General features: G+C 36.7%; 1 protein-coding gene across 3 annotated transcripts; it reads left to right on the forward strand.

Moving 5' to 3' along the window:
- The first annotated feature begins 2,534 nt into the window (after positions 1-2,534).
- On the forward strand, positions 2,535-241,019 carry UNC13C (unc-13 homolog C). 3 transcript variants are annotated; one of them, XM_064456441.1, is made up of 35 exons: positions 2,535-2,700; positions 6,367-6,466; positions 9,855-9,972; positions 11,967-12,090; positions 15,950-16,085; positions 40,469-40,535; positions 83,394-83,458; positions 102,223-102,301; positions 110,847-110,918; positions 116,036-116,255; positions 121,554-121,781; positions 126,732-126,873; positions 133,505-133,674; positions 135,756-135,871; positions 137,358-137,521; positions 145,911-146,061; positions 149,469-149,537; positions 150,919-151,008; positions 151,951-152,079; positions 163,483-163,616; positions 172,280-172,365; positions 186,609-186,735; positions 187,727-187,823; positions 188,277-188,420; positions 189,419-189,496; positions 195,055-195,132; positions 202,938-203,026; positions 205,258-205,407; positions 211,809-211,932; positions 215,353-215,409; positions 216,518-216,598; positions 225,035-225,182; positions 237,706-237,798; positions 238,492-238,651; positions 239,627-241,019. In XM_064456441.1, exons 1-35 carry the CDS (start codon positions 2,679-2,681, stop codon positions 239,910-239,912), a joined length of 4,194 nt encoding a protein of 1,397 aa, XP_064312511.1. In that variant the 5' UTR covers positions 2,535-2,678; the 3' UTR covers positions 239,913-241,019. The 3 variants fall into 3 exon arrangements, with proteins under 3 accessions (XP_064312511.1, XP_064312512.1, XP_064312513.1); XM_064456442.1 differs by lacking the exon at positions 2,535-2,700 and adding an exon at positions 3,013-4,035; XM_064456443.1 differs by lacking the exons at positions 2,535-2,700; positions 6,367-6,466; positions 9,855-9,972; ... (1 more) ...; positions 15,950-16,085; positions 40,469-40,535 and adding exons at positions 63,553-66,873; positions 82,841-82,863.
- The last annotated feature ends 47,339 nt before the right edge of the window (positions 241,020-288,358 follow it).

The raw sequence follows: 288,358 nt of genomic DNA on the forward strand, positions 1-288,358 counted from the left end.
TCCTTATCAGTTTAGATTTTTAATTGAAAAATAATTGCATATATCTTTTGGAAGCAGATCACTCAACAGTGTCAGGTATCAGGTGACACATCCTTCATAATAGAATTGTGCAGAGGTACTCTGCTCTGTTGAATAGAGCAGAGTGAAAGTATAGATGGTTTTGATACAGCTTAGATGAAAATGCAATGAAAATAATTCCTTTTGTTTCTTTTTTCAATGTCTTTCTAAATTCTTGATTCTGCCTATAGATCTGCAATATTGGGACCTCTTGACTGAAGTCAACCTATAGGACTGAAATGTAATGTCAGGTATTAAGTAAGAAATATGCAAAAGAGGACGTTGGGGAAGGCACAGCTAAGCAATAGGGTAGTTACTTGAGGTACTGAAACTCTCAGTTTGTGAAATATGCATGTTGTACTGCAGCTTCTACTCTTATGCCCTTTAGCTAAACACTGTTTTGACACCTTGTTCCAGCTCCAGTGCTCTTCATTATTCTTTTGTTAAACGTATAAATTATTTTACCAATTGAGAGAGCATTTGCATATGCCTGGTTCTCAGTCCACAGTGGCCTTCTGCCTATGTTCAAGTATCCTTTGCGTATTTCCTACCACAAAGTCACAACATTTTTCCCGGTCACATATGTAAGAAAGTCATGACATCAGGCGTGATGTTCCTGTGTAAATGAACCACAATGATTGCTGTTGCTGCTGAAACTCAAAGATTCAAGGAGAAAATCAGTGTTTCACATGAAGGGCCCTGATATCTGAGCAGGTGAGTGGAAAAAATGGAAGAGGCAAGTTTGCACAGTTTCAGAAGGATACAGAGTTGCAGCTCTGTAACTTTGGCTTATGCTAAGGTTTACTGTGGACTCTATTTACGCAACCTTAAGTCAGCAGTGATTACATTTTTCTTCCAAGTAAATATTTTTTCATTTGACCCAAATGCACACTTAGGATCAGATTCCTAGATGGTGTGTATCAGACCAGCTCTATTGACTTCAGTGGAACTCCATTGCTTGCATAAGGTGGAAACTGGGCTCAAAGACTATCAGACTACTGTGGGAAACTTGATCAGAATATCTAGAATTCAGAAGAGAGAGATGCAAATATATTAATCTAAAATACAAGACCAAAAAGTAATATGTTAACTTCATATTATGACATAGTAGCATGATCCTAAACCAACATAAGTATTAGATGCTTCTATGGGGGGGAGGGAGAGAATCTAATATTAGTGTTGTTACAGTGACTAGACTTTCATGAACTCCTGCAATGGATTTTCTTCAGTGTCACACTTAGACTTTTATTTTTTTTTAACCTTGTGGGCTATCACAGAATCATAACGAAGGAACCATTCAAAACCATCTTGTCCAATATCCCTGCTTAAAAATAGGGTCAGAAAGAGCACGTTGCCTAGGATTGTGTCTAGTCCTTGGAGATACTCCAAACCTGACAAAGACTCTACAATCCTCTCTGGACAACCTATTTCAGTGTTAAACTACCCTCACAGAAAAAATTAGTTTTCTTAAGCTCTGGTGAAACTTTGGGTTTCACTTTGTGCCCATTGCCTCTTCACCTCTTATTAGGCAACAATGAGAAGAGTGTCCTGTTTACACCCTCCCATTGGGTACTTATAAACATTGATAAACTCACCCCATCTCCCCAAATGTTCTCTTACCCAAGCTAAACCATCTCAGCTCTCACCTCTCTTTTGAGGTGTGGCCATCATCCAGACCCAGGTTTCTTGCAACTGCAGACAGCTACTCCTGAACTCAGAAGACCTATGCATGCCCCTCTGTTCCAAGGACACACCCCTACTTGAATGTAAGACCTAAGGACAAATGCTGTCATTATAATATGATGGAGATGGAAAAATTTAAGAAGTAAAAAATTAATGTCTGTGGAAATATATATTAACCACAATTAAAAACTAAAAAAAATAAACCCCTGTATTAATCTGAACAAGTAGTCAAACACCACAGTTCTTATAATGATTTGTTTTGAGCATTGTTGTAAAATATTTTAATATTGCATGAGGGATACTTACTATCCAGTCAAGTGCTGCAATAGAATTAGAAATTCATTAAGTATATTAAAATTCAGCTTGTCTTTTTGTGCAATACTTATTCACACTATTTTAGAAAATTAGGCCTACTTATGGTTAGCTATAGCTGATACTGTAAGAGTTCTGACCATGTGAATCTGTGTCTTTAAAAAAAAAAAACCACCTGCATTCAACTTCAGATGTTTTGCAAGTATTAAAACCAAAGTTTAAGAACTCCCAAAGTATGTTCTTAACAAATTTAGTGCAACCATTTTATTATTGCTGGCAAAGATGGCATTCAGAGATGTGTTTAGACTAGAGGCAGCTGCATACAGCAGATAGAAGTTGAGGAAATGAGGGTGAGGAAACACTTGTAATATTTCTCCTTTCCTCTTCCACCTTGAAGTGTGTGTAGAGGGAGAAAGAATTTGTCATTGGTGTTTCACTGTGCCGTCAGCTGGTTGGCATTCTTCCATGTGAAACATGGGAGGAGCATACAGGAAAAGTGAAACACACTTGTGCTGGGGAAACAGGAGGAAAAGAGTAATTTAGTCTTATAGTCAAACTAATTTTTTCCCATTTGTGGAAAAAAGCTTACTTTCAATTTATGTTCTTTAAAATATTTTTCTACTAGAATGGAACTTCTCTCTGTAAAAGGTAGGTCTTACTTATCATACAAGCTCCTTCACCAATGTGACGCATTTAGTAGGTGGCTATAAAAAGCAACTTCATAGACTGCAGATGTGCATTGCTCATTTAAGCTGATGGGAATATTTCTTGAAGTACTACAAGAGAATTCAAGTAAGTACAGCGCGTAAATTCTGCGGTCTTTCAGTGCAGTTGAACTGCTGCAGTATTTGGACTCTGCTTGTAGCTCAGTGAGAATTTGGCCTCTCCCTGTTTGCGCTGAAAGTGAAACTTTCTTGGTGTGAGACATGATGGAATTATTTAGGCTGTCAGACTTTTTGCAAATACGATGCAATGCTGTAGAATACTTCTGGATGTTTAGGGATAGATGAAAGCAAGAATAAGGAAAAGGAAAGCAGGTGAAGCTAGACAAGTGGGAAGGGAACTGGAAAACAATTATAAGCTTTTGGGAACCTTTGTGGTGTAAAGTTGTGGATGCAATGTTTTGTTTTATTGGCAGTTACTGGGTCCTAAGTATAGTAGTGAAATATATGATATACGTAAGTACATTCTTTAGAGCAGGTTAAATTTTTGTAGGACTGCAGTGATGTTTCATTCAGATTGAACTGAACTGTCTTACATGCATTGATATGTCAGGAAAACCTAAAGAATATTTAATCATATTGTTTAAAAGTCTAATTCAATGAAATTCAGTACTCAGACAATTAACACAAAATGATGAACAGGTTAGATTTTCATAATTCTGATGACCATCTGAATCAAAATCCTATTGGCTTCAGGGCATTTTTCATTAATTGAAGTGATAGCATAGTGTGGAACTTAAGGCTGGTGAACAAAGTCAGGATTTGAAATGTTCACTTTTTAATAGGTAAGGTGTTCATTGCAGTATGTCTCTTGTAATAGGCAGAGTAAATACAATATAATAAAAGATTCTTTGTAAGATGATAGAAGATACTTTATATGAATTCTGTGAGCCTTCTATGACCATTGTTGAGATGAATTTTGAACTAGCATTATGAGGTGATGGTTAGTATACTACTCTCCCTGGTCACCTGGTCTCCATTCTGACCCTTGTGTTTTATCCATGTATTTACAAAGTTTCTGTAAGCTTCAAAGACTTTCCACGTGTTTTCTTTCCCAAAGAAATTTGAGTAATCATATTACCTTACTACAATGCTTACGTTTTTTTAAGGGTACTTGTTTTCATTTTTGATTGAGGGCTTTTATACCACAGAAATCACTTAGATTTTTTTCATGAAATTTAATGACAAACATTGTTAAAGTATTATCTGAATATAATTTTTTTTTTAATAGTGAAAAAAGGAAGGTTGGATAAAGCAGCTGGTAAGTCTGATTTCCCTTTTGATTTCTGCTTTACAGTTTTATTTCTTGGGCATGCATGTGTGTATCACACTAAAGAATCATTTAAGCCTGGGGTTACTTGCATGCATTTTATCAACAATTCCATACAAAACAAATGAGAAAAGAATTTCAAAATATACATACAGTTCAAAGATCAAATTAACAAACAAGATTGTCACCTCAGACAGTCTGTGATTTTCAGTTATTAATTGTTATTATCTCTCAAAGTAGTGGTATTTAAAGGATATTTCCACTAAAAAGAATTTTTACATAATTTGATTACCTAAATGGATCATCAGTCAAGATAAACTATTATTTTTATATACAGAGTGTGCAGGATTTTATCTTCACCAGAGCAGGGAAGAGATGGTGTCTGAATTTTCCCAATGAGGAAATACAGATGGGAGATATTGACGGACAGTTACAGAGGTCGGGTATAGGCCTTAGGCAATAAACATGAGCAAAATCAGGCTCCCTGGGACTCTACGTCTGCCTCCAGGACCAGGGTTTAGCCAGAGTGGAAAAGGAAGTCCAAATTCAACCAGAGATTTCTCACACATAGGTAGACTCTAAATGTAAGGCCTTCAAGATCTTTGTAATTACTAGTTCTCGGGAGAAGCTGCTATACAGCCGAATCAATGCAGCAAAATTTGCTGGTAGATATCTGGCTAATACATTTGGGCAACCTCTGCAAATCATTTAAAGCTATCTGGATTAGAGAAAGGTAACCTGAACTAGCACAGGTTAAGCTACTTTCTGGGAACATGATTCTTCTGTCTGTGAAGTAGCCATTCTTCACAGTAGGCTGTCATGTATGTGTATGAAGTATAGACTGAAGAATCATTTATCTTTCACTGAAATCCTAATGTAAATAGAAGAATGTTCTGCAGGGCTCAGCAAATCCTGTATTTGTATTAAACGAGGTAAATTTTAGTTTCAGGGGAGGTCGGTGGTTGTATTTTTGATTTAAGTTGACATAGATGTGGAAGCTCAAAATGGCTGGAGTTAAACATTGTAGACAGCTATTTTTCAGCCAAGTGATTTAATTTATTCTCACAAATAAGTCACTAGACTTCTAAATCTATATTGACTTTGTAAAGTTTTTTCATTGTAAAAACAAAGACATGTTTGAGAAGATTAGTGCACTGAATTATAGAAATAAATAGATAACATTGATCACTGATTTTGTTTATTGAAAAACATAGCTCCCATTACATAACATCCTTTAGTCCTGTTGTCAAACATTATCATCAGTCCTGATAGATAAGATCTACACACAGGGTGTAGAGTGCTAACTCTTTGCCTTTGCAATTTTTGTTACCTACAGTGTAGTTTGGTACAATCTATACAGTAGCCTGTTGTAGACAGTGACAGCTTCCTTCCAACTCAGACTAGTTGACTGACCTGTGGTAATACAGAGAGCTCAAAAATGGCTTCTGTTCTTGGCTACATCTCATATGTTTATTTTGGCAGTCGTTCAATTTAAAAAAAGTCGTCTTTTTAACCATATATCAATGTTGATCCTTATCTAGGATGCTGGAGACTAATGAAGGATGTGTTACATGCAGGCAAGCTGAGAAGCTTTTCTGAACATCATCATATGAACATCATGTTCATCGAGATGATGTAATATGCCTTTTGCTGACTTAGATTCTTGTGTGAGGCCCTAAAGGGTAGAGTTCTTTTGCTTTTTTCTCAGTGGTATTTTCAAGCACTTTGAATTTTCAAAAATATTTTCTTTTTGCTGATTAGGTCCAAGTTTATGACTATTCATACTGTATGTTTACAAAGACATTGAAAAAAAAATTCAGGTTCATTTGGGATTGCATCTGAAACCCATTTTGCTGCTGCGAAATTGGATTAACACACAAAGACAAGACTGAATTACATGTTATAAGTCTGTGGCCTTTCTTTAATTGCACATAAAGGCCCATTAGCCAGCCACCAGTATTATATCAAATGAAAGACAAAGAAAATGCTAATTTGCAGAAATGGAGTGTGCACTAGTTTCATGCAAGGTCTGTCAGGCAGATTGATAAATAATCTGAGAAGCCATGCATGGAAGCTGATCCTTAAAATACTCGCTTGCATTCAGGATTATGATCTCTCCTGCCTCTGATGGGCAGGGATTTTCCTGTCATAATCCTGGTAGAATTAATATGAATTTCTTTGTTCAAACCCACATATTTGAACCACATGTCTGAATGTTTTGGATGGAGTAAGAGTTAAACACCTACTACCATTGGGTTGGTTGTTTCCAGCTTCTAGGAAGAAATAAAGTGGGGTTTAATGTACTGGTTATTTCTTTTTCAGATGCATTCAAAACCTATGTTGTTTTGAAAGTCCAAAATTTAAAAAGCACTACAATAGACAGGAGGGGAAGTGAACCTTGCTGGGAACAAGACTTCATGTTGTAAGTAACGGGTAATTCTTACCAATTGGTTTTGTTGGATAATTTGGAGCGATTAATAACGTCTGAGGCCATGTGCAGTCTGCAAAAGCAATGAAAAAGTATCCAGCTCAGAGAAAAGATGCTAGTTCTAGGGAACAGAAAAAAAGTTAATTTTGCAAGCCACATTGCTGATCAAGGCCATCAGTCAACAAGGGGAAGAAAATTTGTTTCCAGTATCTTTAATTACGTGTAATGTTTTAGGAATACAGGAATGAGAAGGAAGAGAACTCAAATTGATCCTCATGCACTTGATTTTTTGTTTTACTCCATTTCCTTCCTGTATGACTCATGTTTTATACATTTATTTATTTAGTTAACTCCCAATTTAGGTAGTTTCTTTATTATTGACCTGTACCAATTTCTCACTTATCTCTGCAGAGCTTTGTTTGTTTCACTAAACTCTCCATCTTGTTATTCGGTTTTTGTTCTTCTCTTTTCTCTAGAGCCTCACTGGTCAGAAGGATCCAAATACTTATATTCCTGAGGCTTTAGTTATTTTATTTTTATGAAAAATGTCCTTTTTATGTTGTTTTTTTTCTAAATCCAAGTATTTTAAAATTTTGTCAGAAGAACCAGTTGTTTTGAATAACTTTTCCATACTTTCTGCTTATCAAAACCTATAAGTATCTTTTGACAGGCTCTACATATGCTGAAACTGACATATTGGTTGAAATAAGCCCCCCAAATTTGATTTTATTCTATATGAAAATCAGCATTTCTAAAATCATCTTCATTTTTTTCTTCACAGATATTTGACATTAATTTTATTTCACAGTACTCTTAACCTCACTTAAGGGCTCCATCTTCATCACAAATTTTTCCTACAATTATTAATTGAATTTGGATTTTTTTTTTTTGGGTGACGTACAACTCATTTCTTAGACTAGCTTGCTTAACTGACTGAGTGACTGAGGAGCCTGTTGTGTTAAGCGAACATACATACCTTCTTTACATGTCATTTTATGTCTAGATGTAATAACATATCAAAGTCATTGTCAAAAATTCTGACTTCTGACCATATAAAAATAATCCTAATCTGGGGCTAATTCGTCCCCCACTCCCTGTCATCATGCTTCTCTTGCACACTGTTCAGAGCCACAGCCTAAATCATCCAAACAGGATCTGTCTTTGAAAATGCTAAGGAAAATTAATATCAATACCTAGCCTTTATAATATCGTTCTTATACTGCAGCTTTGACTTGTAGAAAAGATTGTCATGTTTTAGTGTAGAGGAATCATTTCTGTATGATAATACTGTGTTAACATGGTTTTTTTGGCACTTACTGATCCAGACATACTAGTTCTTTAAAACATTGGACATGAATTGGATGACTAGGTCATAGTATATTGGGAAGTAGATCAATTAGATTTCAGCATTTGCCCTGTTACCTTTAGTGCAGGAGGCAATTAAAGTATATTTTAAAGTGGGTGCATGTAACCTATCTTCTAATTTTTCCTGAGGAATGTGTTAAAATGCATTTGCTTTTCCGTTCTATAAATGCTTTGCTTTTAATCATACTGTATGTAAGTGTTATATCTCATCAATAAGAATGAGCAATTTATTGGGATTATTTTCTTAGCTTACAATTTAAATGTTACCAGAGAACCCTGAACCACTACTCTAGCAAATATGAGGTCACTGTAGCTTCATCTACTGACTACTCAACTATACAACACAGCAGACTTTTAAAGGGCATTGTAACTAAGCATCTACAAATACATTTATACAGACTTTGTAAAGTCATACTGTAGTTCATTTTCCCAAGGGCTGTCTCTCCATCTCTGCCTGTAAAAATCATATTCTGTTACAGGCATTACCAGCTTGCATTTTTAAAAATTACATATCGTTTAAGCACTCAATATGCAGTTTCACTGTTATCAGTGCAACAGTTTTAAAGTTGAGGTCCAAAAATACCAGAAGATAAGAATTTACCTTCTGCTTTCTATAACATATTCATAAAGGGAGAAGCTGAACAAAACAAAAATTTGTTGTATCTATTCAATTGTAGGAGTACAGTGAAAAATTAGATGTTGAGGCAATCAACACAATGTTTTTTAAAAGCAATGTGGTGAGGTCAATACCCACTTCTGGGGTGGCACCCTTCGCCCTTTTCAGTTTTCACTTGTTCTTTTCCTGGTAACTTTAAGTACACAGTAATTCACTGTAGTACACCATACAAATCGGTTGAAGATTAGTTTTAGTACTTAAAACTAATTTGGCAAAATGGAAATGACATACAATCAGTCACAGCAGAGACACTAATACCTACTTTATTATATTGTTCATACCTACAGAACTGGTCTGTAACTGCTTATAGTAATATATGAAGGAATGCCAGACATTCCATGAGGAAATAACTTCTCTTCATTTTAGTTCAATGTCATGGGTAAGTCATATGGCCTGGCAAAATTTTATTTTAAATTCTTGCGAAATAAAGTGTTGGTACTCTTTTGGTCAAAACCAGCTGGTAATAAAATGCATACGTCCTATAAGCAGAGCTAAAATAGAGCCTGGATCTGCAGATCTTGAAGTTTGAGAGCTGTTTTTCCATTGTGTATTTGTTGTGTAGTGCAAGGTCTCCATTCTAATGAAGGAAACAAGCTCTAAACATCTTTTACACCTGGTCTCCTTTACAATGAAAACAGGAAACGGTCTGGCACTTCCATCTAGATTTTTGTGAAGGAAGATGGAATATTTCCCGTACCATTATAAGTCATTCTTAGCTGTTGGTCCATGTTGATTGACAGCATGTGCCATCATAGCTGACATTGCCTAATATTAGTTTCATTGAAAATGGTCCTCTGAGTTTTATGTTTAAAAGACTGATTGTTTATGTTGATCCCAGTTTTACATAAAAGAACTTGCCTGACAAAAGGATAGTTATATTATACTACTCCTGCAACTAACAAGTTAGCTACAATGGAACCTGAGAATGCAGGTTCTTCAGGGCTGTCCCAAGGAGGCAACTGAGGAATTCTGTATGCAGAAGCTGCTCAGAAGAAGCTAAAGCTGAACTAAAGGCATTTCCTGGTCCTGGTTTCTTCTTGGGTTATATCCAATAAGGCTGCATCTTGTAGTAAAACAAAGCTACTGGTAACTGGGACTTCTGTGCACTGTTTCCAGCAGAATTTTTCTTATTGGTTTGTAAGGACAATCCTGAACAGTAAGACTTGAGACTTGTCTTGTCCAGTCTAACCTTTGTATTGTGCCTGCTATCTTGCATTTTACAAGTGTACTGAAAAAACCTCTGTATCTGTTGTAAGTCATTAACTCAAGTTGTTCTGATAGATTACTGAGCAGTTGAGACCGTGTTTTCAGTTTAATGGTTTGTGTATTCATTGTTTTTAGTGAGATCTGTGCTGGTGGAAAGGGCTTCATTATAGAGCTGTGGAAGAAAGGCTTGCTCTGGGATAGCATTTTAGGAGTTTTATGGATTTCCCTTGCAACTGTGGAACATGCAACAGATGTAAGTTGGCTTTCTGTGGAAATATAAAACACTGGGTAAAATCCAACTAATTTCTCATTCTTAGCCTCCCCAAATACTGTAATGACATTTATGATCAATGTATATTTCTATCTCATTTGCTTTGGATGTAATATTGAGGCATAAAGCACACGTGACTCTCAAAGTGACAACTGATAGGCGTTAGCCATTTAGCCTGGAGAAATGGCTCACATACTGAGTCAGATATAATTCAGTAACTGGGTTAGAGTTCATCTGCACTCACAAATTACTAGGGAGGCAGGGACAGTTTGATTTTATGCGATTAGAGTGAGGGAATTTCAAAGGGAGGTTCCTGGCCTAGGTCTTCAGTGTGTGACCTTGGGTAAATCGCTGTTAAAATGGGCAAAATACTGTTGTTCTGTATATCAAGGAAATTGGCTGTTGTCTCAAAAAGGAGAATGGAAATTTGCCCTGTGGTACTGTGGAAGAAATTAATAGTACAATGACAGCATAGAGAAGGATGAGTGGAGAAAGTGAGTCAATCCCAGGAGTTATCATGTATCCAGCATAGTCATAGTTAACCACCAGCAATCTTGTTCTCAGTAGGCTAGAAAATAAAGGAAACAGGTTTCTGGGAGTGTGGAAATACTGAGGCAGTCTGCAAGTACTGCAAATTGTCTGAAGTTGGAACCTTGTTCTAATGCTTCACAATTCTTCCATTCATAAATATGCTTTCCTAGACATAGTCTATGGAGTCTATTTTTAATAAAATAACTCTGAATTAGAGAAGATTAATATTTGGAAAAAAGTTTTTCCTTCCTTAAATTTTCTAAAATATAAAAAGGGCAATTGTTGATGATGTAAAGGAGAAAGAATCAAACACTTCTTTATACAGCATCTCCCATCAGTCTCTATAGCCATTTCTTTACAGGAATTAATAAATATTCATATATATTGAATTGGCATTTCAATGATTCTACTCAGAGAATGGAAGCAGAGGGAGAAAGTAATTCCTGCTTAAATTAGAAGCTGCTGTGCCAAGGGCCATTTCAGGCCCCGAGGCAAGTTGTTTTTCTCTGCAACCCTAGCTGTTGTTGAGTCACAATTTGCTGACACAGTGGTTGTGGCTTCACAGTAAATACTGAAATTCTAAACAGAGATCATAGAATCATAGATTTTTTTAAGGTTGGAAAAGACCTCTAGGATCATCAAGTCCAACCACCAACCCAACACCACCATGCCTCCTAAACCATGTCCCCAAGTGCCATGTCTACATATTTTTTGAACACCTCCAGGAATGGTGACTCCACCACCTTGCTAGGCAGCCTGTTCCAATGTCTGACCACTCCTTCAGTAAAGAAATTTTTCCCAACATCCAATCTAAACCTCCCCTGATGCAACTTGAGGCCATTCCCTCTTGTCCTATCACTAGTTACTTGGGAAGAAGCAAAAGAGGAGACTTTTTCTTAATTTTTTCAGACCCTCTAAGCCTTCACTTATACTTGGGCCACTGTGGAACTTTCCTAGTTATTTATCCTGCTCCTCTTAAACCTGCAGCTCTGCTCTGGGCTTTATAACTCAGTAATAACCTATAAGGAAGTGTTACTTCAGAAGCTCTTTTTTGTCTTGGTTATTATATATATAGATGCTTCAGTTTTGCTAGAATGTACTTGTTTGGTACCAGTTCAAAGAGGAACTGGAAAATCTCAGTTCAGTTCATAAGAGTAATTTTCAATATTCATGTTTCTTGCATCTTAATCATCTAACCATCTTAATGTGTATTTATCTATACTGTAGAGCAAATGCTTTATTCTTTGGAATTCCATGCTTGTGAGAGAACTTGATGAAGTTGTAATTACTACTTAATTAATAAAAAGTTGGAAGAGTCTAGAATGGATGCGAAGCCTATTGGTGTCATAAAGAAAATCCTGTTGACCTAGAGGAGCCTTCATTCAGGAAAAGGTGGATAATGCTATAAATCCTACCCAGGTAACTCTCAGGACGCTTTTTCCTAGGAAGGTCCAGGTTCCTGGTGGACGCTGCATTCTGAAGTAATAAAAAATGGGAGTGAGATTCAAGGCACAAAAACACCAACTTCACATGAGATCTTACTGGATGTCTACTTTGCAGTACCATTTGGTGAGTTACAGATTGAGGTCTGGCTCCAGTTTTCCAAACATTCTATTCCACTTTAAGTTCCTGAAATACAGTGACAAATAGTATTTTTTCCTGAAGAATCTCTAGTGATGAATAAGCATTTAAGCATTTGTATAATTGATACTGATAAGTAATAGAATCACTGAGAGCCACATCCCATGAGGAGCTGGATGAACTATTTCACTGGTTAATGTTCATCCACATGTGGACTGTACTTCCTTAAGGCTCAATCTTCTAGACCCTTTGTGTTATAGTTCTGTATCATGTCAGCTTTGGCCAGCTGTTTGCACAATGTAAGTTTTACTAAAATCTAGGGCTTCACAGCATTTTTATCTTGTTAGGAAAGGTTGTCTGCTTTTATGAATAGCACATATGAAGACAGAAACTGCATGTGTGTGTATGAAAACAATGTATATGAAGCTAGAAATGGAAACTGAACATCAAATAATGTATTGCTTCACATTATTTCTAGATATAATAGATTGACATTATCAAGATTATAAATCCATCTATATGACATGGTCCAATATGCCAAATAAGTTCACAAAGATAAATTAGCTGAAAGGACTAATGGCTAAAAGGACTAATCCTAAAATTTATACGAGATTAAAAGTAAAAAACCTTGGAGAAATGTGAATAAGAAATATTTCTCTTTTTGAAAGGTAGGAATAGAAGTCATATCGAAAATATGTTCTTCAGCTGTTTAATATTCTTTTTGAAATGCATTGTCCAAAACTGAACTTGGCAACACATCTAATGCTGATTAGAGCAGACTGTTATTTCTGATGTTTCTGGGTGTAGTCTGCATGATTACGTTCCTGTTAACACACGTGTTACTCTGTGAAAATGAATACATTCTATTAAGTCTGGACTGTTGTATATTCTTATGAGTCACAACAGGGCCTACTACTTTATTTTTTAACAAAAACTACTCTTTATGTAGTACTTCTTAGCTGATAAAACATTTTAAAAGATAACCTAAGCCTAGTCATTTTCTGGGTTTTGTTTGGTATTTTTTCCCCAGCAGCCACAAGCAATTTTCAGTTGTCTGAGTAAAATTCATATGGAAGAACTTTTTTTTTTCTTGCTATTCACATATGTCTCCATTAGGATTATTCTCACTTGTGAGATAATTTTATTTCCTTTAAGCATGATGGAAAGTGTACATATGTTGAACCGACAGTGTCCTTAACTATAAAAAGAGGATACTAGTACAAAAAAGGAGCGGTTTATAACTATGACAGAAAAAGACTACAGTTTGTGCAGTAACAGCAGAATACCCATTATAAGAGGTGAAAAATTGGTACAAACTGTATGTATTCTATGTGCCATAAATTCTTCTTGAAACCTCCTTTGAATCAGCAGAATGTTTTAAGTGTGTCCTTACGAAGTTTCCGTATCTAGAAACCTGGTGCGAGTCTGTTGCAAGCACACAATTAGAGTTTCTATAAGGTGTAAGTTCAGGTTATTACTGATGTCAGGCTGCTACTTGGAGGGAGTGTCCATTTGTAGGTTGATGCCTGTACTCTGTTTCCAAATAAATATATTTGCAAGAGTGTTTTAAAGATAGTCCCTGGGACTGTAGTCATGGAGCACCGTGAAAATCCTGTAGAGGTCACTCTTGCACTATAATTTTCTGTGCAGAGGGAAGAATTCAACACTAGTTGTCGAGTATTGAGAAAGCCACAAGTTTATCTTTACCCTCTGCCTGAAGTTTGACTAAGGCGTTACATTTTGCTCACTCTGTTGAATGACTCTCAGTTTATCTGTGACCAGCTGAGACTCTGACTTTTGGAATCTGTATGGCCTCTTTGTTACGACAAATTACATTGGAAAGGTAGAAGACACTAGTTATTTTTCACATTTTCTCAGATGTCCATCTGCCAGATACTTGGTAGAAGTATAAGAGCCTTCCATACTGCTTTAACAGTATGGCTTCATTTGGACCTGAAGCACTGCATGTAGTAACAGGGAAGCATTTTAAAATCAATAGTTCATTCATGAGTGCTTTTTTTCCTAGAAGTATCATCTAATATTAGTTGCAGTAGCAACAAAATTGTCAATTCACAATAGACTGAGCTCCATTTAAAGGCTGCTAAGTAAAATGAAGATCTCACATATTTGAAAGTCTGCAAGCAAATTCACAGTAATAAAATATGACTCTAGATAAATACTGCAGCTGAATTGCAAATGTTTTTAATGTTTCTAAAAGTCAAGGTTGTTTTAAGGATAATCAGGTTCTATTATGAAATAAAATATTTTTTTAAAATGTTTTAGGTTATTCTTGTAAGAGAAGCCAGATGAAAACTTAAAGGACATCATTTATTTTTCTTAAATCCAGCATTACAGACACATACCATGCTCCTTAAGATTCAGTTATACCTTACATAGAGAGTATAAGCTAAAGAAACTGAAGATAATTAAATTAAGTGGAATGCATTTGGTAACAGCTATAATTTTCAATCATGTGACTTGGGAACTAAGACCTCATTTTGCCAAGCAGCCTACTGAAAGTTAACAGGACTTCAACCTCATGAGTAATTTTGGAAAATGCTATGCAGGTATTCACCTCTCTAGCTTGGTGGAAATTCAACTCATTATCACTTTCTGCCATCTACTTAAATTAGCAAATGAGGATATAAGGTAACAAGAATGAAGTAACAATCATGAGATTAATCCTGGTTTTCATGCCAGTCACCATACTAATTCAATGATAGACCAAATGATTGGCAAATGAGAAAATGAATTGTTCTGATACAGTTTTAATCAGCCTAAAACAAGTTTCTGAAAAATCATAGCAGAGTGATCAGGAAAACTCATGCATCACAGTATAAAATTCTAAGTACAGAGCACCTTACTGTAATAATTCACATATACCTACAACCTAAAGTTTGGCATTAACTTTGTAGTTGGAAAACCACAAGATCCTATTGTTTTCCAAAGTATTATCTTTATCCTCTCTTTGTTTCACTACAGTGTTGCTTTTATTTTAAGCGAAAGATATGACATTTACCTTTTTGGCAGCTGACCAGGTGTGAGTAAACAGAGTGAGAGGAAATAAATCAAAACGTAGTTCCTAATATGTAATCAAAACATCAAAAATGGCAGAAAAGAATTGGGCACAGAAATTCTTCTAATCAGTATGGAAGAAAATATCCTCACACTCAGGCCCAGATCTGAACCCTTTCCTCTCACTAAAGCTAATAGGACAATTTATACAGTAATATGTTCTGCAGGAAATCAGTTTGTGCCTCCAATTGCAAATGAGACTTGCCAGGTTTCCCCAAAGAGATAAGAACTTGAAAAAAAGGTCAGTTATAGGCTAATAGCGCATGAAATTAAAGTAAAACCTGATTCCTTACTTAACACACAAAACAACAACAACAAAAAAAAAACAACCATAAAACAAACCCTGCATCTTGGAATGCCGTGTATGGATGCATGAGAAATACATGGCCAGTTAAGAACTGAAGTTGGACTGGAAAATTAAGAGATCCATTTTCTTCTCAATCCAGTGTTAGCTCTTTTTTTGAAGACTGTTTCCATGTCCATCAAATGTTATGATGAATAAACTGTTTCCAAGTTTTTGTAACAAAAAGGTAACTGTTAAGGCTGCTTGAAGTTTTCAGAGCAACAATCAGAAAGTGATCTTGGAACTCTGTTTCTGCTGTTCTTGTAAAAAGTGATTTAATTATAATAATGTTTTGTAATTGATTTCATTAATTCCTTATTACTCTGAATTTAATGAATTAATTTCATTAATTTAATGTGTACTACTTTTAGAAGTTCCTTCTGTAAAAATGGACTGAAAGATTTCTAGCAGCTTTTGCTTTCTCTGCAGACACCCACAAAGATGTAGATCATAGAGGCTGGCACAGTGGGACACCCCTCCAAGGTACAAGATATTCACGTCAAGATACATATGACAGCCTATCGTCCATGGAAAGTGGTCTCAGCATACAAGAAAGTAAACGAAGGTATTTTACTTTCTCATATCATACATGTATCATAACACTTATTGTTTGTTGTTTTTTTAACTTCTGAATGACACTGTGATACAAATACAATTATTTTAAGTGAGAATGTAACTGGAATTTTTATAAACATAAAACCATAAGGTATATGTTTCCATTACCATGGTGAGACAGCGCATGATAAATCTTATTATATTGAAAGAAAAATCTGAAAAGTACTGTATCCTGCCAAACCAGTTTGCAAATATTTGTGCCTTCTCAATGAATTATTGGTGGTCAGAAAAGAGGATTTTAGCCTCCAAAAACTGTAGATATTAAAGGCAACCAGAAATATCTTTGGCAAATTCCTACAAAAAAAGAATCTATTAATAATGCAAAAGCGGTAAATAACATTCTAGAATCTTTTGCAGTAGATTATTATGCATATGTAGATGGCTTCAGAAGTGCAAACATGTTGATTGATTGGTCTTCATTTGACATGGTGTTTTAAAGGGCAATATTTTAAAGGCAATGCTGACATTTACTAGCTTTTCAATGGTCTTTAATGGCAGATACATGGTAAAACAAGTTTCCTTCAAATAAAAGGGACACCTCGCCAGAACTGAAAGTCACTCTTTACATCCATCCTTGTCTCTAACCCTTCTTACTCCTTCATCTCTAGCCCCTTGTTGGAGCTATGGGGCTGCTCTCGTCTCCTCTTTCCCATGTCTTCTGGAACTGTACTTCGAAACAGGCTGTCTTGAACCCTGTGTTGAATTGCAAAACAAGAAGCCCCATTCTTTGGCTTGATTAGTGTTCTGCATGCTTAGTTAATTGAATAGGTTCAGGGATGAATAGAGAATGCTGAACGAAGCATTGCTCCTCCTGCTGTCAGATGATCACTACTTTCCCTGTGTTGTCCACCTCCCTGGGTCATCACAACAGTTTTCCTTGCCATTCAATGAACCAGACTGGGAACGGATCTGGATTAAAAACGGAAAAATTTTGCCAGGTTAGCTCAGCTTTGTGGTCCATTTAACTTAGCAGACACTCAAACATTTTGTGTCAGCGTGAAGGAAGAGCAGAAATGAGCAGGGGTGTTTCTTCCTTATTCCAGTTTAAAGTGTTAGTGGACCAACAGGCTAAATAATGAGACACATACAGAAGCATGGAACGGTAAAGTTTTTGACAGATCTCCAAACAACTGAACTCCGTCTTGCAACAGGAGGCATTGGGAAGTCTGATGTTACTGCTCTTTGCATTACCCTTAACGATGACTCTCCAGGTTGTGGTTCACAAGCAGCGTGCTGCCTGCATGATACTTTAATGTCCACAAGGCATTACAGAAATTAGAACTGAGACCCTGTACTGGTTTTGGCTGAGAAGGGGTTAATTCTCCTCACCGTGGGGGTCGGCTACCTTTCCAGCTTCCCTCGCTCTGCCACATGGCAGGGGGGGCTGGGAGGGGCAGGGCCATGGTGGGGACGGCTGACCCCGAATGGCCAATGGCAGGTTCATTCCATACCATGTGACACCATGACCAGTATATTGGGGGGGGGGGGGGCAGTGGCAGCGCGGAGGCGGCGTGGCGTCGGGGCGGCGAGCGGCTGCGGTGCGTGCGGTTCGTTTTGGCGGTTCGTTCCCCCTCTCCCCTCCCTTCCCTCCTCCCCCCGGGGCTTTGCACCTCTCACTGTTCTCCTTTACATTGCATTTCTACTGTTGTTTCTTTTGATTTTAATTATTAAACTGTTCTTATCCCAACCCACGAGCGTTACCCTTCTGATTCTCTCCCCCATCTACCGGTGGGGGAGCGAGCGAGCGACTGTGTGGGGCTGAGCTGCCGGCTAAACCACGACAGACCCATAGGAAAAATAAATAACATTTCTTAGTGCTCAGTGGATCAGCAAAATCGACAGATAAGTGGTCTGTAAGATTCCTCATTACTGTCATTCTGAAAATACATTCAGTGGGTAAGCATTGAGAACAAAGAATTGCAGTGTTCACTATGCAACTGTAACTGTAGGGGTCCAGAATGTTTTACTTTTTAAACAATTATGTCTGGAAAATCTACGTAGCTAAGACACATAAGAGACCTCAGCAGCTCATTGGAAGCCCTGCTTTTCCCTGATCATCAGCCCTCAACTATGTCTGTCAAGGTGGAGCAAGAAGGCTCCTTCTTCCCTGCCTACATCATGTGTCATGGATGCAACAAATCCCAGTTCATCCAAGTTAAAATAAAGGCTATACAAAATGTGAAGAACTGCTTACAACTTGAAAATAAGGCAAAGAATTCAAGGACCCTGCCACAACCTGAAAATTGTATGCTAACCCATCAAAGGAAAATTCTTGATAGGAGCAGTGAGATGTGAAAAATGTTCGTTGCATAGCTATGTGTTTGCTGAACACTGTATTGTGTATGACAGCAGTTTATATTAGGAGTACTAATGGCACTAAATTATAATACCCAGAGTAGCATAAAATTGAAAAGCACAAATGGAACAGTGATGGATTTATATTCCTATATATTTTCAGAAATTAAGACTCCTGCTTGATTTAATAGTAGCAAAAAAGAGCAGAAGCACACAGATTTGTTCTAACCTGTTTCTTCAGACTACAATTGATCTTGTGATTTGCATAATGAAATGATGCTTGATGCAGACTTGTATTTATGTTATTGTTTAGGTAATATCCATTATTTTCCTGCTACTTTTTACAAACCCTGAAGCTTCAGATACCTTTGCTGTATGTATTGCTATTTAAATATCATGAGGCTTTTCTGTGTGCCTCACTTGTGTTGACACTAAAACACCTTCCTGGTTCAGATATGTGAATAGGTATATAAGGAGGGAAGCGATGGGATAATGGAATTGAACTGTTATACTTGGTTCCTTGAACTCCTTAGAATGCTGCAAGTTCCATGAGTGATTTTTGGTTTCTGAATGGATCCTACAGCAGTGGGTAGTTGCTTCTGTGGAGACAGGTTTCCCTGTATCCTCTCTTCCCTGTGTGTTCTTAGGCCATGATTTTACAATGTAGTGAGTTCAAAAGAGAATTGGCTTAAGTTCTATTGTTTGACCCAGATCTCAGCTTACTGTCCTCTTGAGTACGGTGGTACAAATATTTCTCCTCATCCTATTAAAAAAAAAGGAAAAATTATGTAAGGTTGGTTATTTTAAAGGCAAATCTTTTACCTGAATCATTTTACTGATTTGGCAGTGGCTAGTGCAAATAGTTGTTCTAGTATGCCATCGAATAGATACAGATACAAGGAGCAGGTGATAGGAAGAAAAGTTTAGAACTGTTGCTAACAGCTTTGTATTGTGGAACTGGAGATTTAGAGGATACAGCAGAGTGTGTGTAAGGTGAGTTTTTGCCTCTCCTCTAAGTGGAATTACTGAGATCACCCATATTTAGAAGATAACTACAATAATTGTTTATTGTTTTTCTAAAGCACTGGCACAATGAAATGTTTAGCTATTGCTTCTTTGAGGTAGAGAGTAAACAGTGTGGAACTAGAGATACTGATGAGTGAAAGATGACAGCCAGCAGACTAATATATTCAATTAGAGCACTCTCTGGTTGTTCAGTATTTGTTATCTCTGATAGCCTGCCATGAAAAACAGTAGATTCATAAATGCTCACAGAGATGAACGTTTTTGCCCCATGGGGTTAGTTACTTCTGCTTCCTCTGTATGGGAGGGGAGAATGAGACAGACTCCAGAGAGCAGTGCTCAGTGTAGCTGCTACTCTTAATGACCAGTCTTATTAACCAAACCTAAGGCTTTGGTGAGATGATTGGCTTAATCTGTGCCAATTCTTAGCACGACTGTGCTAAGAAAGCTGGACTAGAGGAACATCGCCTATTGGTTAGGGCAAGAAGATCAAAAGAATGTCTGAACGAAAAGGTAGCGTACAATGAAGTAAATGTCCTCTTCGGGGTGGTGGGGTGGTGGTGGTGAGCTTAAAAGCTGCTATTCAACAGGTCTTGGGTGATATGGGGTTTTGTGACTAACAACAGGTGGTTAAAGGTAGTGTGTTTCACAATTCAATATATAATGCTTTTTTAAAATTAAATGGGACCTATTGACAGTGTTGACCTGTAAGGAAGGCTTTGTGTGTCTGTCCTGTTCTCATCCTTGGTCATGTGTCTACTTAAGGTTCACCTATTGGATAGTGACTTTCTGAAAGCTTAGGAAAGGAAGGGAAGCAAGTCCTGACATGACTTAGGTGTTGTAACTAATCAATTACATCTGGGGAGGAGGAAGCTAATGTGTTTACCTATGCAGGCTACCACACTTCCTGGAAGTTTTCCAGAAGGGAATTAATTTTTTTTTATCTATTTACTTTGAACAATCAACAATACTGTGGGGAAAAAAACATACAAGGGAAACATATAAGGGAAAGATAATTGCTGTCTTTCCGCTTCCCTGAGTGTGGAAGATGATGCATAATGGGTGGAAGGAACAAGGAGTGAAGTGGCAACAATTGTATTACTTCCCTGCCATCACTTTCTGTTGAGTGGAGTTGAATGCTCAGGAGGGAGTCCAGTCAGCCTCTAAGAACATCACTCAGTAGTGGTCACTGAGCAGAGAGCGCTTTCTATGTGTTGGTATAATCATTTCTCTTCCCTCCTGCTTGCAAAGGCAAAATGAGGGGTGGGGAAGCTGTCTCTCTTTACTGTTAATTTTGGCTTTCATATCAGTTGTCACAGACTGTACTACTTTTCATATATGGTGTCCTCTATAGTAACTCAGGAAAGACGCAGTCTATGAGCAGCTGGCACTCAAAAAGGTGTGTTGCCCTGATGAGGGTGTTGTGTTAATAGTAGGACTCTGAGTAGGAGCGGCTAGGTGGAGATCTTACCATTGAGTCACAAGGTTCAGACAGGGCCCCCTTGCTTTCTAAACTCCTCAGAGAGGAGTCTAGGTGCAGCTAAGTCCAGACTTAGCCTCAGACTTGGTCAACAGTTTATTTTCTAAGGGTTGTAGAAGTAACCACTCATCAGTTGTTAGTAACTAATTTGGCAGGTGCCCAGGCTGGTCGTGTTCAATGAGAATGATCACAGCTAGATTAATGAATAGTGCAATTTATTAAAGCAACAGATACACAGGTTCTTTGGATTACTGGTGATAAGATTGCTGGTTACAAGACACACACAAATACCAAAGATATGAGTACGCTGCTAGGCTAAGAGTATGCTAAACGAATACGAGGCGACTCTATACGATGGAGATTTACATGGCGACTCAATGCCTTAGAGATTTATGCAAAACAAATATGAAGCAACTTTAATATGAAGCAAAGCAACTCTAATACATCAGAGAGATAAAGTGACTCTATAGAGGTTTCCAATCTTACCCAAAGGTGTCCCAATGGGGGGAAAGTAGTTGCTCAGCCCATCGACTGGTCCCAGAGTCAGAGTGGTACGTGATGGTGTCTTCCCTAACACCCTCTTTCTCTTCACACATTTTTATACTATTTTTTTATCTTTCAGGTGGAGCTTGAGTGACTCTAGTCATACATACCTTTATTATGATTGGTGTAAAATTTCCCCACTTTACTCTTAAAGGTGTAGACTAGAAAAATATAATGCACATGCCCAGTGAGGAGTGGTTGCACCTTAGAGGCGGGTAACTTGGGATGGAGGTGTGTGTTAGTATTATAATGACATTATAATCAAGGAATGTGAGAGGGAGATAGACTGGTGGAGCCACTCCCTACCATCCCTGAGACAAGCGCACCAGATGAAAGCATCAAGAGAAGGAGTGGCCCCCCTGCCCTTGTGCCACCAGGCAGAGGAAGGGGACCCAAGAGTCGGAAGATGGATGCAGATCCCTGCTCGGCGCAGTAGGTGGATCCTCTCCCGGCTGACCTTGCCCCCCCCCCCCCCAGGTGCCCTTACACAATAGGTATAGGGCTCTGGAACCCAAGGGCCAGGAGGACAAAGATACAGAGAGTGATCCACCCAAGGGGTTGGCTAGATGGAACCAGTCAGCCCCATGCATTACAATGGCCACTGGTAAGAAAAAAAGAAGGGTAATTGTTGTAGGGTACTCCCTTCTGAGGGGAACAGAGCGCCTGATATGCCGGCTGGACCCATCCCATAGGGAAGTCTGCTGCCTCCCTGGGGCAAGGGTAAGAGACATTACCAGGAAGCTCCCTAGGCTAGTAAAAGAACCCGATTATTATCTGCTAGTGGTTGTTCAGGTCTGCAGTGATGAGGTAGCTGAGAGAGGTGCAAAACAATCAAAAGGGACTTTAGAGAACTGGGGCAATTGCTTGAAGGATCAGGAGCACAGGTAGTGTTTTCCTCTGTCCCATCGGTAGCCAGGAGACATACGGAAAGGAACAGGAAGTCCCATCTCATTAACGCATGGCTCAGAGGCTGGTGCCAGAGGTGGAATTTTGGTTTTTTTGATCATGGGACAGTTTACATGGCCCCAGGCCTGCTGGAGACAGATGGGGTTCATCTGTTGCAAAGGGGGAAAAGGATTCTGGCTCAGGGGTTAGCAGGCCTCGTTGAGGGGAAGGGGATAAAAGCAGGCTTGCTAGGAATGAGCCTGGGGGTAGCATACCTGTGTTGGAAAAGAGATCAATAGATCAATTGAAGTGCATTTATACCAATGCACGCAGCATGGGCAATAAACAGGAGGAGCTGGAAGCCATTGCGCATCAGGGAAGCTATGATGTAGTCGCCATCACGGAAACATAGTGGGATGACTTGCACAACTGGAGCACTGCAATGGATGGCTACAAGCTCTTTAAAAGGGACAGGCAAGGAAGGAGAGGTGGAGGGGTAGCCTTGTATGTTAGAGAGTGTTTTGACTGTCGAACTCAATGACGGTAATGATAAGGTTGAGTGCTTATGGGTAAGGGTCAAGGGGAAGGCCAATAAGGGAGACATCCTGGTGGGAGTCTGTTATAGACCACCCAACCAGGATGAGGAGACAGATGAAGTACTGTACAAGTAGTTGGCTGATGTCTCACAATCTCTAGCCCTAGTTCCTGTGGGAGACTTCAACTTACCAGATATCTGCTGGAAATACAACACAGCAGAGAGAAGGCAGTCTTGGAGGTTCCTGGAGTGTGTGGCAGATAACTTCCTGATGCAACTGGTAAGTGAGCCAACCAGGAGATGTGCCCTGCTGGACCTGCTGTTTATGAACAGAGAAGGCCTGGTGGGTGATGTGGTGGTTGGAGGCTGTCTTGGGCTCAGCAACCATGACATGATAGAGTTTTCAATTCTTGGAGAAGTAAGGAAGAGGGTCAGCAAAACCACTACCCTGGACTTCAGAAGGGCAGACTTTGGATTGCTAAGGAGTCTGGTTAACAGAGTCCCTTGGGAGGCAGTCCTGAAGGGCAAAGGAGTCCAGGAAGGCTGGATGTTATTAAAGAAGGAAGTCTCAAAGGCGCAGGAGCAGGCTGTCCCCATGTGCTGTAAGTTGAGCGGGGGGGGGGGAGAAGACCGGCTTGGCTGAATAGGGAGCTTTGGCTGGAACTCAAGAAAAAAAGGAGAGCTTACTGCCTTTGGAAGAAGGGGCAGGTGACTCAGGAGGACTACAAGATTATTGTGAGGTTATAGAGGGAAAAGATTAGGAAGGTGAAGGCCCAGCTGGAACTTAAACTGGCCGCCACCGTTAAAGATAACAAAAAATGTTTTTATAAATACATCAGTGACAAAAGGAGGGGCAGGGAGAATCTCCCTCCTTTGTTGGATGCGGAATGTAACCTTCCCAGGAAAGATGAGGAAAAGGCTGAGGTACTTAATGCTTTCTTTGCCTGACTGTCGTGGTTCAGCCTCAGCTGGCAACTGAACACCACGCAGCCACCCGCTCACACCCCCCCCCCACCCCTGTGGGATGGGGAAGAGAATCGGACGAGCAAAAGAACTTGTGGGTTGAGATAAGCACAGTTTAATAACTACAATAGAATGATGATTATGATAATAATGACAGTAATGTTAATATAATAAAAGGGAAAAGGAAGGAAAGGGAAAACAGGGGAAAAAAACCGCAGAAACACGAACGATACAACCGCTCACCACCCACCGACCGACGCTGCCCGTCCCCGAGCCGCGATTGCGCCCTCCCTCCCCCGGCCAGCCCCTCCCAGGTAGCATACTGGGCATGACGTTACATGATATGGAATATCCCTTTGGTCAGTTTGAATCCGCTCCCTTAGCTGTGCCCCCTCCCCTCCCAGCTTCTCGTGCACCCAGCAGAGCATGGGAGGCTAGACATGTCCTTGACTAGTATCAGCGCTGCCCAGCAACAGCCAAAACATCTGTGTGTTATCTCAACAGGTTTTTTTCCATGCTAATTTCAAAGCACAGCACTATACCAGCTAGAGTGAAGAAAATTAACTCTATCCCAGCTAAAACCATGACACTGACTTTAATAGTCAGACTGGTAACCCTCAGTGTTGTCAGGCCCCTGTGCTGGGAGATGGAGATAGTATGCAGAATGAAGTCCCAGTTGTTGAAGAGGTGGCAGTCGCCGACCTGCTCCTTCACCTGGATGTTCACAAGTCCATGGGGCTGGATGGTATCCACCTGAGAGTACTGAGGGATCTGGCAGAGGAGCTCGCCAAGCCACTGTCCATCATTTATCAGCAGTCCTGGTCAACCGGGGAGGTCCCAGATGACTAGAAACTAGCGAATGTGATGCCCCCCTACAAGAAGGGTTGGAAGGAGGATCCAGGGAACTACAGGCCTGTCAGCCCGACCTTGGTGCCGGGAAAGGTCATGGAGCAGATTATCTTGAATACCATTATGCAGCACATGTGGGACACCTGGAGCATTGGGCTCAGCCAGCATGGGTTTATGCCTCACTAACCTGGTCTCCTTCTATGATAAGGTGAGCTGCTTAGTGGATGAGGGGAAGGCTGTGGACATTGTCTACTTGGCCTTTAGTAAGGCCTTTGACACTGTCCCACAGCATTTTCCTGGAGAAGCTGGCTGATCATGGCTTGGAAAAGTGCACTCTGTGCTGGGTTAAAACCTGGCTGAACGGCCGAGCCCAGAGAGTAGTAGTGAATGGAGTCAAATCCAGTTGGCAGCCAGTCATGAGTGGTGTTCCCCAGGGCTCAGTGTTGGGGCCGGTCTTGTTCAATATCTTCACTGATGATCTGGATGAGGGGATTGAGTGCACCCTCAGTCAGTTTGCAGATGACACCAAGCTGTGTGGAAGTGTCAGTCTGCTGGAGGGCAGGAAGGCCCTACAGAGGGACCTGGACAGGCTGGATTGTTGGGCCAGAGCCAATGGTATGAGATTCGACAAGGCTAAGTGCTGGGTCCTGAGCTTGGGTCACAACAACCCCATGCAATGCTACAGGCTTGGGGAGGAGTGGCTGGAGAGCTGCCTGGAGGAAAAGGATCTGGGGGTGTTGGTTGACAGCTTGACTGAACATGAGCTGGCAGTGTGCTCAGGCAGCCAAGAAGGCCAATGGGATCCTTGCTGTATCAGGAATAGTGTGGCCAGCAGGAGCAGGGCAGTGATTGTGCCCCTGTACTGAGCACTGGTGAGGCCGCACCTCAAATACTGTGTTCAGTTTTGGGCCCCTCAGTACAAGAAGGACATTGAGGTGCTGGAGCATGCCCAGAGAAGGGCAATGAAGCTGGGGAAGGGTCTAGAGAACAAGTCTTATGAGGAGCAGCTGAGGGAATTGGGGTTGTTTAGTCGGAGGAGAGGAGGCTGAGCAGAGACCTTATTGCTCTCTACAGCTACCTGAAAGGAGGTTGTAGCAAGGTGGGGGTTGGTCTTTTCTCCCTAGTAACAAGTGATAGGATGAGAGGAAATGGCCTCAAGCTGCGCCAGGGGAAGTTTAGGTTGGATATTAGGAAAAACTTCTTCACCGAAAGGGTTGTCAGGCATTGGAACAGGCTGCCCAGGGAGGTGGTGGAGTGTCCATCCCTGAAGGTATTTAAAGGAAGGGTAGACGTGGTGCTTGAGGATATGGTTTAGTGGTGGACTTGGCAGTGATAGGTTAGTGGTTGGACTCGATCTTAAGAGTCTTTTCCAACCTTAACAATTCTATGATTCTATAATGAACAAAGTTCACCAGAAGGACAGCATTTTGTCAATAGTATTGACAGACTGTTGGCTCAGCATGGTAAATATGCAGCGTACCAGCTCCATGGTACCTCGAGTTCCCATTTATCACAAAGCCTGGCTGCGATGCCTCCACACTGCTCCACCCTCCAGACAACATCTCTTAGAGTTAGTAAGCCAGGTTCTACTGGCATTGCCAACATCTAAGGTTACTAGGGAACTTCCATGGAATGGATTCATCACATACCAGCTGCACTTCACCGTGAAAGCTTCTTCAGTGCTGTACCTTTTCTAAGACTTAACTTCTAAGTCACCTTCAGCGATTATTCCACAGAGGGATAGAACAGGCTCTTGGGAAATGCAGCAAGAATATGTGGAATGTCAGGCACCAGAAAAATAGCTCAAACACAAGAGAAAAGGTGATAAAAGCTATTACATCATATTCTCTGAGGGGATAACATGTTGTGTATGCACTTAAATGACCTTTTCATGTACAGTAAAAAAGCAGAGTCCTAGTGCATGTAGCTTCAACACAAAATTACTAGGAAATAAATGAGTCCTCAAAAAGATCATCAAGCTCATCGATGCAGTTAACCAGTAGACAGTATATATACAAGGTGCTACAGCATCTTTTTGGTTGTTGCGATCCTTGGTGTGTTTACATTTACTAGCAAGTTCTTGCAGGGTATTTACAGAGAAGTACAAGTGTTTCCTTAGGGTGAGAGCTGTCAGTAATGGCAGTGTTCAAGAGCTATTTCTCTATTTTTTTTTCTAAGGACATGTCCAGTCATTAGCATATCCTCTGGGATGACATGTCTTTTTCAACAGAGATCTGAGTCTCTGAGGAGATTAAGCTAAACCAAAAGAAATTAATCTAACCTGACTGGAATTCTTTCCTTTGCCTCTTTGTCCCAGATAATTTTATTGAATTTAAATGAACTTCTGTATTACTAAATTCAGGGTCACCACAGAATTACAAGGTAATATTAAATTATATTACAAAAATATGAAATTATGTTTTTTCATTCAGTAATAGGTATTTCCAAAGATGATGAGCAGAAAGATGATGATCACTTTAAATCTTAAAGACAGCAATGTATATTTATTCAAAATAATTGCATTTGTACCATAAAAATACATAAAAATCTGTGAAGTTAGGGAAGCAGATTAGACTATGTGTTTTGAATGGCTGTATTAAGCATCAAATTTAACTATCCTGTAAATATTTAAGTATTGATGAGTACAAAATTTCTCCAGTAATCTGTTCTTTATACTGATATTTCCTTGTCAGTTCTTTGGTTATATACATAAACAGTGTTTATGGCAGTTGACTCTAGACATTAGGCTGATAGCTAATTAAGTGTGACTGATTAACTTTGTCCATAAATCATAAATTAACTAAATCAGAATTTGAAGGATGTGGTAAATGATTAAGTGACTTATTATTAAAGCAATATATTATCCCAGTGTTTAAAAAAAAAAAAAAAAAGAGAATGAGAAGGGGGGAATACTGTTTTTTTTTTAAAAAAAAATCCAAGGTTTGCTTCAGTGAATGTAATGAATTAATGTATTTTTAAAAATACATTAATTCATCAAATATTTTAGTATATACTTAATTCCAGCTGTGTATAGTAACCATATGATAAAGCAATTGGTTCATTCTGCATGCATTATTAGTATCCTGTGCTGAATGCTACTACTTGCAAGAATAAGGATTTCATGGTTAATCTGTTTGTTACCATTCAGGTACAAATATGTTGCTGTCTACCCAGAATAACCAGAAATTTACAGATTTTACCCAGAATGACTGAAAACAAAGTGCCTTATAATTTAAAAGATATAAATGATGGAGAATCGCACAATACATCAAGTATTCATTCAGTTATATTTTGCTTCTTCAGGAAAAATGCATCTAAGTAGTTGAATTCTACTATTCAGTAAAATCACACCTTTCATGTGTACTTCTTGTGTGTCATCATACTCAGGAAGTAACATACATCTATCGTATTAGCAGTATGATAAGACATAATTGTCTTCAGCTACAATAATTTGAATTGGAACTGCGGAGGAGTCAATAAAGTACATAGTATATTACATGAAATGAAAATGTAATGTAAAGTTGATAAAAAGCTTTTAGTGAAAACTGTTCTATTGAGAGACAAGCTACATTAGCATAAAAATGAATAAATATGTGCAATTCATATACTTGCAACTTGAAACACATGAATGCTAAAATAGTACCATCAATGCTTGTATTCTAATAAGTTTTTAGTGTTTCTTCTGGAGACATTTCACTTAACTGGAAAATTAAAATGGAAAATAATCTTCACGATTGAAATCAATCCGTTAATCTAGATCTCAAAACAACCAGAATAAATAAGTTTTGTAAAATTATTATTTTGAACAACTACCATTTGAAACAAATGGATGATTATGCTGAAAAAGTACACTAAAAGGTAAACTCTTATATCCCATTTTCAAAGGAATTTAGTCACTCAGTTTTTGAATATGTTACCCTCAGTCTTGTATTTAAAATATTTGCTGTATTTTAAAAACAACAATCACATACGTTGACAATATTAATGACAATAATTAGAAAATATGAATGCTGCAGTCCACAGTTCATCGCCTAAACAAAGTACTGTGCAAGCACCCGTCAATCAGAAACCAAACTGAATGGCCTAAAATTAATTAAGGGCATTTCCAGAACAAGCTAAATTAAGTAAAAGATTTCTTTTAAACAACCAACCAACTCCCCCAAAAAGCCCAACATGAGCAAGTATGGTAACACAGATAAGGAACATTTTTTTTAAAAGACTATTGATATGTCCTGTGATACTTGTCTCCTCTGCAGAGCTATAAATTAATCATTGGACAAGGAGCAAAAAAGACTTGGTTACTTAAAAAAAGAAAAATATTCCATTCTTCAGGTTTATGTATGTCTACCTACATAGTCCATATAAGTAGATATCATCATACATCCTTGTATTCACACAGGAAATGAAGGAGAGAGATGCTTCTCACAAAACCATGCTAGACCTGTGTAGATTTTATGGACAAAGTTGGTTTTGAGTATTTGGTTCTAAAGTGTTTGGCTTTGACAGTGCTTCCTTCAATCTAATGTTCTGGGTGATGGTAATTCGGAGTGTTAAAAGGAGATGTATTACTGAAATTGGACTTGATGATCTGCAACTGCTAGCAATGTTGATTTTAATGTAATAGTTACTAAACTGGTAAATGAATGTGGTATGACAGCAACATACAGATTTTTTTCAAACATAAAAACTGAAAAGAAAGCTTAAATGGGATAGTCTTAGATTTCTTAATGCTTGAAACATCCTGAGAGTGAAATGGCCTCTTAAAAATGTAATTAATCTTCCCTGTTTTCAAACACAGGGAAGCAAACATTTGCTAAGATCTAAATTTATTTGAAGTGATCACTTTACAGCTATTTTTCCAGTGATCTGTTTAATTTTTCATGCTCAGGAAACAGAAAAAATTATAGGCAGGCATAAAATTATTTCTAAACCATGAAAATTTCCACCTCCACCTCTTGGCTACAGGTCAGGAACTCTGGAAACTAAAACCTTATTTCCAATATGTAGCCATACCTGTTTATGCAGATAATGTTTGTCTATATGGGTTTGGTTTGTTTTTGTGTTTGTTCAATGATAAATTGTTCCTCAAAGTTATATCACAGCATAGCTAAGCATAACCAGTCTTCCATGATGTGTTACTGTTTTATGTGTACTGCCAAAGTGAAACAAGGTCCAAAAGAAAGAAAAGAAGAAGCAGACTAACAAAACATGTAGGTCATGCATAAGCCTTTTGGCTATCACCGTCTACTGGTTCCCAGCCTTTCAGAAGTGGTGTATTACTCTTAAAATATGAAAAGCAATTGACATTGTAATTAGTGGGGGTTTGCATGTAATTATTATTCTGAGGCTGTTCTCTACAATGAAGCTATATGTTACATGATTGCCATCCCTGTACCATTGTTTGAGAGCTCCAGTTGTATCACTGTGGTTTACTTCCTCATAACTAATACTATTTTTTTTTTCCACACATTTGAAGAAGGGAACTGCTGCTTCCCAGGACAGCAGCTTCATTTGTTCTGGAAAGCTATGAAACACATCTCATCATATGAGGTTTCATACAAGTGCTTATTCTTTCTAATTGTTTAGGCTGCTCCAGTCAACACAGTACTGCTCTTTCAGACATATTGTACTTACTGGGGTCTGTGGTGTTTTGGTTTTCTTTCTTTTTGGGGGTGGTGGAGTAGGGAGTGTGTAGGGGGTGTGTGGGGGGGGGAGGGGGTGGGGGTCTTTTGCGTGTCTGTCCAAGGAATACTTTTCAGGCAGGGTCTTGGGTAGAATTCAGTTTGGCTAAACATAGGTGTCCCGTGCCACTTGAAATTTCCCTGTAATTTCTTCAGGATAGAACTACCAGTTTAAAAATAAAATAAAACAATTAGTCTCCTCCTCGTCAAACCCTCAATTAACGAAGAACACTAGTTGAGATAAAACAACCATAAGTAATTGAGCTATATCACATCTATTGTCAAGGTAATGACTGAGCCTGGATGCAGAATTTATAGCTGATATATGTGACTCGTCACAGTACGTAACATGGGAAACTCATGTTCTCATTTTATCCTCTAGTTTGCATAAATAGCACAATATACAGGTCTTTAAGATGGAAACAACATTATTTTTTCTCATTTCTCTAGCATCCAGTGTGATAGAATCTCTATCTGGGATCTGCGTACTGCTTAATATGAGTAATGCTTTTACAATATATGTTATTTCCTACAGCACAAATTTCTGGTTTCCAGTCTTTGGTTTTAATGCAGATAAGTGTTGGGTAAGCATTATTTATTTATTTGTTTTAATGGAAAGGTAGTATATAAAGGACAATAAGTTGAATTTTTTAACTAAATGGCCATGTTGAAACCTAATATTAGCAAAAGCTGTAGTACGTCTCAACTGAAACGCATCTGCTTTAAACTTACATTCTTCCTCTAAGCTGGTATTGTAGTATTAGACACTTATAGATGCATTTTCTGAAAGCACCATCTATATGAAAGTACCCTTGGAATAAGGAAACGTAAGAAGAAACATCTGATGTCCAGAGCAGCTCAAGACTGACATTCTCTTCTTTTGATCAGTGGCTGCTGCAATTTCTTCTTTGATTTACTGTTTGAAAAGAGCTATTTTATTTTTTGTCTAGATAACAGTTTAACTTATATAATATTTCGGTGTTCCAAAGGCAAGGTGAAACGGCTGTTTACGTCAAACACCCACCAAGTGATTTCCCTGAATATGAACCATTTCCACATATTAAAGAGCATTCCTCTAAGCTTTTTGGCTGTTTTCTACTTGGTTTATAGAAAGCATCCTGGGTAGGAAGGTATTCTGCTTTAGGTGATCGGTTTAGTTTTATATATCAGCCATTTAAAACTGCCTGTTGTTAATTTATTTTATTAAAGGCAGATCTTTTCAATAAAAGAAAATTGTTGTAACAGTGGCGTACTATCTTATGTGCAATTAAGCCCTTTTGAATAGCAGGGTAGTGCTGAGAGTTTGTTCCATTGTTCCCCAGGCTTAATTCTCATCTGTCACTCAAGCTAACATGCTCATGGGTGATACTTCCTGCTCTGCTGCCCTTTCTGAGTCCAGTTCTACCCTCTTGCTTTTCTCGAATGTGTTTTTCCTTTAGGTCTTCTGTGCCCTAGAACTATTGCTCTTGACTGGAGTAAAAGCAGTTCTTTCAAAATCTAGTTTCAAATTCTTCAGAAGCATTTTTTTAAGCACGTTGTAGTGGCTCTCCCTGGCAGGAAAAGTATAGACAAAGTTCACAGTTAGAGCTGGCAGTTAGAGCATTTACTATATTTGCATAAAAATTTCCTGGTTACAAACTCGTAGCTTGAATTTTGATTGGTTTACAGTGAAAGCAGTAAGCTACTTATTATAAATTCATATTATTCCTTTTTCCTCTTTTCCTTAATTGACTACCTATTAGTTTGGATTTTGAAATGGAATTTCAAGTATTGATGTGGATTATCAGTGCAGACTTCTCTAGTGTACTGTCCATGGACTAGCAATCATTGATATATGACTAAACAAATTCACTGGACAAGTTGTCCTCCTGAACTCTCAGTTACTATAAGTTACTATGCAGTGGACTTAAATGTAGTCCCAGACAGTAAAATCATCTCCCTTGGAAACACCTTTCTGATGTGGATATTGAGATTCAAGGTTAGAAAAGCCATATAAGCCTATGATGTGGAGAGATCACAGGCAGTTTTGTGTGTGTTGTTTTGGGGTTTTTTTGCTTCATGGTGAAGCTGAAGGTCAGGGAAAACACTGGTTACATAAATGCAGATTAAGTTTGGGCTAAAACCTAACCAGTTTTTGCAGTGCCAGGAGTCTGTTTAGAGATGACTTAAATATGGGCAGATTGGATCTAAATTACAGCAGAAAAGTATACATGCTTTCATATGAAATTTTCCAGTGCTTTAAGCTAAAGAAATATATGTAAAGCACTACAGCTTCCTCTGTTATTCCTGTTCCTTACTTGTGGCAAATCAAGCTGCATAGAAGGAGAAAATAAGAACAGCATTACATTCCTAAAGCAAATCCTGTTCTGTTTTTACTACAGCAGGTAAGGATTATAGTAAGACACTAGATAAGTATTCAACATACTGCTACAGGAAGAGGGCAAGGATGTTCCATGTTCTTAAACTATTTGAGAGTTCCCAAAGAACAGATTTCTCCAAAAATTATTAAGAAAAAGAACAACTATTACATAGTTGTTATTATATCCTACTATTATTATATCTTTTCATTAGCTAAAACCATAAGCCAAAAAATCTTACAACTGTTCAACATGATGGAATGCTCAGTAGTTACGGATTTCTGTGCCTCCCTTAGTTTAGAAGTAGAGACAGATTGATTCCATGTGAGGATCTATTTGAGGTATAAGTTAAGTTTATAACGCTCAGATACAGTTTCATGTCTGAGGCCAAGTTCAGGCAATAGTCACGGTACAACCTCTGTGAAACTTCTCTTACAAATAGTGATAGTTTCACATAGTCTTTGACATGAAAGTAAGATTGTTGGATATTTTTTCTAAGATTTATTTAGAAATGGAGGGAGACATCTAGATGAGGAAGTGTCATGTAACACACTATGGACCCATCCTAATTCTATAGATCACATATTTATTTTGCTTGTTTAGGGCATGTATATACAACCAAAGACTTTTATGATACTGATTTTGAATTTAAAATAACATTTGAAAGGTTAGGCATTGGTTATGAATACAGAAGCTTGATAATGTACAAGAAAGATTTAGTTCAATAAAGAAAAATATCTTTCTGGTATACTTTGGAAAAAACTACTGACATTATTTTTTGAGTTGGCCACATGAGAAGAAAACAATAGTTTTAATACAGCATTGAAATAGGTGAGAAACAGGTGACTAAAAAATCGCTACATAGTGGAAAACCCAGGCAAAATATGGAGTAATTAATAAAATTTCTGTAAGTGTCAGTTAGACATGGTTTTCTTTCTGGGAACTCTCCAAGGTGACACTGACAGATTCAAGATTGATTAGAAGCTCACATTTCACTGGACAGCAGAACAGTGTCTTGCTAGCGTCTTATTCGCACCAACATGTGTTTCTTTGTGTCATTTGTTTTCTGTGATAGCTTTTGGTCTTGTCAATCAGTTTCTGTCCTAATTGTATGTTCTTTTGTTCCCTTGCACTTGGGAAACAATGTGGCTGTAGCAGCACTGAAGAGATAATGTATCTTGAGAGGATTTCTCAGATAGCAAGACCGCCTTGTGGTATTCTTGTATCCATCAGAAAAGCTTGGAGGCTGCTTTCTAAGATGTTGATCTACTGTCTTGGCACACTTTAAAAAAATATAACCTGTCTTCAAAGCCACTGTTCTATAGCAATTTGGGAAAAACATGAGCTATTACTTATCGGCGTGATACTAAGTATACTAAGATCAAAATCACAAGCTCTGGTTTTGACTGACCTGCATGACAGCCTTTGGTCCAGTTCACAGCTTTGAGTGGTAAGAACTGGAATTTAAGTATTTCAAACACAGACTACTGTACACCTGTTTTCACACACTTTAGCACCAGGTCTTCAGTTGCAATGGTTCTTCAGAATAGTTTAATATAATTGAGAAAGTTCCTCCAGCATAATGAAAAATGAGATACCACCCAGTCTTGCAAACTAAAGCTTTTGAGAAAGGTGCACATTAATATTTGAGAAAAGTAGTTCATCAAATAAGAAAATCTCACAATGTTGAATCCAAAATGTATCTGTCTTTTGAAGTCTAAACATTTAAGTGACCTCAAAGAAGTAAGAATCTGTGTACTTGACAAGACTATTCCTAAATAATATTGTGATTATCTCAGAAGTATAATAAAATGTCGCATTCCTTTGGCTGTCACTGTAAACCTTGTCCAAGTATTTGTTCTCAGTATGAATTTAAGTTATATATAAAACATCTCACCTATACAAAACATCTTGCTTTTTTGTGTATGTGTGTATGTTAGCTTCTGCACCGATGGAATTCTAATTATTGAAGAGTCACAAAAAGGTCTTTCATTATTTTGCTGTCAGAGTGGAATAGAATTCCTCTAGCATACTTTAGAGTTGTGCCCCAGAGAGTGTTTAGTTTGTCACAACATGTCAATGGTAGTATAAATGAAGCCTATTTCACAGAGGATCTAGTGTAGGGCTTGAATAACAACTTGTTTTATGCTTCTTTGCTTATTTTTGCACTAGGAAAAAAAAAAAGGCACCCAAAGATGACAAAACAAACTTGATTACCCAGGATCCCTTGGTTCTAGAACATTTTTCAAAATCTGTTCTTCCTGATTCCTCTATTGGTTCCAATTTAATGCTTCTAAATTGCCATTTCCTAATAAACAAAATGTATAATTATGTACTAATTTAGTGCAAATTATGCACTAAATTAATAGTGTATCAAATTAGTGACTTTGTCAAATACATAAGTTTAAGTAGTTATTGTGTCCTTTCCCAGTACCCATTCTCAGCTACATGGAATATTTTACTGTCTGTCTGTGATACAAAATTTTGTTGGCTCATTCTGTAAGTCAGAGCATGCAAATAATATAGTTGGAAAATAATGGTTAAAGTAAGCTGTGACTTCCTGAATCAGCTTTAACGATGACAGCAACAACCCATATATGTATAGTCTGAAGGGTGAAAACGCACTAGATAGAGGAAAGTACTTCCCTTGCAACAAATAGTTAATTACGCCCAGGAAGAGGAGGAGTATCAGGCTGCAGTTATTGACAGGATTATCTTTAGCAGCTGTGCAGATAATGGATTGGCTCAGCAGTATTTCTAAAAGTGAGCAGGAATAGGCATCTTCATTCAGGAAAATATGAAGATCAACATCAATGTGAATTATGCCTATGAAAATCTTGGGGGAAAAAGTGGAGGAAATATTGAAACTTGAAAAAATATGAGGTCTGCTATGGGGATAAATGCATACCTTGAAATGTCATTAATTTTCTGTAGAGGTGAGTCAAAAGCTGTAGGTCTGCTATAGAAGATGTAAGTTCTTAACGATTAGCTAAGTAACTTCAAAAAGAGCAGGGGAAGAAAAACTCTGAGAACTTAACTAAAGCATGTATGTAAGCATATTTTAGTTTCTGTTCATGTGTTACTAAAGATTTGGATCTGAATGGCTAGAAGATGGATTTTATCGCTGTACTATGTGTTTTAGGCAGGTACACAGTGATCTAGAAGAAATCAGAAAATATTATTTCATTATTGTAGATAATGTTGCTCCTAAAATACAAACTGATAAGATAAAACTTAGTACCTTGTCGCAAAGAAACTAAGGCCTCACAATTTTAGTTTTAAAACATGCAAAAACTGCCAAGAACTCAGAACTGGAAACTATTCAAAGTGAAAAACAGCAGTAACGTAACTGATGTAAATACATGATTGAAGATTATAATAGATACTGAAACATACTATTGTAGGAAGTAAGAAAGCAAATGCAAAAGAAAAAAATACAGTCAAATTTAAAACTAAAATTTTACTGTGGAGATGAGTAGCTCATTGCTGACTGGTTGCTCTAGTGTTTGGAAACTAAATTTTTAAGTGCAACTTGAGCATCTGTAAATGGGACCCTGTGTAGCAGTATAGATTTAATATTACAAAAGAGTATCAGCAAAGTCTGCTTTCTGTTGTCACTGAGACACAAAAATAGCTATATGAGGTAGCTGGGTAAAGCTAAATTATAGGAATCTATGCAAGGCTTAAAAAAGTAAGTCTTACTGTGATATATCTAACTGTGGAAAGCCTAGCTCACTTAATTCTCCTTTGCAATTTTATCAAGTCATTCACTTCGCGTTAACATGATTGTAGCTAAGGTGAACACACACTGCCTACAGTACTTCCTCACGTTTTACTAAACTAACTTATTGGACAGCTTTTTAATGTTATGCTGATTCCTTTATCTGTACTGTATAATTGAGGCCTATGAAATGAGGTAAGATTAAATTATAGCTTTAGAGTACAATAATCCTTAATGGGATACCATTTTTATAGTTCCACATCCCAGATATACTTTCCAATAAGAATAGTCTTCCCTTTTACTAAGTGCATGAGTTGACTTGAAAGCTAGTGATGCAAAGCACCTTGTTTTCAGCTGGAAACTATTTCAGTGCAGTCACCTATGGATAATCTCCTGGTAGGTGCTATAACAAGGACGAGTTTATTGTATCCCAGGTGTAATGTCAGTTTGGCCTGATGTGCAAGGCTGTGGTAGCAACTTCTGCATCTAGTGCTTCACTGAAGAACTTGTGCTGCTGCAGTCTAAATGAGTAACAGGTATGTAAATCCTCCTCCAAAAGTTTCAATTATCTTATGAACTTCTCATATACTTCCAACACACATTAAATTGTACATGTTTCAGAAGTCACAGCATTAGAGGAATAGTACTGGAAAGTACTCTTTTTGGTATTCTAAAGAACACAGAAGCAGTCTTCATCTTTACTTATTCTTTCCTATCCTCCTGAATAATGCAAAATAAAACTAGAAATCACCATCAGCGTCCTTATCCCATATTCTTAAAAGAATAATCATTATCAGGTGCTTTTCAGGAAGTTAAGGGAAGCCAAACAAAAAAAAAACCAAATCACAGTTTTGTGGTAGTGTACTACCCAAGTACAACTCTGCTTGATCTGTCCCTTAGAGACTGATTTAACCACAAGATGTTATTTCCAGCATGATTTCTGTTAATGGGGAGTGGAAGTTGCTGATTAAAAAACATTATAATGCGTCATAATAGAGTAATTATTTCAGTTTTTCTCCCATAGTTTATTTCCAGTTATATTTAAAGCTGACAAAGTTGACATTAATGATTAATAGTTAGAGATCAATGCAGATGTTCAGGACTGCCAATTGCAAACAAATAAGCACTCAGGGGATGTAATCATTTGTCTGTATGTGGCCACATTGCAACTGCTATATAATTAACTGCTTTACAGCGAAGTCTGTAGTGAGATTTGATTTTTATAAGAAGTGCCATGAAAATGCAAATATTCATTGAAATACTAGGCCAGTTTTAATGTCTTTGGGCAACAAGGTTGAGAGGGAAAGCATCTATTAAATAAAAGTGACAGTGTAACTGTGTTCTATTAGAAATCCTTAGTTTTTGGTAAACCAGACCGAATAGCCCTCATGTTTATCTAGCCGGCATATTCCTTTGCACATAACTGTCTTCTGTTGGTAGTGACTGCAACAAGACTGGTTATTTTGATCCCTATGGTTCGGAGGTGTGGAGGTCAGCTAACTTTGATGCACAGGGCCTCAAAACTTTGTCTTGGGCTGCTTGCTGAACTCTTCATATCTGAATATCACTGGACTTCTCATTAAGAGGCTTATTGTCTGGTTTTCCCCTTCTGGTTCTTGTCAACTGCACCAGTTCAGAGACCACAGTTGGGCACTGTGTTGTAGGAACAGCAAATCAGTATGATTTTCAGATGCTCTTAAAGCATTCATTTTGTTTGTTTCAGGCTTTTTGGTTGTTCTGCCATGGGTAATGAATGCTCTTCTAATTATCAGCTATGATTCCCTTATTTTCTGACTTAATTCGTGTGTGAAGGTGTCCTAATCTGCTGTGATTGCTCATGTTGTTTGGTTGAAAAAAATTATAGCAGTGTGTTTACCTGGAACAAAATATGGTCTTTGTACACAGAGCAGTTAGCAGTACAGATCATTCTCAGCAGTATCTGGTGGTCTTTGCTACTCAGAACTCCTGTAAGGCTTTGTTCAGTATTAAGTACCTGTTTTCTGCCAGGTAATTAGTTTTAATTAGTATTAATTAGTAATTAGTTTTAATAGATTTGAATAGAAATTTAACAATCATTTGTTGTCTGAACTGGACCAATCATTGTGTCAGCAGGAAGTGGACAGGTAAAAAGCTGCTCCCACTGTGTCTATCTATGCTGAGTTTTATGTGGCATGAGAAGTGTATCCTAGTAAGAAGTGTATTGAACTGCCTTAGTTGTCTGCACTGCTCAGAAGTCTCATTACAGACCAACGACTTTCTAAAAGTGTTCCAAACCAGTTAAATATTTTTTGTCTGCCTGTGGACATTATGCCTCAACACTTAAGAATACTCCTGATCCTACTTACTTTCAGTTAAGGCAGAGAAAGCTGTTTTTCTCTGTTCCTTCTGAATCAATATTGACAACCAACTCTCCATCTGACCTTGAGGTTAATTACCCTAAAAATTCCTGAGAATTATTACCTAGTATTTCCAGTCTAGTCAACAGCTGCAGGATGGGGTGGACTAATTACTAGTATCACTTGGCTGATTTACCTTACAATTAAAAAAAAATGTTAATAGACATGAAAAGGAAAAAGGCTGAACCTGCAAACGTGCAGCCTCAGACATGAAGGCAGAGGAAAACCTCTGCCTCTTCGTACTTTGTTTACATCATGTGCACTCAGCTGTGCATATCAGAGAGAATATTTTTTTTCTCAAACAAAAAAGCACTATTCCAGAAGTCCAAGATAATTAAGTATCAACGTGTGAACCTGGGATATCACTGAAATATAAGCATGCTGCAACTTTACTTAGTAGACAGGCTGCAATTGTCCTTTGTAGATTGTAGCTATAGAACTTTACTGTGTACTTTTATTTTGCTACTTGACTATTTATTGTTCAGCACAGTATCTTTTGAATTACTCAGATGTTGTAAGAGTGGTAGAGTCTCTACTATTTATTTTAACCTGTGCTGAACAGCCATGAACTGAATTAGCATTTTTCAGCTCGAACCTACATTCTTCACAGGTGTGGTGAAATAGATGAATAATGAAACCTCATTATTATTGGCCTGTAACTGTACAACTTCTGTGTGGGGGCAACCAATTGCATAACAGGTTCTTACTTCAAAGATTTGTGAGAGCTCTGTTAATGGTGCTTATCTGATGAAATGTAAGTATGTGTTGTGGTGGGTGTTGTTTGGAGTTTGGTGGTTTGGTGTGGGGTTTGCGGTTGTTTTTTTTTTTCCCCTTCCCTTGTAGAGCTTTATTCCAAGCCTTAAGAGGTATAAATTCTTCCAGAATGTCTCTCAGTAACTCCTTTAGTGCAGTTTGCAAAAGCTTGGTGAGGGTGCTAGCCCTGTGTTTCACAAGAATATGCCTTTACTGAGGAAATTCAAAGGTTTCCTTTTTTGTTTTCCCCTCTCTTGGTGGTTTGGTTTTTGTTGTTTTCTTCTTTCCTTCCTTCTGCCGTTTGATGTCGAAGACCTTGTAATCCTGACTTGTGACCCACAATAATTGGGAAATATATTCCTTTACCAATGCTGTTTATATCTTATTAATAATGTAAGGGGCAGGGATCATGTCCTTTCAAGCCAGTATGCTCTTAGAATTAATGGAATGCAAATGTTTGGACTTAATATTGACAGAACAAAGCCACTTGTGAATCTAGTTACTGGAACGGTACTTACTGAGTAGGTTGTTATATTGAGTGGGAGGATGAGTGTGTGTGACTTCAGATCAGCTCTTTTTCTGCTAAGCGTAAAGTTACCCTTATGTTAATTACCAGGATAAGTTTTTATAACTTTATATTAAGAATAATTTCCATAGAGCTAATATTTTCTGGTATATAGAGGCTACTATATGCAGAGGAAATGGATGATGGCCCTAGCTGACTTTGATCAGCTTGTCTGCTTGTCCATAGACCTACCAAAACTCTTTTAATTTAATTTTTTTTTTCATACTTTGCTGTTCTGAGTACTTTTTTCTTCTCAACCTTCCCCCCACTCCCTGTCCCTTCTCCAGGAGAACTAAAGATCAAGCTGATGGAAGTAATTTTGCAAAAGCAAGATGGGCCAGGGCTATTCAGAAGGTATGATCTGTTTTTAAAACTACCGATGCATTAATGTAATTTAAAGAATTTTCTTGGATGGAGGGATAATTTAGTATTATCAGTATTTAGTAATTTAGTATTATTAGGTTTCTAGTTCATGTAAACTGCTCTTCAGTTACTGCAGGATCTGAGGATGTGACTGCTAAGTTTCTGATAGTAGGGACAATTCCTTCGATTGGTTCTTAAATCTGTGTGGTTCCCTCACCTCAGGATTTTTTTCTTCTGAAACAGAAAGAGGATATGATTCTGAAACTTTCTTCATATGCATAAGAAATATTGTAGTTTGGCCATCTTGTCTGTGTTGCATATGAATCCAGAAATGATAGCTTCAGACATCTATTTTTGAATAATTTTTGATATTGAGGAACCTTAGTACTTCAATAATGTTTAATAAAAATGGTTTTAAGAACACAGTTTTAATATTTTTTTCCTTGAAAAATTATAAGTTCTACTGGTGATACTGCCTAAACAGGTATTTTCTTATTAGATGTGATAATTAAGGAAAATTATTATTATCACTTGCTCTGTTTATGTGGTCAATAATAGTACCAAGTATTTTCTTTCTCACTGTTGCTCCTAAACTGTACAAGCCATTGCTTCACATAAACAGTTGGGAATTCAGATTCATCAGTTGTTGCACAATAGTACTGTCATGTCAGCTGCGTGCCACTTCTGGATAAAGGAAAGGAATTAATAATTCAGCTCTTAAAATCCCATTTTTTGCGTTAAACTGTTCAACTTTATCTGGTAATGTTTGGTGTGCACAGGGGAGCACAGCTGTGCAGTTCTTCCATGTGGCTTTCTGGCAGTGCAGGTGTAACTCTCCATTGAACAAAGTCGTTCTCTCCACCCTCGCAGTATGCTCAGTCTCTCAGAAAGTGCTGCATGTGACTGGGAGGTTGTACACTTAGTAGGAACTGGATTCAGTTCCTACTAAGTTTGGCATCACCACCTTAAGTACATGTTTTACCTTTCCCATGGAAAGGAAAATAGAGCAGTGAGTATTACTGGTCAGAGCAGGAAGAAGTCATGTGCCTAAGCTGAGGTAACCGGTCATCCAAGAGAATGTACACTGAAGAAGCACCCCCAGAGCTCTTCATAAGGCAATGCTTGTATTTAAAAAATGAATAAATAAAAAAAATTTCTCTGTGTCTGGTGTTAAAAGCAACATGTATCATTATCTTTTGTCATTGACTGTATGGGCCTCTGTGTTTTCTTGGGGTTTTTTGGGTTGTTTTTTTTTTTTTTGCTTTTCTGTAATTCCTTTTAAATGCTTCAGTTCTTTGAAAGCAACCAAGCCCTTTTGAAACAATGCAGCTGACTCTGCTATACAATGTTTGAATGGAAATTATTTCACACAGCATTTTCAGGTTTGTGTTTTGAAAGAAGCCTGAGATAAGCTGTGTGAGACTGGATCTCAGTTCCCCAAGGTTTAGTAAATACTTTGTGCATTAAAACCTGCTTCTGTTCACCACTCACACAGTGTGTTACACAGGAGAAAACTAGCTTATAAAGAGAGTTGTGTCTTGATTAAAAAAAAAAAAACAAACAAACAAAAAACAGAAAAAGAATGCCATCAGTTGCCTTCCAGCCCTGACTGTACTGCAAAACTACTGCTGATAACTTCTGAGAAACACAGAATTTTTTTCTTCAATGTGTTCAGTGACTTACCAAAAACCTGAAAAGTCATGGAATTGTCTTCCTGTTTCATTTGTGTGTAGGCCTTCTGGAAATACTGCTTATTCTTGGGTAGTCTGCTGTACAATGCTGCTTCTATGCTTTTGTGACAAAGCCAAACCTGTTTAGTGGTAAATACTAGTCGAAGCCCATCCAAGATGTGCCTTCATCAATTTCTTTTTGAGCTGGTTTTTTTCCTGCTCTTTTGGGCACCAATTCCTATTTCTTTTTTACTGAATTTTCTTGGCTTTGTGATAATTTGTAGACTGTGTGTGAAAATAGTGGGGGGAAAAACCCTGTCTATACTGCAGTCTCATGGGAAGAGTGCTTTGTTAGTTCCCATGAGCATCCTACTCTGTCACTGGTTTGATTTTTTTTTTAATGCCAAATGTTAGCTCACTAGGGGAGGCAGGCAGGACAAGTCATGGTCTAACTGGCATTAAACATAACACTAATATGCCAAAGAATACAGTTTTGTCTTGTAGACAAGATTACAATAGTATTAAGATGCTTTTCCAGAATTTCTTCTGTGACCAGTCACCTCTCAGTGTTTGTCTAATTGCCTAGTCAGTGGGATAAATTGATTTCCAAGTTTAAAAGCAAATAACTAATGTCATGTAGTCAGTAACTTTATGATTTGATGAATCAGCTGCATTTTGTTCAGATGTGACGAGAAGTGTTTGAATAAAGGAATGTTAATATTGTGCTTCTTCCCACTACCATTCTTCAAAGTAGTTTTGAGGTCAGCTGCTAGAAGATGGTTAAGTAAACAAGTAAATATGCATGAGCTGGAATCTTGGGTTGTCACTGTGCCATTGAATTGTTTTCTGTAGCAAAGTCAAAATATTTCACCACACCAAAATATGGACAAATTGCTCAGTGGTTCATCTAGGATCAGGCTGGGCTGAAGGAGGGTGACAAAGTTGTTGTAAGTCTTTAGAGAATTTGAAGAGCAGGTGGATGGGGGATGTAAGCAGATACCTCATGTGGAACTGTTTTTGAAAAGAAGTGGAAAATCTCTACAACTATTTAAATGGTCATTTAAATCTCAAGTTACTGTTTCATTGTAAGCTGCTTGTTAAACTTTGGTCGTCAGATGCTTCTAATTCTACATTTAGAAGAAATCTGGGACATTGGAGACTGAAAAAACAGCTCTTGAAGGGCTGAATTGTCTCACAGAGAGAGATGTAGATATCAAAGGGGAGGAAACCTTAATCTAAGAAGTATTTAAATCATTCTAATGCTATAGAACTGAACATTATATTAAGATGTTTCTATGGTAATGGAAATGGTGCTAAGGGGAAATGGACGCCTTTTGTGTTCTCAGTTGTGTAGCTTGTGCTCTTACCAGGATGCCTGCACCAAGCATGTGCCTAATGCTGAAGATCAGTCAGAACTCAGTTCTAAACCTGTTCTTAATGGCCTTTTTTAGTGAAAAGTAGGCGTGTATATAATGCAAAGTTACATGCTAGCATTTTATTCAACTAAGCTTTTGGTTTTCCTGGGCCTATGCACATATTAAGAGATCTTGCACAAAGCAAAATGAAATGTATGGCCTGATCATTTGTTACATCAGATTTGTAGTTTGATTAAATGTAAAGAAAGAATTTCTTTTCCTTCTTTTTTACCTACATATTATTCTGAATAAGATTAATCTCCTGATTAAGTTATTTTGGCCGAAAAACACAGCTGTAGTCCCTCATGGTTCAGTGGCTTAGGTTGTGGGTTGCCTTGGTCTTTTGGCTTTGTCTTTTCTTTCTGAAGATAAACTGGTTTTCAGAAACAGTACACTGGTATCATCCCATCATTAGTTTAGTACAATTGGTGTGATGTTAAGTGCCATGCTTTGCTTAGAAAATCTGAGAGGCATGAAGGATGAATCTGCCAATGCCTAATCAAAATAAGCTTTACACTTGCAAGTATTCTTGTGGCTAAAAAAGGGCCATCAACAAAAAGAACATGCAGCACAAGAAGATCAGAAAACAAAAAATCCCGATATGTTTCACAGAAGGTAGAATATTCAGAGCCTTGCAACAGAGGCAAGCAAACAGATAAAGCAAAATAAGTAATTTTCCACAGAAAGTAACCTTTATATGAAAGTATTTATACTTCCACAATAGTTAGGCCTTCTTGCAATCAGACAGGATAGAGCAAAGCTAAGATAAAAGTATGGGGGAAATTCCATATCTGGGAGGGGAGAGGAGTTAAGCATTTGAGGGAAAAATGCATATGAGGAACTAATAGCTTTTAAAAATACAGTGCAGGACTGTATAGGGTCCTTTAATTGCTTCTCTGCTTATTGATTAAAAACAAAAATCCAAACCTGAATTATTTTATAATAATCTAATCCTAGTATCTGTTTTTCAGTTTCATGGTCACTGTACTGCTAGGAACAGTGAATAGGCAGGATTTTATTTGTTTGCCTTAGCTCTCTAACAGATTTGAAATGAGGGCTATGAAGTACTGGCAATAATTATGAAAAGAAGCATTTAGAGGGTTTTTTTGATTTTAACTCAGCGTGAGTCTTGAGTACAATCAAATGAATTTCCCCCTTTCCTCCCTCCCACCCCAGTTGTGTATGTCACTTTATCTCTTTAGCTACTAATGCTATGTGTAGTAGAGCCTGTTTTGCTGCTGAGATATAATCACTTAAATAATTGTCACCTCTTGGAGATGGATGTGCTTTTTATAAAATACAGAAATAGTTATTAGTAAAAGTAACATTAAGCAGGAGACTACTCATATGAGTTACACCTTGTATCATTCCACAACTGTGTTTAGTGATAATAGCGAGTGTTGGAAACAAAAGATGGCAAAATAGTGGCACTATACTGACTGGTCTTATAGCCTGGAGATCAACAATGATAGTGACGCAGATTTATCTAGGCAAATCTTCCCTATGTGCTTTATTTCTTGGTTTGCAAAATGAATGTAGCACATCTGTATGTCACGGTTTATGCCATTAAATCAAAAACTATTGGTGTGTATTCCAATCATTGGGGAAAAAAAAGATATAGAAATTAATATTCACTGTGTATTGCTCTTATGCTGTTCTTTGTGATTCGTGGTTAACTATATGATGGATGCAGTGGTGATGCTTAGTATGAAAATACTCACTAGCAGAAGTTATCAGTAGCTTAGTTCTATCAGCACTGTTGATTTACTGTCTTTTTCAGAAACAAAATTTGATAACCTAATACGAAAGCAGATACTACACAGTGACAGCAATGGGAATTTAGGACTGGGTAAGCAGAAATCATTCTTTGTTTAGGAGCCATGGGGTTATGAGATTAATGCAAAGTTTCCCGTTAAAAGATTTGTATAGGCCCAAATAAATGGTGAATTTTTTAAAATCTCTTTTTTAGTTGAACAGATTTTAACCCTGCATTCCAAGTAATATTTTGTATGCAAGTGTGTCTTGAAGTGGGAATAAACAGATATTTCATTTTCATGAAATGTTAATAATAGATCTTTTGTATCCTGATGCAATTCAAGAGTAATCATAGATTTAAGTGACAATCAGCATATTGATTGGGCTAAATGACTGTCAGCAAACAAGCTGCATTTCTTAAAGATTTGTGAATTTATTTCAAAGACAAAATACTTAAACTAAGAGTGACAAACTGACAGTTTGAAAACAAAGAAATGTTGAAGTGCACTTCCTTTCCAGTTGAGTGATTTTAGTATCAGTACAAGTTTGTCAGCTTTAAGACATTTTGTCAATGGTTTAGAATGTTAACTGACATTATGAGGAACCTCAAAATATCTGAGGAGTTAAAGGACTTTCCACAATGTCTCTTCTTTATGAATCACTTTTTTTTGTTGTTGTTATTAACTATGTGAAGAAAGCTATTGATTGGTTATAAAAAGCAGTTCTACTTCTGTGGTACAAATGATCTTGACTACGTTGTGTCTGAACTGTTTGAGTTTACATGAAGAAGCTGAAAAGGTCAATGTGGGGAGACTGGACTAACAGTTCTAAGATCACTGATAAAGGCAGAAGTTCAAGAACATATCTCACGATGGTTGTGGCAACTGAACACACCACAAGCAGTATAATGCTTGAAAATAGCATCGATTATTTAATCAAAGAGGCCATGTGAGATTGATTCATCTTCATTCAGACTTCAAAAATCATGCATGACTTCATCCTTATTGCAGCCCTGGACTACATGGTTCTAAGCAGAGATAGTGGATTAGAAATTCAGCTAGTAAGTCAGGATAACCACTCTCATATCAGAGGAATGAAGGAAGGTCATAAAAAGCAATAAATATAGCTGCTAGTTGTATGGAAGAAATTGCGAGTTTTTTGCTGCCCTGTTGGTAAATTATCTAGCACAGATTAATTATAATTGGATTATATTTTAAGATAAAATTTATTCCACCACCTTGTCTTCTATGGCTTTTGTGCAGGATGTATACTATGTAAAAAGATAAAATCACACTTACCTCAACTTTGACCAAAGAATTACTTTTGATTCTTTTATTTCCTATCTTTTTAAGTAAATTCACTAGCATATTTAGTTTGGCTCTTTTTTTCCTTGTTGGTTGGTTGTTTGTTTTTCAGGAATGGCTTCCTCTGAAAGTTTCTTGGGGAGAAAACATATCAAAAAGTCAATAGAATTTTGAAGAAAAGGAAATGGAGATGTCTTTTTTTTTTTTAATATATATGAATAAAGCTACAGCTAAATTATTTGAAGGCTTATTTTAACTTAAGACTTCCTATGGTATTTTGAATTTAGGTATTTCATTATTTATTCCCCCTCCTTTAAATCTATGTGAAAGTTAAAAACGGCTTTCTTCAGTTAAATTTATTAAGAATGATAAGACCCTGGGAGAAACCTTTATGAGCTGCTGCAATATTATTTGAGGATTCTGTTAGGCAAGGTCAGAAAAAGAATTATCACTTTGCTTTTCTCTTCAAAAAGTGAGATATCATGATTCACAATAAAGGATAAGAAACCTAAGCTTTCTGTCTTGACTGTCATCAGAGAAAATCAACAAACAGGAATGTAACATACTCTCTTCCACAATTAAATTTCAGTTCTCTCCTTTGTTTCAGAGTTCCAAAAAAGGGACCATTGTAACATTTTTTCCCTTCCTCCTGCTTCAATATCTGTTTCAAGTAATCATGTTACAGTGTTTTGCAGGTTGTCTTTGTACTCACAGTAAATGATTTATTACTGGTTTTATTGGTAGCCGGTAGCTAAGTCAATGTGCTATAGAATTATACAGCTCCTGGACCATATTTGTAAGTGAATTATAAAGTGTTGTTGTGCACATTTGAGGCAATGCTTGGAAGACTGTGAAACTCAACAGGGTTCTTATCAGAGAAAGTTTACAAGGGAGAACATGTGCTTCACGTAAAACAGGAAAAATAAGCCAGTTTGTATGAATCACTTGGGCCGTCCTTTAAGGGCGCCACGCTGTGGAGGCAAAAGCTGGCTTTTGGAATGCAGTGAAGATGAACAGTTAGGATTGTGAAGGCAAGAATGCATTAAGTTCGAGAGACTTGGGTTTGTTAATTATATGGATTGGCAGAGTACCTCTCTTGATGGCAAGAAAGGGAAAGAAGCCCCAGGGTGAGGAGAGAGTAGTGCTGGGATGACCAGCAAACATATCAGTGAGAGATCTAGGACAGGAAAGACAGGTGAGAGCAGCCAGGAATGGAGCACTGATGAACTCAGAATCCTGGTGAAGAGAATGACAGGTCATGCACTGAAAAGCTAATCGATGATATTGACGGAGTCTAAGCTAGAGAGAGGGAGGGCTCAGGGAAAAAAGAGACCCAGAAGAGCAAATTATCTTGCTTCTGGGTTTATGATAAATAATGTAACCCTTTCCTCTAGCAATCCTAGCACTGTGAGCAGGCTTGTTGCAAGCATTCAGCTTCTAGAGTCCTTGCCACATCTGCTGTAGAGTTTCTACTTCAGCATTATGGTTCACTCTTGTGATCTACTCTCTTTACCCATTTTCATATTAGTGGGGTTGGTTTTTCTAATTCACTACCAAAGAAGTTTTTGTTTTCCAGTTTGGTGGTGTTCTCTTTATTGCTGAATTCCATATTGCTTTATTCCATGCTTCTGCCACTCATGGCAAATCTCAGGATGACTTTTAATGAGTGCTGTTAGTAGTAATGTTAAGTATATGTTAGAATTTAAGTATATGACTGAGGGTTGTGTGGAATGGAGATGCTGTAACTCTCCCACTCTAGGTCCCCTTTGTTCCAGTGAGCTTTACCATATGCAAAGAGAATCTGCAAGCAGGATAAATTAAGAGTCCAGCACAACTATTTTGTTCTTAACAGCAGAGAGCTAGGATTAGGAATTTACTAGGCTAATCATTCACGTGTGCATCACCCTGATAAGACTGAGTGTTTCCATTCTATTATCATGTTCCACTGGGCTGGGAAAGCAGGGAAGGGCTCCCTCTGCCACTCCTTGAAATGGGCTGATCCTTGCTGATACTGAATTGCCATCCTCGGATTCTCTTTGCTCCCCCCCTCCCCTTTTATAGCTTTTCATATCAGTATGTTACCTCTGAAATCCTTGAGTTAACTTTTTTCCCTTTTTTTTTGTTTTTTTTTTGTTTTATTGGGTATCCCTGCCCTTCTTGTCTTGCTCACATCATAATTACAGCTTTCTCAGTACAGCTCAGCCAAGGTCATAAACCTGTATTGTATTTGAGGAGACCTTGGATCAAAGAAACTTGAACCCCCAGGCTGAAGGTAACAATCAGTTCCTCAGCTGGGACTAGAATGCATGAACTGATAGACCTGAGACAGGAAAGGCCTGGGAAGGTCTAATGCATATAGTTAGGTCTGAGGCAGCACTTGCATGTTGCAAGGGCTGTTTTATCTGGAACCAAGGTGTAAATCAACAGAAATAAATTACTTTTAAGAGGGAATAATAAAAATTGACTTGTATAATGGGACAAATGTCAAAAAGCAGGCAAATTATGTTACTCTGAGTTCATTACGCTTTCCTGTCAATAGCACCAGTAATAAGTTTATGTATAATTAAGAGAGTGAAAATAAGTATTTGCATATACTACAGCTGATAAATGGCAATTTTAGGATAAAAGGGAAAAAAAAAGAATATTCCTGAAATATAATGATCATGTGAGTCCTCAACCATTTCACATTAATCTCTGTAAAGATCAGCATATTCTTCTGCATAAATTAAAGCTGCACAATTAGGTATATTGCGGTTGTAGAAAAGCGATGAAGATTCATATTCTCCTGAAACTTTCAGTGTTTGCTTCCAGAATCAGAAGCAGTGTAGTAGAACAATAGTCTGATTTAATATTTAGAATGAGAAATACTGTATTTTCCATGATAAATGAAGAGTTTATTGCTTTAATAGCAGTATCTGTAGGAGATCAGTTACTGCAGAAAATATTATAATTATGGCAAAATATAAAGGGACACAATAACAGAAAGCAAAGCATCAAACCAAAACCAGTTCCTTACATGAAATAGTGGCAGCTGAGTCAGATTCTTGATTTGAAAAAGGTTCTTTAGCAAGCATTCTACTTTCCTAGACAAGAAAATCAAATAGCCTCTAGAATGAACACATTCCTAGAGGGCAACAGTGAACAAAAGAGTCATAAGGAAAGAACACAATGGGAGAATTCTGTTTCAGGAGTAACATACAGTGTTGTTAAGTTACCGCTTCAAATGCATAACATTATGACTTTGGGTGCTTGATATATCCAGATGGGGCAAAAGCTCCCTTTTCCTTCCTGAAATATGCTTAATTATTGGCATTTCTTAATTTTTTTTTTCTTTTAGTTGTTGTTGGGTTACCACCCTGCTCATATTTGTTTTTCACTGTGATCTCATCTTGTGGTTCCTTCTGAAATCAGGGCTAACTGTTGTTTAAATTGCAGCTGGCAAGAAGCTGTATCATGTTTTTAAATTGCTATTAAAAAAAAAAAATCTTAAAAGTTATTTTACTTCACTTTGCGGCATTCAAACTGCATAATGTTATAAACCTAGCAGCTGGTTTAAGGAAACAGTGTTTGGAAAAGGTTTAGTGTGGAATAAGAAATGGCCTTAGCCTTCATAACTTCAGAAACTCCAAAACACTTAGTCATCTGAAGTAAAAGCTGAAACAGCTCACAGGTAGATTCCATGCACTTATGAAATGTCAAGATTTGTACCTCGTGATTAGTTATTTCCTCTTTCCCTCCTCTTACTATGAAGTCTTCCATTTAGAAGAAAACACTGAGCTTTACAGTAAGGAAAATAATCATTGTATAGAAAAAGATACAGTGCATGGAGGAGAATATCTTGAAAACTCTGTGCTTCCAATAAAAGGGGTCGGGGATGTTGGATTCTATACATTTCTTCGTATTTTTAATAGGCTGCAAATTCTACGAAGAGATGTAGGCGTGAGAGCTTTCCATAGGTTAAAACAAAATTCAGTAAAAGCGATGCGATCACCACCTTTAATTCAGTGTCACTGTCGTGGATGACGTCGCTGCCTCATTTGAGGTACCGGCGCGGGCGGGGCTCCGGGCGGGGGCGGGGGCCGGGCGGTGCCGCCCAGCCGCCGGCAGGGGGCGCGCTGGGAGCGGCGCGGCCGCACTCCTCCCCTCCCCCCCGCGCGTACGTGCCGACCCCTGTGAAGGGGGTCCTCGGGGGGAGCGGGGTGTTACGGTCCATCGCCGCCGCTAAAAGCGGCTGGCGTGGTTTCACAGAGTTCTTCACCAGAGAAACTTCCGTTGTACCTTTCCCATTTCCAGGCCCCCACATCCCCCCGGTGGGGACATTTCTGCTTAGGTCAGAATATTGTGATCTGAGAACTGATTGGTTAGGTTTAATAATTGATACAGTTATTGACTTTCTTTAATGAAAGGGAAGAAATATCCATCCCGTAAGCGGACTGGGGAGGTGGAGGGTGGGAGAAAGATAGCTTAATTCTGCGACAGCTTTTCCAACTTTCAGGCTGAAATCCATCATGAAATATATATTACTTCAAAGTTGTTCCATCAGTTTATAATTGTCACTATTTCAATATAAGTATTAAACAATAGAAATAGTAAAATAATATCTATAATAGTTATATGTTATGTAACACTAGTTTTATTACTTAAAAGTAGTGATAGAAATTATTGAAATATTTTAACTGGACAGACTTTTATTCCTAAGAATTCCAAGAATCAACTCTGAAAGCCGTGGTCACATAATCCTGGAAATAGGCATGCAGAATAGTTGTTCTCTTCACGAAGGCTTATAGATGCCCATTAGGGTTCGGATTTTTTTGTCTGGGGTGCGGTTTGGGTTTTCTGGGGGTTGTGGTGCTGGTGTTTGGGTTTGGTGGGTTTTTGTTGTTTTTCTCCACTACAAGGATTCACTAGAATTGTGTAACAAACTGCAACATCTCTCTGTACATAGTCACTATTTCTCCTGCTCTGTCTACATGTGGGAGCCACATCTTTAACGCTGTGTTTGTGAAGTACGGTTGGTGTGAACCCTTAAAGATATGGTTCTTTACGACCAGATTCATCAGCACGTGAGGTTACTGGCAAGTAACCACAAAAACGCCAATAGCCCACGTGTGCAAACTGCTCCTTTGTGTTAGTTTTTTGAAGGCTGACATGGATGCCTTTTCAAGAGGCACAGTAGGTTCGTTCCACTCATTGGATTACAAGTATCTGGGCTACCAGAACTTGAGAATTTTAGCTACCGTACAGAGTTAAAACCTCTGCTCATACATTTACTATATAAAGTCCTTAACATCATATCTACGTGAGGGTCACGTGAACAGAGGTTTAACATAACTTTGTTGTGAGGAGGAATTTAGGTAACTCCAGCTGCAAGTAATTAGTGTGTATTTATACATGAAACTAGGTTCTTGATTGGTCAGAATCATTACAAGCAAAGTCAGCATTTTGCTGGCTTGGGCAAGTTCTAAGTGGAATTTTAATTCGAGGGAAGATGAATCATAATGAGTTCTGAAGGTTTTTGGATTGTTTTCTGTTTTCGTTTGGTTTTATTTTTCCTTCTTAAATATCAATTGAATGATACATTTGGCAGAGCAAAATTCCCTGTTTATGCTGGGCTATCAAATATGTGGCTTCAAACTGAAACATTCACCATCTGGTAATGCAACAGCTTAGTATAAACAGGGTCAGTACTTAGGAACTTGTTTGAAGATGACAATGTTAATCTAAGTGTTATGGGTTAACATTATTTGCAAACCGTTTTTTATTAAATGAGAAAACCTTACATTTTTGCCAGACATTCCCAATATTTACTGATTTTACTGTCTCTAGTCTGAAGATCATTTGCTTAATCTTGATAAAAAAACAATTTGTTTCTGTTGTAAGTGTGTATCTACTGTGGGTGGCCATGCTTGATTAGGCTGCCTGATTTTTCTTTTTTTCTTAATCCTTACATGAGCAGTCGTGTTGCTTTTGAGAGGTGTTGTTACATCTCATGTCATTAGGACTATATCACTGAGTATTGATATCAGCAGAATATTTCCTATTGTGCACTTATATATAAAAGTCTTATTGTATTCTTTGTTGGCATGCAACATGGCAGATTTGAAGCATCAGTTTGTTTAAGTTTAGACAGAATATTAAGTAATTGCCATGGGCTAATAACTACAATAAGATTTGAATAATGAAGCATTCATTCATCTGATTCTTAACTATAAATCTAATTAATGGAGTATTTGTAGTTTGCATTCATTTCAGCAGGACATAATAAATATAATGGTCCATGATTATTTTTATGATGATATACAAAAAATCTAAAATATTTATTTTACCACTGTATGTAAGAGGTTGTATTCTAGAACTGTTCCATTTATAAATTGTACTTATGAAGTAGTATATCCCAAGATCTCATTACTAACAATAATATAAGGATTGCAGAAAGTGAAATCTACAACCAATAAGCTTTAAATAAGCATTATTAGAAATTGTTAAGTACTTTTAAGTGCTACCTTTTATTCAAGGTATCCTCAATAAGTTTTTGAAGGAAATAATGGAATTACAAGCTTCTCTGTTACAAATGTGTCAGCTATTACCAGAAAGTCCAAAGTTCTGTTTCTTTTTATACAGGAATCATACATAATTTACTAGCTGAAAACTTAGTACTTTATATGCCATTTCAGTGCTGCTATCTCCCAAGATTAAAGGGGATAATAGTATAACTGTGCTTTTATGTATGTACACGTTCTGTGACACTTCTACACTTTGATTATGTGTATACGTTGTACATAGAATGTTTTTAATACAGGATAATTCTGGATGTATATCTGTAGCTCTTCATGTGACAGTTTTAAATATACCTTCAATATATGTAAGGTTGAATGTGACCTTACGCACACTGTTAAATCAGTTTAACATTTGAAAAAGCACCCACTGTATTCTGTACAGGACTGTTTACACACTGCATGCACAGTAATAACCCATTCTGCTATTTGAATCCCAGTAAACAAATGACTGAGTCCTACTGTCTAGGTGTATTAATTGGGAACATACAAAATGCTTTTCATGGAAAACAGAGCGATACGCTTCCTATTATCTGGAGCATCCTTAAATAATAATGGAATGATAACAGTTATTAATCTATTTAGCTGATTCATTACCAAAAATGTCAGCTGTTGGTGAAAGCACTGCTGAAAGAAATAGCTGTACAATTGATTCCCTGGGTCATGTCAGACTGATAACTAAAAGGTTAGGTAAAACATGGCCCTACCAAGCAAGTGATACTATCTCACACTGTTATCCTCATTGCCACTGATGAACCTGCTAGCTCTTACAATGCACTGCCTGCGTTGTTTCTGTGAGCAAGGTTCTCAATAAGCCTATTTTACTTTATCTGTGAAGCAGAGGGGCTGCCTTCCACGCAGGAGGGCTGTGGCTATTGCAGCGAATACTGCATTCAGAAGCAGTGGCAGGAGAAAACAGCAACGGGTGAAGTTACCAGCACATAAACCATCAGGATAAATACTGTTCTTTCATGTTGATGTTGTATTTGAGCAGGAGTAGGATACTGACTCCTGTTTTGCTATTATAAAGGAGAAATAAAGGGAGCTGCAGAATGAATTAGTAGCTAACACAGTGATTACTCTTAGCTGTTAGCACCAGTTGTAGGAGGGAGAAAAAAAGAAAACCGAGAGGGAGTTAAAAAAAAAAAACATTTAATGTTACCTAGGGAATACAGTGGAATTTAAAACAGATACTGTTGCGGACTAACAGCATGCCTGATTGCACTTGAGTTGAATCCCTGCGAAGCAGCCTCATGTTGCATTGTATCATTTTTAAGGCTGAAGGAAGAACGGCAAAATAGTAATGGAGTTGTGTACAGTATTTCTGCGTAAATGGAAAATAATATAGGGATGGTGGTATGTAATTTGTGTTTTATTTTTAAGAAGAATTTAATCCAGGTATGTATCCTTTTTGTATTTTGTATCTAGTCTACATACATTTTTCTGTTTCCTTTGTTTCCTTTCCTTATTTTCATTCTGAATGTACCTCCCACTGTTCTAGCTAATGAATGCATTGATTTGTAACTGATTTGCTTTCTAATGCTACAATGTTGACAAAACTGTCTGGGCTTGTGGACTTAAGAATCAACACTTCATTAAAAAGTGGGGGATTTATTTTGTAATGTTGGTAAGTTTACGACATAAGCGAACTTACACAATGAGTAAGACTATGATATTTGATTTCACAATGAGTTAGAACCTTTTAATTGGTATAAAAAGATAAATAATTTAGATATATGAACACATGGTGAAAATATAGTGTTTCACTTATGTCTGCCAGTGCTTTTTTTCCTATTTCATAATAGGATTAGTAATAAACTGAGCTTTACAGATGCTTATATATTTCTGGGTCTTGATTAATCCTCAAGATGAACACCCTGCAGCTTTCTTTTGAAGAGGCAGCTTGCTTAGAATACATGCTTGGTTCTGTTCCACAGCTAAACCCATGTGTTAGAATACCCTCTGACATGTACCTTCCCCAATCCTCAACCTAAACAAACCCTGTAGCTATTTAATACCTTTTTGTCCATCCTTCTAGGTTCAAGAATACAAAAGTAGTGTTTTGCCATCTGCAATTCCAGAGGCCAAGTAATAGTAGCTGAAACTAATTTCTTACTATGAGATTAATGGTTCATTTTCCTTTAAGAGGAAGAATTACGCAGATATAAAAATCTGAATGTATTCGTTAACCCCCAACTTGCTTCAGTCACCTGGTTCATATTGCATTATTTTGTCTTATTAATAATATTTTCCTTCAGCAGACTACTGATTGTATGTAATAAGTGAAATAGAACATAAAGCTATGTGCCCTTATAATAAGGACACTAATAGTTGTCTTATAATGGGCACGTCTAGGAAAAACTTGTTAAAAACATAAAAAAAACCAACCCCCAAACATTTTAGTAGTCCTGAAATCTCTTAAAGCATTCTGTTGCATTTCTAATTTGAATGCAATCCAGTTCTGAGTAAGATTTTTTAATAACATGCTGATACAAAAATGATCTTAATACTGATGTTAACCCTTGGCTGACAGGAATTCTTGTGCCTTAAAAGCATTAATTGGTTTAACATTATTTAATTCTTTTCTGATGTGAAAATGAACTCTGTTCACAAAGTTGTAGTGATTTTTCACAGAGGAGGTGATACAATACTTGTTTCCTGAATGAAGCATTGGTGATTATATAAAATAGATGCCTTTATTTAGTGTAATACACAACTATGATTTGACAATTGAAAAGGTAAGGTTACTTGACACATTTGAGTGCTCTAAAAATCAGTGCCAATTCTTACCTTATAAATCAACATACTGAGAAAAGTGTTGAAAGAATGTTGTTGAGTCTAAAAACATTAAGAGTTAAAAGTAGTATTTAAGGTTAAAATATCTTTTGTTCATCATAAATTACTTCTGTAAAGGACATTATGATAGAGATTAGGGTTAACTGTCATGTCAAAGACCTTTCTATAGAAAGAAGGCATAATGCAAGATAAATGAGGGCTTTTATTCAGTGGAATTTACACAACCTGAGGAGAGTTGTATAAAGGCTTTCTGTCACTATACCATTTGCTTGATCCTGCAGTGATGTCAGCACAACATTACCATAATGACTTATATTGCTGTGGAAATGCTTAGGGAATCACAGATGAAGTACTGGGATTCCAGAGCATTATCAAGGAGAAGACTGATAGCTCAGAATATCTCCCAATTCATTAAAGTATCAAGGGCGACTGAAAATTCCAAATTTTCTTTTAACTGTAGTGTTGTGAAAATCTAGGAAGAGTGAAGTAGTATATTAGAGTCTGTCTTGTGAGACTGTTACAGTAAAACAGAAGATTTGAAGCATAAAAATTCTTTGGCACCTAAGAAGGTTCTTGTACAGGTTTCGTTTTTCTCATCTTATCTGTGTCATTCAATTAGGTTGACAGCTCTAAAGCAGAGTTTCTTACTTTCAGATGGAAATCTAAGTATCACTCCACAGCTATCAGTATATTGAAGCAAAGAAAGAGATTTTTTTCATATAAAATTTTTGCGCAAATTTTAAATTATGTTTAATATCTACCATTCTTATTAATTAATGTCATTTCAGGTGTTTAGCAAGCGTGTCTCCTATCTATGTGTGCTTACTTATCCTAGTATACGTTGCTGTCAACAGTATTTGTGGTGGTTTTTGCTTGTGGCATATTTCAAACGTAAATGTCACAGATGACTGCTGTCATTTATTGAATGATAGACCTCTTTCTCAAAAACTGTCCCTTTCATACTTTTGTTTTCTAAAAATGTAATGGAATTACTAGTTAGCTACATTTTAGAAAATATTTTAAACCCTTTTTGTGGGGGAAGGATGGAATCCAGAGGTCTTACAAGTGGCATTTTGCTCATTTAAAGTTGTTCCTTTCATCTAAACACGTAACAGAGAATTTCTGTAAGTAGTTTAAAAAGAAAAAAATACCCCCTCCCCAAAAATAAACAAAAACAATCGCAGCGCTCTCAAATAATCTCTGTTATATATAGTGATGTAGTGTACACATGGTCACAGACTCTATGGTGGTCTCTGTCCAGAAGAGAGCTAATTCAGGGCAGAGAACTGCCAATCCCAAGGCTCAGGCCAGTACAATTAGAGGATTAACATTCTATACCTGGAAGAAAATGGAGGGTTTTCTAAAATATTTTCTGATCAAATGATTATAGAGATTGTTTAAAGTTGCTAAAAAGTTTAAAATGGCAGTATTAATGAGAATTTGAAAGTACACTCAGTATACTGTAAATATACCCTCTGCATATGTTTTGTGCTTCAATGTAAATTAAATCACTTGGACTCTCAGTCTAAAATGGTCTAAAGAAAACTCTTAATTAAAAACACAGACAAGATTAAGGACAGAGCTGAGATTTGGTCAAATATATGTCGATGCTTCCTTTTTTTTAAAGGCATTAAATAGGTTCTGATTATTCTGCATACACTAAATCTTTTGTATATTTGTGGTAATCTGACATAATAGCATGCGTGTAGTAGTCTAACTCATACTTAGAAGTTAATATGCTTGGTGCTGACTTAGTAATACAGTTATCGCCATATTGTCAGCAAATAACTATTCCCTCTCCAGGTTTTCCATTCCTTTTGTAGCCTGCATTTAAATAGGAATGGCCTATTAAGTGGAATTGTCTCTAAATCTTAGCAGCTCTTAATGTGAGAGTATTGACTAAAAATAAGTTTCTGTAGGACAGCGTATGTCATAAATACAGCTGTAAAAGGACTCTCAGGTTCACTATTGCCACATTCGTTATACACTACAGTCTCTTTTTCTTTTTTTTTTTTCTTCTCATTTAAAAAAAGTTTAGGAAACAACTAGAAACATTAAAGAAAAAAAGGTTAGTACATTTTGCCAAATAATATTGAAGCTCTGTTCCAAATAATCTGCAGTCTCTTAACCCTGTGTGCATTAATATATTCAACTACATTGTAGTAAGCTACCTGCTGCTCTCCAAATGGAGCACATTTTAAGTTTCAGAATCTGTTCAATAGCTCATTACATTTAAGTATTAATCTACTGTATCTGGCAAATCTCTTCCTTTTGTTTTTAGTACTAGTCAAGGCTAAAGACCTTTAAGGACAATTGCTTCAAATATAATTTTCATATTTGTAATATAAATACCATACTACAGAATTGTTTCTAAAGAAATAAATAGTCATCTAAATGTCTTCAACAATTTTATTAGTAGTTCATAAATAATAGACTGGCAACTTTAGCCTCACAGATGCTGTAACAAGATTTCTCAGAGAAATGCAAATATTATGAATACACACAAAGGTGTGGAGAACAGTTTAACTAAAAAAGTAAGAAAATTATTGCAAAATAAGAGATTGTTTTTTTCTACTCAGGTCTGTCTTCAACAATAATTGAGGAAAAAGGATCTTTGACTCTGCAAAAAACTCCTCTCTTTTCCCATAATTATCATAGCTGTAGGGGAGCAGTGAAGATGACTTTTCTCTCTAGAATAATTACTTATCCTAGCTAGCTGGGAATTAACATTTTCCTCTAAGCTGTCCTGAAGAGAATATGCTTCTGTATATTATAAAGTAGTTTAGTTGCAAATAACTGTTAAACCACTGAGTTAATTCACTAATGTACAAAGTTCTATATATGGTTTCTGTTTCAGATGCAGTTGTAAATTACAATGAGCCAAAGTCAGTTTTAAGCGTGTGATGCTTGCATCTGTTGTTATCCTTAAACTTGATTAGGTTGTGTGCTGAAAGAACAGATAAGTCAAGTACCACCTATGATTGACTAGTCTTGCAGTATGATGACTAAATATTTAGATTGGATTCCACAGTGTACTTGATGAGCACATGTGCAAGCTCTTCTGGACAGCAGCAGGCCTAGTGGGTTAAAAAATAAGCAGATTGCAGTCTCTTTAGTCTGGGGTTTGAAACAGCAGTTTTGTGGTTAGTTGTGTTGGTAACATTCCCCATAAATAGAAAGGCAACATGTTTAATGGTGGTTAGATCTATTAATAGCAGGGTCCATAAAGAAATGTCACCAGATAAATAAGCAGACATAGTGAACTTTCCAAATTATATTTACAGACAATAGGAATAACTTTATAGCCAAAAGGAGAGAGTGCTGACAGCACTCAATGCTCTTATGTGAATGTTGGAGGGTATGGTAGGGTAGGGCAAAACTCTGCTGGTGAAAACCTGAGGAATTCCTGGATCAAGGAATAATTATACAAAAGAGAAAGCAGAACTACCTTCATGCTGTTCTTGTCTTTGCCAGTTCTGCAGCAGGTCATCTGTGTAGCATGTGCAGTATTAGGATGAGTATCACTTTACCTCGAAAGACGCAACAATAACACAGATCAAAAATGTCAGTATTTAAGAATATATGGAGAATTTAAGAAGAATATAAAGGAACAGGTAATTATTTCAAATTAAGTTCTTCTGAATCAGGTCATTTGAGATGATTGTCAGTATAATGCTACTGTTACAGTAAACTAATGAAGCAATCTGGAGTATACACTGTTATGCTTGTCTAAAGAAAGGTAGTGTATGTTTCGCGCAACAGACGTACACTGCTGATAGGTACAATTATGTCAGGCTAACATCCCCAGGTGACCATAAGACTAGTCAAAGACCATACTTGAGAAATCTGTAGATCTGAATTCTAGTTATTCTGTTATGTTCCTGATAGTAAAAGAACCTCTCTTAGCCTCAGTTTCTGCAGCTGCAAAGTGGATTGTATACTTTTTTGTTTGTCATGTGTGATTAATTTCTGTGAAGCATTTTGCAAATCACAAATAGGTGTTGCTGCCTATAGGCAGTAGTGACTACTTTGGCAGTACTGCAGAGTGGTATTGCTTAAGAAAAGGACTTTTTGGTCTTGCTTTGTTTTCCCCTACTGTCTTGGTGTTGTGAATGTGAACTGCGTATGCCTTTTTACAGAGGGAGACTGCACTTTAGTCTCATCATCTTCCCTGTCCCCTTCCAATACACACAGGCCCCTTGTAGTTAACGGTCACTGTAAAGGTTAAGCAGGGCTATGGTTCTGCCAGCCTGTTTCTTGCTTTTTTGGTGGGGTAGTCTGCATCCACAAAGTTACCTCTGAATGGAGAGGGATGCTGCTCTTACAGCTTCATTTACTGGGATCTGAACAGAAAGTCAGCAGTGATCTAGCCATTCTTTTTAAATATTGAATTGTATTTTTTTAGATGATTCAAATTTCTTTCTTTGTAAAAATAGAGGGCTGGATTTGATAAAATAATAATTAAAAAAAAAAAGGAATCTGTGAGGATCAGTGTTCAGACATGTAACTAAAATACACTTCTTGCGTTATTTTAAAAGCTATCATTCTTAACCCAGCCTGTTCCATCCCCTCCTACCTGACTCATTAATTTTAGACTTAGGAATAAGATCGTTTATATCTGATGTTTCCAGCTGACAAATATTATTTTGACAATGCTTTGTTATCAACAGTATCCTTGAAATAAATCCAAATTACCTGTTCACCATCAAGTTGATTGACAAAAGTCTGTATTCAGACTTGCTATGGGTAAAACATTGAAGGGAATGTCATTGTGTCCTTTCTTTACAGAAGGAATCCGTTAACAATTTATTTTATTTCTAATCTCACAATCCATAACACTTTCCAGTTTCCTGCTCTATAACCATCTAGCATAAAGTTTGTACTTTACTGCTGTAACATTTCAACTTAATTCCTTCTGTTTAGAACGGGTTAACCCATCTGTGTTCAATTTTATATATAAATTGATTTAAGTCAATAAACAAGCAAAGTAAAAATTAAAAAATTGTGTCACGATAGTTTACTGGGAGACCTGGATAAATCCAGAATATCACTGAACAACAACTTGCAGCTCATTCAAATAACTTAGTCCTGTGTGCTTCTCAAAAGACTGTTCCTTATTTCCTAGAGTTTTAACCTACACTGATTTAAAATGGTAAGAACAACCTAATGCAAATCTTTACAAAAAGAGATGATGAGACCTATAATGACTCGAATTTGATTCCATGTTTAAATATACAATTTTAGAAAATTAGTATTTGACAGAGCAATAGTAGGCTGCGAACTGATGAACAGATCATATGACTAGTACAGCAGAGATGGAATGGAACTCGCATGAAAGAACATAAATCTGCTCCATTTAGCAGATGTGTGTGTGTTTGTAACAGTACAACTTTTAATTTACCATGGTGTTGCCAAAAGCTGGGTTTAAATAAATTGAGTACTGAATTTGCAGCTATTTATAACACTAAAAAAAAGCATAGGCTAGGCATTGGATAAAACATACATATGTCTGACTATGAAATCAGGATTCTTCTACAGAGGAGAATTAAGCCTTATTTAAAATGAATGGAAATGTTCCTGGTTTCAGTGATAACTTCATTATTTCTTGACGTTTTATAGGCTGGGCCAGTAAACAAGCCTTCTAGATCGTTTATACATTGTTGGTTTAAAGTTTTTTCAATTAGAAGAATGCCCAAGTCATCTAAGTGAAATTTGTATAAGGCGGCACTTAAGCTATGGTTGTGTGGGCAGAGCAGGCAGGCAGTCACACTTCAAATCTTGTTCAACAAATGGTTACAAACATTCAGTGTAAGAGCTGAATGGTTAACAAGTGTTTCTACACGTCGAAACATGCCTTTGATATTGAAAAATGTCCCAGGATTGTTCCTTCCTCTAGTAATAATAGGTGAAAACAAGGCAGCCTTGGTTCTAGTGAGAGCTTTGTAATATTCTGAGAGATGCCATTTGTATGCCTTGAAATTTGCATGCAGTCTTTCTGAGCATTCTTTTGCTTCCAAACATTGCTTGATTTTAATCCACTACTAATACTCTGACTTCAGGCATAAGCCTGGACGAAAAAGAAGTCACAGGAGCTATGCTGATGCATATATGTTAAAAATGTGATACATATTCCACAAAATTTCACCTTTTATAAAATAAGAGGCATCAACTTTAGGAAGGATGAAGAATGTTGTCTATTCTTGTTCTGCTCGCTCTTGTGCTGTAACCCAATTTTGTTAAAACTGGAAAAGAAATAAGTCTGTTTACATCCTCTGTCCCAGGACTGCAGAAGCCAACCAGGCATTTACCAGCTTTGTTGGGCTCTGTTCAACATGGTGTATTTTGCTGCTGCAGTATGAATCAGTAGTTAGTGTTTATTCTTCAACATGACATGAGTATAATAGTAAGGGCTGTGAAGACAAACTCTGTAATGAAAAGACCAGATCTTCAGGTGTATTAGGGGACTATAACGTTTCATACAGTGCCATGCTGTTTGCAGACAAGGAGTACCATTCATATCCTTTACTCCTCTTAAGACACCACAGGGTAAGTTTTAACTCTTCATACACCCTGTATCTAAATAAACTTCTTATTCTGCCAAAGAATTTTTAGCTGGCTTAGAAATGGAAATGGCCATTTTAAGAACTACTTCTTTGTTGGATTTTTCGGAGCTATTCATCTTGTTTTTATTCCACAGCTGATATAAGAAAGTACATTTATATGTTTAAAATGCATTGACTATGTTTCTATGGAATACAGGCTTTTGTTTTCTGGAACAGAAGCTTCCAGGTAGCTCATGAAATCTTTTCTTACTCTTCCATATTTTAGATCAAATTGCTCTCCTGTTTTAATGGCATCTGCTTTTGTCCTGAGACTTGTAAATCATATTTGTTTCTCCCTCTTCCTCTTGTTTTGTGTGGGGGTTTTGTTTTTTTTTTCTGGTGACCAGCACAATGTAAAATGGTAACCTGGGTGAGAATGTTCCATCGGTTGTCATTATGATTTTCTGTTATTTTCTATAGTTTTCTTTTTCTTCTTAAAGAAGAGAAAGCCCAGAGGTATGTCTGCTTTAAGTCCTGGCTTACCATAAGATGTGTTAAAGTCTGGTATAAAAAGAAAGCATCTATTTCTCAAACCATAGTCACATGCATAATTCAATCTCAACATAGAACAGCGCTTCATGGATACAATACTGATTCATTGCACAGAATCATACCTTGCTCCAAAGATGAACTAAGAGAGACCTTTCTACTTCTATTTCACTAGCTACTAACTTGTTCCCCTGTTAGTTTTTTAACCGCTGTATATCATATGGATCTAAATTGAAATGTCATTACTCTGAATGAAAGCAGATAGCATTAATATTAAATGTCTCAGTTAAAGTCAGAGAATTAAACTGGGCAAAGAAGCCTGTAAATAAGTATAGCTTATTAACTTATGTTAAAAATGTTTGCCTAGAACTGCTTTCAGCTTCAATTCTTCATGAACAATTCTATTCAGACAATTGGGGAAAGTATAAATAAGTACTTAACTGCTCTGTGTTTCCATTGTAATCCAGGTAAAACGTCATCAGAATTATTGAATTATAAGTTTTTGGCAGCTGTTGTAATGTTATTCCCTCCTTTTTAGACACTTCAAGAAGCCATGAGCCACAGAGTGAGACTTTGCAAGACTTACAAAACCCCTTCAGGATTTGGTTTTGAACAAGATGTGTGATTTTTTTTTTCCCCTTCTGTCAAATGATAGCAGAACATGAGTAGTTCATATGTCTATAGTCTCTGTTGCTTAAATGTTTGCTGATGATCCTGTTGGAAATATAAATATTTGTTTGAATCAAAAATTGTGTTTTGTGGAAACAGCTTAATATAAATTACACTCCATGGTCTCTGCGTTCCTAAAGAGCCTGATCTCATCTTACATATATAAGATTTGCAAAGGAATGTTTACAAAGAAATCGGGAAATAGTACAAAAAGGAGAGAGAGTTGTCAGAGCAAAAAGGAACAAGACTTAACTCAGATTGGACAAACAAAGAATCCAAAGTTTTCGAATACTTTGAAAAGCACTGTTAAAAAGATTGCCAAGTGTCCATCTGCTCGCAACTTATCAGCTGAAGAAGAGGAAAGTAACAGAGAATTTTCACTTTCTCCAACATTCAGTTACAGAGTTGCTATTGCCAATGGACTGCAAAAGCATATTTTTGTAACAAACAATAATAATGAAGATATAATTCAAGATCTGTCTTCAAATGATAGTTCATATTCTGAGTCCTTAAGTGAAGTAAAAGGTAATAGCAAGAAAAACAAATACTTATCACACACAATGCCTGTGAGACGCAACAGAAAAAGCTTAAGCAGCCTTGCACCATCTGATGGAAGTTCTGATGGAGAACGCACTTTACACACACTGAAGCTGGGAGCTTTGCGAAAACTAAGGAAATGGAAGAAGAGCCAAGAATGTGTTTCATCAGACTCAGAACTAAGTACATGGAAGAAAACATGGGGCTTAAGAAGTAAATCTCTAGACAGAACTGGCCGTCACCAGAAATCAAGTACTCTTGAACCTGGCTTTAGTTCAACAGGTTGTATTAGTCAAACCCATGATGTTATGGAAATGATCTTTAAAGAGCTTCAGGGAATAAGTCAAATTGAAACAGAACTCTCTGAATTAAGAGGGCATGTTAATGCTCTTAAACAATCAATTGATGAAATTTCTAGTAGTGTAGAAGTTGTACAAAATGAAATTGAACAATTGCGAACTGGATTTGTACAGTCCAGAAGAGAAACTCGGGACATACATGACTACATTAAGCAGATAGGCCGTCCAGGAAACAAAGCAAGTCTTAGGTTTCTAAATGTGCCTGAAGAGAGGCTTGAAAAGACTGAAAGCGTAGTTTACAAAATATTAATAGATAGAATGGGGTTTTCGGAGGCACAAAGTGCAATTAAAATTGAGTTTGCCCAAAGGCTGGGGCAGCAAAGAGACTGTCCAAATGCAAAGCCAAGACCCATTCTTGTTTGCTTTGAGTCATCACAACAGAGAGATTTGATTTTAAAGAAGTCTTATAAACTTAAGGGAACTGGCATTGGAATTTCTACAGATATATTTTCCAATGACATAAAAGACAGAGGACTACCTTCCTCTCAGACATATGAGAGTATAAATATGAAGCTTTTAACTGTGGAGACAAAATCTAAAATGCATGACTGGGAGTCACCTGACAGTGGTAAAGACTTGGAATCAGATATAAATAAGAACAGTTATGCAAAGATGTCTAAATCAGCACTTCAAATAAAAACATGCACTACAAAAGGGAGTGTTGAATCCCCAAATACTAAAGACCTTAATAGATCTGCTGACAATAGCACCTTTTCAAACAGAAGAAATTATGACAATCAGTCACCAGAATTTGATAATATGAAAAAACAATCGAAGACCTGTTATTCAGATGTGACTTCTCTATGGCATTTACAGAATGACTTTGCAACACCAAAACTTAGCCATTCAGAGTCAGATTTCTCAAAATTGTGTCCATCTTACTCTGACGATTTTTCAGAAAATCAGTATTTTAGCAGAACAAATGGCAGTTCACTATTGTCTTCCTCTGATCGAGAACTTTGGCAGCGAAGGCAAGATGATTCTACAAACTGGTATGGCGGTTCCCAGGAACAAACTTTTGTCCAAGATATGCCACAGTATCCAGAGCAAAATGAAGTAGAGAACACAGAAACTGTTGACAGTGGAGTAAGCAATGGAATAATATGTGCATCTGGAGACAGAAGCCACTACAGTGATTCCCAGCTTTCTTTACATGATGATCTTTCCCCATGGAAAGACTGGAATCAGTTGGAACAAGGCGCGGATTTGGGCCTAGACTCATCTACACAGGAAGTTTTCATGTATGATATGAGCAGCCCGTCAGATCAACAGACAGATTTTAGAAAGTGCCTAAGTTCTGACCTCCACTATGATGCCGAAAGCTATGATTTTACCCTTGATGGTACTTCTCCGTCGTGTCCAGGCCTTGATAGTGAAACGCAAAGTCAGTGGACTGGGCAATATGATGATTATCAGGAAACGAATTCTGTTTACCCATATCAGAATCAAAACAGATCGCCTATGATGTACCGAAGTCAGAGTGAACTCCCAAGTGATGACTCGGAAGAAACAGCCCCTAAATCATGGCATAGTCGATTAAGCATAGACCTTTCTGATAAGACTTTCAGCTTTCCTAAATTTGGATCTACACTTCAACGTGCCAAGTCAGCTTTAGAAGTAGTCTGGAATAAAAGTACACAGAGTTTAAGCGGGTATGAAGACAGTGGATCATCTTTCATGGGAAGGTTTAGAACTTTATCTCAGTCTACTGCAAATGAATCAAGTACAACACTTGATTCTGATGTTTATGCTGAGCCTTATTGCTACAAAGTAGAGTATGAAGACGACTTAATTGAACCACCTGGTGAGAATGAAACAGACTATGTAGAAGTAATGGAGCAAGTCCTTGCTAAACTAGAAAATAGAACTAATAGTAGTGAAACTAGTGAGCAGGTCCAGGAATATGAACTGGGGCATCCTCCATATGAAACTCCATATGCAATACTACCAGAGGAGCAATATGACACACAGTTTGACAGTGTGGTCAGTGAAGAGTTATTGGAAGTCAAAAGTGGCATGGCTGCTGTCGTACATGTAAAGGAAGATGAAAATCAGAATGTCCCAGAGATTCTTGCTGAAACTCCAAAGAAAAAAAGAATACGACCATCATTTAAAGAAGCTGCTTTAAAAGCATACAAGAAACGAATGAATGATTTGGAAGAGAAGATCCTTGCTGGAGGTAATAGTATTTTAACTCTGTCTTTTAAGTGAAACATTGTTCTTAGAGTTAGACATTAATTTCTGTACGGTACCTGATCCTCTTTCCATGGAATTTGGTGACAAAAATTCTGCTTATGCCTGGTTCTGTACATAGGGTGAAATTGTCCCACGGAAGTCAAAAGGCTAAAATTTTACAAATTTGTTTTGAAGGAATTTTCTGAATATATCTGTCAAACATGTTTATAAGCAATTGTATTGCTTTGAATTTCAGTAACTTGAAAATTAAATTTCACAAGCTTTAAATCCTATAAAAAGAACTAAACAGTACACTCTTCTTAGTTTTTGTAAAGCTTTATAAATGTATTCACAGGAGTAATCCTGAGTGTTCTGATATTACAGTGCTTCCTTTAACTGTTTTGAAGGCACGTTTGGTTCTATATTCATCCCGATGAGCAGTGTTCTGCATCCTGTATACATCCTATAACTTGTTACATACTTGTGAGAGTGCAAGTCTAAACTGATTTTATTTCTGTCCTTAGTTGTACTCCCAGTAAGCCCTCAAACAAGCAGTCAGTCCCAAAAAAAGGGAAGAGGAGGGTGTGGATGAAAGAGAAGTGTAAATGGTAGCACCCATGTATGAAAATGTGGTAGAAAGGAACTTAACTCACAGAGGGTGTTGACACAGATTTTAATAAATGATCGTTATCTTCTGTGTTAACAGACTTCAAAGTGGAAAATCATATACGTAACTTTAGTAATACACAAATACAGTGATTTTCAATATTAACAGACACTGTAATTCTAGCATTATAATATTGCTTGTGCATTTAATTAGGAGCACATAATTACCATAGCTAGCCAGATGGTAACTGTCACCTTGACAGAATCTTTGCTTTCTTTATCTGCCTTCAAAAAATAATAATCTGATACATTCATTTTGAAGATGCAGACTTGTGCCTTTAGCCAAAGGTTGTATTTAGTAGTAATGAGTATGCAAAGCTTGAGCTACTGTAAAGTTTCTTTTGTACATGGACAACTACTCTTAAAATAAATGTATAGTCAAGTTGAAAGTATGTTACACAAGCAATTAAATATTGCCAATATGAAAGTTTAAAATAAACTCTATTTTTACATTCAAATAATGACTCTAGATTGTAGATCTACACTTTGCAGATATTTTTCTACAGTACTGTGTTAGACACTAGAGGGTGTATGAAGAAACAGCTAGCAACAGGTAGTTGTCATGACTTTTTAATGATTTTATGAGGTATGGGGAGGGGGGACCACAGTTATTTTACCTAGTAAGTGTTGCACGATAGGAATATAAAGGTCTGAGGACCTAATTAAAGAAAGCATACAGGGAAGATCCAAAATAGTGAAACCCAAATTGGTTCCACTATTTAAAGTCTGTACGTTTGTGTATGTTATTAGATAACATAGGCTGTTAGAAAATGAGAACTAACTTTGGTGTTACATCTCATGCAATCAGTTCCATAAATTAAATGTATTTGTTCTTCCTTTAACCCTTAAAGAGGTTGAAAGACCTCTTTCAATCTTTTAGTCTATTGACATTTTTTTTCTTCTGAAGTACTGAAGCATTTCTTATACTATATTTACAGAGAAGCCAACTTACTCAAAGGCCAGTTTATGAAAATGTGTATTGGGTGTAATCTATGAGGCATAAAGTGTCTGCACAGTTATAAGATGTCATAGTAGGACCTCTATTTTTATTTCCTCTGAAGAAGGGCAAGATGTTAAAGGGAATTTAGAGATGAACTGCTACAACACTACCTCTCAGACTGTTCTCAAAACAGTATGTAGTGACTACAGAGTAGCAGTTCTGTTTTCTCTTTACACTTTGTTTTCCACACAGGCAGGGAGGACACATCAGGGATTCTGCCTCAGCAGTCACTAACTGGTTTGTTACAAATGTACCTTCAGGCCCTGTAGCATATCTGGCAATACCTATTAACCAGTCTTTCATGTTTTATACCTAATGGATGAATATCATATTTTACCTTTTAATATCTGCAGAACACCTAACAATCCTTCAGAATTTAAAAATTTCAGAATATATTTCCTAGTTGGAGTGCTCTACTAAAAGAATACACTACCTGAAAAACTACTACTTCTGAGGGACATGAAGTAATATTGCAGTCAAATCTTTCTTGATTCTACTTTCAGTGAGCAGGATGACTGATATTATAGACAGTCTATTCACAGATAGTGGAATCCACTGACAGCATCTCCATCCTTGGAGATATTCAAAACCCATCTGCACATGGTCCTGGGCAATCTGCTCTAGGTGACCCTGCTTGAGAAGGGCTGTTATATGAGAAGGCCTCCAGAGGTCCCTTCCAGCCTTAACTGTTCTGTGATAAGGAAATACATTTCTTTAGTACTTTGTATGCAACATTTAAAGAAATATGTCTTAATGTCAGTTTGTCCTCTAAGACAAAACATTATTAACTTCTGTTTATTGCTTGAATTGCACAGCAATTTTTATTTAGTATACGAAACAAAATTTTGTAAATCAGTTCTTAAAGGAGTTATACAAAGCATAAAAAATGTACAGTTAGTAGCCTCTCTGTTTTCTCAGCCTCCCCCTCTTCTTTACATGTGGATTCATGCATGTCCAGAGAATACATAATTTATCACTTAAGCAAATAGTAGTTTGGGATATTATTTCTTCCCTTTAACATTTGCAGGAGCAGTGATAACTTTAAAGAAAAGTGACTAATAGCTGATCTAAGGTTTACATTACTGTTATGAATACTTTTTTACACTCTTACCCTATAACTGATCACAGTCAACTTCTGACTTCTTATTTGCAGATGGAAAAGTAGTAGCTGTAGATCAAGTTCCTTGAATTAATCTTTGTTATATAACCAAAGCATAATCTGTTGTTTAATGAATTGTTCATCTCTCTAGGTAGGCAGGAGCAGGTAGACTGCAATCTGACCAACCAGAGATATAGGTAGATAATACAGTAATGTTATTTCTCTAATTTATTACAAGAGAAAGGTTTAGAATGCTATTATTTTCATTCTAGTGACACATGAAGTAAGGACATTGAAACCTTGGTACATAAATAATCTATTAGTGCACAAGAGCCCCATCAGGTAGTCCTAGTATCTGTCTCTAGCTAAGGAGAAAAAATACATTAGGGCTGATTGCTTATGTATTATTTATTACAACATGTTTTTGGAGACATACTGGAGTGAAAGTAATAGCGTATATGGATGAGAGGAGACATGAGCAGTACATGAGTAATCCTCGGATTTAAAGTTCTGTAAGGACATAGAGGCAATGTGATGATGCATGTATATTAATAGAAGGATTGATGGCTTTTTAGAAAAATATTGGAGAAAAGTTAACAAGTGGATTCTTTTTTTTCTATGCTGTAATTGAGTATAACACTTAACCTTTTATCTCTTGTTCCAGTCCTCACTTGTTATTTTCTAGCTTTCTTTTTCCTCAGTGGCTTCTTTCACTCCATCCCTACCTTTTATCTTTTACAAGTGCCTTAGAATAAGCATCATTCTCTCTCTGAATGAAACTCTCACTCTGGATCATTTTCCAGTGTTGCATGCTCTCTTCTGACTTGCTTTTAATGATATCGTAGACTATTTCTATGAATGGTAGTTTATGAGCAATAGCTTCTTGATCTAGTTGATTAAGATCTTACTGATAATTTGGTGACTGGTCAGATTTTAAAAAGCCTTTGGTCTCAATTTTGTCACAGAAAATTGTAGAAAATAGTCTGTAGAAGGTTTATGCTGTCAAGATGGGTGAACTCATCTTACTCTATACGTTCATACAATTGCAAGTCAGATTACAGGGGCTGGGGATGGGAGTTGCCTCTAACACGTGGATGAAAGTGGGTTTTCTATTGGTTTATAGGAAGGATTTGCATTACATTTAATGGTGTCTGACTGAAGAACAGGACTTAGAGATCAGTATCAATACAGCCTTATTTTGTAATGCCTGAAGGAGGAAATGTGATGCTAACGTTTGAAAGCGAAGGAATCAGTAATGTATTACTGCACTTCCCTTGGAGTGTGGTCATTTGGTTCTCCATTGAGAAAAGCTGTCATCAAAATAAGTATATTACTAATGCATATTTCAAATTCAATCTATTCAAACTGCACTCTTTTGAAACAAGTATATATTTGCTTATTTTGACAGCTTTTCTAGCCTTTTTGTAATAACTATTTGCTGGAACTGCCTGCGTCAGCTGTAATTTCCTTAATATAGGCTTTAGAAGTTAATCTGATCTTGTCTTGTGGTACTCAGGCTTTTGTTTCCTTTATGTCTTACTTCCATCATGTTTGTTTTTAATACACTTGTGTAGGTGTATATATTATGACAAATTGAGCTGCTAATTCCTTCATTGACCAGTAGTAACAGCTAATGCCAGTCAGTCTTGTTTATACCACAGTGTAAAAGAGGTTGTTGATAATGGTCATCTTTTTCTCTTTTTAATCAGTCCGCCATTGTCATTACAGAAGGTAACCGTTTGTTGTCTTGCAGGAATTCTTTGAAATCTGTAAGACCCCTCTGTTGTTGTTACCACCTCATTTCTTCAAGTATTTTGTTGTTAAAAATCTAAATGCAAACTTAATTTACCTATCCTTTAGTGAATAATGATGTAGTGGCACTACTGAAGGCTCAGGTCTAATTAAATCTAAACAAGCTGTCTTGAGCTAATGCAGCTTTAAGTTGACATGGTCTTGACACACCTTTTATGGCTTTAGGTGTACTTCACTGTAAACACTTACCAGAAACCTCCTACTGGAAGGCTTGAAGCAGAGTTGGGGCTACACTTTAAGTTTTGTTTGAGTTTAGCATCACCTTGTACAAAATAATGAACCTTTGTTCTTTATGTGATCTTTGAGATGTTTTTTTCTTTTTTTTCTTCACTAATGGCATTTCTCATCTTTCTAATCTCAGGCATAGTCTAATGGGAAAAATAAGTTAAGAGTTAGTATACTGCAATTAGTCTTTGCATCATTGTGAAAGAATAACCCAGGCAGGAACACTTTTAGTTAGTAAAAATTAAGAGTAATACCAAGTCCCAAAATTTTCTGTTCTGTTTCAAAATATTGAAACCACACTATTCAGTGATACAAGGTTTTGTTTGTATTCTACCATATCCCTAATAGATTATTTTTTTTTTTAACCTGGAATGACTAAGTTGCCTTATGCTGTGTGGCTGATGTGGTTGATATGCAATGTCTAAAATAAATAAATATACATTCACCTAATCTATGAGGTATAAAGAGCTGGATTTGGGGACACAACACTTTTCTACAAAACTTGATTCCTCTCTTCATATGTAAATAATGTAGACAGGTAGATTACAGAAGCTTTTCATCAGTGTAAATTCACTTCCATATTCACTTCAGAAGAAGATGTGTTAACAGGCTGGGGACGAAATGGATACCCTTGCTGTACACTTGGAAAGATGTAGGGTACTGAGGAAACAAGATTTATTACAAGTTAAGGAATCTTTTTTGGTGCTGTGTTGGGGATGACAATGAACTACAGAATTTAATAATCCAGTTTTTCACACTGTCTCTTTTTTTTCCCTTTTGTGCCTGCCTTTCAGTCAGGTAAACCAAAAATGGATACCTTTAACTCTTTTTTTCTTTCTTTCTTTCTGTTTTTTCTTTTTTTTTGGGAGGGGGGATAAGAAGCTGAAGTGGGAGGAAACTAAATACGTTTTCAGATTATGTGAGTAGGAATTGATAAATACAATATATTCCTGCACTGCACTGCGTAGCTAAAATTCTAGACAATCTTTTTTCATATATATTTTTATCTATTTTTTTAATACATATATGTGCACTCTGCAAATCTTCCAGTAATACTACAGGAAGTAAACCAGCATTCTAAAGAATTATTAACAAGTCCACAAATTCAGTTAAGAAATTGCAGATGAACAAATATATATTGATTTGACTGAATCTTCCTTGCGTATGCTTGTTTCATGCAAGTAAGAATCCATGCATTTTTTTCTTGCCACTGGTTTCACTCTGGAGTCGGGCATAAGTATTTATACCCTTCCCTTCCCACTTCTCTTCTGTCCTTTCATGGGGAAAAGGGATATCAGAGATTTAAGACAGTAAATGGCAGCTCGTTCACCTTGTAGAATTGTAGAAATGTTGCTTTAGAAAAATTATGTGAGGAAACCTAATCAGTTAATGATAAAGATGATACATCCATCTTTTGCCTGTGAAGAAAGAGCAAGTGGTTACATTTGCCACCTACTCTAAAGTTAGGACTTCATGGAAGGATGATTTGCATCAGTGGCCTGCTGCCACTACATGTTCAGTCCATCAAAAGAAGGATTAAAGAAAATTATACTGAGGGTAGTGATCTTCATCTTAGAGACTTTTACCATTCAAATAAAAGCAAGCATGTATTAGCAAGAAGTTACTTTTTTTCCCCACATCTGTTAAAAAAAATTCCAAGTTTTAGAAACCTCAAGTGAAAAAGTTCTTTAAAAAACAGTTTACTATGTCTTTCAGAAAATATAATAGTGGTTTTATGGCTGATTCTATTTGTATATGATTAAACAGATTTAAAATAAGTTTGCTAGAGCTAAGAGAAAACCTGAGTGTGAATGTCAGTTCCAAGGATTTATTTATACTTGGAATTGAACACAAATCAGTATTTTGTGACCAAGATTGAGAAATATTTTCTATTTTCACTTCTAAAACATTTAAGCCTTTTCTTCAGATCATTGTATTTTAGAAGCAGAAATAACTGCATCATTTTATAATGCAGTTTCAGGATAAAAGGAATCTTGTTAAAGCAACTGGCTGAAAAAATATCTAGATGTGCATTTAAAAAATTTAATGATTTGGAAAGCATAAGTTCATAAACATGCTCAAATCTTCCTCTGATAGAAGTAGAACATTACAATAAAGTGTGAAACTAAAGTGATGCTCTTCTTTGCTGTCAAAGCAAAATTCTGACTACTTTCATGGGACAGGTGCCAGACTTTTTCTTTATGCACATTTTCCTGGTGATCACTAGAGCACCTACTTGGTTTTGTCTTCCTGGGACTCTAAATAGAAAATATCCAAAAGCTCTCCAATTCCCGCTGATGCAAAATTATTGTTGAAACTGATGAAACCTTTTCCTGTGATAAAGAATATGGTGTATAAGAAGATACAAATAACTAGAACGAAATTAAAAACCTGTTGAACACAGAAAAGACTGGGATCTGTTTTCATTAAGCAAATAGTGGTAAAGAGCAAGATGCTGACTGATATGGTAGTAGCTTCTCTGGAGCTCACTACTGAAACTGGTTGAAACTGTTTATGTTACACTGGAATATCAGAGATCTGATGTGGCAAAACATCTTTTTGACTCTGATTTTTGTCTTTGAGAAATGAGGTTTCTTGATCAGAGGCCAAACAGCAGCAAGTGCTTTGCAAATGCTATCGCAGATTCATAAACTCTGTATAGCTCTAGGTATCACCAGTGTAATTGCAGCCCCACCAAAGGAATTCTTGTCCATTAGCTGCATATATAACAAGATGGAACAGGGAGAAAGAGACATGATGAACTTCTTATCAAATGTAAAATAAACCAGGAGAGAATAATATGTGTAAAAGGGGTGAGTAAGAACTAAAGCAATTTTTAATCTTAACCTGTAGGTCTTACCATTCCATTTAGCACAAACAGGATAGAGCTGATGCTTCTCTGCATCCATAAGGCAGGGAAGATACTGCAAGCATGAAGCAGTGGAATTTTGTTTGGGAACTTTAAAAGGTATGATGGTTGAAATGTTCTTTTTTAAAAAGTAAAAGCAGAGGACAAGAAGACATACATTTTCCTATTAACTATAAAAAAAGATTGTGGAATTCAGAAGGATTTATGCATGTCCTGTCAGGTAGAAAGTCAAATAGAACAAAAGGTCTTGTTTTGAATTCCAGTGTACTAGTCTATAGCTCTTATCATCTGTGCATCTCTTTGGTGTTTATGCATAATTATTCTAACTTACCTTCAAGCAGGGCTGAAACAAACAGCGTGTAATATGATTTGGTTTCTACCTATACCATAAAAGCGAAAAGTGGGGAAAACAACCTTTTTGTGTGCGTGTGTTTTGTTAAGAAGGCCAGTCATTTAACTTTCATGAGAATTATCTTGAGACTTTTTTGAGTTGCTTCAGTTAAAAAAATGTAATTACATTACAGAACAAAGTATGCTGAGCTTTGTAGTATTTGCTACTTGAATGTTATCTGCATCTTTTGTAATTGTGAGTATGCACACATTCTTGCCTTTTTTGGGCATCTAATATGTAACTAACATCGTTAGCCATGGAGGACAAAAAAAGAATTACTACTCTCTAATGCATTTGAAGTACTGTCACCACCTCCCTCCTTAGTTTTATCTCCCAGTAAGACAAAAGAGACCAAATCCTTTCAATCTATTTCACATATTGTTTCATGAATCTCTGCTTGTTCTGACTTTTGTCATCCTCTTTCTATTAAATTTGTTTACTTTTAGTGTGATTCCAAAAACTGGAAAGACAACTTCAGCTGAAGTCGATGGGTGCCTACAGAGCTGAGTAATGACTCAGAGCTGAGTGATGTCTCACATATGATAAATACTAATACTTTCCAGAATTACAGTAGCCTTTTTTGCACTAACGTTACATCAACAATGTTTTCAGTTTCAAATATGCGATATGCCTTGTATTGCTATCTAATAACTTTTTCGCCATTTTTTATTTTTTCTTCCAAATGTAGAACTAGTTTTCACATGAATAGTGTCAAGGCAGTGAAGTGAATTCAGGAATATGGGAAGAACGTTTTGAATTCTAACTCCACCCTTTCAAATACTTGCAATCCATTCCAGATTGGAATGGATTCTACAGAGTCCATGAAATTCTGTTCATCCAGCTTGCTGAGAACATTTGCTGAAATCAACCTGTATGATATTGGTTGATACCCCACATGTTCCTTCTGCCAAAAGTATTACTCCCAAATATCCCAATACAATTGTACCCTATTTTCTACCAATTTCAGCTTTACTGTATTCATTTTGTTTACATAGGGAATGTAATGAAAAACAATTTTCAAAAATCAGATTAACATTCTGGTACTTTAAGTCTTTTCCTTCTCTCATATCAGTTACACCAGTTTGCTTATCAACAGAAGAAAATCCGAGTTCTTTGTCTTATCTCAGTAAGCAACATTAGCTGATGTAATCTTTTTATTCTATATGCGATTATACATTGACTCTTTTTTTTTCTTCCACCACTGTAGATCTTGAAATTAGTCTGACTTATCTAAATTTTTTAGCCTCCTGGTTTGGGTTTTTTGAAGATAATTTTTAAAGTTGTAAGAACTTTTAACGAGACTATTTTAGGTAGTTCCTTAAATCTTAGCTAGGAATTGAGTACAACTCCACAGGAGAAGAGACAACTTCATGCCACCAGCAGCTATGAACCTCACAGCCTGTGAAATATGTGACTGTCTCCCAGACATTATGTTCTGCTCCTTTGTTTTTGATCTTAGGTGTATATATCGTCCTTGGTCTTCACAGGAGAATACTTATATGACTTACGGGTTTGCCACCATTAGCATTTTATTTTACAACAGGGGTACACTTTTAAAGCAAACCTCTGAGTCTTCCAGATTCACCACATTTGGTTTGACCACTGGAATGTCTGGGTGTGTTCTAGGTATTTTACTGATGCAACCAAGGCAGATTTTGCTCTTCAGGTTCACACCCTATGTGCTCAACATCTAATGGGCTTTCAGTCCACAGGGCCAGAAATAGAAGTGGTATGAAGCAAATGCTACCAAAACATTTGTGATGTGGACACTTGGGTCTTCAGCACCAACTGCTTTGACCTTCTGATCTGCTTTTATGGGACTAAACTTGTTGCTATTGCACGCGTACTCTTTGTTGGCCAAGATGGTGAGCAGCTCACTTCTATGTGCCAGGCAGCCATTTAACATTCTTGATCTGTTGTCACTCTTGTCTATGCTGTTAGCACAAACTAGCTTCCATGTCTCTGTGAAATTGTCATGTTTGGTGTAAGAAGCACCAAGGAACATGCTTCTGTTTGAGTTCTGAGGGACTACTCTCACAGTTGATGTCAAATCAAGTGGGTGTTTCCTTCAGTTTCTTTGGAAAAAACACAATGGGACTTCAGATTGCAAGTAAGACCATGACATAGTAGTCCAAGTCAAATATTCTGTGGTGATGTTGGCTGTGTGATATGGAAAGACTTGTAATAATCATCTCTTTGGTTTCTTAGCTATAATTAATTACTGGGTTCCATTTACTGTTATCATTTGAACCAAAAGAGCTAAATTATACATCTTTGTCCTTTAGGGATAAATTTAAATTTAGGCAAAATTAGGTACCAGTAGAGGAAGTGTAGTGAAATTAGATTAAGCTGGCTGAAACCCAGGAGAGGTAAATGCTTTTCCATTCTGATGTGTTCTGGGGTTGAAATACAGAGCTTAAAATGCACACTGCATTTTACTCCCTACCATCACTTTGACAGGCCGGAGACTGTCAAGAAAGCCCAGTCTTCAAGAGGACTGTAGTTTTTTGAGACCACCAAAAATTAAGAAGCACTAGCATCTTACCATATTCCATAATCAAATAGATCTCCTGATAGTCAATGATTTATTCTTTTAGAGGTAAGTTTCAGAAGTCGATAGAAGTATCTAATAGCTGTTGAAAGACAATAGAAAACAAGACCTATTAGAACTCTAATGGAATAATTTCTAAACACCAGAGATGTTTTTAAAGCATGTTCTCTTGTTTCAGATTTGCAAACCAGTTTACTAATAAAGACAAATGCAGTTCTTATCTTCACCAAGCTGACCTGTTTTGGCTCTCGATGTGCCTGCTAGTAATTTTTCTATATCACTGCTAGTCAAGTGCTAGCAGCAATTCTATTTCTCCTGTCAACCAAGCTTTATTTAAGTTTGACCTTCTCTTTGTCAGACAGTCATCACTCATCTCTTATGATGTGCTAGCTTTAAAATTATCTTTCAAGTGTTTTACAGTATACCTTCCTAGAATATGCTCAGCAGCACAACATCCTCTAGGCATACATACTGTAATATTTTGTTCTGTAGTGATAATATTAGCTTCTTGGTACAGCATTTATTATTTTAGCATAGCTTAATTTGTGTAATTGTTTTGGACAGACAATCTACTACTTTAATATGTTGCACTTTTTTTGACCCTGGTTCTCATGATTTATTTCCCTTTCTTAGCAATCTATACTAATTAGAATTGTCCAGCTCAAACCTCAAAATACTTCTGACTATGGATACTTTACACACGTTATTTTCATGGGGCAGCTATAGTGTTGTCTAATTCCAGGAAGTATTATGTCTAAATGGTTTTCTTCCAGGAATGACGTAATTATCAGTCAGTTTGACATTCTTGCAACCGCTTTGCAGAACTAAAGATTAAAGTGATACTTTGAGAAAATAATGAACTTTAAATCTTTTCCCAATTTGGTGTTATACTATTAGGTACACTTATAAGAGTGGAAAATCAAGATAGTATACATAATACCATTTTAACCCTAGGGTTTCCTAACAGTTTAGATTTTTACAGCCTTATTGTGGTTCTTGTGCCATGGTGGGGGGGTGGTGAACTAAATTTTTGCAATCATTAAAGAAAGATAAGTGTATAAGGATGATACTCTGCTCAGAAAAATACAAATATTAAACAGACTCAAGGCTTGAAGGATGCTTCTGATGGGGGGGGAATCTTCTGAAGCTCTTTGATATAAATATCTCAGCTGACTGATGTTGTATTTCTGATGGTATCATAAGCTACAAAAGCAAAGGTCTGTCTTCATTTCTGTATCTTCCTTGTTAGTTCATCTTTCGTGCTTGAAGAATCTGCCATTTCAGCATCCTTAGAATTTTTTTTTTCCTAGGAAGTTTGGGTGTAGAAACCTTATATGATGAATTCCTGTGTTGTGTGGTAATTTACAGGTGGCAATATTGCTATTAAAAATGTATAAATCAAGCTATGTGTTAATTCGAAAACCATTGACAACACTGTAAAATTCAACTTTTATAAGATCAATTAGTTTTCATTCTGAGTTTGAATATTAATTATGCAGCATTAATAAACACTTGAAAATTTTACTTTGCTTTCTCAAAACCTTTAAACTGATACGTGGACAGAAAATAACTTGGAGGCTTATTTGAGGGGGCTGAAAGAATGCCAAATAAGCCTCCCTCACTCCATTCCCCCACCCCCATTAATGATATGCTACCTTTTCCTCTTCTTTGTATTGTTATATAAATTTAAATGAACAACAGAAACCTTGTACCACTATAGTATCCTTACCAAAGTTAAAACATTTTTTCCCTCTTTTTACCAGTTATCTCTTTAAATATAATTGAGATGGGAACTATCAGACTGCCTAAAATATAAAATAATATTTGACATTTGTAAATATAATTTTCACTAGTAAGTAGCTCGATGACCATCCTCCTCTTCATCATCCTGCTACACAGGTATGTATATGGAATGCACTGAGCTGAAATAGTTACAGTTACAGAGCAATATTACTCCATGGATTTTTCCTATAATCCCAGTAAAACACCCTCTAAAATGATATATGGTATAGAGGCATAACATGAAGGCTATACTGGTATTTTGTAAAGTACTGAATTTTCACATAGACTAAAGATGTAAGGAGAAACAGACTAATTGAAACAAAATAGGAAGCATCCCATAGGGTTAACTAAATGAACCAGTATTTACACTGTTCTTAGTACATTCATAACTTCTTTAGGTTAGTTGTTTGCCACAGAACGTGTAGATGGCAGGAAGGAGTTATATGAAGATAAGCTCTTTTCAGTGAATCATTGTCATTCAGCAGTATAATCTGAGGTGTCTAGCCTTATATCCCTGATTTGAAAATATATTCAGTGGTCTTTTACCTGGAGCACAGCTCATTTCTGATCTACATCAAGGAATGTTGCTGTCTATTCTGGTAGCCTAATGACTACCAAAGTGAATTGCTTGGTGACTGTACACTCCCTGATTTGGTGCTCTTACACAAACAGAGACCACTTCCATGGTTCAGATTATTTCACACATGGTGAGTTCAGAAGCAGCAATAAACAAGTAAGTTTTCAAACTGATTTTGTCTCTGACGATGCAATCACTCCTTACAAAAAATAGCAGCTCTCAAAATCTCAATTTGGGAAATTTACCTCAGTTGTCTGCTTTATGCAATTTCTATTGAGAAAAGAGGCCATCAGACTGATGCTTTTTTTTTTTTTTAAAGTAGCAACTGCAAAGAAAAAACAGTGAAATCAAACATGTAATAACTTTTTTCCCTTCCTAATTTTTGATTGTTGCTCTCCTTCCTAAATTTAGGCAAAATTAGGTTCCAGTAAAGGAAGTGTAGTGAAATTAGATTAAGCTGGCTGAAACCCAAGAGAGGTAAAGAAAATTTAGTATGTCCATCTCTCATGCTCTGAAATATAAAATTCCATTTAAGGTGGAAGGCAAGTTTCAACAATTTCATATTTTTTAATCTAACTTTCTAAACAACAGAATTAAATATATATTTTGTGTGGTTCTTTAGGCAGCTGGTAGCAAAGTACCTGCAAACTATTTAAAAATTGTATTTCACATAAATAATACTGAGACTTATTAAGCATCTTTAAATGGCAATATTACAAATATTGTTATGATTAGATATTCCAGAAAGGATGTGTAGGTTGCATGAACAGATTATGATGAGGCTTCTTACCTTAAAAGCAATGCCCTGCCTAAAATTTCCCTCGGTCCCCACATTTCTCTTTACCTTTTGCTCTCTGCCTTTTTTACAAGTTTGAGAATTAATTCAGTCTCTCCTACCTAGAGTCCTGTTGATATATCTTCTCTTGCCTTTCCTCTCATTCACCTGTCCAGATGCTGCTCCAGCACTTTGGTTTTAAGTATTCCTCTTATTTCCTTTAGCCCTCATAAAAGCATATTCCATTTTGTTTCCACAGCCAGCCCACCTTTACAGTCATCTAGTTACTCCTGACTCTGCTCTTACCCTGCTTGTGAAAATGCTGCATTAATTTTGGAGTGGGAAAGTAGGATCATATGGTCATCCAAATTTTCTTTATATGCTTGTGGAGAAAGAGTAGCCAATTGTATCTGATGTCATCAAATACATTTCACAAATAAATAAGTAAAAAGCAAATGTACAGACTAAATTCATTCCTATAAATCTACTCGGTCAAATTAGGGTAATTTGACAACTAAAACACTATAGCTTAATTTAGTCAAGAACTAACTTTTGAAGCAAAATAAAAATGTTCCTATTTCTGAACCTCAGAATAGTTCATGTCCCAGCAGAAAAAATACCTTAATAGATTTTTTCTAAGACATAAAAATAAAAATTTATGCCACATCCATTTATATATATTCAGGAAAAGAACTATGAAAAGAATCAATTCACTGCAAGCAGATACTCTTGGTGCACAGAGACTTGCTTACTCTTTTTTTTCTAAATTGTGGAATTTACTATTAGTAATAGCTTTAATATTCTGTATAACTCAAACCATAAGTTTTCCTTGGGACAATAAACTATAGTTCATTCTTTTCAGCATACTCTCTCTAAAAGGTTTGTTCACAATAGCTGTGAAAGAAAAACTAAGATCTATTGTCAAGAATAAGGAAATGGCAAATTTTGTGGTCTCAAAAAATTGCATGGTTGGATTTTCTGTGGATTCAAATTTGGTCTTGTGATGTTTCTAATACCAGGTAGCTCAGTCCTCCTTAACCTTTTTGAATAATACAAAATCAGATATAATCTGATGGGTAAAACAAGTTTTGAACAACTTATCTCCAGTTTCTATTCCACCTGTGCTTGTGCATGTGCTTTGCTTTGATCACATAAGTAGCCTCTAAGATTAGTGGCACAAAAGAGCCCTTTGGATCCCTAGATTGTTGATACTGTACTGTATACACCTTTATATTTGCCAATATATTTTTCATATATATGTTTTAATGTGATATATTCTTGTAGGCAAACTGGTTTAAAAATAAAATATGAAACATGTTTAAGGTATAAATTATAATTTTGTAGCATAGGAAATGTGGTATATCTCCAAACATCTTACAAATACCTGAATTTAGGTACCTGAATACCTAAAGGACCTGTAGAATGTGTGCTCCATCTGGGGAGGAAAAATTGAAAGATCAGCAAGTTGACAATTAAAACAATGCATTTTCATGTATGCACTGTACTACACAGTGTCAAAAAAAAAAAAAGACACTTATTGGTGGAAGAGTGTGTAAAACAAATTTTTAATCTAATTGTATTTTAAAATTGACAAGGCAATAAAATAAGGATAGCCTTTCCTGTCAGCAAATATCTTCTGTCTGATAGTAAATGTGACTGCATTACATTTTTGCATTAATCAATTTATGAGATACAGATATATATATATATCTTATATACTTCCACAATTGGAGTTCTATTGGCATTTGGGGGCTAACTTCTGACATTATATGAATAGCTGTGATAGAATACTAATAGTTCAGGAGATTATTTTTTTTTCAAGTATGTATCCTTAGTGGAAACACTTGTTTTCCTTGAAAATAGAGCATTATTTTTTTGAACATTGCAACTATATTACATATATATTCATTAATATTAAAATATATTTAAGAACTAAACAAAGTGCCTAAAAATCATGTGGAGATGGGATACAGTATATAAATTATGGTATCCACACAGTCCTGCATAAGTGGCAGTGGTTCTTATTTACTGAAAATGTATTTTTTGCTTGTTCAAAATGTAGCGACAGTGGTCTTGCTGCAATGATACAGCTAAGTACAGGTGTTACTTGGATTCTGCTCTGCATTAGGAGATTAAAACAGTGACAGTGTTTTATAACATAAGATATTTTCTCATAGACTGTTTTGTCTAACCTGTATTCCCCTTCTTCCCAATTCTCTTTCAGATAGCGGTTCTGTGGATGAAAAGGTTTAAAATCATGTATTTACTATAGGGATCATGTATTTTCTTGATGTTTGTTTGTGACTTATTTGACCTGTTTTGTTCCTTCATTTTAGTTGTGAAATTTGCATGTTTTTCCCAGCTTTCCTCTCTTATGTTCTCCTTTGAGAGTATTGCAAATGTGTTGCATTTATAAACAGGACAACCCTCACTGCTGTGCTTTTTGTAATTGTCAACACAGGGGTCTGCTACTGTCAAACATGATATCTGGGATTTTTGCCTCTAATTATCATCTGCACTGCATACGCTACAGGACTTAAAGGACAGCAATATTTGGGAAGCAATATCTTATCTTCCCACGGGTTCGTCCGGTGTATTTCACTAGATGCTGAATGCTACCAAAATCTACTCCAAAGCAATAGTTACTCTAGCTTTGGCCTGGAGCTGACCCTGCTAAGCATTTCCATATTAGGTGTTATATGTTTGATGCAGTTAAATTTTATCCAAGACTTACTAAGAGCAACTGAGTAACTGTACTTTTTTTGGTCTTTATAAAGGCTCGGATGGTAAGTGGAAGTTCCTTGGATATTTCCAAGCTTTATGCAGTCCAGGCATTTAATAGGTAAGTACAAATATGACTGTGAACTTTGTTATTTATATCTGCAAATTAGTCTCCTAATGTTATAGTATTTTTTCTAAGTTTTGTTCTTATAAGAAACTGTTTTAAAAGAAAGATAGTCTCATTATATATGTCTCCTCCATTTAATTTTTTAAGTCCCTAATTTTGAAGAAATTAATACAACAATTCAGTTGCACTGGTCAACTGGATGACAAAATTTTTTACCTCTTTGCATACAAAATAAATGCCCTTTGAAGCTCTAGCTTGATTTTATGTCTTCATTTGAGTAAATATGTAGTCATATAATAATATCAGTCTAATATTTGAAATCTAAAAAGTCAAGGGAAGAAAGCCTTCCAGCTGCTGAGAGTTAATGTGGCAGAAACATGCACATTTTGTTTGGTTGTCTCCAGACAGAGTTATCTTACATCTGGTTCAAGAGATTCCTTCCTTTGAGGAAAACCTCTGCTTCCTATTTTGAACACCTTTCTAATATTCACTTGGGAAAGGAAAAAAAAGTAAAAGTAATTGGTAAAATTTATCAGTTATATTAGTTAGCTATTGAAAAGGGATATTTTCCTCTTGGTGGTGCACTATATAAGTACTGTTTGCTATAATTATGGTTTGTTACAAAGACAAGGTGATGAGATCAAATTATCTTATTTATTGTCCATCATCTCATTTGTACATATAAAACTCTATACAACAGAATATAGAACCTGCAGTTTTTCCATTTAGATTCTTATGTTTTGGGGTGTTTTTCCTAAAAGGTACTAATGGTATTAAGTTGCTTAATGTAATTCACATGCTGCTGTGAAGGGTATAGTTAGGGTATCATTTGTACTTATTGCTAAACCATAAACCAATTTAAGAGCACTCTCCCTCTCTACAGTGGCTTAGGCAGTTTCTGTATAGTTTGTCATACCTCAGTGTGTTGTATTTCTTCCTTTTCCAGCTCACAGACATTTCAGAGTTGCTGTAAAAGTGTAAGGCCATATGTGACATTGTGCACAGTTAGTTGCTGAATGCAACGTGAAAAGTTTTAAATATTGTGAGAGATCATTCATGTGGGTTTTTTATTGACTTGCTCTTTAGCATTAGAATAAACTTGTGTATACTTCTCTTGCTCTCAAACAATGCATTGCTTTCACTTTGATCGGTTGCAGTTTTCTCATAAAGTTGAAAAGGTTGAAAGTATCTCATTACTAAAAGAATAAAAACTTTTTTGCCTTTTATATTGATCGGCACTCTTTCTTACTCTGCCAAAACAAATACTCTCCTTTGAATGGGTTTTTCTAAGTACTGTATCTCTCTGCGTTTTAAAACTAGAACAATATAAGTGCTGTGGATTTTCTTTCCTGTCTTCCAAATGCAAGACATTAGTATTTCTGTTTGAATTATATTGTTTTTCAACATGAAACTAGCACATCTGAAGCAACTTAGTTTCTCTTGATTAGATTACTGATTTGAATACTTTTTCAGCAATCTATTAACCACAAAAACATTTACTAAACCTCTCTGATGGTGTTCACATTATTCTTCTAAAGGAATCCTGGAAGGCTTTCACCAGAACATTGCAGATGTGCCAATACAATATGACAATAACCTTTTGATCTGATGTATGACAATTTATATATGTTGAATTCTTCATTGAACAAATGAATGCGTATCAGAACCAGAAGGCACCACAAAGGCAGCTTCTGATATGTGCCTCAAATTCTCTTTGTCATATCCACAAAGAAGGTATATCCTTCTTTTCTCTTCTGTGCTATGAAATGTCAATACATTTTTACTCATAGACTTTGTCCTCAGATTTGAGTAATTTATGATTTGAGGCACCACAAATAGTAACGTACCGCACCACTGAGAAGCAAGAATCTGACATCTTAAAAACTACACAGTAAGCTGTGTGCTTCTCAGTATGTAAGCCTGGCACAAAACTTTGGGGCTTGTGTATTTTAATTAAAAAAAAAAAAAAAGCTGTTCATACCTTTCACATACCTTTCACCAACTATTTTTGAGAAGTTTCATGTATAAATCACTGCATAGTTTTCAGAACTAGTAAGAGAACAATATTTAACATCAAAATGAGTTCAAATTCTTGAAATACAGTGCAGAAATTGACATTCTCAGGTACTTTTATGGGTGCTGTTCAGTGCAGAGTTGTCTATTACACTCAATGCTGTATTCTTAGAATAAGAAGAAATGCTTTCTTTTTCTCTAGAAAAATCAGAAATCTTAGACTGAAAATAAAGCTAGTCCAAAACTGTCCTGGATTTATCATCTAGGGTTTTTAATGACCCAGTTTTGATCACTGCATGTGGCTCGGCTTTCATTGCTTAAGCTAGAGTATTGTTTCTTAATGTAACGAAAATCTTAAGGAAAATTTTCAGTTTCATGTGATTTTTCTTTTTCTCCTGATTTCCCCTTCTTTAAGTAATCTAAGTTGCTTTGTTACCTTTTATTGCTTTCCCCACCCCCACCATGAGTAAGCTTAAAGAGAGAGAGCTCATTCTGTCATATTGCTTGCAATCTGCAAACCCAGAAAAAAACAGTTTAACATCTGGTTAATGTGTAGTTTAGGAATAGCATTTTGTAAGCAGGCTCTGTGAGTGTAGGTGTTGACAATCAAGTATTGATATCTATGCATGCAGGAAAGTTGCATGTGGTCATACAGTTTTGCTGTATGCACTACCTACTTTCAATAGTCGATTACTTAATTACAGTTTCCTAATAGGTGTAGGACTTGGACAAGAGCATATAGAATTCTTAATTTTTGTGGGTTGCACACAAAAAACAATCTCACAGAAGTAAGGAGAGCTTTTGTCACTGACAAGGACTATAAGTCAGAAGTTGCTCTGTTTAGGTCCTCTCTTCCATTCACAGGTGAATAAATTTAAATATTGAATGCTCTGAGAATAAGGTGTGTTGACCCCTTGTATAGATGTCCTGTAACCACTGCATAGGAGTACTTCAAATGACTGACAGTAGCTCAAAGCTAGCTTATGTTTTTAGATTAAACCTTACTTCTTTTGCTGACAAAGTTTATACTACGCCTCTACTCCCTGTGCCATCTGCAGTATCTTTGTGCAAGCTTCACTAGGCCTCCCTGAAAACAGGGGCACAATTTTAATTTAACTTCTCATTCAGCTGAAGAACCCCAACATCTCAAAGACTGTTGTGGCTCTGTTTTAATCCCACTTTCCACTCTACTCCTGCATGCGAAAACTAAGCCTAAATTCTAGAATCCCTTAGCCTCTTCACTGCCAGCATAACTGGCTGCAACCTTAGCTGACTCCTTTTCCCTCTTACTCTTCCCAAAAGGAGTTGCTTTTTGAAGTGAGGGGAAGATTCTATCCCTCACAACCCTTCATACCTTGCTCTATCCATTTAGAATTATCCCAATTGCCTCTTTCCTCCCTTACTTTTCCCTCTCTCTCATAGCACAGTGCTGTGAACCCACCTTGCATGCACCAGCACAGCCCAAGTCCATGGCACAGACTGCAACTCTTCGTTCTCTACAATGAGCTCCAAAGCCAAGATGAGAAAGGAAAGGCAAAGACCAAACACAGTTTTCCTGGGGCTTCTCATGCTACTTCTCTATTAAAAGGCAAAACTCCATCTTTCCTATTCTTTCCACGCCAGGATCAAATAATGTCATCTTCATTTTATTTTTCTTCTTCATTTTATTCATTTATCATGAAGATGAGACACTTTAGAATTCATCCTTTCAGTGTTTTTGAAAAGTACATGGAGGTCAGCTGGGTTTTTCATCATGTATATGAATCTAGGGTAGTACTGTTTTACTTTTTCTGAAGACTTGTTCTGTATTAATTCACTGCTTGCCTGATGGCAGTGATGTCAGAGACTGATAATTTTACCACATGGCCTAACTCTTTCTGAAATTTGCTAATGGTACACAGACTGTGCTGCATGCAGATGATTACTCCTTTCCTTCAGTGGTGTGTTCTCAATGGTAAAACAAATTTATTTTTCTTGAATTGTCTGATAAATCCAAATAGATGATCGTTATGCACCATATCTTCAGAAGCACACAAAAAATAGTCACCATTACAGTTTTTTTTTTTTCTTGCCTTGAACGATAATTTGTGTGCCTTCAACTTCATCATCTTCTATGTCAGGATGTTGTTGGGTTGTTGTTATCAGAGATGGGGAGGGGATTGGACAATTTATAACCTACCTAACATGAACGGTTAGTTTGTCTATGGCTGTAGTGTTTAATGTTCCAAAGACTATGCACAAAGACTAATATTTCACTGTCAATACAGCATTGCCCAGTTTGTTAGTTCTGATAATGTTGCTATTCTCCTGTTTTTCAACCAAATTTGATCTCACAATCCAGGTCAGCGTATTAATCTTTACCTCAAGCTGATAGCCAACAATTTTGCATACTTATGGTCCTCTTAAGTGTTATTAGAAGGGTTGAATTTTTTCTTGTACAGAGAATTTGTGCATAGGAGAATTTCTAGTTCGTACCTTCAAAGTCGGGGCTGTTTCAGTAAAGATGCAAGAATAAGTACTAAATATGCAGTAAATATCCAAGAGTCAGATTGAAATGTGTGTTTTCAGTGCATATACATATTAGTGGAACTGTATTATCCCACTGGATCTCCCAGTGGATTGTCCTACTCTCTACTTAAAAACACGAGGCAAGTGTACATTTACTGTTTATCTATCTGTGAGATATAAGAGCTTAGTGGGTCAGCCTTCCCATGTCTCTACCAGATATTGTGCACCAATCCCCTTTTGTGCTGTTACCTTTTAGTTTTCTCTGTGTCCTTGAAATGACTTTTTTGTTTTAATTAGTTCTGTAATTTCTTTCCTTTATTTAGTGCTTCTAACTAAATATTTATATTGGGGAAAAAGCCAATTAACAGCATTTAAAAATGTTTTAAAAAGTATATAAAATGCTATAGCCGCTCTACTACCAGGAGTAACATGCAAATAACTTGCCTGCAGAACCCCCAATTGCTTCCCCCCACCGCTCAATATATGCAGGAGCCCAGTGGCTACTGCCTTTATCCTTCTATATGTGCTGTATCCACAGGCTACCAGTCTTCAGCCTAAATGACAGTGATCAGAACTTCTGACATAGCCTTTCTTTAGGATACTACTATGTTTATGCACTTTCCCTCTCACCTTCTTTCTCACCAAAATGTAGATGCACAGGCTCATATCTGCTCCAGGCTCCTTTGTTCCAGCCTTTCATACTATTAGGTTAAGTTTAAAAATATGGTCTTTGTTATTGTTCTTTTCCTTTGAACCCCACCCCTCAAACAATCCTGACATCTCAAACGTCTGCAAGGCCACTGCTACCTGCTCCAGTCAAAAAAAAAAAAAAAAAAAAAAAAAGAAGAGGAGTCACTGTTTACCCCAAATTATGCAGAGAGGCAGCTGTTGGACCCAGATGAATTCGAAGCTTGATAAAAGCTTCATAACTCCCTCATAAAGTGAGAATTCATATAGCCTTAGTGGAATATAACTGGAGAACAACTCTGAAAAATTAAAGCACTGCTGGATGTGAGGTTTTAGTGGGGGGTTGGATGCTTGGTCTTGTTGGATGTTTTGCTGGTTGATTATTTCTTTTTCTTTCTTGTTAGAACTGTTTTGCCTCTAACTATGCTTAATCACATCAGGAATACAAGGAGAGCAATTAATGATGCTCCAGGGTCCACATGAGTTAGTAGACAAGTAGGAGACAAGGGTATAGTTTTTCTTCCAGAAAGATAATTCGAGAACATATTCAGATATGTCAAAATACAGAACACTGACTACTAAACAATACAAGCTTCAGTGTCCTTCAGGTAAAGCAACTGCTTCAGATAATTCCTTGGATTCTAGGTGACTATTGGCATAAGGAACATGTTAATTTCTCATGAAGAAAACAGGATTTATTATCATTTCACTAGATTCTTACAGAGATGGGTACCCCTTTATGATGAAAGCAACTGGAAACATCTTTCCTTGTGGTTTCTTCCTTTATCACTTATAAGCTGATCTGTTAAAATATCTACTGGTAATCAAAAGGCAATTGGAAGTGAGCTTTGAACATACTAACCTAGAACGACTGTTAAACCTATGGATGCCAGGTGCAAAAAACATAAAGAGATTTTTAGAATATAGCTGACAGAAACACACTAGATACCAGACCACATCTAGCAGTTTTTCCACAGTTGTCTTATTTCTCCTCAGGGTATGTATTCTATCAGTATTAACGAAGTAAGAGAGTGCATTCAGATCCTAATTTATTCCTAGTGTTTTGCAATGAAATTATTAGCCAATAACTAGTCTTAGCCTGGCTTCAAACTTCCCCTGGTTGACATATCTCTGATGGCTGGAACCTCTCTTGTTTGAGCAAAGATTTTAATGTATTATTTGTATTTCAAGATAGTTAAAGACTAGGAGTAGCAAGGTTGGGGTTTGTTTGTTTCTTTTTGATAATGCTTCTACAGATAATAGTCAGTATACCACTGTATGGTATTAATGTTCAGTTTTCCTCCCATTTTTTGGGTCCAGGTTAGAGTTCTTGTCTAGTTCAGCTGGAATTGAATTTTTTCAAACAGCAAAATTATTTTTTTCAGCTCAGTGTGCTGGTAGATTACATGGCTGCTTTTCCATTCACTGATCAAGCATTTTGTACTCTGACAAGATATGGGTAGTGAAATCACATCCCACTTTACAGCACTTTGTATACCGAGATTTCTAGACATTTTCATTAAAATGAATCATGATAATAAGAAAAAGGTATACTTACATTTGGTGATGATAATAATAAAGAAATAGATTCTGGAATGATCCAGTGAAGGACTAGCCCTGGTTAACTGTGTGTTTGAGGTAAGTCACCTACTTTTCTTCAGTATGCAATAGAGCTGCCTTAAATACATAAAGTAGGTAAAACTTAGACTTCATTTGCATTGACATTTTGTCCCAGGTATGGCAACTAAAGACCAACAAGATACTGAGGTGGAATTAGTATAAACTCCCAGTATAATAAGTTTAAAACACACTGTAAAAAGTAACAGATATGAAGCAAACAATCATCTTTTCTGTGGTAGGAACTGAAACCAGTAAAGGCATAAGAAGGCCTTAGAGTCTCAAATTTTTTAATGATCTTTACTATTCACTGACTGAATGCTGAATGAAGAAGAGGCGGATGTATTATGGTCTTCCATGAGTTCATCTGGTCATTGATTCATTGCACAAAAGAAAGGAGATAGTTTCTTTTAAGCTGCAGTGTCAAAATAGCAGTTCTGCCCTGATGTCTGGCTAGTTTCTTTAATCTCTTAAAAGTATTCAGGCAAATAAGTATGTGTAAGAACTCTGTGATATTGCCATCCTTCAGCAATGAAAAATGTTGCAGACAAGTTGCAGAACCAGCTGATAGAATACATAAACTTCTTGACAGTAGCTACAGCACTGCTCTAGTATTGTCAGAAGAGATGGTGAAGCTCATTTAAAACCAAAATATTTAATGTCCTTAATATTTTGCAGATGATAATAGGAATGAATTCTAGTAATACTTTTTTTTAAATAACAAAATGGGGACTTTTTGACCATAGATAAATTTTAAGCAAATATTTGTGGTTTGTATGGAAACACAGGTGAAAAAATCAAACCTAGACACTTTCTTAAGCTGAACTTGAGCTTGAAATCATAGTGAAAAGTTTGCAGGGGGAAGTACAGATTGAACAGAAAACTAAGCTATTTAAAGAGGCAGAGGTGTGAGTTATTGCGAATTACTGACTGAGCATAAATTACACCACTAATGTCATAATAAAATATCTTTGTAATATATATAGTCATCTGTCTTGATTCTGTCATTCTTCCTGTTCCCTCAAAAGCCATGTTGTCCTTTTCTCTCTTTAGCAACATCGTCATCATCATTCTTAATTCAGACATAATTTTTTTTCTCCCAGGATAAGACTATTAGTCATTCTTGAATTTGAATTTTTTTCCCTTTCTATATGCTAGTCCTTAGTTATCAGTAAAAGGAGTTCAGTAAGAGCCTCAATTTTAATCATACTTTGTGTTATAGAGCAGAATAATAGAGGGAAGTGATTTGACAGACATTGCTTGTCAGAAGTAGCTCCTTGTGGCATAAGAATGCCTTATACACGTGATGAGTTTTACTCACTGCTGATGGAACTGCTCCTGAGTAAAAAAGAGCCCTGAGAATCAGAGTTTCTGAGTTTATCTCTTAGTGTCTGTACATTTGCTTTTTACAACCTCAGAAATGTTATTTTATCTCTATCACACTTTTGCTGGGATTTGTAGATGTGCCTGCAAGTTGCAATTTGGGTCTACCTTAATATTTTTGTTCCTGAAAAGAAAATTCTGACATCAAAACCCTTCACCAAAGTGTGTTTATGTAAAAACATAAAGGAAATGCATAAATAGCCTATGAATCCCTTATTCTTTCTTACAGAATGGTGCAGGTGCATCAGAAGGAGGTATGGGAGAAATAGATTATCTCCTAAATTTATAGGATAAGAGTTAGGGTAAGTGTCCAAATTACACAAATGGATTTGAACTACACTCTTATCTATCATTGTGTACCTGTTAAACTTCAGCAGTAGCTTGAAGTTAGTAGAACTGCTTACTCCTTGCTCAGCTTTTCAAGAATCCCTGTTTGAAATTGTACAAGTCAAGAATGATGTGTCTAGATTTACTCTGAGAGGTTCAAGACTCTTTTCAGCTGCTTAGTAGCTACTACTTGTCATCTGCATTTTCAAGGTTTTGTTCTTGTTTCCCATGTTTCAGATCTGTCTCTTTTGCTGATTTCTCCACTTCTTCCACTTAATATCCTTCCTTTTAACTCTCAGATGAAGTGTGCTCTAGTTGTCATCCACACCCACAAGGAACTCACAGCCTCCCAGATTCCAATTCTTTTCTGCACTTTTCATATTGACTTAATTCTCCTTACCTTATGTTTAACTACCTTATGAAAGACTTTCTGATCCAGCATGTGGTGCAGAAATCAATTTTCTTGACTGTCATTAAAGAAGTTTTAATTTGGATTCTACCCAGACTCAAAAGTGTATAGGCTGGGAACAGTTACTTATATATTCCTGTGGATGTTTTTCTAAATCCATGTGATATCACTTTTGCAGAAATTATTAATTAACAGAGGTGGAAATGCAATAAAGATGTTTGGCCATGATCCCATGATGATACAGAATGCTGAAAGTTCACAGCTACATAAATATCTTCATTTAAAAGAGAAATTAAGGTTTTTGGGGTTTTTTTGGTGTTTGGGTTTTTTTTGGGGGGGGGGGCACGGGGAGGGGTAAGATAGAGTCTCACCACCTTCATTAGGGTGTCACTGATGTTTCAGTATTGTTTTAAATCTGTTTTATCTCTTTTTAAAATCTGTTTTATCTCTTTCTGCCCCAGGAGGTTTATATGCTTATTTTGAATAGATTCTATGATCCTATGACAATGACAACCACAGAAATGCTTATTGTCAAAGGTAAACTAACTGTAGCATGTTGTTATTACCTCATCTGGTTCTAGGAAGGTCTCCATTCTGTTTTTGCACATGAATTTGTCTTGTAGAACTTCCTACCTCCACCTTATATACATTCTCACAAGCTTTATGCAAACTGTTTTCTTTCTTCCCACGTTGGTCTTTTTTTGTTTTGGTCATGTTGATACAAAGGAAATAATTTACATAGGCTTCAAGGAGAGTAGAGGGAATTCATGAGTCCTTGGTTTTACATTATTGCAACAGTTCTGCTAAGGGAGTGTTAATTCTGAGAAGGATGTTCAGATTTTTCTCTTCCAGGTAAATGTTGAGACCAGATTTTCCTTCTAGACAATCTTTGCAGCACAGCAAATGCTCTGTCATTAGTGTTACTACTGATCTGTTCTGGTGTAAGGTCAAGAATATCAGCAAATGTAGTTTTAATGCTGTTTTGCTGATGCTTGGGTTTTAATAGCTTTTTTTAGTTTGGGCCTTAGGAAATAATTTAAGTGGGTTTTTTGGGGGGAGGGTGTTTTGGGAGTTTTTTCAAAATATTGAAAAAAAACAAAGGAAAAAAGTTTACAAGTTGAAAGGGTGGTGCTTTGAGGCCACATCGCCCAAGGCTAGCATAGAGTCTCTTTAGTTGGCTAGCATCATCTCCCTGTAATGTGACAGGAAGCATGACAGGAAAGAGAAATGAGGTCACAACTTCTTTGCAAGCAATTTTATTTTTCCCAAAACCTGAGATGGCCTCAGAGGCATGTTAGCATAATTTAGAGTATCTGCTGTTCTGCTTTGGCTTATACCTGGGGATGAAGCATTCAACATATTTCTGATCAGAAGGTGGCAGGGGGAAGCTCAAAGCTGTAGTCACAAAGTCTGTTTTGCTGCCTCAGCCAGAATCTGAGCATCTGTCAATAAATTCTAATATGGGATTAATATCGTTACTATAGAAATAAGATTAACAAACATATTTCTAAATTTCAAAATTTTCATGACATTAATATGCATACTCATTAGAGCAAAGAGTCTGTCAAAATTTGAGTGGATATAGTCCTTTAGTATAGCATAGTCTACCCCCAAATTTTCTGGCAGCTCCTTGAATTGGCTAGGGTAACAGATTTTCTTCTATGGAGGGTTTTGGCTCATTTTTCTTTCATTTCTTAATATAGTACTTTTAGTTCATATTAATATTGTTTTAATACAACTTTCATTTTCAGAGAAAGTGCTAGGTATTTCTTTGGTGGCATTTTAATATACTGAGGACCAGGAAAAGCTGTAAATCCAGTCCTATGATTACTTTCATAATGCTGGAATTTTCTGCTGGTATTCATATACAATCTCCAATCTCAGTTTTCAACTCCAGTAAAAATTATATATTGCTACCCAAGCGTGGATTTGTTCTTCAGACAGTCTGGCTGTCTCATAATTATTTTCATTAACTTGCATCGTTCCATTTTTTTATGTTTTTGCTAAAGCCACTGACTATATTTTGTGATTATAATATGCAGCAATTATACATTTCTTCCTTTCCCTCAACCCCTAGTTCAATCTTCATAAGATCAAACCAGCATTTTAAGTTTTTTAAGCTGCCTAGGTGTTTTATTTATCACATTTAACTACCCTAAATTTAATTGCACTATAAAATAGACTCATCTAATCTGAAATATTTTATAAACCTAAGAACTTCAAGAAAATGAAGTATCCCAGTAAACTTAAATAGATGCTTAATACTGAGTGATCTTAAAAAGCAAAACAGTGAAAGGTCACCTCTTCATTTTTGTCACTATTTTCAACTGGAAATAGACTCACTTACACAGACCTTAGAGAGCGGCTGTGATTCTTTCCAAATTTTTTATCCCTAGGAATGAAAAAAAGAAGAAAAAGTAAAAATCTCTTTCTATTATAGTGAGATGTTTCAATTTTTAATGACAAAAATACCAACATTTTTTCAATTATTTATTTTGTTCAAATACAGGTATTGTGTCATAAGATTGATGCCTTTCATAAAATTACCATTGTTAAATATTTGTAATGTTACTATAATGTAAACTGTAATTTTTTAAGAACCACTAGTGAATATATACAGTGCCACAACTCTCACCTGGTAATTTAGTCCTCTAAAACGAAGGACTGAATTGGGGGGAAAAAATGTGGAGGGGGGGAAATGTTGCAAGTTTTTGGTCAGTTAAATATATCAAGTATACAGCAAAGAGTACCACACTCAGAATCACTATTTCCAAATAGAATTTTGAATAGTTTAGCAGAAGAACTGTCTGCTTATATGGGCTGAAAGGAAAACACAGTTGCTCAAGTCTCCTCCTGGAGAAATTAATGCGTTATGGCCTAGACAAGTGGTCTGTGCAGTGGGTGGGGAACTGGCTGACAGGTCGCACCCAAAGGGTGGTGGTAAATAGCTCTTTTTCAAAGTGGCAACCTGTCACAAGTGGAGTCCCCCAGGGATCGATACTGGGCCCAATGTTATTCAACTTCTTTATAAGTGATCTGGATAACGGCATCAACTGTAGCCTGATGAAGTTTGCAGGTGACACCAAATTGCGTGGGGAAGTAGACACTCCAGAAGGGAGAGCTGCTCTGCAGGAAGATCTGGATAGGCTGGAAGAGTGGGCCAACAAGAACCTTTGAAGTTCAACAAGGACAAGTGTAAGGTCTTGTACCTGGGAAAACATAATCTGGGAGTGTGGCACAGACTGGGATCCACCTGGCTGGAGAGCAGCTCTGTTGAACGGGACCTGGGGGTCCTGGTGGACAGGAAGCTGAACATGAGCAAAGAGTGTGCTGCTGCGGCCAAGAAGGCCAACAGGGTGCTGGGTTGCATTAAAAAGGGCATCGCCAGCAGAGGTAAAGAAGTCATTATCCCACTCTACTCAGCGCTTGTCAGGCCACACTTGGAGTACTGTGTACAGTTCTGGTCCCCGCTATAAAAAAAGGATGCGGACAGGTTGGAAGAGGTCCAGAGAAGGGCCACCAAGATGATCAGAGGACCAGGCAGCCTGCCATATGAGGATAGGCTGGGAGAACTGGGTTTGTTCAGCCTTGAGAAAAGGAGGCTTAGAGGGGAATCTCATCACCATGTACCAGTACTTCAGGGGTACCTACAAAGAAGATAGAGACTCCTTTTTCACAAGGAGTCACATGGAGAGGACAAGGGGGAATGGACACAAGTTGCTCTTGGGGACATTCCAATTGGGCATTTTTCACATTGAGGACAGTCAACTGTTGGAATAATCTCCCCAGGGAAGTGGTTGACTCGACCACATTGGACCCTTTCAAGAGTCATCTGGACAGAGTGCTAGGCCATCTTGTCTAGACTGTGCTCTTCTTAGACTAGATGATCCCTGAGGTCACTTCCAACCTGTGATTCTGTGAAGTCCTCATCTGCGCAAATATGGTACGTGAATATACATATATGCATACATATAGATCATCTGTCATGTTCTTCACCATACAGACTACCTACCAGTTACAGAACAGAAATTATTACATGTTATACTATTGAGAATTGTATCTGATTTGCTATGCTAAACTGGCAGTCTAGAAAAAACCCAGATTTTATTGGAAGTGATTCTTTTCATCAGAGTTCATTTTGAGTGTTTTGACTATAGCTTACACCTCTTATGATTGTCTCCAGTAAAGAAGAAAGAATAATTTAACTTGAATGAACAATACGGGCCTGATGAATGCTAGCAGGATCAGCCTAAATAGGGTATTATTGTTGCTGCTGTGACTAAGTGGAAGTTATTTAATGTAATGTTTTAAAGCTGTTCATGTGACTTATTTTAACTTTCTTCAGAATTTAACAACCCAAATATTTGGGAATCTCTACAAAGAACTTTTCTTTATAACTAAAGTACAGACAAGTGTAACCCAAATTATCTTAAAATGTCATGTGACACCAAAATTTAGGATAAGGCAGATCCAGTTGTCTGGAAAATTACACCAGAACTACATTCTCCTTGCACTGAAAATGTATTTATGCTTTTCTCCCCTCCATATCTTGTTGGGTTTTGGCTGACATTTTGAACTAATGCATTTACCAGCTCTCAGTTTAGTTACAAATAAATAAAAAAAAATCCATTCCCTAGGAGGTGAGTCCTGACTTGGCAGAACTCTAGAATAATTAGCTGTCTGTTGTCTAGTCACTGGCAGAGATGGAGTGAAGCCAATTGATTGTGTATGGTGACAGCTTATCTGGTTAAGTATTTGTGTGTGAACCTAACATATAACTGTATTCTGTACTATATCTAAAGAAAGTAAAGGAAAATGGGTCCATAAAGCCCCACTCAAGACTGTGAAGCAGAAGCTATCAACTGCAGGGAAAAACTTCTTGCTGCTGTCTTAGCTAGCTTGTTCACACTGCAAGCAGTTAGAGTATTTCAGGCATAGTGTATCATGCATGCTCTGAGCTCTCACTTGAGTATAGAGAAAAATGTCCTAATGGGCTAAAGGTAAGCAATGTTGTTTCCCAAAAACTGGAAGGTTCCAGAAAGTGTAGGAATATTTGTACTGTTCTTTTGCAGTAATTTTTATGTGACAAGTTTATATCTCTTATACATTATTTTGTCCTTCCCTTGGACGAACAGGGCTCCATGCTGTACAGGAAACCTTTACTAGGTCAGTGACAGCTGTTAACATATCTTTTATTCAATGCAGTGAATAGCTCAGAAATTATGAATCCACTCTAAGGCCATTGATATGAAGGCAGCTTGTAGTCTTCCATTCCTTACTGCACTGGTAAAAAATACTGTGACCTTCTATCACTGAAAGATTATTTTAAAAATAATTTCAAACTTAGCTTCTTTGTTAGACAACTACTTACATTTTTTTTTTAATGACCGTGTCTAATTTAATGTCAAAACTAAGTTCCTGTTCAGAAGTACTAGCAATAATATTAACAATTTAGAGCAGGATCATTATGAAAGAACATTCTGAATTCTTTTCTAGTTAAAGGATTTTCAACAAGGCAAATACCTAATACTGTTGTCACATAGTTGTTAGGATTGAGAAATTTATTGATCTTTCTCTCTTAGAGATTGCAGGTTAAGATTTAGTTTTTCAAATTTTTTTAAATAATCCCCTTTGTACAAAGGGGGTTTTTTTCAGAACCTAGAACAAGGAATGCATTCTTCCCCTATACTGCTTTTATATCTTTAATTAGGTTTTGCAATATGGATCAAAATGAATCTGCAAAATTTTCTTCAGTCTCAAAAATTACTTTCAACTTTTGCAGAATAATAATTTGTCTGTAAAACAACAGATGATCATACAATAAAATAGAACTTAGGCCTTGTCCTGTAGCTAAATGTGATATACATTCTGGAGAGTATAAGAAGGTCATGTTTATTCCAAGCTTTTGCTTTGGAAACTAGTACGTTAATAGCAACTTGCACCCCTTAAAACAACTTTAATTAAGCCCCTGTAATAGGAAATTCTTTTCTGTATTCAGAGTATTATCCACAATACGCCCCATAAGTAAAATGCCAATTAATGATGTACAACTGCCTGGTGGAGAAGGACCTGGTGGTGCTCATTGACAGCTGGCTGGACATGAGCCAGCAGTGTGCCAAGGTGGCCAACAGCATCCTGGCTTGTATCAGGAATAGTGTGGCCAGCAGGAGCAGGGCAGTGATCGTGTCCCTGTACTGGGCACTGGTTGAGGCCACACCTTGACTACTGTGTTCAGTTTTGGGCCCCTCAGTACAAGGAGGACATTGAGTTGCTGGAGCATGTCCAGAGAAGGGCAACGAAGCTGGTGAAGAGTCTGGAGAGCAGGTCTTATGAGGAGTAGCTGAGGGAACTGGGGTTGTTTAGTCTGGAGAAGAGGAGGCTGAGGGGAGACCTTATTGCTCTCTACAACTACCTGAAAGGAGGTTGTAGTGAGCTGGGTGTCAGTCTGTCTTCCCGAGTAACTAGTAATAGCATGAGACAAAATGTCCTCAAGTTGCATCAGGGGAGGTTTAGATTGGATATTAAGAAAAAAAATCTTTACTCAAAGTGTGGTCAGGCATTGGAACAGGCTGCCCAGAGAGGTGGTGGAGTCACCATCCCTGGGGGGATAGAGAAAATATCTATTCTTTTTTTTGCAAGAGAAAGGGTGAAAATTCATTGTCAAACAGGATTTCCTTGCAGAACGTTAATGCTTGAGGAGCTCAGAAGTTCTCTGACTAGGAAATATAATTTACTTTCCTACCAGCTATGTGAAACTAGTTGTTGCTTTGTGATATGATAGTGAAATGTGATTATTTTTTTTAACTAATGGGAAAATGGATACTTTAATAATTGGAAAAACTTTAATAATTAAAATGAATTTTTAAAAAAAGGCATTTAATTTTAATCATCTAACTTTGGCACCATATGAAAAATAATACTAAGTTGTTATAACAGAGGAAAGATCTTTGAAGTCAAAATGATTGATGGTGTTGGGAGAGCTGGGCACAGGGCTTTTAGAATTTAGTCTGTCCTATTTGAATTTGTGGAGAAAGGTTCTTGACCCCATAGGGTTTTTTAAAGTTAAGCCCATTGATTTAGGGAGTTTATTCTTGTGTATATCAGTGTAAATATTAGAAGATCTTTATCTAGGTCTTTGCAGGGATGTTGAACTACAAGATTAAATGAATGTGTAGATGATCCTAAACATTATATTTAATCTTTTAAAATCCATATGAGAAACAGTGTTCAGAGTGTCTTTGTTTATTACAGGAGATGAGAAACAGGCTTTGTTCCCTCTATGGGATTTATCTGTGTATCAACAGCTCGCAGCGTATAACATCTAACTTTTGAGTTTTAATATTTGGCAGCTGTGATGAGTGCTTCATCACCGTAACACAGTCTGCGGGACTGGAGTGTGCAGCAGTATTTTCTGACTCATTGTTTCTAGCATTAGCTTTAAAAGTCAACAGTTCCTTGATGCTGATTGATCTCTTGCACAGATTTCAGTGTTATCCATGCCACAATACCTATTAGTTTTGCCCCAAATGTTTGTTTCCACTTCATGGTTTCGTAAGTTTATTTTTTATTCCATCTTAGGGATTTGTCCCCTGCTATGTAAAAGTACTCTTTGACCTTAAGGATACCTTCTCACGTTGTTTTTGCAATTTATTCCACTTGGAGAGCTGCCCACTACATAATCTATTAGCCCAGATTTTCTCAATTAATTTCATCACTTTTATTGTGTAATGTCACTTGTGTCTCACATATCTTAGAGACAGGTCTTTGGGCAAGAAAAAAACCCCATTCCTCTGCAGATCAGAAGCTGAACCTGTCCATAATACTGATACTGCCAAAGATAGTTTCACCAGAACTTCAAAGTATGGGAATTATTGAACAGAGGGTGAACAAATACCTCTGAAAATATAAATGTTATTATGCAATTTTACCTTCCTCTCCTCTGATTTTAGTTCAGTTAAGCTTCACCCAAGATGAAGCACACTTTAAGAAAGTGAACTTGTTGCTGCACATCTGTTGAAAGGGAAGCATGGAAGTAAATACTGCCAGTCCATGGCTGTGTCCATTTCTTCCAGAAGCCTGTGGCATAATAAGGGGACCAAATAGAACCACATTTTATTCCAAGTGAGAGATAAAAATGATTGTAGGTTTTGGCTTAAAAACAAAACAAACAAAAAAACCCAACAACAACAAACCAACCAACTAACCAAACAAATAAACTCCCTAGTGATACAGAGCCTGGTCAAAGGTCCCTCTAGCCCAGCATCCTGCTGCTTCTGAAAGTGGCCAAAAGCAGATACCTAGGAGATTGTCAGAAAAGAGTAAGCATAGCATAAGATGATATTTCCTTAGGATACTCTCCTAGCTTTCCTTTCTTCTAATAGTTTGTAATTCAGAGATTGCCTAAACCAAAATTGGTGTCCTTTTTGTAACACCCATTAATGTATTTCACTTCTCTTAAATCATTTGTAGTTCTGATTTATGAGTTCTGTTGGCTTGAGTTGATTCATATTGAAGATGATAGTAGTGGAGGTATCAGAGTAGAGGGATATGTCTGTTCCTGAACAGTCTGGAATATTAGCATAATCCAGCATTGATTTCAGTTTATATCAATATGCCAGGCTGTAAATTGTGGCAGCTGAAGTCCCTGATTCATAATTCCATCTGGATTTAGCTGCAGCTGTGGAACTGTAACATCTATATCCAACTGGAATCATCAGCCAGAGTCTTGGCTTAAATAAACATGGAATTTGCCATCTCTACTAGTGGCAAGGGCTTGTTATTCTCAAGTCAGCAGAGGAGTATTTGGGACAAAGTACTGACCCTTTGGAAGGAAGTGAAGATTCTGTCACTAATTTCAGTCTCTTTTCACCCAGTAATTGTGAGGTGTATAAATAAAATGAGGGCTTTCAGATGAGAAGCTGCTGTGGCACGTACTTTTTTTACAGATAGAGACATAGAAATATAAGAACTACTGAAAATGGTATGTGAGACAGTGCCAAACAGAAGGAGCATGGAGGGGAAAATGTTGGGTCTTGAAAAATATGGTATCCCAGTTTCTGTGAGAATCTCAAAGTATCTCTGAATTAGATCTGACAAGGCACGCAGCAGTCTTCCAATGTTGACTGTGTTAAAAATGCAGGAGGATAATAGCTGTATTACCTATTCTGAAGTCAGGGAGAATAAGGCATATGGTTACCAGATCAGTATGTATTCTTTTAAGTCCCATTGGTGTGTCAGCCTTTTACTCTTTGAAGAGGCTCCAAGTTGTTCTTTGCTGTTGTTTCGAAGTGGTATGTAAGATCTAATATGGGTTTAAATGTGTGCTTGATGAAAAAGCTTAAACCAGGCAAGAGAAAATAATAATGGTCACCATGGAATTATCTTAAAATGTGACAAGTTCTGTTTTCCACCTTCACATATATGAGAAGATGTTAATACGTATTTAGTTAGATATTTCATGATTTGTATTAAATTTATGACAACAATGATATCCTGTACAATGTTGGGTTCCATCTCAACTACCAGGTACACGAGTCCTTTTGATGTAAAGCTACTGTATTAACTTCTAAATCCATGGTTAAAAGTTTTAGGAGGTAATAAGCAACCTTTCAGCTACTCTTTGCTTTGGGTGAATGCCAGGAGAAAAAGTCAGCCGCACCAAGAACAATCTCGTTAATTTTTCATTGCCTTCTTTAGCTGATAACTCCTAATTTTGATTTTAAGTGTGAATACAGATATTATAAGCAGTTCTTAAGGATGCAAACTTTTAAGCTCCAGGTTTTTATTTTCTTCTTTGCCTTTTCATCTCCTACAGTGCTGGTCGTGGGCTGTATGGAATTGATAGCATGCCAGACTTGCGTAGAAAAAAATCTTTTCCTATTGTTCGAGATGTGGTAAGTAACTCCTGATGCCATGAAACTGTTGAGTCATTTGTCAGTTGTCTAGATCTTTCTTGTAATCACTATTGTGCATGTGAATGATAGTTTGTCAATTGTTTTATGGATAAAAGGTATCTTGAGAGAATGAATTGAGGCCAGTAAAAGTTGATGTTGCAGTTGTTATAATGTACTAGATAAGTCTGAATACCCCATCAAATATTTAGGTATTACTTGTGGAATCAAATAATGTGCATTTCATGCAATAATAAACTACTCATTTTAATGTTGAATTAGCTTACGAAGACAGCTGTTATTGTGTGCTTGGGATGCTGCTTGACTTATTATGATAGAAGTATAGGAAAGAGGAAGAAAGTTCCTTTCAAAAAGCAACCCTGTTTCATTATGAATGTTTTAAAGATTTCTGCATACTTTTGTATAAGATGAGGTATGTTATTTTAGCAGTCATTGCAGACAACAATAATCTAGGCAAATAAATCTCAGAAAGGTGAAAAGAATGGTAGTTCCTTTGAGATTTATTCTGACTTCCAGTCTAAACAAGACTAAGTAGAATCTCTCTGCTCTGAAGACTTTTAAGTCCCATTCACATTTCTCTCTTTCTTTTCCTGAAGTGTAGAATTCATAGTTCAATAAAATACAGATTTAGTCTCTGGTGGCAGTGAGCCCCCAAATGAGTTTCACATTGTAAAGAAAGGGAGTCAGCTGAAGTAAATAATTACTATAGTTGTCTTCAAAAGATCAATCTTTGGCAAATTATCACTTAATGTATTCTCAGCTACCCTGTTGGGTTAGCATGCTACCTGAAGGGTCACAAAGAGGAAGCACAGCAACTGTTTCACAATAGAATTTCTTCTGAAATCAATGAAAAGTTGCAGCTTTTGACACAGGAGAGCCTGCATTCATTGAAACTATCTTTTTGGTAGTAGCCACTGCACTGTTAAGTTGTATTACACATAAGCATAATTTACAGCCACATTATCATCATTTTATGCATATTAAACAACACTTTGCCTTATTTTTTTGCCTTATTTTTGATTATTGGAACTGTTTACAGACAGGTATTGCTCTGAATGAGTTAAGACATCAGAATCTTAACTATTCACTTTGAAAACCATAATAATTATCAAAGTGGAACTAAAAAGAATATTCACATTTTTGAATGGTGGAATAACTTTAATTTTATTTAATGTAATATGTCAATAATTACTATGTGCTGATTACTGTTTCACTGTCCAATCATTAGAGGATACTCCTTTTGAAGAAATTCTACCTTTAATAAGTGCAAGTTGCAGAGTTTTAAAACTGAAATTTATTCTGCAATTTAATCATTATGAACTTACAGTATAGCTCTTAGCTCTATGTTCTTTAACTATATACTTCCTTAAAATAGTAAATTGTATTGCAATTCAGTTTTGCAGCTGTAAACCTAAAACAATTTTATCAACTTAAGAGGAACTTATTTCAGACTTAGTGTAGATCATCTTCATCTTTGAAAGATTATTTGTATTTGAAGGTATGTGCATTTTTAAGCAATCTTCTGTGAGCTCTGAGCTTGTAGTACATTGATTTCTATTACAAGGAATTCCAAAATACCTCATTTAAATCAGTAACTTAATTCTCAAGTCCTTGTAAGATTTGATACATTGTAAATTTTCTTTTTTGTGTTTACTTATATGAAGGTTTCAGAAATATAGAAATAATACTGCTAGAATTGAGTGCTATACTCTTTTGACACTGAATGAAATAGATATAATTTGATATATTTTTGTTGTTGTAATAAATGCCACAAATTATTCATATTCTTTTAATTTCTTTCCTATCTCGGCTGGATATTTCAGGCTATGGTAAGTGCTTTTATACTGATAAATGTTCTAAAATGTTCATAATAACTCTTAGGGATTTCATAAATGTCATATTTTATGGTGATCTTTTATTGGAAAATAGAAAAACTATTTTATGGCCAAGAATTTAATCCTAAATGAATTTGTTTCACCTGGAGAAGAGGAGGCTGAGGGGACACCGTATCATACTCTACAACTACCTGGAAGGAGGTTGTAGCGAGGTGGGCGTTGGTCTCTTCTCCCAAGTTACTAGCGATAGAATGAGAGGAAATGTCTTCAAGCTGTGTCAGGGGAGGTTTAGATTGGATATTAGGAAAAAATTCTTTACTGAAAGAGTGGCCAGGTATTGGGTTACGCTGCCCAGAGGTACCAGCCCTGGAGGTATTTAAAAGACATGTAGACATCGCACTTCATGGCATGGTTTAGGAAGCACGGTAGCGTTGGGTTAACAGTTGGACTTGATGTTCCTAGAAGTCTTTTCCAACCTTAATGATTCTATGATTCTATTGTGCCTTATGTGAATGTCTGGTCCTCTGCATCATATATGCCAAATTTATTAGAAAAAGTTTACGTTAAAGAGTTATGTGTGTTTTCCAAATATCTTTTCTAATGATACAAGGAGATTGTTTAGGACCCAATCGTGATGCTTCCCCTGTGGAACTGAACAGCCTTAGATACCTAGGTAAAGAGAAGTTAAAAGTGTTCCCTACTTTTTAAATCATCTTGTATCGATCAACTAGATTCTTTGATCTCTCTTGTAAAAGGTGAATTTCCCAAAGCAAATAAAGACTCTTAGGTACTATGGTGTAATTTTTTCTAATAACTAAATTAACAACTCATGGAAATATTTTCTTTTTGCACCAACTTTGGCACTTGTAAAGTTCCCTCTTTGTTTTCCTAGTCCCATTGCACTTCCCAATTTCTCTGCATTAGTTTTCCTGCTTTCAGTATGGTATCTCAATATAAGGTTTATCAGAATTATGTACATCATCTTAAGATGATATCTTTGAATCCTATTTGTTTCCATAAATTCACAGTTTGAAAAATTGAGTTTTCAAAAGCAGCCTTACTAGTTCTCTTTCTCCTACATCTCTAAGTCAAGTTTTTTTACTAATGCACTGGGACTCTGCTTTCCCTGCTTGTTTTGGATTGAGTCATTAAAAAGGAACAAGCAGTCAAAATCCATCCACAGGAACAGTTCTCTGCTGCAGTCATGAGTTTCACTGTGGGTCATTATTATAGCTCTAGCGGAATGTATCTGTACAGGAGGGAAAGACAGTGAAAGAAGTGATCATTTAAGTGTAGTAATAATATAGAGGGCAGTTTGAATAACAATACGAAGAGCTTGAACAGACCTCTGTTTAATGTGGAGCCAGAAAAAAGTCAGTGCACTTGTTGATGTAGTTGCTGTAACTTCTACTTTTAAACAAACATGTTTTATGCCAGTTAAAGTGTCTATCTGAGGTGGGACTACACCCAGGGAGAGAATTAGCAGTGGTTACTGTGGAGGTTAGAAGTATGTAACTCACGATGACCAAATAGGTGTTGTGATCTGCCCAGTCATAGGCAAAGGCAGTTAGCTCTGTTTTTCTATCTCACTATGTTTTAGTCTTTGTTTCTGTTAATGTATGTCATCATTTCAGATGTTATGAAAACTATAGAAAATTCCCAGTTTCATTTGATTGAAAGATGACTTTATACTGTACAATCACTGCAATCAGACATATTTCTTCTTTTGATCATTCAAAAATGTATTATTACTTAGCTTTATAATTTGATTATAAGAACACAAGAATAATTTGTGAACCCTTTCTGCTGCTGTAAACAGACTGGTTTATACTGTTAAAGCGAACACACCGGGTGAAGTAACTGCCCATTTCAGCTAAAACTGTAATCCGCTGATACTTCTTCTTATGTAAGAGTCTCCGCAACAAAAGCATTTATAGATTCTAGAACTCGATTATGGTAGTTTAAACTCTTAAGATTGAAGACATTCATATAAATTGTAGCTGCCGTATTCTCAGTTTTTGTACATTGTCAGGTTTAGCTTTTATCTAATGATTACTGTCAGGACTATTTTACATTAAATCTGCTATTTGAAGTCCCTTTTCTCAACTCCTTTAATCATTAATAGACAAATTGGATTAAATATTTTAATATTCATACATTAAAGAGATAAACCATAGAAATAATCAAACCGTATTTGTGTATTTGTTGGATTTTTAAAATTCCAATAAATGGAAATCATAATAATATGATTCTATTCCTTATTTCACATGTGTTTTCCAGGACTTAAGGATTAGTTGTTGGGAAATTAAGAAATTATTGATGAACTTGTTTGGTTTTGTTGTTTTCTATGCCATTTCTGACTAACCTCAATATTCAGAATGATCTTAGAGGCTAGGTGGGGCATGTTCTTGTGTCTGTGCTATGAAAACAAATATGAAGAAAAAGTAAATGGTATTACAGTGGTGTCCAGTAATGATTATGCAGTTGGGCTGAGCTGCCATTTCCTTTCTAAAATTGTCTTCTGGGATTAATACTGCAGTTCTGTTGAACATTTCAGGAGCATGCATCAACTTTTTAAATAGAAAAATTATGGGAAGGGGTTAAGTATTTTCAGACAATATCTTGTTTCCTTTTGAGTAATTTCTTCCTCCTTCCTGCCTCCCTCCCCCCCCAAGCAACAGAATACAAATCTGTCTTCCAGAATAATGAAGTTGAGATCCTTAGAGTGATAAATTACATGTAGTTGCTCAAAAAAACCCAGTTCTGAAATCATGCAGCTTTTAAACACTGAAAACGGTATTTTTTTACAGATTCACCTCTACTGGGTAACTTTTACGTTGCATTAAAAATATAATAATATTTATAAAGCAATAACAAATACTTTATCTTCAACTTATTTTTTTCCTGATTATCACCAGTGATAGATTCTTTTAATGAAAAAGATTGTGAAGGAAAAGATGACCAGGAAAACAGAAACCCTCTGCAAAAACAGAGGAATGAATATTGCGGCACAGCCAGCATTCATGAACAGTTGCAAAATATTAGCTTGACTGCTCCCTGCTACTTTAGCTGCTCAAAACACAGCTTTCTTTTATTTTATCTTGGCAGGTAGCTCTTTTTTCACCCACACAATTTTTCATTTAGCATTTAATTTTAGCTTGGGTCTAATTCTCTTTTACTTATGGTTACCACTTTTCAATGCTTTTGCTAGAATGACTTCTAATTATATTAATTTATTTATTTAAGCTGCTAAGGCAAATACATAAGATAGTGTAGATGTAAGTTATAAACTGTTCTAAAAGGACTTTTAAGTCCTGTATCAGGGATTTGGAAAAACATTTTAAAAATAAATAGATTATGTCCGGCTTTATCATCATCACTGGTTTTTAAATAAATTTGTCTGCATGTTCGTGATGTAGTAGTACCTACATTGAGATCTTTACACTCTGCAGGTCAAATTCTTGTGTAAGGAAAGACATGAGGTAGTATCTGAGTGCCAGTTTGAGAGGGTAAGTAAGTGCAAACTGCTGCACAAGTCTTGTGTCCTGTTAAAGGAGAGTAGGGAAGGGTTTCAGGTTCCTGTTGCTCACTGTGTTCTTTTGATGCTCTGGCAATTTGGGCTTCCTTCCTAGAGGTTCCAGATGATTAACTGCACTTACCTTTCTTCCTTGCTACTATTTAAAAACAGAAGGGCAGTAGGGGGAAGTTCTCTTGCTACGTTCATAACCTGTCACCTTGTTTCCCATGAGTCTGGCAACATTTTTCCCTTCCTCTTCCCAAAATACTAACACCTCCTTGATTCATTCCATCCTTAAGAGCAGACACTGTTCTGTGTTTGTTCAGTGCTTCAAGCTGTTGAATTATCACCAACCTCAGTATTTCAGAACAGAAGCATTTTATTTATGGGCTTTCTCTTGAAGATGCAGTTTATTCTGAAAGTGATACATAAATGGAAATAATAGTTCTGAGTTTTTTTACTAAAATCCCTGTAAATTTAATCCATAATGACTGTTAACTTTACTGGTTTATCACATTCTTCTATTATCCTTCCAACATGACAAACACTTTATGAAGAACAGCCTAATTATGTTTCCTATTAGGCTTTGTTATTTTATATAGGACACTGTACTGTGATTTTAAACCCATTTCTGATTAAGGAGCAAAATGGTTAAGCTACAGGATTCCAGGCATAGTGCTTGGGAGAATTTGGCATCAAGGACATGTGACAGTATCAAAATTGCTTCCCTACTTTCCTTTTTCTCACAGGAAATAGTGTCTGTTTATACAGACTCTTATACTGATAGCAAGAAACTGCAGTTCTCCTGCTGGCTTATCTACTTTGACTGATATATTGCTGGAGGACAGAACACAGTATTATTCACTACCCTATATTCAAGGTTTGTGTCATTAGGCCCTTTGTTTTCCTGACCTGACAAGTAGTCCGCCTTGCTCTATAGCCTGGAATGGCTAGGACTGTGCATGTTAGACCTAAAAGGATCAAATTACTTTCTAAGTATAAGGGACATGAACATTAGAGGTCAAAACCATAAAACTAACATACTGCAAGGAAGTAAATGTAAATGGCTACTTTCCAAGACTGAGAAGAAACCTATGCTTCAAGAGGGAACAGAAGATGGGTGCTTTTGAAATTAATTTTTTTAAAACCTAAAACTCTACTGATTATGAAAATTGTTTCTTTTCTTCTTAATGTTCCCAACACACTTTTGCTTGCCATTTCTCACTTTGTAGCATCAGGGATGTCACAAAAAGTTTGAAAAAATAAAGCCTGAGCTCTGTTTAATCTTTCCTGTCAGTTTGTCAGTCTCACTGGCACACACTGATGGAATTTCCCATATTCACAGAAATAGAAGGAAAAGATCGTCACAAAGAAGCAAACAGAATTATTTACTTATTAATAACAAAGTGGGAAAGCTGATAGCAAATTAATGGCATAGGCTAGGTAAACTGCTGAGAGTTTAAAAGGAAAAAAATAAGAGGGACGTTCTTTGCATCCCATATTAACTGTAATAGGACAGTGATGAATCAAATCAAATATTTCTGTGCCAAGGTTGACTTCTTACACTATAATTAGTTTCACAAGATTAATAATTTTATGTCTCTCTGCCAGTTTAATTATTATCAAGGGAAAATTATTGAAAATTGAAGGGGTATCTTCTCAGGGGAAAGCAAACATTTAAAATTAGAATTAACACTCTTAATATCCCTACATTTAAAAAATCCTTTTAAGTTATGGCAGTGTTTAAAATTATAAAATGGGAAGAAATTGGAATTGTCTCTCCATCCAAGGGTTAATGATGCAGTTCCTCTGCTGATGTAAGCCTGAATTGCTTCTGACCTAATATGTATTTCACAAAGATAAGAATGACATGTGCAAAATTATCATTGAAACTTTTGCTGTAATAGCTCTGTAATGGTGGAGTACAGAAGACCCAGTTCACAGTAAGGTGAAAATCTGTGTCTTCACAACAAAGGCAACAACAGACTTATGGTTAGCGGGTGGTATAATTGATCATCCTCACACTGCTAGTCTATGAGGGCAGCAATATATGACAAAGCAGACACTGGATTATGGAAGAGCAGAGAAAAAGAACAAGTATGCAGGTGCACTTGGAATGATTTAGAATGGGCGAAGGGTGCATGAGCCCAATTTTGCAGGTAAAATACAGTATTATAGCACTGTTTTGGTTAATATCTTGTACAGTGGAATAAATCTTATCTGCTTCTGTCAGGCCAAAAGGACTACTGGTAGCAGAAGCAATATTCAGAGTTGAAATATTATTTGGAAAACACACAGGACTTTTTTACCTAGGGTCTTTTTCCTTCTGTTCATTATACTCTCTAATTAATTCTCAAAGAACCATTTAAATTACAGTGATCCTGCACTAAGGAAGATAAAATTTCCTTGTTTACTGTATATTAAAAATGCTTTGAGCACCTTTGTATGAAACTGTCTCTACAACCAAAGATGTAACCTTCAGAACTGGGAGGTGTTCATATACCCTTAACATCACATGGGCAAAAGAGGACAGATTGAGACACGGTTCCAGCCTTTTTTCTCCCTCCAAGAACCAGAATATTTCTCCAAAAAGCTATGCATAGTATTGAATGAATACTGTCCTTAATGAAAAAATTACTTAAAGTTTTCCCAAAGACATTTTATTTGAGACAAGTAGCATTTTATATACATACATACATACATACATACAGTTTAACAATGCTCAGTGACTTACAAAAAATTATCCAGACTGTCAACTTGAACTATAAGACTATTGCAAAATGATCTCCCATGTTGCTGCAGGCACAGAGAGCTTCCAAATTAGGGCAGGATGCCTATCCTTGTACCTCATTAATTTGGTTGGCAAAGCAGAAAAACAGTGACAGCCTGTGGTTTAAACAAATGAGTCATAAACCTCTGAATATCAGGTTTTATATTAGAAATGGCAGCTCAGCTAGGCAGTGTTAAAAGAAACAGTAATGAGGATGGGAAGTGTGCTTCCATTATGTACTGAAACCTTAAAAGTTGTGTGCTGCAAAGATTAACCAAAAGTTTTTGTAACTCCTACAGTTTTTGCTTAAATCCAGTAGCATAATCAAGTAATACTTGCCCTCCATTAGATTCAACAATTGGAGTTACTAGTATAATTTTAAAGTTTTGCGTTTGCTTTAAACAGACACTTGCAGCTCGAAAATCTGGTATTTCCATGGCCATGCTCATCCGGACCTCCATAAACAATGATGAAATGGTAAGTGTGTTCAATGACAGTTTTAAGACACTTAAATAATAGGGAAATCTTTGTTCAAAGCTGTTTAGAAATTATTTCAGCCTTAGACCTCCGAACTGGATAAAACCGAGCATATAAGCATTCTGTTCATTGTGTAGGAACTTTAGGGGATCTTGAGCAGGATTTGCTGCCTGATCCACTGTGACAAGACCAGGTTTGTTTCTGCTGACAGTCAGAAAAGACTAAGCAAGAAACCTTTGTTTTACAAAATAGTTACTTGGTGAAACCTTTTATTTTAAATTGTCCAGCTGCTCCATGCTTTACCTGCAGTCTTTCCTCATCTTTCTCTCTTCATCACACCATGAGTACAGTTAGAAATACAGGACTCCACAAGAAGGTTTCCATGATATTATTACTTCTTTTCCCAGCCCTTATAGGTGGCTGGGATGTTATTTGATTTTGTAAATGTAACTCCTGCTAACAACACGTGATTCTAGATGAAGAAATATTTAATTTGTACAACGAGCGACCAGGAAATTATTTTCAAAAATCATATTCTCATAGCTAGTAGAACCTGTGTGTTTTGGTTTTCCATTATTGACTTCACTTACATTTTGCAAAAGACATTTATTTTAAACAAAAACACAACAGGTGCCATTTTCTTCAGCAATACTTAGTGTGATGCAAGCAGATTTACATGGCTAAACTAAGCAAAAGGACTAATCTGAAGGAATAAAGGTCCCTTTTTTGTTCCTTAAATTGTTAGTGGAAACATAGCCTTCTAGGATATATCCTACATTGATAAAAATTAAATATTGATTTTTTCTTACACTGTTGTTAAGCTCTATAGTAGAAGAATGGAAGAGCAGAATATGTTGACATATATTCTGGGAACTGAAACCTATAACACAAGTACACACACATCTATCACTCTTCTCTGATTCATTTGAACTTTCTATGCCTATATAGTAATCATAGAGGAACAATTTGGTAGTGCTCAGGGATGGATTGATGAGGTAGGTAACGGCTGGTGTTTGAAATGATCTTTCAGTAGGAGCAGTAGTTATTTTGTTCTGCTATCTCCAAATAGCAACAAAGGTTGGGTAGAATGAAGGAGAACTATGGAATCTTAAAAAGAAGTTAAAGGCTGAGGGAAAATTATAGAGAACAGACGCCATGCAATTGGTGCAAATTACAGACTTCTTTACATCTGTGTTATAGCTCCTAGAAAAATATCTAAGTTCAGAAAAGACCCTAAGATACTCCATATGCTTTACTAAAAGATGCCTACTAAACAAACAAATGAAAGCATTTATAATTATTAGTACCATTTATGACAATAAATTCAGGTTCAACTATCGTTTACATGCTTCCCCTCATGCAACAACTACCAGGCTGTGACTTTGGAGGGCTAAAGGTGCAAGTTTTGTCAATAATATTAATTGCCAACAGATGCAGGACAAGAAAGAACAATTTAGACTGCACTTATAGATTCTGACTTAAGTGGTACCGTTCAGGAAAATGAAGGCAGCAAATCCCAACAGATAGCTCAATGCAAACATTCCTCCAATGATCCCTGTCAGTCAGGAGAAGCTAACCAACTATGGTTTGGGAGAAATGCAAAGGAAAAAATAAGTTGAATGTATTTTTATGCCATTAACTCTTTGGCTTCAGTTTGAACCAAGCCATATGAAAAATTGTGTACCAGAAATAGATCTTTGTTAAGAAAACCTTAATTAAAAGCATAAGTCCAAAGGCAGACAACAAATATAATTTAGATACATAAAAGTACATTTGATGAGAAAATGTAAAAAGCTAAATCAGAGGAGAGGCAAATAAGAGAAGCCTGTCTTATGCCAGCCCTCACAAACATACTAAAGGGAAGTGGGTACTCTTTTGAGGATAAATGTGATGGTGCAGCCAGTAAAAGCCCTTGCAAGATATCTAGAGGAAGTGAAAGGTAACACTTTTCTACTTGGTCAGTAAGTAGCCAGCAGAACTTAATGCCCTAAGACATCATCAAAACTGAGTAGAGCAAGATTTGAAAACAAAAAGAGCAAACATTTTCAGGCATAAAAGGATACTCTCCACAAAACTAGATGAAGTAGTGCAGTCACCGATGAGAGTTAAGGAAGAAAATCCCTTTGGGCAAGTTATTCCTGTGATTAAGGCTTTCCTGTCTTTTACTCTCCCTCAACATTTTCTGGAGGGAATATTAGTGACTCTGATGGAAGCAGGTTATTTGGCTGATTAGATTCAGTATGAAAATTATTTGAAATAATGCTTTTTTAATAAAAATCAAATGCTACTTACTCCAAAAATTAATGCTTTGAGCTTTGCCACCCAACATTGCTATCCTTCTGGTATAAGACATTCATGGCACAGTGAGTTTGTATGTTCCCAGGCACTAATCCAAAGACATTTCAAGCAGTGTCAAAGTATTAACTTCAGTGACGCTTAAACATATGCTTTCACTTGGGCCTTCATTTAATTGCTTTGCTGAACAAAGAGACAAATCTGCAAGTTTGTGAAAATAATACATCCATGACATTGAGAAAATATCTCAAGTAGTATACGACAGAAAGAAAGTTCACTTTGGGGAATAAGCAGATAACTAAATAATCCTGCTATATATTAACAGTGTTAAATTTTGCTGTGCCCAGGTCTCAATGAATGCATATAATAGATACACTTAAACAGAGGAGGGTATTAGGAATGAAACCTTCTAGACAGAAAGATAAATAAAATTCTTCATTACAATTGTAATTTGCTTTATTAACAACAGGGGAAAGATTATGTTCAGCAGCGAAACCAATCTACAAATTGTGTCTTTCAGATGAAAACTTCATTTACCCTATGATGTTTATTTTCAGGCCTGTTGAGCTGTGCCATTTCATTATGTAACGCCATTTCAGAAATAGATAAAAGTTACTGGCATAATTCTAAAATTATTTATACTTTGAAAAAAACAGTGAAGCTGAACACGGTGAGAGGGCAAGATTGGTACTGATCCTCCTAGGATTCAGGAGTGTGAAAGTATAATCTGCAAAGGACTCTTCAAAGTCCTGGTGTTCTCTGAGAACCATGACTCCTCAACAATCTGCATTGATGGGATTCTTTTTGAAGTTTTCTTTCTGATCCCTGTAGCTGGTAACCTGTGACATGGGAGGCAGAGGGTGGACAAGTGCACAAAGATGAAGTTTGGAAAGTTAGGTGGCCATGACTAGTCCAGTCCCTCTTAGGGTCTGCCAAATCAAACCGGTGCAGACCTTTGCTTGCTTTCAGGGGAATTACTAGGTGACTAATTGTGAAGGATAGGCTAAGAAAACACCCTGGAGAGCAATTCAGTATTTGTTTTAGTCATTCCTGCTGCATTAGCTTCTTTTCTTAGTTCAGTTCTACAGTGTTCTCAGAGGTGTTTGGATCAAACATCCATGAAATGTCTGACCACATTTGTTTGGCCAGGCTTCACAGGGTAGATGTTTTTAGCATGTAACTATGAACTTCAGTAAAAGCTGTTGCAGCCTAAGCTACTTAACATTTTTGTTATTTGTAGTCGTTGAACCTACGAATCAGTAGATTTATGGCTACATGCTAATAGTTTTCTTGTGGTAGCAGAAGTCCTTTGGTTGATGGCTCTGATTGTGCAACATTATGCAGATATGCACACACACAAAAAATTATTTTTATCAGACAATTTAATATTAGCAGTATATCTTACATGTTGGAGCTGAGATACAGATCCATAAAACCAAGAGCATGTCAGTGCGATGTTAGAGAGGCTAATATCATGTATTTGACATATACTTACTGATGCCGTTTACCACAGCTGAATATTAAATTTATGGGAATGGTAACAAATAATTAACTGAATTAAGTTAGCCTTGCTTTCTATACTATCAGAACTGTGGCAGTGATGTTAAAGCTCATATGGACAAACCACACAAATTACAAAATATTGTCCCCTAGTTTGCTACAGCTACACAACCAGCATTACAGCTACCTTTCATTATATGCACACAAGATGAAGAGATGGCAGGACAGACTTTCAGAAATATCCCGCTTCCCCCTGTGCTATCTCTTTTAATATGGTTTCTTCATTCTAAAAGAAACAATTTATTCATTAGTAGAGGAAAAAGCCTAGAACTTCGAATACATTCATGGCAGCCATGTGTGTATTTAGTGGGGAAAAAAAAAAACAAACCCACATCCAAGGTCAAATTTTTGTGTGGTGCTGAGTGCTGCCTACAGGCTGCTGAGTTTTTCTTATTCCAAACAAATCAACTGGACTTAGAATTTCTATCTGGGTGCCTGAAAACAAAGCTTGAATAAACCAACTAGATCATTGTGGCCCTATAAGCCTATGTTTTATGTAGAACACTTCAGGGACTACTTTGTTTTCCCCTTATTACAAACTAAGGAGCAGAGATTCAGGTTGTTTGCAGTACTAATTATTGAAAAGCTGATCACTGTTCTCCTGCTAAAGAATGGGTCCCATGCTAGGTCATGGGTCTTAAGGCAAAACAGTCCAAGAAATGGGTGTGGATTCTTGAAAGTATGGATCATTCTTGTTTATAGGTAAGAAGCATCTTGGTGTTTAAAAAGAAGTAGCGAGTATGCTATTACAGGAATACAGACAAAATGGAACTATAAAGTTGGTCCACTTTTATTTGATGAGGAGGTTATATAGACACTAAGTATTAAAGGATAGCACAGTATATAATCAAAGTACATTCTCTGAGTATGTCTAAGTTCCTGTAGGAAGTATTTAAATATTCAGAGGTAAAGTTTTAGGTAGTTACTTAAAATGTATCTAATGTAGCTAATGAATTTTTAAATTTCTGCCTCAAAATATAAAAATATATATAGGACTCTGTTAATTGACTGACCTGATTCCAACTTAACTCTCTTGTTTCTGTTATCAGTCAAAACAGTCAGACAGTGTTCTTTTGCCTTTAAAGTGCAAGGTAAAATCAGTAAATCTGCAAAACTGTTGTGCAAATTAATTAATACTTCTATGTATATTCTGATATTTTCTAACATTGTAAGTGTAATGATGTGTACTTTGGCTCCAGTTCACTTTTGTTAAACAATACTTCAACTGAAGCCTTGATTCTTTTTTTTTTCTTATGCAACAGAAAATGCATGTTTTCAAGAAGACATTGCAGGCTTTGATCTATCCAATATCGTCAACTACACCTCATAACTTTGAAGTTTGGACAGCTACAACTCCCACATATTGTTATGAATGTGAAGGCCTACTTTGGGGCATAGCCAGACAAGGCATGAGATGCACCGAATGTGGTGTCAAATGCCATGAGAAGTGCCAAGACCTCCTAAATGCTGACTGTTTGCAGAGTAAGTATTTTCCTGACAGCTAAAGCTTTGCAGTACTTCACACCTTTTGTTATTCTGATTTTGTAATGGAAGGGGCTTTTACAACTCTAGAGTTATTCCATATTATTCACTATTGATAGGTTCCTGAGGGTTTACCTAGCTTCTACATGTAGGTAAAGTAAATAGATATTCTAGTCAGGTCTTCTTTCTTCCCACTGTGTTCTCTGTGTGAGGAGCTGTCACAAGGGGTGGATTCCCAAGGTTCATATTGTTCAGGAGCTAATCACAGTTTTCCTGAGCAACTGACCCCGTGGAGTCAATGATAAATTTCTAAATCAAACTGCTTAATTGTGATTCTGCACTATGGTTGAAACTGGGCTGTGTTTGACAGCTAAGCCTTTGACATAGTTTCACAAACGAGAAAAGAATGTTTGCTTTGAAAATCAAATATTATAAAAGTATATTGTGCAGCATTAATATGATTGTTGGTGGTGAGTTTTCAAGAGTGTATAAAGTAATGAAAATACTCATTAGTACTTCTTCAATAAGTGCAAATAACTTCTGTTAACTGGACAGTAACAAAAGAAGGGATGCTTTCATAATGTGATTCCTGTTCACTCTTGTTGACTAATTGTTCCATTTCATTCTAGGTACATTTTAAGACTAGCTAAAAATAATTAATTCCATATCTGCCCATTGACCTCTGTTTTAGGTAGTCATTTGACAGCCTAGTTCTGCTGGGAATCACTTGGCTTATATTACTTGGACTAAGAGGCACGAAAATGAGTTAAAAGAATGAGCTGGCAACAGGATATCTGCAAGTCACTTGCCAACTATCTGCTTATTAAGTTTAATCTCTAAATTTAATCTCTAAATTTAATCTCTCCCCTTATGCACATCTTGTTTAGCACTATTTATGTATAGGAGGAAGAGAACGTGGAGGAGGGGCACTGAATTCTGATATTCTCAAAATGGAATGTGGAATTAATTTTTTGGGAGGGCCTCAGAACAAATCTGTATGGATCACAGTGGATCTAATTGAAGCTCACTCTCTGCACGTTCTTCAAGGAATTGGGCTACTACTGCATTTGGAGCTACTTTGCTAGGACTCTCATCTTCTGCTCCCTGAAAATGCTGATTGTATTCTGTGGCAAAGAGATAACTATCACATGTTCTGTACTGTGTTAAGGGAATTCCCCTATGATAATTACATACATAACGGTCTAGAAGAAAGGCATAGATGAAATTTTCTCCGTCAGAAAGGGATTTTCTAACACATTGTTCCAAAATATTTTGAATTTAAGAAAATAAAGATTGATTGACTCTGTGGGTGAAACACAGACAAGACATCTTGATTTAACAGTAGTGCAATGAAGTATTGCAACGATCAAGTGGTTATGAGCATGGTAACCATGCCTTTCTGTTTGAAGGAGCCTTTCTGTTGCTGTTAGTTGCATGGTTCTTGTCTCACCAAACATCTGTGAAAACCCTTGTCTATTCCACCAGGGTTCCCAACCTAGTTACCGCATGCCATTTGGTTCCTTTTTTAATTATGTTAGTGGGAGTTGGGAGGTTTTTTGTATTGGAAGTTTGATATGGTAATGGCATTTATTTCTGTCCTGTAGTGCACTCCAAGTACAGTACAACACAGATAAATGGCACATTCTATCTCACATCCAATCCCCCCTAATTTTAAGAGTATTTAGATCTAAACTTTAGGATTTGGATTCATTTTTATCAGAAATAATAGCAGTTAAATCTTTGTGTTCTCATTCCTGCAGAAGTTTGCAGAGTGAAAAATGAAAACTTCCCAGATACCTGTGAAAGCTAGTATATATAAAGTATAGCATTTTAATCTGATTCTGCTATTTGAGAGAGTCACAGTCCAAACAGGAATTGTTACTAAAGCTTTAGTTATAGCTCAGTTATAAAAGCATTGTTAGAAAGCAAGATCCAAGATCATGTCCCTGACAATATCAAGGTTATGAGTTTCTTGCAATCCTCAACTAGTCCATGATTTCTCACAGTAGAGGATGGTTAGAGAGATTGTTCTTTCTAAGGCTTCTTAGATGCGATGAAATCTCTTGTCACTATACACAATGGAAAACAACATTCAAGCCAGCTAGGCCTGAGTGTAATACCTTTTTACTTCTATTTGCATGACCTCCAATTTGGTCATAATTCAATTCTTTCTGAGCAAGACTACAGGAACTGATTGCAAGTGTTTTTGTTGTCATGTCTCTGTGGAGGGGCTGAGCTGTTAGTGCCACTCAAAATCAGTAATCAATTCCCTGTGTGGTGGAACAGCTTCACATATTTATATGCTGACCACACTTCTGTTCTACCCTTCCCACTGTCAAGGAAATAAGCTGCTTCTAACCTTCTAAGAGCTGAGCTGCTTTTCAGGGTGCCACAACCATGCAGGTGGTATGACAGATGTATCCATTCCTGTAATAGTTGAATCTTGGATAAAACTGAAAAGCTACAAAAGGCACATAGAGTAAAAGTATCCTGTTTATCTTCCTTTTCACTTCTCTGAAGAAAAACTTGGCCCAGAGGTTCCCTGGCCCATATCACCAGCCCCCCAGAAAAATATAACAAATGGTTCAAGCACCATATTGCCTTTGAAGAATTTTTACAAATAGATTGATGATGAAGTTGAGAGAGAGTCTGCAAAAAATAAATAGGATTGACAGTCATCTGTGGTGTAAACAGTTTGGAGACATTGAACGGAGTCTTGAAAGAGTAACCTCTAGAGGCAAACTGCAGATAAAAAATACTTGACACTGCTAAGGGGTCCTGATCTTCCTATTAGTACACAAATGATTTTAAGCATCCTGTCATATTTTTTTGCAGCAGATTAATTGTTCAGTGAGTTTGAATATTATACTATGTTGAAAATGAGGTTCATGTACTTTGTTTCATTTATCTTTAAAATATTTAGTGTTCCATTGAAAAAATGAATTGACCAGTGCAGCTGGTTAAATCTCTAAGAAAGCTGATGCCAACAATATCATAAAATGAAATGTCTGAGGTTCACTGTGGTTATTTTTATCACAGGCATCCTTTTGACCATTTCATAATCACTAGGACATATAGTCTTCAAGCTTCTGTGATTTAAAAAAAATTTTTTTAATGTAATGATTGCTAATGTAGACTGTAGAAATTAATTAACATCTCAAGCTCTTTAAGGTCAATATCTGAGCTTGTTCTAAATTAGGTTTTAAAAAAATCCGTAGTCCATTCATTAGACTTCTCATCTTCAACAAGATAGCACTATCTAGTAGGTGCAACATTAGATCAGAATTTATTTCAGTCATGTTGAGTTTGTATGAGTCCGTAGGGTAGAAGAGGCTTGTTAACTTCCTGTGCAATGTAGTTTACAATATTGTCTTAATTAGTCTGATCAATACTGCATGAAAAGAGCTGTTGATATACTGTCAGCAATAGAGGATGTAAAAATAGTTGCAATAAATAATTTAGTATAAATGGAAGGCAATATGCTGATTTTTCAGTAGAACTTGAGGGAAGTTGTATTTTAATGCATATTCCAATTTTATCTGTAGCATCTCAAAAAAATCAGCAGGGTTTTCAACAGCGATGTTATTGCCATCTGGATTGTGTCCATGGTATATCATTATGATGTTTTATGTGAACTTTTTAGGGAAGCACAGAAAATAAGGGAAAATTAAAAATGTTGCTTTCCTTCATCTTGCAAGAACCACCTGTCACGCTTTCCACACAGCTCAGCAATCATGTTTTGTGATAAAATCACCGGAGAATTCTTTAACTGGTATCTGTTTTCATGGTAGGATTTAATTATTTTTCTACTATTTCCTAATTTTTTCTGTGTGGAAAATCCATAATCACCAGACCTTTGGTCTTCTGCATTCAAAAAAATTAGGTACTCAGGCCAAGAGATTTTTCAGGATTTCTCAAGATTTAATAGCCGTGGAAAACACCTTGAAGAAGCCATATAATTCAGCCTTTTGATGGTCCAGAATCACTGCTATCTGGTATCTCAACCCACACTTTTCCAATCTTATGACATTATGCTTTCCTACTTTACTAAGCTGGTAATTCTATCAGCTGAGATAGAGTTCATTCTCTTCCTTCTTTGTGTCTACTAGACACAGCATTCCTTGCAGAAATTCTCTGGGTGATTCCAGTGTTAGAGTTCTTGGAAAAACATTCCCTTTAATCTGTTCAGCTGCAACCTGCGTATAATGTCATGTCTACTCTTTGGGAGACGGGGCATAGAAGAGTGGCTTAAATAGCTATTAGAAGATTCCACTGTTAACATCGAGCTTCATGAAGTGCTCCTTTGTTCATGCATAATGTTTAAAGAAGGGATACAGTGCACTACTGAGCCAGAGTGAGGATGTCAAGTCAGCATTACACAACTGTTTAACAGTTAGGGTAATCCCAAACTAATCTAAATGTTTAAATCCAGTGAATAGTTAAGTTCAGTAGATTTTGAATGATTCATTAAATGAATTTATGTGATACTTAGCATTTTTTTTTAACGAACACTCTTCCAGGAAGGAATGAAAAACTTTCAATGAATACAGGTAGCATCAGCAAATATTGAAATGTATCTGGAAGAAGTAAAGAAAGCATCTGAAGCTGCTATGCCTATTTCTTTCTACTGTTCATTAGATTTCCACTGTGGGAAACAATAGCAGGAGTCTAGATTAATCTCCTTACTGTCAAAATAAAACTCCTCTGAAAAATGAGGTGGAAACATTACCTGGTTTAAATACTGTTTCTATTAATTGGGGGGGGTGTGGGGTGTGTGTGTCCTAATGAACCAAGTATGGGGGTTTGTACCGTCCTACTCCAAAAGGATTTATATCATGTTATATCATGCTAACTTAGAAAAAAGAAAAGAAAGAAATCATTTGAAGAATTATTCATAAATGCACTATTAAAGTTTAACTAGTAACAGGGGCAAAGGGCAGAGCAGACAGACCCAGATACTGAACACTTCTACACACCTTTCTGGAAGAATCAGTATGTCTAATTATGTAAGAAAATTTACTCACATTTGGATGTTTTCACAGTACTAATCAGTTCTGAATTCAATATATATTTCTAGGTATAACATATACCTGATTGAAGTTGAATATTAACCTATCATGTTACACTAATCAGTTGATAATTTTAGGTATCACAAAGAATAAAAGGCTTGATATTACCCATATGAAATACATATCTCTTTTGAGTACTGCAGTACCAAACTTGGCTGGAGACTCTAGAGACAAAGAACTAAAATAAAAAAGGTTTATTAAAAACTATTGACCTTTTCTCTCATTTCAGGAGCTGCTGAGAAAAGTTCCAAACATGGTGCCGAAGATAAAACACAGAATATTATTAGTGCAATGAAGGAAAGAATGAAGATTAGAGAGAAAAATAGACCAGAGGTGTTTGAGGTGATCCAGGAAATGTTTAATATTTCCAAAGAAGATTTTGTGCAATATAAAAAAGCAGCAAAGCAGAGTGTTTTGGATGGAACATCCAAATGGTCGGCGAAAATAACCATCACAGGTAAATTTTCTTCTGAACTGTTTGCTCTAACAGCTCTTTCTTTCCTAGTCCTCTGGTTCAGGAATAAGATTTATTATAATTAGACCTGGAACTGTGTGTTCAACTGCATAATTGGTGCATCTATAAATGGTTGAATTTATAGCATGTTAACTGGAAGAGTTTTAAGTTACAGCTGTTGGCAAAGCTACTTTATATTCCACTGATCTAGGAAGGAAGATAAGCAAACGGTCTTGTCACATCTCCTCTACTTCCAACCAGTATTTCCTGTGCTAGTGCTAAACTTTTTGCCACCTATTGCAAGAATTAAAGTTCTCAGTTGTGTTTATCGGTTTTAATGACCGCAATGCTAAGAACACTGCAGTTTGCCATTCCAGACCCCATTGGTTTGAAAATCATCATCCAATCTTTTTGTTTGACTAAGGGTGTGTTGCAGTTTAGTGCTGCTGAGCCACGAAAACCTGTGCACCCAGAACATACCTGAGATTGCTTCCAACTGCATTAGGCTGGTTGCTCATAAAGATTTCCTGGTCCTCTGAAATTGACATTTCAGTTTCTGTATTAAAACCTCAGCATAGAAAATCTAAATAAAAGCTCAGCTGACTACACAGGTCAACCTGACTTTATGTGCTATTGGATTAGAGACAAAGATTAAACTAAAAGACCAAAGAATTGAAAGGCAGCAATGTGAAACATTAAGGAACTCTGGTTAGATTTCACATCTAAATTAGCCTCAATTTCATTTTAATGTTATGAAAGATCATAAGCCCTCTTCTGATATTAAAAGTAAATTAAATATTTTCTCTTTCTCCAGGATTTTCATTATTCCTGTTACAGGGGATAAGGAGATAAACCTTAGGAACTTATTTTTAGCTTTTATGAGTCAGTTTTGATAAAAATAAGTGAAACAAAAGCTATATTTTTGAAATAAACCATAGTCTGTACTTAAGTAACACACACATTTTCCTCACTACTTAACAGCAACTTGCATAAAAGGTATGTTTAAGTCAGATCTTGGTGCCTGATGTTTCAGACCTGTACATATGCTAGTTTTCCTTATGAATTTCACAGGATATTTTCCATATATCCTCTGTAAGCTCAAACGCATGCACACTGTTACAAAAGTACAGAATGTCCTTTACTACTCTTTTCTTTATGAAACAAGTGACTAGGATACCCTGAGCAGATAGATGGCATTATTTTAGCAAGTTACTCAGTAAATGTGCAAACATTTTCAGACTCTCTGCTGGGTAAACATCACTTTACTAGTGTTGGTACAAAACACTTGTATTACTGAATGGCTTTGTTCTTCTTTTTTAGAAGTAAAACTCATATTAACTCAAGCTCTGCAGAATTATGACCTAGTAAATCACAGAATAATTTAGGAAGTGATGTTGGAAGGGATTTCTACAGGTATATTCAAACCTTCTGCTAAAAATAAGGCTAACTTCAAAGTTAGATTAGCTTGCTCAGGGCTTTGCCCAGACTAGATTTGAAATCCTCCAATGATAGAGATTCCCTGTTCTCTCTGGGAAACATGTCCTGCTTACTGGACAAGCTGTTTCAGTTATTAACCCACTCACATTGTAAAACTGTTCTTACGTCCAGCTGGGCTTTCTCTTGCTGCAGCTTGCAGCTGTTACATCTTATTATTTCACTGTGTGCCTTTGAGAAGAGTCTGGCTTCATAGAATCATAGAATAGTTTGGGTTGGAAGGGACCTTTAAAGGCTATCTAGTCCAACCCCCCTGCAATGAGCAGGGACATCCTCAACTAGATGGGCTTGTCCAGGTGCTCATCATCTCTGTGTCATGCTCTTTGGATAGTTGAGGACTGCAGCCTGGTCTCCTCTTAGCCTTCCTCTTCTCCAGGTAAGAAAACCCAACACCTTTAGACCTTTCTCATGTCATGTGCCCCAATCCCTAACCAAATTGGCAACCTTCCACTGACTTTCTCCAGTTTGTCAGTCTCTCTTACTGGGGAGCTTCCAAGAGCAGAAACAATCTTTCATCTGGGTATGGCCTCACAGGCATCAAACTGATGCAAATAAACACTTCCTTCAGTATACCCTGAAGACAGAATGCAAGACTCTCTCTTTATGAGATAATTTCCCACACCAAGTAAAGTTAGAGACAAACCTAAGCTAATTGGTGGGTCTTAGAGAAAGATGGAAAGAGAATCCAGACTTCCTGAGGAGCAGAATTTTAATAGGGAATAGTAGTAGTCTTTCCCTGCTAGTGTTTTAGAGATGGGTGCTTCCTCATCAATAGCTTAGTATATGTTGGGTCCCAAGCTGTCAAAGACTGCTAATTCCTTCCCTGATGGACATCATGTTCTATCCATGATTTAAAAAAAAAAAATTAAAAAAAAATAATCAGAGTTTTGCTCTGCATTTACTCCAGATTTCCTTTGCAAGGTGTTTGCTGCAGTCAAACTTGATGGGTACTGTGAAGTGTTTCTTCTTTATAGTCCTTACAATACTGAGTAATAAGATGGGGAGTGACCATGAAAATCCCCTGTGCTGCACAGAGGTTTGCTGGTTTTCTTGTGGCAAAGTGTTAAAAGAGTTGTTGAACTTAAAGGTGAGCAACTGATTTTTCTCTTACAAAAAGACAAGTGTTTTCAATTTCTGGACTTTTTCTGTAATGACAAGTGGCTGTCAGTAGTATGCTACCTAGCAGGTATTTTTGAAAAAATAGACACATTTAAACTGTTCTCTCAAGGTAAAGGTGTCATTTTAACAACGAGAGAGAAAGTAACTGCTTTTCTTAAAAGGCTTTTGCTATGGTGACAGCATTTTGAAAACAGATGTTTGGAAGTGTATCTATCATTATGTGATTTTTCTGCCAAAAACAATGTCTGTTACCTACAGAAATCTGTACACTTAAATAAACTTGGAAATGGAATTTTCTACCTCGTTTAAAAATCTTCCAGATGAGGAGTACTAGTGGGTTTTGAACACATTTGTTAAAAATATAAAAATACAACAGTTTCCAATTAGTTTGCAAGAACAACTGGTTGACATCAGGCACTGAAATTTACCAGCTGAATTTCGAAAAAAATTTTGCATAATTGGTAAATGGGATCAAAAAATTAGGGTAGTGATTTAGTAAGTGCAGCCAATCATAGACTTCCTCCATTTAAATCTACGTGTCTTTGTGAGGTATGTTTTTCAGCTATGACAGCCATTATAATTGGACTTTGACCCAGACCTTAAAATCACTGTATCACAGAGTGTTAAAACATTATTTTTAAAGATAATGCATATTCAATCATAATAATAACATTTTAAAAATATTTTAAAATATTATTTCATCTTTATCTCATCTTGTTTTTTAATTTCTGCATTTATATGTTATATAAAGTACATAATGTGTTAGTACAGTGGTGGTACTTGTATATAATTTGTAAATAAATAAATGAATGTATTTGGGTTGCATGCTCAAAAAATTTTACTATAGTACTCTTAGATTCCATAGGAATTTTTTTATATCTCGGGGAAAGGCCACTGAGCAATGGAACTGGCATTTCCATTGCTGAAATGTAAAGCTAGCATTCAGGAGGGGAAGGAGAAAAGCATTTGTCAAGTGGACCATGAATGAGTTCCTTTGTGAGAGTTGGTAGGCATGTCTTTAGCTACACGTAGCTCTGTAGTCCAAACTAAAGCCTAATCACATCTGGGGCAGTACATAAACTGTACATTGAGCTGAATAATAGCAGATGTGTGCCAGAAGGAATCTAGGGAAAATCTGAGACAGTGAGTCAGATGGATTAAGAAAAAAGGGGGCCATTCTGAAGGTCATGGGACAGTGCATGAAGCTCAAAGGAATAGTTGTTGAATTTGGGGACTGTCTAGTTCATTCCTAAGCATTAGTCTTTTCAGGAATGAGATGTGTAAAAAAGTGACAGAAACCTACATTTTTTTCGCTGAAGTCAACAGATATGACTAACCCATACCAGGAGCTGATCTGCTGAGTAAGAAGGTGACATTTTTATGTAATCAGTTTTCTGAGCACACTGAGGGAACTTCATTATCCAAAATTATTGACATTAGAGAATGTTAACTAAATGTTATAATTGAGATGGTTTAAATAATATGTGCAAAATAATAAAACCAAGTTCTGCTCATGCTAGGAGCCATGGCAAATGTTTTAGCTGCAGCTGTCTGGGTTTGATAGGCTGCTATTTGGCAGTTCTGTCTTCAGAGATTTCTAGTTTTATGAATTATGATGGAAAATCAAATTGTGTGTATTTATATTTGCTACAAAATGCATATACATTAACTATACACCCACCTTAACTGTCAGAAAGGCTGACAAGCACATAAACAGTTAATGATACTTGATCAGAACTGTCACCCTGTCTGTGGTAGAATAGAGGAAGTATTCTGAAAAACCTCATGGTTCATCTCGCACATGAGGAAGACAAATGACAAAGTCATAACCATGCCCCTCGTGTTTATTTTTACAATCCACAGTGCAGATTTTTGAAAATTGGAGGTTTTATTTTGGAAATTTTAGTTTGGATCTTTGCAAAAACTTTGGAAATCATTATTTATTCTTTTATTTGGGGTGGGAATGGAAATTTCAGGGAATTACGCTTAAGCCAAGTTATACAACAACACTGTATTACCTGCCATGCTGATTAAACCAAAGTTCGAGAGTACCTGATTTATGCATGGCAAGAGAAGTATATATTTTCTGCTCCATAGTGAATCTTTAAATTTATTACTCTATTAAACATATTTGTAAATTTTATACAGTCCAGAAGGATAGTTAGACAAGCCTTGTCTATCTCCAGAGTAACAGACACTGGGAAAATTCATCCAGAAAGCTTTGTTTCAGGAGCCCTCGGTTTGAGGGCTTTGTTTCCTGTTGCTGTTGTCACTGTCTCATTTATTTCTTGGCAATGAAGGCTATGAGGGCTAAAGCACATTTTTCTCCCTTTGTTGCAGTTCTTTGTGCTCAGGGCTTACAGGCTAAGGACAAAACTGGCTCAAGTGACCCATATGTTACTGTACAAGTTGGCAAAACCAAGCGGAGAACAAAAACTATTTTTGGAAATTTGAATCCTGTATGGGATGAAAAATTCTATTTGTAAGTATAGAAGATACTATTGTTTCTTGCTTTTTTAAATTTACATTTAGGTAATATAATGCTACCAAGTGAAATAATTACTTAATTTTAAACTATTTTTTGTCTGTATTATGCACATTCATAGCATTAATAAATTAGCAAGTTGTGAATGGAGAGAGCATAGTAGTGTATTGTGATTTTATCATGTAGTAGTCATACAGCTCATAATTATGTCTTTTGGTGGTCTATTTGTTCTAATTTGTTAGGGAACTTAAGTGACAGTTTTCAGACTCTGACCTTACATGCTGTTATAAATGCCTTCCTATGTCTCAAATACTGACCATGCAAGTTAAATGCATTTATTCAACCTTACAATTCTCCTAGGTGAAACGGGGGAATTTGGTAGTAACTAGTATGCTTCAGACTCTGGGCTGGGCTGTTTGTAATGTCTATCCTTTCCAAGACTAAGTGTTGTCCAGAAGTCTGATCTGGAGAGTATGGTGCAATCCTCCTGTCTCCTTTCTTTGGCCACAGCCTTTGAACTGAATATGGTACAGTTTGTTGTCAGTGTTCAACCCTGACTGCAAAGTAGATGTTTCAGTTTGTAATATGTTGACTAAGGTTTGAATATAATTTCATGGCAGTTCTAGTTCTGGCAATGTTCCTAGAACTTCTTTCAGAAAGACATATTGCAGTACAGGAAATTCCAATTCACAGGTACTATGCCATTCTTTTCCTCAAAATATTGCATTAGGATACAACACGATCCTGACTGAGAATGTGACCAATCTGATAAAAGTATCAATTTGCTCAGTGTTATTCCTCTACATGTAGCAAAAGTATTTCAGCATTTATTGTTTTCTCAGCTTGATTGCTACATGCCACAGTATCTGATGTGCACTTAACTACTAGTGTTAAAGTCAATTAAAGATTCTGAAAGGCTAATATAAATCCTAGAGTTCTTTTGGAGAATTTTAAGTGAAAGAGAACTGTTTATTTGGGCAGATTTTTTAAATTGTTCATAAAAGTTACAGTCTGCCCTGAAAGCACCTACCAGAGTATTATCATATGAAGTTAGTAGGTATTTTACGGAAGCTGTGTGAGAACACTAGTATAGTAAATTATGAAAAGGATAAATTATAATAATAAAAAAGAATATACAATTTCAGTCTTTGTTAAATACATCAGTTTCATTTGCATTTTTACTGAGAATATATGCAAAGTGTTCACATGTTATAATAGTCTAATCTTTTTGTACTACATTTTAAAAGTCTAGTATGTTTATGCCTAATAGTGCTACTCAAATTTGGATGTTAATTTGATACAACTTGATGAAACACTGTACCAGTGATGATAAAAATGATGTGTCATTTTTATAAGCAACCCTGAATTTATGAAGCAGCAGCAGAGCAGCTCAGGATTCTGCAGACTGCCCAGTCAAGATTCAGAATCTCTAGTTAGTCACCATGCGCAACAATTTCAAAATAACCGCTGACCACGATGTAAAATAATTGTCTTCAGGCTATAACATTGTTCAGTTTCTTCTTGTATTCCTTTCCTCCAATAAGGAAGACATCAGTTGCAATTATTTCTGTCTACATAAACCATGGAAAAAATTCTGTTAGGGTTCAGGCATTTGAAATAGAGCTCTGTTTTCTTCAAGAAGGTGCAGCGTCATAACACGAGAAGGTTAACTTCTTATCATGTAGCACAACAGCTATTTTCTCTTCCCTGTTTTTTGACTAAAATCTGCTACCTTATTGTTGAGGAGGTTATCATTTCACTGGTGAGCTGGAAAAAGGTATGACCCAAGATGTCGCTTCTATTTGTCTGGAAAAGGTGCTAGTTAATCCAACTATATTAAACAATGTATGCCCATTCCTTTCACAGATTCAAAGGCCAGTACTAGAAATAGTTAATTCAGAGAAAACACACACTCAGAAACTTTTTACAGGCTTCCCATATACAGATCATATTTTCTTTTCGAGTAGCGTTACTCCAGTAAGAGTTGAAGTGTCATACCTCATTGAATGACTGTGATTAACCAAAGATAGAAGATAATTACTTTCACCCAGCACTAAGTTTTTGTATCATCTGCTGCTCTAGTAATAACATTAATTAAAAAATCCCAAACCCGACTATAGCATAAATCTCCTAACTACTTTGAACTGAATACTTTTTCAATCATTTTTATAGCGCTTGTACTTTCTAAAATAAAGTTATCTCCCTGACTTATTTAATGCATTGGATTTCAATTGAAAGTATATGAGAATTTCTGAAGTGTATTAAGCAAATTAAAAATGTTTAACTAAGCATCATTTTAACTCTTAAATGATAAATTGCAGAAATAAAACATATCTCAAAATCTTACAATCATACATTTACTCACAATACCACAACATTCATTTAAATCTCTCCATCTGTTCCAAAACAAGGACTTGGAAAAAAACATTGGCTCCCCACTGTGTGTTTGCTCTGTCATAGCAGATAGAGTTTGCAGGCTCACACACAAACCTAATAGGATTGTATGGTAAACAGAGAGTCAATGTTTCTAACAAAACATAATGTAGCCCTTGCTAAATGACCATGGGATACTGGCATAGATTTTAACATGGAAACTCATAAACATAAGTAAAGTAGCACTTACGTACGGCTGCACACATCTCAGTAAAAAACCAAGACTATCAGAGGAAGAATACATCTTTCCTTAAATGTTTTATACACAAAATAGAGAAGTAAAGCGGACAGCAAATGTTCCTTTAATAAATGTTATATAGGTGGTGAGGACTTTGATCCTTTCTATTGGCATTATTAGAAAGGAGATTACAAAGGTGTTTTTATTTTTTCTATAAAACAACAGTGATAAAGTATTTTCAGTGCCAGAGGAAAGGAAGAGTCTTGCAGCTATCTGTCACCTTCACTCTTCTGGTTGAGTGTGACATCTGATATGGGAAAGGGGCTGCATTTTTATTTTTTAGTTACAAGGAAGAGGTATTTAGGCTGTGTAGTTTTCAGCTTTGTACAAACTTTTAGATCTATACACTACAATAAAACTCATCTCCACTCTCATTCTTTCTTGACCATTTTCAACAGTTGATTGCTGAAATACAGAAATTGTTTTTTTACTGGCAGTGTGGTCTAGCAAGCACACATCTCTGAGTTGCCTTGCAAACTTTGCAGGTATCATGTTTCCTCTGACCACTCATTAACACCTCAGATGCAGTTGTATAATACAGAAGTATTTCATATAACTGGATTATTATTTTACATTACTTATTATTTTTATTTTGGCTGTCACTAGGCCACCATATGGCTCTGTTAAATAGCAAATTTGTTAGTGGAAGTAAAAGGTTTTACTGAAGAGTACAAGGAAAGAATGCTGTTATGATGAATGTATTTAATTTTGACAGGGTGGGAAATTAGTCTCCATACATTCTTTACCAGTTTCTTTACTAATTTGCATTTATTTCTTTACTGAAAGTAACATAGTATCAGTTAGCTGTTATTTTAACACTGGGTGCAGATCTCTTGGATGAGGTACAATCATGTCATGCCAGTGCACCTAATATTAAATTTAGATGGGGCTACTATAGTAAAGATATTTTATTATTACATTTTTTTATTACTCTAGACATTAGAATAAGCAGGAATGCAGTGAGGATTATTTCATGTCTGTGCGGCATTCTGTAAATGCCGAAGTAATGCAGCATCACCAGATTGTTGATATTAAAACTATCTCTTGTATCTAGCATCTCTGAATATACCACAGCTTTTCCAGCTTTCAGAAGCATCGGTATCTTCATTCTCTGTGTGCTAAAGAACAATTCACTTCTCACCTTCCTATGTCACGCCTTAGTGAACACTTTTACTGAACATACAAAGCAGAGTGGCTGGAAGAGAAACACTGAAAACAGCATAGGTTGTTTTTGCCTTGAATTCCCTGGGCTGGTTTTGCTGGGCAGAGTAAGCAGAAGCAGGAATTCTATCCAATGTTTTTTGCAAAGCCACAGAGCTTCTGCACAGATGTTACCAGTGACTAAAGCAGAATATGCATCTCATTATATAGTGTTGTTTCTCAGAGGCTGGGCAGATAAGTAGAATGATGCAGAGACAGCTCTGTAACTTTAAGAGTAAATCTCCCTGAACTCTCACTGCCACAGGGCAGGTCAGTAGAAATACATGTTCATCCACTTCCATTCTTGTATCACAAATCTTTACTAGTTTTGGAGTCTTGCACAGGAACTTTACAGACAGTTAGCAAAGCTAAAGATTTAGACATGAAGATGAACATGTGAGTAAACCCATTGGTTGTGATAGGTTTTGCCATGTTTCACTGACCTAAGGTTAAAGGAGAACAAGATGTGGGAGGGACAAATGAAGACATCAGGGAAAAGTGCAGTCATCCTGACCATCTGAATAAACATTTCTTAATCAGCTAATTATACATCAGAAGGAAACTGGTCTTGTCTCAAGTGAACAAAAATATGGTATTTGTACTGAAGTACCATTTAATGACTTATTATATGCAGCATCTCCCTGAGAAGCAAAGCAGGAACAAGGTTTCTGCTAATAACACAGATATGGTGATGAGGGTCACATGAATGCCTTACCAATGATGGATCTCCCTATGTCACTGTAGAAATCCCCTGTTTAATACTTCTGTTGGGTGCACAGCTAAATGCAGTTCAAGACTCCAGCAATGTTAAGCAAAAATTCAGGGCTACATTTCAGGAAAACTATGTGCTGGCTGGGTTTAGCCTAGTTTCTTAAGGCAAATATGTTTATTTGATCCACCTATGTCTTCCTATATTTTAGATGTCCTTGCCAATAGCTTTTGAATTTTGTGGTCAGCGTAATTTCACAGAGTGCCTAATACTATGTCCGTCATGTTCTGTGAAAGTAGGTGGTCAGACAGACATGAGATACTAACAGTGTCCTCACTATGAGCTCACCCCATAATAGACACCAGGGAGTGCATATGAAGGGATAGCTTATGAAAATCCGAATTACAGGAGAAGATTCAGTAGGTGATTGCACTTCGTTAGATATCAGGGAAGCCAGTCGTAAGACAAAAGGAAGCTAGGCTTCCTTAGTTTTGCTAATCACAGAACAATGTGGGTTTTAATTACCAGAAATATCTGCAGTGTTAAAATTTGGCATACTGACAGACACAAGCATTTCTGTGATACTGAATGGTGTCACAGTGAGGCAGAATAAAATCTGTGCATGCCATTTTTAGTGACTGATTGGCCTTGATGTTAATAATACCGTTTAAAGCACTTTATACTTCTAAAGCCCATTACCGCAACTAATTTATTCTTAGAACACCCCTGAGGGATGTCAGCTGGGAGATAAGTTATAGTATTTACTGTTTTAATGCTGGAAATGCTGAGACACTGAGGCACAATGCTGGAAATCTCTGAGCAGTGATAGTACTTGGAATTCAAGTAAGAACTCCTAACGTATTGTCAAACTAAGACCTTGCTGAAGATGAAAATTTGCTGTTACACTTTAAAGCTGTATTTAAAGATAACCAAAGATACATAATGTTTAAAATATTTTTGTAGTATTACTGAAAGAATATAAAAAACCTGGTTAGCACAGATGCATGAGTATGAGTATGACATGGCTTATGACGGCTGCCAGGTCTGTACTAACCATTAAATGTCATCAGAATGTTTTTCACTACCACAGACTTCTGCAGTCAATGTTAGGATATTCCAATCAAGTCATCAAAAGCCAACACTGACCAATAGTTAACAGACCTCACTGTGGCTTACAAGAATAAGCAGCAGTAGAGATTCTTTTCCATTTCTGTACAAATATACGTAGGGTGGAGCTGGGAGTAAAAAATGTTATCCACTGGGAAATCTGCATATTCCAAGTGAAGCCACCTCACTCTCTCATACAGCCAGTAGTTTCTCTAATCCACTCAACTCATGAGTGGTTAGTAAGCCACTTAAATTTGCAAGGAATTTTTTTAGTATGTAGCAGTCTGGCCCTACTCTTCCTCACCAGGGAATGGAGGTCTTGGAGAAAAGTAATGTATCTTTTAAAGAAAGCAGCTACTTACTTCCCTAGGTTTTTCCAGTTGCCTGTCTTGTCTTGCTGTGACATTTGTGCATACTTGTTGGGCTGTTTTTCAGGTTGTTGGTTTTTTTTTGGTTGGTTGGTTTTTTTCCCAAAACCTCCTGCTGTGTACTAGAAATACTATTTTAAGATTCTGTCACTTTTTGTATTATAACATTCTAGGCTACTCTTTTTGTGGTCTACTGTACATACTACATAGTGTTCCTAAATGAATAAACCTGATCTAAATGTACCTTTCCTATGATACTTGTAAAATAATACTGAGATGTACACATTGTAAATTAATTAATAATTTTAATGATGAGTTCATTACATTCCTAAATGCAATCTATATATATAATTCAGTCAAGTCAATCTCTCTAATTCCTCTTATATATAGTAATTGTAGTTTTGTCCCTGGCAATGTGGTACAGCCTCCTGAATGCTGCAGGTAGTTTGTATTCTGTCACTTTATGCAGTTAAGCAAGTGTATGGAAATCAAGAACATTGAATATAGACAGCAGTACAAATTTATGTAACTTATGTATCACTCACATTTTTAATTTTATTATTATTTTTGCAGTGAATGCCATAACTCTACAGACAGAATAAAAGTGAGAGTATGGGATGAAGATGATGACATCAAATCTAGGGTAAAACAACATTTCAAAAAGGAATCAGATGATTTCCTTGGGCAAACAATCATTGAAGTAAGAACACTGAGTGGAGAAATGGATGTATGGTATAATTTAGGTATGATTCTTACTGATTTTTTAAAAACAAATTTAGGCAGAATCTCAGCATCTGTAGCTTTGGGACTTTGAAATGCATAGTTTTGGTACCAATATAATACTTTAAAATATTACAGGTTGATTTGAAAATGTAAGACACATTCCTGATTTTGGCCCAGAATTATGACAATTACAGTATGCAGACTATGAATAACAAGATTAAAGAAAAATATTTCCTTTTAATGTAGAATTACAAATGTGTAAGAAACCCCAACATCTCAGACTAGTCCATTCACCATAGCATTCAGTGGGAAATACATCTACAAAGATACATAGAATAATCTAGCAAATATTTTGCTTGTTGTCCACATTCATTTTATCACATATATTAAAAAATTATTTATGCAGCATTCTGGGCATAATCAGGGTGCTGGGCCATCTTGTCTAGTCTGCACTTTTCCTAGAAAGGTTGGACTAGATGATCCCTGAGGTCCCTTCCAACCTGGGATTCTGTGATTCTGTGATCTTTGTTTTTCACTGTGGTTTTTCATTAAACTGGCTTGCTTGAGTTTTCTGTTCTGTAAATGTCAAATGTGTTTACATGCAGACTCATTAACTGACGACAGCCTGGTGAAGCTCAAAATGCTCTCTCTTGTCCTTAATGACTGCACTTTCTTGTCTGGACAGGTCTTAAGAAGTATAATTCTTTAAACCAGAAATAAGTCAACGAATGTGTGTCTCTGAAATATTTCCTTTATCTAAATCTAAGCATAAAGTTGTTCTTTAATTGTAAAAATATCTTTGGGTGCACTAAGTGTTTTGGAGTAGCCTTTTAAAAGTTAATCTCCTATATTTGGTAAGAAAAATGTGATAGTAACATTTTTATTTAGGTTGCCTGCTCTGTGAAAACTTCGGGTGAATTATGTGACATAATTCCTGAAGTTGTAGAGCTTTTGTTTCCTAATCAACAGTCCTTGTTTCCCTGTCTAGTGTTTTGTTTCCCAGTGACATATATGGATGTGTCAGGGAACTATTTGATATTTTGTTGACAAAGAAAATAAAGCCTTGCTTTGTTTCTTATTTATAATGAGATTTTTTTAAAGGTAAGATAATTAGATTGTTATGAATTCTGAATTTTATTCCTAAAAAAAAATCAATGACTTAAACTGATATAAATTATTATTAAATGGATTTTTAAAACAAGTCTTGCTGAACTGATTTGACCGGAAGCAGTTTAATAATAACATTGAAAATCTATGTGTTCTGCAAAAGGAAGAATCTAGAATGAAAACCTTTCATTCAGCATCTGAAAAGAAATATTGGTCAACAGCTCATGATAATTCTAGTATTCTAAAAAGAATGTTGTATTTTATTCTGATACATACACACATTGACACAACTGCAGTATGTCACATCATACAGATTGGATTTGTGGAATACTTCGTATAATTCTTAATACTTAATAATTCTTATTAATTATACTGTTCATCACCATTCACGTCATAACACTTCGTGAAAGAATCATCAAAATTGTAATACCTATTGACTCAGTTATACTGCTAGAGCGGATTAGAAAAGTGAAAATTGGAGTCGAAGAAGATCAGTAACCTCCACAATGAGTGACAGCAACTAAGCAGACTAGTACAGATAGTGTAAACAGTTCTTCATATAATTTCTTCTGTAAGATTCAGCTTAGCTCTGTAACTGAGTTCTGCTAAGAACATTTTGAGTTTCTCTCAGACATAGTAAGTAGTTCAGGTTGTTGCTAAAGTCTTCATAATCGAGGGAAAATAAATAATTAGTACAGATACCAGATAGAAAAAGGAAATACTTTCTATTGAAAAGGGAAAAGCGTTAAATGAAATGCTGTGCAGCCTGCTTTGAATTTGGCAGATAAAATAAGAAAGATTCTTTACTTCATAGTTTTGATATTCTGCTTCATGGCCTGAACCATAGGTGAGGTATTAAAAAAATCCTCTTGTTCTCAACAGCAGGACTTTCTGGCTTTAAAAAACATTCTTATTAATTAGAATGATTTATGAAAGCTTTTCATATGACATATATGTGTTCTTGATAGTAATATATTATTTTTCCACTCTTCAGAAAAGCGAACAGATAAATCGGCTGTCTCTGGTGCCATTAGATTGAAAATCAATGTTGAAATAAAAGGAGAGGAGAAAGTTGCTCCCTACCATGTGCAGTACACCTGTCTGCATGAGGTATGTTGGAGAAGTTACAGAAAGCATATTATACAGAAATTACTATTCATTTGTTGCATGGATAAGGAGAAAAGGACACAGAATATTAGAACACTGAAAGAAATAACTGCTGCTAGAACTCAGGACAAGTTTATTTTAGATTTCCCACTTTGTATTGCTGATGGCATATCAGGTTCAGAGTCAAAGGCAGAACAATGTAACACCAACAGATCATGCCTTCTGGTAGGAGTTAGAAAAAAGATGATGTGGAGTCAGCTAAGTCCTCCCCATACCGTATTTTGTTTTAGTATTTTGATGCTCCATACATGTTTGCTAACATCAAGAAGATACAACAATTTCTGTATATTACAGAAATACAGCTATTAATTGCAAAGGATTTCTTTCCTGCTACATTAATTCATATTTTGGAGAGAGTGAGAAAAAGCGGGCATGCACAGACAACATGAATTTGGTTCTCCTATCATCCAAATTGCGTTTGTCAGCGTTGAAAAAAATCATCACTGATAAACCAGTGTGCCTTTCAAAAGTTTTTCTTTGTACTTGATTCCCCTTCCCTCAGTGACCCACACTGAAGTTCTAGTCTAAAAATATAGGTACTTTCTGAAAGCTGATAGATATTATACGGTAGAAATTTCAGCTCTAGTATGTAGCCACAAAATCCCATTGTTCACCATTTGTAAAACTGAATGTGCAGGGCATTTGTGCTCATAGATTTTGACCTGATATTGCAAATGTTTTGTCCTGTGAAGTAAATGGCAAAATTCTGTTACTTTAAGATCATGCACAATACAGTTCTGGGCTAATTAGCAAAACTGAAATTATTTCAAAGTTTTCGGTTTTTTTGGTCACTGAAAATAGGAAATCTAATCTGCTGCTGAGTTTGTGGATACATATGGAGCTAGGTAATCTGAGAAGTATTCTGTGACATTAACATCAGATTAAGTAGTATTTTTGGTTCTAAGGTTGCTAAACCTAAACTTTATTGCATGTCTTTCCCTACTTGAGAGGCTTCTGCAATATTTCTGATGGGTTTCCTGTAACTTACAATTCTTAAATAATGAATTTGAAATGTAATGGTCACAGATCCAATTAAAGTTGAAGAACTATGGTAGTGAGCATTATAACATCATTATTTCATTCATTAGCAAAGGCGTATAATAGAGAAGAGAAAGTTTCTGCACAATTTTATGTTGCAGTCTTGCTGCCAGTTAACTAACATGACCCTATATCAAGGAGATAGATCAATGCACTGAATCACAAGCCTAGCACTAACAGAGTTCCATTACAAAAAAATGTGTTTAGAGTCTTGCAGGTTTTTTGTTTACCAAATGATGACTGCACTAGTTAGTGCCAGTCTTCAAAAAATTTAAAAAAAAAAAAAACACCAAAATAACAGCGAACATATTGATAACTATTATATAGGATATACTTTCAGAATGCCACTTAAAAGCCAAAAATTCCTATTTGAAACTTTTTTTATGTTTAGAACCTATTCCATTACTTGATGGAAGTTAAATCTAATGGTGGTGTAAAAATCCCTGAAGTGAGAGGTGATGAAGCCTGGAAGGTGTACTTTGATGACACCGCACAAGAAATTGTAGATGAATTTGCAATGCGCTATGGAATTGAATATATTTATCAAGCTATGACGTAAGTATTATTATGTCTGGTTTTCTACTCTACTGTCAAGAAAGTGTTTGAAGGATGTGAGGAGTTCCAAGCCTTCACGCTTTCATTCTCCATTTCACTCCCATTCCTGATTTAAAATACTTGGTATCGTTTTTGTCCATCTGATTCTTATTGAAGTGCTTCTCATCTATAGTGGAATTAAGATATTTAATATGCATTTTATATTATAAACTGTTACTTGTATTACCACTAATGCATTTCTTAATCCTTATGATACTGATACATGCCAAGATCAGAAAGACTTCCACTGTTCCAGATGGGATTTTGGGATTGTAGAACAGGGTTTCACAAGCCCTGTACTCCTGAAAAGGAGTACAGAAATCATCATAGAACACCAGCAATGGCTACAGTAGACTTCCATAGTATATGTAAATAATTCTTGCAAACCATTTTTAACTGTATTAGAACCTGTTACTACATTGTCTGTACTAAAGTAGCTGTCTGATCACTTTAGAACACAGCACCACTGAGCTTAGAAGCCTTGGGATACAAGAGCTCCACCATGTATTCTTAATTTGTCCAGTGAAAACTTTGCCAGTGTAAAGGACTATATTCTGCTCCTACTGCAGCCATAGGAAAGCAGAGGACTCCAAATAAGTCCTCTAAAAAGAAACATCGAATATTTTTCATATAGAAAGCTGATATTATGGAATTTTTAATCAGAACATGTATCTAATTTCCTCCATCTCTTTACAGTACCTCCTAAAAAATTATCTTCCAATATGAAGGCACATAAACATGAGAAGTTTTCTTTTTATTGCAGGATATGATGACACCATCTGCTACTGCAATGTATGCAAATGTTCATTTTATGTAGCTCATTGTGAATTATTGTGCTGTACATCTAATAGAAAGGTGGAGGATGTATTTGTAATATGTACATTTTTAATGCTGTTGCTCCAAGGACCTTAAACACTGCACAGAAGAATTAATGAAGCTTGACAGTTCCCCTGTGGTATTGTATATCTATACTACATATGGAGGAACTCATGCATTGAGTTTCATGAATATTTGGGTCTTCATGTTTAGCTTCTCTTTAACCAAGTAACTTGATTAAGTTATGTTACTTATTAACTAGCATAGTATTACAGTTTTATAACTTGATTTAAATCGATATGTCATTTTTACCAAAACATTAATATCTAAAATGATAGTTGTTCCTGCTGTATCTATCATGTATGTATACGAGATTAATTCTCAAGAGCTATTAATGCCAAGGGAGGGCTGTTATTACTGGTTTCCTTGGGGAATAAAGCAGGACTGATTTAGCATTAGTGTTTCTCTTAACTATAGCCCCAGTGGTTGGTTATCTCAGTACAACATGGCTGTATTTTTGATGGACAACCTCAGCTGAAAAATTATTTTGAAGTTTTTGTCCTTCATCTCTTGATGAATGCCAGTACTCTGAAATTTTCCAGAGAAAGTTTGAAACTGATTTTAGAAATTCAAATGTAACCAAAATCAGAATTGCAAAAATAGCAATATAATTGACATGTGAGTATTTTAAATTTTTTTATCATTTAATAGTGTTAGAAATGGACAGGTTATATTTTCATATAAAGAAGATGCTTTATTTTTATATCTGTAAATAACATAACACACACATATTCATGAAAAGGAAGTCAATTTAGTCTGAACATCTAATATGGAGCTGGGGAGGTACTGCAGCATATTTTTTCAGGAATCCTTACTCAAAAATTCTAAGCAAGCCATCTTAGGTTAAGTTAGTTACTTCAGCTTGTCCTCATTTTATACTTGCTTTTTTCTGTACCTTTCCCACCCAATTTCCTTGCTGTTGATGACTGCAAACCAAGCATTCGAAGGCAGGTGTAATAAGAAAGTGAATTTGATATTGGTAGTCAGGTAATTTACATGGGAAATAAAATCTAAGATTTCATTACCCCCATACACTTGTCCATTTACATTTTAAAATGTTGCATGTTAATAATGAGCAATCCCTGTTTGAGGGGCAGGCCACATCCTGTTTAACACATCCTAAGTTAGGAGTAAAATCAGTAATGAATGTAATCTCAAATAATACGTGGAGAATATATATTCATATACATTATTTTGCTGATTCATCTGCAGAAATGTCTCTCAGAGCATTCAGACTTTCAGGAGAAGAGTAGTGAAGACACTAGATCTGTCATAGGGAATTTTCTTTTGTACTACTATCTGTTGTTTTTATTTGTGTTTATGAGATCACCTTTTCTCCTGGAACAACTTTAATGGCTGGGAGAAAATTTGCATCATCTCGATTTGGAAAATATAATGGTCAGATTCCATTTGGTAATGATGCGTTCCTACTAAAAGAAAAGTGATGTTCTACCATACAACAGAGAGAGAATTTGAATGTAATCACTTGGCCCAAATGAATATTGTGTAAGCATTTATGCTCAAGAATCTAGTTGCAGAATATTTCTATTGCGTGTCTCAGATAATACTGTAAATTAAAATGTTTGCATTTGTCAATGTAAAACTGACTGTGGTTTCATAGCCCATGATCCAGGCCCCAGAGAGCATCCACATGCTTCTTATGTGCTATATATTAGACTCAAGTGAGTTTTAGGGTGTTGCTAATAAGGTGCTCTTTTTGTCTGAATGTAATTTTAAAAATTTATACTGTTCACAGTTTTAAAATTACCTGTTATTTAAAGTTTCAGTGCCACTTAATGTTAGGCAGTCTTGACCCTTTTAGGTATGGGTAGACAGCATATGCTGGAGCACATGCATTTCTGAACACAGCATAAATCCAATAGCCTCCCTAAAGTACCCCTTCCTAGAACAATTTATCCTGTTCTGCTACAGTAATAAACCACCCCACTTGTCTATCATTTCAGTTTCATGCCAGCGGCTTTGCCATCTATGATCCTCTTAGTAGACCCTGATGATTTGTTTCTGGCTCTCAAATTAATATTTATTTATATTCATTCCTTTAAAGAACAGAAATAATAATTCAAAAGAATACTCTTGACTTTCCAAATACACAGAGTATACTCATCAACCACAACTGTGGCAACTCAGCAAAGATAAACAAAAATTTAGGTCAGTTTATTGTTTCAGTGCCTGACTGCTATGTGGAAAATCAGCCAGTAGGTGACCGACTAAAAGTCCTGAAAACATAAAGCTCAAGCTCTTTTCCTCTCTCAACCAGCATCATCAAAGAAATTCTGCATTTTCTGTGATTTAAAATATGTAATGTGTGAGTCAGTGTTTGGTTCTAGATCAGAAGGAGATTACCTGTGCACCACTGAAGACGTATTAGAATGTGGATATCAAACCAAAAGATATCACATTGTCCCTAATGGGACCTTTTTCATTAAACTTTTAAAGAGAATGAATTCAAGTGTGATTGCACCTCTTGTTGGAGACAGACATATCCACATTTTTACAAGACTAAGTATAGGCAGTTCTTCCCTAAAGGGTGCCTACTTAGATGTGGTGTCTTACTCTCAGGATACAGATTTCAACTGCCCAGTCCCTAAGCAAGAAAATCTGCTTGTACGTTACCAGATGTGGAATTCATGTGAATAGAAAATCAACCATTGTCCCAAAACCAAAATACAGCAAAAAGCCTGCTTGTGTTGCAGTAACTGCAGCTCTTTGGAAAGTCTTGACTGTATAGATTCCATAATCCACTCTTTTTTCTTATAATTATTACATTCCTCCACTCCTCATGGAGTCTGTATTGGGAAAAGAAATGAAAGACAATTAGAGCCATTTTTATATGGGTCAGAAGAGGGGTTTGGTTTTGGTCTTTTTTTTTGGTGGGTAGCAGCTAATTAGACACTGTTAGCTACACAAAAGCATGTATGTAGGAGAGAATAGGAAAGAATATAGATATGACAGAAAACAGATTAACAAAAGCAGAAAAACAGCTCAGTGATCCAGCTAGCCTTTATTTCGGTGACTGCAGTGATGGATAGTGATTTATGCTGTAAATTCAGTGTCTTGAAGGAATTGTACTGGAAGTTTATTTACCTACATATATTAAGCCAACTCTCCACCACTAAGAAAAAAATAATTTTCTTCCTCTCATTGATCATTCAACATAATTTATATCTCTTTAGAAGGCAAAAAGCAGAGCACGTATTGAAACAATTTTTGGCTAGACACTGAAATTATACATAACGTCAGCATTGTGGATTTACTGTGTAGTGGAGCCAAGTGCAATAAAAGCTCTGTTAAGACCTTCGCTTCTTACTGGCAAGAGTCACCATAGGTAGAACCTAATGCTTCTAAATCAGCGACATAGTTCTCATTCCAGCAGGTTAATGGGCATTAACTAGGCCATCTTCTTCTCCTGCTAGGCTTCAATTAATGTGGCTGTGTTGCAAAAAGTGCACAAATCACCCATTAAAGTAATTTTCATTGATAGCATTTGTTTACTGAGTGCAGCACATTAATTAGCCTTCTTTCTTTGCCAATTTGCACTAGCAGAAAGACTGGAAGAGTCACAGGCACTGCATTTTGGTCAGGAAATTACATAGTAAGAAAGTTGAAGCAAGCAGGCCTGGTTTTAGACATGTGACTGGAGCTTAAACAGTGCAATATTAATGTAAAATATGTGAGACTTGGCAATGGTTGCTGTCACATCATGTGTCCATTAGAAGTTTTTAATAACTCATGCTATTGGCTGCTGTTCTCAGAGACCTACAAAAACAAGGAAGAGAGTTTCCTCTGATTCATTTATTTTAGCAAGCAAAAGGAAGCCAGGTGGCTTGCAGTTTTCTTACCTGGGTTATCAGCACTCTCAGAGTCATGGCCCATATTGCATGTGATAAAATTCATAGGTTCTATGAACTTTACAGGTTTTAATTAAATGAAGGAGAGAAGCAAAAATCACATAACCTGTCACTTGACACAGATGCTTTATCGTGGATTTTACTAACCAAATTACAGGTGGAACAGTGTACTGTAAATACAGTAATGTATAGATCACATGTTTTGAGCACTCACTAGTAATTAAAACACACTTTACATCTAAGATGATTCCAAAACTTTTGTCCTGTGTTGACCATAGTGATCATGTGACTGTAGTGATAGGTGGATGTGTTTAGCATCACATTTACCTTACTGCAAGTAGCTGATTCTATTTTAAATATCTTACCAGGTTCTGTAGACTGTTTCATTGACTAAGGCTGTTGAGGAAAGCAGTTTGAGAAATAATTTTATGGCGTCCATTTCTGATATCTAGGTACTGAAGTGATACCAGGTATATTAATGAAGACTGATTCCTAAGCCTGGACACCTGGGAGTTTTGGAATTTTCTTCTTTTTTTTAACATATCTGTGACCTGACACAGATTTCAGAAGTAAACATTACAACTTAGATGTCTCATTTGCAAAGTAAATGGAAGTGCTGGAGAGGGCGTGGTTTGGAGTGATGTGAGGTACTTACAGCCCAGAGCATTTTTTTAGGCCCGTTTCTGAGCCTGTAGATGAGCATCTGTAGTAAGAGTCTGTGCACTGAGAGGCGAGTACTGGAAGAACAGAAGCAAGAGAGATTTTATGTGCTGCCTTCTGCTGACTCACTCCATTCCCTCAATTTCCCTTTTAAAAAATATAGGCTAACAGAAGAAGTAAGAGTTGTTTGGCAGATGTGAAATTGCAGATTACTCCAAAGGGTTATGAAAAGGCATCTACAAGTATACTAAGTTATCTGCAAATATACTAAGTCAGTGTGGGAGACCTTAGAAAAGATACTGTTGTCTCTTCAGCAGAAGCAAGTTTCTGCAGCCCTGGAACATCAGAAAGCAGGAATATGATGAACAAGGTCAGTCACAAGAGCATGAGGCAGGTATCAGGGTGAAGGAATTTAGAGGACCACTGAGTCAATGACAGGGTATCAGAAAGCATAATGTAGTTAAAGTGACTTTGTGTGCAGACTTGCAAGAAAGTACAGAGCGCTCATTTTTTATATTGTTAGGCACAGGAATCCAAATACAAGATGTAAATAATCTTGAATGACATGGTTGGAAGATTATTTGGGCAGTGACAGCAGTTAAGGGTACTTGGCTAAAGTTCAGCAGAACTGTGTTCAGTTTGACCTTTTGTTAATTTTTTTTCTTGGATGGGCACTAGGACTCAGGTGGTTCAGACCCAGCATGCTGCTCTGCCTTATGCTCCTAAGGAGAATCAGTAGAGAGGAGCCTGAGACTCCAGCTAAGAGACCATGCTGCCCAATCAGGACCTTCAGACATACAGAGAGCTACTCTACATTTTCACCATCATCTCTGCCTAATCCCCTTTTCTCTTTCCTATCTCTATACATTTATTCTTTATCCCTTTATCTTCCCCCCAGTCCTGCCTAACTATAAATCTTGAAATTAGAATTTTATGTTTTGCAGTGTTCACTCTCCTTATGTTAGATCTTTCATCCATCTTGTATTTCTCATGTTTTCATACGTTATAAGCTCTTTGTACATTATAACCAGGTGTCTCCTGTTGTTTTAAACAAGTAAACTGTGCTGCTACTTTGCAACTCTGGGTCTGGCTGGTGCAGCACAGCAAGTTTTTTAGGCTTTTAATTTCTATGTCATCAATTTTCATTTCAATTTAAGAATCTGAATCTGATTAAAGTTATAATTCTAAAAGCTTTGCTGATTCTGAGCTTTAAGAACTAGTAAAATAATAAAACATATGACCTACTCTAAATGAGTTATTGTCATTGCATTTTTAGTACTCTAAAAAACCAAAAAGAATAAATAAAATATTTCTGACTTTTTAAAAAAATTACTTGTACATGTCTTCCCACTTCAAATACTGTATATTGACAACAGGTTTATGGTTTTTTTAATGACCTGACTTTATATGCTCACTTGATTCAGCAGTGTTAAAATTTCACCTAATAAACTCTAGTTGCCCATGAATCAGACTGCTTAAAAATCAGAGGTGATTTAATACACTCAGACCTGGGTGGAACTCAGTGTTGGGTTTTTCCTACATTTGCTTACCCGAGGAGCTGTGAGCAGTAATGGTCTCGGGTTTCTTTAAGAAAAGTGAAACAGAAAGGTTACTAGCAAGTCAGGGAGTTAAAAGTATTCAAAACCTAATAGAAAACCACTTGACACTGTTATTTTGTCTGTGATCAGCATTCAGCCCAGATTCTTACTTTCAAGATTCTGTTGAATACAAGCCGGAACTCCATTCAAAAAAATGCTTCCAGGTAGAAGCTCTAAAGTTTGGAATGGCTAAATGCTGGCATCCTGAGGGAGATGATGTTCAGGCTGGAGACTAGTTGTGCTTTTATTGTGCAATGCAACCTTGCGTGGCAGTTTCTTCCTTTCCCCTCTTCCTTTTCTTACTGAGGGATTCAACATTATGTGAGTGTAAGCACTCCTATTTGTACTCTGACCTTTGCAGCATTACATACCGCAGAAGGAAACTGCTCAGCACCAGATCTCAAAAGTGCCTTAAAACAGCTCTATCTGAATTGCTCCTAATGGGAGCACAAGGGTCACCCAACCTTTTTTCCTTCTCCTAACTCTACTGCCACTCTAACTCACCCTTCAATAGCCAACTGAGTTCATCACTCTCAGCTTCTGCCCTATTCCAGTAGTATACCTCACTGTATAAGTACCCATATTTCTATGGTGTGTGAATGCAGCACAAAGATATGCTATGGCTTTAATCTCCCTTGTTAGTCCAAGCACCATGCCACAGGACTGGCAGTGCTGTAGCTTCTTTCTGTGATCAATACAGTCCAGATCAGGGAGCTGGATGGTAGTTAAGGCTTGTGAGAGAATGTAAATCTCCTCAGACTCTGCAGGAAATGGGGGATAAACCCTTTTCTCTTCTGAAGCCCCAAATGGGCTCAGTGACAGACTTTCTCTTTTCTTAAAAGCTTTCTTCCCAATATGAAGATAGTTCAGCTTTGACAGACTGATTACCTAAACTTTACTGGCCTGAATCAAGGTGGAATAGTTTCAGTTATGGCCTAAATCAAATCAAAGTGAACCTAGAAGTTGCTTGATGCTGTCTTCTGATTAAATCTTCTCTACCAGAGTGTAGATTTCTTGTAGCCTTTTATGATAATAAGTTTGTGTTTAATAACAAATGTTTTGCTAAATAGCAATTAAGATAGTTAAATCATGTTTTTATATTTAGGATTAACAGAGTAAGAAGCAAATGTGAATCTGATGTGTTCAGTTTGAAAATATCAGTGTGCAACAAGTGGCAATTAAACTGCATTATCCTTATGTGTATCTGCCACGTATCTATACATGCTATCATGTACCTGTCCATGAGGTAGCTTGAAAGTTGTGTCATGGGAGCTGAAAAGAAATTGAGATGAGAGAAAGAACAGAATCTTTGCATCTTTAATAACTGTCACTTTGTTCGAACTGTAGGCACTTTTCCTGTCTGTCTTCTAAATACATGTGCCCTGGTGTTCCAGCAGTTATGAGTACATTGTTGGCCAATATAAATGCTTTCTATGCTCATACTACAGCAGCAACTAATGTATCTGCCTCAGATCGGTTTGCAGCTACTAACTTTGGGGTAAGTAGACTTTCTATTTTGATAGAATACTAGTCTTCATATTTTTTTTTCTAATATATGGTACCATATTAACTTTTAAATTCGAACAGTTTTTAAAAGTTAGTCATTTTAAAGAATAAGAGTTGCTATTAACTTTAAAATTTTGCCCTGAGTCTTTACAATCAATCACTATAAAAGCTAGAGAAGATACTATTCAGTTCCTTATATAGTGATATATAGGGCATATAGGGTAGAAGGTACTGGTACACATGCATAGTACTAAATCTTCAACAATTAGTTTTTGTTTTTATTGCAGTGGGCTTGCAAACTACTAACTGCACTAGACTAAGTATTGATTGCAATTCCTTTCTTGAGCTGTGTGCCATCAGTGAACTCATATTAACTTAACAGATCTAGCCATAAATACTACTTCTTCTCACAAGAACCTATAACGTTGCACTGTTATTTTTGCTGAAATAACAGTGCATTGTCCAAGTCCTGGATTTAGGTATCAGAAAATTTAGGAGGAACATCAACATCTCAGGATGTGGTAGTACTTTTGTTGTTGTTGCTAATTTTCCATCTGTGGATAAGTATCTCTCAGTGTGGACTTCCTAGTCTTTGAATATGCTAAAAAATTAAGATACATTCACTTTGTACTCTAGTTTGTTCACCTACCCGGAGATGAGAGCAGGAAGACAGAACAATAATTCAAAGAGGTTGCTTTCATATCTCTACTATTACACATGATATAGTCAGAGATGAACACAATCTAATGCTGAAAAATGCATTCCTTCCTCTATTTTTGTACGGCTGTTATTTGTATGGCTGATATCAAAGCCATTTTTCATTTAACAATACCTATGAAAACATTATAATGTTTTCTAAAATACCATTTATTGACATGAAATAAAATATCAAACGTAATTACAATTTATTAAATACAAATTGTAGTTGTTTGAAGTAGCATTAGAGGTACTAATGCTCTTCTCCAGTATTAAGAATAATAGAAACATTATGAATTTCAGGATTTTCAAGACAACATTATGAAATTATACATCTGGACTAGTAAACCAGGAAAGACTTAATTCCGGTCTTGCTTTTATCTTCCTATCAGAAGTTAGAAACACAGTTATCAGACTATGCTCAGTAAAGTAATTCAATCAATTCCTAGAAAAAGGTGTTAAATGTTTAGTTTTGTAAAGAAAATATGCTCTAGATGCTAAAACAAATTTTGATTTGTAGCAAACAGTGCTCATACAGGGCCTCAAACAGTTGAAACTAAATATTAGTTTGCATTTCATGCACAAGTAGCTTTGAGATAGAACTTATATCTGTAAAATTCACTTTGTGTAGCAGTAATAATACCAAAGATTTATTTTTCTTATTATTGCTGAATCCTGAATGTTCTTAGGATCTGATGTTACTGCTTACAGCCATAGTCAACAGTTAGTTCTAAATACTCCTAAAGTAGTACTAACTTTAATATATTTTCAAATTTAAGGGATGTCATGTCTGTTAAAAAAAAAATAATCCATGAAGTAGTCATCTTCAGGTGCATTCAGTAATTTTTTTCAGAGAAATATTTGCTCTAAATATCAATTTATTTTTTCTTTTAAACATTAAGTCTGGTTGAAGTACTCACACATAAATGTACCTAGGGCTGGGTGTTTAGCTTGGAGACAGCATGTTCTTGAACTGGAACTTTATCTCCTGCTGCTTGTGGTTTGCATTGAAAGGGGAATATTGACATTGCTTCATTACTATAAAGTAAAAACGTTTTGTTGATGAAAAGCACTATCAGAATATTTATGATCCAAGTATTGTATTACCATGATAGCATAATATTGCTCTGTTCTTACTGAGCTCTTCTTTTATAAGCTAACTGATGGTTTATTATGGGATGACTGTGTATCTTTGTTGAAAAAAGGTTACTCTTTCAATGTTCAAGCTCTGTTGGACTTTTGAGTTTGATCCAGCTTTTGAAATTCAGAATATTTTTGCTGGATTTTCCTTTTTTTTTTTTTCCTTTTCTATTTTTCTAATGATCAGGACTACTTTTATCCTCAGATTGGACAGAGATTAAGTCCTCTCTCTGATGTTAATGCCAGTTTACCTTTGACGTAAATTCCAGTCCAATTCATGGTTCAACAGATGGATGCAAAGGTAGTAGTAAGCATCACTAAAAGAGATTTGCAGCTCTTTTTTAAAACAATTGTCTTATAGGCAAAATATGAGATTATTTTTCTCTCCTGGGTCGAAAGGCATTTGTTAGTGTATAGCTGCACATCATTCATCAAAAAGAACATCTCAAATTCAAGTCCTCAGGCTACAGCTGGGAAGGATTTGGCTGACTGAATATTTCAGGACAGATTTATAACATGACAAAAAAAAGTTTCATTTTGATTGATCCCTTAAGGGAACTGTGCCAAATTAGTGGCTTTTGGTGTAGGTTAGCGCTCCACTGATGAGGGACGGTGCACAAAGGACCCTGTTTTTGTATTAGTGCCAATCATATTTCAGGGTTGGTGTGGATACAGTCATGCATTCTGAGAGCTCTCAGATCTTGCAACTTCCACAAGCCCGCTGCCTTCACATAGGCTGGCAAGGATTTCTGCACAATTTTGTGCAGTGGTCTGTGGCATATATTCTAACATGAAGATTGCTAATTAGAAGCTCTCACTAGTATTACTTGAGAATGGCACAGCTCAGCTGGGTATCTCACAGCAAAATGTTTTCACTGCACCTTTGTCTGTCAAGAAAACAAGTTAATTTCCACATTTGAAAGGGAAAACTAAAACTGCATAGTATTACTTAACTTATTCTTATAAAAGCCACTATTTCTGAAGTATAATTTCCAATCATCCTTTTACATCAAATTCTGCTGTAAATGAGCATCATTTCCTACACATGAAAGGGAGAGAGAAGGTGCTTTCTTGAAAAGTGTAAGCAATTACAAGGCAAATATAAAAATTCAAAAAGCTTATCTGTTTTAATAAGCCTTGTTAACATAAATTAAAACTTTGGACTTCATACTGAATTGATGTTGTTATTGTCTTTTTAGTCAGCGACATCAGCAACGCTTCTGAACTTCTAGGTTTTTCAAGTTTTTGAGTTTGAGATTATTTAACAAAGCATCAGTCATTAAGAAAGGAAAGTATGTCACCTCACTCATGTATTGCACAGCTGCACAGTATTGAGTGCATACCAGGTAAATCACAATATAGGGTAGAAATGGAAAATAAAGTGATAAAAGATACATTGCCTGGCCTTGAAACACAGATATCTCAGATTAGAACTTTTACATGAAATAAAGGAAAGCAATCTATTTTTCAAAGAAGTTAAGAATGGAAAGCAACTTTCTAAAACCCACCAATTACAGGAAACTGCAAATTCTTATGCAAAATATTCTTGTTTTCTTTTTACAGAGGGAAAAGTTCATAAAACTGCTGGATCAATTGCACAATTCTCTGAGGATTGATTTGTCTAAATACAGGGTATGTGCAATGTATTCTATCTAGAGGAAATCTCAAATGTTTTTTTGTGTAAATATTCCTGTGTGCTTTATGTGTTTAAAGAAGTTTTAGAAATTAATCCCTCTTGTGGCACAGAAGCTGAAAATATTGGGTGCTGACATAAGACCCCAAATTATTTGGAACAAAAACTTATAGAATTTAAGCAGTTTAACAATATTTTTCCAATTTGAAAAAAGTTATTCTTTTCTTTCCAAAAGCTATGAATGGGTCAAAGGATGAGCAGACATTCAAGAAAGAGTAGGATTCAACAGCTTTGGTTAAATTAATCCATGACTTGATTAAGTTAATTCATCTGGGAATTACCTTCACTGGCTCATGTAGTAAAAATTGCTGTTACTGCTGTATTTATTCTGAGAGGCTTATGTCTTTGCTACAACTTCCATGCTAAGATCCTAGGAATGTTGAAAGAGACTTGACTCCTCATTTTTCTACATGATAGGAATTCCAGTTTCTTTTCTGCCTCATGGAAGCTCCTTCCACTGAGGTATGCTCTAAACCAAACCTTTCAGGAAAAAAGCCTGCATAGAATACCTGCCAGTTATCATATCATTCTGAACTTGCTCTCCTTTTCCATTCTATTGGTTCATGAACTTTTGGATGATATATAAGCAATTAGGGCTCCATCAGCTATGGCTCTGCTTTCAGCTTCGAGGAATAGCAGCCTCCAACTCAGGAATTTCTCTGTCCATCTGGCCTGCTTCCTAAAACTGAAGGAAAACAGGAATATTTAAAAGAACCCCAAGGCATCAGAGGTAGCACAAGTTGTATATACTCAGTTGTTAAGACCATATCCTTCATGCAGCAATGTTCATCCTAGGATCTTTTAATTTTAAAGAATGTTATCCAGATAATATTGGAGCATAAGGATATTTGGCTGATGTTTCATTAGTATGAAGATATTTAAATAACACTACTTCCCATCAGTCTTCCTGTTAACTTAGAGATCAGAGCAAATATTTCATATACAATCTCTCCATTAAGATCACTACTGCATTTATGCCTACACATCATTTATGTACCATGGAGAACCCAGAAATTATTTTCATTAGTAACATTTTCCAGTCTTTTTGTAGTATTTTTTACTCCATTAATGTTTTGAAAATATCACAGTATTTTAAATCATCCATATTGCAAATACAGAGGTATTATCAGAAGTGTTCCTATTCATGTCAAAGGGATACTCATCACTGACATCCTCACATGCAGAATTTGGGTAACACATGAACATTTCTAATCCTTCCAAGAAGCATCTTTGTTTTCCTAGAGGATGTTTTTCCTAGCTGTCCAAGGATCTTACTTGTAATTCCAGTTTCACATGATTCCTCTCTTCCTGATTCACCAGGATAATTTTCCTGCCAGCAATTCTGAAAGACTCCAGGATCTGAAATCAACTGTGGACCTGCTTACCAGCATTACTTTTTTTCGAATGAAGGTATTGTCCTTTATTTGCACAATGACTCTTAAAAAATATGCTATTGTCTTTTATTTTCCTGGAAAATCATACTCTATTTAGTACTCAATCAATTAATCTCCTTCAGTTTTATATTAAATATCTAAACTTACTGAAGATCATTAAAGTCATCGTATACATAATTTGTTTTAACAATGTGGTAAAAGCCATTATCTTTGAAAAATAATGAACTATCTTTTCCTTTATTTTAACACCTCCTGAAGTAAACAAACATTTTACCTTTTTAATTGGTTTAGAGTCAAGTCATGTAAAGCAAACTAAGTTTAACTCCTTAGGAACATCTGTCGTATAAAGTAATGTTTTCCTAGTAGTATCATAATATCACATGTCAAACAGCAAAATAGGTCTGATATCTCTACTTGCTTTAGTCACTCCAGATGTTGATATCTAGGTGGTCAAGTTCTGAAATATTTTTAGAATGGAAGGGTACACCTTGATATTACTGGATGAAAATACAGAAACACAAAATGGCATTTGTCTCAATAGTATGTGATTTTACTCAGGTACTACATAAAAAGAATTAAAATAATCTGTTAAGTTGAAGTCCCAATTAATGTATCCTAAAATAGAGTAGAAAGCTGAAGCCTTTGCTTTAAAAAAATGAAGAGCTGTTTGGCTGATATGCTCATTCAGAGGAAAGCACATAATTATATGGTTTAATTATTTCCTAAATAATGGAAAAACTTTAGATATAAACCCTTGGGCATGTATACCTCTTTCTTAGTGATACAGTCTACTTGCTTGCTTAAGTGTGTATTTTAATGCATCTTTAAGTCAACACAATTTTAAATTTTTTAATGATTATTATATTTCAACACTTTTTGACCTGTTCATTGCAAAACTTGAACTTTTTTGTGTTCAGTCTAATTGTGACATTCTACCATTTATGAAATATTTTATTAGGTCCTTGAATTGCAGAGTCCACCTCGAGCCAGTACTGTGGTGAAAGACTGTGTAAGAGCCTGTCTGGACTCAACTTATAAATACATTTTTGACAATTGCTATGATCTCTACTCCCAGTTAGTGGATCAGGTAAGGCCAACATGAGCTTGTTTCTCATGAACTCTATGAATTCTAAGATATTTAACAAGATGAGCTTCAAAATTAACATGTTAACTTATAACTTAGTCATCACATGGGACATCACTGTAAAATTGTCCAGGGGCTTTAGGGAGGCATTAGATTGATTACCGTTCACTTAAGATCCATAATTGGAAAATAATTTTTAAAAATTTAATATTTCACTTCAGTAGCTTTAGAAAAGAAGCATTATAAATTGCTGAAAAATATATACTCTCTGCCCAGTCTTATATTTTAACACCTGTGATACTAAAGCTTAGATCTCTGCTTCAAGAAACCAGAGGATATAACATTTCTTAATATTAGTCTGACAGGCTGAACTGTCAATGCAAAATAAGTATAGCATTTGTCATATCCCAAATGCTATGCAAAAGCCTTGAGAATGTTTTGGGGTTGTTTTTTCCCCCCCTATAATGTGGCCAGAGTTTATTTGATAAGTAATGTTAAAATTATACAACTGTCTTAACAGAACATCACTGCTTTATCACGTTACCTCTTGTTCCTTACTTTTGCCTTCTGGGTGGTACACTGGAAAAATGGTATTTCAGTGACTATTCCTGCCTTGAAAAGGATGAATTAAGTTGTTTCGTGAATGCACATTTGCTGTGTAGTATATAATAGATAAGAACAGTCATATCACATGATATAAGACATCAAATTTTACCTGAAAACACATTTCACTTGAATCCAAAATATGAATTCCTGTATTTCAGGAGAGGCAGTACATGCTATGTATTCAGCTTTTCTGAAATGAGAATTTGTTTTCTAATGTTGCATTACTGTTATGTGAGAAAACTTATATCTAGCTCCCAAGCTGTGAACATAAGAATTTCTCACCAGCACCCATAGGCACTCCACACTCTGAAAGCATATGTATGTATCTGTGCTCCAAGAGATTATATTACAAGCTGAGTAGCAGTATAAATGAGCAGAAGGAGCAGCTTCAGACATCACATCTATTTGCCTCATAAACTGTACTGTTTTCTTGCTAACATTTACTCTGCAGCAATTTGATCTTGTCTGTTATATATAATATGAGCTGTTGCTAGACTGGATATTGCATAAGTCTACAGAGTTTATGAGCAGATGCTGGCCATTTTAGGAAACAGCTAGAAGTGAAGTAACCTTACTTCTGCAAAGCATCATACCTGCAAAAGCTTATCTGCATTTAAAATGGTTCACTACTTTATTTATAAAATATTTTAACCTGTCTATCTTAGTAGATAAAATGCAGGGATATAATATCCTTTCTGTTCAGTAGAGAAGGTAAAGCAAGTTTAAAGTGACGCCTGTCTCCAAATTCTTTTGAGCAGAAGGAAGGGCAATACCATTATATTATTTTTCTCTTACACAATTCCACTTAATGATAGAGCAATTCAAAGTCCTGAAATTTAAAAAAAAAAATAAATCCACAAATATTTACTCAGGTGGAAAACTGAATTAACTGCATTTCATTGTATTTGTATGCCTCTTCTTTTTCAGCAAGATTTCCAGCAGGTGAGTTTGTACGTAGAAACTTAAAGCAGAGACATGTCTATAGAGATATGGTCTATAGCAAGTACAAGGAAACATAACGAAAATGTGCAAAAAGAAAAATTTAAAATTAAGATAAATAATCCACATTCAAAATAACTCATCACTAACAGTAATCAAACAACAAACACATATAATCTTAATAACAGATACTAAAACTTTCTGTTTCACAGCAGGTGGGAGGCAATTCTGAAAAATATAATCTAACTGATCTTGCTTGAATAGAGATCAGTAAAATAATTTTAATTACTACCTAACTTTTATACCAACTCTAGCATTGTACAAGGAAACTACCTTCTGCATTATCCTCTTACAATTTGCCACCAATATATCTGCTTGTGCATTTAATTTTAGGAACAGCTAAGTATAAAGTTTGTTGGAACCTATAGCTCTGGAGGTTTTCTAGAGAATCCAGGTGCACTGCAGACCAGCTTGTGATATCAGTTATAATAATGAAACAGTAACCAATACTTTAATTAACATTTCACTAACTTTGTGTCCAAACCCCTTAGTCCAATTACACCAGATTCCACCCTTGGGCCTTCTTCATTAACCATTCTCTAATCTGTGCTTGCCTCCCCATCAGATCAGGCTGCCTCCTCTCAGAGGAAGGAAAGGAGTTCATCCTAGCATGGTGGTGCAGCACAGGAGGTTCATATTTTAGCTGCCCAGCTGAGATTTGATCTGTGAGTAGTGAGAACTGAAATTGATGAACCCCAAAGCAACAAGAAACGGTTCATATGTAGGTCACCACCTGCTCTCACTCAGGGGACAGACTGGCAGCTGTTGTCCTATCAAGGCCCACTGCAGGACCAGGGTTTTACCATGGTTCATTTCTTGTCTGAATCATACTGTGGATGCTGTTTTGAAAAAGTGGAGCATAAACAGTCTACTTATTCCATCTGGCCAAAAGTGGTAGGTGCTTTTGTCTACAACCTAAAATTCCTAAAGATGCCTGCCACAATATTTCTAGAAAAAATATATTTAATGTCTGAATGTGTGTAGTTGTCTGATTTTGGGGTGAAAACAGAACAATGAAAGATTAAATTGAGGGTGCTCAAGTTTGGGGAAATTTATTGCTATAAGCAGAGTAACAAGTAAATCACAAAATATGCTCAGCAAATCCTGCTTTCTCATTTTATTACTCTCTACCTTCATGTCAGAGGCACAGTCACTGTTATAAAGCAAATACCTTGCAGCAAAATATCACCCCTGGGGAGCAGCAATATTTCATGGGGTGAAGCATGATAAATGCTAACAGTGTGCAAAAATGTCATAATACAGTTTCATATCAGAATGCAAAGAACAGCTGATGACAAAAAACAAATGAGTACTACAGGTATTAAAGCATAACATCTTGACAGTCTTACCGACACGGATATTACTGTCCTCATTATTTGAGACAAAGCACTCTGATGAAGAACTACCTAATTCCTTATGCAGCAGATGCAGTATTTTCTCTTTTTAATTAACGTTGATCTGAGTGAAGAGCTAGCTGCCTTATGCTGAAAAAAAAAATGCCTTGAAAAGGTAATTTAGGAAGCACTTTGATAACTTTCTGACTCAATTTACAAATCTGTCACTGATTCTGTTTTCTTAAGAAAACAACAACATTTTGAAATCTTGGCTGACACCTGCAATGACTGAAATCCCTTCAATAATTCTGTTTGCAGTCTTCTCCACTGACTGAAACCAATAAAATGCAGATCAAACTCTTCCTGTTCTCTCAAGAGCTCTTGATCAGTAAAATCGTTTGATGATTGATAGCACCAGGATACTCCCTATTTGACACTGGCTTAGCAGAAGAATATTGAAATTCTACCTGATTTTGGAGTACTTTTCTTTGCCTGTTACTCTGCTCTGTGTGTTGTCATGGTGAAGCATGGTGCAGAAGACTAGGAGCTAGCAACAAATTAACTAGTTCTGGGGCCAGGTGTTACACAGCTATAGCAGCACTGTGCTTGTCCCTTGCGATTTATCTCATCTTAGAAGTATAACACCTTAGGTCAGGTTGATAATGTACTAATAATATCCTAGATTTTGGGAATCAGAGTTTCTGTATTAGCAAGATGCTGTAGACTAGCATGTGGATGGATCTATGGTTTGAGAAATGGCTCAGTTTTGCTGTACTCATCTGTGAGTCCCTGGTCACTTTTCCAGTTGGGATTTGGGAACCCAATCCACTTAGTTGCTTTTGAAGGTGTACCTCTTTTTCTTTAGTAGAAATGACAAAAAACTAGTAGATTATTGATTTCTTATAGAAACACTGTAAGGATTGAATCATGAAGCATGCAATCTGTGATCTGCAAACACATTCAAACATATGAAGCAGGAAATAAAGTTGTGCAGTAGTGAAAGCTGTTTACCCCAGCGAGTCCTATTTTTCAGGCATGCAAATTTCAGTGCCAAGTAATGCTTGTTGTGAGGCACTTTGTTATATTTATCTACTGCTTCAGATGCAGTGAAAACATTCTAACTTCTTCAAATCTGGCATGCAGAGGGTACTTAGAGACCTCCTCTTATGTTATAGCATTGTATTTAATGGGCAGCATGTTAGCCACAGTAATGGAAAAACCTTTGATAAAGTACTTTAGAACAGCAGAAGGATGCATTTTTGCTGTGATATTTCAAACCCCATGCACATTACGCAGTTAAAAAGCAAAGGGCCTACAATGGTTGATAGATTTTCTTAAAAATGTAAAAGCTGGGTTTTACAGTCTTCCAGAGCAACATTTCTATCCTTTCAATTCGTGATTTGTATTACATAACAAACCATATATTAAAATATGTGATATATAGTATATAATATATAATATATTTTAAAAGATGCATGACGTTATTGCAAATCGTTCCTTCTTTACCACAGTTGTCCTTTAATGTAGTTATGTTGAAGAGAGTAGGGTATTATTACAATTAGACTTCCACACTCTTAAAAAGATTGCAATGTAGATATTTCAGGGCAGTATGAAGGTTATGCTGATTGCTGCAAAGAGCTTTCAGTAAGTGAGGGGCTCACCTGAGTCTCTCTCTACTTATTCCCTGCATAAGCATAGTGCTTTTGGGAAGGTGGGGCAAATAAAACCAGAGTAGCACTTGGCTTGCCACTCCAGAGGAGCTATGCATGATATGCTGCCCTGAATGGGTAGAAAAATTAGAATGGCTCCTTTCATGTGCCAGTCCTCAAAGAAAAGGCGTTGTCATGGTTTCAGCTGGGATAGAGTTAATTTTCTTCACTCTAGCTGGTATAGTGCTGTGCTTTGAAATTAGCATGGAAAAAAACCTGTTGAGATAACACACAGATGTTTAGGCTGTTGCTGGGCAGCGCTGATACTAGTCAAGGACATGTCTAGCCTCCCATGCTCTGCTGGGTGCACAAGAAGCCGGGAGGGGAGGGGGCACAGCTAAGAGAGTGGATTCAAACTGACCAAAGGGATATTCCATATCATGTAACGTCATGCCCAGTATGCTACCTGGGAGGGGCTGGCCGGGGGAGGGAGGGCGCAATCGCGGCTCGGGGACGGGCAGCGTCGGTCGGCAGGTGGTGAGCGGTTGTATCGTTCGTGTTTCTGCGTTTTTGTTCCCTGTTTTCCCTTTCCTTCCTTTTCCCTTTTATTATATTAACATTACTGTCATTATTATCATAATCATTTATCATCATCATTCTATTGTAGTTATTAAACTGTGCTTATCTCAACCCACAAGTTCTTTTGCTCATCCGATTCTCTTCCCCATCCCACAGGGGTGGGGGGGGGGTGAGCGAGCGGCTGCGTGGTGTTCAGTTGCCAGCTGAGGCTGAACCACGACAGGCGTGAAGAATCTTAATTAGAATTTATCCAAAAGGAGTCCATTCCATTTCAGTTGGTAATGGGGAAGGATAAATGGAGTATAATTTCTCTTTCAAATATGAAAACAGTTTAGGAGTTACTATGCAGTAGCACTGTTCAGTGAAATCTGTCATATGTTTTGAATGCATTTTTAGTGTCTGCAGTTTCTGCCTTTAGCCTCGCCAAGTAATGCTGTAAAGCTAATTTTTCATTCTTTACATACATAAAAATTTTTTAAAGTATAAAAATTTATATAAAATTCTAAAAATAGGTGTGTGTAATACATATAAATGTCTATATATGTGTATGTTATATATATAGTGCATATTGTATATTCCCTGATGATTCTTAACCTCTCCCAAATTAAAGAATATTAACTGAGCAGTTTAAAAACACAGAAGTACCATTAAAAGTAATATTTCATCATCTAAGTCTGGTCTATAAAATTGCACTCTGTAGCTTCACACAAATCAGAGCTACTGCCTTAGTTTCCATTCAGCATCCATTCTACCATTATTTATCTAGAAAATATGATATTCTGAAACTTAGCTTGAGGCTCACATCAGACACAGTCTTCGTACAGATTAGTTTCTGAAGTCATAAGATTGGATTTATTGAAGTCGCACCCATACAGATATTGTGTATTGATTACAGAGAACATAACAAAATAAAAACAAAGCAAAATAAGGCCATACATTTGTCCTACAAACTAGTAAAATTAATGATGAGAGAAGTTGAAAGCCCTGTGGCCACCAAGATGATCAGAGGGCTGGGAAGCCTGCCATATGAGGAAAGGCTGGGAGAACTGGGTTTGTTCAGCCTTGAGAAAAGGAGGCTTGGAGAGGATCTCATCACCATGTACCAGTACTTAAGGGGTAGCTGCAAAGAAGATGGAGACTCCCTTTTTACAAGCAGTCACATGGAGAGGACAAGGAGGAATGGACACAAGTTGCTCTTGGGGAGATTCCAATTGGGTGTGAGAGGGAACTTTTTCACAGTGAGGGCAGTCAATCATTGGAATAATCTCCCCAGGGAAGTGGTTGACTCGGCCATGTTGGACACTTTCAAGAGTCATCTGGACAGTGTGCTGGGCCATCTTGTCTAGCCTTTGCTCTTCTTAGAAAGGTTGGACTAGATGATCCCTGAGGTCCCTTCCAACCGGTGATTCTGTGATCTAACTTAGTGTAGCTTTGCAAAATAGTTGGAACTTCTTTTCCCTGAAACTGTCTGAAATTTTTCCCAAAACACCTTAGTACACTTGATACAAAGTAGGAATTAATCGTGTTTTACATTAGTCCTATGACGTTCTTGGGGATTTCTTTTCCAACGGATGTAGGACCACCACTGAAGGCACTGTCATTCTTGCCATTGGCTGCTGTTTGGGTTTTACCCTGTTTCATGTGTTCCAACCAAGTTTTCACATGTCTTTAACTAGTGTTAATATACTGTTGTAGGAATTAGAACTGTCTATTAGCAGAAAAGACAGCATTCCCTGTGACAAAGAGTTAATAAAAGACACACCATTTAAGAATGCATAATAAAATCTAATGCCTGGCAATCAGATTTATGATCCACGGAGAAATTCACTGGATATAGCTTCTGTATAATTCAGGAGCATTGGCTGAGATCAAACCCAAAGAGATTTTATATAACCAGAGAGATTTTAATTTAAGGAACATCTGGAATCTAGGATCCTTAGCAATACATTCCTAATCTAAATCTAATTACAACAGATTGCTTTGAAAACTTTTCTAAGGGACAGGAAATTATTAGTAGTGAACTTCAGTATAACAACCAAAAATTTCCTATTCTGGCAGTCCTGAGCTGTGATGAGAACATATAATCTTTAAAAGCAGCATCAGGAAAACAGCTATATTCATTAGTACCCAAGCAATCACATTTACTCCTCATGCTGGTTTCACGTAGTCCATTTTCTAAAATATTTCATTATTTAGGTTTGCCAGTTCTATGTTGTTGCTTGACATTTTTGTATGGTAAAGGATGTATGGTATGCTACAACATTGGAGTCATCCTAAGGGCAAGAAGTAGCCAAGTCAATTAATGTGATCGTATAAGAAACCTGTTTTGTCTAATACAAACTTATTGTCATGCCTTGATGGTGAGACATCATCTGGTATTATTATTTGATCTGCTGGCAGATGCCTTTTAGGAATATCACTATTCTGCCTTTGGCCAGTTAGTTATTGAGCTTTTAAGTATAGGATCTACTACAGTACCTTCTTATGATATTTCATGGTTCTGTGCATGCGGACACCATTACAATCCCAAGTGTCTTTACAGGGGGTCAAGATATTTTAAGTAGTCTTTCCTAAATGAAAAGGCTAGTGAAAAAGAAAGTGATTCTGCTAACTGGTAGACTCATTCGTATCAATACTTCCTGAAGGCTCTCTTGGTTTTGCTATAGGAGCATTCTGTGATTTTTAGCTTGTTCGGTGAATTGTGTATGCACCAAAAATGAAAGGCAACTTCAGAAAATCATTCTTTTAAAAAGTCGTGAATTATGAACAGTATCTGTTATCTAGTGATTTTTGTCATCTTGATATATTGAGAATTTATGTCACTCTTGAACTTTTCAGGTGTGTTTTTTAAAAATCTCATTATCGGTATCATCCTCTATAATGATAAGCAGTATTCAGTGTCTTATATATCTTGTCACTATAGTTGTGCCAATCTGACTCTAATTGGGTATATCGGGTATTTAGTTCATATTTTTATACTGGCAGTTTTTTTCTAATGGATATAAGTTGAGTGAAAAAAGAAAGTTACTATTATCAAGATAAGCTTTTTCCACGTAATAGACCATATAGTTAACCACATTTATACTCCAGAAATTTTGTGTGTGTAAATTGTTGTAAGCATATACTTTGCTTATGTAACAAACTAATCTAATCTTGGCATTTTAAAAGGCCTTTCCACAACTTCTGCATAGACTGTAAATACACTATGCCATGTAAGTGCGTATGGTGTTGTTTCCTAAAGCGAAAGGATACTGAGAATTGGTTGGATATGGGACTAAACCACAAGACTGAGACATGAGCTCTTATCATCACAGTTACAAAATTAAAGCAGATAAATTTATTTTGAGACCACAGAGAAGGAAAAACTTAACTTGTTTTTTCATTTACTAAGAGGGCATTCTTACTGACTGTTCACAACGTGCTAATGGTAAACCCATGTCACCAAAGCAGGCTCCAACAAAGCAGTATAGTAATTAAGCTTCAGTGCCTCTAAAAGGGTGTTTCATTTCATTAAGAAAATTTTAAAATATAATGTTATGATGCTGTCCTCCCACTCACTTTTTCTACACTGTTATGCAGTTTACTATGCCTCTCAGTTATGCTAATAAGAACATTTTGAAACCGAGTAAATTGTATCACTGAAATTTTTTTATATGAAAATAGCTCTGTTTCAAGTTAATTTTTATTCCAAGATGGAATTTTCTTCTGTCAGTTTTGCAGGTTTGCAACTAATCAATGTAATCAAACTTCTGACATTGTTTTACCTTGTTACAATGCTTCTTTGAAGGCATCTGTTGCCAGAAACCGCATAAAACAAATAATAATGCCAGCAATAATAACAATTAATGTAAAAACAACTTGAATGATTCTGAGCATTTCTAACCCATCAGTTAGATTTTAGGATAAAAAATAGAAATTACAACTGGGCATGGGCAGAGTATGCACTTTCATTTCAGAGCATAAAACTACATCTGTTAATGAGACTGTTTAAAAAAAAAACCTCCTCTGGGGATTTTGAAAAGACCATCTTGATTTTTAAAAGACTTCTTTGCCAGAGAACTTTTGTAGAAAGCACCTCCTTGTGCAACTATTAGTTTGTAAATTAATTACTTTTTGCTATCTATATTAAAGAGCAGAATTTCATATTCTGCAATTCACAATCATGACTAGCTGTCTCAGCTACATGGCATTGCAGGTTCTTTCTGTGAAACACAGCTCTTGGATAAGATGTTGGACTAAAAGTGAACTGGTTTTGCCTTCTACAACTGCCTTTCAGTTGGTTTGGCTTAAACAGGCACTAGCTTCTGTGAAAAAAAATGGTATATTAGAAATAAATCTTTGATATAGAAACAAGGTCTTTTAGTAAATGTATAACACACGCCAGGGAAAGCCCTTGTGAGTGATATTAACTCTCCAATATTCATTTCTGTTTTGAAAAGCACTCTTGTTTGCATATGTGGTTGTAAATTGCCAGTGATACTAGTCACATCATCCACTGTAACTGCTTTGCAGCCTTACCTTTATTTCAGTTGCTTTAGACACTGACGGGGTAGCATTTGTAAATCAGCTGAGTATGTAACAGCGTGATTAATGATACTTTTCTAAAATATTCCACAGTGACTATGAAAACAATTTCAATTAAGTGTTGTTGAAATTCCCTTTCTGCCATTCTAAATGCTGCTAATAGATAAAAGTTAATTGAGGTTAAGATAACATTTAATTCATTCACTATGACACTAATACAGTGTCATATCTATTCAAAGAGGTAGGGGGTCCACTGAAGTGGTCATATTTGGACTACAAATGAGAAGTACAGGGATTATATGTTTAAACTTGCAAGATAATAGGCTTGCTTATTTTCTCTGATATATTAGTTGAGAGAAAAGACCTCTTTTTATCTCTGATGGCTGTGTAGAAGAGACCTAGGATGTGCAGACATATCTCTGTGTGGCAGAAGTTATGTGTGTATGTATGTGTGTGTCCATACAGAGGTAAGAATATTTCTTTTCCTATTTGGTTCTCTGCAATTAAGTAATTTATTGGACACTAATAAGGAATCTGATCCTTCTGTCAAGTGAAGAACTGAAAAATACTATTGTCTAGGAAATTGTAGGCTAAGAATTCATAAATAGAAACTGTAGAGACAAAACCTAGCTGTAAATGCACATTTTAGTGAGATTAAAAAGTATAAAATTCTCAAGAAAAATTTGTAAGTTGTGACTATTAGTACATACTTATAACTATATAAAAAGGTGCAAAAGGCAGGCTTCAGTGGAGAAGAGAAAAAGAACACTGCTTTATTTACAAACTTTTAATTAATAACTGGAGAGTCATGTGGGTAATCCATCTGATGTATCAGTGTTTCCTCCCCTTCCTCATTATTATTACAAAAATGTAAGAGGACATCTCAGGTTCTCTGCTTTGGATGTGAAACTGGTTGCAGTCCTCTTAATTTACAAGGAGTGTACAAAAATCCCATTTCCCTGGATAAAAAAGTAATCACACACCAAAGTGGTTTTGCTTACAGCTTTAAAATCCTTGATAAGGTAATACCTTCAGAAATCTCTCTTTTGGACATTTCTACATATGTTTTCCTAGTATTTTTGTGCGTCCAGGGATTCTTTTTCTTCCCTTCCTACTTTGTGGTGTTTTCCCCTGCCTCTTTTAAATGCACACTTTGTGGTTCTACCGGTCAATTTATGAGTTCCTGGAAAATGTGCAGAATACTTCGGGCAATAGCTTTTTTTTTATTTTGGCTATTAAAACATAAAGGGATATTTAAGCGCTGTTTCATTTAGAGTGAACAGCATAGCAGTTAGGCCCAATAACTTCAGCGTATAATCCAAAACAAAACAAGAATTGTTCCTTATCATTGATTTGTTCAGTATTTATTGTGTAGAGTATAGAAGTTCTGCCTCAGCAGACAATTTTACCTGCACTCAGTTTCAGCACAACAGAAAATTTAAGAATGTATTTAACTGAAGTGTGGGTGTGCACTAAAAATCTACTCTCTGTTGATCTTTTTTGACCCGGCTGTCTTTGCACTATGTATGGTTTTTGATATATGGGCACAGCCAGGTACAGTCTGTCACACAATCTACTCTAATTTGGATAGACAGTCTGTCCAAAATTTCTGAAGATTCTTAATACGTCAGTCACTCTGTAGTCTGTAGGTGGAAATCCCATAATAATTTCTCTAATTTCTCTGATATCAAATAGATCCAATCTTGTTTTAACAGGGTAAGAAACAAGAAGTTCCTAAAGAAGAACAGGGACCAACAACAAAGAATTTGGATTTCTGGGCACAGCTTATTACTCTGATGGTCACCATCATAGATGAAGATAAAACAGCATATACACCTGTCTTGAACCAGTAAGTAATTACTTTCCCCATAAAAGCTAAGAATCATGGATTTATTAAAATAAGGACAGGAAATACACCTGAATCAGTAGTTGTTTAAATATAATCTAGCTAGAGATTTTTAAAAATACAAAATATAAAATCGACATAGTTTGATAAAAGACTTAGTGCTGTGATCATGGAAAGAGAACTTTTTGTTTTAGGAACACTAAAGACACGTGGTATATGAACCATGCCCAGAAGTTAAGTAGCAAAATATTATGCAAGAGAACTAAACAGATAAAAGAGAAAGATTAGTGAAATAGTGTGATGGTATTAATATTATGATAGTGTCTTGGCACACAAGGTATTCAAATCAGGCTGAGACTTTTTTAGGCATTATAATAGAGTTTTAGGGATGTATTTGTAAAAGAACAATGAACTTCACAGAAATACCCTCTCCCAGTTTATGATTGGCTAGAGAGAAAGCCTAGCCACGCTGACTTGAAAATTTATAAAATGGAGACCAATATCCTGGGCTTACCAGAGGTGGAGGTTGACTTCTCAAAATTGAAGATGTAACAGATGAGGGAGGTACAATCAATAACAAAGAGAAGTTGGATAACTTAAGGTTGATGCACTAGTAAAGAAGAGAGAGCCAATATAAAAACACAGAAGGAGGAGATAGAGCACTGGGGTTTGAAAATTAAATATACAGGAGTGCAAAGGAACATATTTCACTTACTAAGGCTGGAGAAACGTATGTCGCACTAATTGAAATGTGAGATGATGAGGGCCTAGGGAAAAGTTTTAGCTCTTTTAGCTCTTTGGAGGTATTTTACAGAGAGATTCTAGAAAATCTGGGCATAGTCTGGCTGTGATGACTTATGTAAAGTTTAAAATTGAAACATACCCAAATTATGGCTAAACAATTAATAGAGGTATCTGCAGTGCCATTTAAAGGAATGGTCTGAAGGGGAGCAACAGCAAGTCTATTTCTTTCAGCCAAAATAGGGTAGATACTGAGAGGCACTCTGTACATGGACATGTGCTTGCCTGTTGATAAAAGGTACCATACTTTTTATGGACCCAGAGTATAAGTACCAAAGAAACCTCCTGGTGACAACCAGAAGTTGGAAGGTATTTCATTGTCTTCTGATTCCTTCCTTTCCTTTAAATAAATGAAGGATTGTTTCAGTCCTGGATAATAAACATCTCTGTTCAATCGTTTCCTGCACTGATCTTATTAAGGAATGAGTTCTTACCCTACAGAGGAAAGAAAACTCTTTTCCTCTTTACTCCATTTATACAACTTGGTGTGAAGTTCCTCTATTAAAGAAAGCTCAATTTTTTGTCTGACTGTCTGTATAACAAATACACCTACTATAAAACATCTAACTGGAACAAATGCATACATGTGTTACATTTCAGTCTTTTCACTGAAATTAAACAAGAGCAATTGGGGGTTAGTTATTCTAAAAATTGTTCTAGCTATATTATTATGCAAACATGAGGGAGAAAGGAAAGGAATAAAGCACAGAGTTCATCTGAGGGGATTAGGAGATTCCCTAAAGAACAGTGAGTGATTGTGTAACATGTGAAAAAAGAACCAGGCATGGACTGAGTTGGAACAGATTAGGGGAGAGAGTTTGTGTGTGTGACTTCACTCCCGTTTTCATTGTTGTTTTGGAACTGGGAGGGTGAACACAGGGAATAGTGTCTTTGAGAAATAGGAGACATCAGGAGCAAGAGATGAAGAGGCTGTGGGTGGAAAAACTTGAAAAACTGTTCTGAGTTGCTTTGGATACCTTTTTTAAAAAAGAAAAGCTTCTCCTAACACAAAAGCAGCATATAAAAACTCTTGAGAAAAATGACAGGCAAACTCTCCCCCTTGATTACCCCAGAAAAGAAAAATGGATGAAAGGAAAATATAAGTTGAATGCATAAGAATATTGCAAAAATATTACTCCTTACTAGAAATATATGGCCATGCATTGTCTCAGTGGAATATTCAGGCCTACATCCATTTGAATCCTGTTCTAGAAATTAGGTTACTGAAGATCCCTAGGAGAGCTCCAAGCATTCTGATTGGAGTTTTCACAACGGTATAATATTGCTCAGAATTTTTTTCCTCAACCAGTTTTGGAAACCTTAGTTTCTTATCTACCTTGGAGGCAAAAAAGATGCTGTGATAGAGCAGTTTGAACTGCATCAGATGATGAATCCAGATGAAACATGACATGATTGCCTCAGCAAGCATTGCAGCAACTGAAAGACAATACCAGACCATTCAGTGGGAGTTGTGGGGGCAACCTGCAGATCTTATGGCATAAGAAACTTGACAAGCTTGAGGGAAAAACATAAAGTCTGGTATTTAAGTTGTAAAATTCTCATTCTACTAGATAAAAGAATGTAAAATGTAAAAAAAAGAATGTAAAATTCATAAGCAAATCTAGGACTTCCTGGAACTTGTTGAATATGCATTGTATACACTGCAAGACAGCAAAAATTGCTATAAAAATAAAATATCTGTTCAGTTAAAAGGAAAAAAATCAAGAACAAACTCTTCAACTGAAATATGCGTGTGCATTTGGAAATCAAGATCTAAACTTTGTGACTTTGCACATCGTTAGCAAAAAGCTTTCCATTCAACTGTATAGCACATATACTCAGAGCAGTTGTGTGTTGTAATGCAAATTTAAGAAAAAAGACAGCTCTGGTGGGGCTTTTAAATTTGTTATTTACTAATTGTTGCATCTTTGCAATGTAAGGATCTGTTTCTTTTCCTCTGTGAACACCGTGTGTTTCATACTTTTATTTAGCAGTTTAGTACTACTTTAGTACTTTTTAGTACTGTGTTTCAGTGACTTCTGCAGAGCATATTGAAATACTGGCTTAGCTATCGATTGAAATTATCAGTCTGTATCTGGTAGCTAAAAATCACATTTTGAAAGGAAAATAAAAATCATAGTTACTATTAAAGAACAAACACTATTAATGTTGTCTGAGATTACCAGGGTTGGATACCCACAAAATTGTCTTATTCACTGAAGAACCAAGAAGTGATACCATTTATTATTTGGGTAAAGAAAGCATAAATGTTGTTTTAGAAGAACTGATCAAAGATACTTAGCAAAAGTATTCAAACATTAAATAGTATTGCAAAATCTGTTAGGAACTTGTATTTGCAGGTAGATATAAGAACGTGGAGCAATGTTAGCACTAGGTTCTTGGAGAAGACATAGGCAATAACCAACTCAAAAAAACAGTGGTAGGGTAAAAACCAGAGCTTACAAGAGATGGAAGAAAAAGTTATATGAGTAACAAAGTTAAATTTTGGAAGTCAGAAAGTCAGAAAGCATTAGCTTAAAATTTTAAAAGTCAAGTTAGATTAAACATTGCAAAAGAGACAAAAGGAAAATTGAATACAATGATACTGAATTCCCTTTGCAGTGAACATGGTATTTAGTTGAATTATGATCTGGGCATTCAGAAATTAAAGGAGGATAACACAGGGCAAGGAACCTAACTGAAAATGTTGATGCCAACACAGAATGGCTACTGACACTGAGTGTTTGGAAATGGAAAGGATCAGAGCTGCTGTAAAAGCAAGCCTCCAAGAGGTTTCATGCACTCCCTCCCCACTCCATAGTGTGGAAAGAACTGGCACGTGAAATCTGCATGGGCAGATTTCCTCATGCTTCAGGAGCTAGAACATTTAATGAATCCGTGAAGTCAAGGATAGTAACTTATACTGAAGAAACAGTGTAACCATAACCTATGAGTCAGTAAGTTATGAAATATACATCAGTGTTAAAAAAAATAGTCCTAACAGTCATGTAGCTGAAAGAGGAAGATATCTTGCATTATCAGCAGCACAGAGATCAATAGACTTTTGTTCTATGCCCATCAACACAAGATATGGGATGTGGTATAAGATATCTAAAACATTTTTTGAAAGTTGCCACCTCTGCTACAATTGGTGAAACTGGAGCAGCCTCACTGATAGATACTGTGGGTTTAACTGAATGAAGACCTCACTTCTGGCACATTTGGGAGGAGCGTGGAAGGGAGCTTCTGTTCCCGATGCTCTACATTTAACAAAGTACATAAAAATTTTGCCTATTTGAAGTTCTGTAAGGCTTTCTTGAGATCTATTTTAGTGTGCCCACACTTGCATAAGAACTCTATCAAATGGAAATGAAGTGGATAATTGAGACTTTTGTGGATAATCTGACATGTTTTAAAATGCCTATTTCAATGGATGGGTTTATAGTATCTTGGGTTTATATTTAAAATACATAAGTGATTTATTGATTTTAATAAGGAATTGGAGGTCATTTGGATTTCAATTTTTTATTTTAATTTATGGAGATCTCAAATATTTTATTTTATTTTTTTAATTCCAAGGCTGTTTTTAATCGCATCTTTTCAGGCTTTGATGAAGGAGCTCTTATAAACCATGACATTTGTTACTAAAACAAATTTTATGCAACAGAGGAATGTTAATCAAAACACAGTACTATGAAAAGCTCAGCTACCATTTTCGCAATTTAAGGACCTTGAGAAAAGACCAAATCTTGCTACCTTCATGAGTAAAGCTGTTAGTGCAGTGAGTTATATTTTGCATAATAACATATTCGGCTGCATTAGGAGGACCACAGCCCACAGGCTGAAGGAAGTGATTGCTTCCTTCCAGTCGGAACCTGTGACACTGCATTTGGATGGTCGTTTCCAGTTTGATTCCCCAGTACAAGACAGATGTTGTCTAACTGGAGAACTACAGTGGAGGACAACCAAGAAATGGGATGGAAAACAGTGTGTGAGGAGAAGCTGAGAGAGCAGTTTGTACAGCCTGAGGAAGACACAGCTAAGAGCAGTGCTGATTGCATTCTTCAGCTTCCTAATGAGATGTTATAAGGAAAAGACAGAGCCAAACCACTTGCAGAAGTGCACAGTAAAAGGCATGAGCACAATTATCAGGTAGGGAAACTCATATTAGCTATACAGGAGCAAATCCACATTCCACAGTGAGAGGGGTTGCCCAGAAAGGTTGTGTCATTTTAATCTTTGGAGGTAGTCAGAATTCTGGTGTACATGCCCTGAGAAACCTGATGTAACTTTGAATTTCTCTGTGCTTTGAGCTAGATGAATTTCAGATGTCCATTACAGCTTAATTTGTTCAAAAATTCTGTAAAAATAGCAGCATTAGCTCAAAACAACATCCAGTCTGCTGTTCATGTGGTCAATACTGGATGCCTAGAGAAAGTGTATCGCAGTCATCATTGCTCTCCTGGCCAGATAATGGTTGAAATAGTAGCCACAATATTATAGCCTGTCTAATTAAGGACAAAATTTTACTCCATCACAATTCTGTGATACTTGTTTGCAGCAAATCTTTTGAATGCATGATGTAGTCTGTCAATCCTGTACACTTTGTACAATAGTCACTAAAAGAATAGCTAACTGAAAATACTCACAAGTATTACTTAGTTAAATGTAAATATATACCAAGGGGGAAATGCTAATCCCAGGATTTTGATGTTAGCAAATGCAGAAATTGGATGAAAAATTTAAAATTATTTAGATTTTATATTCCATTTAAGAAAATGTCATTAATGCAGAAATGTTATATCAATTACACTCTGATAATCTTTGTCCCATACTCTGTAAACTAATAATACTTGAAAAATTTAAAATCAAATTGTCTACACCGTACAGCTTTAATGTCTCCATGTAATTCAGTTTTCAACCATAATGTATGTTTAGTACCTAAATGAAAGGAATTTTAACAATAGTAGGTAACAGCTATTTATTTCTGAAATATGTTTATAACTAGTAATTTTTTAATAAGCAGCTTGTGGCTAATTAGTTTTGTGATACAAGATGTTGTATTGTCTCAAATTGCTGTACATCAGTGAACAGGATAAGGAATGCAGACTAATGGAATAAAGCTTCTTTTCTTGTATCAACACGTTTCATATGAATGACAGGATAAAAGAAAACCAGGAATCAGACTTGAAGTGGTTATTTCTGATGTGACAAAACAATGTTTGGCACGGCTTCCATTGTGCATACCTGTCTGAGCTGGGTGGACCTGCAGTGTTGAAAACTAGAAATTTACTTTGCTTATGGGATTCCACTTACCACCAGCTCTGGTATGAGTATCGTTCATAAATGCAAAAACTGGAAAAGCAGTTGTATCATTGCACAGAGGAAGGGCTCGAATAGTGCTGAAGACAGAGCTCTGTAATTATAATGTAATAAGCAAGTAGTTTTACTTTCTAAATTAGGATTAAATTATCTGGAAGTCAAACTATTAAACTGTAGGAAACTTTCATGAAATAAAGTCTAGCTGAACCCTGGCAAGCTATGTGATGTCATTTCCAAGCATGTTAATGCCTGGAGAAGTGTACTTTTTGCAAGACAATGAGATCTACAGGTATATCAGGTACCTAGTTCATTAGCCCATTAAATATATTTCACTGGCTGAAAATGTCGATTAGATTAACTGTCCACATTACATTACTAACCTACTTTGGACAACTTATCTATTCTTTCAGTCTCTGATGAATACACCTAGAGGTATCACAGTTGTCATGAAGCAAATTCATTATATGTGAAAAGTAAAAATCTTAAAATAAAATGCAGTGGGCTTTCTGTTGTATGATTATTTTTGTCACAGTAATCTCCTGCTAAGAGGTCACTGTGTTGGATAAAATGTACACAGGATGTATGAGAATGGCAGTCAATCCTGCAGGGCCGTATACAAAAATGTATCCATGTAATGATAAAATTGCAAATATCCATACTGTAGCTACTTGGTGGAAGGGTTTCATTAGTATGTCCAGTTGATGGTTATTCATCAAGTTTATATTCCTCAGGGACACAGAAGCGGATATCTCTGGGTGTCAACTCCAGGTACCTAACTGAAATCAGGTGGCATGAATTGAGGATACTGTGTAGAACTACAGTAATTTAAGCAACATGGTGAAAAGATAATTGCAGTTTGTGTGTGCATGTTGTTTTCACAAGTTGAAATGTATACATATAGATATACCACTAATCAAACAAATGTATTTTTTTCAGGCTCAGCCTTGCATTCTGGCCAGCTTTGCATGATGGACAAAAGACAGTATCAATATTAAATCAACTTTTAAATATTTCATCAGAGCAACATGGTTCATGGTTCATAGTTCAAGTGTGGTGCTAAGAGAGCACTCAGACTGGGCTGGAGGTGAAGAAATTAAGACAGTTAGAATACATTTGAGCTTTTGAACAACAATTAATTTTATGTTAACAGACTTAATACCAAGATCTTTAATTGAGCTGCATTAACATAATGAAGGCATATTAGTGATCTGAGCTAGCAATTGTTTCATATTAAAGTGACAAGAGCTAATGAGCTGTTTAAGTACTTTCTTTTTGCAGGTATGATCAAGGTCAAATATGTCCCTGGAAAGAATATATTACTTAGGTTATATTGCTATCACCTTAAAGTTGCACATCATTCTCATTCTTTTTTTGGCAATAAGAACTTCAAAGATTCTTATATTTTTACAAAAATTATTACAGAATATTATCTGAATTTTATTAGTGCTTCAATAAAAGGTCAAAATACTTTGGATCAAGTTCTCTGCTCGTGTAACGTAGTGTAATAAACGCAAAACAAAAGCCACACAGCTCTGTGTGTTTCCTCATTAATATGGCCTTTGATGATTTTATGTATTTGTGGTGAACTGCAGTGTATTCCTATGACTCTCACTGCACTGCTGTAGTATAAACAACTGTTTTACCCTTCAGAGGTTTTGTGCAGCACTCCTGCTCTTTAGCTGCATGACCTGCTTTGGTCTACTTCTGTGCCTTGAGAACTGCTCATATTAATGTCGGTCCCACACCTGCAGTAAGGACAGACTTTTTTTTAAAAAAAAAAAAAAAGGACAGACAAACAGCTCTCTTGAAATATGATGTGAAATATACAGTATCTGTCACAAAAATGTCAGGTCTTGCTAGTACTTAACAGTGAAGATGGTAACTGAAAGATTAAAGCTTTTCTTTTACATAGAATAAGAAGCAGCTGATATCTATGAAAAAGTTGTGGAAAAGTACTTACTGTATAATAGCAAAAAAATATCTAAAAAGGACTGTTTTTCAAAGATGACATGAAGCATAAGACCAAAACCAAAAGTTTTAATCAAAAGTAAGCATTTTTCTACCTTTTGTATTCTTTCCTGTTTTATCCATATTTCAAGATGTCTTCAAACAGTGCATTGGATTCAACTAGTATAAACCAATATAGCTTCACAGACAACTTCATGGTTTTCCAATGTAATAAGGGAACTAAGGAAACCCTGTAGCTGCTAAACATCTGGGCCAACAGTTTCAGGTTTTTCATAAGTCATCTGATTTGTCTGAAGTTGAGGAGTTATCTGCAAGATAGATGGGTGTTTCTTGATTTAAAAAGTCATGTGAGGGATTTGGTGCAACATTCAACTAATTGCTTAGTTAGGCCCCTGACATTACACTAAGGGACATTTTTATCTGAAGATTGGATAGTTCATATAATTGTACAAAATACAAAATACAGTCAGTGCATACTGGGGGAATTATTTTGTGGAAATGTTTATCTTTCTACTGTGCAGCTGTAAGCATAATTTCTACCGGTGGGTGAACTGATGTAATGTGGTTGATTGCAGATTCCCTCAAGAGCTGAACATGGGAAAAATCAGTGCCGAAATCATGTGGACTCTGTTTGCCCAGGACATGAAATATGCTCTGGAAGGTAATTAGAACAAACTATCAATTATGCTAGAGAGTTCACCAAGACTGGTTGCCACTGCAAATCACACCTGGCATCAGATTTTCGTGGGTGGTAAGAGTTTTCTGACATACTTGTTTAAGGTGTTTCATAGGTTAGTGAGAAAAAAGCACTGTAAAGGAAAAAAATCATTTCACTGCGACTGTATGAAGTTCTGTGGAAGAAGGAGACAAAAGAACTGTAACTTGAAACACAACTTTATATTACCTAAATCTGACAAAATCGGCAACGTCCAAAGAACCACAAACATGCTTGCTAGAGAACACCGTAGGCGTTCCATTTTTTCTTACTAGCTGAATATTGCTACCTTGCCCATAAGAAACATTTACAGAATGAAGTTATGGAGAAAACACACACAGATAATTAAACCTTTTTGTGTTCAAAAGGCAGGCTGTAGTCATTCTAATTCCAACAGAGTCAAATGCAGTTTCCTTTTATTCTTTAAGATAGTACTGTGGTTAACCATAGGTAAAATATAATTTCTTTTCTCTGTAGCAGATAATCTCCAACTAATGGTTTCACACCCACTGATTAAACTACGGTTATTGCACAAAACCAAGTAAAAATACCTGCACGAAACATTTTTTAAAAATACTGAAGAGAAGGAATAAAGGAAATAGTCTTAATTAATGATAGAAATATTGCCAGCCCATATACATGTATTCACATGAATTTTTAGATCACTATTAAAGTCATTATTCTTGAAAATAAGTTCTGCAAACTCTCCCTAACTTGTATTTATTTCTGCAGAACAAAAAATGGTGATATTAGCTGATATTCACTGATTTTCTTTACCTATTAAATAGATTTCAGGTTTAAATGTGAGAGAAATGCAAGGGTATCTTAGTTTCCATCTGACATCAAGAGCATAGCTAAGATGAATTGGCAACTAAATGTATCAAACCTGAATTTGATCAGTAAACTAGTTTTTTGCATGGCAGGATAAGTAATAAAATGCATTCTGTTGGTCTTGTACATATACAACCTTTACAGAATTTCTCTCCATAAAGGAAAAAAAATAGGTTAAAAAAAAAGTAAAGAAAAGGTATATCAGAAACCAATTTATAATATAAAGCAGTCGGTGCAGTTTATAATCTCATGGTCAACCCAATAGGATGTGAAAGAAATTATAATATAGAGGACTGTTTTTTAAAAACAAAATAACATTTTTCTCATCCTTTTATAAAAAACTGTTATTCAGGGAAACAAAGGGTTTGTAGTGCTAACCAATTGTTTTTTACTTCCACATTAGCAGAAACAGCTAATTGTGATTTTTAGGTAAGCAGAACTCACATTGTCTTTGATCAGCCCTGCTACTAACTACAGAGCCAGTCTGCCAGTGGTGAAAGTAAGAATGAGGTTGGATTTCAACAACAATGCAACTTGACAGGCATAAAGGATTAAAAAAAATGACTATTTGAAGAGTAATTTCTGTATTATTTGCTCCTGAATGTCTAATGTGATAATATCTGTGTGGTGGTACATTGATGATACTGTAGAATTTTGTGATGATAAAGAAAAAAAAGTGAGTGACTGGAATGGCTATTAATAGAAGAATTGTTCACCTGCTGTTGTGCTACTTTATTTTTTTAATTATATCATTTGAATGTGGAATTTGCACACTAAGCACAGCAGGTTTAAAAAATAGGAAGAAAGGAAGGAATGAATTACAGGGGCAGTGATTATAACATGTAGAATGACAACAGAAGAAATCAAATCTAAGATGTGGGCGGAAGAGATGTTTAAACTACTATTTGAAGGTGATGTTCTATACTCACGTCAGAGTGAATCAGAAATACAGGTTTGAGAAAGCCTATGTCAGGAGATCATCCTCTGAGAGTGACTAATGAAGCCAAAAGATACCAAGAGCTTAGAAGCATGAAGACCAAATCAAAGCCACTATTTTGGATTAGAACGTATTCCTGATTACATCCATGAGAACAACCTTGTATGTGGAGAGGCTGTAAATCAGAAACAAGTATTGGAAGATGGCTGTTCTGCAATTCAGTGTTGTGATTGCACTTATAGATAGCTAACACAGACTAATAAGAATTTCTAATGGCCTTTATATTGTCATGCTTTCATAATTTTGAATGTACAGTTATGCTCTGCACACACACATCCCTGAGCACCGCAGTGCTTGTAGTGTTTTAGCCATGGAACTATAAACATTTTTTACTGCAACAAGATAACTTGCAAAAGATAATTCATTCTATTTGCTAAGTAAAGCGTACTGATCACTCAACAGGCAGCTTCAGATCAAGCGGTGGTTTGTTTCTTGGTTGTAAAGAATAGAACAGAAGCCCTTGAGGAAGAGTTAATTTTACAATGTACAAATTGTGGATGGCTGGGCTGTATCAGGACTTTAAAGCAAATATTAATGTTAATATCCTAATTCTGCAGAGAGAGATAAGTGGACTCATTAGGAGGCACTCGTCTTTCTCTGCCTATTCCAAACCAGACCCCGCGTATGGTTTCACCTCTGTGTTGCTGTGGATACTGTCTTTCTGAGGAGAGTAAATGCCATTTTTGTCATTAGAAATTCAGTCATTCCCAGAATCAGTAGTGAAACAGTTCCTGTGTACAAATAATAATTAAAGGAGATTGGAATTACTCATAAATTAGAAATATACATAATTTTGCCTTCTATGGTTTCATTCCTAAACAGGAACTTCAATTAATCTAGTCACAAAGTATAGATCAGCATGCTATTTCTCTCTCCATTATAATTTTATAAATTATAATTCCTTCCATGGATATTCTACAAACTGAGTTTGATTCTCCAGTTGTTACTTGCAATAAAATTTTTTGCTTCGAATTCTACAAGATTAGGACCAAGCCCATAAATATGGTCACACTCAATCCTCATGGTTTTAATGGAGTTCATTAAAATGCATTGCATTCTGCCAAGCCAGTCTTGCCTTCCAAGTTATTAACATAGGCTACCATCTGTTCATATGTAGTGTCGAGGGCTGTGATTGCAATCTTTTCCTGGTTCAACTTAGTATTAATCTCCTGAAGCAGCATCTTTTGTGTTATAAAGTTGATTCCTTTCAGCATCCAATAAAGAAGCAATGAAATAGTTCAACATCGTTTGCAAAAGGATTGCTGATGTGATAAAAAGATTAAATTAGGTCATCCAAGATCCTGTTTCTGGTTTTTCCCACCTTATGTGTATTCCCAGAAATACCCAGCCACTCTCATCAGCTTACATTCAGGAAATGAATGTCACAACTCCATTCTCTAACAGAAGGCCAATATTGGAACATCCAGTTTACACTCCTTATTCCTGAGAGCAGTTCAGAATGGCTGTTCAGGCCACATCCTCTCACTGTACAGCTGAATGCCTCCTATGTCTGCTCAGGGGATGTATGGAGCTGCTGCTGCTGCTGGGGAGATTTGCTGCTCTTCAGGAGTGCTGCCTACCTCCTTTGCAATAGGAGCCAATAGCCCCTGTAAGCCAGGCACCAGCAGCCATTACATCCCTCTGCCTTGTCTTCTCCCTTGGTTTTTGCCCAGGATAGTCTAGCTAGGAGGTTGCTGTTGTGACATGGAGAAGATAGAGAGAACAGCAGCTTCCATAGCAGTGGCCTTTTGCTACAGAAGAGTATATTGGCTGCATGTCACTGTGAATACCAAGGCAGTGTATTTGCATATGACAGGGTAGATGGCTGTTGTTGGAGGAAACAGTTCACTTTGTGGGTGAGGGAGGAAAGGACATCCCAAAGCCCATTTCAAGTCTCCACAGCTGCTGAGATCAGGGCTACATTGTGCCAAGCTGACGTGCCTTCAAACAAAACTGTACTAAAATCTGGTATTGAGTTCCTCATTTCATTCTAGATTTTCTTCCATTTTAAATTAATAGTAATGCTTAGCCTTTGCATAGTATTAAAAGTTTTATGTAAGCTTTAACAAATTAAGGTCACACCGGTTCAAATTTTTTTCTGATCTAAGGAGCTTGGGATTGTTTTCATGTATAGATTTTGCATGAAGGTATCACATGTTTCTCTTTGAGAACTCACTTTATTAGATTTGGTCCTTTCTTTTTTTTCTTCTTTGCAGGTTGTTCATGAAGCAAAAACGATTTGCATAATAGATTATACACTACTGTTTGGCATTTAGTTTACACAAACATATCCAAGCTTATAGGGTGGTAATATTTTTGTACTGTGTGGTCCTCAACTTATTCTGTATTTATGGTACAAACAAATGAGAACAGAGAGAGAATTCCAGCAGCAGTGCAAGTGATTTGTTACTGACTTCATTTAGTAAGAAGCCTTTTCCTTTCCAAGCATAATGATGTGGTGGTTAAAAAATTATGAGAGAGTAATGCGCTGAAATTAGACAATTACAAGAGTATCTTTTACTCTATGTCCTCAGAAATATCTTTTTCAGATCTTTCATATCTCTAACTTTTGAATATGTCAGATCAAATGTCCAAAGCTATCCAGTCTGTTAGAAAGAGAACATTCTAATTGCTCTTATTATCATAATTAATTCTGGTAGTGGCCAGAAATCAAGGCCAGGATCAGAATTCATCAGAAATTAATTAGCTGCTGTGCAAATACAGCAATAAACAGTCTCGATCCTGCACAGCCAAGATTCTGAAGTGTCAGGCCTTATAAAAATAGAAGAACAAGAAAGTCATTGCACCATTTTATGTATTTAATGCAGGTTTTCTTTTTAAGTTTGCTGTTGTCCTCAATGCATAAGCAGACATCATCTTACTGTTTTTCTGACAGATTCCTCTTTCACAACAGGAACTGATAAAGTGATTTGAAAAAGAAGAGGCAAGTCTGTGAGTTGATGGTGAGCACAGAGACAGCATAGAAAAAAAAAAAAAACAAAAAAGCTAATGCTGCCCAGAGAAAAGTCACGCCATTTGGTGGCAGATTTCAAGTCTATTTTCACTACAACTCTACAATCTACAAAGTTCCCCTTAAGACAGAACATAGCCTTGGCTTAGGGGGAGACCACAGAGCAGACCTGGGGAGGTGGGGCTAAGGTTACGGACGAGAGATCAGGGCAGCATCCACCAGAACGCAAGGTTTCATCAGGGTATGAAAATACGTAACCTTTTTATTTTAGTGGATCTTGTTCTTCATTCACACATTTCAGCAAATGTATTCCTTCCTCATTTTTCCAGAGACCTGAGGAATAGACATATGTAGTCTCATGGGGGATTCAGAGAGACTGTAAAGGCAAAGACAAGGAGATTATGGTTGGGGTTAATAATAAACTTTCCTTTGGTAGATAATCAATAAGATTAAATGTGACATGATTGGAGGAAGAGGGGAGTTAGAAATGTTCTTTGGTCAGCCTAACAAACAGTGATGTTAATAACAGCAGTTACATGCAGTAATGTACTGGATGGCTGAGCTTTTTGAGTATGAGAATCCAGCTGAGTACCTACCACATGTAAGACAGAGATCCCCAGGCTTGCCTAAAAAGTACTGTAGCCATACCAAATGGCACTATTTTGTTGAAGTTAATTAGACCCACTAATTAAGGCAGTTAAAGTGGACGGAACTGTTCCCAGGAGCTAAGTTAATATTTCTTCACAGCATCATATTGTGCTATATCGGTGTGTCATCTCACTTAGAACTATGTCAGAGATCTCTAGTACGGCATGACCTTATACCACGGGGCATGCCCACTATATCATTTGGTCATTCCCTAACCCATTTTCTTTGATTTTACATACTGAACCATAATCAGAACAATAAGTACTACGGAGTGTTTATACTGCAGTGCAATTCTACAGAAACCTGAATCAGAGCTTCCTTCTGATTGTAGGTGTATTTGTGGTGCCAGATGTTACTACAAAAATTGTAGCACACCAGTGAATATCTGACTTCATTATTTAGTCTTAAAGCTGTCGCTCAATAATAGCAGTGTATGGTGCCCCATATATTTAATAATGAAAGTTCTGGCCTTATTTAATATTCTTTTAATGACTGAATATTAATCTTGTTCTGAAACATTGTTATTAGCTCTTAGCCAGTCAGTCACTGATTGTAAAACGTTTGTATATAAACTCTTCCAGCGTTCCCTAACTGTGAGCACAATTTTGCTAGTCAACTTATACTAGTACTACCATGGTAGATAGACTATTAGATGTAAATGAGCCCTACATTGATTAATAATTAGGGGTTATTTATAGCATACATGGCCCTGTCCTTTCCACAAACCAAGTAAGGGAGAAGCGTTCTGTTCAGCTAAAGGGGCTATATATCACGTACAGGAGCAGGAAGAGAGCTCTCTCTTATACCAAGGGGCAATCAAGACTTCTTCTGTAGTTTATTAGGTAGCTCAGCCCAGAAGAATAATTTGCTGCTTGTTTATTCTTGTCCTTGATTACTGTTCTTCACCAGTAAGATGATACAACTTCATTGCAACTCACTTTTTTTTTTTTTACAAAAATTTGAGTTATGTCTTCTGTCTGAAATAATTTTATGGCTGGGGAAAAAAAAAAAAGACATCAATCAAAATTGTGACCTTGTCCCCACAGAAAGTCACTTAAACCACCTGCATTGTTTAGTGCAGTTCTGCACCTGCTGGTTGGAGAAAAGGTTCATCCTTTTTCTCCTACAGGATATTCCCCTAACACACCCATGTAGTCCAGCAGCTAAGGCTTGTGTTTTCCTGTCCTATTTCTTGAGGGTTTTATTCTCCTTATCTCTGTTAGAGTGCAGCTGCATAACGCTCACAGTGTAGGAGTGGAACTGAGCCGCTGCTTCACTTCATGAATCCTGTGAGATAATCACCCTGTAAATCCACTTATATTTTGGATTTCTTTCCTTTTAGAGACAGTAACCAATGACAGCTTTCTTAAAACAAAATATTTTTATCAACTAGAATAAAACATTTGAATAAAAGAAAATTTAAAATAACAAGCAACCTGCATGCTATTTTAATCCTGCCTGTTCTTAAACTTCATGCTAAGGCACTTTGTAAAAGCTTTCCTCATACAGCAAACGACTGTTCTTCTCCCAACTTGTGTTTTGTTAAGTTCAAGACTCAGTCTTTTACTTTCAGGACTTTTTCACATATGGAATTTCACTAGTGTCTTCTCCTATAGGTACACAGGTAAATTTCACCTTACAGGCAGGGGCATTAGTTCTAAACTAAACATTTGACACTGGTCCCAGCAGCCCCAGGAGAATAGGATAAATCCATTAAAACTGCTTGTTTCCACATGAACTTTTAGTAAGTCTTAAGTGCAGTTTGCTGGGTAAAAATTAGAGAACACCTCTGTGTTTTTGCCTTTCTTCCTGCTTTACAGGCAGATCCAGATACAACACAGGTAATTATTAAAGCACAGCCTCACATTTATCTTGCTGCCTGATTATTCCTGTTTTGTACTTCATTCTACCAATTGTTTATAAAATGCCTATTTGGTAATATTTTATGCTCACTTGGCACTCTTGTGACAAAGAGCAGAGAATCAAGTCTAAATGTTTTCTTCATGGAAAGAAACGTTCTTAAAAAATGAAGCAATAAGTAAATGAAAGTAACCTGTCATAAAAATAACCCTGAAGATGCAAAGCTGAGTATTCAGCAGTTAAGAGCCAGTACAATGAAGGCTGCCTTTATTCTCTTTTCCCTCCCAGATTCAAGCATTACAATATAGCATTTAATTATGTGATAACACATTTCCAAGAAGTAGTGGTTTCCAAGAAGCCTGTATATTCTTTCTTTATTTTGCTATTTTTATACATATTAGAGATCTATGAAAGCCAAAGTCAATGTAAACTTGATCTATATACCAACATTACTTTTCCTCTTTTATTACTTTCTGATAATGTGATTACTTCGAATAAACATTGAAACTTCAGTAGGAAGTATTTGAAACTTCCATCGTATTCTTCAGAATATGATGGGATCTAGTCATTATCACAGATCTCATATCAGATAGGATGGACCATTTCTTCTGCTCCATTCATAGCCTGCATTTCCTTAGGCTCTCCATGGTCAATTCAGGTACAAAGCAAGAATTCCACTAACAGTAAAAAAGCACAATTCAGATTATTTCAGTCCTTGGAAGCAAGTGCTTATTTCCTTCTGTAATCAATAGTAGCCGTGTATATCCAAACACAGAATTTTGTCTTGGAGCATTTGTTCTTTGAATATTATTGATCTGTTTAGCTCTCATGGTACATAAATCTCACTCTGCTGTTATATTAAAGGGTAAAAGCCATACTGAGGTTGATCTTATTAAATTATTTTATGTACTGACATTTTTCTTTGTCTTAGTTGCAAGCAGGACAAAGCAAGTTTATGCTTAATCCAGCTGCATGTCTTGCATCTGAAGTTGTTCTGTCAGTGATATACCCATCCACTTTTCTGGAACTTTTCTGGAAGTATTTGGCTGCGAAGTAGTAATGGATGAGAATAATATGCTAAATTTTCAATAAGGAGTCAAAAAAGTAACTCAGTAATGTTAAGAAGATATCAAAGTTATTTTGCCTAAAGTAATTCGAAATGTTTAGGCAATATAATATAACACACTAGGTAAAAAATGGCAAATGCAAAGTTTTGTAGTCAAAAATAGTGTTGTTTGCAGCAGATTTGCACATCCCTTATGATATTATATGTTGCGTCTCTTAGATGCACTGGTATTTCATGCCCTTGAAGTTCCCATAAGCAGTTTACCTCTCCCAGAAAGTAAGGTACAGCTCTGCCTTTTCAGATGCTAAGCGGGTGGCCTTGAACTCGCTTGTACCTGCTGAGAAACCTGAACCAAGCAGAGCACTCTGAGCAAATGGCCTCTCACTTTGAGAGCTCTTCCTTGAATATAAAGGGCAATGTCATATCAGCTTTTAAAGTGTAATGTATTAAGTCAAAGAATGATTAGCCCACTTCCAATGCAGGCAAGACAAAAAAGAATAGTAAGTCCATCTTTTTCTTACAATTCTGAATGAGACAGTCTGCCTTCCTTCCCTGGTGTCTGTTCAGTGAGGAAATATGACTTTCTGGTTAAGAAATCTTTGAACAAGATCTACACTGCCTTTCATAATTCATGTATGTAAATCAAGTAAATTTCAAGTAAATCAAGTAAATTCACTTGATCTCTTCATACCTTGGTTTCCCATTTGTAAAATAATAATCAGAGATGTTCAAGGTGTAATCCATTATGTTTGCAAACTGCTCAAAGATATTTTGATGAAAATTTCCAAGCAAATGTAGACAAAAGATTTTAAAACACTTTTTAAAAGGACAATTAGAGGTTTTTTTACATGTAAGTGCAACGCAAAAGAGGAAGTAATGACAGAATTTTTTCAGTTTTCAGTTTATTATTACATACAGTAATAAAAGCCCTTTCAGAAAGACCAGTAGTATTTCACATTCTCAAAATCAATGTGAATTACACATAATTATCAATTAGTTGTGCCCTGCTGTGTATTTCAGTTAATAACCAGTGACTTCCATTGCCTTTAGCAAAGTACAAGAACCCTGCAATGAGATGTCTAGTAGAATGTAATGTTTCCTTCTAAATTGGTTATGAACTTTGAGTTCACATTTTTCTTCATTTGTGGCCTGATCCAATATGTTACATTCAATTAGAGTCTTCCAGTTCATTTCAGCAGTACAGGGATTAAGTCTAGAGCACTATAAGCATAATACCCACATTAAAAGAGGCAATGGCATAGCAACCAACTCCTGTCCTGTAAGGAAATTGCACTGGGATCAAGTAACCAAAACATAGGTCCATCATATTGGTTTAATGTTTCCACAGTGACTCAGAGGAAGGAAACCCAATTTATACTCTGTCAATAGACTTCCTCATAGGACTTCCTGAAGAGTTCTTCTGCTACTAACCATACTTAGTTTGTGCCATGCATATACTTCCTATTTACAGGAATGAAAGTTTGGAAATAGCAGGTTTTCTGAAACAGCACTTCTGAAAGAAATAGACAAAATATGCAGCTGGTAGTCTTTAGAATGTCTAGTAAGTAATTATTGCAAATAATATGGAATTATGTCACAATGTTTGAATATAGCATCTGAGTTTTGATGAGAATTTTGCAGTTAATCCAAACACAATTGCCTTATACTTAGTCTCAATCATTTCCATTTTAATTAAATGTAATGGAATAGCATGTATGCAACAGTCAAACCAACTGATTGTGATATAATTTGCTAACAGAAATATTCTTTGTAGTAGTTATCTATCTCTGAAATATTATCTTTAGAGCCTGGAAATTGGACAAGCTTTTTTTTTTTGTTGTTAGATATTAATATATATTTACATATATCTTATCAATTTGTTCATTTTTACAGACAACTTTCCTTCTTGCAGTTCTTCTTCATAAGGATTTTAAATATTTTTTAAAACCACCTCAAGCAGTTTAACTGTATGTTAAAAAAAAACAGTGGCCAGGAAACTGCTGTAGAAAAGAAAATTTGCTTTCAGCTTTTGTACCCAAATAAGGGAAAATTACAGTTGAACAAAATATCAGATTGATTAGCTGAATATTTAAAATGTTTATCTTTTATGATAGACCTTTTGTGAAGGTTGTTAGATTACCCTTTTTCCTTTTTCAGCAACTAATAATTATCAAAATGACATAGATACTCAGAGTGATGTTATGATCTCAAGGTTAAAGGAAAAAGTGTTCTGTAGTGAACTGGATTCTATTCTAGTTTGTTAAATGGCATTATGTCTTTAGTGTAATGTAGAAGGTTTTGTTTAATAAGTCATCATTATTACTTTATTGATAAGGTACTATGACACTACAAGCATCAGACTAAAATGTAATAGTTGTATTGCAGCTTCTTTTCACTTGCAGCCTTAATAAAATCTTCTCAGCTTTCTTTAGCAATTGCTGGGAAATGAGCAAGAAATCAAACAGGATTCCAAAGTATTGCTCTTTGGTCACAGGCCTGTAAGGAAAGTACCTGGGATTATAGTCCTTCCTACAGTGTCTTTTTATACATTATTCTGTAAAGAACAATTGTCTGCAATTAGTTTATTTGCTAGAGAGTGTCACCAGGTCAGTGGCTGATTTCATCACACACCAAACACTTTTGCATATACTAATGCATTCTACATAATAGACTTTTTTTAAAAAAAATCTCTTCTTTCTTGGTTACACAAACAGCACCAGAGCAGAAGACTTTTTTTTTTCCCCTCAGTGCTTCTGCTTACTGGAACTCTTCTTAAAGGTGTCACTCTAACTGTAATTTGTACCACTGAGATGGGATGACTTTTCATACAGTTTTCATTGTGTTTGTAGTTACAATACCTACCAATGGAAACTATATGTGCATTAGAGCACTACCCCATCAGAGACATTAAAGAAACCCCACAGTGTAATCAATACTGTAAAAAAAGATGTTCTTACTGCAACTGAAATAGATAAAAGCACCTAAAGTTCCCCATACAAACAGATTACAGTTTACAGATTTTACAAGTTAGAGAAAACTTATCATGATTTCTTCATTGATTCATGATAGGGTAATATAGACTAATGTGCCATTATCACTAATGGGAACTGCAAATGTCCATGTTACGAAACTCAGGAGATTAATTGCTGCTTATAAAAATTTGCCCCCACTACAAAGAAAGTTTCATAAAAGTAGCAGCACAAAAAAAAGACTTATAATATTACGTTTAGTGTACTGGAGATTCTGTTTATCTAGAATCAATTATGAGAAAGGTCTAGTATTTCCATCATAATCTCTTCTGGGCACATTTGCACAGCATACAATTGGCAGGTTTACTTTGAGGCTGACTCAGTATTATAATAATTTTGCAAAGGAAGGGTGAACTTTTTTAGAAGGAGTTGTATTGTGCAGCTACTACATCTGTCTTCCAGAAAGTCTAAAATGGATATATCTGTATAGGAAAATACGGTGCCAACATTCCTTCCAGAAAACAAAGACACAGATCGCCAGACTGCATCATGTATCCTGTGTTGTCTCACATTTGCATTAAGTTGTGCAAGATTTTCAGAAATTAAGAAAGCAATCCATGTGTCTTAATCTAAATTTAGTGTGCCTACAGTGATATTCTTATGCTTTCTTACAGAAATCCATGGTTACTGTGGATAAACCCATTTAATATCACCCAGTTAAAATTGTCATGGGTTGATTCATATGAACACCTGTTTTCTCCATTCTTTGGTTTATATAAACTGAAGAGGTAATATGCATGGATAGAAAATTACTTTATAGGTCATGTGAAGTATTTTCTGATGTTCTCATAGGTTAATATTAGGAATTGAGGATGCATTTTCCACTTATACCTAGCTACAAGTAATACCCTAGGAGACTCCTGAAATATGTTTTCTAAAGCATAATAGCCTGGAGAAAAAAAAACTCAGTTATTCATTAATTACTTTTGTGCTCATTTCTAATGTGTCATTATTTAGATCTTAACTTAAAAGTGAAAATATAAATGAATGGTATTGTGTAAGTTGTACCCTCCTGGACAAGTTTGCCTGTCATTGGCAGCAGCTCATTTCTAAAATTGAAATAAGCATTTGCTTGGTTTGTGATACCATAACAAATATTCTGAAGTTGCATAGTATAACCTAATAACCCATTCATGCAACACTTGAATGAAAAAATGCTATTCATTTCAGAATTTCCACTCTATTGGGATGCTATATAAGACAGATTTTCTTTAATAATGACTTAAGCAGTAGATGTGCACTGAGTCTGACAGCAACAAGATAATTGTTCTCAGTCAAAGACTGGTATCACTTTTAAAAACTACCTCTTACTGAGCAAATATCTGGTCTTCTAGCTGTTTACAATAATAGATTGTGGAAAAGATCCTACCAGAATTAAAAAAAAAAAAAAGATTCCTCAGTTCTCTAGAAAGTAAGACCCATGAGAGTAAGCATACATGTTTCTCTGTGGTTCTATTTAAGGATAGTAACCAACTATACTAGTTAGGAACAATTTGTAGTACTCTCAAGTAGTAATTGGGCATGAACAAATGCAACATTTGGACAGAAACTGATTTACTGATTTTTCTGGAGTATGATGAAAAGGTGCTGAAGGTGAAAATGCTAACACAATGCTAAAAAGGCAATAAAAGCCCACAGGGACACTTCATAGGCTGATTCCCACAGAACTTAGTAATTCACTGCATAATCTGCTTCTGAAACATTTATTTCTTATACAGCATGGTGATATTTCTAGAGTGCCGATTTGATATAATAATAAAAGTAAAAATTTCCTGTTAGTGTACCTGGTCAGATCTGAGAAACACAGAATGTGTATTTCATACTGCATTTGCACTGATGGAGAACTGAGTGGTATATTCATGTGTGCGCATGACAGAGGATGGGATGCTCCCACTGTTACATATATCATATAAAAATTATATATATAATGAGGTTCACATGCAAATACTATGAAAAATTTGTGTAATGCTATGTTATGATGAAGCAGAAGGAAGGAGTAACAAGGACGTTTTAAAGAGGTGAGTTCTTAATACATACTATTTACACAAGAATGTCATTCCTGCTAAGCATCTGTATTAGGTCACTTGTTAAGGGAGCTGGGAAAAGAGATTAGTCTTTTGCTTAAGGAACCACGTTTTCATGGTTACAGGTGGCTCCGTGACTCCTGCCATCCATGGCCATCTGCATATCCATTATGTTGAAAACAGAAGGACACTGAGAAGGTGGAGAAACCCATTTGAAAAACTTCAGAAATACCTTATTAAACCAGTTTTTCTACTTGTGCCATGTGTAAATCCAATGGCTGTAGAGCTGCAGAGTTGTTGTTTCTTTCTTTTTCTTAACTATATGTGATAAATGCAGCCCATTTACCAGTGTAGGTTTCACAGATTCATATAGGACTGGCATTTATAGTTGTTACTTCATTTGGCTACTACACAGCTATAGTTGTCTTTTCTAACTTGACACCTGACACAGCTTCTTAACCATTTTGTAACAACCAAAGAAAAATCTAAAGAACAGGAAGTCAGCAAGTTTGTGGGTTTTCTCACTGCAGTGAAGAGAGTTGAAAAGCCTAACTTGTGGTCTGGTCTTTGTTTTTGTTTTCCTAAGGGTACTCAGAACCTGAAGATTGAAACTGTGGGTACTGCTACCTCTAAAAAAATCAAACCAATTGTGCTTTGAAATGCAAGTACTGTATTATTACATCACTAGTGCATTGAGGTACAGGAATGTTATTTATTGTTAGAATGCTATTAAATGCTTTTATTTCAAATCATTCTATTACAGAACATGAAAAGCAGCGGTTATGCAAAAGCACAGATTATATGAATTTGCACTTCAAAGTGAAATGGTTTTATAATGAATATGTGCGAGAACTCTCTGCTTTCAAGGATGCAGTCCCTGAATACTCTCTGTAAGTCGTGTATAGGGAAGTCTATAGTTTGGGCTTGGTGCAAGGTTTATTTTGGTCAAATATTTACGCTCAAGTTTGTGCAAGATCTCAAGGAGCATAGCACTGACAACTCTTTACTTTTTGCTGTTCCTCCTCTTTAATTCTTCATTCTAGCAAATGAAATAGTGCAGGTATTAAAAGTGTTATTAGCTATTTCATAGGACTCTTCAACCAACTGTTGTAAATGCAGCTCTTAATAGATGACAAAATACTTTTGTCAGAAAATGCCTGAGGAATGTATGAAATGTGGGAACAGCAGCAGTATTAGTTACAGGCCCCTGCATTTGGTTCATTCCCGAATTTGGATAAAGCTACAATGCTAACGGGTATACTGTTGAAAACATTCTTACTGCGCTGGGTTAATATTCAGCTGCTGTTTTCATTTTCACCTTTTCTCCTGCAATTGATACATTCAATCCTGTCCTTTTATATGAGCTATCCTTCATCTCATTCCTTAATCTTCTGTAAGTCTCCTGATTTGTGAGATGGTTTGGGGCCTAATATTGCTTTAATTTTTTTTTAAACAAACTAAAGAAAAATAAAGCACAGATGATGTATTATTAAAGCAAAGTTTTCTCCAAGTTATTTCACATACAAATAAAAAAATGAATGTTAGTAAAGAACCAATATTGATAAAGACACATTTTAAAATAGAAAAAATGTGCAGAATATAATCCCCTGCAAAACATGGATGCATTTCTCTGATGGCTACTGCTAATTTTGCATCAATGGGGTAGACCAGTTAAAGTATTGTGAAACTGAGGCCTGAACAACATTTTGGTAGTCACAGTGTCTTTGGTGACAAAAATTTCCCAGGATGATAGACTTTTTATCAACTAGAACAGATGTGAAGACACAGGGTACCAAATTGCTGGTTAGTATGGCATCTGTCCTCCCAGGATCTTTATGAAATGTACTTACTTTTCTTTACAAAATTGTTTTTAATTTTCAGGTGGTTTGAGCCATTTGTCATGCAGTGGCTGGATGAAAATGAGGATGTCTCAATGGAATTTCTTCATGGAGCACTAGAAAGAGACAAAAAAGATGGGGTGAGCCTTTACCTTTTAAAGAAAAGAATAAAGAAGGTATTAAGACAGTTATTTAGCACTGCAAAACCAGAAGTATGTTTGGTCTCACATTATCCTTGTTAGACCTCACAAGATAGAACAGTCCTTAGAAGATAACCATATGGACAAGTTCCTGCCCTAATTCCATCTGCCTAAATTCCTCATAGACTTCAGTCTATGCTTTCTCTAAACTCTGATGTGATACTGATGTCATGAAAAAGAATTTTGGTTTTATTTTTAAGAGGTTTGAAAGTAGTACAATGTGAAAAGGCACATTTCTCGGTATTATCAGTGAGACCTCTTTTTAATTCATTTTTTATTTATTTTTGTGACTCTTCTATGACTTCTTTTAGGAAGAATTTCAAGGGTAAGTAAATCAGTAAATATAGGTTTGATCTCTAACAAGCATGAAATTATTTAAATGTTTCTCTCCAGTTTCAGCAAACATCAGATCATGCCCTCTTCTCTTGTTCTGTGGTTGATGTCTTCACACAGCTCAGTCAAAGCTTTGAGATTATTAGGAAACTGGAGTGTCCTAATCCAGAAGCACTGTCTCATTTAATGAGAAGATTTTCAAAGGTAAATTAAAATCAGTGCATCTCACCTAAGCTTCAGAGGGAGTGCCATTGTGTTGCCACGTACTTAAAAGCTAATTCCAATGTTGTTTAGAATCACTCTTCTATCTCTCACTGGGATCCTTAGAAAGACATGCTGTCTGTGCTTTATGACTGTTTTTCATCTACTTTGTCAAAATTATTTACCACTTTGAGAAGTACTATTCCCTCTGAGATTTCATATTTATGTTTTTTATACAATCGTTATTCTTTCTAAACACTGATTACAGTTCCATTAATGGAGCAATTCAGTGAAATGTAATTATTTAATCAGTCAGTGCAAGGGAAGGAAAAATTCAAGGTATTGCAATAAAGCATTGTCAGTTGAAGCCCTAAAGTTGTAGTTCTTATTCACCTGTTGTTTGATAAACTCAACTTTGTTAGGCCAGCTTTCTATTTGGATTGTAACATTTCCTCACAGGCTTTAGATTTCCATTACACTCCTGATGGCTTTTAAAAAGTTTGCATTTACATTGACTTCTGTTCTTCAATTGCAAGTTTTCCATTTCTAAATAAAGTTCTTATTTACATGATTATTGTAAGGTAAGATCATATTGCCAGGCTTTGGACAGTGCTCCCTTCGTCTTATTTTTCCATTATATTTTTAATCTATGCATTGTCATCCTAGAGAATTTTTTGAACTGGCTACTGTTCCATTAAGTATATAGCACATTGTAAGGAATAGAGCTCTCAATGCTTCTCAAAAACAGTATGACTAAAATTAAACTATCTCTGCTATTTAAAATTACTTTGCATTCAGAACATCCACAATTATCTGTTGTGCAGGAATTTGAAAATATGATCATAGGATTGTTTATGTAATGTCTAAAAAACCCTATACACTAAATGTGTAAGCAACTGTAAAAATCTATCATCAATATAAATCTCCTTTTTTGAGGTTTTTTATTATTTTTATTTTACATTATGAAATTTACTATTTAAAAGATTTTTCTCCTCTCCTAGACTATCAACAAAGTGCTTCTTCAGTATGCTGCAATTATTTCAAATTACTTCAGCTCATGTTGTGATAAAGAAAATGTGGTGAGTAAAAAGCTGAATTTTGCTTCTGCCTCAGAAATTACCTTTCAATGACTTATTGTACTTCTGCAAATTGTAATCACTTTTGTGAATGAGAAAAAGCATGAATGGAGGAAGGGATTTTTGCTTTGCTTTATTTGGAATCATAGAATCGTTAAGTTTGGAAAAGACCTCGAGGATCATCAAGTCCATCTGTCAGTCCAACACTACCATGTCTCCTAAACCATGTCCTGACGTGCCAAGTCTACGTGTCTTTTAAATATTTCCAGAGATGGAGACTCTACCACCTCTCTGGGCAGCCTGTTCCAATGCCCAACCACTCTTTCAGTGAAGAAATTTTTCCTAATATCCAATCTAAACCCCCCCGATGCAGCTTGAAGACATTTCCTCTCATTCTAGCTCTAGTAACTTGGGAGAAGAGACCAACACACCCACCTCACTACACTCTTCTCTCAAGTAGTTGTAGAGAGCAATATGGTCTCCGCTCAGCCTCCTCTTCTCCAGACTGAACAACCCCCGTTCCCTCAACCTCTCGTCTTAAGACCTGCTCTCCAGACCCTTCACCAGCTTCGTTGCCCTTCTCTGGACATGCTCCAGCAACTCAATGTCCTCCTTGTACTGAGGGGCCCAAAACTGAACACAGTAGTCAAGGTGTGGCCTCAATCAGTGCCCAGTACGGGGACACGATCACTGCCCTGCTCCTGCTGGCCACAATATTCCTGATACAAGCCAGGATGCTGTTCACCACCTTGGCCACCTGGGCACGCTGCTGGCTCATATTCAGCTGGCTGTCAAACAGCACCTCCAGGTCCTTCTCCACCAGGCAGGTTTCCAGCCAGTCTTCCCCAAGCCTGTAGCATTGGGTGGGGTTGTTGTGATCAAAGTGCAGGACCTGGCACTTTGCCTTGTTAAACCTCATAAAATTGACCTCAGCCCATCAATCCAGTCTGTCCAGGTCCCTCTGTAGAGTCTTCCTACCCTCGAGCAGATCAACTCTCCCACTCAACTTGGTGTCACCTGCAAACTTGCTGAGGGTGTGCTTGAACCCCTCATCCAGCTCATTGATAAAGATATTAAACAAGACTGGCCTCAAAACTGAGCCCTGGGGAACAACACTCGTGACTGGCCGCCAGATGGGTTTAGCTCCATCCACCACACCTCTCTGGGCTCGGCCATCCATCCAGTTTTTTACCCAGCAAAGAGTACACCTGTCCAAGCCATGAGCTGCCAGCTTCTCTAGGAGGATGCTGTGGGAGACAGTGTCAAAGGCTTTGCTAAAGTCCAGGTAGACAACAACCACAGCCTTTCCCTCATCCACTGGGTGCGTCACCTGGTCATAGAAGTAGATCCAGTTGGTAAGATGACCAGAAAACACTCCCTGGGTAACAGCCTTACACAATGGTGAATATGGTGAATATATCTTCATCTCTTTAAAAAAAAAAAAAAATTTGTCTGAGATTTCATTTTGCATTGGCTAGCTTCTCTTTGTCAATTTATTCATTAGAGAGTTTATAAGATCATTTTTCCCTGTGCAGGGAGTGTGTGCAGACTTTTCTGCTACTACCATTCACTCGCTGTGCTTTATCCATGCAGCAGTGAAAAGAAAATCATGCTATTTTGTTGCCTCGCTGCTTACAAGAAAATCCCTAATGAAGGACCAGGTTGCCATGGACTCAGAAATAACTGAGATATGGACGCTAAAGGTGTGGTTAAGCAAATGAAGACATTATGAATAGGTTAACATGACCAAGGAAAACGATTTTTGTAAACTGACTTTTCAGTGTCATTGATAATCAAAGTTACTACTCCCAAGGCAGGCAACATTTAGCACTATTTAGTAGTATGTTGTACAGATGTATCAGTCTACAATTAAATAAATAATTGCAACACCATCCTCATACTATTAATCTTTAAAAATACGGCCCTTATTTAGCTCATATACAGATCTCAGTTATATTTGTCACATCCCTGTGCATGGCTCGAGGACACGCTCATTCTTGCAGTGCTCCCTGTAGCATGAGACAGTGACATAATCTAGAGGTCAGCATCATACACAATAATAGAATTCCAAAAGACATCTATTTTGCATCTGTTGCATCTAAATATCAATTATTGGTAGTTCTTACGAGCAACATTGCAAAAGACTAGAATTATTAATTCTTCGGGGCACAGATACATTTGCTAGGAGAGACTTATACCATCCTGTTCCTCTATACAATTTTGTCTAAAACAGAATTAATAAATAGAAATAGCAAACTCAAAACTTTATTGTAAAGTAGAAGTTTCATATACAAGCTTTTACAGAGGAGCGACTTTTATTTATATAGATGTGTCATGTCTCAGATTTTACTTCCCACTTCAGATATTTCAGCTTTGAAGCCCTTTGCAGCAAACACATTGGAAGGACTCACTTTACTAGATATCCACACATCTTTTCAGCACCAGGCCAAGTTTGGCAATCATTGTGTATGGAGAATCAGTCTTATAGCTGTAGAAACACTAGAAAGCATGCGAATAGAATAGAATAGAATAGAATAGAATAGAATAGAATAGAATAGAATAGAATAGAATATTTCATTTGGAAGGGACCTACACAATCATCTAATCCAACTGCCTGACCGCTTCAGGGTTGATGAAAAGTTAAAGCATGTGGTTAAGGGCATTGTCCAAATGCCTCATAAACACTGACAGGCTTGGGGCATCGACCACCTCTGTAGGAAGCCTCTTCCAGTGTTTGACCACCCTCTCAGTAAATAAATGCTTCCTAACATCTGGTCTAAGCCTCCCCTGATGCAGCTTTGATCCATTCCTGTGCCTCCTGCCACTGGATGCCAGCTGGTATATGATAGACCAGCACACCATATTGCCAGGCTTTTCCCCCATAATCTATCAGGATGTAAATCTTCATGCATTTTTAACTTCACAGATACACCTTTTACATACATATTTCTTACCTCTTTCCCCTCTAGGGCAAATACAGAGCTGAAAAGAACACCACGCTTTCTCTCCCCAGTACAGAGGAGTGAACGCATTACATGCCTTCTACTTTAATGTTAATCAGTCCAAACAAAGCTTCATCGAAAATAATCTGTCTCGTTATTTGAACCAATATAAGTAATAAGTATTCTCAAAATTTAATATAAAAAAGAAATAAATTTTGTAGCTGTTTTCCATTTCTTTCAACCCAGTGCTAATGTTAAATAAACCTTACTGCTTTCTAGAAGAAATGACTTTTAATAGATACTGTTAAGACATCGAGTGAAACTGTTTGTATAGTCTTTTGGTTGGTTGAATGGGATTTTTTCTAATTGTTGGAGTGATTGATTTCTGAAGTCACCCTGGTATGTCAGCCTTTACTAAAGCTTTAGATTGAATTAATCTCATTAGGATATAAAGTATTATATCAAATGCCTTTGGGGGACATAACTTATTTTTAACAGAAGCTACCTTTATGGAATATATACTTTTAGATTAATAAAGACCATTTGATCTGATGTTCTCAATTATAATAAAATTCCATCTCCTACATTAGAGATTAGAAGAGATTAAAACAAATACTTTTTACAATTGAAGTTAGATGTTGGCATTCTTTTTCAAGTCAATCCTTCTACTATTTTTATTAAACACTATAAAATGTGCCCATAAACTGTTCAAATAAAAGCATATCAAAGGTGCTTTTCATAAAGATATGAGTCTAATGTAAAAACATCCTCTTATCTTCTGCCTCCTGTCAGAGTTTACAAACAAACCTGGGTTTATGTATTGTACCTGCCACTCACTTTCATGTGTTATTGCATCTGGCTGGCTGATTCCTGTAAATTGCTGCAAAGAGTATTCTGAAGGACGAGATGATAATGAAATAATAAGACGATGTTTTTAAGATCTGGTTCTGCTGTTTACTGACAGCAACAGAAGTTTTTCCGTTGAGCCAAGGTAGGCTTAGGCTCTGAAAGAGCAACCTTAGCTAGTCTCGAAGGAAACTTTGAAAACTGCCTCAGTATGAACTATTTATCTCATAGCTTCAGTATATTGCCAAAGGCATTTGCACTTGTTTTGAACAAAAGAATGAAGATGTTATATTCAGGTAGTTGTTCCCCCATCAGAAAACTTAATCACTGATTTGTGATATTGCAGATAATTTCCAGAATAATGAATATGTCAGAAGAGAGGAGATAGCACAGGAGAGGAGGGCACAGACTTAGTTATCACAAATTAATAGAAGGTAAATGAACAAATAGAAGAAGTAGGGTTTGTAGATTTTTGAAGAGACAGGAAGAGAGGTGACTTTTCAACCATTACACCAGGCCAGATGTCTTTCGCATGAGGCCAGAGAGTGTGCTTTACTAGGAAGCAGTAATGTAAGTATTAAGAAGTTAGATGAATTTTCTTTTTTCCCTTCAGTTGAGGAGGACTCTGACACCAAATTTCTTTGACAGTAATGTAGAACTAATTAAAGCTAAATTATGTTATTGATTTTTGAATACCAAAATCTAATCCCACCATGTTTCAGCACTACATTGGAATATGCAACTAACTAGAAAGGTACAAATGAGTATCAATCACTGTAATCATTCCATCACCTTCTTGTTGTCTGAAAAAAAGTATATGTGTTTTATTGCAATGCATTACTTCAGTGTCTAAATTAATCTAATCATACACTAAAACACACTGACCTTGACAAGGCAGAACTCTTTTAGCAAGTATTATCTTATTGCTTCCCCTGCACAATGCCAAACTAGCATATAATGTCATCTGAGTACACAAAATTCTAGTAAAAGAACCTTTCTTCCATAATTTTGTAATAAGATGCTTATATTTATCCAGCAATTGCTGTATTTTACACTGAGGCTCTGTGTTCTGCCCTAAAGAAATGAGATTAAACAACAATATTTTTAGACTAAAATAGTATGTTTACAAAATTCTATGCCTTATTCACCAACTTTTCAAGAAATGCAAAATATACATTTCTGAAATATTACTCTGCTATTAACAGAACTGCCTGTTGATTTATCAAAATACTTAAGCACCAGCCATTATCTGGGTTACAGTGCTGTCACAGTTTTCTGCAAAGGCTGGGTCTAGAAAGCAATCTGGCATTCTCTGTTTCCCAGTCTGTCTTCACTCCCAAAGTACTTTGATCATTATTGTGTCTACTCTCAGAGAGACAATAATGTAATACCTGTGTTAATCCACCAGATGTAGTTATATTAAGTGTGACTAGCAACTACATGGGATATAAGGTTCAGGATATGAAATACTGGGATCTGAAAACCGACCAGCTGGTTAGATGATGTTTGGTTTCCTGTGGGGCAACACCATCTTAAGGGCATAACACATGGTCACAGGCTGAGCTGGTTTGCTGTCTGGGCAGAGGTGTGTGAATTAAAGAAGGAAGGGGAGGCAGCAGTGGTCAGGAACCTGAGATCCTTCTCTAAAAACGAAATTGCATGAATGTAGGGCTGCTGGAGAACTGGTCTTCAGCCCAGAGGCTGTGAATACATATATTCGTACATAAAAGGAACATAACATGCACATTCTCATATTTGGTGCTCTCTTTGTAGCCCTGTATCCTGATGAACAACATTCAACAATTAAGAGTCCAGCTTGAGAAAATGTTTGAGTCCATGGGAGGAAAGGAGGTGAGTCATATTTTTTTCCTGGTTTGTTCAAAGTTCCTTAGAGATCATTAGCATCATGTTTTCATCCTAGTCACATCCTTTACTTCTGCTTGCAAAGAAAATCAAAATGTGTTAAAGTCTACAAGAACTATTTAATGCCCTGACAATACTAGAAAGACCTAACACTATTTTACAGAAACATGCTAATGATCTGTAAAGTTCAACCAACACTGGGTGTTTTGTGGTGTAATCTGTAGTGCCAGCTTTATTTTAATGTTTGTATTGGACTATACTTTGCGCTTTTTATGTATTGGTATGTTTTGCCTGTATCTGAAAATTTTGTAGACTATATGTGCTTCGTGTTTTGTCTATAATGTGTCATGTCTTTGTCTAATGCCTTTGACTTGCAATCCACTGAGCAGAAGAAAGAAGGAGAGAGATTCTTTTATGAGGTTTGTAATAGTAAGCATCTCTTATTATTCCTGACCATATTTTCTAAGTTTAAGAACAGTTATATTTCCTACAAATTTCCATTAATGCATTTGTGTAATTCCCTAAGATCTAAGATCAAAAAGAGCTATGCTTGGGCATTCAGTCGACACTCTAAATTGAAAAGTTTTACTAGGCAGATAGCATAAAGTCTTTCAGAATTTCTAAAAAAATCTATAAAACATTTTTAAGTGCACTTTTCAGTATCTAAGGACCTGCTTGTATTCAAGATTTTGCACCATTTCACCAAAAGATACTACTCAACAGTCCAGAACATGCTTAGCTTTATCTTCTTTTATATTTCAGAAGACTTAGAAGTGCCTGAAGTCCTGTCAACAGTAAAAGGATATCAACATGTGTTTCAATACATTGTTAATGGTAGTCTTTGACTGTTCTGAAAGCTAATGAAGAAATTAACATCTTTTCAAGCTACAGAATCCTGTATTCTTGTTAAAAAGTAATGTTTGGATCATGAATATATTATCCTTATTATCAGTAGCTGGCTTTAAAAAAGTAGTTACATATACATCAGCTTTTTCTTGTTGAGACTGTAATTTCACAAAACTTTGAGCTAATGTTACCACACTATAGGGTGAATTGGAAAATACATATTTCATATTTCCCCATCCACAGTGGGACACTGCAGAGGTGGGATAGTCCCATGTCACGCAATGAATAACACCTTCCAAATGAACTTACATATTAACTCCATGGTGAGGAGGTTTTGTTAAGTTAGTAATAGCTTGTTGAAGCTGCCATTGCAAAAATAATTCTTGCTCCAGAGAATGTGAAATAAATTTCTGGAGCATTGCCGCCACTGAAAATGTCAAACTTTAAAAAAAAATATATATATATATTTATCATCCAGACATGGCTATGGTTTTTGTGGTTACTGTTAAGCCCCTCTCTGAATATTACAGATAATCTTGTCTTCAATGCTCTTATGTTCTGTGCAAAGTACTTTTGTATTAAGGTATTGGATCCAATCCTACATGTTGAATGTCATCAATCATAAAAAAAGCTAAGTGTCCACAAATCCTGATGAAGACAAGGGCAGAGGAAAACTGAGTAGCACTTTATGTCTATATCTATCAAATTATTTTCAGATCAGAATAATTTCTTGAATCTCCTAAATGTCCCATTTTCCTCAAGAAAATATTAGTTTCCCTTTTGCTCCCAATAGCTTATATAATTTTTTAAAAATTAAAAAAAATAATTAGGGTTTTTCATAGCAGTTCTCTTTCAAAAGCTCCCATTATCACTTCTCATTCTTTTTGCTTTCCCTTTTGATGTTAATCAAGATGAATTATTAAGGGGATTGCAGTATCAAAGCAACATTTCCTACAAACGTGGTGCAACATGCAACCCTTGGAAAGAATTCGGAGACATTTTTCTAAAATCCATTTGTTAGGTACCTTAAGTGCATGTCTGATTCATGGTCCAAGAAAAAAGATCTAAAAAATACATTCAAACTTTTGTCTGTTTCTCATTAGAGGGATTTCTTGAAGAAAAATACATTCAATTTTTTGCCACCCATATCAAAGTGTCCTTAAATGTTTGTCCTCAAACTGCAACACTTATTCCCCTAGCTGTTCCAAGAATATAAGCACTAATGGCCATTTTGCCGTACTGAACTCGTACTTATAAGAAACAAAGCCAGCAATAAAATCTGTAAGCAGTTTCCTCTCAGGGAGAAAACAGTTTAATATTCAGCTGAATAATGAGACCTCTTTCAGTTGAAGCAAAACTAATTCTAAGAAAAATTAAATGCTGTTAATCTCATCAGCGTCACATTGTGAGCAGTATGGCTTTCAAACTATGATGTCAAAAATGCCTCAATCAAGCAGCAGTCCTGTATTCAGGGTAGGCCTATTGCATATTGCAGGACAGGGAGCTCTATAAAGAGAGAAAAAACTGGGCTTTTGGCTCTCCTGCCATTGAAATAAAATAGTCTGAACAATATGAATTTCTTTATTAACTGTCTTCTGCTGTAGCCAAGCAGGAAGGGTACTTTAAAAACTATATAAATGAGATCAGTCTGCCATAATAAAGTAAGAGTAGTAAAGTGGGATCCAACCCACTGTCTTTTTTAAAAAAAAATCAAGTACAACATCATGGGAACAGATTATCATAATGTAGAATTTTGGTTTAGCTCCTTTTTGTTTCACCCAAAAGGAGTGCATACTTTCACACTAAATTTTTTTTTTCATGTCTGACAAGTTGGAACCTGATAAAAGGGAAAGAAAGAAAGTTAACGCTTGTGTTGCTTTTCACCAGATGGCAGAACATGGCAAAAATTATTTACAGCAATTAGGATTACAGAAAAGGTGGAAAGGAAAAGCAGGCTGTTTATGTACAATAGTGTTATATTGACTGTAGGTAAATCACATTTCCACTCCAGTAAATTGAGTTCCAACTTTACATGTAATGCTTAGGAATTCCTATAGGAATCTGTATGTCATCTTAGGCTTTGATGGGGTGGCAGAGGCCCAGGATTAAGCAGAATACTTCTGAAACATCCATCTTTAAATCTGTTAAATCAGAGGCCTAAGTATATAGAGCAGTGGCAGCCAAATACCTCAAAATGGGATTCACTGTACCTAGATAATCTGGTGAGGGGGTGGAGGAAGGATGATGTCTGTCAGAGACAAAAAGAATCACTAAAGGGACAGATCTGATAAATACCTCTATCTTCCCTAGATGTACATACAGTATGTAAAACTATTTTCTGAACAGAAGTAACCCAGTCGTCCCATTAGGAAACTGTAAGCAATTAGACCTGTGAAATTGCAGAGAAATGGAATTCCAGTTAAAGAGGTTCCATTTAACTCATTCAAAAGTAATATGCATCTTTGTGGTTTCCTATAGAAACTTTACCAAATTTGCAGTTAACAAGATTATTCCATACTACGACACATTAAATTACAGCATGGAATAGCTCAATCTGACAGATTATGTCAAAAGGAGCCAAATCATTAGATCTTTAACTCTTTTCTGATGCTTGTATACATAAAAAATTTCACAGTTTTAGACAAGTAACATTTGGAAACAATGATGTTCAGATATTTCTTATTTTTTCAGCTGTTGAGCAAAAGTATTCTCTGCTTTTGGTTAGCATTCAGAAAAAGTTTAATTTCTAATTATCTATTTAATAATCCATAATTAATATATCTGATGAAGTGTGCCAATAAATTTATGAGTATGTTCTGTTATGGGTAGAACTTAACTCTATTATTTAAGAAGATGGTAAAATAACAGAAATACCTATGAACATAAGAATTGGTAGAAATGTATGATTTACACATTAACAGGTTAAAAACAGGTTACGAAAATAAATTTGCTCCTTAAAAAAAATCCAGATTTTGACACCTGAGCAGCCTACTGATATATTTTAAGACTAGCCCACACATGCTGTGAACTGTAAATGGAACCCAAGAAGTTAAGGGGTAAATGGTCTTTTTTCTCTTTTAATTCTTAAATTAGATATGGCACATTAATGATACTCATCTTCTCCCCCCCAACAATAAACTGCTCAGGGCTTTTTTTTCTTTTATTTTCCTGAAAAATTGTTCAGCTATGGGTTTTTTTTTCCTTTTTCATCAAAATCTATGGAGCAGCTGAGACTCGAGGCAAAAATGAAAAGTCCCCAATACTGTAGCTGCTTCATTTTCTTATCTGCATATCCCTATATATCTTCTCAGATGTTGATCAGCATTGCCTTTGCCTCACTTTCATCCTTTCGTTCCCCTACTTTGTAATCAGCAGCCAGATTAGGGCTAGGTTAGTCCTGTAATTCATCATTTAGCCACATCTGGGTGGCTGAGATTTCTGCAACTGAGCATGTTTGTATCTACTTAAACTGCTACCAGTACAACTAGTATGAAGAATTACAGATTGCATTTCCCTGAGTTTTTATGCACTTACCTTCCCATAACAACTCTGCACTGTCCAGAAACAGATTGGCTCATGAAACAGAGATATTTATTTTTTTTTTAATCATTGCTCCCTTGCTAGTAAGTAATTTCAGCCAAGTCAAGAATGCTGAGGACTCCTCCTCTTGGTCACTGGAAAGCCTTAGATAAATGGATTAATCTCTCCATCACCAATTTGCCTCACTGGGACACTTACCTCCTTAACATAGTGGTTTAGAGAACCATGTGTTACTGTCCTAAGTAGTAAGTGTTGTGATGTCAACCTGCATAAATCTTGCAGCTTGTCAACTTCATTAAGCCAAACCATTTGCACAGTGCTATAGTGCATTTACCACACAATACTTTCCTGAGAATAAGCAAACCTGGTATAAAATGTGTTAGCAAGAGTTGTTCAGACCATTGATGAAATAATAGATCCTTCTAAAGCACAAATAAAATTCCTTTTTGAGCTTTTTGTTGCAAAACTGTGATGCTTTTGCAAGTGTAGTAATGTTGTAAACTACAGTCTTTTAGAATATTTAAGAGGGGGACAGTAACTCTTACTACTTCCACTGAAATATTTTTTTTCCAAATAGTTTCTTTTTTAAATAAAGCATCATAGCTGAACATATTTTTCATATTAAAAGATCAGTGGATTAATTTATACATAAAAGATAAGATATACAGAAGATTATCCACAGTAGTTACTGTGTGTGATGTGCAGAGGTACCAAAATCTGACTTACCTTATCTCTGTTGCTCAAGGCCTCCTAAAACCATCTTTACCAATTGTCCCCCCAGAATCTCATAGTATAGAGCCAGCATAATAGTTCCCATCTTAGCTGTACCATATCAGAAAAAAAAAAGTGGGTCATGTCTGTGTTATATCTGGAAGATGCCAGTGAAGGGCTGAATGCTGAGGTCCTTCTGATTTGCCCTGGACGCTCACTAGCACATAGAGGGCACATGGTAAAATAAATGAAAAGTGCACATTTTAGTCCTGGTGAGACACTCAAATTGCCATATTGTCCAGTAGTTAAACAAAAAAACCAAGAGCATTTAAAAATCTTGTTAACATATTCTTAGTCATCACATCACCAGGTGTCTAGTACCTGGATGGTCAGTCTGCATACCTCTTTATACTCCACTCCTCCCTATGACACTGCATCAATAAGCATGAGCATGTGTATACACAAGGCTGGGTGTCCTGCCAGGTGCCTCCAGCTGTGCACACACAAACTTGTTCATGCAATTTGTGAGCACAAAGCCCTCTTAAAATGTCTAGCGCTTGCATGCACCTTTCTATAATGCGTGTTCTGTCCACAATCTTATACTAGTATTTAATGCAATTTTGGCCAAACTAAGTGCAATTCCAGGTGAATTTAGCAAACATATTGTGTTTTCTGGTTATCACAACAACCTCTGATAGGAAGTGACTACATTGGCCTTTGTAGTCCCAGTAACAAGGTGATTCTTTAGCTTGTGCATGGTCTGGTAAGAAATCTTGAGTCTTGTGCCTGCCTGGTATTTTGTGCTTTCTCTGATGTGTACCACATTCAGTGTGAATGCTTGTGTGTTTAGTATTTGTTAAATATTAATATTCTAGTGGTCTTAAATTTGTGTTCTATATGTATCCCACAAAAGAAGGCAGTATAACTCCCTAGTGAAATGTATTTCCTGGAAAAATCATTGCCTTTTTTAGTAAACTCTTTCTTAACAAATATAGACATTTCAGCAAAATTAGCTTTTTTTATCCCTGCTTTTCATATGAAGGAAAAGAATCATGTTAAGTGTATGAAATGTCAGAGTGTATCTGCCAGGGAAACTACTAAGTCATGAAGGGGAGAAGCAACAGGACTTCTGTCAATGCAAAGTCATTAAAAACTAAATCAGTAAGTAGTTACAGTGTTAAAATATGAGCTTCTCAGATTAGAAAAGTGCTACACATCACTGAATATCTTCTAAGGAATGTACAGCAATTCCCCTTGTCAGATATTTCAGATTTTTTCTCAAAAACTGTAAAGAAAATCTTGAATTTTCTATGCCTTTAAACCACATATAACTTCTAAGGAGAGAAAGGATGGTCTAAGATTAGAACACAGTAGAACTTCAAGGGTGTTTCAGAGTTTGTTTTTTCTTTATTTCACCTTAGAATTCCTGTGTAGTCTCATGTAAGTTATCCAGTATGCTGGGACACAGCTTCCCCTTGTCTCTGAAGTGCGATTAAAAGGTGACCTACTGCACCATAGTATTCTAAAACACCAGATGAAGAATAAGCACTAAACACTACTCATGCAGTTGAAAGATATGAAAGCGCAAATAGAGACAGACCTAATTATGTATTCTAAATGCACAGTTTCCTTTTAAATTGCCAGAAGATCTGTATCTGACCTTACTGCAGAACAGAGCCCAGAATTTGAGGATTATCATTTGAAATCATCCCCTATATTGCGATGCAGATAGCTGAAACATCTGGAACATCACCTATTAATTCACATTCAGCTGTTGATCTTGATGATCATCAATCATATCCCACAATGGACTGTAACTATTTTTCCTAAATGCTAAAATCTTAAGGAGAGAAAAAGTCATTTTTGTTTAGTTTGAAAAAGAATACATCGCAAATAAACAAGCTGCTGGTCAATATTAACACTGTACCTTTTTGATTAAATATCTATGCATGGATTCCCATCCCTGTAAATGTAAAGTTGTATTTCTCCCCTGCATTCTCTTTTTTCCTGTATTTAGAAAGCCTGTATTGGAGGAACAGGAGCTGTTCTCCCTGTGCATCAGAATGTGTTGCACTGTGCTTGAATTATGTATGTCTTAATGGATTTTAGAAACAGAAGTACTGAAATTCAGTAGATTTCCTTCCCTCATACTGTATCAAGTAGAAGCAGCACAGATAGCCTTCAAGCCATCTTTTCCAGTGCTGACTGTTCTACCTTTATGCTGCGTTAATGGGAATACAGAAACATCTCCTACACAAACAAAAATTACCAATGGCAGTGAAATGTATATAAAAGTTTAAAAGATTAAAACATCTGCAGTATTGTTAACAAAAACACCACATTCTCGTGCATCCTTCTCTTGGTATGCCTTGTGAACACCATTTGCCTAATAATGATAACTCTGTTCTTGTGGCTGCCAACACAATTTGCACCATCCTATAGATAACCATTGTTTAATGGCACAGTTCTGATTTCTAACAATATAATTCTTCACTATTATGGTCAAATATTTTCCTTCAAATAGTAATTGGATTTTTAGGCCTACTAAAGCAATCCTGTGTTGTAACAGGTGTTTCCACATTTGGTTTTCCATAGTGCAGTGTATTATTGCATATAATTCATAATTCATTAAGCGTAACAGAAGACCCAAAAACATGGTGTATAAGTAAAATATAACATTGTTTATCTCTTTGCAGTTGGATCCTGAAGCGAGCGTTGTTCTAAAAGAACTTCAGGTGAAACTTAGCGATGTATTGGATGAACTCAGTGCAACATACGTTACAAGGTAACAAAGCTATTTAAATGCAAACCTTAGAAAAATATTCCTGTTCAAAAATCTATCTGGTTGATTAAGTCTGGGCAGTTGCTTGCATGTCCTGAGGCACAGCTGGCTTCTGCCCTGATGAAGTGGTGTGCATTTGTGTGTGTGTATGTATGTGTTTAGGCTCTGAAATATGTAGCAATAACCTCACTGTGAAGAAAACTGAAAATGGTGTGGGCATGAAAGTTGCAGAGGTGAGGCTGGTGACTTTTGTTCTGCTTTTTGGAAAGCAAAAATTGCTGATTTGTTCTTGCCTGATGCTGTGTTAAACTTTTCTCTCTGACCATGTTTATGTTACTTCCTGAGACTGACAGCTTTTTCCAAGTGGTCTGCTCCAACCAGGAATGTCTGCCTATATTTATCCTGCTTGAGATGGTCACTGTGAACGGCCTTCATGGGTCATTTGCTTGCCTGTGGCTCTGCAAAAATTGCCTACTGAGCCTTACTCTCAAAATCTTTAATTAATCAGAGTGCACACTGCAGTCTTGAATCAGTATGATGCTGTGCCAGCAGTGCCTGTGCTATGAGAAGCTGCAACTTATTTTTGCTTCAAATTAGACTAGATTCTAAGAAAGAGGGATTAGTGCTGTAGTGGTATTCATTAAGCAAAGTCTGTAGTTGCTTATTTAATCCATCAATGAACTGTCTGGGTGAACAGTGTTCACTTTTCAGTGTGCTTAGTTTGTCATACTGTCTTGTTTTATTTTTGCTCCCAGGCCCTGGTTCTCTGATCATTGACAGTACCTGTGTATTATTTCTTTCCAGGGCTTCTCTCTGAATGAGCCAACTAGGTTTCTGCAAAAGAAAACCCAGGAATAGCTCAGTCTAGAGTATGCTCCAGATAGATAGAACATTTCTCATGGGTCAGTTCATTGCTGGGGTTTGTTAAGTTAACAATGTTAGCAAGATGCCTAATGTCAAGAAAAGCCAACACATTGTTTTGGCTTTTATTGGAGGGACAGGTCTAGAGGATTTACATGAGCAGGTTCAATAGCAGCTTCATGTAGATTTTTTCTAGGGCTTTGAAGCGTGTAGGTATGTGTACTGGGAAAAGTTCCTAATTTTTCCAGTGTTTTTACATGGAGGTTTGCATTCTCTTTTTATGATTAGCCATGTAGCTGGACAAGCTTACTGCCTAATTATAATGTTCCTTCTCTCTCATAGTAAATTCTCTTTCACTTTCCTGAGTTTATTTTTGCCATTTATCTTTTCACATTAATAGGCCTTGGTATATTTATGGCTTCTGTTTTGCATTTCTATTCATAAACTGATTCTAAACCAATTCAATTAATCATAAATCAATTCATAAACCAAATTACCATGTGTGCAGAGCCTTATTCTGCCTCTGAACTGATGACTCTGATTTAATTGCTGTTCTGCATTGTTTAAATATATTGACTGAAGGCTGTATCATATCAATGACACTACAGGACTCTCAGAGAGGTTGCTCAACCAAATCAGTTAGGAAAGAGCAGTTTTCAGAAAAGCTGAACAGATACAACTTGAGGAGCAAGACTTTATTTACACTCACCTTGAAGTGGAAAAGATTCCTTCCAGGAGGAAAAGTCTATTTCTTAGTGGGGTTTTTTTTGCAAAAGAATATTTTAGAGAGTCCAAATGTTTCAGCTCGGTCTAGTTGCAAAGAACTAAGCAAAGCTTCTGATGGCACTGGCTCTGTGTGAAACCTGGGAAAAAGTAAAATTGAGCCAAGCAGGGCAAAAACAGTAGAGTTTTCTATTTGTCCTGAATAAGAATATCAAAGAAAGCTTGGTTCATATTAACCATCAGGAGAAAAATAATTTATAGTCACCTGTTCCTATTGTCCTTTCACACCAAAAACAAAATCTTGAGAAGCTGCTGTTAGCTGATAGTCAATCATACCCTAACTACAGATTCTGGTACATGTATTGCTTTCAGAAAATAATTAGTTAACACCACTACAAGGGCATGAGAAGCATAATGACAGAACGGAAACAAGGGGAAAATAATAAAAACAGTCCATTAATTAGATATATGAGCAATAATCCTTAGGAAGAGTTATTTTCAGTCTGTAACACCTGCAGTATCTTTTGTTTGTAAACTATTCATTGAAGAATAGGTTTAAATCTTTATGAAAACCCTGATGTAGAATGATAAATGGTGTTTTCTATCTCAGAATTCTTTCATTCTCTTTTTTTTTTTTCCCTATCCTGTAGTTTCCAATTTGTTATTGAAGACTGTGTAAGACAAATGAGCAATGAACTGAATCAAATGAGAGGAAATGGGAGTGCAGCAGCCAATAAGAACAGTGCAGCTGTTGATGCTGAGATTGCGCTTCGGCCTCTCATGGATCTCCTGGACAAAACGTAAGTGTGGCAGACTGGTTTGTGTGGCAGATTAGGAACTGGATGCTACAGTCAAGCAGACTTAATTTTACCCTGAAGCATCATTAGTACCTAGAAACACTCCGTAGTATTTTTAATATTTGTAGTATTCTCATGTGTGCCGAATACTATGCTTAACCTGTTTACACTACTTAATTACTAAGCAATTTCTACATAAGCTACATATTTGCCTTGCTACTTCTTGGCATGTTTTGAGTCATTACAAAGGAGCTAGTGTACAGTCTGTCCTCCACAAGCTGTGGTGTAAAGAAGATTGCACTGAACAAAAGAACAAAAGTCAGTTCCCTATACTGAAATTGTCTGGCACTTGTTCTAGGCTGGCCCCCAGTGCCCTCTACTTATAAATATGCACTTCTGTCACAAAAAACCTGGTCACCATTTGAAGATTTACAGAGTAGCTTGATTTTTTTCAGTCAGTAAAAAGCTAAATTTTTAAATAGTCCTTCAAACTCACTCTGGGCCCTGAAAGTAAGGGTATCTTGTCTTCTCATCATCCAGCAGTGGCAGGTTCAGCTGTTCTGAAAGCCCATGTGCAGCACAGGCATGTCTATAAGCACCTCACTGTCCTTGGTCCTGTCATTACTGGTACTTGTGAAACAGCAGGAGCCTTTTACTGAAAGTGACTGTGAAAACAAACAGCATGACACTGATCCCACAGCTCAGGTCTCCGGTCATACATGCATGAGTTACATAACCTTTAACCTTTTGGTACCTATGCATATTTATCCTAGCCAGATATTTTCAAAGCAAAGGTGGAAAAGATATGCTGAGGGAGAATCTTGCTTGAAGCAGAACAAAAAGCATAGCCAGGAGGAAGTGGCTGGGCAGGACTGGGTTTAAGGCTGTGGTTGTGCTGAGAAGATATGAGGAAGGGACTGAGCCAGGCAGAAAGCAGGCTCAGGGAAGACACAGGCTTCCAGAAGCCATTATGTCAATGCAGAGCCCATGTTTGCAAGGATGCCTGTCTTGCAAGATGCCTGTCTGGAGTGTTTAAGAGGTAGTAGAATAGGGTCAGTTTTCCTGGCATCCTCTGGGATCTGTTTCCTCCCAGCTCTGGCCTTTTACTCATCTCTGGACAAAAATTTCTAGCCCTGACAAACCCCCACAGGTTCTGCCCCCATTAAACAGAACATACTCAAGGGGGAGGGTGAGATGAGGAGCCTTTCTTCGTCTTTTGCATTGCAAAGTTGTACAAATCATGTTACTCCACACTGCACTGTAAGATTATCTGGTGTTACTGGTGGTGGCCTGCAGTCCCAACTGAAACTTCTTCAGAGTCATGGATCCCCGTGAAGGTTTGGTTTTATGCTGTGCATCTATGATCAGTAAGACTCTATTTTGAAGTTAGTGACTGGAGGTGCAGAACACTTCTCCGGGCTTCTGATGTTGGGACTAGGAAGACCAAGTCAAAGGCTGATTTAAAGAATTTATTTATTACTGCCTTATCTTTCTGCAGGGCATTACTTCACATTCTTATTGTTTCTAAAAATGGGACTGATGGGCTTGCTATCTTAGAAACACGACTAGGATCGCAGCTCCCAACTGTTACATATGCATAACCAAAGTCTAAAAGTCATTGGCATAAGGGCGGGGGAGGGAATTGAAGGAGATTTTATTTTTTCTTTGAGGGTTTAATTTTTCTAGGCTTCATTTTTTGAGGGCTTTAGCAGTTACATGAATTTCAATGACAGCTTGCAATGGGCAAATGCTTATTTAATGTACTTGATAAGATCCTTTGACTGGTCAGAGGATCAGGAGCACGGGTAGTGTTTTCCTCAATTCCATCAGTGGCAGAGAAGAATAATACTGAAAGGAAAAGGAAAACTCATCTGATTAACATGTGGCTCAGAGGCTAGTGCCATCGGGGAATTTGGGGTTTTTTGATCATGGGGAGGTTTACACGGCACAAGGCCTGCTGGCGGCAGATGGAGTTCACCTATCACAAAGGCGGAAAAGGATTCTTGCACATGAGTTGGCAGGACTCATCGAGAGGGCTTTAAACTAGCTTCGAAAGGGGAAGGGGGTATAGCCAGGCCCAATAGAGAGGAGCCTAGGGGTGGCGTGCCAGGGTTGTGAGTGAAACCTATAGCCCAGCTCAGGTGCATCTACACCAATGCACGCAGCATGGACAACAAACAGGAGGAGCTGGAAGCCATTGTGCAGTGGGATAGCTATGACTTAGTTGCCATCACAGGGACATGGTGGGATGACTCTTATGACTGAAGTGCTGCAATGGATGGCTATAAGCTCTTCAGAAGGGATAGGCAAGGAAGGAGAGGTGGTGCAGTAGCTCTAAATGTTAGGGAGGGCTTTGATTGCATAGAGCTTAGCGATTTTGATGATAAGGTTGCATGCTTATGGGTAAGGATGAGGGGGAAGGACAACAAGGCAGATATCCTGCTGGGAGTCTGTTAAAGACCACCCAGCCAGGATGAAGAGGTAGATGAAGTGTTCTACAGGCAGCTGGAGGAAGTATCACAATCAGTTGCCCTTGTTCTAGTGGGGGACTCCAATTTACCAGATGTCTGCTGGAAATACAACACAGCAGAGAAGAAACAGTCTAGGAGGTTCCTGTGGTGTGTGGAAGATGATAACTTCCTCACGCAGCTGGTAAGTGAGCCTACCAGGGGAGGTGCCTCGCTTGACCTGCTGTTCACAAACAGAAGGACTGGTGAGAGGTGTGGTGGTCGGAGGCCGTCTTGGGCTTGGCAACCATGATATGATTGAGTTCTCAATTCTTGGTAAAGTAAGAAGGTGGATCAGCAGAACCACTACCATGGACTTCCAGAGGGCAGACTTTGGCCTGTTCAAGGCACTGGTTGGGAGAGTCCCTTGAAAGGCAGTCCTGAAGGGCAAAGGAGTCCCAGGAAGGCTGGGCTTTCTTCAAGAAGGAAGTCTTGCAGGTGCAGGAGCAGACTGTCCCCAAGTGCCGCAAAATGAACCAGCAGGGAAGATGACTGGCCTAGCTGAACAGGGAACTTCTGCTGACACTCAGGAAAAAAAAGAGAGTCTACCGCTTCTGGAAAAATGGGCAGGCAACTCAAGAAGAGTGCAGGGACCTCCTTAGGTTTTGCAGAGAGACAATTAGGCAAGCATAAGCCCAGCTAGAACTCAACCTGGCCACTGCTGTGAGGGATAACAAAAAATGTTTTTACAAAAAGAGAACCAAAAAGAATCTCCATTATTTATTGGATGTGGAGGGCAACATTGTCACTGAGGAAGAGAAAAAAGCTGAGGTACTAAGTGCCTTCTTTGCCTCCATCTTTAACACTCAGCTCAGTTATCGCCAGGGTATTCAGCCTTCTGAGCTGGAAGGCAGGGATGAGGAGTGGAATAAACCCTGCATAATGCAGGAGGAAGCAGTTTATGATCTGCTGCTCCACCTGGACACTCAAAAGCCTGTGGGTCTGGAATGTATCCACCTGTGAGTACTGAGGGAGCTGGTGGAAGAGCTTGCTAAACCACTCTCCGTTATTTATTGGCAGTTGTGGTTAACAGGGGAGGTCCCAGACAATGGAGGCTTGCCGATGTGACACCCATCTACAAGAAGGAGGACCCAGCAACTACGGGGCTTAGCTTGACCTCGGTACCGGGGAAGGTTATGGAGCGGTACATCTTGAGTGAGCTCAACAGACAAATGCAGGACAACCAGGGGATCAAGCCCAGTCAACAAGGGTTTCATGAAAGGCAGGTCCTGCCTGACCAACTGGATCTACTTCTATGACCAGGTGACGCACCCAGTGGATGAGGGAAAGGCTGTGGTTGTTGTCTACCTGGACTTTAGCAAAGCCTTTGACACTGTCTCCCACAGCATCCTCCTAGAGAAGCTGGCAGCTCATGGCTTGGACAGGTGTACTCTTTGCTGGGTAAAAAACTGGATGGATGGCCGAGCCCAGAGAGGTGTGGTGGATGGAGCTAAATCCATCTGGCGGCCAGTCACGAGTGTTGTTCCCCAGGGCTCAGTTTTGAGGCCAGTCTTGTTTAATATCTTTATCAATGAGCTGGATGAGGGGTTCAAGCACACCCTCAGCAAGTTTGCAGGTGACACCAAGTTGAGTGGGAGAGTTGATCTGCTCGAGGGTAGGAAGACTCTACAGAGGGACCTGGACAGACTGGATTGATGGGCTGAGGTCAATTTTATGAGGTTTAACAAGGCAAAGTGCCAGGTCCTGCACTTTGATCACAACAACCCCACCCAATGCTACAGGCTTGGGGAAGACTGGCTGGAAACCTGCCTGGTGGAGAAGGACCTGGAGGTGCTGTTTGACAGCCAGCTGAATATGAGCCAGCAGCGTGCCCAGGTGGCCAAGGTGGTGAACAGCATCCTGGCTTGTATCAGGAATATTGTGGCCAGCAGGAGCAGGGCAGTGATCGTGTCCCCGTACTGGGCACTGATTGAGGCCACACCTTGACTACTGTGTTCAGTTTTGGGCCCCTCAGTACAAGGAGGACATTGAGTTGCTGGAGCATGTCCAGAGAAGGGCAACGAAGATGGTGAAGGGTCTGGAGAGCAGGTCTTAAGACAAGAGGTTGAGGGAACCGGGGTTGTTCAGTCTGGAGAAGAGGAGGCTGAGCGGAGACCATATTGCTCTCTACAACTACTTGAGAGAAGAGTGTAGTGAGGTGGGTGTGTTGGTCTCTTCTCCCAAGTTACTAGAGCTAGAATGAGAGGAAATGTCTTCAAGCTGCATCGGGGGGGTTTAGATTGGATATTAGGAAAAATTTCTTCACTGAAAGAGTGGTTGGGCATTGGAACAGGCTGCCCAGAGAGGTGGTAGAGTCTCCATCTCTGGAAATATTAAAAGACACGTAGACTTGGCACGTCAGGGCATGGTTTAGGAGACATGGTAGTGTTGGACTGACAGATGGACTTGATGATCCTCGAGGTCTTTTCCAAACTTAATGATTCTATGATTCTATGATTTGGCCATTTTTGCAGAACTATCAAGTGCAGTTCCTGGAATCCTAGCCTGGAAAAAAATTTAAGTGCTTTATCTATGTGCCAGCCTTTTGTTTTTAGCAACCTACCTAGTCCTATGTGTTAAGTTGCAAAATGCTATGTGTTGCTTTCAAGTGGTATGCTTTTAAATTTTAATTATATTTGGGTCAAGACCCTTACTCCTAGCACAAGTCTTGAAGAAAAGACAAAAGTTTTTATACACTTACAAATGCTGTCCTAAGCTCGTCATTTAAAAAACTGCGTAAGCTGACTTTTGTCTGTCAGGTTCAATCAGAAATTGCCATTTCTCAAAACTGTCTTCATAGCTTCTTTGAGATTTAATTGAATAATGACATCATGGAAACAAAAATGGATTTTAAATTTCTGTCTGAATAGAAAATATTCCTCACCACAGAAGTGTTAAATGGAATTTTAGCAAATGCTAAACCCATGCACAGAGAATAAAGATGTGAAATTAAAAAAAAAAAAAAATCCAAAACGCACTGCTAGAAAATGTCACCTTTCTTGCAAATATATATTTATAATAGGATTATAAACGGGTCATATTAATATGGTTTGGGTTTTAGTTATTTCTTAATTATGCTTTTATTTATATGCTTACTAAGAGTAGTAAGAGATGCTAGAAATTTGAATTGCCATATTTATGATGTGATCTGTATAACGTCTTTACACTAATGTTGTTTTATGTTAATAGATTTTACATAATTCTGTAAAATTCCCCACATGTGCATTTGTGTGATATTATTTTGAAATATTTTTTTCCTGTGCCTGAAAAATGCAGCACTTTATTCCTGATGCTACTTATTCCTGACAATACACACAAGATGGTTTATGAATATACTCTTAAGAAAAAAAATCTAAGTATATAGAGCCTCCAAAAATTTAATTTTACTGTCAGTAATAGATAGTATGATTTCACATATATGCCAGTATATACAAATAAATGCTTTCAAGTGGTAGCCCTGAATTTGCATGCGTTGCCAACACCTACGTCTGCATCACAGTAGAAATATAAGACAGTAAGGAAGATATTTGTTTTATATTTTTGACATAAACAAATCAAATACCAAAGCTTCAATTTAGGAGCTTGAGAGTGCTAAATTGTATCATACATAAAACTTTATAACTCATCATCATTTTGCATTTTTGACAAATATGTATCAGTAGTATATCAACCAATAAATTGGGTAGCGATTTCATGATTTTGTAATCTGCAAGTCTTTTTTTTTTTTAACCAAAAATCTTTACTGATAATATTGCAAAATAACTAAGCCATTGAGAAATCCTTATTGGTAGAGAAATCTAAGCCATAATGGCCACTAATCTGAGCATACAGTGATACAGCACCTCTGAAGTCTTAATGCTAGTTTTGGAGACCGGTTTGTGTTTTGTTTTATTGCAGTTTAAGTGTCTCTGCGAAAATCTGTGAGAAGACAGTTCTGAAACGGGTTTTAAAAGAGCTATGGAAGTTAGTCTTGAACAAAATAGAAAAACAAATTGTGCTCCCACCACTGACGGACCAAACAGTAAGTGTCCCAGCAGTAGTTCACACACATAAAGGATTGTAATAATGTGCTTAACCAGGTGTTTGCCAAGGAGTCTGATACTACCTTTTTCTGTACCTTGACCAGAAGGAATAATATATTGACTATATGCAGTGTGTTGCTCTCTAGCATTTCAAAGTAGTGTAGCTAGATTTCTCCCCTGTAGCCAGTGAGGAATATACAGCCTGCCTCAACTCAGAGTAGTTTTTATGAAGGTAGTACAAAAGAAGGCAAATCACTGACTTTGTAGTGTGCTTTCATATAAGGGCTTTAAAGTTTAATTTCTCTTGACTTCATAATGCACAGTAACACCATGAGCGTTCGTTCCCCTTCCCAGTTGCACCAGGAATTCGATCACTTCCATTTTTGCAGCTGCCAGAAAGGCAGGAATTGCTCCAGCCCATTCTGCAGTCCTGCCTGCTGTGCCATTCCTCACTTGAGGCAACACTTACCCTAAAATTGGCTTAAGCTTCCTGATGTTATTTTAAGAGCAGATGTGATAGGAGGTCTCTTTTAAAAAGGACTGCTTTACAGCCTGACAAGCAGAGAGAAAGAAACTCTAAGTTAATATGGAAAGTAGTGCTGCTACACACAGACTAGTGTGGGTGATGGGCTGACATGAACCCTAAATGGTGCCAGAGCTGAGGGCACTGGTAAAAATTTTATTCTGTTTAAGGATGAAAGAAAAAGAGCCTGGCTTGGAGTGCCTTTTTAAAATTGCTTTTTGCTTTTTTGAGGGACTAGGATAACACAACAGTTAATTCTTCTAATTTTCAATCTTGTCTAGAATAAATTCACTATCTTTATGACAAGCTAATCATGACATTGCCCTATTGTGCCTTTGGGCAATTTTACTGTATACATCCTATGATATCAGTTAAGCTGCTAAAAATCTGTTGGTCAGCATCCATATGCTAAAGACAAATCATTAAACCTTATTATAATATATTAAAGATGCGTGGAAGAATATTGCTGGAGGGGCAAAAGGAAATCTAATAGAACATGCATAAATAGTATTAAGGTATAATGAAATAAGATGAGCTATTAAAAATTCTAGACTAGAGCTAATCACAAGATGGTAGCCAGGACTCCATTCACTGAATTTGTTCATACTTACTACAATGCTCTTGTTTACTATGCATAATTAGAAACAACCTCTCTTTCATTGAGTGACTCTGTCAAATTTATATTTCTCAAATTTTCAATTTGCTTTTCAAACCTTTTGGTGCAAATTTTATCTGCAAATACATAAGTAGCATTTAAATTGGGTAACTGCATTTCCCATCAGGCGTTAGCAGCATTTATTAGCTTTATGCAGGCTCAGTTGTTACACTCTGAATCATAGACCAGCACAGTTCAGAGTTACAGGGTTATTCTGTTGGTTTTTTTGATTGGTTGCCAGGAATACAGAATTACTTATCAAAAGACTCAGAAAGCCCACTTGGACAATAGCACAATATGTTTCAGTAAGTTATGATAGTAAAATATTTGTTGAAATATTTTCCCCCAAGAGTTTGAATGTAGCCCTTTATTTAAAAAATAATAAAAATCTTTTAGTCTTTCAACCATAGTGAAAATAACCTTTCACTGTCAACTGAACACAGATTTCAGTTCATCTGCCTGAATCTGCAAACATCTCTTTTGTCCTTACTGATGCTCAGAAATCACACCAAGCAATAAGCTGTGACACTGATGTTATAGTCCATTTCAAAAAAGCTTGTTCTGATCATTAGTTTAGCAAGCTGATACTTCATTAAGCTATGGGGGTACATCTGGAGTGCAGAACTTGCACATTTCAGGCAGAACACAGAAAGGGTGGTGAAGAAGCAGAGACAAGGAGCCCTCCTCCCCCAGAATGAAGTGTCTTCTGGATGGACTTTAGATTAGTTAGTGGCCAAAGGTAAGAAAACTTCAGTTTATCAGCCAGTTACTGATTAAAGGCAGAGACTGCACCTATCATTCAAGACTATTTAAGATAATTTTAAATGGTGGAAGCTGGGAGTTCCACAAGTGCTTTGCCTCCATTCTTCATAAAACTGAAACAACCCTTGCTTCTGTACACACACTTAACCATGAACCTCTGACTAGAACTTGCCTGCAGCATATTTTTTTCCAAATTTTGCTCAGCATTTTTTTAGTAGAAGATACAATACCTTAAATATATAGTCTGTAATGATGAAGGAATGTGAAAAAATAGGTACAAAGATTACTGGATCAGGTTTCAGACTGCTTGCAGTATCACACATGTATGCTACACTTCATCAGTTGTTGGGTTTTAGTAGTGGTAGCCTCTATAAAGTGTCACAGTTGGCAGGTATGGTGAAAGGTGTATAGCTAGTTGCATTTATTTTGCTACTTCTGTTTACTTTTGAACACCTAATTAAACAAAATAAATGAAAAGTAGGATACTGTAAGAGAGATGTTTCCCTTTTGCAGCCTTGATTACTTTCTCTCGAAGGGTGAGAGGCACAGACATTTAGAAGCAGGGTTTATTTTTTAATTTTCATATTTATCTTACCATTCTCACTGCTAATAAATAATGAAACTCTAAATGGTGGTTCTGTATTACCTCTTTTGCAATTGAACCATACAGAAGCAAAGTTATTCCTGGAAACTGAAACCTTTTGGAACAAAAAGACTACTGAAAAATTTTTCTGTATTGTGCTGTGTAAGTTGGACTGACTTTTTTTGCCCCACCTTGAAAAACAGGCATTTGGAACTATGTTTTGCTGAACTGCCAAGTAACTACACTAGCAATTCTATTTCTTGGAGTAATTGTGATTAAAAAGGTGAGCATGGAATTATAGTAAGATTCTATTTGTTTAAGACAAACATGTGGGCATTAGCCTTTGGTACCATGCCAGGGTTTGGCTATTGTAAAATATTGGTTTAACTTCATAACTCTTTGGTATCTTTTCTTAAAAAAAAAAAAAAAAGGCTTTGCCTTAACACTATAACATTATGCTTTGTGTTACTCAGCTGAGGATTTCACTGTAGATAGTTGGGAACATTGTGATTCTTTCTTTATATTAGCACAGCTCCTGAGAGCTAGGATTATGGACAAATATCTCATTGATACACTGTATAAGAACAATCCCAGCCTTAGCTTAAAAATATTAAATATAAAATGAGGTAGCAGACAGGAGCACACAAAACCCCTATCAACAGAATACCCAGTATTTGTATCAAGCATAGGATACCCGAAGGCATCATGCTGCAGGCATTCAACTACTTGGCTGTATCAACTGAATGAAAATATGTCTCATGTGTAATTTAAATTTTCATTTAGTTTTGCAAAACAGTGAATTTGGCAAATGTTCTAGCAGAAGACAAGATCATGTTGACATAAAAAGCAAACACACTGTAGTGAGTCTGTTTCCTGAATTTTCAATGTGATTACAGGGGCCCCAGATGATATTCAGTGCAGCCAAAGATCTTGGACAACTGTCAAAACTCAAGGTAATGGAGCCAAATGAAGCAGTGAATGGCTTGCTTTAATGAAAGAAATAGATGAAATATTAGTCACTGTGAGGTCAAGCCCCATGACTCATTCTTGTGCTTATTTACTGTAATAAGATTTAATATGGCAGTAACTGTTCATAGGTGAGTAATGATTTCAGTATCTCATCAAAACCAAATTAAGAATAAAAGACTATGCTTATATGGTAAAGTGATCACTAGATGGGTCAAGAAGATGTCATTCCCATATTGCATAACTAGGCCTTATAAGCATTAAAAATAAAAAAATAAAAATTAAAAAACCCAACACCAAAAAATTAGTTCTTTGTGTTCCCTTCTGGAACCAGTTCTGAAAAACCTCTAAGGTGGGAATACTAGTAATTTTTTTCTGCCTATTATTTATGGTATGTATTGAAACATAACACATACCTTGACAATAAACTCATCAGCACTACATTATTGAGGTCTGTAATACACCTGCTGAAGAGCTTAGACGTTTGCTACTGATATCAGTTGTTTGCCATTAGGATTTGAGATTTGGGCAGAAGTGTGATAGTGCTTCTGTGAATACTTGCTCAGTTTGCTAGAGGAGTTAAAATGTTGCCTAAGTAAATCACAGGGTGCTTATTTTAGACAAAGATTTCACAGGAATATAGCCGCTTTCTGACTCTAACTTATGTTGTTATATGAAACTCCTTTTTTTTTCTTTTTTTCTACAAGGGGCATTAACAAACACTAGTTAAACTGTCAGATTCTGTAGTAAAATTCATTCTTTCAGTATCATCCAATACAATTATTTAAAGTTCAAATTTAACTTTTTTCCCACCTCCCAGAACAGAGAAATAATACATTCTAGGAAAAGAAATATAGCTACAAAGATGTTCAGTATTAAACATTTATTCTTTTTCCCTACAATCCTATGTTTTCAAGAAACAACGTGATTGCTTTAGGTTATAATTTGTTATAAAAGTCTGAAGTTGAATTAATCCCTCAATCACAGCTGTTTGGGGCACATTTGGTGGCTTTGTTTGCTTGTTTTTCCAGGAATAGACAGGCCACAATAGTGGTTCTCTTTCAAAGTCAACTGCAGTCTTAACTTGCTTTGCAGGACCATGTGATTCGAGAGGAAGCCAGAAGCCTGAACCTGAGGCAGTGTGCAATAATGGAAGTAGCACTAGCTACTATAAAGGTACAACTTTGTGTTTTTCTGTTCTGTGCTGGAATGACCAAGAACATGATTGACATATACAACAGATTCTAATATAGAATGGTCCCTTAGAATCATAAAGATCCCTTTAATACGTCAAGAACAATTTGGTCCTAAGCTCCTTATATTGACTTGAAAGCAAACGTCTAATAATCTGCTTGCAGAAAAGTTAGAAAAATTATTCTACCAGTTGCAGACAGAACATGTTCTGTTAAAAGAAATGGTGGCCAAAGCTTATCTAATTCTTCTGTTCCTTTCCAGTTTAGAGTTAGTGCAGCTGAAGAAGCTGGGCTAAATTTTAATTATGTTGCATCTTTTTCTCCCACAAAGGAGACACTGAGCCTGAAAAGTGAGGTTCTTCCTAGCTGCACTCTCCTGCAAACATGTATGGCACATGTTTTTTATAGCACACCAGAAAACAAAGCTCTTAATACCATGCATTTCTGTGCATTATTTTAAATTCAATGTCCAGCTGAATTTATCAACTTTGTGCAGCCTGGCATTCACCACCTAATTTACTGTCACTCCTAAATTTTATTTAAATTTAAAGATGCTATTTAATTATTCTCCATGTTGGTACCTTTTCAGTGAAAAAAAACCCCACATATTCATCACACTCCTGTTAAAAAACACTTCTGAATAAATTAATTTTCATGCATTACCAACATCTTGTTGATGCAGGTGTTGGTAATGCATAAAACGACTTTAGAAAAATCTTAGCATTGCAGTAAATGTTTTATGTTAGATTTTTTAAGGGCCCATATTACAGACAATCCATCCAACCTTACCTGGTGCTAATTTTATTACTAGGAATACACATTAATTTATTGACAACTGATAAAGTAACGCTAGGATTTGACCTCTCTGGAAGGATGAAAGGATGTTTTCACTTTCACGCATTTTATGGTTATTACATTATGCGCCTAAATGTCAAAGTAAAGAGATTAACAGAAGTCGTTTTTGTTCTTTTTTAATAAAAAACAGGAGATTGTTATACAGTCTTCACAGATCAGGTTTTTGAAGTCAAAAGAAACCATCAAGGAATATTATTTAATGTACTTATTAGTCTTTTTCACATTGGCCTGGATCTTCATTTGGGGGTAAATAACTTGAAAGAAATCCATTTATAGAATAACAGCATATTTTCATTTCTGCTGCTGAATAGACGGCACATCAGGAAGGTAAGGAGGCAGCTACTTAGGTATAAAGTTGAAGACATAAATAAGAGAACACATTCATGATCAAGTTTTGCTCTACAAAATTATGTCTCAAAAGACAAACAAGAAGTATGCGAGAGGACTCCTAATTGTCATCTTTTGTATTTGCAGTGAAATTGGCATTTCTTTCAGAATTAAAAATAATATTTGGGGATTACTGATATTGTGGAAACAGAAATTGAACAAAATGCTAAAGTACTGTGTACTCCCAAATTAAGCCCTGTGGAGTCCTCAGTTCAGTATGTAAATTTAATTCTTTTCCTTTCAAATCATTTGTTATAAATAAATAAAAGTTGGGAAAAATATAAGTTCTAACCTTGCCTGAACTTTTGGTGCTTAAACTCTTAAGAGTCATCGATAGATATTAATCATTTTACTAAACAAAAGTCTAGAATTGGAGGGAAACAGAAATAAGGAAAATCCTCTATTAATTCAGTATTCTTATCTCTGTGTGCTACCTTCATAAATTGAGCAAAATAAGCAAATGAGCAAAAAACCTGTTTTCAAATTGTAAGGCAATGACACGGCATTATAACCTGCTTACTGTACTTGGCACATGAAATGGCAAAATCTGTTTTTTCTGAAATACTAAGTGAATGCTCTTGATCTTGCAGAAGTTGGTCTTACATTATTAGAAAGTGAACAATGGCAAACCTTGTGAGTTAAGTCAAGAAAAAAGACTATTTTGTCGGTTTAAGAATGCAGTTCATAAGCTTAATGATCAAAGTATACAATTTTTTAGTAACGCTAAATAAATATGGTTTATTTAAAAGCAAAAAAAAGGCTGCCTAAATAAGAATAGAAGAGTGGTTAAAAACTGGCTTCAAAAAGTAAGTAAGTAACTTATTATTTTAAGGAAGGGATTTGTGGGGAGGAGTATCGCTGTGCTTACAGTCTATTTTTCCTTTCATTAGTCTGATTTTTAGTATCAAAAATTAATTTGCTGATCAACTTACAATTATAATTTAATAGATGATGGTGTTATTAATGCTTTGAAGAGCATAAAATAAAGGAATAATTGTTCATCTTAAATATATACAGCATATCATCAGTCTTTGTATGTTGTAAAAAGAACCTTAGCAAATTTTTTTAAAAGCTTAATTTGCAATTTATTGGCAGTGGGAGGGAGGGCAGTACCAAGCTAGTCAGTAATAAGCAACGGGTAGATGTGCCAAAGTTGGAGGAGCTACCTCCTAGTGAGACGCCTCAGCTTGCTACACGTGGCGATGGGCACAAGGAGCCACGCTTGAAGTGTTTTTACACAAATGTGCACAGCATGAGGAACAAGCAAGAGGAGCTGGAAGCCTTGGCCCAGTCCCAGAGACATGACATCATTGGCATAAGTGAAACCTGGTAGGATGAGTCCTGTGACTGGTGTGCCATGATGGATGGTTACAACCTCTTTAGGAGAGATAGGCCAGGCGGGTGAGGTGGAGCGGGGGAGGTGGGTGGCATTTTTATGTAGCAAAGGAGCTGGAATGCACGGAGCTTGCGGTTGGTGATGGCACAGTTGCGAGCCTGCGGGTAAGGATTAAGGGACAGACAAATAAAGCGGATGTTGTTGTGGGAGTCTACTATAGGCCACCCAGCCTGGAGGATGACGTCAATGACTTATTCTTTATGGAATTAAGGGATGCCGCTAAGTCATCTGCCCTTGTTCTTATGGGGGACTTCAACTTGCCAGATGTCAACTGGGAATACTGCACAGCTGTGACAAACAGGTCCATAAGGTTCCTAAACCATCTGGCTGACAACTTCTTTGTACAGGTACTAAGGAAGTTGACCAGGAAAGGTGCCTTCCTTGACTTGCTGCTTACTAAGAGAGGGCCTCATGGGTGTAGTGGAGATCAGGGCCACCTTGACCACAGTGACCATGAAGCATTCAACTTTAAAATCTGTAGTGACAGTAGGAAAGCTGCCAGCAAGACTTCAGCTCTGGACATGAGGACAGCAGATTCCAGGTTGCTCAGGGAACTACTTAGTAAGGTCCCGTTGGAAAAAGCTTTTGAAGGTGTTGGGTTCCATCAGTGCTGATCACTTTTTAAGTACCACCTCCTAAAAGCACAGCAGCAGGCAATCCCAAAGTGTAGGAAGTCAAGCAGGCGAGGCAAAAGGCTAGCTTGGCTGACCAGGGGTGATATTCTTGAAATAATAAGAAAAAAGAAAGTATATGGCCAGTGGAAGCAAGGTCAGGTGACATGGGAGGACTATAGCGATGCTATTCACCACTCTAGGGAGGAAATACATGCAGCCAAAGCTCAATTATTAGAATTGAAGCTGGCCAGTACTGCGAAGCCCAATAAGAAGGGCTTTTTAAAATACATTAATGGCAAAAGGCAGGCTAAAACTAACACTGGCCCATTTCTTGATGAGAATGGTCACCTCACAAGCAGGGACATAGATAAGGCAGAGATGTTTAATACTTTCTTCGCCTCAGTCTTCAACACCGATGGTGGGCTCAGAGAAGCCCAGAGCCCTGGGCTAGAGCAACATGACTGTGGAAGTGATAAAGGCCTAATAAACCCTGAACTTGTGCAGGACTTGCTGCTCCAGCTGGCACACTACAAGTTGATGGGCCCTGACAGGATTCATCAAGGGTACTTTAAGAGCTGGCTGAAGTCATAGCAAGAACTCGCTCAATGATGTTTCGATGCTTTTGGGAATCTGGACAGGTCCCAGTTACCTGGAAGCTGGCAAATGTTGTCCCACTCTTCAAGAAGGGCAACAGGGATGACCCCCGTAGCTATAGTCTTGGCAGTCTCACTTCTGTGCCTGGTAAAATTATGGCGACGATTATTCTGGGAGTTATTGACAAATACCTGAAAGACAATGCAGTCACTGGTCCCAGCCAGCATTGGTTGACAAGGGGAAAGTCCTGCCTAACAAATTTGATTTCCTTCTATGAGAAGGTCACCCATCCAGTTGACCAAGGAAAGCCAGTCAACATGTGCTTTTTGGCTTTCAGTAAAGCTTTCAACACAGTCTCTCACAGTATCCTCCTGGACAAAATGTCCAGCATACAGCAGAATAAATACATAATGCAGTGGGTGAGCAGCTGGCCAATAGGTCAGGCTCAAAGGGTCATAGTAAATGGGGTTACATTGGGCTGGCGGCCAGCCACTGGTGGGGTTCCGCAGGGCTCCATCTTGGGGCCAGTACTATTTAATCTCTTTGTTAATGACTTGGATGCAGGACTTCAAAGACTACTAAAAGTTTGCCAATGACACAAAACTGGGAGGAACTTTTGACACTCTCGAGGGCAGAGAGGCCCTGCAGAGTGATCTGGACTATCACCAACTGTATGAAGTTTAACAAGGGCAGGTGCTGGATTTTACACCTGGGGCACAACCACCCTTGATATGCATACAGGCTGGGGATTGAGAGGCTGGAGAGCAGCTCTGCAGAGAGGGAACTGGGGGTTCTGGTCAATGGCAAGCTGGACATGAGCTAGCAGTGTGCCCTGGCAACAAAAAGGGGCAACCGTGTCCTGGGGGTGCATCAAGCACTGCGTTACAGCCAGGCAAGGGGGGTGATTGTCCCACTCTGCTCTGTGCTGGTGCAGTCTCACCTCAAGTACTGTGTGCAGTCTGGGACACCACAGTACATTAAGGATATAAAGCTACTAGAGAGTGTCCAGTGAAGGGCCATGAAATTTAGAGGAGAAACCATATGAGGAGTGGCTAAAATCACTTGGTTTGTTCAGCCTGGAGAAGAGGAGACTGAGGGGAGACCTGATCACATCCTACAGCTTCCCCACAAAGGGAAGAAAAGAGGCAGGCACTGATCTCGTCTCTCTGGCAACCAATGACAGGACCCGAGGGAATGGCAGAAATATGTGCCAGGGGAGGTTTAGGTTGGATATTAGGAAAAGACTCTTTACCCAGAGGGTGGTGGACCACTGGAACAGATGCCCCAGGGAGGCAGTCACAGAACCAAGCCTGGCACTATTCAGGAAGCACTTGGACAACACCCTGAGAGATATGGTGTGAATTTTAGGGTTGTCCTGTGCAGGGACAGAAGTTGGACTTGATGATCCTTGTAGGTCCCTTCCAACTCAGGACATTCTATAATTTCATGATGCTTGACATTATGCACTTGTGGCTACACCTTTCATTTGTCAGTATGATTTTTCAAGACTTATTTGTCACCTATAAACCTTGAAACCCTCCAGACTGGAGCATGAGTAGCAGGTGAACTATTTTAAGGTTTACAGCTCTAAAGAACAGGGTAGTAGATGGCCAAATGAATTTGCAAAACTCTGTTTACTCATTATTTTTCTATATTTTATTCCATGCAGTAATGATATGTTCATATTAGTGGGTTTGCATGCAAAACTTACCATTTATGGATAAAAGCAAAAAGATGTAAAAACTGAAGAAGATTAGGGTCAGGTGTCCCTGTTTCTTTACTGGGCAACACAACTAAAAAAAAGAAATCATGCTAATTGTCACAACAGCAGGAAATTTTAGCAGATTTTAGCACTCTCTTGCTTATAAATTGGTTAAGGTCTTCAGTGAAATCATAAATACACTTTTACACAATTAAGACAATAGAGTTTTCTTTGGAACATATAGTATGAAATACTTCACTTGGAAAGACACAAATTTCATATAAATATGCAATGATGAGAAGATATAAAGATTATTTAGTCAGAACCTCTTAAATTGACACCAACTGCCCACATAGGCTTAAAGTAGTATAAAACTTTTTGGCCTGATGAAATCCTTTGTTTTGCTTCTACAGATCTTTTTCCCTGTAACAATCAGTAGCCGTCAACATAAAAATGTAAATAATGGCTCTGTTATGAAAAATCATAGAATCATTAAGTTTGGAAAAGACCTCAAGGATCATCAAGTCCATCTGTCAGTCCAACACTACCATGTCTCCTAAACCATGCCCTGACATGCCATGTCTACGTGTCTTTTAAATATTTCCAGAGATGGAGACTCTACCACCTCTCTGGGCAGCCTGTTCCAATGCCCAACCACTCTTTCAGTGAAGAAATTTTTCCTAATATCCAATCTAAACCCCCCCCGATGCAGCTTGAAGACATTTCCTCTCATTCTAGCTCTAGTAACTTGGGAGAAGAGACCAACACACCCACCTCACTACACTCTTCTCTCAAGTAGTTGTAGAGAGCAATATGGTCTCCGCTCAGCCTCCTCTTCTCCAGACTGAACAACCCCCGTTCCCTCAACCTCTCGTCTTAAGACCTGCTCTCCAGACCCTTCACCAGCTTCGTTGCCCTTCTCTGGACATGCTCCAGCAACTCAATGTCCTCCTTGTACTGAGGGGCCCAAAACTGAACACAGTAGTCAAGGTGTGGCCTCAACCAGTGCCCAGTACGGGGACACGATCACTGCCCTGCTCCTGCTGGCCACACTATTCCTGATACAAGCCAGGATGCTGTTCGCCACCTTGGCACACTGCTGGCTCACATTCAGCTGGCTGTCAACGAGCTGGTCCTTCTCCACAGGGCAGCTTTCCAGCCACTCTTCCCCAAAAGTACATTTATGTTTCATCTCCTGCAAAAATCTTGAGAATCAGAAGGTGAACTGTGTAGACTAACATGCAGTGGGCATGTATGGGCTGTAGACCTACTCTGTCACAGATATGCTTAGCTTAAAGTATTTAGTATGTATGTATGCATTTGAATGGAAATATAAATATTGACTATATTCCTTTGGCAACACTCCAAAAACACAGGGAGAATAGATTCTACTACAAGTTCCCAACACTCCCTGTATTGAGTGGACCAATACTGCGTGTCATCAAGTAGTCACAGTGTTTTCCTGAAAAACAGTGCTTGCTTTTAGTAATTATCCATTAATTGGAACTTTAATATCAATCTTGAGACCTAGAACTGTAATGTAGTTTGCAAAATGCTTTGCAAATTGTTTGAACAAAACTGGTTTTTAAACTTGTGTAGCCAATGTATCTTTTCTTTGTAGCTTAAGTGTATTAGCTCTTCAACCACTGTCTTGTATAAAACATTAGGGGAAATTCTTCATTTTGGGAGGAAGAAGGGAAGAATCTGTCCTAATGTTTTGGAACTCAGCTTTAGGATTAGAATCATAATAATTGCAATAGTTTACGTAGTCAGCATGGCATCAAAGTGGTAAACATGTATTTTGTTCTAAATCTAGCCGTGCCAGGAGGTCAGGAGTCATCTCTTGTTTCAAGTATTTGTGCTAATTTAGCTTATTTTTTCAATGGAAGAAGGAAGGGAGCACTCAAATTATCAGTGTAAGTGGGACAGCAAAAAGAGGGATGTTGGCTTATAAGCAGGCCTTGATGAACAGTTGGCAGTAATCTCTGCACTGATGCAACTGCTTCCAGAGTGAAGATTTGCACCCTTCTTAAGTTTGCAGGAAGCACTACTGGTGTGGTTTACTGCTGCATCATTCATAGGAGTGCATCAAGAGAACTGTGGGCACAGCTGTTCTGCCCCAAAGGAAATCCTCTTTTGAAGGATGAAATGTACGCCTGTCTTCAAGGGCAGTACCAACCAATGAGCTCCTTTTCTTTTCCATCCTCTTCCTGTCACACTCCAGGAAACCCTAACGTGGTCACTCAAGGACGAGACACACATTTTCTACATATCCAAAACAAAACAGGTCAAAATTGGAATCAGAAAAGATAATAACCATGGAAACTTCCACAGAATTTCTAATAATTTCCCAAATCATAACCATAATTTCAGGCACAATTACAATGCAGTGCTAATCCAAAGCTTCACATTCTAGGATCTTCTCTTTTTTAAAAATTTTAAAACCATTCCTTCTTCCATCAGAAAACGAATATATTCTTTATTTATGCTGTAAACTGTGCCTCAATTTTATAAATTATCTTTAGATAAAGAATTAAAAATGATTCCACTCTCCACAACCTAAAAGAACGCTACAAATATGTATATATATCCAGTTTTGACATATAAATATTTGAGATCATGAAGACCAAAATAAAAATTTTTTATATTTTTTCCCTTGCACAAGGCTTAAATTTTTACCTTTGGAAAGAAGTTCTGTAGTAGAGATGGCAACAGTTATCTCAACTACTATAATTGTAAATCTAGCTACACATGCCAGGTGTTATTTTTAAGAGTTTGTGTAAGAATATTACTTAAAATTGTATGTCTGTAACTGAGGCACCTCTCAGATAATTTGCTTCTCTGAATGACCATATTTGTTTTTCATTTTAGCAATACTTCCATGCTGGAGGAAGTGGGCTGAAAAAGAATTTCCTGGAAAAGAGCCCAGACCTGCAGTCCCTGAGGCATGCTCTTAGCCTTTACACACAAACTACTGACGCCTTGATAAAGAAGTTCATAGACACTCAGACATCTCAAAGTGAGTGACCTGTTAGAGAGATAGAAGTATGTCAAATTATATTTTGAATGTTTTACATCATTGGTTGCCAATCCCATTCTCCAAACGCTATGGTGTTTTAGAGTTTATTGTCACAAATTTACCTATGTGATGTTATCTGATATCAACTGCTGTTGTCAATCAATGGAGCTTATCTGAGGGCAATGCATTTATCAGCTTGTCACTTTACATGAAGAATAGGTCCCATAGCTCTATATGAACACTGAATATTAGGATTATTTGTAGGATAATTCCACACACAAACAGGGTTGCAGAGGCCATACCAGAGTGCATATTATTGCAGAAACAGAGTAAATTCATAGAGTACATTGGCAGTTCTAGACACTTTCAGAGATGGAGGATGTTAATTACTAATCACAAATAACTGCAAAAAGCATGACATGTCCCTTAAGATTTCCTTTTGGGATTAAGAACAATAAATTGTGAGCAACGTGTCCTTAACGTAGCACACTGATTCCACATTATAGAACCCACGCTTCTTCTAGCAGGTCATCTGTGAATTCAAAAGGAACAGAAGGTTTCTGTAGGCTAAAATACAGTGTTATTTTCCCTGTCTAGAATTTTTTTTCCCTTGTGCGTTTCAGAATTTAGATTCAAAACTGTCCTGCTGAAAAAGTCACATCATTTTTTATGCCCACTTATCAAAATTGAAAATTTTGATACTTTCCCAAAAGCAAGCCAAGGCAGAGAACATGCAAGAATATGATATTAGGTGTACTTTGAGTCTGGATATCAGCAACACTGAAGCCACTCTTTCCTGTTCTAGAATTTTGGCGTGGTGCACCAAAAAAAAGTGAAACACAGTCTTCTTCATTTAAAATAAATATACCATTCATGAATGGTGTATTTCAGAAGAGGACTTTCTGTGGTTTCAATAAGAGGGCAAGAATTCGTGGTTATACTTTTAGGCAAAGATTCCTTCTATTTTCAAAAACAAGCTATTTTGTAACATTTTTCTTATTGATCTAGGACAGTGTTTTCATACTTCTACAGTACATACAGGAACTGCTTTTATATCAATAATGTGCATTATATTCCAAGCCAAATGGCTTCTTCATTCAAGAAATTGTAAATTTTTGTGGTATAGTCATCTTTCCTAGATTTCTTTTGACTGTAATGGGCATTTGTGAAAATGGCCTGTCCATCACTTAATATCTTTGGGAAGGAATACAATTTGCTGATCTATAAACAATTACCCTGTTCCCACTCATGAGAATCAGAAGTTTTAATTGGACAACTAAGCTCGAAATCAATTGCTTTTACCTCTGCAGCACAGTATGTTGCTTACAGTATAAAAAGCATGAAACATTAGTTTTGCAGCTTGCCCCAAGATTAATTCCAAGGGATTATTTCCTAGGCAGCTTCCACATTAGACTGGGGATTTCTGTTAATAATTCATATATTACAAGTGAGTACATTGATATAAAACTGTAACATATAAGGAATAGACTCTTTTTTCCTCCCTCTCAAAAAAGATTAACAATATGGATTTAGGCAGAAAATTATTAATTAACTAGTATATCTTGCTTTTCCTTATGCATACTTTCATTATAACTTCAGGGAAAAAAATGGTATCCAGGTTGTGGCCATGAGCAGAGGTATTTCTATAAGTCCTGAACCACAAGCTTAAATTTTCTGACTTTCATCATTATTTCAGCCTGAGGTCTGTGCACACATTAACATGCCTATATTTGCACACCAGTATTATCAGAAGTGTAGCCACTGGGAATGAGAGGAAAGGAAAAGTGACTTATAGCTTTTAATCATCCTTTAATGTCTCATTTAAACAAGCTAAAAAAAAATCATCTATTACAACTTCCAGCCTCACAACTGTAGCTGTATCATTAGCATTTAGTTAAAATGACCCTGTCTGCAAATCAGACACTTTCTCTGAAGTATAATTAGATTTATATCTGCCCTCATATTTGTGCAGGTAACCAATCCATAATCAATAGATAGTTGGGTATAATTAAACTCAAAACAACAGAAAAAAGACTTAAAATCTAAAATAAATAGTATATTGAATATTAACTATGACTGTAGATATAAGAGGATGCTCAGTTTTCCTGTAATGACTACTAGAATCAGAAAATAATCAGGCTTACTTTTAAGCAAAGGTGAAGATACTTTGTCATTTACCATGATTCAACTGCAGTGTTTTAAGAAACTGAAGGGCAAAAATCTGTTTGATTGGTGTGAGGAGCGGGAGTTACTTCCCACCCCCACCAAGAGCATAATTGCTATGTAAGAGTATATCTTATGGTCCTTGATACTTCCTGTACTCATGTAAATGCAGGGTCAAGTTCTGTAGGAATAATCAAATCATCCAAGAATATGCTTTTGCACCATTTCTGAACAAGGATGACTGCTTGACCCAGAGTTTTGCTTCCCAGCCTTTGTGCCTTAACATTCCTGAAAAGCTTCCTGGAAACTAAGCAATTTGCATAGGCAATATTAATAGAAGCATTCCTAACTCTGAACCCCTGAGATTAAGTCATAATTTTAAAAGTTTTTCATATGGTGAGAATCTCATAGCATCAGTACACCATTACCAAGCAGATCCCCTGGGGTTCAGATCCTTGACTGTTTCCTTTGGACTTTTTGTCAGCTGTGAATTGCCACTTGTAGTTTGGGCACTGATAATAATACACATTAGCTCGTACTGTAAAAATTATTCTTTTCTCCTCTAAATTCAGCTACAGGATAACATTTTTGCATAAATTCAGTCTACAATATGGATTGTTTTCAAAATCTTTTGTGGCCAAACAATTGTCTATGCACACTACACTTGTGCCAGCCATGAATCAGTTGTAAAATAGCAGCTCATGGCCAAGCCTTGCATATAAAACCCTGCTCAGTTGCAGGGACTTGGAGGTTCAGTGCTGTATGGCTAAACACACCATGGCTGGCTAACAGCTGGATGCAGCCTGCAAGCCAGCACAGAATATCATAAAGGAAAGCTCAGAGGTTTCTACAAAAAAAACCATGTATTTGTACATTGATATGTTTATAGAGGTTGTCAGCCTACATCAGCTCTAGATAAAATGTCAGATTTCAGTTCAGGCAGGACAAGCTAATTTAAACTAAACTTGAGGTAAATTCAACTACATTTTTGCAATCAAGACAAACTATAAAAGCCAAAGGACAAACTCTTAATGTACTTCTGTATTTCAGAAGAGAAGGAATAGCCTCAGAACACTGAAGTAAAATTACATCCGTATCTATTGACCTATTGTACAAACTTTCCTACTCTATGCTATATTTGACTTGCTCTTACTCAAAGCTCAGACCAGTCCTGGTGATGCTTCTCAAAATTCTGTCCTAAAAGGAGGAGAGAATTTTCATTCTGATAGTCACCTTTTTATTGAACTGAATTATACCTTCACTTCTTAGACAACTTAAAGGGTATCAAAATTAAAAGGAAATTTATGGCTGTGGTTTAGTTTAGCAACTGTCTTAAATCCTCAGTAGTTTCATGAACTGTAACCTGTGTTGTGAATGTTTACATTTGATCAGCATCAACTCTAATAACATTTGGACAAATATGGTTTTGGTTTTATCAAACTATATAAAAAGACAGCAGCTTCATTTGCTGAATTTGCTCTCATTTATCACTGTTTATTTCTCCAAAGTAAATGCCACCATTGCATCTAAAATGGTTACTTGTTGGAAATATCAAGAGAAATATTTTTTCTTATGAATTTACAACAGCTTAGGTTTATAAACTTCGTTAGAGAACGCCACTGGTATTGTAAGGTATACAACATAGAAATCCATAGTTGCAGGACTGCAGTATATTTTTTAGCTTGACATTAAAGAGTTCGTATTACTTCAGTAGAAAAATCAATACTCATCTAGTAACATGGAGCTCATACTACAATCCCTTCTTGTGCATTCAAATGGCTGCAGAAAAGGATTTCTTTCACATCAGCTGATTTATATTGGATTTCTTTATTCTTATGCTGGGCACCTGAAAGCTAAAAGGGGAAGCATCTGAAAACACGAAAAGATAATAAGCAGAATTAAAAGTATGTACCTAATAAGAATGAGTAACTATAACAGTAACTCCATACTAATCTTGTGAAGCTACCAACATAGGGAAGGAAATAATGTGATCAAAACTGAAGTGAAATTCTTTTCAACTGCCAAGCCAAAATTCAGTTCTGTGTTCCTTTGCAACCTGTTAACAGTACAAGGCAAAGCAGAACCTCACTATCTTCTATCTTCTTAAATGTATGGCAACAGATTCAAATACTAAACTGACAGTTAACTTAGAAAACAGCAGACATACTACACTTTAGACAAGCAGAGAGATGACATCAGACTATAAAAAATAAAAATCACTTAGCAGCTCTTATAAGTGAAAAAGGAAAAATTTTTTTCTGCTCTTTTGCATGTCAAAACTGTTGATTATTAATGGCTGTATTTTGAAAGCTATACCTATATTCTCTCATGAATTTTAAGTCCTACAGAGCATTTTCAGTTCTCTCATAACCTGTACTTCAGACAGAATTTAACCCAAGAAATAATCCCTGCTTCATCCACTGTAGTTTCAAATTGAGGTCACAATCATGTGTTACACAACCTTATTTCATGAAAGACCTGCATTATAAGCTGCAGATATCAGCATACAATTGCAAGGACTGTATAGTAACGAACAACAGAAAACATAAGAACAATTAAGAAACTTGCAGAATTACGACTAACAGAATACTCTAGCATATGCTAAAATCAAAATAAATGCTTTCAGAATAGTGGCAGAAAAGAAATATTTTTAAAGTTCACATAGTAAAAAAAACCAGGCTGCTGGTGAAGCGTAAGGGTTTTACAGAACATTCACTTAAGAGACTATCACAATAGAAAATTTCTTGGTTAGTCCTTAACTGACATGGTAAAGCACCTAAATTAGAAATAAGTTGTATATTACAGTTTCTCTTAAGTCTTCAAGAAAATGAACACAAGCTACTGGTATCCATCAGTTATAAAAAAAATAACTTCTTAATGGTATCAGTGGAGCATTCTCTACATATTTAAACCTCTTAACTTGGGAGGCTATACTTGCCTGTATGTTGCCTGGTTAAAATGCTGGACAGTATATCTATACATACACACACATAACTCACATGAATGGATGGATGATGTTAGTTGGATACTCAACTCCCAGATCAAAGCTGGTTCATCCCTGGTTTCTTACCATACAGCCATACAAGTGGCTACAGAGAACAGAGGGTCACAATGGGGTTGTGCAGTTGCCAGCCCTCATCATATGAAGCATAGCTTACACTTCTTAAAGCAAAGCATGTGTTGCAGTTGGTATGGTTATCATTACTAAAAAGCAGGTTTTCCTGCATGCTTTCCTTTTCTCTAAGACACATACATACAGAAGAGATCATTTAGCTTACAACATCCAGCTCTTAACACTTCAGCTTTAACTTACTGTTTGTATTAAACAAAAATGTTAAAACATGCACTCAAGATTTTCCTCTAAATTACAGAGCCTCAGGATCCTGTGAAAAATAACTGGATTAGTCACACTGATCTTTTGTCTTCTAATGAATTAGAAGATGAACCCAAGACAAATATATGTATTTTATTGGCATCATTAATCAGAAGATTAAAAACGTTTGTCTGAAGTAAAATGTTGATTTTATAGCTTGTGTAATTCCTGGAGCACTGTGAAAGCTCGAATATTGGCTCAACTTTTTCATTCTTGTGTCCTATATAGAAAATATGGTCCAAATACAGGTCCCATATTTCAATAAATGGTCAGATTTATGGTGAAGAAGCTAGGTAGCAAACGGGATAAGATAGGGTTACCACCAGGGCAATGCTGCCAGTTCAGCTGGTTTTGTTGCCTGGCACACAGTACTTAGTGAGCTTTTCTAAGTCTCAGGTACTAAAACCATGTCATGCATGATGATTTGCTTGAAGGTAGTTGTTTTACTTTTAAACTAGATTTCTAATTCTCAGGGAGGTAAAGAAGGTCTTGAAATCCTGAATCCTAAAAGCCAGAGTAAAATATGAAACAAAAAAAAGAGAGAGAAATGTAAATCTCCATAGATTTAGGAACTTTTAATACAGCTAAAGATATTGTTTCAGAGCTTAGCTTCTTATCTTTGACTACTTTGGGGCAAAAATATGGCAAACTTGAAACAATTTTATGAGTGCCTGGATGAGAAGAGGACAAAGTCAAGGAGCTACAACAGTCCAGGAAGAAAAGAGTCTTTAAAAAAGCATCTAACCCCGGAACTATAAAAATATAAGAACCCTGGACGTTAGAAGGAGGCAGTGTAGACATACTAATATAGACTTGATCGAATAAGTATAAAGTAAAGGGAAAGGTGGAAAAAAACTCAGTAGGAGAGAATCACTCCCATCCGGTATGGAAGTTGGGGAAATCAAAGAGCTCAAGTAGGGCAGAAAGGAACAATGTGAATAATCTGAAGTTGATTATAGATCCATGCTGACTGGAAGAATAGAAATACCAGATACCAACATGGTACTATGAATCTGAGAAATGAGAAAATTATGACATTCCAAGATGAACAAAAAAAAATTTTTGTCAAATCTCATCTCACCTTTTTATTATTATTATGTAAGCACTGATTGGTTCAGTACAAAACACATTAGTATTTAAAGTCAGATAGGTGTTTGGTAAATATCAGATTCCTTTTCTGTTTAATGCAGCACTCCCTTTGCATAAAGTAAAATACTTAATTCATGTTTACCTTCTCAACCTAGGGGTGATTTCAGCCCTTCAATAAATGTAAGGAAATATGAATGTATGGAAAAGGGGAATATAATTTTGTGAAGAAAAACATATAGGAAATTCAAGTAAGGGAATTCTGACAATATATTTTATATATTCAATAAAGTCTGACATTTGGTGCTTTACTTTCAAAGCAAATAATAGATTATTACATTTTAATAGCTTCAGATAGTATAAAAGCCTTTCAAATACAAATAGTGCCTCTGTTTTCAAACACCTGAGAACAGACACTGATCTCTTTTGGAGACAGCTTAATAGATTCCAGCATCCAGAAACTGAACCAGTTCTCTCCTCAGATATGTAACTTCTTGAATTAGCAGAGGGACATAGCACATTTCTGAGTTCTCTGGTACCTGAGCTGAAAACAAAAATTAATCTAGATCCACATCAGGTTTTGGACACTCAACTGCTAGTTTGGTGACGAAGTCCAACCTGTATTTTTCTACTGGATTTTGCCTGAATTTTCAAAAAGCTCCTGTTTTGACTGTGCCTCTTTGTCTTATGTCTCAACTCCCTCTCTTATGCAGACACTCTGACAATTTAACGGTACACTTCAGGCTCAACAGATCTATAAACTGGGCAGCAGATGGGGAAAAAAAAATCCACCCTGTTCATTGCTGAGATTTAAAAAAAAAAACAACAGATATTTTTCAATAATAAAAACACAGTTTTCCAAACAAGTCCTATGAACTTTGCAAATGCAATGCAAGTTTGGGGAAAGGCTCACAGAAACAATGGAAGGCGTAAGAACATCTGCATATTGTCCTCATAAATATTTTGCAAAAAAGCAAGTCTTACTTTTACAATATGACTGTATAGTTAGAATGTCCCTGCAAGCACCACTAAACAAGAATGGACACTGCACAGACCACAAACACTTTAACAATTAATGCTTCTGGAGTTCAACAGTTAAAACAAAATAAAAATTAAAAGATAAGAAAAAAAGAATTAAAGCTGTTATTGAAAGCTGTAGTTGCTATTGGATGAAACTGAAGAACAAAATAAAACCATTCCATTATTCTTCTTTTTTGCTACTAGATGACTTTGCAGCATAAAAGGAATTATTGTTTTGCAAGCATGCCCCTAATATCCCTCTCTCTCTCTGACACACAATTTGCTACTGTCTTTTCTTCTTCATGTTGTGAGAGACCCTCAAATAAAGCCTCCTCCAGATTTAAAGATTTTACATGAAACTACCAGCAGGAAGATATGATGAATACCAAAAGATCTTAAAGCAGTTTCAAAAGCTAGAATTGCTATCATAAGATAGAACATAATATAGTTGATATTCTACATCATTAAATGATATATTAACCTAGGATTATACAACCATTTTCAAACTCTGTATTACAGGCACAGAGCTGATGAAAGAAAAGGCTTGCATGGCTGAGTGCAGGGACAGAGTTTTCTCTTAGGGCTCTGTAGTATGTATTTCTGTCTGAGTATTTTTTCACTGCTCAGTTTTCAAGACTGCTCTGTTTCACTTTCTTATAGCCACCATATTTTGCCATACTGAATTGTAAATAGAAGCAATGGCAAGACTGATGATAGCATTTGTCTAAATACAATACCGGATAAAAACTTTGTTAACAGATATCCCAGGCAAGACCTTTTCAGACAGAGCAATTTTATTTTCCATAAATACTTCTGTATGAGAATTTGCATCATTATGTAAACTTTCGAATGTTTATAATATATTTGGGCATAGCTACAATGCTGGTTTTAGTAATTATGTACACAAACTCTGCTATCTTAAATAATCACAGCAGCATAACAACTGTGGTAGCTGGAGAGCCAGAGCTGAGACCTAGGAACAGTCTGATGATTAACTCAGATTCTCAGATGTGTTTTTCAACTCTTGTTGAGGTCCATGCTGCACACTAATGCTCCTAGTAGCCCCCAAAACAAACTTCTCTTAATATTTTCCCCTTTTTTTTTTTTTTTCAATAAATTATGAAAACCTCACTGTTTCCATGCCCCAACTTCCAGAGCACCTGGAAAGTACACTCCATCAGAGATACTGCTTTTGATTTTTCAAGGTCTTAAATCCCATTCTTAAATTTTATGCTAGCTCAATTTCTGTGAATCCCATTTATTTCTGCTGCGCTCTTTTTTCATGCAAAGTTAGTTTCCAAAGGCCTCCTGCTAGGAAAGCTTTTTTAAAAAACTTTTTGCTGCTGAAGGATTCAAGCAGGACAAAGGAAACCTTTCACAGAAATGTACTTTCATGCACAATCACAGACTGATTCCGTAGGAGTCTCTTACATGTAGCAGGAATATTATTCTAAAGAATATAAGGAGTTTCTGTTTTATTTTTACAAAATACACATCACTCATTTTTCCACTTACATTTTCTGCTGTTTTCGCTACTAGAGTCCACAAGTTCACACTTCTCCAAAGGTGACCTTCTGCTAAAGTATAGAAAAGAGAGAATTAGTTTCTGTGTGCATATGTAGCCAGTATGACTAAGAAACATTTGACAGGGTCCTTAGTCCAAAATGGCTGTCTTCTGTCAAGATCATTAGGGCTATAACAACTATCAGATTGATGATATTCCAGGTGCTAAATAAGGAGGGAATCAAAGCCTGACTGTTTTGGACTTTTTGTCCACTGAGGAGCAAGCATCTTTGGCCAGAGGAATTTTTTATCCCTTATAGGTTTTTTGCCACAATAGAGTGACTGCAGTTTAAATGCAGGTGATCACTTTAAAACTCACCTATGAGAGGATGCAGTATTTTGATTCATATAAAAACCTAACAAATAAAATCTAAAGCAGAGTTTAGAGTGGAAACAGTAATAAGCAACCATAACGTTTTTTAACATAAAGGAGAATTATTTGTAAGTGTGTTAAGCTTCTAATGAGTTATATTACAATACTAAAGAAAAAGTGCAATCACCCTCTGCAGTGCAGGGCTAGATATTTGTTGTCAGTTAAACTTACTTGTTGAATATGGTAAGATAAACAGACCTTTCTATAGTGCAATCAGGATCACTAATTCCTGGTGTGACTTTACAAGAACTGGTAGCAAGAAAGAAAACAAAATAGAAGAAATATACAAATCAGAGACTTTAAAATGAAGTGCCATAGTTTGTGAACGTCAACAAAAGCTGCTATAAGCAAATACTGAATGTGCTAGAATGATATCTCTAGTTTGTTCGGGGGGGGGGCACAAATGCAAGATGGATGGGGTGGTAACAGAAAGAACCAAAGCTTATATTCTAGAATCCACTCAAAATTGCCTCTGCTGGCTGAGATGTTCTGCTGCAGGAAGTTTTCTCTGTAATAGTGAAATGTAGGGTCATTTTTATGTCAGCTGTTTTCAATATAAAACTGTGTGATGTTTTACACAGATTTCTTTATAACTGTTTCAAATAATACTATACATACAGGGCTAATCCTACTAGATATATTTGTGGCACTACTTAGAGCACTGTTATGAATTATGGACTACTAGGAAAAGGAAAGAAAAAGATCAGTTAGGAGACCTTTGCAAGGATATACTTTGCGTAGTTAATAAAAGAGTTGGAGAAACAGAACAAGACTTATCTTGTAGATCCACAGATTTTGTCTCAATAAGATCTAATGTGTCATTATTGCATGTTAACACAGCACGCTCCATTATTACCATCACACACAGGTTGCTGCATAAGCTAGCTAACAAAAATGCTAACTGTTTTCTTTTAAAACATTCCTGATTTCTCCTAAAGGGGTTTTGGTTGGGGTTTGGGGTTGGGTTTTTTTTTAAGCTAAAGGCTAAAACAAGCAATTGGCACTGGCTGATATTTTCAGTGATATTCAGGGTCAGCCTGACTCACCACCTTCCACTGCAGTCTGTGGTAAATTATTATTAATTTTGACTTGGAGAGAGTTTAAGAACCTCTCTTACTCCCTCTCAGTACATTCAGTTTATCCTATCCATTCAGCGTTCTTATGTTTTAGATATTGTAAATTCCTGGTTTTCTTCTCCTCTCCAGCTTGGCAATGAAAACTTTTTAATCAAAATCAAAGATTAATGACTTAGAGTTACAGTATGTTCAACTCAAACTTCATAACCAAAGATGGCTGTATGTGGAATCAAAAGCATCATTCATAAAAAGGTCTACCACCACAAAAAGAACCTGTTAAGGTTGAATTCCATGCAGTATGTAACAATTTGAAAAGATGGAATTTCATTATATGAAAGAACAAGGTGGATTAATGCTCTAGAAGCTCCAGTCTCTACTCTCCTTGATTTACTTTACAACATCAGAAAGTCAATAACAATAACCTATGTATGCACATACTATATATCTAGTATTGGAGTACTAACCCAGATAAGCTGCCTTCTGAATTTTAGGTGTTTAAAAAAAATTGTTGTCTTCATTTAATTCTTGTTAAGTAATTCGCATAAATATAAGGGAAGGTGTTTTCACTCAAGTCAGCACACTGGGTTAAATGTAACGCCATTAAAAACACCACATTTTGTATAATGAAAATTAGGTCTTTTTTAAAATCTTGTTTTTCTGGACAGAACCATTTTACATAGCACGCTGCACTCCAATAAATTATTTTTTAAAATTCATAAATATTATTTCAAGCAGCAGAAATTCAGTGTCAGTATTATGCTACTCACTGTTACACATTCTAAATATACTGTTTGCAAAAGAAAATCAGCTTTAACTTTATGACCTTGAGCAAATGAGAGTTTCCTTTCTCTTCCTAAATAAAAGCTAATTGTACTGTACAGTCAGATAATACATAGTTTCACTCCTCTAAATAAAGCTGCTTTACTGATTTTATTTAGTTTTCTAGTCCATTTTATTTCTCTCTCTTTATACACCTTAAAAAAACACCCGTATTATTTATTGTGAACAAGGTGTAGAATGATCCAGCAACTCAGAGATCTTGTATAGTGCAGCTTTATGTAATAATCCAAATCCAACAAGAAGTTTAATGGCTGCCATTTAAACTAAAATTCTCATCATTAAAAAGCTGCTGTCTAACAAATTGCCTATATACATGTCAGTAGTGGTCCAAACCTTCAGAGTTAAACATTCAGAGTCCGAACATTCAGAGTCATCCAATTAAAGGACAAGTGAACATATCCTATATTGTTTGTATTGCACTGTTATAGCCTGATATATTAAAGGACCTTTTAATACATGCTGAGAGTCCTTTTAAGGAATCACTATGTGCAAATTGACCTAGAACCTGCACTGGTACTCAAAAGTGAAAACTTTCAAAATTAAGTTCCTGCCTCCTCTGATGTCCTTACAACCTTCCCTTTTTTCTTTAAGTCCCTGTGTCTGTGCTAGTACAGAACTTCAGTAGTGTTTTTAGACATGACCCCCAGCAAAGGATTCATCAATAACAGAAATAACTTTCCAAATGCATACTTGCAATAAGATCCTTGGATTGCACACGCAAAGTTTGATGAAACCACCAACTTTTGCATTTCAAGATGCAAGCACACCTAATGACAACCAGGATGGAAGGTTTCAGATGAAAGAACTTTTTTATTTTACTGAGGCATTTTACATAGGCATTTGCAATTGGTAGGTACTTTTCTGGCAAAATCACTTATGAATCTGTAACCAATTCCCACTTAAATGTGAAATATATGTCAGAAACTTCTAAGTGTTTCTGACAGAAGATGTTGCTCACCTTCTTTCACTGCCTATTTCTCTTGTTGTACTGAGAAGCCAAGTGTGCTAACCTACTAATTGTTATTTCAGGTCAAACCACTAATAATTCAGTCGGTGAGATATCTATACAGGTGGATGTCTCTACACATCCTGGAACTGGTGAGCATAAAGTCACTGTAAAAGGTAAGTCTCAAATAGCTAATTTTAAAAAAGAAAACAACAAAGTCCAAAACCCGCAAGCGCTACATCCTAAGTAAAACATATGCTAAGTATCACAGTACTTGTAAAGCTATGAGTATGCTTCAGGTGATTAGGATCATACTTTTTCCTTGCTCAACATCAGCAGAAGTTAAGATTATGCAGGTAAGTACTGTCTATGCTTCTCTGAGTAGACATTTATAATTTATTATACAAAGTTATGGAGTTATAAATTCAAATGTGCCAAATTAGGTTTCTGAATTGCTTGTATATAATTTAATTTTCCAAAAGCTGTAGCGAAGCTGGGTGTTGAATGACCGCACTAAGACTTAAATCATTCCTTTTTTAACAAAATGCCTTTGTTCTGCACAACCTAAATTCCAGGGGAAACCCAGTGTCATTTAGATTAATATAAGCTGACATTTTAGTTATGGTGAAGGTAACAGACAAAAGAGCTGTTAATGTAAAGCGTTTATAAAATATATATTTGCTACTGTTGTAACTGAAAGTAGTCAGATGTCTTACTTGGCAAAGGTCTTCCTAGGCTTGCTAGGTATTGGTATCCTATAGGGAAGCTCTCAGGTCACCTCTTTTGGCTATACAAAGTCATACTGGATAATTAATTGTAGCTCTTCCAATTGAATTTTATTTTACTTCATTTCTTTTGTTTCTTTATAGTTGTAGCAATTAATAATCTAAACTGGCAAACAACAGCTATGTTCCGGCCATTTGTGGAAGTCTGCATATTAGGTCCTAATCTAAGTGACAAGAAAAGAAAACATGGAACCAAGACAAAGAGCAACACCTGGTCACCAAAATACAATGAAACTTTCCAATTGTAAGTCCTTTTTTGTCTGCTATTTGCATATTTTGTGCACTTTTTGTTAGAATGCCTTGTAGTTAAACCAGTAATAACATAAAAAAGCATCCTAACACTGCTATATACATCAAAGTCCACAGGTGTGTGGTGCATAGATGCACCACTTCAAAATTATTTAGTAACTTGTACCTTTGTTTTATGTGAGGATGAATGACAACCACTAAGCTTTCAGTCTTACAAAAGCTGGTGAAAATGTCCAATTCATGTACACAAGAATAACCATTTATATACCTAGGAATCCATTTGCCTGAGTAGTTATCTGAACTGAAGCATTAATTATTACTGCTAGATATCTAGGCCTTTATGACTCCTGAGATATCTGAATTTGTAAAGGTTTGTGCATGTGTTAATGGTATTATTTACCTGTCTCATTTAATCCTTAAAGCAAGAAACTTTCACCTAACCCGGAGTTTTAAATGTAGTACTTCTCACAGCACCTCTCACCTGTTTACTCCTCCTTCCCTTTCATAACTAAGACCAATTCATTTTCCTCCCCTTACGCCCCAACCCTGACTAGGACAGAGTTCATTTTCTCAGTGTTTGACCACAAAGCTCCTTTTGAGGCTTGCTGCCAGTGATTTACTTTTTGCAGTTGATTTAAAGATGTGGTTATGATAGTTGTGGAACTAGCTCAACATTTTAGGTGCTTTCTAGGGAAAGGTAACAGTGTTTGTTTCAGATATTGAGGATATGAAAAATTCTCTGTTTCGGTTCACGTCAGTGGGAACAGAGGCTACATCATCAGTAGCATCTGAAAGGTTCCCTGGGTAGGAGTTTTAAAAAATAAATTATATTCTATTGCAACAAAACGGAACTACAAAAATTAAACTACCACTATCACTTTAATTTTTACAAGATTTCTATAGAACGTTCACTCCTTAGGGGAATTAAGCTGAACTCCTTGTTTCAAATTCATATTTTTAATCTCTGCAGCATTTTGAGTAATGAAGACAAGCCAGGAGCCTATGAGCTTCACCTTTCAGTGAAAGATTACTGCTTTGCTAGGGAAGATCGTGTTATAGGAATGACAGTTATTCAGCTGCAAAACATAACAGAGAAAGGTAGCTGTGCATCTTGGTACCCCTTGCTGAGAAACATCTCTGTAGATGAAACTGGTTTAACAATTCTTAGAATACTTTCTCAGAGGACCAATGACGAAGTTGCTAAAGAATTTGTAAGACTTAAATCAGAAACAAGATCTGCTGAAGAAATGGCCTAAAATACCCAAGTAATGCAAGATTGTCAGCACTAAGAACATAGATACAATGCTGTTGTCCAAATAGTGCATGCATGTGAAAATCTGTGGGAATGTTTAACTAACTCTGTTTTCAGTGTTTGCCAATACTTCTGTACTATATTTGCAAGGTATGTCAAGGAGCTGTATATCTTTTATACATATTTTGGTCTTTGGTAAAGTAATTGTTCCAATGAAGTGCCAAAACTAAGATTAAGAATAAATGTTTCATCATATCTTTTTAAATGTTGATTTCATCTCATCACAATACCCTTGTTTTTTAACACTTACTAATAAATAGCCTTTTTAATTAATTAATAGGCTGTCTCTGTTAAACTACCGTGTTGCTTATTCTAAATTAAGTTACCTCCCTTACTATTATTTTAAAAAAGATATACCTAGTTTTCTTCAAACTACCATTTTATGCAAGCCTCATTTTAGGTATCTTACCGATAACTTTTTCTATCATTACTACAGATGCAGTTACTTATAGAAAGTGTTTGTAATTTTATAATTACCAATATAATGATTTTTGCATAAAAACTGAAAAAGGGTGGAAATATTTTATGCTAATCTTTTTCCAACCTTTCATAAATATCACTGTGAAGAAATGCTGTTAAAGCAAGTTCTCAAGAAGCTGTGCTTATCAGAGTTTGTTACTGATGTTTGATATCTTGAGATAACTGTTCTTCAAAACTGCAAAGGTGATATCATATTTGTATTAAAAGAGTTAGTCAGTATCTGTAGAAGACAACTGCCATACAGTACAGTATATGTGCTTTTAAAAAAAATCATTTTTTTTAAATGATAGAGTACTGTACAAGGGTTAGTTGTTTGGAATATGTAATGCTGGTTTGTGGTTTGTTTCTAGAAATTGTTTATGAAAAGAAAAGATGCTGTTAGCATTTTCACTCAGTTATTAACGTTGCTTTAAATACTTAGCTGTAACATCAGCTAAGTGCTTTATTTCTTTATTTTTTTTAGAAAAGTTCAACAGTTTGTACTTATGCAACATTACTATGTATTGCACTAAAGCAAACTCCATGTCCTGTAAATATATTTAGTGAGAAGTTGTAAAATAAAGTATGAATAAACTGCTTTCTAGTTTTGTCATTTGATATTATTTATGTACCTATAGGTTTTATGTACATGTGAAGCCCTATCAGTGGGCATACAATACAGCTTTATAATGTATCGAACTAAGATTTCCGGTGTCTCGCATTTTGCTCTTTTATTAGTGTAAGATTTAATTTATGTCACTGCCCTAAAAAACTATAATAAATGAGGTAGGCATATATATCCACACAGTATAATGTTCTATAGTAATACACGTATTTGTCATTGTTTTTTCATTAAAAGTGTTTCTAATAACACAGGTTTTCAGCTTTGCTTAGGATAAAAATAGGGAGGGAGGACGTACAACCAATATGTTGATGCCAGTCTTTTAAAATGTAGTACACGACTCCATGTAAGTGAACCGGACTCTTTCCAGAATATCCTTTTGTGAGTAATTTAGATAAGATTTTAAGGATGTCTTTCAACACCCTCAAGCCTCTTGCTTGAACACTAAAAAGCAGATTTGCCATAAGTATATTTAGACATTTAGAGAAAAGCTGCACAACCTTTAAAAAGTTAACAATTCTTCATTAAGATCAGGGAGGTGGAGGACCCAAGTTATCTTATTAGTGTATATCCTGCTGATAATTATGCAGTGCAGAATACATTATGGCAGAGGGAGATTTTGATGGGTACATTCTTGAACTGATCACTTCAGAAAGCCATTCCTCCATGTAAAATGGCATGCATTTTGGTGCATAACGTATTCACCGCCCACTTAACTATTTATCCCTGAGATTCACCTAATAACAGGAATAAAAGCTGAACTTGTCAAGGAAGTCAGTTACTGCTTTACTGCTCTTAGTGGTCTCCCTCAGTTGCCCACACTAGAAGTAATCAGGCAACCTGGTAAAGCAACCCCTTATAATCTACAGCTTTAAATAGTACACTTAAATTTTTCACTGTTTTTAACAGAGAAATATTCAATTTCTGCACCAAAGTTTCTCATGTGGAAGATGAGAAGAAGTACTTTAACTCTACATCACAGGGCTGTTTTAAACGTTATGAATCAAAATATGCTATGGTGTAGCACAAGCAGGTCCAACTCAAACATTTCATGTAATAAACATGATTGATATGGAAATGGTGTCTCTGCTATTTTAAAAGCTGTTATATTCTATATACCTATATTCTATATTCTATTCTATATATACTAGCGATCGGACAAGAGGAAATGGCCTTAGGTTGCATCAGGGGAGGTTGAGATTGGATATTAGGAAAATTTTCTTCACTGAAGGAGTGGTTGGGCATTGGAACAGGCTGCCCAGAGAGGCGGTGGAGTCACCATCCCTGGAGGTGTTCAAAAGGTGTGTAGACATGGCATATCAGGGCATAGTTTAGGAGACATGGTAGTGTTGGGTTAATGGTTGGACTTGATGATCCTAGAGGTCTTTTCTAACTTCAATAATTCCATGATTCTCTTGTAAGGAGGTAAATATTCCACTAAAAAAAGATCACTGAATGTCAATTTACGAGAACATCATCTTAATTCAGCTGTGGACTAACCTCATTGAAATGACAGCTGTTTCTGCAGTTTCACTCCTCAGTAACAACTGATGTAATCAAAACTAGTTGGAATTCCATTATTGGTTTGTTAAGATAGCAAATATAAATACATACTTGTAGGGAAATAAAGGAGAAAAAAAAGACGGGAGAACAGCAACATTAATTTGAGAACAAGTTTTCCGTGTTCCAAGAACAGTTACTACGTGGAAACCATTTGCTGTGCACCTGGAAAAGACAAATACGTTTAGAGAAGCTTGGCATACGGCAGCTTTTCAAATTAATCAGTATCCTTGGAACTGACAATTTTATATAACTTTGTTCACTAAAGGTTGAGAGCAAGATTTTTGTCCTTTTTATTTTGTTTTCTAGGATGCAAATGTAATACCCAAATATAGGAAACTGAATTACATTTTCCTCAATGTGCTTCATAGCTAACACCTGACAAAAAAAGGCAGTAATAATGTGTGAATTAAATACATAAATATAAGATGAAGCTAATACTAGCAGGCATTCTGAAATCTAAAACAACTTATCTAAAATAATTGTATTTTGCCTAATGCCATTTACATGATGCCTGCCTTAAGAACACAGGACTTGAACTGGCCTTTAGCCTTTTCATATGGGACTCTGAATCCAGGAAACTGCTAAAATACAATGGAAACACCTATCAGATGGAACTGGATCTGCATGGGTCTTCATACTATTTATGTCTCTTGGGCAGTTAAGTTTGCATCAAAGTAATAAATACGTAAGTCTTGGGCCATCACCAAAAGACTCAATAAGGCCCAGCAACAAACTATGAAAATATTTTTCAAATTATTTCCTCACTATTGGCTGTTACCTATAATCTTTTCTATGCAAGTACATCTAGACTTCAGTAAGATCTCAATCTCCTTTTATGTTGCATATGTTCCAGCACTGAAAATCCCCCTAAGATATGTTTTACCGGATTGTAAATAACTGTAAAAAGTTTTTCTGTACCCTGAAAGAATTATGAGATCCTTTATGAAGAATTCAAGAAATGCATGTGCAAATGCTACCATTTGGCTTAGTTATCACTCTAGGTATATTCCCCATACACACATTTTAGCATATTCATAACTACTATTTTCTTTGTGCAGCTTCTCCACAGGCATTTTCATTTAAAAAGAGATCATTTACACAAGCTTACTTAATACAAGTATTCCACACTTAAAAGGAGAGTTAATTCCAAGAAGCTTTATAAGTTATTATATGTTTCCCCTATGAAGTAAAATGGTTTACACAACTTATTCTCATTAGTTGTTAATAGGAATTGTTAGCCTCTATAAATCTCATGTTTAAAGGAGAAGGTGAATTGCTTTACTTTATCATCATTGTTATTTCCAGAAAAGGACACACCAGCGGACAGGAATCTGTGCTCAGTGAAGTAATGGGAGCTTTGTCCAATGGTTGTCTTTGGTCATTTCATTCAAACTAGGCAATTTAGCTTGAGTTACTGTAACCATTCAGAATATGGTTTTCCAGTTCATAGGTTGAATTAAATTTTGGAACTCCTTGAGAGTTAAGATGGGCTTACATAGACATACATGCCAGAGGGAAGTTAAACTGCTCCTCTGAGTGCTGGATGTGTTTTGATAAACACGTCTTGTCAAGACTGTGTCACCAGTACAGGTTTACACAAGAGAAGGGATTAAGGTGCCAAATGCCTACCCTAGAATCACAGAATAACTTGGGTTGGAAGGGACCTCTGGAGAGCATCTGGTCCACCTCAAACCTGGACCAGCAAAACCAGGCTGTTAGATGGAGACCTGCAAAACCAGATGTAACTTCAGGTTTCACACCTTGAGATAGATGCAATTAGACTAAGACAAGTCTAACAACTAGCTCAGTCATAGCTCTGCCATGTGGCAAACAGTGCATGTAAACAGTAGCTTCCATGGCTCTATGGCTAATGACATTGGGTGGGCCTCTAACAAAATTAGCATCATTGACTTTTAATAGTGATAATTACAAAATCTGTACAGGGTGTCTGTATAAAGATCTTTCATTATGAAAACAAGATGAAACAAAATTAGAACATGGCTGAGTTTATGGATTTAATCATTACAATTAATGTTAATCAAGAATATAATTATTATTTTGGTTTTAATTTCTCCATAAATTCACAGCTCTCCAAAGGCAGCTGTAAATGATACATCGAATTTCTAACACTTACTATTTTATGGTAAGAAAGAGATTGCACAGAATTTGCTTGTAGAGACCTTTCATCCTTTCCCCCCCTGTGATTAAATGCACAGATTAAATGTACAAGAGCTTGCTGACAACTACTGCTCTTGGCTCACTGCAGTTCCTCTGATAGTTACTGAGGCAGCTCTAAACTTTCATTCCTTTGAAGTCTAAGAGGCCCCACACATTTTGTTCAATAATGTTTACACATTTAAGGAGGAAGTTTTTTGTTGCTGAGTGATGGCAGTTGACTGCAATGTGAGTAAAGCCTCCAGGCCTGAGGTCATGACATTAAGAAAACAAGCATCAATTACTGAGTAGCAGAATCAAAAAACGAAAAGGAATTGCCAAAACATGCACTGAACAGTAGAATGCTAATGGAAAACTACAGTGTAGTGAATACATTTCCCTCCTCTAGATAACAGTCTTCTGATTTCTTTAAGCAGAGAAGACATTATACATACACAGTGCCTACTTGATTTTAGCTTGATATTAGTTTTCAGCACAAGGGAGGGCTTTGTCCATAAAAACCACACAGAGTTTATATGCATTACACAGCAGTCAGACATAAAAAGCACTACATACAAGTAAACTGGATACAGAGAATAGCTGCACTGTTATATTTTAAAATTCTTAGTGACCAATATTTTAACGTTTGAGAGATATATAAAAATAGAAATGGAATTGCAAACCACGACCTTGCCTTGCTTTACAATTGAAGTGACACAGTATGGGTCCTTTGAATGAATAGCTGTGATAGTTGCTCTTGAGGCAGAAGGAAAGACACTGAAGACAAGGAGGTATTTGCTAAGAAAGAGAGAGGAGTCTCAGCAGGGGTGCCAGGAAGAGAGAATCGCATTACAGGTGAAGGGTAAAAATGGCATGAGTATTGAGATATTTTACAGACATAAGGGAGGAAAATACAGTCAAAGATGATTATTAAGAAATAACATAATCAGCCAGTGAAGTATCTTTTTACATAGTCAATTTCACTGTGTTTTTCCAATGGTATGGGGAGACATTATGAGGAAAAGATGGAAAGGAAGGAAAGAGAGGGATGCATGTGGAAGGGGGCTGACAGGCAGTCCAGCCTCAGATTGCATTCCTTAACTCATAGCAGAACCAGAAGACACTAAGTGTGACTTCAATATAACAGACACAGAAAGGTAGATCTGTCTCTGTATTTTTGTCATGTTCTAGTCTAGTCCAGGAATTACTGCTGTTGATTGCAATTTCAGTGGAGGTACAAGAGAGAATTCTATCCCTGAGGCGGTCTCCCCACTCCTTTTGTACTAAGTGGCGTCTGAATACATGAGTTCTGCATTTCTACCGTCTGTTACAAAAAGACAAATATATTCCCAGACTAGAGGCCACCACAAACAAATTTGAGATAAAAAGTCTACAGAGATTGTTCCCCTGAATAATATACCCAACAGTATTAACTAGGTGGAATATTCTCTTGAGGAGCTTGAGAAACAATAGCAACCTGCATGCATCAATATATCAACATGCACCTAGGTGACAATATTAAATCAATATGCCCTTAAAAATGCTATCCTCTTTTCCTGTGTAATTTGTGAGTAATTCATGTGCCAGACTGAGCCTCCTCAACACAATGACCACTATAAAATTAGGCCAAGTCCCTCATTCTCCCCTACTCAGCTTGACATTAGAGGCAAAACATTGCAGGAGCCACCGAGGTGAGCTGGAATGAGTAGCAGCAGTGAACTTAACTCCTATCGAATAAGCTCTATAATGTTCAATAGACCATATAATTGCAGCACATCATCTCTCTACAGCAGAGAATTTCATTTCTGATGGGGGAGAAATTCCACAGCAGAAAAAAAAATAGAAACCAGGAATACTGTTTACATTTAACATTTGCTTACGGCATTTTTATTGGATGGAAAAAATTAAGAGTATAACTGAATATATATTCTTCACTGTCACACAGAAAGTAAGAAAAGCTTATATACAAAATTTATGGCATGAATTGAATCTCTTTTCTCTTTACAAAGTGCTCATAAACAGCTTGCAATTTTGACAAATGCTATTATTTAGATTGGCTGGACAAATAATCTGTGAGAAGGGGTTAAATCATTGTTGAATGCTGTGAGTCAGCTATTGAAGTTAACACCAGCTAAGAGAGTCCTATCTGGCTGAATGCAACGGCTAGAATCATGTTACTGAAACACAGAACTGTGTTAAAATCCAGTGCTTCATACATTGTTTCTATTGGCAAGCACAATTAGCTAGAATACTTAGAGAATAACATCTGCCTTTATGCAGAGAGCGAAATGAGTACGTTAGAAACCATAACTTGCCAAACAGAAGAGAAATCTTGGAAGAACATTATTTACAGTAGCAGTTTGCATCTGGATGACAGTATCAAATAAAATATCACTGAAAAAAAGATACTAAAAACAAGTTACATTGCAATAAAACAAAGGGCAACATTGAAAGAAAAGGGTCTTTTTGCATGACAAAGATGGTGCAATTCTAAATCAGACCTGTCAGCTGGAAAGTCCTTTGAGACTTTTACACTATTATTTAGACAACTGACTGACAGAGGATAATTAGCAAGGTGACTGTGAGTAACCATAAGAAAGAAAGAAAAAAAAAATCTCTTCAGATCATATTGTAAGGGAGGTCTAACAGGATGAATAGTTCTAGATACATTTTGAGATTTCATGATAAGAACAAAATTTATTAGACTTCTATCAAGTACCAAATATACTTTCAGTATTTCTTTGGTTAATATATGATAGGGAAGTGGTACAAGAGGCTTCTCCCATTCTTTCTGCCCACACCCCATGCTCATGAATGATTTGTTGTCAGAGCACTATTTGAATAGAAATTTTTAAAGGCTATTGAACTCAGTAGAAACAAACACAGCACGGCACAGCATCTTTTACAATGCAAAATTATAGTCAGACAATGCCATAATATCAGAAAAAATAACCTAAAATGGGGGGGCGGGAGACACCAGAGAAGGGAATACCACACAAAACCATTACTACAAGTTGGACTCTGTCCAGTCAGAGCTAAAGGCGTACCACGTGAGCAAGGAGACCTGTTAAAGACTGCAGGAACTGGGTCACTACTTAAAGTTTTGGGTTTATGTGACTTTTCAACCTGGGAATCCAAACGTTTGTGCCCTTGCTTCTGGGCCTGCTTGAAGAAGGGTTCTTAATTTATTTTATTTGTCCCCCAGTATTAATGCACAGAAAATGCAATAGCTGTTGAGGCTAACAACAATTCACTGCACAGCAGAGCTTTGCAGTGGCCCAAAGATTTGAGCAGTAACCAGTGTAGCATGGCAGTCAAAGAGCTTACTGGTGGATTCTTTGTCTCAAACCAAAAATTAGCTCTTTGTATTTAGCCCACCATTTACATTAGAAAAGGCAAGTTGGGAGAGGGCAATTTTTCTCCAGTGTTAGAATTTCAATAGTTTATGGTAATATCCATACTACATCAGTAGTACCCATGGAGCAATCATAAGCAGGTAAGCAGTTCCATAAGCACTGTGAACAAAAACTACCTGAACCAAAACTTGTATTCCAAAGGAATGTATAAATGAATGCATAAGCTCACACTCAGAAAGATAATCTCAATAGTACAACATTTAAAAGAAATCTGGGGAAGTTGTTCAAGATTACGTCTCTAGTAAGGACGTTTGCCCAATTTTTATCATTACAGTTGAAAGTAACCCTACACATGATTCTGCATTATTTAAAGAACCATCAAAAAAGGCATATGTCAATAGTAGCAATATTGACCTTGTACCAAAGCCTGCCTCTAAAGACCTATTTTGCAGAACAGTCTAGAAAGAGCAGATTCACATTTTGCAAAAATCAAGATCATTAAAACAAAGGGGGGGGGGAAGGTTGATGAAATAAACTATTAATATGGTGTTTGTCACCAGTACAATTGCATTCACAAATGCCTGATTCATATCCCACTGAAAACAACATTTTTTTCCTGTTGAATTCAGTGTACTTCCCACTTCTCCCTAACAGATGTGCCAAGCATGATGTGCAAGCATGTTTGTATAAAAGCAGATGCGTCCAGAGAACAAGATAATACATAGGCCCATAGATAGACTGACTTAAAGTCTTCACTACAGATGTGTACATTGCTCTAAAAATGCAGCCTTATTTTTTAATTCATATTTCTTGGTGATATTTTAAGAACAGATTTCTGATTAGGCCATCAGTGAGCCAAAGATCACAAGTCAGGATTTCAAGAACAGTGAGTACCTCTCAGCACTCATCCTGTGCTGCTAACCTATACATGATGATATTCTTCTGAGGGAAGCAATGTCCCATCATTATTATTCACACACAGAGAAACTGAGGGAGTAGGATTAAAGGATTTGTTTAAACTATGGAGAGCCAGTGACACAATCAGAATTGAAATTAAGGCAACCTTAGCTTCCAAATTTACTCTTTAACCACTGTACCTTGTATTTTTCCTGAGGCACAATATGGGGTATGTCATTATTACTGCCTATAATTACAGGTGTTTACTGTTTGATGTGCTTCAATGATTTTATTAGACCAAGTAGGAAGACTTCAACTGACTTATCAAGCAAACCTGCCCTCTGGTAATTGTAAGTAACAAGTGAAAAAACTAAGCCCATGAATAATCCAACTCCTTGAAATTTCTAGAGGGAGATATCAATATGAAAAATAAATCTATTTTCACTGTAGCGAGTGTATCAATATTCAGAGGCAAACCGTTAATTCACAATTTAAAAGTTATCATTGGCAAATATTTCATAATGCTTCTTTACCTATATATCGAATATTTGCTTAAAAAAAAACAAAAACAAAAACCCAATTTTTGAAGACCTAAAGAGATCTCAATGAGCTACAGCTATACTATGCAACTAACACATATCTTAACTCAAACTCCTGTTAACCCTGTCTGTGTACTATGGACAAATGGTTAACATAATAAATATAACTTCTAGGATCCTGATTACAGTGAGAGCAAAAGCATGAGGCACTTGAGAACACTCTTTACACAAACTATTGGAGGTGAACATAAATGTACAGCTCAACCAAGGGGCTCACAGGCAGCCCTTAATGAAAAAAAAAAAAGATCTGGGGAAGCCACACAACTGAACAGGCAGATGAATTAGAAAAGTAAAATCTGAATCTGTCTCAGTTCAGAACCTTCTACAACTACCACTTATACTCAGTCTTTTAGCAAGAGAAAGCTAGTAGGTTTCTATTAAATAATAAAGCTAAGATACCATATACCCACAGACAATTATAATTAATAAAATTTCCTTTTCTGTAATCTGGTAGAGCTGCCTGCAATTTGACCGTAATACAAGGGTTGACACTAAGAAATGACATTTGGAATCAGGTATTAGTGCTGTTTAAACCCAGGTAAATTAATTATCCTTTTTACTAATTTTTCTGTTGGTACAATTCATATATGACCAGTTCATGTTTGTTTTCACCATTCATCAGTAAGGTAATTAATGGGACTTATACTTGAGTTTTCACCATTAAAAGCAGACATCTTTTATGTTTTCTGAAATACTAAATTTTTATTGTGTATGAAAAAATACATCACATCATCTGCAAATATTTTAATTTCTCTCACACAACTCAAGGGGAGATAACTTCTTTTATTGAAAGAGGTTATTCAGCAGTTTTATGCCCTTTCCCAGCTAAAAATGCAAGTACTACTGCTAGGAACTAAAAGGTGTTGCATGCACCACAGCTGTCAATAATTCCTGCAAGACAATTAACAATTCTTTTGTTAAACCACAAATAACAAAATTACACAAGTATTTAATTATTTCACTACCTCACTAATACATTTTTAAAATTCCCCTTTAAAAATTATAGTAAATCTACACACATACCCCAGCTATTTTAAAGGTGCCTAGCTGAAACAGTCCTGTGTGAAAATGAAATCTCATTACATCAGAGGAACGGGGAGTTTTTCCCAGAAGCAAAATCGTTCACAAATTTGAAAAAAACACCAAACCTACAAGGCTTTAGGTAATTTTCAGATATTACTTCATTTGGCAAAGTTCTAATACTTCTATACTTGCTATCATTAGATATCCAAAAGGCAAGCTCAAAGCAAAAATTCAAATATCCCAAAAGGCTGAGTACTCTTTATATTTAAGGAACTACTTAAATTCATTAAGTTACAAGGGCAAATTGAGATCCAAATTTAAAATTCAAAGCTATCAAGGTTTTAAAAATCAGACTTAGCATGCTGTCTGACCTATGATTATACCAATATTAAATTAAGTTACAGACAACAATGTAAAATACTTTCCTCTAGGAAAAAGTAGGGAAGAGTTATCTGCTTACATTTGTGTTTTAGTAGATCGTGTTCTACAGAATAGATGGTACAGATACACTTTATATATGCCACCTATTATCTGTAAAAATGCAACTAGAAGTAGGCATTTTTGCTGCAAAGGGATTCTCACAATAGATAAGGCACACTAGAATAACAAAGGGAAACAGAAGCAGAGAGAGGTGCCTACGGTCATACAATAAATCCATGCCAGAACAAGGAACAAAGCCAGGCTTCTGAATGCCAATTCAGTCAACTATCTGAATTCAGTCATCCATCTGCAGGTTATGCACTTCACAATTAGTTATTCTGCAGCATTATTCTGACTAACTAACCCAGGAACTCAAGAAAGAGAGTGTTTTCCTTCATTGGCATGTGACCATGCTATTTGTGAACTGTAACTACAATGTTGCTACAAATTATTCAGAAACATAATGCTATTTCTAAATAACCTAAATTTCTAAATAGTTTTATGAATATTTCTACGAGCCCACACACACAATCATACAGCCATTTGATAAATTTTCGGCTTTGTTCAAACTGGAAAAATAGGGACTTTAAGTCTTGTTAGCCTAAACTCTTCCCAAACCAGTTTCATATTTCTTAATGTGAGAGAGGTAAACTGGAAACCAGTATCCCCAACAACTTTAAAAGCCCCTTAGTTCAGTCAAGGCAATTTTTATTATTAATCTTGAATTTGCCCAGTAATTAAAAGATAAGGAAGTATTAAATATTGTATGGCAAAGATGATCTTTGATTGTTAGAGAGAGAAGCAGGCATGTCTGCTGGACAGTCAGTATTCTTTTTCATTAAAAATATACCATTTCTAGTTATTAGCTAGGAGCTGTTTTTATGTTATGAATTAAACGTCACAGAAAATGGCTTTCATTGAAGAAATCTTATTTTTAATTATTGCTGAAGTAATTAATTCCCATTGGATAGTCCTAGGATAGCAGAGTAAATATGTATGAAAAAGAAGCAAATGCTAACACCTACATTCTGTCAGCTGGCAAGAGTTATGCAGCAGAAAAAAACACACCTTTTTAAAAAGGGGAGTGTTTGGACTTCAACTTCCCTTTAACTTAAACTATCAAAGTATTAAAATTCTACACTTGAAAAACTGACACAACTACTGTTTAGTGGTTTGGCTTTTCTCACAAAATGTATTTGAAATATAACTTACAAGTCTTTACCCAGACAAAGTGAATCAAGTACATTTTAAGGATGATTCTTTCAGATGAAAAACTTGAAGAAAAATTTTAAGCAAAGGTCAGTCCAAGGAATTGAGAAAGAAAAAAAGACCAAGAAACAAAGAAAGTTCAACTTGAAGCTTGTCAGCAAGGTTACTATACAGAACACATTTCCAAAGGTATTTAATTATTTAGTATATAGTTAACTTTTAAGTCTTGACCACACCTCATTTCTCTAAATAATAATTCAGAATAATTACTTTGGGATACTGTTTCAAAACATTCTCAAGAATACCCCTTAAAGAACTCTCCATCTCCATGATGAGAAAGAGATTGTTCTGAAAGTTAGTAATCTGAAATAAAAGAGATCTCTGTTTTGATTGTGTACACATTATACCTCTCCTTTACAAAACTTCTTAATTATCAACTGTCAGAAACACATGGAAAAGTGCTTCTACTAGATCATGTGAAATTATTGCAAAAACTGTAACTCTATCAGATTTCATTTGATCAGAACAAAGGGCACAAATGCTAGGTTCAGTTGTTTGATAAAGCCACTCTCTCATGTGTATTCGCAGTTGTTCATGCAATTTGGCAGATAACACTGGTGAGCATTCCTAACAGTTGAGCCTACGGTACTGCTATATAGAAAACCAAAGTAATTAAGAGTATGTAAGTGCACACATTCCTGAATGCCTATCGGTCTTGGAAAATCAAGACCACCATGATAAGCACACAGAAAAATACATTCTGAAAACCAAGCTCAGATAAGAAGGAAGTCATGCAAACTTTTTTTTTCTCCCTAAAATGTAACAATAAAATTGCGAGAAACACATAAAAAGGTCTAGAAAAAACAAACACCACCCTCACTGCTTGATGGATATTTAATAATTCTGCTTATTTTTATAATTTTTATATATTTATTACATATTCATATAGAGATAGATATTTACTAAGTATGCTACCTGATTCTAATAATATTCAAAGAAAAAAAAAAAAAAAGGCCATGCAACCACCACCACAAAACCCCATCTGTATTAGCCTATAATGTTCAAAGGAGCAACCTGTGCTGCATTTAGTCATAGAATCATAGAATGCCCCGAGCTGGAAAGGACCCGCAAGGATCATCAAGTCCAACTTCTGTCCCTGCACAGGACAACCCTAAAATTCACACCGTGTGTCTGAAGGGGTTGTCCAAATGCTTCTTGAAAAGTGCCAGGCTTGGCACTGTGACTACCTCCTTCGGGAGCTTGTTCCAGTGCTCCACCACCCTCTGGGTGAAGAGTCTTTTCCTAATATCGAACCTAAACCTCCCCTGGCACATATTCCTGCCATTCCCTCGGGTCCTGTCATTGGTCTCAGAGAGAAGAGATCAGCACGTGCCCCTCCTTCTCCCCTTGTAAGGAAGCTGTAGCCCACAATGAGGTCTCCCCTCAGTCTCCTCTTCTCCAGGCTAAACAAACCAAGTGATTTTAGCCACTCCTCAATACGGCTTTCCCTCTAAACCCTTCACCAACTTTTTGGCTCTGCTCTCAAGTAGCTTTGCATCCTTAATATACCATGGTGCCCAAAACTGCACACAGTACTAGAGGTGAGGCCCCACCAGTGCAGAGTAGAGCATTGGAGTAGAATAACATTGACATTTCTAATGATTAATAGGAGCGACTATTATAAGTTGGTGAAAATCTCTTCTTCAAATTACATATAAAATGACAGATGCTCCAAATATAGGGTGATTTCTTTTTCTTCAGCAAATATTATGTTTAAATAATATTACTATAGAAAGTCATGTCTTTGTCACCAAGATAGTGGTGGTTTTGTTATACATTTTTTTTGATCTGTGTCTTAGTCTTTGAAACCAAGGTGATGGGACAGTTAAAAAACACTAAAGTTATTACTATGGGATAGTTAAAACGCCAACATTATTGCTAAGCTACTACCTATGTATCCTATCTACTTTAACAATAGATTGAGGAGTGTTTTAAAGTAACAGGTTTGTGGTGTGTTTTGGAAGCCTTGGTGAAGAGAGTCCTACCTTGTATACTTTATATTCCGCTTGGGTGCTATGGAGAAAGAAAATTACATTAGCAGTGCACATGCACGCAAGAAGGGGTCAATCAAAGAACACTTGATACAACCACCAGAGACACCCCTCAGCTTTCAAGGACACATGCGTAATGACTATGTAAATAGGATAATTAGTCCCAGGAAATTTGATGCATATGTGTGTAACCATACAATGTAAGTTTTGGTTGATGTAATCTGCAGTATGCATGTTAGGCGGAGGGATCCCCCGTGCATCCGGCACCGTGAATAAAGAATGCCTGCTTTTTAACACTACATCAGTGTTACGAGGTTTATTCCTGATTTCAGTGACACTTTTGGCAACCCAGATGGGACCGAACTTTTGAATCTCAGCAGATCCATGGGATCATGAGACCTCCAGCCAGCACTGAGTAATCCTCAGGGAGAACCTCTGATCCCCGGACCAAACAATTCTGAGCAAGTCCCCTGGAAAGGTAATTAGGCATTCTTTTAAGGGAGTAATGTGGGCAAGGCCCACCAGCCTGCTTATAAGACATGGTGAAAGCTACGCAGAGTAGGGTTGAGAGGTACCTCTATGGGGTAGGAGGCCCCACACGTAACACCTGCCTATAAAATGTGGCAGAAAGCCTCACAGGGTTGGGCTAGAGTCCCGGGCAGTTAGGGGGGAATTTGTGGCAAAAGGCTGAGGCCCCAAGGCTGGAATCCCAGAGGGAGCTTCAAGAGGCGTTGGGGTCCCTCTGACTAGTGCCTGTGATAGTGCACGATCACAACCACTAGTCTCTCAGGAAGATGGGAACTTTTCCAAGCAAGAAACCCATCCCACAAAAGACACCTTTGGGATGTATCTTAAGACATCGGAAAGATCTGGGGGGTGATCCTTTAACACATAAACAATTAATTGACTATTGCAGTCATTGGTGGCCAATATATCTATTGGAAAGTGGGGAGAAATGGCCAGAAAATGAGACATTGCAATATAATACCATCTTGCAATTGTTGTTTTGTAAAAAGGGAAGGTAAACGGGAGGAAGTGGCATATGTTGATTTATTCTTTACACTGTGGAATCATCCAAAGCGGCAGAAACAGTGTGGGATATGTCCACAAAATTATATGGCAATGGTTTTGAAAGGAAAAAAATGTGGTGAGAACTTGAAAAAGTGTTGTTCTACTTGTGATATTGGATACTTTGCTTGATGAAACTGACAAGAAAATGGTATTGAATACATCCAGAAGGCACACGCTAATGGGGATTTACAGGGAACAGTGGACCAGAATCTTCCAACTACAAATCCCAAGTGGGACCCTAATCAACTGGGACCCAGGGGAATGTTGACTAGGTATCAGAGGTGGATTTTATGACATGCAATGCCAAAAACAATAAATTGGTCAAAAATTTATGAAGTGAGACAAGAATTAAATGGGTCCCCTTTAGCCTATATGGAAAGACTGAAGGTGACTGTCAGAAAATATACTAATCTGGACTCAGAAAAACCAGAAGCAGCAATTCAATTGGCCTCTATATTCATGGGTCAATCGTCCTCAGACATTAGAAAGAAACTTCAGAAATTGGAAGGACCTGAACCTAGAGAGTTGGGTAAAATGCTTGAAGTAGCTTGGCATGAAGGAGACCAGAGGAATCAACCCTAGCTGAACCCCTGGTTATACTGAAGCTAGAGAATGAAGAAATAGAATTTTTGGTAGATACAGGGGGCACTTATTCAGTATTGAATACATGTAAAGGGAAATTTAGTCATAAATCAGTAGATTTGCTGGTGCAACAGGGCAGAAAGAAAATGGGCCTTTCTTAGAGCCATTAAAGTTTAAATTGGGGAAACAATGGGTAACTCACCAGTTTCTGTATATGCCTGAATGCCCACTACCTCTGTTATGATGAGATCTATTAAGTAAATTAGATGCACAAATAACTTTTAGAGATGGAGAGATTAAATTACTAATATCAGAATCAAAACCCATAGAGGTGAGAGTGTTTATGTAGTGTTTAACACTACATTGGTGTTATGAGGTTTATTCCCAATTTCGGTGACATTTTAATTTCCCTGACCCTTTCAAAATCTTCAGCAATACACATACTTACTTCCTGATTGTTTAGAAAATACCTAAACCACACATCAACCACTACAGTCTTTAGCCATGAAGTTATCCTTTTGTTGGATTTTAGCTTAGTACAAGAAATGGTTCATCATTTCTTGTTAGCTAAGGTGCCGTTAGGTCATGCATCAGTTTCCTTTAATCACAACAACAAAGCATTCCCATGTTTTCACAAGGGTTTTAGATTCTGGCTCAGCTGCACAAAAGCACTTTACCTACACTTAAAAGATATAAATTAGTCAACACAGACTGTCAGTCTCATCAGTAATTATGCATGCCGTCCCTCTGTTAACAGTTGGCATCTATGGTGCTTAGCAGTGCTACCCAAGATTCGTCTATACCAGGAAACATATTCATAATTCTCTCACTACTGCTGACAATTTCACCTCTGCTGACTTTGGTATCCATGTGTATATTTTGCATTTCCAAGTTTAGAGCAGGTGTATCACTATAGGGCAGCCCTGAAATGTTGCACAGTCCTTCTAGGTTCAACCAACCACCTTAAAGTGAATGCGCAGTCATTACCTTAGCTTCCTATCCTCAACCAGACCTGATTTCTGGAAAATTAGGTCACATTTCTCCTGCAGCACAGTAGAAATACTGTGTAGTTATACACAAGGTAGCAACACAGAGGTGATGGAACTGGACATCATTGATGAGATTAGCTGCAGCGCTAGTGACAAAAGTAATATCCAGAAAATAATGCCTTGTGTTGTAACACAAAATCCCTGTAAAAAGCAAGCTATCTTCTGACGTAAATGAAAAACAGTCACATCAGGCGCTTGGGTTTGGGTTTTTATGATGCTGCACAATAACGCATTCTGCTTTCATTGCCATTCATTGGTATATAGTTGACCTGATGTTTGCAGAAAGTCTGAGGATGAATGGAAGACATGCTCACATAATCTGACTCAGTTTCCCCCTGCTTTCTGATACAGAACTCTATTTCATGCCCTTAAAAAACCAGCTCCAGCCATTTACTGTACAGACAGTACAAACAATTTGTTGCTTACTGCTGTGACAATAAGCAATCCTTATCCTCCAGAGACCCAATGTGCTGTGATAAGAGAACATTTGTTTTCAGGAGTTCTGAGCTGCATCAATCTGAAAATCTCCTGAGAAGAGACACCTGTGAGTCTTCTGAGATGTGTAATGTTCCTTGTTTAAATGGTAGGTCAGGAACACAGCAAGATCAGCCCTCTTGTGTCTTTTGAGATTTCTCTTTACAATGTTTGTAGATGTCAAGGAAAATGGAGAGTTATGCAAGAAGTTTCACTGTGCATTTTCAAACTCAAAATGAGAAATGAAAAAAATCCAAAACAAACCCAACACCCCACGACTTGTTTCTGGTAGAAATAGTCCAAAGCCATACGCCCCCAGCCAAGAGAAATAAAAGCTGGACTTCTTTGGATGCAGGAACCCATTGTCAAAGGTATCATCAACAAGTTTGCTTTATAATTAGATCCCAGGGGGAAGCCAAGGGATCAGGAGTTTAAGACTGTTCTTCTGCTTGTCCTGGCAAATATTTGCCGTTAGAGATTATATTAGGTGTTCTTAAAAAGACAGTAATATAATCAATTCTTAAGTAGGCTCACTACAATTTGAGAATTTCCCTATCATTTGATATTCTTCCTGCCTTGAGGTCTGTCAACAAAGATTTTCAGCACCAGGTTAGGACACCTGCTTGGAAGAGACCCAGAATACACAGCACCTATTTTTTTTTTCCTTCTTTCAATCTTACTTGGCATGATTAATCAGAAGCATATGCATGGCTTTCTACAGACTGCAAAGCAAAGCCATTGCTGTCATAAAAAGATATTTTTGTGTAATCAGATAACAAGATTTAACATATCATTTGTCTTCATTAGAGCGCTGATGAGCAACTCCTGAGTTGCATAGCTTAGTTCTACTGCATGCTGAGGGGCCATTATAAAAATAAACAAGTTTTGGAGTATCCAGATATGTTGATATAAATAAAGAGTTGAATTTTTAAAGGATGACACATAACTACTTCAGCACAGTATGTACTCTGAAAGCATATATATACACCAGAAACAGCAGAAGTGGGTTTTTTCTTTTTGTTTGGTTTTGTTTTGTTGTTTGTTTTTTCAAACTATACCTTCATTTGAACCTCCTTTCACTTATGCATATAGCAGTTCATCTGATCGACATACCTTTCTAAATATGTGTGCAGACAGACTTCAAATACTTTCTGGAAAGATGTGAAAAATAAAATTGCAACATTCACCATAAATATCTACTAGAAATAGAAGAGACAGCTTAAATACTCTGGAACCTATTGACCCAAAGCTGCCTTCAAAGCCTGTTCCAGACATGCAGAGGGAATAATGAAAGTAAATATTTCTGCTAAACAGAACCTTATGTATTGATGATGAGGCAATCTATTCAGTTTAATGCTACTAACACCTGCTATAGGTACAGACAAGAAAGTTGGGTATTGAATATTCATAAAAGGCCTGTTTCTCTGCAGACACACAAATGTGTGGAGATTTCATATGTCTGAACCAAACCCATTAGATATACAAACCCAAAGTTCAGGAATTCCTTCCTCTATTGCTTTATTTCATTTTTTGGCACATAAGATTTGCATCACTACATATAAGATAAAGCACAAGTGGTTGCTGGGATATCTAGTAGCATCTGTATCATTCAGACATCTTTGTACACACTTTCTCCACAAAAAGGTGTTTGAAAACCCTTTCTTTCTACTTCCATTTCCATACATAGCTGTTCATCTCTTTTTATCCTCTCCGATTTGCTTTGCAATTTGCCAATATCCTTTCAAGAAATTCCTTACAATGTTCATGTAGCAACTCAGCAGAGGCAGATTTAATCATTGCTGTACATGTAACTTGGTGCAAACTAGCACATCCAAAGTTATTTCATTTGTTCATACACTTAAACTATAAAACAGGATAATTTACACTTAAACCAACAACCTGAATAGGACCTCCAAGACTATAATTTAAAAAAAAATATCCAAAGTATCACTAATAAACAGGCTTTAGTGAAACCTCCTTCATCAGAATGTGAAGTATTTACTGCTGACAGCTGCCTGTTCTGGGGCTCCTTAAAATCCATCACCAAGAAAAGAACTGCAGAGCTGAAAGGAACACTGTTTTTTTCAGAAAAGCTTTTCTCTTATTTTCAGCATAATAGATGAATATTTTTCTTTCACTTCACACAGTCCTGAATTATAAGATGCTCCTGGTCAAACTTTTCCTTCACAGCACCTGCAAGCATTCATTTAATCTCCCAAGAGACCTATTTACCACCACGCCAAGCTTTCCTTCCTTAGCTTTATTCTTCTGCAAACTTTGGAATTTACCCTGAGGCGCTAGGCAAACTTAGATACACTCTCACTCTTTTCTCAGCGGCTTTCAGCATGAAAGTATGTGTTCTAGATAAAGGTTATTTTTAACTTCAATTAGTTTGCAGTATTAACACAAACAAGGAGATGGCATAAGGTTGAATAAGCAGCCAAGTGCAGGGAAAATTCATGCTTGCTTGTCTCAGCATTCTCCTGCATTACCTTTCTTTCTTCCCTGGCTCAGATTTTATGTTCTCAGAATGTCTTTTGGTTGTGAGCATGGTTTTAACCAGCAAGTCCCCCAGAGTGAGAAATCATGTGGCATCCATAGGCAGAATTCTGTTTTTCACAAGGAGGACTGGGGGTGACTTGTGCACAGAGTAGTGGCCAATGTAAGACACCGGGCATCAGCATACCTTTCAGAGCCACTCCGGCTGGCCAACTGGTCATCATTCTTAATACCTTTTTTTTATTCAGGAAAAGACTATTGAAGACCAAGTTTTTTTCTCTCCAAAAGCTGAGGCATGCTACAAAGAGAGAAAGACAACAACAACATACTCCATAAACTGAACTGGAGTTCGTATATTAACATATATATGCACTTACCACACTTTCCCCAAATAAGACCTGTGGAATAATTGTATTTCTCACCAAAATTTTAATTTTCATCTTTACTTTATAACAATACCAGAACAGCAGGCATGACAGAACAACAGACATGACTAACAAAAGGACCGTTGTTAGGCTGCACAAGTACAGGTGAACATGGAGCATGATTTCCATGCACTTTAAACATCAAGGCATGTTTTCTTCCTTCAATAATATCTATGCCTCTTATCCAAAGAACCTACTTATCTGTATTGCCAAGCCATTCTATACCAAAGGCTAATGATGAAATTCAATTTGCTTGCCAGAACACACATATATTCAGTTGCTTATTTTTTCTTTGCTTTCTCCCTCAATAGAAGTAGAGCCCATGGAATTTGTCAAACAGGTAATTTGAATTAAATATCATAGACAATGTATATAATATTGTCAAATATTTTTTCCTTGTTTCCCTTTCTAATCACAGCAGCATTTATTCTGACACTGCTCTTCCAAATGATGACAGATGTCTGGGTCCTTGCAGGTCAGCTTCCTAATGGAAAAGAAACTGGTGACATCAAATCTGTTTATAATTTAAGTGAAACTTGTTCCATTTATGCAGGACCTCTGTTCAAGGCTTGCATTAAAAATTATCAAATTGCCTCTAGGCGATCTCTTCCTTCAATAATAAACCCAACAGCAGTGGGCAGTTCTCAAAGAGGAGCTCTGCCTCGAGAATTTGAATTAATCAGAAACCTGGGAGAGAGCAAATTCTCCCTCTGCTCTCATACGCCCTCTCCAAAAGTCCTGTCACTCTACCAAGACTTGCATAGCCAAAGCTAACAGCAACACAGCATGTCTTCCCAAGACTGAACATATGCTCATAGGCTAAGGAAAAAAACTTCTTGAAAGACTGCATGCACCATCTGTTGACACCTACCATAGCCCTGTTATTTACCATTTACAGAAATAACATGTACAGGTCAACAAGTTTGAGGCTTTGCTATGCTAAACTTCCAGCAAATACAACAAGCACAACAGTCAGCCTCTCTAAATATTTTCATACAACACAAGCATCAGCAATTACTTACCAATGACAGGCAAAATAAGGGCACTTTTACAAGTTTTTCATGGAGCAGCTCTTCAGAGGTATTTTTCAACGTGGGATTTTATGCTTCTAAACACCTAATGTACAACATCCAGGTTAAAATTCCAGATTCGTGTGAAATAATAATTTCTGTCATTATTATGAGCTTGTCAAAAGAGGGGGGTTATATTTATAGCTAAGATTACCGGCCAGTAGCTGAGCTGAAACCTTGGCAGGCATCCACTGAAGACGACAGTGATCCACTGAGCTATGTCAACAGGACAGACCACAGGGAAAAGAAGCAACCACAGAGGAAGAAATACAGTTGAGGAACAATTCCAACAACACTAGAAAACCAAAGAAGAGGCAGGATAAAAAGTGACTGGCAAAGCAGCATAGAAGGAGTAGCAGTCACAAAAGGACTGTGAAGTCAGAGACAGCAATACAGACGCCTGCCCAGGCAGGTGACTAAATGCACTACCTACTGAAATAGGCTCTACTGGTGACACAGTAGGGGCTGGAATATTGGGAGCAACTGCTAATGAAGGGACAATATGTGGTTTAACTTTTAGGTTGCCCTGTGTGGAATCAGGAGTCGGATTTTTTGATCCTCGTAGTCTCTTCTGAATCAGGACATTCCAAGTTTCTGTGAAATTTGTTGTTGGGTTTTTTTTTTTCTTCTCCCTTCTCCTCCCTCACCAACACAGCACTTGCTGCCCCATCTGACTCTCTAGCTGCTTCCCCCACATTCCTTCCCAGTTCAACTCTTTTCCTTTCTATGCCAAGAATGGTCTAGCACCTTAACTCTGAGACAGCGAAATTTAGTTTTGTAAAGCCTAAACCCATTCTAAGAGGACACTTGAAAGGTGATAAGATAAAAGAGAAGACAGAATGTCATATGCACAGCAGGAAGATTAGAAAAGGTGAGGTCAGACATCTCTAGGAGACATACTGATGTATTAATGAAAATGTACAAGGTAATAACAAAGTTTTTGGCACATCTTATATAATTCTGATAACATGTTCAATAAAGACAGTGTTCCCAATTCATAGTGGGTAAAATGCAGAGGTGGACTAGAGACACAATCAAAGAAGGAAAGACTAAAAAGCTTTTCATCCAGCAAAACTGTGGCTAAAGGGTAAACAACCTTCTGTGTCCATACTCAAAGGGAGAAAGGATTCCTTCAAACTACATGCCAATACCAGCATTTGTATACAAATGTACACAAACAATTCAGCAGGAAATTCTAAGATTTCAAACCACTGTAACAGTGAGGTTTTGGAAAAACTTAGGAATCAATACACTTAAGGAAAACAAACAAACAAAAAAAACACACCCAAACAAAATTAACAACATTCAGAGTAGAGCAAAAGTTTATGACAGAGATTAGTGCTTGAGATAGCAGTGGAGCAAAGAACTTCATGTCATCTTCCTTCTCACCTCCAGTTCTCAGCACATTCTTTATGAGCATTACCCATCATGCTAGCTGAAGTCACAATTATCTGTCACATAATGAATCACTCGGTGCTCTCCAGTACGGATCAGTGCTTCAACCCATAGCAACTTCATCAAAATCAACAGCTTTTGTAAATGTGTGTTATAATTATAGTGAAAACAGGCCATATAAAACTCATTTAAACTCCCTATATTTTTTTGTTTGCTCTCTGGAACAAGAATTCCACTTTGAAGCTCATTATACAAAAAAATTTACTTAGAACTAGTTTATACCAGGGCATGTCACACCAAGTACCTGCCACATAAGCCAACACCACGCTTGGAAAAACTGCTTTTTCTCTGCAACACACAAGCATCAGATAGGAACCTTATGCCAACAAGAGCAGTTCCTATCATGAAACAATTAAGCAAAGACTGATTTGAGCCTGTGTGAAAAAAAAGTTAAAATAAACACAGCTACTGGACTTTCCAAATCTGATTACATGAAACAGGATATTATAATATGCTCTTTTCAAAACTTTAAAAAGGACAAAGCTGATTATTCATTAAGACATATCAGTGCAAAAATTATGCCAATTGTAATGAAATAATTGTAGACCAAGAAGATATTTCCATCTTTTGATATCTTCATGAATTTTATTCCAAATTTTAAATGCAATTATGTTTAGTACCCAAAAATATTCTGTAGACTAAATGTGGTCCACGAAAAGTGATCAGTGAATATATTTATGTTTTAACTTCCACATTTTCCAGCATATTACAACCTTATTTCCTCAGGCATTAAACAATGTTTAACATCTTGTATTATGATGAAACTAGTAGAGAAATAAGATTACACTAAAAGGAATAATAGGGAATTAAAGATGTATAGGTTATCATCCTATTAAGACCTGCCTTTGAAAGTACCATTTTAAAAAAAGTTACATGTGAAAACTTTACAAAGAGGAAGGATGTGGGAAAAATTGTCTTCCTAGTCATTCCACTGATAATTAGAACTGTCTGCACTAAAACCAGTAATGCCAGATATGTAGCCAAAAAAAAAGAATCCTATTCTCTAATTTCATTCATGGGACTTACATAAACATTTGGTGTTAACTTGCATGTTACATGAGCCTCCAGAGTATACAGTCATCCCACGCGTTAGTGGAAATACACACACAAATAATCAGGACAGAGATAGGCTAGAATCACATGCAGAATTCCTCGTGAATAAGTGACCCCAAGGTTTGCAACTTTTTCTAGACACATCTGTATTAAAGCAAGTTCCCTTCATGAACAAAAATCAGTTGTCTACAGGCAAAATATGTTAAATTAAGAAAATAATTATTAAATCTTAAACTGAGCTTTTTTCTCTTTTCTTTGTTATAGAACACATTTCCACTATTGCTAGAAAATTAACTGAATCCCCAGTACATGTGCAGCTGCTTTAGACTCAAAGCACTCAGACATATTAATAAATCATGATCCAATGTCTTTTTATAAGGTATTAAACAAAAAAAATTTAAAAGCCCTAGAAAGAAAGGAAAAAAAAAAACCAAAACAAAAAAACACAAAGCCACACACACCCCTCAATTTATATTCAGGATTTGACTCAGAACTATTAAAATCTAAATCACTAGTACTAAAATTAGGAATACAATTTATTAAAATCATAGCAATATGCTTAAAAATTCTAATTAGTTGTGTTCAGTTTCTGTTTGAGACTCTTCCAAAAACACCCATAGGTTTTCCTGAATAAACTATATGATAGAAACAAGGGACAGATGGAGAACAAGACTGTTTCTGTGCACTCACAGATGGAGAATGTAAATTATATATTCAAGATATTTTACACTACTCTGATTTTGAGTAAACAATGAAATAAGATACCAAAATGCTATCACTGTTGTTGGCAGAAGTGACAATTCCTATTTACAAAATTATGCTAGCATGCTATACTTGAAACACGTAAGAGCTTTGATTTCCAAAATGCCCTCATTCCTCACTTCCAAGAGATCGGTTTCAGTAACAATTGGGTACAGTAGCTTAATCTAAACCAATGCCAGATGAATTAGCAATAGATTCCTAGCTATTCTCTAACCTAATTGCTTTCAAACGAAGGAATGTCAACAGTACTGGCCAAATAATTGGATGGACATTCTCAAGTTACATAAACAAAGATTTACTACAGTAAATTAAGAGATCATGTGATCCCACAAGGTGAATTAAAGTAGTAAATGAGTTTAGCTCAGCTACAAAACAACTGTTTAAGTTGCACCAGTTGTAGATTTTAGTGTAATTTTTTTCTATGTCATATTACTAACCATGCCCCAGGTATTTACTGGGAAACGGTATGCAGAAGTTCTCTCAGAAATCATGATGAAGAAAAAAAAATTAACAGAAGTGAATGCAGCTCAAATAAGGTTAATACTAATAATGGTTCTTTCCAGGCAAAATTTGTAATATTAAACTTCTTTTTTCATGAAAGACAATACTGTAGTTATATAAATATGAATGCTTAATACTCTGTCTACAATGAAGCATTAATTTCAAGGGATTGTCATTAACATTCATTCTAAGTACTTAAGAAGTCTTCAGGTTATACAGTATCATTGTTTTAAGAAGAAAAAAAATCTCTTGGCTTTAACTAAAAAATGCAAAATACTAGAACCTTGAAACAAGATTAAGTTTAAACAAACAGTTGCAATCTATAGATTTAATAGATTAAATTTAAAATTAAAGAAATACTATTCAGGTTCATGATGATGTGTGCTATAAATGTATGGTACACATCAACATCAAAAATTTGTTTTCCTCTAAGAGAATAAAGCACTACCACTTGCTCATACCTTTGTTACAGGAATCAGTTCCTGCGTCTAACTGTTCGGCTATATGCCACCAAACTGAGGAGGCGAGTGATCCCATTTAGTGGGGAATTTTGTTGGGCATTGTTACAAAATTAACTTCTGGCTTTTTTCAAAATTTAAGTTGTGGGTTTTTTTCCCCCGAGAACTGAAACACCAATATAAGTGGTAAGAATTAAGCTTTGACTTCATCCTTTATAAAAATATTAGTCTAAGAAGTCTTTAAAGGTCAGATGTTATTTTTAAATAAAATGTGATGTTATTTCTTGATTTATATTATGAAAACAGTAACTAGTTTTCTGTGACACTAAATGGAGTTATGTCATGTACAATTTGGGCTCAATGGACCACGAAAAATAGCCAATGAAAATTCAGAAATATTCATTAACTAAGTGAAAAGCTGAAATCTTGATCAACTATTCTGCTGAAACCTGCACACTTATTTTCACAGCTAAACAGACCATTTTTCTGATAAGCAATGTCGAGGTCTATACACATTTTATGGCTTTAAAACATTCTGTAATCACATTTCTGCAACAGAATTTATTTAATTCTAAGCATTATAAGCTATGATTGATCAGCAGCTAATATTCTGGCAAGTGGGGAATGATAGGTCATTTAGTTAAACCTCACATCAGAGAGAGGAGGAATCAGTTCTGAAAATAGATAAATTTAGTAGACATAATATTACAATTTATTAGCAAATAAAATTATAAAATGAAAACCACACTTAATTGGTATAATATATATCTATAATAAAATTACAGCAATAGAAAGGATGTAAAATGTTGTGACTAATATATAAACATCTTCTGCACTTTTAAGAATATTGCTCATATTAATTTATTTTATATTCAAATATATTTGAAACCTACCAGACAAGTTCATCATTTCTACTCCTAAAAGCAATCTTGTCAAAAAATCAAGAGACATGGAAGCAAGAGATTCCTGAGGAGTAAAAATACAACCTCACTTTAAGAAGCATATTATACATCTCAAAAGTGAAAACTGTGTGTCTGGTCTTGCACAATTTTTATTTTTTTTTAAAGTAGGCTGCCCTGGACAAAAGAAAGAATCAGTACCTCACATTCTTCATCTTTCAACACAGGAGGCTTCCTGAGGCCGCCCACCTTTCCTTAATTTGAGAAGCACAAATTCCTTTAAGGTTGACGGTATATTACAACCCATCATTCATATGATTTAATGCCTGCAAGATAACATATCTGTACCTTTCCAGACACTTGACAGCCTAACTACTGATTTAAATTGTATGCATTCGTAAATACACTCTACATAGATTCCACAATGTCTGCCGACTGTACTGACAGACAACAACAAATAACTAACTTTTAAAACTGTCAGTTAGATATGGATGCAAATAGACTTTTTGGAATTGTCTCTTACGGAACCAAAAAAGCAACCAAATCAGAGAACAGATTTCACAGAAAAAGCAGCTAAATTCCCATCATTATTGTTTTAGGGGTTGGGTTTTTTTAATCAAATACTGCTTCAGATTATTCTCTCATCTTGACACTCTTTTGTTACTATTAACCATACAGCACAGCCAGTCAACTGGAACCTAAATAGGTATTACATACTTAATATTTCAGTTACTCATCAGAGTGATATCAATAAAGGAGAGCATCTTAGGAGCAGAAGATAATAATAGTTTGACCCCAGAAACCACTTCAAATTTCCAGGGAAAAAAAGAAAATTAACTCTCTAGAAATGAAAGTTAAGATCAGCTAAAAGCTAAGGGGTGATGATTCTAATCACAAGTGTCTAAGGTTGATACTCTCCCAGTAGACCATAACAACCTTCATTCATTATCCTTGCATTTCTTTCCTTGGCTAATGGAAAATATGGCTAGGATGCAGCACATCAAGCAGGCATGAATCCAGCACAAATTATGATAAAGAAATCCAATTAAGATCATCACTAAAAGAATTCTGATGAGAAAGGGTGAGAGGGCAGAAGCAAAGTTTTACTTATTTTGGGGAGAGAGAGATGGAAAGTAGTGATACTTCCAGATTATATTCTTAATATACTGTATGTTTGTGGCTGAACAGAGACATCAGAGTGAGAATTGGTAGCTTTAGTTTTCCTTTGAAATGCATAAATTAACACACTATCTGAAAAATTGATCCAGCATTTACATTTTTCTACCATTATCTACTTCTGCTTACAAAATTACATCTCATCTTGTTTAGGTTAAACAATTCCACATTTTCAAATATTTCCAAGAAATTTCAGGGAAATAATTGATTCAAAACAAGTGTCTACTTTTGATAACAGAAAAACATTTCAGAAATGCTTTTCCCACACTAATTGCAATGGTTAGACATTATAATGAACTTAAAGATTTACCACTATCTTTGCCACATTTATTTCTATATCAGAACTTAGAACTAAAAAAGTTACTTTGACGAGTCTGGTGAGACTTCCCCTGCTCCTCACTATTCCCAAGTTCACAAGCACTCAAGGTATTTTGTGTCACGAGCAGGGACTCAAGCTAGAAAATGTAGCGCTCTAAATAAATAATTCCATCAGTAAGCTACTTAACCTCAAACAAATCCGTCAAGAGGTTTAACTTGTACGGTAACACAAACTTTTTGGTGGTTATGGGATTCATTTTTGTTTCATGCCACCCTCTCTCCCTGAGGACAAAGGAGCTTGCTCCCATCAGGTTAACCCAGCAAAGAACAACTCACACCATGAAAATAGGTCCTGTTTCCTTTATCTCCTAGAACTCTCCTCTCCTTCATGGAGAATAGAAATAAGGAAATCTTTGGCTTACCAGAGTCCAAAAGATAGAGAGTGGACAGCTGCCTCTTCCTCTCTGCCACTATCTTCCTCAGCTGCTCACCATCTTCCTGCTGGCAGTTCTTCCCCTGGCACCCTCTCCCCTCTCTCTCAGGACCCATCCCAATCCTAGTGGACACATTCCTGTTTTATGGGAAGCCCCAAGCCAGACAGAGTCTGGTTGGTGGCCTGCTGACACCTTTTCCTGCACCAAGTCCCTAACAAGACAGAAAAGATTTCACATTTTAAGTGGAGAAGACTCAGAGGGCCTAGGGACAGGACTCAGAAGTTTTAGACAGACAGCCCAGGAACTGACCTGCAGCCCTGAAAATCCAGCTGCCACTGCAACCACCACCACTCCCGAACTGCACCCTACTGGCTCCAGAACCTTCTTCTCTCTTCTTCTGCCTAGGGAAGCTCCCCTCAGCCCTCCACCTGTTCTCACCTGCCACCTCTTGGCAGGGGTCCCCCCACCCCAACACCCCCCAGGCAGGGCTCCCCTCACCTTCCTACCCCTCAGTAAGGCTCCCCACAGCAACTGCAGCCTCTGACTAGTAACACAGGACTCACCTCACTGCCTCTCCACAGCCTCATAGGCACAGGTGTTCCCTATTTTTAACTCATTTTAGCCAAGCTGTGAACAGTAATTAGACCATCCACCCTCCCTGTCTGAGCTGCACATACTCATCAAAACTTCAGAGCTGAAGGAAGAGACATATTTGGTTTGGGGCAGGGAATTATAGTTTTTGGGGTTTTATACTCAGAATTTTAGCACTTTACTGCTTTGCTGTGGTGAGGTTTGTGCTGCATGAACATCACAAATACAATTAATCACTTGTATTTCTTTAACCTAAAATATCTTTTTGCCAATATAAACTATGCCTTTTAGTTCTGATTCATATTTTCCCCCATCACATGAAAACAATAATTTCTAGTTAAAAACATCAGTTGGGGGGTTTTTTGCCTTTTTTTTAAGTCTGAAAATGAGAGCAAAGAAAAATAATACAATGCAATTGTAAAAGCTCAGTATATGAAGACAAGCAGCATACACTGAAAACAAAAATCTCAGATAATGCAGAAAGATTTATATGAAGAATATATATGCATATTATCAAATAATGCTGATCTTGTGATGTAAATTGCAAGATTATATTGTTTATATTCCAGAATTAGAAAGCTCAGCTTTTAAAAACAAGAGCTTTTTTGGCACCTAGGAACTTATAAGTTTTGAAAACCCTAGGCATCATTCAGGCACCTACATGACAGTCACCATAAGTAACAGCCTGTCACTTTGTTCTTTTCCACCAGCAAAAAATCCTTTAATAATCAAAGGGCCAGCAGTGTTGAGGGAGCAACAGGCTCTAGATTGAGGAAATATATAGACTACATGCAAAATGCAAATTACATTGGCAGAATTTACTGATGTGCAACTGGATTTAGGTTCGTTTTGAGCCATTCTCACCACCCATGGGGAAAACTTGCAACATGCCACTCATTTAAAGTAAGGCAAATGCATTCTCTGCTGCACCTAGATGTGCAGGAGATGATTACACTCACTTATTATCAGCTTACAACCCTCACAATTTCCCCTGCAGGTTTGATTTCAATAGAATTCCCAAAGTAAACCACTTCACAAGGATTCTTGATTTTCAGCAGCTATAAAAAACAACTCCTAGTGTTGGCAGAAACAGAACAAACTGTTTTAATCTAAAATTACCTTCTCATTGCTGATGCCTTCACCCTTAGCAGCTTGCCTTAGGAATCAAAGGGTATGAATGTCCATGCAAATATCTCTTTTTAATTTATACTTTGGGTTTGGTCTGACACAAGGGGTTTGACATGCCAAGAAACACCAATTCTCATGTTACTTCTAGCTCTAAGGAATCCATAAATAACTAAGGAAAGAATAAAACTCAATCAACATAAAAAATAAAAAAAAAAAAGTCAAAAATCACAGTAAGATGTCTGCATGGGCTGCTGCTTAGGTAATATATGTGCAGCATGTCAAATAATGTTAAAATTGCTGCTGTTGATTGGAAATATAATTAAGGCTGTCTGAAACCACTGCCAAGCTTTTTGCATGGTATTCTGTAATAATGTGGTTTCCCACTCACTCTGCAAAACTATCTTTCCATGTGAATTGTGCTATGAAAGAACAGTAATTACTCTAGAGCCTGGATGTACAAATTCTTTTTCACACTGGAAGATTGGAGCAAATTCCTCTGAGAAATAATTTGTATTGAAATCCCACTAGGTGACCTTCTTACAGACATCCTGTGAGTTTTCCTGTGAAGTCTGGACAATTTAAAGCATATAATTATAAAGGGCTTTGTTTTTCTTTCTGAATTGTACGGTTTCTTTCTAGCCTTACACATGCACTGCCTGAAGGTGACCCTAAGGCTCAATGGCAACAGATGAACAGCACTTAATTCTCACAGGTACATTTTAGAAATATAGCAGAAATGTAGCTTGTGTGGAAAACCTCTGTGAAATTCATTAAATAATTACAGTGATTTCTCAGAGGAATAATAAGTGCTCTGCTTGTAACAGCACCCTTAAAAACAGGGACTATTCTTATAGGTGCACTGCATTACTCCGTAATTCTCCACTGCATAAGCTACCTCAATGGAAAACAGTTAAAAAGCTATTGCATGTTAACTTCTGATCAGGTTCTCTCAACATCAAGTAACATTTCCAAGTTCTCACCATAACTTATCCTCTACCTCAAAAGTTGTTTCATTAAAGATATTTTCGGTTTAGTTTTGTTTTGCTTTTTTGGTCTGTCCTGAAAACAATCATCTTTTTTGGGCAAATGCCATTATTTAAACACATATAATGCTAAAATCCTCACCAAGAGCAAGATACAAGGTAAGCTCATAAAATAAAGTTAGGTCTGAGAGGAGAATAAAACAACATACGGCACAAGATGCAAAGAGAAAAAAAGCAACAGTTTTCATCCCATGCATTTTTTTCCAAATTCCCATTCATGGGAATATTATGAACCAAACTTCTAAGTAGTACCATACTAGCTTTTGGGGGATGTCAGAATGGGGGGAGAGAGGAATTGAGGTTTGGTCTGAGGAGAGGAGTTGGGGTACTTGTTTATTTTGTATTAAATAATACCTGAGAAACACAAAGCTGAATTCCAGGAAATACTAAGCTGGCCTGTGCATATAAAATAATGATCAGAGTTTTTGCAAAAACTGTGAATTCCAGAAAGACTTGCTGTATCATCACAAATGCTCTTTTCAACATTTAAATTTCTGAAGTTCTTAGCAAGGGACAATTACATTGCTCTTAAATTCAGAGTAAGTGGTTATAAGAATGCAAGATTATGCAAAGGCCAAAATTAATAGCAAGATCTCACTGACCTCACTAATTCAGTTAACACAAAATGGTCTCCCATTGATGTAATTTTAAATAAGGAGGTATTCTACTCAAGTGCCTGTCCATCTGGTTCCTCAGCATGAAAATACTTGCCAAAGAGCCCAGTTCATAACAGTCACTCTGTTACGGGAAAATTCCACACACATTATGTGAAATAGAAAGATAATGAGTTCAGAATTTGACAACTCAAATTCACTTTAATACGTGCAAATGCAGGGCAGAAAATCTTGACACATTGTACAAAAAAGCATATTTCACGCTATGTGCAGCATTGAAAGAACATTCATATTCTATGTAGCACACCAAGAAATAAATGAAAAAGAAAACAGGTGAACTGACTGCAAGGGAAATAGGTCATGACGAGATACCTAACACAGAACTGCATCACTTTTTGCTCAAATGAAGAATGAAAATATTTTCATGCTGACTTCATTATAATGTCAAAGAATAGATGGAGAAATTTAGTAGAAATAATTGCTTTGCTTTTCAGTTTACTTCTAGTAGAAATGTTTACAAATGTATGTGATTAGTGGTAATCTGTCACCGTCACTGCCCCTCAAAAGAAGAAAAGGCTAATATATAACACTTCTACCACCATATGTTACATTGTCAGAAGAAAACAGAAAATCCAAAGCTAGCCATTACACCTTACAGAGCCAGAAGATGGCAAATACTACAGCAACTGCCAGAGAGGTCCCAGAAGAAAAGCTGGCTGGCCCGCCAAGTGGAAAAGATTAGCCCAAAGCTAAAACTTTTCACTAAAACATGTATAAACAAAAGAGTTCACCTCATATTCATTTTCTTATCAATGATGGTGAGGAGTACAGAGCACAAAGAAGTCAGAAGGAAAGGTTTTTTTCTGAAATAGACGGGAAGGACATACAAGTCTCAGTGTTGACTGGATTGTACCTGCAGATGTTTCAGCAGATATGTCAAAATCATTTATTTTAATAGGAAACCAGAAAAATTTCCAGCAGCGTTTCTTATCATCTTCTTACCATCTCTCCAGTGTGCATGTGGGCAATATCAGGACACAGTCCTTTTTTTCCTGCTCTATTCACAATATGGAAGACTATTTATTATTCAATAAAGTGGGAATTTAAACTGCACTTTGAAAGAACAAGCTGCATTTTAGTATAACTACTGTGAACAATACAATAAGGTCAATCATCATGCAACAGGGAGGGCTTTTTAAGCAATGAAGTGAGATATTCAGATCAGTGACATAGTGCTCTTCTCATTCAATCGCCTATATGCTAATCTACAGGAAAGAGTATGGCCTTATAAGATGCAATGTAACAACACAACTCATATTTTTGTCGGAGACTATCCCACTAAGCTGAATTCAGGCACATTTAGCACACTTCTGAAGACTCAGCACTGTCTGACACTGCCCTTAATCACTATTTCTAAATCTAAATACAATTAGTTATAATGGCAGACAAAGTTTCTGACTCTTTGGCAGCTTCAATTCTAGGCAAAAGCAGAATACGAGCATGATAAAAAACCTAGTAGATGTCCTTTGTTGGTGTCCTTTGATCTAAATAACGCACACAGATTTCAGAAACACCACAAAATGAAATGGAAAATAATATTTTTCAGTATTTCCTCATCTCTTGTTTTTTTATTAGTAATATTTAAGACCCAAATAATTAAAATATAAATTGCGAGGAAGCGGGATGTGCCAAGTAGTGGAGCTTTTACATGCTTTAAGATCTGTTTAAAAATTAATCTGTTGTTCCTGAGTAGATTTAACAGATAGGGCTCTCCAAGGATTTTCTCGTGGAAGCACAATGAAGGTGTTGAAAACAGTTTGTTGTGCTTCATGTGCTCTCCAAATGTGTGTGCATAGCTTGTTTCTGCTTTTCCACAGAGATTCAATGAAAGTCTTTAAAAGATACATTCAGAACTTGTTTCTTAGCCTTTTTTTGTTTTCACCAGTTATCAGTAGAAACAGCTATGCCTTTTGTAAGTTTTATGTATTACTCTCTGAAAATGCCGTAACATAGCTTTGGTAGTTTTTTCTCAGTCTAGCCTGCTACTATGCTACAGAGATAAATAACAGCATACTTAGACACTTATGGTATGCTAGTAATAGTAAAATGGCATGCAGAACTATCCAGTCAAGTTCTAATAACCTCATTCTGTCAACAGAAGTATGTCAGTATTTTCCTTGCTATTTATATCCTTCTCTGCTTTCATGCCTTATATGACTTTCTGTCCTGCGAAGCATGCATATTCATGGCAACAAAATGAAAACAAAAAATCACTATGTGTTTATGTTTTAGTCCAGGGAGAAACTTTATATGTCAGCTATACAGTAAGATTATATTAGAAAAAGTGGACAGTGACATGTTCCTCCTTTATCCTTAGCCTTGCCTTAAAAATAAATCAATCAGTTGGAAGAACAACTTCAAGTGAGTTATTCAATTGCTTTATAGTAATTTAAAGAGAGTTAACACTCAATACAAAAGAAAAAAAAAGCCCAGTGCTTTGGTCCTACCATTTCTACAGCTTAGTACACTGTATGTCAGTTAACGTTTACGTGAAAGAAAAATAATACACATGACAAATACACGTAAAAGGTTGGAAATTAGTGCTAAAGAATTACCAAGAGGTAATAGCTCATTGTAGATCAGGTTATGGATCAGCTGCAAAGTACAGTCTTGTCTCAACCCTTTTTAGCTTAATTCCTTCTCTTAAGTTTTGCTTAACATACAGTCCTTCAGTTGCGCTAAGATCAAGATGAGGTTCTGCTGTGATACAGTTAGAATCTCATGGTGCATTCAACTTACAGCAATAGGCATCAGCAGGAACTAGGTACACACTTAGTTGTACCACCACTCCAACTCCTGCTGACTCCTCTGTCCCTATCTTTGGTCATTGGATCCTCCTCCTTTGTTTCTAATCACAGATATATACCTTAAAAACGTGCTGAACTACGTGCTGCTTTCCAACTCACTCTTAAGCTTTATATTTAATGTCCAACTTGTCTTCACCTTTCCTGTGTAAAACGACCCTTTTACATGAAAACAAGATTCTGCTCTAGTTGGTACTTTTATTTATTGTTTTAGGGACCAGTGAATTTGCTCATGTTCAGGAGCAACCAAAGATTCCTACATCCATCATTATTAAAAACTTGGAGACTTCATTTTACTTCTTCCCCTGTTCATTTCAATGAAAAATGTCTTAACACACTTGCAATATTGCTCATTGCTAGAATAAATATTTCCATGTCTTAAAAAACAGAGAGAGAGAGTTAGTTAATAGCTGTACTAACAAAAAATCAAAGTGCCTTTCCAGAAAGTAGCAAGGTAGCACAACAAACATCATTAGCTAGAAAGCTTAAGGGAGGCAAGTGCAGTCCATTCTTTGCTGCATATCAACCAGCTGTCCCTCATAAGCAGATTTAGGACTTAATCAAAACTCCCTGAACCACCTTTAATCTAGGGGGAAGTCCAAACAAAGACTGGAACTGTGTATTTTACTTCTGTCTGTGTAGACTGAATAAAAACCTTTGATATGAAAGATCATTAAATTAGGACTTCCCTCGGAGCTAGGGAAGATGATTGCTCCCTAGTATGAATCGGCCAGATCAACGAGTGTAGTTATACTGACACTCCTGCAGAGCAGCAGGCTGCATTCTTTCAAAAAGGTAATCATAAAGAGTACAAAAAGAGACTTCAGCTCCCTTTTGCAAAGTATTGGAAAGAGAATTCAGTCAGATCCTGCCAACTTGAACATTTGTCTTAGGTAAATTGACCTAAATGACCTAAACTTCCATTTCCTTGTTAACATGAATCTGTAAATACTGAGACACTAAGCATTTTTGCAGAAAAGTTATTGGACAATTTAGCCTCCTCTGAATCAGGGAATTTATGCTTCTTCTGTTAAGTAGTGGAAATATATCTCTGTTTCTTCTTAGTTCTAGCCCTGTTACCTGTTTTCTTGTGTGTCTTTTGATAAAATTGGATAGGAATTTCAGTTAGTTCTGTCTTTTATGAAGCTTTTTTACCTTGCGCTTTCTACTTAGGTTCTTAGTTTCCCCCTCTTAATTAGAAGCTAATCTAAAATGGCTGCTCCAATAGCTTTTCACAGCTTCTGAAACAAATTGCCCTGCACATTTGAGGACTTTTTTTACTATTAGTACTCGTATGATCTTACTAAAAACTGGAAAGGTTACTAACACCACAGTTCTAATAACAGTATCATCTGCTTTTCTGCAGATATTGTGTTTATGATAATTACTAGGTTACTGTAACAATAATTGTCCATAAATATAATACATAATTATGTGTAATATAATACATAACAAAATGTGCATCATTCTATTATTATTATGTAATTGGTAAATATATAGTAATATACTTAATATAATGTATTACTATTACCATAGTTTTGTATAGTGAATTCATACAAGTGGTTATTAAAACCACTCAGGAAACCTTATTTATAATATAGTGTTTGCTAAACTCCAAACACAGTGATATCTCTTCTCATAGTCCAGAGACATTATTTCCAGTGTTTATGTTTTTCCTACTGGTGTGTTACCTCTCATCAAAGAACTTGGAAAAAGTATATCCAGAATATCAGAACATTATATACACACCCAAATTTCCATAAGCTAAATCGTTCCTCAGGGAAAGAATATGAGTATATGCATGATTAGAATATTTTATCAGGACTCTAGGATAGAATCATTCTTCTCTAAAAATGGATGAATAGTTAAAATAAAGTAAGAATTCATGCTTTGAAACAAAAAATGTCTTTGCAATTTTGGAAAGGTTTCAAGTACTGTTCTATATAATCACTTTATTAATTATTGTTATTTGAAACTTCTGTGTTCCTCTGTAATCTTTTTTTATAGCTCTTACTTGCAGACTATTATCAAAATATGGTGAAATAAATAATAAAGTTTGTATTTTTCTTCCTTCCAGTCAAGGAACTCTAGGACATTAATTACTAATCCATTACTTTAAACTCATAACAACTCTACAGTTCCTCTTTATGCAGCTTCAAATACACCAGCTAGAGATTAAGAGAAATGAGAAGGATCTAGTTTATTCAGTATGAGCTCTAATTCTACTAATCATTACAGTAAAAACAAGGTGTTCTTTCACTTGCTATGGACAGCAATCACCCTAAAAAAAAACCAAAACCAAAAAGGCACCTTAAGTCATTAAACTCCATTAACCTGTGAACTTCTGCCAGCATTTTTTTTTTCTTTCCACTTTTGGCCAATTCCAAGCAAATCTAACAGTTCAGTGAATATTTCAAAAACAGCTTTTAGAGGTTTTTTTGAGAAGCAGTGACCAATAAAGAGCCAGTTGCCGTTGCAGGAAAGGAAAGAAGTAGAGGTCAGTATTGTGTGAAGAAAGGGCAGCCAGCCGGCCAAACAGCATGTGCACAGCTCTAAATCTGCCACAGCAAATATTCTGTCTCTTGACCAGTCAGATGTGTAAGTGACATAGGAGGGAGCTAAAGGAAAAACAAAGGATACCAGGGACATACTAAGCAGATGCATAAAGCTCTATGGTAATGAGAAGGTCCTCTAACTGTTGTACTGGGGAGCTATATCATGTGCTGATAATGTACTAGAAGCTTTATGTTATGTTGGTGGAAAAGAAATCAACACACATAACAAATAATTTTAAAAGACTGTGTTAATTTTCCTGCTCAGGGAACCCCTTGGAAGTTTGCTGATTTTGTCCAAATATGCATCTATTGCTCTTGTTACTCCTAGAAGTAATAAGAACAGCATTCCAAATAATACAGCTATTTCTACCAGCAATTACTATTTTCTTAGTAGAAAAAACACCTTTCTGTTTAATATGGGTAATATGTAGGTTAACAAAAGAATCATCTTTGATGACACCAGCATTAGCACTACTACTCAAGAGTTATGCTGATTTGCAGCTTACAGCTATTTAGCCATTACTCAGCATCTATCCCCCAATCATTTTGAGTTTGCCTGGAGAAAACTTGAATCTTGAAACAAGTCAAACGGCAAAGAAAATTATGACATTACCACTGCAGGCTGAAGAACTTTCACGCCTTGGCAAGCATCATTATGACCAAGTATTTTGTTTGTACAATTAAAAGCATCACCAAACATTTTCCTCTTCCTGAGGAACAGAAACACGTAAGCCCTGGGATCAAATACAATCCAAGCCTATCTGATGGTCCCTCTTTTCTCCAAGTATGGCAAGTCCTAGCAGAAATGAACAAGACTTGAAGACAGATGTGGAAGAGACCACACAGGATCACAGAGACACAAATGCAAGTTCAGCAAACAGTGGAACCAGGTTAACTGGACAACCTGAATTAACTCCCTTGAGCAGAGCTTCAGTTTCAAAGTAACTTCTACTGAACTAACCCAGGGATGTTTTACCACATTGCAAAGAAATTATGCCCTCAGGGCAAAAACGACTATGTTTTCCAAAATGGGCTCATGACTGAATACCTGCATAGCCCATCCTGTTTACAATTATTATGTTCATGCTTTTACAAAGAATACATTTCTTGGAAAACACTGGCTTAACATCTTACAGACAGAATGAACATGGTTTCCCAGGATGAGCCTATATATTTGGGAGTTAATGTTTAGAGACACAGGAAAATCTAGTACTGGTTAATGTTCACAACATTAACTGTAAGCAAAACAATTTAATTCAAATATTGTTGTAATCTACAATCACATCATCCTTATTGAAGTTTCATAGGGTTACACCAATTTAACCCTTGACAACTGATTATGAAGCTTATATTTTACAACAGAATACAAATATATACATACCGAAGGTTCTTTGGAACACAGCTACAGAGTTTAAAGCTTCCCTAGATGAGCAATAAAAACACTGTAGAGTCAGCTACAATGCCTTTTCTGTTCATGCAGTCTGAAAAAGCCATAGAGAAGAAAAGAATATGCAGGATTCAAGGTCAAGCACAATTATTTCAGAACTTAACAGAAACAGTGGCCCTGAGGCAGCCAGGGCTTTGCAGTGCATCTGCAGAGACCTTCATTCTAGCAAGCTCCCAAAAGAATACTGAAAGGCTTTTAAACTCCCAAGAGACAAGTTTCATTGGAATTAAACTAGAAGAGTTGCCTTCTGAAACAGAAGGCACAAAAGGGAAATGAAAGCAGAATACAATAAAAAATACAGTTTGCACAATTCTCCCCAACCTACTGTCCATGCAGGCACTTCTTTGTTCCTAGAGTTGATTTTAACCAGCTCATTAATTTTCTGAGTTGCAGAAAACTCTACCTAGTCTCATGTCGTCCTTAGGAAGTTCCTTCCATCCCCTTTAATGCCAGGCTGGCTGCTCCCAGTTCAGGCCTTCTCACTTGCTGCCAGTGAGAAGCAAGTCATAACCTCCTCTCCAGGCAGGCTCAGTTCCACCCAATCTTCTTAGAGAAACTTGATGTTATTACAAGCAGAAAAAACATAAAAGGAATCAAATACTGTCCATAACAGACAGAAACAGAACAAGATCAAATCTAAGAAACTCTCTACAAAGTGTACATTATCACCTTGGGAATTTTCATTTATTCTCACAAATTTAGAATAAACCGCTTTGACTTCAGAGTATTGCATAATTCAAGCACACATACCTACACTGAAGTTCTTCATAGGTAGCCTAAAAAATTGTGCTTATCACAGAAAAGATGCATCTTCTTCATTGCTAGAAGAGTTCCTCAGAAGAATAAACAATTGTTTCATTTTGAAGTGCTAGTAGTGGTATTTTAAAGAAAAGGTATTTCAAGTATTATCTTTTAGAGAAAACGCCTCTTTACTATCTCCTCCTTCCTAGGAGGAAAAACTAAGATAAAATGTTTTTTGCAACACCCTCAAAGTAAAATAAGTGACTACGTACACTGGAATAAATCTAAATGTGTAAAGCTACATAATTTGACTCACTTGACTTTTTGTTATTTCTGCTACTGCTTTACAAAATGTTGAACATGTTCAGCAATGTACTGAAATCCTTTTGGATCAAACTACAAGTATGAAGCAAGTTACCAGAAAGTTTTCTCATCTACTGTATTCTGTTCTCTGTCTCAGAGAGATTTACCACTTCCGTCGCCCCTACCGTGAGAAATGCCACCAACCACGAACTGTAAAATCTCTCCTGACACTAGTTATGACAATTTGAGAGTTGGTCTTTTTTTTTTTTTTTAATTTGGCATATAATATCATATGTCAAAATAATTACAGTCTTTTTGGAAAGGTTCTCCTGTTCTGTCTGGATTTCTTCGTGCAAGGTTGTCCCCTTGTCATTTGGAACCACATCCATAACATTTTAATGGCAATTCCTGGAACCTCCACTCTCCTCCTGAACTTTCTCAAATAACTTTGACATTTTTTTTTATTCCCAGGACTAAGCCTGATGAACGGTCTGGGTTGACAAAACATCCTAACCAGCCATATCTGTGACTGCCAAAAGCAGCTCAATCTTAGCTACTAGAGGTTCTAAAATGTTTCAGATTCAGAAGGATATTAAATGTGTTTCACATCTTCAACTATATATCTGAGCAAAAATAAGTTACAAGTTTTTTGAAAAAACACAACCATAAATGGGTTTCCCCTTTGGCAGTGATTTTATAAGTACTTTCCACTTCTCTTTCACACTATACATTGCTGTCTTCCTGCTACATCTTCAGTTAATTGACTTTCAGAGTAAAAATGGGATACAATAATTACTCTACTGCATTCTGAGAATTGACATTGGTATTTGCTTGCATATATAGTTATCTAAATACTAGTAAATAAGGATAGAGAAAACCACCAAAATAGCTCACCTGGTGACACCTCAATCAATTAGAAGAAAACCTATCTAGTAAGGAATATATACAATGAAAAATCAGTTTTTCTTTTTGACCTCCTTTCAACTATACTTCACACTAAAAATATTATAACTGTCTTCCAACTGAATTACAGAATTCTAGGAGCTGAATCTTCCCTCTGGTTAGTAAACCTGGCTTTAAAGGCTGGATAGGTGTTTCATAAAAACATCAATTTAATTCTGGTTTGGCATCAGTGCCTCTTTTAATTTTCAATGAACCAGAAATTCTGAGAAAATTTTGCCCTAAAACCACTGAAGTGAAGTATTCCTGAAACAAAAGGTCCTGGGGTCATGTCAAATTAACGTGACAATTTGCTCATAGGACCAGCGAAGCACAGAAGACCATGACAGCAGGGTAGGGCTCCCCCAATACTGCTCCCTGAGCAGATCAACCATGCTTCACACAAGCTGAACCCCAGGACTACAAGGAGCAAGGAACCTTGCATCCCTAACCTTAACACAATTTCGCTCTGAAGTACAGCAGGATTCAGGACAGAGTGGCCTTGGTCACTTCATTCCTTGAGGACTGAATTCAACATACTCAGGGCCCATATCTCTGGAGCAAACTTGTCATGCAAAACCCCTACAGGCTGTGACCCAGAATTTCTATTGCCCATGAATGGGACTGACCCACTGGTCTCATCCAGCAAAGGAAATAACTAACTTTCAATATCTGCTGGATATTTTATTTTATCAGAAAATTTCCTACCAGCTCTTGTGGCCAATTTCATCCCAAGCAATTCAAAGAAAAACAACTCTGTGACTGGAGGCAGCTGCAACACTTCTAGTTAATGTACAGTCTGTCCAAGCTGTGGCAGCACATGCACCACTCATTAGCTCTGTCTGGGTACTCACACAAAGGCTGTGACACAGTTGACCACCATCTATGAGGCTGCCCCAGGCAGAACATTTGAATGTTTTCTTCAGCAGAGGATATCTGCAATCAGTTTTTTGTCACAATCCCGTGGTGCATCGTGCATGGAAATCAATAACAATTTCCTACTGTTGCTTCTCTGTATTATGTTACTATTTTAAATTAAATAGACCATCTAATCTGCCACCTATGACTATGTTTTGGTATACCACTTCATTTGGGAATTTGTCTTTTACATTTCTATGGGGTGACATACATACTTCTACATCTAAAAGGCTTTAGTTATAGAAACAGGGAAAAGAAGGTAAGGGAAAAAAACAAACAAACAAGACAAAAAAAAAAACAACCACCAAAACCCAAACACCACTACTTTGTTGGCATATAAAAGTTCATGGAAATCAAAAAATAATTTGAATTTTTTTTGCTTTCTCTGCTCAGTGGAAAACAAGTTGAACTTAATTACCTATTTCTAAAGGGAGTCTTCAAATATTTTAAATTAATTAGGAATCGTCTACAAAGATCTTTCACTTGGCCTTAATCTGCTTCTTGGGGTCTGAAAACTCAACAGAGGATGTCAGTTGGAGTGTCACCTGGAATAAGTACTGGGCCCACTAAACGGTCATTCTCTTGGCCATTACACTGAACTGTCAGAATAAACATGTTTTCTCTTCCTATCCTCTCATTTCAGTAGGGATCCATTTACATTGCGCACATAAATCTATGAAAGACAGATTGTACAAGAGATTACCTAAAAATAAAAGCTTCTAATGTATTTTTACTTAAAAGTACATCAAAATTATGTATTTATCTTAAACTGAAAGACATGTAATCATTTTAAGTGTTTCTGTTAACCCGTCCTATGAAAACAGGCAGGAATTTTTTTAATTCTCTGGTCTGTGAAGGTTTCTAATGAGTCCACTTCGGTCAAAATGAAAAAGGAGTTTTCCCTCAAATTATTTTCTTAGAAACAAGTTCAATGTGTCTTCCACAGGTCAAGTTTCAAAGGCCTGAGCATTGACCCAAGAGACAGCGAGTGGTATGATTACTACTCTGGAACACACAGAGCTTCAGGAGATGTATTTTTTGTCAGATATTTACAAAATAATGAAGAAGCAACAATAAGAAAGTATTTCTAACAATTGACTGTAACTATAGATGGAAGAGGTCCTTTGTATAAGATAAACAGAATACTTGTGTAAAAAACACGCCCTTATATCTGGACACCATCATGTTTATACACTAATAAAAATTGAAAAGAAAAAAGAAATTAATAGGAAGTTTCCCTATATATTCCCTTCATTTTACCTTCTTTGTATGCATACATAACCATGAAATCCAGTGTTATGTCTGCAGCAAATAATCAGTTCATTGGTTTTGGGCATTATCTACATCATTAACAACCATCGGCAGCAAGTTTTACATCTGCATCATAAAAATGGTCTGCATAGTCAACCCTTCACAGATACTGCAGATTAATGTCATTATTTTTGCTGTATGCAACACATACAAACACACATTCATTTTATTCTACATTTTGTTTGCAATGTATGTTCCAATATAATGCTTTCAGAGCCTAAATAGACTAATGTTGATGGTCATGGAAAATTGAAATCAATAAATATTCTATATACTTTCACCAAAAATATATGGATCATCCACACTTATGATTCAGATACATAGTAAGGTAGAGGACTGGAATTTTAAATATTCTCAGGAAGTTAAACTGAGACATACACAAAATGATTTAGATAAGAAAATATTCAGGTGAAAGGGCAGAAGAATTTTTTGAGATTTTTTGTATACTAAAGCTTCTTAGACAATGAGGTCATATCACCATTACTCCTTTTCGAATGCTCACATTGACTACTTCTCACTACAAATGCATTTAAAACGTCTGATTAGAAACAACTTTGTGCCAGAAGCAGATGAGACAGGACAACTTTCCAGACTGAATCTGCACTTTAAAAATAATGGGCATGTGCTTGGTTTAATGCTGAAGAATAGAATTGCACCGAATTCCTTTTACATTATCTATATCTAAATAATTTAGGTGGCTTAGCTGGGAAAATACTTTTCTTGCTTTATGAAATACTGAGCTCTGTATGTACCCTACCAAGGCAGGATTACAGAGGATTAAACCAGTAGACATGGGTCCAGTACTTTTAAAATTTTAAATATAATTTCTCAGTTTGGGTCTTCAATACAGCAGTTATACACATTTGCATAATTTTAAACACAATTTTCTTAATTAAACCTGATACCAATGTACCTATCCTACTGAGATGGGTTGACAAATCAGAGCCAAGGAGCCAACAGTTCTACTTAAAAAGTTGTAAGATGGTCATTTTACAATACCGCACTTTATTATCAATCCCTGTATAATGTATATTCCAGAATAAAACACAATTATCTCTATCAGAAGAACAATATGTCACAAAAGCTGCTTTTCACTAAACATTCCTGCAATCCCTTTCAATTTCAGTAAATGTTTTTATCCCAACTTTCTTTTCAAATCGGTTAGGCCATCAGTCAGACCTTTATTAAGTATGATGGAAGTCTTATAAGCATTTGAAGGCAATTTTCAGCTGTAAGGTTATATTTCTTCCTTTACATACATTAGTTTCTTTAAATTAGGGAATTTCTTTGAAATATATTGTGGCATAGCACAATTAGGAATATACTTAATCCCCCTTGACTGATGAAGAAAGTTATAGATCTTTCACAACCATGATATTAATAAGGGCTCCGTGTCCTTCAATTTTGTATTGTATCATAAAATTACTGTGTATTTTCTGATATATGAAGTGGACGTAAACTAGTCTTGTCATATTCCATGACAGGCACTGCAGCCACTCAAACCCCCACAACAAGTACCGGAGCTAGCTCAGAAAATAAACCCGTACCAGTATCAGTTGCCCCCATACACAAGACGAAATATTGGAAGCGGACATCAACTCGTTTAGAACGGGATGATGAAGAACCAGGGCCATCGCGGGGAGAGGAGGGAGAAATAATAAATGAAATAGAGACCACCTGATCCCTGTCCTTAAGCGAGTTGCGAGATATGCGAAAAGATTATAGCCATCGTTCAGGTGAGCACATTGTCACCTGGCTGCTCCGATGCTGGGATAATGGGGCCAGTAGCCTGGAACTAGAGGGAAAAGAAGCCAAACAATTGGGATCCCTTTCTGGGGAAGGGGGCGTTGACAAAGCAATAGGAAAAAAAACACAAGCCCTCAGCCTCTGGAGGCGACTCCTGTCTGGAGTGAAGGAAAGGTATCCCTTTAAAGAAGATGTTACATATCGCCCAGGAAAATGGACAACTATGGAGAAAGGCATCCAGTATCTAAGGGAATTAGCTGTGTTTGAGGTGATTTATGGTGACCTGGATGATCAACAGTCATCCAAAGATCCAGATGAAGCCGAGTGCACACGACCCATGTGGCGGAAGTTTGTACGGAGCGCACCATCTTCGCATGCAAACTCATTGGCAGTGATGTCCTGGAAAGATGACGAGACACCAACGGTGGCAGAGGTGATAGATAGACTCTGAGATTACGACACAAATATCTCTTCCTCACTTGTCTCTGCTGTGGAGAAACTATGGCAGGAGGTCCAGCAACTCAAAGAAGATCTGTCCTACTCACCACCTCGACAGAGCAGTGTCTCAGCTGTTAGGAATAAGCGTCCTTTGGCTCAAAGAAGGGGATACGCACCACGGGCCACCCTATGGTTCTACCTGCACGACCACGGAGAGGACATGATGAGGTGGGATGGCAAGCCTACCTCGACCCTACAGGCACGAGTGCATGAACTGCAAGGAAGAACAGTCACTCAGGGGGGCTCTTCCAGGAAAGCTGCTGCTCCAATTTCCAGTGAACAAGTCCCCAGACAGAAGAGTAGAAGCGCAGATTTTATTTCTAAGTGTAATAGAGGGACTCCTGATTCACATTTGCAGGAAGTGAGTTGTGACTGCCATGATCAGGACTAGAGGGGCCCTGCCTCCAGCCGAGTGGAGGAAAGGGATAACCGGGCTTACTGGACTGTGTGGATCCGATGGCCTGGCACGTCCGACCCACAGGAGTATAAAGCTTTAGTGGACACGGGCGCACAGTGCACCTTAATGCCATCAAACTATATAGGGGCAGAACCCATCAGCATTGCTGGAGTGACAGGGGGATCCCAAGAGCTAACTGTATTGGAGGCCGAAGTGAGCCTAACTGGCAATGAGTGGCAGAAGCACTCCATTGTGACTGGCCCAGAGGCTCCGTGCATCCTTGGCATAGACTACCTCAGGAAAGGGTATTTCAAGGACCCAAAAGGTTACAAGTGGGCTTTTGGTGTAGCTGTCTTGGAGACGGAGGAAACTGAACAGCTGTCTACCTTGCCCGGTCTCTCAAAGGACCCTTCTGTGGTGGGGTTGCTGAAGGTCAAAGAACAACAGGTGCCAATCGCCACCACAACAGTGCAATATCGCACCAACAGAGACTCTCTGATCCCCATCCATAAACTCATTCACCAACTGAGGAGCCAAGGAGTCATCAGTAAGACCCACTCACCCTTTAACAGTCCCATATGGCCAGTCCGGAAGTCTAATGGAGAGTGGAGACTAACAGTAGACTATTGTGGCCTGAATGAAGTCACTCCACCGTTGAGTGCTGCTGTGCCAGACATGCTAGAACTTCAATACGAACTGGAGTCAAAGGCAGCCAAGTGGTATGCCACAATTGATATTGCTAATGCATTCTTCTCAATCCCTCTGGCAGCAGAGTGCAGGCCACAGTTTGCTTTCACATGGAGGGGCGTCCAGTATACCTGGAATCGACTGCCCCAGGGGTGGAAACACAGTCCTACCATTTGCCATGGACTGATTCAGACTGTACTGGAACAGGGAGAAGCTCCAGAACACCTTCAGTACATTGATGACATCATTGTGTGGGGCAGCACAGCGGAAGAAGTTTTTGAGAAAGGAGAGAAAATAGTCCAAATCCTTCTGAAAGCTGGTTTTGCCATAAAACAAAGTAAGGTGAAGGGACCTGCACGAGAAATCCAGTTCTTAGGAATCAAATGGCAAGATGGTCGTCGTCATATTCCAATGGATGTGATCAACAAAATAGCAGCCATGTCTCCACCAACTAGCAAAAAGGAAACACAAGCTTTCTTGGGCGTTGTGGGTTTTTGGAGAATGCATGTTCCAAACTACAGTCTGATCGTAAGCCCTCTCTATCAAGTGACCCGGAAAAAGAATGATTTCAAATGGGGCCCTGAGCAACGACAAGCCTTTGAACAGATTAAACGAGAAATAGTCCATGCAGTAGTTCTTGGGCCAGTCTGGGCAGGACAAGATGTAAAAAATGTGCTCTACACTGCAGCCGGGGAGAATGGCCCTACCTGGAGCCTCTGGCAGAAAGCGCCAGGGGAGACCCGGGGTCGACCCCTAGGGTTTTGGAGTCGTGGATACAGAGGGTCCGAAGCCCACTATACTCCAACTGAAAAAGAGATATTGGCAGCATATGAAGGGGTCCGAGCTGCTTCAGAAGTGGTTGGTACTGAAGCACAGTTGCTCCTGGCACCCTGACTGCCTGTGCTGGGCTGGATGTTCAAAGGAAACATCCCCTCTACACACCATGCAACTGATGCTACGTGGAGTAAATGGGTTGCACTGATTACCCAGCGGGCTCGAGTAGGAAACCCCAGTCGCCCAGGAATCTTGGAATTGATTATGGACTGGCCAGAAGGCAAAGATTTTGGATTATCACCAGAGGAGGAGGTGACATGTGCTGAAGAAGCCCCACTGTATAACAAACTGCCAGAAGATGAGAAGCAATACGCCCTGTTCACTGATGGGTCCTGTCGCCTTGTGGGAAAGCACCGGAGATGGAAGGCTGCTGTATGGAGTCCTACACGACAAGTAGCAGAAACTGCTGAAGGAGAAGGTGAATCGAGCCAGTTTGCAGAGGTAAAGGCCATCCAGCTGGCCTTAGACATTGCTGAACGGGAAAAGTGGCCAGTGCTCTATCTCTATACTGACTCCTGGATGGTGGCAAATGCCTTGTGGGGCTGGCTGCAGCAATGGAAGCAAAGCAACTGGCAGCGCAGAGGCAAACCCATCTGGGCTGCCACATTGTGGCAAGATATTGCTGCCCGGGTAGAGAACCTGGTTGTAAAGGTACGGCATGTGGATGCTCACGTCCCCAAGAGTCGGGCCACTGAAGAACATCGAAACAACCAGCAGGTAGATCAGGCTGCCAAGATTGAAGTGGCTGAGGTGGATCTGGACTGGCAGCATAAGGGTGAACTATTTCTAGCTCGGTGGGCCCATGACACCTCAGGCCATCAAGGGAGAGATGCAACATACAGGTGGGCTCGTGATCGAGGGGTGGACTTGACCATGGATGTTATTGCACAGGTTATCCACGAATGTGACACATGCGCTGCAATCAAGCAAGCGAAGCGGGTAAAGCCGCTGTGGTATGGGGGACGATGGCTGAAATATAAATATGGGGAGGCCTGGCAAATTGACTATATCACACTCCCACAGACCCGCCAAGGCAAGCGCCATGTGCTTACAATGGTAGAAACAACGACTGGCTGGCAGGAAACATATCCTGTCCCCCACGCCACTGCCCGGAACACTATCCTGGGTCTTGAGAAACAAGTCCTGTGGCGACATGGCACTCCAGAGAGAATTGAGTCAGACAACGGAACTCATT

The sequence above is a fragment of the Phalacrocorax carbo genome, chromosome 7, assembly GCF_963921805.1.
Source record: "Phalacrocorax carbo chromosome 7, bPhaCar2.1, whole genome shotgun sequence".
Classification (NCBI taxonomy): domain Eukaryota; kingdom Metazoa; phylum Chordata; class Aves; order Suliformes; family Phalacrocoracidae; genus Phalacrocorax; species Phalacrocorax carbo.

What these genes read in the sequence shown, in the direction of transcription:
- UNC13C (XM_064456443.1), top strand. Translation starts at nt 63,918, where the DNA reads ATGGTCTCTGCGTTCCTAAAGAGCCTGATCTCATCTTACATATATAAG. An exon ending in AAATGCTGACTGTTTGCAGA is followed by an intron (nt 116,256 to 121,553) that starts GTAAGTATTTTC and finishes CTCTCATTTCAG; the next exon opens with GAGCTGCTGAGAAAAGTTCC. An exon ending in ATGGATCTCCTGGACAAAAC is followed by an intron (nt 205,408 to 211,808) that starts GTAAGTGTGGCA and finishes GTTTTATTGCAG; the next exon opens with TTTAAGTGTCTCTGCGAAAA.